Here is a 288,358-nt window from a genome sequence, read left to right on the forward strand (position 1 = left end):
GGGACCGGCGGGGGGGGCAGCCATCGAAGCAATCCGCTCCCGAGGGGGAGCCCGGGCTGTGGGGTCGGGGCTGGGCGGCCGCCATCCCCCCAGGCACGGCTGCTGCCGGGAGCGACGAATTGGCGGAGCGGCCGCCGGCCGCCGCCCCGGCGGCTTTTCCCGCCCGGCGGGGCTGAGGCGGCGGAACGGCGGCGGCGGGGCCCGCGTTGCCGCAGGGGCGCTGTCGGGACGGACCGGCCGGGTGCAGCGCCGTCATGGCCGCCGGTCCCGCGGCACCCCGCGTCCTCAACGTGAACGTGGGCGTCCTGGGCCACATCGACAGCGGGAAGACGGCGCTGGCGCGGGCGCTGAGCACCACCGGCTCCACCGCCGCCTTCGACCGGGCGCCGCAGAGCCGGGCGCGGGGCATCACGCTGGACCTGGGCTTCTCCTGCCTGCGCACCGCCCTGCCGCCGCAGCTGGGCCCGGGGCCCGGCGAGCTCCAGTTCACGCTGGTCGACTGCCCCGGGCACGCCTCCCTGATCCGCACCATCATCGGTGGTAAGGGGGGGAGCGGGGCTGAGCTGGGAGCTTGGCGGGCGTCGGTCGGGGCCCCGGGGCCTCCGGCTGCCTGGCCGTGCCCACCGGGCGGGGGGCGTGGGTGCGGTGTCAGGTTTTCCACGGGCCTCGTGACTTCGTTGGGGGCTCTGTGGGCTGTCAGGCCTGCTCGTGTTTCTTACACTTATCTGAAAAAAAAGTTTTCCGCACTGTGTGCGGAGACCGTGTTTGTGGTGTGTGAGGGCACTGTTAATTTCTGTTTGCTGCCTTGTTAGAGCTGTCGGAGTTTGTATTCCCCGTGGCTGAGAGCTGCGGTGCGCTTGCTGGACGTGCTTGTGCCGAGAGACTAGGGAGTTCTGACGTGATGGGCTAGTGGTTGAGAATAATTTAGTGGATTTTAGTAACTTTCCCTTTTACTTTCCGTAGTGACACCGGAAGGTGAATCCAGTTTGTGTCAGAGCTCATTTTAAAGTAGTTCACCCTGTTCTGTGAGAAATAGAACCTCCCCCTTTCATCTCTTGTGAAGAGAGTGAAGAGGAGGCTGGTGCTTGGCTGAGGAGAGGACGGAGCTCCAGCTGCGGGCTGTTCAAAGTAGTCGCAGGTTGATAAACTGCAGCTGCAGGCACCCCTGAAAACTCGGTTCCTGTGCGTTTCCTCTGCTAGAGTCTCGTTAGCGTCGGCTGGGCCGTCACTCTGTAACGCGGTGTGTGTCTCTGCTCAGCTAGACTGAGGTTCAGACCAAGTTACTTTTCGTGATGGGCGAATTAACCCCCTTCTGAACAGATCTGTTATTTGTAAACGGTGTTAGCAGTAGCAGCCTTGTATTATTTGTATTTCTTTTGAACAGGATAATAAACATTTGCTTATTTCTCGGTTTCACCAGCAGTGAAGTGCTCTGTACCGCTGATGTGTGCTCTACAGCTGCAAGGGAGGAGTGGCTGCGTGCTGAATTCCAGACACCTGTGGTGCTTTAGTCCTCTTCTGTACTTTACAGTCAGCTAGCATTCTTAAGTAATTGTAAGCACCTGCGTATCTTCTAAAGAACAAAGTTTACTTTGGAAAACAGTGACTTTTCTTGGATGTACTGAAGAGTTACTTGTAGTTAGGCATTCTGTTCTGTCAGAAACAACTAATCTGAGCCGGGTAAACTTCCTTATGAAAAGGACATGGGAAAACTTGGGAAAACAGCTTTTGTTGTCACTTTAACACTTCTTTGGGGTGATTGTTTAATACATAGACTTCTTGCTGCTTCCTATTGTTTATGTGAAGAACTTCAAAGCATTTAGTCACAGCTGTCCACGCTGGTTGGATGAGTTATTCGGGCTTCCTTATTGACAGCCTATGCTGGGAGAAGAAAATATGTGGACAGCAGACTAGACTAGATGGCATGACAGAGTTTTCTTCCCAGCAAAAATGATTCTTTATAGGTAGCAATGCAGACGCGTAAGCACGACAAACTCGCTTAGTTCCAGTTATACCAGATTACATATTTTAGTGAAAGCATTTGTTTACTATGACTTACACAAAATTGGGGTATTAAGAAAGAGCTGTAGAGACACTGCAGTATTGTCTTAATACTTAGTTTAAAGAGTTAGAAATTTCACTTTTATGCCTGATAGCATACATGTGTCTTGATAGTGGATGCTCTTTTGTTTTTACTACCAGGTTGAAAAGGTGAAACCTTGGTGATAAAACCTGATCTGTGCCTGTGGGGTTATTAAGGTGCTTACAGTTTTAGTATGGTTTGGTGAAACTCACACTGAAGGATAGCATATGTTGTGTAACAGGATACATCCTTCAGTGTTGAGGTGTCAGTATTTCAATATTGCCAACTTTTCTAGCCCTTCAGAAAGGGAAAGTCAGGCCTCCCAGATAATAATACTCTAAAAATTTAGATTGTTTTCATCTGCTTCCTAATGATGAGTGTTCAGGGTTTACCACTCAAAGCATTTTCTTTGCAACCAGCAATGATACTACTTTTTTCTTTTTGATGGAATCCATGATGTCCCTGTTACTACAGATTTTCTATATATGAATTTTTAAAATAAAACATAAGTGCAAAGTATCTTCCTGTGTTCTGCACCTCAGATTTCTCACACCTCTTTAAATAATGCTCTTCTGAAATTAAGTCCTTAATTAAGGTAGCTGTATATGTAGGTTAACCTACAGAAGAACTAGAGACAGAAGGGCTGTGGGAAAGGGAGCTGGATGTGAGGAATGGAAGGGGTGGACTGGTAACAGAGGGCTCGGAAGCAGCCTGCTCTTATATGTATGTCATGTGCATGCAGCTTTTGCAGTAGAAGCTACAGGTGTGAAAATATGTTATTGCATGCTCTTATTGTTTGAAGCTTTCTCTTCTTTTCTTTTCATTGAAAGTGGTGCAAACTAGTTGGCTCCCTCTTGAGTGACCCCATCTTATGGAATCGCTGTCTGCTGTGGCTGGGTAGCACCAGCATTATTCAGTCAGTTCTTCCACGAGGTGGCTAGCTCATGGGGTTCCTTCTGAGGAGCTCCTTACTGGCTTTGCAAGGGAGGCCAGTAGTGTGTCTCTTTCCTCCCCCCCATCTCTTCTCTTCCAGGGTGCCATTTCCATCACTGGTGTCCCAGGCTGTTTTCTAGTCCAGTTCCATCCTTTCTAACCATCATCTTTTCTGTGCTCTCAGAGTGCTCTTAGGGTTAAATTCCTTTGCTGTATAAAGCTGATAAATCTGCTTACAGTTTAAATGATACTGTTTGCTGTTCTTTAACATAGTTCTGTATCTACCTAATTGAGGTGGTTTTTTTCATGGCTGAATCTAGTATTGCGTTTTCGTCATGGTATGCCAGGTAGCACTTGACCTTGCAAATACTTTTCACAGTCACCCACAGGATGCTTATTTAGAGACAATACCTTAGGATTAAGTGAATGCAGAATATTTGAGCAGTAACCAAATGGAATGGAAAATGGAAGTCATATTTCACTCTGGCTACATTTTTCTTGCAGAGCTTGTCCTTGAGAACAAAACATATCAAATGTTAAATCAAAAATTTTTCTTTTTACCTGCATGCTGGGAATGGGAAATGTTACAGACAGTTCCACCCAAGGTGCATCCTGAAAGTTTTAACTGGAAGGTGATAGTCAAGGTTGGAATGGAATAAATGGTAGGCACTTGACTTACTACACCATGGCTTGCACTTGTATTTAAACCATGCTTTATTCATCAACAGCAGACTTCTGTGTGACTGATGTGGCAGGAAGGTATTAACTTGGTGTGGTTAGCTGTATGGCTTGGACTGTGTCATGTGTTTATTTTTGTATTATTCTTCAGAACAGCAAGAACATAACTCTCTCTTTATTTTACAACAATTTAAAGACTTTTCCTGTGCTCTAGCAGGAGCTTGTCTATCGTGTATCAAGCAACACAAGAACTGTATTTATAGCCGTTTGTAGCTGACTTGCTAAACAGAGAAAATGAACCTGAATAACTGAATTTTAAGGGTCAATTCTTCAGCTCGTCACAAGTATTAAGAAGCACCCACATCAGCTTTATGCTTGCTTTCTGCATTGAAAGAGTGACTGCAAAATGCAATACTGCTATTTTTATCGTTGCTGCTTTCTTCTATTGATATAGAGATTTCGAGTGGTATTTTGTTAAAATTTCATGCCCAGATAGGGTAGTTTTGTCACAGTCCTGTGGGGTTTTTTTTAAGCTTCTGTTCTTTTGTTAAATTTCAGCTCGGTGATCTTCTGAAAAGCTGATGTTAACATCATCAAAGTAAAAGAAGAGTTGCTTTTACATTTGTTTGCTGCAGACCTGTGTGTCCAGTAGAGTCTGGAATGGTTTCTCAAATGAGTTCAGCCGTAAGGGATGCCTGCAGAGACATTATATGAGTTAATCTTCCAGAAGAAATTCAATCCTCATATTTCATTTTAAGACCACTTTGCGTAGCAAAGTAGTTTAACCAGTAGCAGATTTTTTTACTTGCTGATGGTTAATTTCATGCCCTCCAAAGGGTCAGCACACTAATACAGAAGAACATGATTACCTCATCCTAGCTTCCCGCCACACATGCAGTGAGGGGATACCACAGTGTTTGTTTTAGGTGAGCTGCTGTCAGATGCCCTTTATCTGTTTGATTTTGAGATGGCTTCTCAAAAGAACTTCGAAAAAAGAAAGTTGTCTTTTTTTTCCCTCTTAAGTTCAAAGGACAGAGTAGCCTTATAGGATTTTAATTGGAAAGCTACTGCTTGACCCTGGTTGTCTAAACCTGGGGGCAAGAGGGAATTCTGATGAACTTGTAGTTTTGTAATCCTTATGTCTGTCTGAACCTTTGACCTTTTTACTTTATAACTAGAGCTTCATTGTCACCATTTGTCCCTGCAGTTCCTTTCAAAGAATACTGCCTTGGAAGTGTCTGTTTCCACTTTGCTGCCGTGTTCTGTTAAGGAAGGGTATTAATTCATACCTGATTACACTGGAGGGGCCAAGGCTTTTGAACTTGCACAAGAGCTTGAGGACGGGGAAATGAGCATAGCAAAAGCGTGTCTTGCTGATGCAAATGAGTACAATGAAAACAGACTTGGGAGATCAAGGGATATGTGGTCTTGCTACCAACATCCAAATTTGGTCAGATGCAGATTATTTGTAAGAGTAACATAGCATGTGAAAAAGTATTTTTATCACAGATGGGTTTTTTTCTGAGTTTGTTGTAAGCTTTTAAGAGGATTTGTAAACTCAATGTTACCTTTGCATTACTGTCATGAAAATACACTTCCATCAGTGTCAGCTTTTGCTTGTAGACACCTTTGAAGATATGACAGTTCTTGTTTTTTCCATTCCAGATGAGTGAACAAGTAGAGTTTTATAGTTTTAGAGTTTATATATGGATGACTTAAATTTATGTGGAGGCCCCTTGCTGTTGAGTGCATATGTTGAAGGGAAACCTGTTCTTCTCTTGTGTTGTTCAGTGGATACTGTTCTGGTCAGAGAGAGGTCACTGGAGAGTCTTAAGTACTTTGACTGCCAGCTTGAAGTGAGAATAACATGATAATGAACCTTGTTCTGGTAAAAAATATTAAAATACAACTCCCATGTAATGTAATTCGTATTCATGAGCCTTTGTAGTGGTTGATGTTACGGAAGTGCTCATGGGCCATGAGACTTCAACTAGCACTACCAGGAATGTTTTCTAAACCCTATTAAACTTGTTGGGTTCATGGTGCTTGTAAATTGCTGACGTTGCTTTGTATTAAGAATGAAAATAAATAAACTTTATTTTTGTAAATGAAAACACTTGAAATTGAAAACTCTTGAAATTGAAACAGTGTTTTTTTAAGTTCACTTTAACTAAGTTGGCTAGTGCCTGCCACTTTTCTGACAAATTAAAGGTGTATTTTTATTGACATTTTAAAATGAAAGCCACTTTCTGAATTAAGGAGCTATGCCTAAGGAAAAGGCAGCTGGTATAAAAATACTGCTGCTTTAAAATCCCCCCTCCCCGGCCCCCAAAGTGGAGCGTGTTCTGCTGGCTGTTGCAGTGCACAAGAGGGCAGCATTTGCTTACAGTGCAGGGTCCTAGCGAGGAGTACCCAGGGTAACAGGTCACCGGGGCTGGAGTGACCTGGCTTTGAAGCAAAACAGAGTTAAGCAGAGGATTTGGAACATAATCGTGGCTTAATTTTCCCATTCCTGAAGAAAATATCCTCTCTGTTTTAAGGGAGGTTAGTCTTATTTCATCTACCATTTGGATAGTGCTTTTTATACCTTAAGCAACAAAAATGTGTGGAGCGTTGTCTTACACATTACATGAGATGTAAATAACACAGATGAAATGAAACAACTGGTTTTCACTGAAGTTGCATGTGAGCAGTGTGACTCTTTGTCTGCATGGAAAGGGCTGGGGCTTTCTTGTTTTACATTTATGGAAAGTTTATCTAGTTTAACCTGTAAAGCAATTGGCGATGTGGGAACCATGGAATTTAGTGTATACAATTATTTTCTTTCTTTCTTTCTTGCTCTATTCCGCCATGTCATTTAATAACTGAACAAAAGCAAGATAGTTGTACTAAATCTGTTCTGGACCACTTCTGTGCTATGTATTGTGTGAGACTGAGTAGAATGAAACTTGGTTTTGTGCGTGTGTCTACCAGGGTACTTTAAAGTAGTGGTCTTCATGTGGAATTTTTATCGATCTGTATGATAACTTTACTGGTTCTAGCTTTTCATTTGTTGTGCATCACTTCTCATTTCTGTGTGTATTAATTTTTGAGTGATGCGACAGCGAGACTAGTCTACTTGGCTGCTACAATTTCTATTCCATGCCCTCTTCCACTTTTTTGATTTCAAGCTGATTTCCCTATTAAGGTTACACAGGTTCAACAAGCTCCTAAATTATACATTAACTCTGAAGTAACATTAGAGAGCAAAGCAGGAAGAGTCTTCCTTTTGTTCTATGGGTTGAAAAGTTTAAAAGGAGTAAGACACCCATCATCTTCTGATCTCCAAAGTTACAGTGAATAATCACATCCTCTGCTACTTCTTGTTAGAATCCTGTCAGAAATGTTCTGTTACCTGTGTGCAGTTTAAAAAAAAAAATTATGCATATCATATTCTGAAGATATGATTTATAGTAGAATTCTCAATCTTAAATGTAAATTGTAAACAGGAGTGGCTCTATTGAGCCTTGTTGGGATGTTAAATTGTGTCTTGCTAATATAGGACAATTTTTCTACAAAGCTTTTGAGTGGGTGTGTGCATACTTGCTTGTATACAACAAAATTGTGCTAATTCACACTTCAGTATTTGACACAAAAACTTGACAGCTTCTCAGGAAAACATCATAACCAAGTGCTGTAATGGTGCTGACCAAGTCTGTTTGATCAGTCTTCCTATTGATTTAAAAACAGAATTTCTTTGTTCCATCATACTGTGTGCAAGCATTCATCAAATAACCACATGCCCTTTCATTTCATTTTTGCTTCATGTTTCTCCTTGCTTGAAATTATTTTGTAAGCTGTTTGGAAGAGTTGTCAAGCTTTATTAATCCATTTTTTGATGTTTTTAAATATCAACTAATGTAGTAGTGAAGTCTTGTAAATAACTACATAAAATCTAGAACAACTTACTGTAAAATATGAAGCATGTTTATAGTTAAAGTTACCCTTGTCAAAGTAAATTTAAAGCACGTTTTTCAAAGTAGTATTTTTACTGATGGATATGTTTGCTTTCTGAGTAGTACAATTTAGCAATTCAGCGGTCTACTAATCAACAAACTGGCTTAATAAAGTTCTACTGTATTTGTTCTTCAGCTTGATTTAGAAGTCGTCATCAATTAGTAGATGCTAGCTGTAAGTTGAATGATACCTTGCTTATGTGTAGAACCGCCTTTTAATAGGTAGATTAGCTTAATAGAGCCATGAACTTAACTTCTTTAAAATGTTTCTCTGTTTCTCTTGTTTGTTTGTACTAGAAGTAACAATGTATATTCTTGGATGACTGTTGTAAAGTCCTGTGTATCAAAGCCCTTAGAAAAACAAAATGCAGGTGGAAAAATGTAGGTTATAATTGTAGAGCAGAGGTGTGACAGATCATCTAGTTAAGTGAGCAAACCAAACTCCCGCATTGTCATTGCTGGAGTCCAGTAAGTGGCACAAAAGCTGTTTCTCTGTGTGGCAGCTAGTTGTTTTCTGTCTGGGAACCCTAAGGTTGGCCTGGCAAGCTCAAGAGCAAGGACAGATGTTCTGCAGTGGTAATTTCCAGCTGGATTCTTGAATGCATTATGTTCTATGGGTCACAGCTCATAACGGAGCAAAATTGAGTGAGAGCTCCAGCAAAGAAAGACTTGAACAGCTCGTACGATAGCTGTGATTGTAAAGATACCGTGCATTCTGTGAGAAAATATTCTCTCTGCTATCTGTAAAATTCAGATTAAATAGTCATTCTGAAGTGCTTCCAAAAAGCATTGCAGGCTAAGTAAATACCAATAATTCTTATTTCCCATCTCCTTATCAGTTATTCTACCAAAATGTTCTTGCACAGCCTATCTAATCTCTTCAAGTGAACATGAAATGGTTAGTGTTGGCTTCAATTTGAATTTCGATCTCTGTTTCAAACTTAAGCTGATTAACGCTACATTAGATTGTAATTATCAGCATTACCATTACTAGGGGTGGTTGTGACCAGACAAACAAATATATATGTATGTTGAATGTAACAGCAGAATGAGATGGTGAATAGTGGAAGAAAAGGGAATGTGACAGAGAGGATATCTTAAACAAAACCAAATAAATTGTATTTGGGAGCATCATGGGGGTAAAGGATGATAAAGGGGAGTAAAAATCAAAGTCTGAATTTTGAAATTTAGAGGAGAAGTTGACCTGGTAGGAATCCAGGTTCCAGAGAAGAGATGATTGTTTTGGGCTTACAGATTTGTTTTAAAAACTTCTTACTGTCTTTTACTTCATGCTGTAGCGGAATCGTGAAGGTTGTTTTGTCCACTGCAGATCTGCTTTTTCTGCAGTGCCAGAAACGTGAATTTAATCCTTTCCCCTGTAGACACTTTCTTGTCTCCTGTGCCAAAGTTTTCCTTTGTTTTGTGTCTTATTTGGGATGCAACATATGGCTGGTGTTTAAGAGTAGCTGGTACTCTTGGATCTCAGGTGCTCCTTTTAATTGTGGAACTTTGCCTTGATTTGTTTGACAAAGTTTCACCTGCCTTTTACTTCCATTAAAGGTTTTGTAGAGCAGGTGAGCTTATTTTAGAGATGATTCCTGCATATATAAAATTCAAAATGGTCTTTGAGAACATGTTGGGTAAGGAAAAGCTATGGAACTGTTTGAGAATTATTGCTAGAACTATCCAATTACATTAACCCAGGATAGGCAAGGGGAAATGTCTTTTATTGTAGATGTTTATTCATGCTGAAGTCTGCTTTTCTTATATTAAAGACTTCCCTTCCAGCAGTATTGCTTTGGAGAAGAAAGTTTCCAAAGCATGCAAAAACTGCATTTCGGAGAAAGAAACAAAATTATTGCAGTTTTCTGTTTTGGGATCAAGAAGAGGGGGAGGGAAAATGGTTCCCTTGTATTTGATTGTGCTGTTGGATGGAAGACAAAGCTCAGTCTCTCTTGCTGACTAATGTCATCATCGAGGCATTTTTTTTTCTCCCACAGAGCAATTTTGTCTCCATTGAGACCCCTACAGCCATTGGCAAGACCGTGGCCTGAGATTAAATCTCATGCTTGGGTGAAATTCTAATGACTGTAATTGTTTCCTCTTTTTAAGTCTGTGGTCCCTTCATCAAAGAGTGGTGCGGAAATTATGCATTTATGTTGTAAAAAGGGAGGTCATGATTACCTGAACCTGTGGTTGACTTTGGGGGATTCTGTGTCGTGTTCTGGCAGTGGTTATCCACGCTGACATTCTAGTATGTGAAATGATTTGAAGTGTGGCTTAGAGTCTATGTGTAAAGTAATAGTGGCATGCCTCAGTCCTCTGTGGGGTGGGTGCTGCTCTCGTTCGGCTGTCACCCGCTGTTGGACGATCGCTGCTGCTCCATCAGGGGAGCAGTAGCAGCTCTTGTGTTTTGGAGAAGGAGAGAAGGAAGAGTAGTAAATGTGGGTCGAGGTAGGTTTCTGTGAATGATGTCTTTGCAGGGTAAGCTCCTGACCTAACACAGCCATTAAATAGCTCTGGACTTGTGTCTCCTCCGAATTTCGAAGCGCTTGGGACCTATCAGGCAGTGTTACTGTTAACCCTCATGCTTCAGCATTTGTGGGAGGTGTTCAGCATCTTGAAGGACTGCACCAGTGTGGTAGCGCTGGTTGTGGAGGAGCTGAGCGTAGCTGTGCCTGTGAATGTGAATACAAAAAAAAATTACATGCAACTTTATAGAGGTAGCTTGCTTGGTCCTGCAGAATCAGACTATACATGTGCATCAGTGTTGGTGTGTGATGGAAACATTCAGATAAGTTTTTTGTGGTATTTGACTTTTGCATACATATGCAAAATACTGCTCAATACTTTGAAACAATACTCACCCCTAACTACATTGAATATTGATCAAAAAAATCATGTGCTGTGCGTTAAGTACAAAATTTTTGGATTTTGTACTGTAACTTCTGAATTATCCTTTAAAGAGGTCAGGAGAACTAACCAAGAGGCATCTCATCAGAGAATCAGGAAGGGGTTCAAATAGTATTTAAGTGTCTAGGCTGCATATAGAAACTAAAGAAACCCCAAAACATTGTCATTCTTTGAAGCACTCAGCATCAGAATCTTTCCCTGATCTCAGCGAGACAAGGAGTACTCAGTTTAGTGTGTCAAAGTAAAACAACAAAAAAAATCACAAGTGTCAGCAGTGCTGTTCACCTGAGGGACCAGCTTGAGGGCGTATAACATGGAAACTTTGCCTGCTGTCTGGTAATTTTATAACTTCAAATAACATAATGTGCCTTATTTTAAAAATTAAAGCCTGAAAAGCAAGTTGTTACACCAAAATTATATGCAAGTGTTTCATATCAGTATAAATAAAATCCATAATAAAACTTCAAATTACTGTTGATAATATTTGTCCTTGTGTGTGGCAGAATAACAGTATTGTTATACATTCAAAAGTCACAAGTCGGGCATTCCTAAGGAAGTTGTTTAAGGAAATAGTTTTGTTCTTTCAGTTTGCTGGCTGCATGATAGGTTTTCACCCTCTGGTAGGGACCAACTGATGTGTGTATCTCTTTCCCTGAGTAGACTTTTCACCTGACTAGCAACTGAGATCCTCCCATTATTTTGAGTGCTGTGATACAGTTGTGCTGGCTGGTGATGTTTACCCATGTGTTTGTAATTGAGGTCTCCCTTTACTCTCCCTGGTGTGTGTTATGATATCCAATAATGCTAGCTTTTTTTTGTCTAAAATTGCTATTTAACTGGAATTGCTTGTGGGAAGAGATTCACTTGTCTGTGGTGCTGTATAGTGCATCAAGGGGCAATATAAAAAAATTATATTTGGTTAAATTGAACATGGAGAAAATACTCTTTTGATTAAGGGAAGGAAAGGGTTTTGAACTGAAGCGAAATTCTCTTAAAAAACTCTAAAAACCAGTGGCTGAAAATCCAGTCTTTCTATATTGTTTATCTCCAGATGTGTTTCCATTACTGAACTGTAGCCACTAACAAATCGTGTGTGTGGGGGGGTGTTTTTTCATTATGTGTCCCTAAATGTGTTTTCTTTCTTGTTTTGGAGCTTTATTTACTGTATGAAATAGTTGATTATTCTAGTAATAGCCAGCACTGCTTTTGTGGGGTTTATTTTTTTTTTTTAACTTAAAACCAAACAAATCAAATGTGAAGATAAATTTGTTTTTTTTTAAATACAAGCCCTGCTGTCTATTTCTTTACTCACCTGCACTAAGAAACTTAATTTATTTTAAAAGAACACATTTTTTTTTAGAAATGTAGTCAAATTGATGCAGTGTTTGAAAGATACTTTGGTTACTGTCCTTGTTTCTTTTTCCTTTGAATTTTAAAGATCAATAAGGAAATGGTAGACAGTAGCCAGGAAAACTGTAGACCACATATAAAGTAATGTCAGGTTTATGGAGTTGGTTTTTTTTTGTGTGTGTTCTTGTGTATAATTGACTCAGGTAGAACCAGAATTGACTAATGTGAGTTTTAACTTAGTTGACAGTGTACTCTCCAAGCTTATGCATACTGTTTTAAACCTTTTTGTAGTAACATGTGGGCTTGCATAAGAACAGTTGGAACAAAATAGTTACAAGAACATTTGAGGATAAGCTGTCTAATATTTATTTTAACAGCATATGATATTTCAGCGGCATTTTCACTTTGTGTTGGAGAAATAGCAACTTCATAGCTTCTCAAATGCAGTTGTATTCACAGTTTTTACCGGATGCTGAAAATTTTCAGGACACCAGGGTGAAATCATCAAAATGCATGTATTTTGGGGATATTATTCTATTTGGAAGCTGCTCTGCTTTCTGTGAAAGATTTGTGCTTTTGTCCCAGTCTCTGTAAGCTCACCTTTATGCACCGTTTGTTCAGAAGTGGAAGTGAGTTCTGTGAATGACAAATGTCTTTCTGCTAAAAGCATGCTAAGAGCATGATGTTCCATAAAGAAAAAAAAAATTCATTTAGGGGTCAGGAGCATCGTACAGTATAGATGCAATAAAAGCAGCCAAGATCAGCTCAGCTGAAAGAGAACATTTATGAGAACTTGTCGTAAGAAGCAGAGTTGTACGGTTAACAGTCGTGATTGAAATACGGGATGCTCGGGCGCTAGCCCGTAGGTGGCAAACACGGCTTTGTAGTAGGTGAGCAAAATAGCCGAGTTAGTTTTCCACAATTAAATATATTCTCGAAAATATGGATTGCTGCTAGGTGGTAATGATCATTGCAAAATATTTTAAAAGCCCGAGTTGTAATCTCTCTTCCTACTTCTGTTAGCTCTGAACAACTAAAAAAAAAAAAATTGAACTCTAATCACCAAGGTTGTATTCTTTCTTGGTGATTTCAGCATTTCATTAAGCAGTGATTAGTACTCTTCAATTATGCATTTGCTTGTCTTAGTGATGCATTTACAGTTAGAGATAGTGTTAGTTTATTGAATTTGGCTGATGCCTAGCAAGTTCAACAGATATTTTTTTTTTCTTGCCATGCAAGAACATGCAAGACAGTGTTAGAGAGGGGTTTATAGCCTTGGCATTGTTTTTGATGATGATCTTACCTGATTTTTTTGGGAAAATGGTGGAAAATAAGAGCTGTTTTTTCCCCTTTAGAACTTTTAGAAATTCTTTTCAGAATCCATCTCCAGGCTTTTCCTTTGTCGTCTGGGCATCAGTGGCTCATGGTATGCCTCTTTCAGGTGCAGGGGAATAAGCAGTGAAGCTTGTGGTTGGAATGGGTTTTTGTCCATGTTCATAAGCTGGCAGTTCCACAAATTAATTAAAATATCTTTTTTCCTTTTCTTAAGGGTGGTGGGGGGAGAAGGAAAAGAGGAAGCATAATGCAGTGGGATATGGAGTTGAAGAGCAGTTTCTTGATACGTACATGTTGTCCTTTTCTGGATGAGTAAGACAGAGGAAAAGAGAAAAGCATCTCAACACTGTTAAAAGCTGCCTCTGTTTTTTTTGTCATAACTGAATAAGGATTAAATTCAGGTGGGCACTGGTGGACTGTGAGGTGGAATGGTTTGTGGCAGGGGGAGTAGGGTTGCTGATAACCCACCTTTGCTTCACTTGTGTTTGTTTCATGCTTTTTGTTTGTATGTTTTAAAAGTATGTGTTCAGTTTACTTCCAGATTTCCAGCATATAAGCTTGAGTTCCAGTTTGTTAACAGAACTGAAATGAAATAGGCTTCTTTGCCTGCCCCGTGCTGTTGCAGGGGAAATAGATTGTTCCTGCTGTCTCTCAGTACTGGTAAAGCCTTTCCTAAAACTTGTGTACTCTGAGACGCTGTGATTTAATTTTCCTGGACCAACAGAATCTAGCTCTTCGAGAGAGGCAAATCTTCTCATTTGTACACTTAACTCTTATTTTTCTGGACAATAGAGAACGTTATGTGTGTTTAAATCATTGGTGACTACAAATGAGCAAATTTTTTGAAAAAAGATTTTGCACTTGTGGTCTCTCAGGTCTCCCCTCCGCTCCCAATGTGTACCTTGCTTAACAGGGTGCTCTAGAGGTAAAAATCATGTAGATGGATGCTGGTAAATTACTTTATTAAGAGAGGAAAAAAATATCCATATATGTGATTTTTATCTGATTTTTTTTTTTTTTTTTACTTCCTGGTAGACCAGTCATTAAAGACTATTACATTTTACTGTACCTACATTACTTTTTTCCTCTTCATACGCTTTATTTCAATGTTATATTTTTACAAAATGGCAAGATAATTTTTTCCTCAAAAGCAGTTTAACTGTGACATTTTAAACATAATTAATAAAAAATAATTGGAAGTACTTTAAGGAACTCTTCTAACAAAATTTAATTTAAGTCTATAGTAAATTGTCAGTAAGAATACACTTAATGAAACTCCTTTGTATTTCTCTTCTGTTGTTATTATTATATGATTCTTCAACAGCAGTTGTCTCCATCATTTGATGTGAAGACCGAAGTGGCTAGGTAACAAATGAAGCATATTTACTTAAGTTCATTTGAAATGAAATTCTTATTCTGAATTTTCCGTCCCTTGATCTGTAATTCTAGTTCTTACTGTCAGAACATTTAATTTAGAATCTGTTGTTCTCTCCAAGTCTAGAAGATGTGAATGGGAAACAAGACCTAATAAAATGTGAAAAGTCATAGTTAAGAATAGAAAATAACTTCTACAAGTCAAAAGCATATAAGAATTGGTTTCTGTGAAGAGGGAAGTGTGTCATCTTTAGATATTCTTGATATAATGCTGATACCATTTTGTGTTCTTGCTTAGGAATTTCTTCTCTTCGTCACCTGAGAAATTGTATCGCGGAGCTTAGATTAGCAAGTGGAGATGGTTTTGCTGGGCTTCTGGGCACTTCATTTCTAGAGTCCCGTCCAACCTAGATAGTGACGGCTCAGTGTCTGTGACTGCTGCTCTTTGAATTTTTGCAGTGACTGGTGGGCTCTTTAAGTGTACTGATTATGTTGTTCCATTTTTAAACAGTGAAATGCAAATTTTACAGGTACGGGATACTTCGGAGTAGAAGCATTACTGCTTTGCGTGCCATAGTATTTTCTTGTTTATGTAGGGTTTTTAGTCTGTTTGTGTATTTCCATTGAATGACTTGAGCATTGCCAGCATTCCTGAGAGCTGGTCACATGAGCTTGGCAGAGCAATGTGTATTCTGAGCAGACTTTGTTTTCTGTAAGCTTTCTTCCCACTTCCTTGGGGATGTTCTCAGCCTCTGTTTTAGCTTGAAAATTTAGATTTGGGAGAGAAGTGGTTCTGAATTATCAAATGAAACATGGGAGGGTGAGTGTGGGATGCAGAGCTGGGAGACCTGTCGTACTTTTTCTTCTGATGACCCTTCTTCGTCATAGAAGCACATTTCTGGTCTTGAAGGTTTTTATGTTGAGTGATGTTTTACTTAACAGATATTACTGCTCACAAACTTAGTTTACACAAACTGCCACTGCTACTTGTAAAATGCCTGTACCTTTGAGTCAACAGTTATATTTTATTCAGTTTTTCATTCGTCCTAGAGAAAAATGCTTGAGGACTTGCTCTGAATAATTCTGAAATATCTATGGTAATCTTAAGCATGTTCCGTTTCATATAGTATTTGAGCTGTACTATGAAATTACTGTGCAGGGTGGTGTTGAACAACTTCACCTTTTGAGATTCTTCAAAATACTTAATGGAAAACTTTAATTATGAGTGGTTTTAGGACAAAAGGACTGGTTTTGTATGTTTATGGTTTCTGTATGTTCACCTCACAAGCTTTTTGAATCATAAAACTTGAAGCAATAAAATAACCTGGTTGTGTCCAAGATGAAAACGTTTTCATAATTCTAGGGAGCAACTGATCTGAATATAGCCTGTGAGCTTTCTAAAGCTTGAGCCTTGTTTCACATTTATCTGTGAAGTGCCATGGACGCTTGCAGCTCTGTAGGGGTAATTGTTTGGAGCCCAACTGAGTGATCTGCGTCCATGCAGCCTCCTAGGAATGAATTCTGTAACGGAGCTTGCAGGATTAAGGTCGAACCCAGTACAAACTCAGACCAGGTCTGTATGTTGCTACTTACTGGCTGCAAAACTTCATCACATGAGTATCTCTTTTTAAATAATAAAGTAAATAATTCAAAGCTTTTAAAATACATTTTCAAACTAATACTCTACCAGTGAAATCTGGAATATGTTTTTATAGCGCTTATTCTGCTGTCAGTTTTCTGTGTCATCTGTTTATAAATCATGTTGCCTTAGCTTTTTCACCTTCCCTCCTATTAGTACCTACTCAAGCATTGCTACTGTCTCTTATCTCTGTGTGGTTACAGATCATTAAATTCCAGCCCCTCTTAATACAGTATAAGTGATAATCTTGGCAGGTATTGTGTCTAGTTTTATTTAGTAATTAAACTCTGCACTGCTTTCTTCCTTTACAGTGAGCATCACCTTTTATATTACAGTGGACTTTTATTAATTATATGGAGAATGTATTAATACGAAGCACAAATACCATACAACCTGCAATATCTGGAGTGCTTTGTAGTGTTGGCAGTTTAGATAGCATATCCAGCATGATATAGTTTGTTTTGACCTTAAATAGTGGGCTGTGAGATTTACATGACTGTTGACCCTGTGGGACTACTCTGAAATGAGGTGTGTATCTTGTGCAATCTTAGTCAGCTAAAATTTAAATAAAAATAAGTACACTGTCAAAAGCTCTTCTGTTGGCCTGGCAGGAGTATGAAATAGTACCGTGTGCTCAATAGTGGCTTCCTTGGAGAAGATTCTCTGGCACAATGTGATGTGACGTGGGGGAATGACAACGGATGCAGAATGCTTGTTGTTGTCATGATTTGATTCTGAATTGTTAGGTAGAGCCTGATGTCTGTCATGGACTGAAGGCCACTGAGTACAAAATAAATTTCATTTTCAGAATTTGAGTGGTGAGTCAAATTTATCTTTTAAAACAAACAGAAGTTACAGCCTTCATGAATGTTGAAAACTCCATTAAAATGAACTGAGAATAAACTAATAGATCACTGGTTTGAGGTGATAAATTTGCAGTGGTTTTGCATATAAAGATTTTCCTTGGTAGTGTGGTATTAACTTTTAAAACCTTAGCAAGAGCTATATAATGGCAACATTAGCCCTTCAATTACTCATCTCTTAATCTGAAATTTGTAAGTTAACAAAGCAGCTAATATTCAGGATTGCAGCAAGGCAGGTTGACTGCTGGCTAGACTGTGTCCAGAAAAATTTGTCTTCCGATATACTGCCGTTCACTTTGGCTCTGGTTATCTGTGCACAGTGCAGAGAATGAAAGTATCCTATTTCCCAGAGCTGGCATCCATAATTTAATTGTTTGGGACTGATTTGTTTTAGAGATTTCTTTCTTTCTTTCCATGTGCTGTACTCCTATAGCTGTGTAGTAGTGCAGGTGCTTGAAATAAAACTTGGTGTAAAAACTTGAAATTGTTTGCAGGGTGTCCTTCTTGAAGATAACCTTACTTTTTTTTTATATGGATATATTTTTCATCCTGGATTCAACACTGCTGTTCTTGTAAGGGTTATAATTCTTCTTGTCTTTGGAGTTGGTGAAGGTTTGGGAGTTAGAATGTTAGTGTTAGAAGTTTTGTAGAATTGTGTATCATGAAGTTGAATGAATTTCCTAGTTTGCATATGGATAGAGTTGTATGTTGAAGTACATGTCACAAGGAGTAATGTAATTCTTCTGCTGTCTTTGTTTTTCAATTTGGTTACATGCTGCAGCATGAATACCAGCCCAACAGTTTTCTGCATTACTGTCACAGAAATCAGGAAACTTGCATCAAAATTGAGGTTCACCATGCTCCAGCGTACAGAAGGCTCTGAAGGTGAAATGTGATGTATCTCTGGTAACCTGAGATACTCTTCTTTCTTTCTAACTTCCTGCTTGGTATTGGTAGCTCTTTTAGTCATTCTGGGTTGAACTGGTTGAAAGAGAATCAAAGCTGTAGCTGAATGCATGAGAGATGTGTAGGAGATTTAAACTGAAATAGGTATGTTTATTACTGTTAGTTGTAGTGAGTCTCTTCTTTCTTCCTTGTTTTCCCCCTCCATTTGATTCTTAATCGTAGTGAGATTTGCCCTTCCTTGATTGACGTAATTTTCAAGCTCTCTCCGTAGCATTCTGTCCATGCAGGTGATAACCAGGCGTTACTTAGCTCTACAGTCTTGATGTCATTCTGGCTGGGCACCGCATGCATCTCTTTGGTGAGCTGTCATGTCTCCTGGCCAAAGCTGGGATTCCCTTCAAGAAGAACTTCTTGACCCTTTGTACTTTGTGCAGTATCCGCCTCGCAGGCGGACTCTGGAGCCAGTGTCTGGAATGCATGTCTAATGCGTTCCACTCGGACCCTCAGTTCCATTCTATAATGTTAGCTTTAATTGGCTGGTTTTAAACTTTCATGTACAATTTGGTTGTACACGGTAAATTACCACCCTCTTCGCCTTTTCTTAAGAGCAAGAAACTAGAATCCAGACTGTGCTTTCCCTTGCTGCCGTTTACTATTGCCCTTGAGCTCTTTCAGAGACAGCACTGGTGGGTAGTGTTTCTGTCAGAGGACAGACCTCTCTTTTTTTTTTTTTTTTTTTTTTTTTTTGTTTCTAGTGTTTTTTTGCCCTGATCTCCCAAAGACTGTACTTTTTAAACATTGCTTTGTGTTTTTTTGACTGACTTCTGCATTTGAAAGTTTAAAAAAAATTAATACTTCTTGTCCAAAGACGTAGATGCAATTTAATAACTGTTGCCTAGCTCTTAGTGTGGCTAGATATCTAGTGTATCTTCTTTTTTAAAAAAAAATTAATGTATTTTAATTTTCCGTTACTTTTTTATGCATACAAGAAATTCAGGACAGAATCAGCCATATAATCAGAGTTTGTCTTTACTATGTGAGAATGCCTTTGCATGTGCTTCTGAAGCATCAAAGTTGATAGCATGGGCAGAATGATAGTCTCTGCTGTTGTACAGTAAATAGTTGATTGGAGCATCGGCAGAAGCTAGTTTTGAGGAAGAGGGGTAGTTTAGTTACACGAGGAGAAAAAAGTTGGCAGTACGGCATACAATACAAATTTTGCAGTTCAAGCTCAAAACGGTGATGAGCCTCTTGTTCGTACTTGGTATGAATAAAGTAAAACAAAGCCTGCCTTTATCCTCCATAACAGGCTTATGAGCTCATGTTTCGGCTTTTCCTTTCCCCTCCCTTTCTGACATGGACTCTGTCTTTTTTTTTTTTTTTCCTCTTTGCTAAACAGACAGTAACTCTCCACAATATTTTTAATCCCAGCAAGATGTGCAGTAGCTGATGATGCAAAAGTGTTGCATCAACAAAGAGGGGATGATAGGTGGAGCATTCCAGGTCTGACATTGTTGGCGAAGGAGCCGCGTATTGTGGCCACTGATTCCTCCCTGCACAGCGTGCAGGCTTCGGGCAGGAGACTACATTTCATTGACTCCTGTTGTGTGCCTCCCTGCTCCTTATTTTAGGCTTCCCCAAGAAGTTATAACTGGGAGTCTCATGGTTTTAGATGAAAGAGCCTGTTGTCTTGTTGAATTATCTCCTTTCTGTCTATATTAAAAGCAAAGCTGGCAGGTAAAAAAAAAAATAAAAAAAATACAGTAAAACAAAAGCTCTGTTATAGTAACGTCTTAGGCTAGGTTAGAATAAAACTGAAAGAATGATCTAATGTCTTTTATTTTTATGTGTTTGTTTAGACTGCTTCTTGACCTGTAGTCCGTTGGCACCTGGCAGTAGAACTGGACTTATTTCAGATGAGTTCCGGGGCACTGGTGGGATCTAACCCACCAAAATCTGTTCACTGAAATAAATCGTGAGAAGTATTTGCCCTTTTAGACTAAAAATTGTCCTTATACAAATTGTATATTATGGAATTTTAAAATAATATACATGTATAATCATGGATATTGAGTAGTCATAAGCATCTTGTACTCTTAGATTTTTAAGACCTAATCCAAACATTTTTAATGCTGTAGTGCAACATTTTAAGCTAACGACTTTTTTTAGTGACTGAAGTGAATGCAACTCGTGAACCTTTTTGTTCCTTAAAAGTATAGCTGATACTTTTTAAAATGGATTTAAGAACTTCCTCGTGACAGCTAAACTTCTTGAATCCGTATAAAAATCTGCTTAGACCACATAATTTAGCCTTGCAGCACTGGTTTTATTGTGCAAATAAACTATCAGAAATTGATTTAGAAGCTAATTGTTTCATAGATATGCCAGTTTGTTATGTATAACTATTACTGTTGTAGTCTGTATTCCTTCACAGCGTAAAGCCTTTGGACATCTCTCCAGTCATGTCTGTTAGGCTGTTACAATCAGATACTTCTAGTCGTGAAGTTTTCCCCAATTTAATAAAGGCAAGGTGGGATAATTTGTTGATTTCTACCTGAATACATCATTAACCACTACAAGAGGGGAAATTAGGGCATGGGTTTGGTGTCTCTTTTTTTTTTTTTTTTTTTCCTTTTTGTAAATCTTATTTTTGATGCAAAGGCAGTTCTGTCGCCAGCCAGTCCAGCAAGCGTAGACTCTCCCCCCCACCATAAAACAATGAGCACATTCAGGCACAACTCGTGTTTTCAGTTATTAAAAAACGGAGCCGTCTGTCTCTGCCTGTGACTTTAATCTTTAAGCCTTTATTCCTCGTACCCCACCCCCTCTTTCTTTCCCCAACCTTTTGTTTGTGAAGTGCAGAGCTACAGGATATGTGGGCCTGGAGTTTCTGAATGTATTGTACATTTCCCTGGCAATTACAGATGTTTATAACCCTGACTGATGTTATTTCAGTGTCGTGGAGGGTGAAGAGAGAATTAAAGAATGCTTTTTTCTTTGTCCCTAAGCAGTCTTTTTTTTTTTTTTTGGGGGGGTGGTGTAAACAATTTCTGTGCTTAAAAAAAAAAAATCTTGTTCAGTGTCCTCAGATGGAACATATCTGAGAGCTGTGCATGAATTTTTCCATAGTCTGCCATAACTTTGCTATTGGGACAGTGCATTGTGTGCAGTGCCGTAAAAAGCACAATAGTACTGCATTTTAGTACAGAACAAGCTCCTTGGTGTGGGGTCCATGACCTTTGGATAGCTTATTTCAGAGACAAACAAGGTAGCTCAGGGCTTGAAATGTTTTAACAGTAGAACCACATTAATTTATTTCCAGCTTTACACAGAAACCAAACTTTCTTTTTTGTAGAAGAATGACTTAGAATCTGATGAATTAGAGGTTTGATTCTGGGCTGATGACTTGCAGAATTATTCAAGAAAATTTATTTTTGTTAGTCTCGTAGAAATATGCTCTTGATCTGTACAAGGTTTAAAATCAATTTCTTATTGGTGTTTCTTGAGCTCTCTAAGCTGCAGGTGCACTGTAACATCAATGTCCTTGAACTGACAAAGGTGGAGAGAAGAGCGTCTAGTAGCAAATCTCTGTGATCAGGGTGTTTATTTGTGTGTTTCCTGGGGATCCCTGTGCATTTCGTGATCTTCAGGGTAGCTGGCCGAAAGCATTGAATTTAAGTACAGAAAAATTTAACAGAGTGGTTTGCAGTGTCTCTAAGGAACAACTTCCATGCCTATACCCATTTTCTGACTGTATGCAGACTGCTGTTTACAGGTTGTGCAAGTTCAGGGTTGCATGTCTAAATGTGCATTCGGGTCTGTCTAGCTGCACCTGGTGTGATGGTAGTCCTTGTTTCTTGTGACTGCTGCATGAAACTGTTTGTGAGACTGATCTTTCAAAGAGATGGCAGAAGGATGAACAAGAATTCACAGGGAGATATTCTTTGCCTAGGCAGGACTTTAAGAAGTTAACACAAAAGACAGCAAAAAAGTCTTATTGTCATCTAATAGTAAGCTGACTAAAATATGCTTGAAGAAATTCTAACAGATGTTCTAAGATATTTGTAACTCAGTAATTCTCCTAAGCACCCAGAGGGAGGCAACAGATGCTCTGCAGTAACAATTCCCCAGTCCTTTGGGAGGGAAAACCCCAACTAGTTGGTCATTAAGCATAGCACATTCTTTTTATCCTGATATAATCAGGTACTCAAGTTGTATATTGCTTGTGTAAGGATTTCTGAAATGTGCTGTTTCTTTTTGTATTACAACCCGGGCATGGATGTGATCGAATCCCAGATATGCTAACATAGCGATATTGTCTTGTAAGAATTTTGAAAGAACTCGAAAAGATGAAGAGTGGAGTGTGAAATGGCACTGATATAGGATAGAATTTACAGAAACTTTGTAGTTATTGTTCAGGTGTGTCTTTTTTTTTTTTTCTTCCTCTGAGTCCAGTACTAGGCATGTATGTAATAGTATATTTAGGTACATACAGAAATATGAACATGCCAGTTAGGAAACCTTTCAGTTGGTTGTGCTGTTCTTGGAAGACAGTGTGTTAAATTTTCTGAAAAGCGAACTCAGGAGTTCACTGCCTGAAGCAGCTAACTGGGTTGAAGGGAAATGTGTGCATGTAGGTAATGCTTGCCTGTTTATGTACTACCATCCCTGAAACAACCTTGGAAACTCTGTCGAGTTATTCCCATCATCTTTACTGTACCACTTTTGTCTCTCCAATGCAGACCTGCTTTTGTATGACTGTTGTCATTCGTAACGATAGGCGGACAGCTGTAGCCTACTGTGGGCTTGAAGTCTTGGGACCCTGTAGCATCAGGGAGGTAGCAGGAATTGCCATGACTGTAGGTTCTGCAGAGGCTTCCACCCGTTATTTGTCTTAGCACTCCAGTGTTTGTCATTAGTGGGGAAACCTCAGGTGCAACATTACTGAAGCTGGGAAGAGTCTGTTTCTGTCTGGTGTGAGCTGAGTCTTTAGAAATGGAGCAGAAGACTCCAGAAACACAGAAGCCCAGCAGAATGGGGGATGGGCTCATGCAGGTTCAGTGCCTTTGTAGCTCTTTCAGATGCTGGATTCCTTTTATACTGTTTAGCCACTATTTTCTCTTTCTGGTCTTGGAAATAGCTTCAAGGATGATGTCAGTCTGTACTCTTTGAGAGATGGAGTGGGCAGAGTGGTTATACCTTGTAGTCATATTTTTTGCAACATATTTATGTTGTGTGCAAATATATTTACCTTTTCGCTTTTTCTTTGAAGCTTCGTGGGAGATCTTGTAGAACTGATAAGTCAAGACTATAAAAATGGTATTTATTTTTTTTTTTTTAATTCTTGTTCTGTTTGCTTTTAAGTGTTGACTGTAAAGATTTTATGGACCTTCAGGGACCATTTATGGTCACTATGTAAGGTCCCAGTGTAATGTTGCATTATGTTTCATGCTTCTAAGCAGTGGAAAAACCACGCGTGGCCTTGATACCAAAGCAAAATACCTCTGAATAAGAAGGCTGAAACTTGAACTAGTCACTCATCAGGCCCTAGGAAAGCTTACTAGGACCTTGAGCACACAGTATTGTCTGAGGAGGTCAAAGTGGGGTTTTACAAGTATCCATTTTTTTTATTTTGTACCTTTCTTTTTCCTGAAGCATGAAAATACAGTGTTGATTTACTGTACAACTTATTGTCACATTGTTTCAAAAACCTTGTTTTAGGTAACTCTAGACAGGAGGAACAGGGCACTTCATTGCAAACCCCCATGTTTGTGTCGGGTATGAATTAGTGGAATTATAGGTGCCATTTTCATATGTCATTTGGGAACCCAGAAATCTGACATGACTTTTTCTTGTTGAGCTGTTTTATGGTCTGGATGCCAAATTATGGGACTGAACCTTTTTGTGGTAGGTATAATACAGACACATAGTGCACAAAATCAAAAAAAGGTAACAACCCAATTGTTTTCTTCTGTGCTTTGTTTTGTTTCAAGTGTATGAAATAACCGTTTTTTCTTACTATATGCCATGGATTGTATTCCAGGGATGATGAGCTGTATAATGATGTTCATTTTAAAATGTTAGGTAACTTTTACTCTAGTTTTGTGCTGTATCCTAAATATTTAACTTTCCACCTTTGCTGGTATGGTATTTGCATATACCTATATATGAATGACACTTTAAAAAGTTAATGTTTGCTAACTAATTCACAATTTATGCACTTTCGACTTCAAGCCAAGAAAGCAATTAATGCAACTGAAATACCATGGTGTTGTGTAATTCAGCAAATGCTAACTTTTTTTTGTGACAGTCATCTGTGTCTACTCAGAATGGTTGTTGCTCTTTCAAGATGTGTAGGCTTTTTTAAACCCTACCACCGTTAATGGTTTTCAGCCTTGAAACAAGTAGAGGTCTCTTTTGGACTCTGTCCAGTTTGTGCCTTGTCGATATAGAAATTCAGATCTAGTACCAGGTGGTATTACAGAAAAGGACTTTGCTAAATATGGAAGAAGAATGATGTTTTCTTTCATGGTGCTTTACCTTCATTTTTACACATGCTATGTATTACATGGCATTTCTTGTTACAAGGCAAGGATTGTTCACCTTCCTATAGACAATGAGGGGAGGGCATTCTCATTTGTGGTGATTTTGTGGTTTTCTTCAGAAACATTTTGAAGAATGGGAACTGAAATGCCAGATCCTACCAGTTACTCATCAAATTTGCTACACTTTCTTTGGAAATGGTTAAAGTGAATGTGTCAGAGGGTCAAAGCAAGAAAGTCAATGATGAAATGAAGTCTCCCTTGCTCTAAATTTCATTCTAATACCTCTTATATTGGATAAAAACATAAATGTTTTATAAACAATGAAACTTCAGCTGGATGTAGATTCGAAAATCTCAATTACGTAAATATCAAATCTGTATTTTCATTTGTCTGAAGCCAAATGATATCTAGCAGCACTGATTTTGCAATTGTTGTGCTATTTACCACTACGTAATTGATCGTGCTCTCTTCTTCGAGGTGTTTTATTCCCTTTCTCAGCTTCATACGCAGTTATTGCATGTGGTTGACGTGTTTTTCTTTGTAAATTAAGTTGTATGTGGAAAAACTTAACTGCATGTGTATTGTTTCATTTTTTGAAGCCACTTTACCTTTTGGATTCCTTTTTTCAGAAAGTGATTATATCTAAATGCAGTATTTTATTTTAATATTACATTGCATATACAGTCGAATACTTTACCTTTTTTGACTGCTTCTAAAGGTAAAACAATTTTGTATTAAACAGCATATAACGACTATGTCTTTTCGCAATTTTCTGAAGTGGTAGTACTAGTTTTGTGTAAATGTATGTGTACTTAGTAAGTTTATTTCAACCCTTCCTGATGAAACATTGACCATTTATTCAGCTTGAAGTTTCTCTGAAATTCCTCAGGCTGCTGTTTCATGAACAACTTGGCCCACAGCAGTGTCCTGTCCCCAGAAGCAGAAGATTTGCTTTGCCCTTTCCTTTTTTGCCCCTTCGCAGCTCCTGGCTGTCTGGTCCTGCTGCCTTCCTTCTGCTAGCTCTGGCTCTCCCTGGAGCCCTGTGTCAGCTGGGTCACCTGGCTGATCCAGAGAGGACCTGTCTGGTGTTGCTGAGTTGAACTGACTGGTCTGAGCTTCAACTTTGCCTGTCATCGGACCCTGAGGAATGGAGCATTTCCTTGTCTGTAGAAGCGTGTATCTTTAGCTGGGGCTGTTACTTGTGCTGCTCTTGCTTATGCGCAAGCTGAGAGAAGGTTAGGTGAATTTAGCTTCTGTTTGTGTTGGGCGGAGGGGAAGTGTAGGAAATCATTCTGCTACCTAAATTATAAAGATCACAGCAATCTCTTTTTGGTAGTGACTTCTGTTTGGGAGCCTGTGGAGGAAGGATTCTATGTTATTGTGTGTATTTTTTACAAAACTACATATAACTTCAAGGTGTGTCTGACCAGCGAATCTAGTCAGACCATGCTGAGGGCTTCCTGTGCCTACCCGCTTTTGGAATGGTCTCTCTTCTACAGTGGTGGAAACTGCAGAATTGTTCAGACACTTCTGAGGCTGCTGCTTTTGATCTCCCTCAGCCAAAAAAGAGTAAAGACCTCAGAATACATCTTCTGTGTAACCATTGTTGCTGACTGAGCAGCGTGAACCCTTACTGTTCTCTGAATAAGTAAATCAGGGAGTCATTGGAAAATCATACATTGAGAGATGTCATGTCAACAGCTCAGTGTGGTTCCAGCCCTAAAAGGTGGGCCAGACGTCTCTAAGGATGCAACTTTTAAGCTAGAACAAGTTTCCCAATATTATTTAGGGCTTCATGGATGGCCCAGTGTACAACACTTCTCTGAAGAGGCTAAAGGCAAGGTGGGACTCTTTATATTCCGTAAAGTCTTGCAGAGGCTCTCTGGGTGACCTCCTTTCTTCCTGTGTTGTGATGCCTTTTTTCTGAGGGAGTTTTCACTTTCATGTCTTTTGGTTGTTTGTGTTTTTTTTTTCCATAAGTCATCTGCTTAATACAAGCTTATTCATACGCACAATATTGCAATAGGTGGATCAGCATATAATAATGAGCTATTGGAAGATACGCTTCGGTCTTTCATCATAACCTTCACTGGAGACCTTACCAGCTTTGTTCAGCATGGCCAATCAAGCTTATTGATGTATTGCGATCGTTATAGGCATTTCCTCCCTCTGAAGAACACAGCCTTGTTTCTGACATGTAATTAGAATGTATTTAAACAAGAAAGATCCTTGGATGACTTGGCAAAGGAGAGGGTAGAGGCCCTCATTGCCTTTACCCTCTGCGGGACAATCTTGCACACTGGTTCATCTGGGAGATGAAGGACGAAGTATATTCCAAGTGGATTCTTGTGTGAAGTCTTTTAGAGAAATAAGCCGTTTGTTTCTCTTCTTTATAATAAGAGATTAGCAATTATCTCTTTCCATCACTTACTGTTTGTGGTTGAGTTGACTCAGAATTACAAATAAATAACTGTAAAAGATTATTTGTCATACAAGAAGTGGGCTGCTTTGAAGTATGCACTTATGGTCATCCTGCTTTTTCTTTGTAGCTCTCAGTTTAGGAAAGACCTTAGTGACTGGTTTTCATTTAAAGAGAGTTTGTGCAACCAGTCATTTCTTTATTGTTCAAAAATCAAATAAAATGCATATAATTTTCAGCTTTACTGTGCATTGAGAAAGATGTCTTGTGGGTTGCCAGTCTGACCCTCACTATATCAGATATTCCAGGTTACTCAGAGTTTGAAGCTGCCCAGCGCCCTGTCCGTGCTTTCAGCTGCTGAAACCTTTAGGAATGGGATGCCTGGGAAACGGTGGTGGGGTGCCTGACCTCCACGAGTTCCTGTTCTTTTCAAAGTGCTTCCCAACGAAAGCTGTCGTATCAGTTTCGATCCATGATTTGCATTGCTTTACAGAGGGTTTCCGCATGTGTAATTCATGCGCTCTAGTTGTGCGCACATCTCTCCCCCCTCACACCCACTCGTTCTGTTCAAATTTGGGCAGATTTCCTATCCTGTAAAACATCTTCCTCATTCATCATAGTGCCTCCCCTAAGGTACCTAGCAAAATCCTGTGCGACTTGTAGCATCTCCCAAGGTGTTAATATATAGGAAAGCAGAGAATAATTTAGTTGTTTCTGAATAAAGATTCTTAACAAAAAAAGGGGGGCAGGGGCACGTGCCTGGGAAGGGGGACGTTTCATACTCTCTGCATGATATAGACAATATTTCCTGAGACAGGAGATACTAACCTCAAAGAATTTAAAATAAAACATTGATTTTATTATTTTTTTTTGAAAGGGGAATAGGGGAAGCAAAAATGGTAGAATAGTCAGTCTTTTTATCCTATGTGCAGATGAAACTGATTAAACCTTAAAAACTCGCCTCAGTCCACCCGGTTTATTAATTGAAGAATTTCCGCTTCCCCAGAATGGGAAGTGCACATTAAAACAGAGCTTTGCCCCTGAGTAGCAATGATACTTGAGAACAGTACATTTTCTACAATCCTATTTTCTCTCCTGCTCTAGAGGAAATCCTAACATGGTAAAAAGCATATATTTTTTTTTAAAGTATGTTTAAGGAAGTCCTCTTTCATTTCCTTGTAAAGCATGAAATCAAATTATAGCCCATGGCCCACAATTATTTTGTTTTTACATTTCATATTCCATTTTCTGCCTCCTTTCAATGCCTGTGAACAGGAATTGTACCTTTTGTGCAAAGTCAGCAAAAAAGATTACCATAAACAGGACAGGACACAGTAGCATAAAGAAGCCAGGAGTTGGAATCTGTGCTTGTGTTCCGTGCTGGCGTGGCGTGCAAAACCTCCCACTTGTTCATGCAGGGACTCTGCCCCTCTTCCCTCCTCTAGCCCAGGTGTTATCATTTGGAGCTAAGTCAGCTTTATATTGATAAATTATGGGGAATCTAATGCAATACTAAACTAAGTAGTAACTGTAAATGCTGTAATATTCTTAATCTACTTTTGTCAAAGAGTAGATTGAGGTTCTGCCTATTTTTGAAAATGCCTTTTGGTTCTCCTTTTCACTAATGCTGAAATTACTAGCTAGTTTAGTGCTTGGAGTTTATAACCTAAAGGTTCTGAAAGGGGGCAAAGTGCACATATATAATAGAATAGTAATAACCTCTTGGAACTGATAAAGAAATATAAGAGGCTGAAATGTTTGTGTTTGTTTTTTCTTTTTCCCCCTAGACTTCTTTAACTTACGGTAAACATTGCATGTTGCTGTAGGGCTCCATCTACACACAACTCACCCTGGGAGTTGGGGTATACAATTTGCAAGCATACAACAGGTTGCACAAACAGAAGGAGTTGTGAGTTCGCATGCAGAACTGCAGCAACTTCTGTGATCGAGGTTGAAGGAGATTTGTTAAATTTAAGACGTAATGTTCTGTTCCAAAATAAATTTGGCAGTTATAGTGCTTTACAGTTTTTCAAAACACAGCCTGTAGGTTAGGTACTCAGTGGTGTTTCCCTGTGAGCTCTGGTGTAACAGATCTGGGTTTACTAACTGTACGCTTTTGCGTAAGGACGTGAGACAGTAGCATGTAAACATTGCAGAGTTTGCACTTAAGTGTCTAGCTTCAGTGAGCAGAATCAAATGTGCTTTATTTATGTAAGCTGTGTGGAAATAACAGGTGGGTGTGACACCTACGTAACACATTTATGAGGAGTGAATCTAATGCAGGGGATGAAGTTCTGCGGCCTGGTTGCCTAGAGCTTTGGGTAGGTCACACAGAATCACGCAGAGTGCTAGGGGTTGGAAAGGACCTCTGTGGATCATCCAGTCCAACCCCCCCTGCCGAAGCAGGGTCAACCAGAGCAGGCTGCACAGGACCTTGTCCAGGTGGGACTTGAATATCTCCAGAGAAGGAGACTCCACAACCTCCCTGGGCAGCCTGTTCCAGGGCTCCGTCACCCTCAGAGGGAAGAAGTTCTTCATGTTCAGACGGAACTTCCTGTGCTTCAGTTTGTGCCCGTTGCCCCTTGTCCTGTCACTGGGCACCACTGAAAAGAGTTTGGCCCCATCCTCCTGACACCCACCCTTGAGATATTTATAAGGTCCCCTCGCAGCCTTCTCTTCTTCAGGCTGAACAAGCCCAGCTCCCTCAGCCTCTCCTCATAGGAGAGATGCTCCAGTCCCCTCATCATCCTCGTAGCCCTGCGCTGGACTCTCTCCAGTAGCTCTTCATCTTTCTTGAACTGGGGAGCCCAGAACTGGACACAGTACTCCAGATGGGGCCTCACTAAGGCAGAGTAGAGGGGGAGGAGAACCTCCCTCAACCTGCTGGCCACACTCCTATTGATGCACCCCAGGTCTTTCTTCCTGTTTCAGTAAGGGTTTGAAGATGCGATATACTAAAAAACATAAATGCAGAGAATGCAATGAATTTTCTCGTAAAGTTCATCAATGCATACTTTTTGATGCATACCATTCTTCTGGGGCATCTGTCTTTTTGGGTGTCCTCAGACAGCAGCTAGTGAGCCTTCCTTCAGGATAGAGAGCTGGTGGAGTGATGTGCTGCAAGTGGTATCGTTTTGCTCTTCCCTTGGAGAAGCGGAGCCCATGGCAGCATAGGGAAACTGGGTTGCTGCCTTCTGCACTTGTGAAGCTTGTCGTATTCTGTGACATCTCTGAACTAGGCCAATGAGTAGAGAGTAACAAGTCACTTCCCTGCTGACTGTTTGTAATCAGATACTCCCCAAAATTCAGAAGCAAGAGTGGGTTGGATGTGATTGTTCAAAGCCAGGGCTAGACTTTCTCTTCTCTGTGAATGTATTTGTGTTGATGCCTGCGAGTTCTGTGTTCCCCGTAGTGTTTGTGGTACAAATGAGTGCTGCTGCCTCCAAGCTTAGCTGGCGCTTTTTGCAGTCTTTTCTCTGTGCTGCTGGTCGTGTTGCATTTTTCCCGTATCTGGCTGTCATCCAGATTCTCTCTGTTCACGTATTATCTTTCTTGTTTGTTTTTCTTCGCTCAGACTATCTACTTTACTTTGTTTTTGTGCTGTGTTTTAGCTGCTTATCTTACAATATAATTTCTATCTTTCCCCACCCCCATGTGTTTTCTGATGACAGCTAGTTGTTTCATTTGCTTTTTACAGGGCCACATCTGAGCTGTGTGTCATCACACAAGGGATGCTCTGATAGTTCATCTTTCATTTTAAAGCAAAGTGAGAAATCACACTTCAGGAGGACTGTCTGTCTTTCTGAATGTTCTTAAACACCTCATTCATAGATGAAACAGCAAATGAAAGGTTACACCCCTGTTTTTTTCTGTGGGAGAAATTGTTTGAATACCTTAATTTAACTTTATCATCCATTCTATATGACCTGATTCAATGCAGATAAAATATTTTTCTTGATTGCTGTGCTTCCTTATATGCAGACCTGTCCTTCACATCTCTACTTCGTTCAGAACTATTTCAAGCCATTTGCCTGCTTTGAGGGCTTGAGGAACACTCATCTTTGCTGTATCACTCTTAACTGCATAGGACTGTATCCTGTCTCCTTTTTTTTGAGTAAAAGCGAAGTGTTTCAGTTGCTTTTTGTCCATTTCCTGCAAGATCCCATGGCAGGTGTTCTGTGGTCAGATAGTGCAGCTTTATTGAATGGTACTGTCACCTTCTTTAATTCTTCTTCTTGGTTTTGGAGTCTCTGCTTGGTATGGTCATAATATTTTATGCCTCAAAAGTTTTTTTCCAAATGAGATTACATACATGAGAATACTCTAATAAAATCCATCCTCACTTCACCTTCCCCTGTTAAGTCATGTTCTGTGGTAAAAAATTCTTCAGGATGATTGTTCCTTTTTCAGGAACGTTCAGTATGGTAGTGAGTTGAAGGATAAATAGTCTGACAGATTATTTAAATTGCAAATATGAAGTTAGACAATAGTAAGTCTGCTATTACTATTTACATGCTATGAGGAAAAAGTGTGCTGAACGAGATGCTCCTTGTTCTTTGGAGGAGTTTATAGTTTTGCCACCTTGCTACAAGGGACCTGCCAACTTTCTTGGTTAGAAATGCTACATTTGTGAATCCCTGTGCACTTTGTTTTGATTTCCCTGGATTACTTCATTTTAGTATTTGATGAACTGTTATGCATGAATAAGGGCAATTGAAGAAATGGATTGTGAAATGGAAAAGGGAGAAGGTGAATCGCCAGAGATGGCTTATTAAACAACTCAGAGGAAAGTTGACACATCAAGGAACTAAATCTCAGTGGGTTTGGTTTGGGTTTTTTTGCCTTGTTGCCCAAGGGTCGTGCAAACTTGATCATTCATGTCTAGATATGCATGAGTAGACATGTACGAAAGACCCTCATGCCTCGGGGAAAATGCAAAGTATTTCTGTCAATGCTGTCCTGATCTTTCCCTTGTTTCTATGACTGCTGAAGGGCAGCAGCTTCCTACCCTGCTTGGGTGCCAGCTCTTCCACTGCCATACTTTCTGTTCTGACTTGCAACATCTCTTACAAACCGTGGCCAGTTAGCACATTATGGATTTGGAGGAGGCACAGCAGTTGTACTGAGGCAGATATTTGCTAACAGAAGTGTGCTGCTGTTTCTTTGACTGTGGTATATTTTCGTCTGGAGTATCGTGATGCATTTGCCTGGGGTTTCTGGAGTCTTTCCATGGACTGTATAGTTATTTTTCTTTTGTTCATCTTCTCTTTGCTGTGAAGTGCCCCGAGGTAGACATTCTTGACCTTCTGGCAACTGAGCTGATGATTTTTATGGCTCTTCTAAAGTGTTACTAATAGATTCATAAATACAGCAATTACAAGTATTTGCTTTAGAACAAATGTATTCACAGCAGTTTTAGTGTTTCAAGATAAAGTCGCCCTTGTACTGAAACTACATAGAACAGTTTCAGTGTAGATTTTGTCTCCTGCTGGAGGGAGGAGATACCCCACCATACATAATGCATTTTACCAGCCACTCTTTCAAGACCAGATTTGAATCTGGTTACTTTGGCTTAATTCTGGAGCAGAAGGGTTGCCATGCTCTAGTAGTAATAACAGAGTTAGTGAAAACTTAATCTGTAGCATTAATTTACTAGATGCACTTTTTATAGTATTAACAATCAATTTGACCTGATGGTTTTGTTTTAATTATTAATTCACATTCATTTTAAGGATGTCACCTGTGTAGTAAGCATTACTGTACGCTATAGGTTAATACAAAAATATGAGTGTTGTATGAAATTAAAAAAACAAACTGCTGTATGTACTCACAAAAGTGCATGCATTCTGATTGTTTTGTCCCACTTGAACTATTTTCATGCCGTTCCTTCCCCTTGCTTCCTGTCGTTTAGGTCTGCACTTCCATATGGTGTGTAAAGCCTGAGCCTTTTGTGCGGTCTGGATGATGCTTGTGTTGTGATTTAAGCAAGTTCTAAATTAAGAAAATTCTTGAAACAGCAAAAATCAAAAATACTTTTGAAGAATATGAAGTCAATCTTCAATTTGTCATGAAGAGATATTTGAAATGATTGGTGAAAATTCTGCAGGAGATTTGGACATGTGATGATTATCCAGCTAGCACTCCAAAGAGTTTAGCATTCATTACTGCCAGATGAAAGCTTTGGCAGGTTGAAAATAGTCATTTGTAGCCATATTTTTTTTTTCTTGTTGTAGCTCCCACCCACTCATTCACCCATGCACTTCAACCTCAGAATGATTTCCTATCCAGAGTTCATGGGAATTATGAACAAGGGTAGCTGTTGTTGTAGCCATTGTAAAAGCTTAAAAAAAAAAAATTGGGGGAGGGGAAGGTTGGAGACGGCAAAGGAACAAGGAACAGTTGTATCAATTTCTTGTTCTTCTGATCAAAAGCTTAAGGGAAGTATTAAATACTTAAATTCGGAGTGCTGCAATTTTGCATCATTTCTAGCTTTCAAAGTGTGTTTTTTGATGTATGACTTTCTGGTAGTTCAGCTTTAGACTTTGTTTTAGTTTTTTATGTTTAAACTCTCTTGACACTGAAGTCTGTTGCACTTTACTTTTTTGAGTATTTCAGTTACCTGGAATTAGACAGGAAAATTCTGAAAGTAATTAGTGAAAGGCCCAACATTTATCAAAAGTTCCTTGGAAACTAATTTAAATCCATGAAATTCAGGTTGCTTGAATCAAATTATTAAGGGTTCATGACAACATTACTTTGAAAAATAAAATAATAATAATCCATAAGCATGGTAGGTAACTTCAGCCTAAAATTTAGAAAATTTTTCTTGAAGAGATCTAAGAATTGGACCTGTTTCTGGCTGTGTAGGAAGTGCATACTCAAGTTGTAGATCTGAATTGGGAGTGAACGGTAATATATTGCAGGGTTTAAATCACCTCTTCCTCACATTGAGGGACTGTAGGAATTTATTTAGACTTGGGGCAAAGCTGCCTCTGGTGGTGGTCATCTTGTTTTCACTCTTACCAAATTATGGACTCTAAAGACGTGGTGGGAAGCAGGGGCGGACTGAGGACTACAGATGTAGTTAAGTGGCATGTAGTTGGCTCTTACTGGGATTGCTCTGAGCGTGCAACAGTCTGCAGTGGTGTTGTGTGTTTCTTTGGCTGTACCGTATTCTTGCTGCTTGGATTATCTTTTTTGAGACAAATGTCATGCTTGTGTTGGTGATAAGGGTTATTTTCATAATTTTTTTTTTAAATGCAGTGAGAACGGCCTTAAACTTGAACTGTTAATATGGAAGAATATGTAAACTATTGCATGCTTCCGTATTTTTTGTGATCTGATGATAACATATAGTAGCTTAAGTTCCCAAGGTCTTATTTTCAATTACAGCTGTGCATTCGATGTTTAATTTGACTTGTGTTTTGTTCATATTTGTGGGCATTTGTACACATACTGACAGTTTTTATGGTTAATATTTGAGAAAATGATCCTTAACCTTTTTATGCTGCTGCAATACTGACTCTGAATTCTCCTCCAGGTGCCCAGATTATCGATTTGATGATGCTTGTAATAGATGTGACAAAAGGGATGCAGACGCAGTCAGCAGAGTGCTTGGTAATTGGGCAAATTGCCTGCCAGAAGATGGTGGTCGTTCTGAACAAAATAGATCTCCTTCCAGAGGGGAAGAGACAAAGTGCCATTGAGAAGATGACGAAGAAAATGCAGAAGACCTTGGAAAATACGAAGTAAGTTAACAGTAATATTAACAGCTAACTTGTAACAAAATATTTAATGAGAAGAGAATGGAAAGTTTACCAGAAACTCAAATGCAGTCCTGAGTTTGCTTCTGCAAGTATCATGTATAGAGAAATATTTTCTTGTGAAGCTTTTCAGTTTAAGGGGCTGCTTGGAGTTCAGAATGGATAAAACAAAGCCAGAATATCCACGTGAAGAACTGTTGGGGGTGTGTGTGTTTGTTTTCTTTGTTGGATTTTTTGTTTGGTTGGTTGTGTTTTAGTTTGTGGGCTTGCAACTTTTGTTGTTGCAAGTCTTTTTCACTCCAGAGAAAAGAAAGTGTTAGGGCTTTTCCTTAACTGAGGGTGAAAAATGTGGTTGCCCCAACTAAGAGAGCAGAATGATGGAAGCTTTGTAATGTAATGTGACTCTGGCTGGGATGATGTTTGTCAGTCCTGTTTAGGTAAATTAATTGATGTATGTAATGAGTGGAGTGCAGTGAGATTCATGAGTGGAAATGTGGCTGTTATGAAGTGGGAAGGTACAATACAGACATGGTATTTAATTTTGTGGTTACACAAACTGAGGCACAATTTGCTTCGCCCAGAGTCGTAAGGGGACGCTGACTCCCACGTTTATAGCTGTTGGGTCACATTTTGTTTGGAATAGGATTCAGCGTGCAGAGAAGAGAATTTTCACCAGGACCAAAAAAGCAAAGCTTGGTTGGATATGGCAGTTCCTGCTTAGCTTATTTGTGATGGCAGGGCAATGTCCCTTTTCACCTACGCAACTTCCACAGCAGTGACTACGAAGATCTTGGTGTCTTTCCGGCTCCTGTGTTGTTCTTGGGTCCATTCATATTGCTGGGAATGGTACAGAGATCACCAAGAAAGTAAAATTCTGTCTTGAGGACTTGGAATCCTACAACTTCTAGTTCTCTCTGGCAGCTCTTGATTTAAGGGCAAATAAATACAAGGTGACTTGGTTTTCTCTGGAAGTTGCTGCCCCTCGTTTTAGGGGGTGTAGAGAACGGAGACACCTGCAATATCTCAAAGCATTTTGGCTCAACAGTTTTTTATAGCTGTGAGTTTGTTGATCAAATTCACAAGTAATTCCAGTGGGGGTAGCACTGAGATAACAAAGTTAGGAGAACTTTAAAGAGAATTGTCTAATGGCTTTCTTATGATTTTATTTCGTTGTTTGAAAGATTGATATATAGAATGTGAATTAAACAGCATTATAATTAATAATTTTATTTTCTGTCTGCTTCTCATCTATGCCAAGAAGGTAATGATTTTTAAGAGAGCTTATCCTAATATACTGCTCACTTTTATTTTGCCCTTCTTTTAAAATCTGTTTAGCCATCTTGAATGGCAGTAATTGCTGCTGCTAATGGTACTTCATTCTTGGTTTAGTCCAAGATCGTAATGCGAATAATTGGAAGAAAAGACCTTCCTAGCTGCACATTCATAAGAGACAGTTTTTTGTGAGGATACCGATGTTCAGAAGTATTCTTGATGTATACTGTTTGAATTAAATCTTCTCTTTATATCCTGAAGTACGCAAGGGCCTTTACAGTGTGTCTTGAAAATTAGTTTGTCAAAACTGAAGGGGAAGTGAGGTTTTTTTGAAACAGTTGACATGCTAACTGTGAGGTCCTTACCTCTAGCCCCCTGTTAAAACAAAGATGTGTATCAACTGATCAAACAGCTGTGATTCCACCTGGAGAGAAGTGGTCCTGTCATAATGTTTGAGTTACTCATTTGGACTCTGGATCGTAGAAGTGCACTTTTATTGAATGTGTCTGTGTATTGTTTGCATAACAAAAATTAAGTTTTTGCATGTTTAGTCTGTGCTTTACGGTGCTTTCGGAGCACTGCTGACTTGGGCTGGATGGCAAAGTGCTTGTCCTGTTGTATCTTAGGCATGTGCTGTTTCTTGACAGCCTCTTTCCCACTTGACTTTGAATTTCCAAATGCATGTGTTTTAACAATTTTTGTGTTTCTAGACTGCTCTTACTAGCAGAGTGTATGCTGAGACCATTTGACAGCTGCCTCTGACCCCAAACACTTGGCAATGAGCTTCTTGCCAGGAATAGTTTACTTGTTGATTATTATTTCTCTACGCACACAAGCATGCATGCACAATTCCATAGCAGCAGGCAAATCTGAAGTCTGTTGCAGCTATAGAGTAGGTGTTGCCATTGGTGCTGGGGAAATTACTGTAGTGTTGTCAGGGGATTCCACAGAAGGTGGAAAAAATAAGCAGAGGTAAGTAACTGTCATGTATTTTGAATAGTTTGACACTCATAAATTTAACCTAATTGAAACTTGTTTATTGCATGGGTTGATACCAAAAGTAAAAGCAAACTGTCCCTATGAATGGAATTTCTGTTTTTTTTATGATTTTTTTTACCACTTGCTAGCTTTTATCTTTGTCCGGCAGGGTCTAAACTCTGCTGACAATAAATTGGTGTGATGGAGTAAGAGTTTTAGTAGGGCTGAATCATGTTTGGAAGTGCCTCCAAAGGCAGGATATGATTACTCCAGTTTGTTCTGGTATATGGGAAAAGGAGTAAAGCACCTAGTTCAGCATAAATTTATTGCAATACAGTACCCTAAAGTATTTGTGTGAAAAGAAATTTCCAAAAGTTTTATGGTTAATCACAGGAATTTTCAGTGCATATTTTTATTACCCTTTGTCCCTAGATGCCTTAGACTTATGACATATAAGCAAAGAAAATTCCTTATGAGCTCCATTACTCTTTGGTCACTAAATGAGCTCCTTCTACAGAACTTAGCATTTTTTTCTTTATCAGGGCACTGTCTTTTTCCTGCTGGCTCACTCCCTTTTTGAGATAAATGGGGGTGGGTGTCGAAAGAATAACAACAATAATTACTTTTGGTCTGAACCTGTTGCATAAGAATCAAGTACTTATGAGAACCAATCATTTTTTTTTTATTGCTGATTATTATTCCTTTGCTTTAATATATATATATTTTTACATGGTTAATCATGGCTTTTGCAAAAATGCAGTGGTAATTTGACTTCTAGTATACCTTACCTTTCTAAAATGTAGACAAAACAAGCGATCAGGTGATTCAAACACTAGGTTGCAATTTAGGGAGCAAAAGTTACCATTTCAGTCAGCAGACTTAAAAAAAGCTGCTGAATATTAAGGACTTGAGAAGTAAAATTCATTGTAAGCAGAAAGCTGAACTGAGGTCAAGTGTGGAAGTACTGCTTTTCTCTAAACCTTTGCATGTTTGAGATTTGTGAGTTTCATGAACGTTGATTTTGGTAGATTTAGATCTACCAATCCAGGTCTGCAGATCTTGCAGTTGGCCTGCAGACTCAGGTGGACTTTATGTGGCATCTGGCATTTGGCTCCCTGTTTGAAGGTTATGACTCTACAGATAGGATTACAATTGATCTAGTGAAAGCTGAAAATAGTGCTTGTCTCCAGGTAAAATGGCTTGAACACAAAGCCACTGCTGTAAGACTGGGTAACGGACCCTTGCTTCTGAAATAAACTGAAGTTTTACTCTTGTCTGCTAGAGCTGAATCAGTAACTAATACTAAACAGGACTGAAGATTCCATGGTGAGGTCCAGTAGTGCAGATTCAGTAATTCAAGAAATAATTGTTAGTTATTCACTATAGAGGAAGAGCAGGTAAATCAGAACTCAAGGCAGTTTCCTTGCCTTCATTGTCAAATAAGTCTGGAAGTACTTTATGCTGACACGTGCAGGAGATCTGTGGTCTAATGGTGGGAGTCTTTCTCTCTTTCAGGTTCTGTGGGTGTCCTATTGTTGCTGTTGCAGCAAAGCCCGGTGGACCAGAAGCCCCAGAGTCTGAGAACCCACTAGGTGTTTCTGAATTAATTGAGGTACCTGCTGAAGAACATAATAATGCCATAAAATGCACTCAAAATTCTTTAAGTCTTTTGGGGTACACTGTATTGGTATCTAGAGCTGAGGAACTCCTGCATTAATGTCAGTTTGAAGGGATCTGATTCTTTATAGATTCCTTCCAGTGAATGGAGCAGTAGAGGTTGCGTGCCCCAAAAGTGGATCTCCTTTTTCAACTACTAGCCTTCAATGCCTTTTAATAGCTGTGGCTTAAGAAACAGCTATCACACGTGGTGAAATTGATTTAAAGTTGTAAATAATTATGAAGCATAATGAATAAAAATAACTTTAAAATTCTGCCAAATCCTTGGTAGATGTTGTTTTATAACGGTATCACAGTTAAGAAAATAGTAAAGTTATGAAGTCAGGCACTCAGAAATTATACATCGGAGAGTGTCGTCTTCTTTCACGTATGCATTATGATCCAGTGTTTAAGTGCATGATTTTTATTCTGAACAACGCTTGCCTCATTCCTTGCATTGGATGGACAGGCTCAACTAGTGAGCAGGTAGTCTGTATTTTTTTTTTTTTTTTTTAATTCTCATTATTCTCGGTGTGGCCTCATGATTCCATTCAAATACTGCTCTGCATTCAGAATGATTAATTTCCTCCTGGACTTTTCTTTGGCACATATCACTGTGGTCTTGAGCACTTGGCAAACGGTTAATTTACTTCCCAAAGACCTATAGAAGGTATAGAGGTGACTTAAATCTGTATTTAAATTTGGAAGCTGAGGCACAAAGGAGTTGAGTCCACTGAGTTTGCTGATTTTTGATTGTCAAATTTAAGGAAACTAGGAATTCTTGGGGCATGCTTATGTTCAGATCATAGTACCTACCAATTTTGATTGCTAAGCTTTGGGGTTTCTGTTTGGACAGTCTGAGGTGTATAGTCAGTGATTACCTGTGGAAAGTTTAATTTTTAAGAGAATGGCAATACATAGGAATTCTGGCATAAGCAAGTTTAGAATCCATTCTCTAGAGGAGCACCACCTGCCTTCACGATGAAAACATCTTTCTCTGGGATGCTCTGCCTTGCTTACTGCATGCCTAACACATCTGCAAACAATAAAAAGCGTGGCTTGGATTTACCCTGTGCCCTAAATGAGGTAGGGCCTGGAAAAAACTGTGTAATTGTATGACTAACATTGTGTCAGACCCATAGGAACAAGAAAAGACTTTAAGCAAACTGGGTGCTTCACAGGTATCCTTAGTTTCAGCAATGTGGGTTGTTGGTTTTGGGTTTTGGTTTTTTTTTTGAGAGGTGGGGTGCAGGGAGAATAAATTCTTACGTTTTCAAAAAACTAAGTTATGTGATAAGTTATATAGTATGACGGCTATACTGTGAAGGACAGGACACTTAATATAGCTGTTTGAGAGCACTTTGTAGTAGACTTGTCACCCCTGCTGTGAATATTTGGATGCTGATAGGTTTAAATTACCTGTAAATTTCTAAAGTTAGGGTGCAGCACCAGTCATGGAAAATCTAGGGATGCCTGGCCCAGGCAGTCTGGCTTGCACAAAGGTAAGATGTTCTGCATGGCTGCTGAACACCGAGGGTTGTACCTCCTCCCTGAAGGCTGTACCTCCTCCCAGGCACACCTGGCCTGCGGTGGCCCTGGGGCTGCAGTGTGGTTTGGTCTTAGAACAGACTTAGCAAGAACCTGGCTGCCCACAGTAATGTGTAGAGAGCTGGAGGTAGGCAAGTCCGTAGTTCTGCGTTCATCTGGTTGCAGGCAGACTTACTGGGATGTTCCCTAGGGTTAAAAACTTCGGAGGAAGTACCCACGTTGCAGCTGTTTCTGCCCACTCTGAGACCTAATATTAGAAGAGCTGGCAAATGCTGTGTGAACCCTGCCATTGAGCTTCAAGGTATTACCCTTTCTGTCCTTGACAAGAGACTCTCTCCATTGTTCTGCCATTACAACTTGGGCTTAACCTCCAGTTTCTGACCTTAAAAGCAGACATTAAAGGCAGTGCCAAGTTTATGTGCTGATGTTCTAACAGAGGCAGATATCAAAAGTGATGTTGAGACAGGGGTGAACCATTTCCTCTGAAGCACTGTTGGATACATGACTGCATTTCTATAAGTAATATCTTTTGACTATGATATATTTTAAGAAAGATAGTATTTGTCTGCAAAAGAGAATTTCTAAACTTGAGGAATTTCTCTAGAAAATGGTACTTATATAGCTATTTTTCTTAGTGGATCGATCCTCGAAGAAGTGTTAACAGAAATCTGAAGGGGAAGTTGACTTTGAAAACTTACCCCAGTATAATAGTTTTTCTGGAAGGGAGGCAAGGATGGGCTTTATGGGGCACTAATATCTGTATATAAGTTCATTTTCACAAAATCCAAAAAAGCTGAAGTAGCAAAATGTACTATAAAATTGTAGGGGGAGAGAGGGGAGCGGTAAAAAAAGGGGGGATGTACAGGATTTTTTTTTTTTCCTCTTTACTTTGCTGCAGTGTTTGTATTGAGTTTGGCAGCAAGTTTATCGCCAGTGCAGTTCTGCTAACCAAGCTAAATGTGCAGCACCAAATCTTTCGAAGGCAGAAAATCGAACTGTTCCCGCTGCTAAGTGTGCATCTCCTCTATGGCACGCAGTTAATTTGACATTGGTGTGTTCTAAGCTCATTGGGAGATGCCTGAAATCAGTAAAACTGCAAGCTTGTTCAATCAATCATCCGCTTGCCTGCCTTTTGCTGTGTGGCTGTCTTGACTTTTCACCCAGGCATGGTGCTGGTGCTGCTTTTGTCTTTTATCTTTTTTTTTTTTTTTTTTTTTTTTCTCTTTCTTCCCCCCCCAGGTCCTGAAGTCTCAGGCTTACCTGCCATCAAGAGACCCCTCGGGACACTTCCTTATGGCAGTTGATCACTGTTTCTCTATCAAAGGTCAAGGCACAGTGATGACAGGGACTATTCTTTCTGGCTCTGTTAGCCTTGGTGACAATGTGGAGATTCCTGCCCTGAAGGTGAGTGTCTCATTTTCACTCCCCCCAGGTTTAATAACAGAAGATGACACTCAACAAAGAGGAGAGTGTTCTCTTCCAATATGAAATTATTCAGTTATTTTCAATGTGTGGTTTTTGGGGGTTTTTTCGGTACTCTCCTAAACCAGCTTATAATAGGAAGAGATACAGAGATTTTTAAATAAGGCAGCCAGTGAAGTTACCTGCTCAATTTTAGATGAATGAAGAACACTGACCTAGATTAGTGTGTTAGACTTTCAAATTCAGAAAAGCAAGGTGAGCCTATTTCCAAGACAGGATGTGCCCAAGGACTGAGCAAGGTTTAAATGAGGCTGCTTTCATATGAGATGTTGTGTGGCAGTGAGAAGGCTTGCGAAAGAATCTGACTAGATAGGTTTCCCAAGATGTTGGGAAGTGAAGGAAATGACAAGAAAGCAGCACTGAAATGCTTGATGCACATTCTCTTTGTTTATTGGGGCTTTAATTGATGTCAGCGTGTTCTGGGAGAACTGCAGGGATGCAGTGTGTGGCTTGCCGCCGTTGGGCTTTTTAGAGAGCCTGTAGAAATTCAAGAGGCCCTTCAGTGGCAGTGAGACTGCTTAAATGTTGTTACTATTTTATTTCCTTAAAATATATTCATCCTTTGAAAGAAATCAAGGTGACTTTACACTTGGAATAGGTGAAGCCTATTTCACAGATGCTGATTTGGACTGCTCTGACTTTCCCTTTGTATTAATTGCCCAAAATGAGTCAAGACTTGGAGTGTTCTGCAGCTGCCACTTAACGTGGACCTGGCTGGTTACGTTCTGAGAGCAGGCAGCTTTTGGCTGAACAAGCCTGGATGGGACTGTTTTGGTACTGTCAGCATTATCCTCAAGTCATGTTACTGTGAGGACCTTATTCTTTTACTGAGTGAATGTGCTGCATTCTCATTTTTGCTGGTACTTTGTGGGCAAGTGAAGGACTGAGGCGTTCTGATTTCACCTAAAATATTTTGCTGATAGCTGACAGTTAACTTCTGGTCAGCCTCTTCTGTAAAACCAGTGACCATCTAATTTATATCATGTTGTCGTAGTGATTTGCATGATATGTACCCTGTCATGTCTGCTTTCACAGTGGAGTTCCTCACTGCCCATATTCTCATTTACAGCGTGCAGCCCGTTCTGGGAGCCACGCTTGCAATTCCTGCAGGGAATTGCTTTGCTGGGATTGTGGCTTCAGTTTCAGCCTCTCTTGCTTTCCCCTTGCCGGAGTTCCTTCCCTTTTCCATTGTGGCCTGCTTGCACAAGGGGTCCAAGTAGCTACAAGTAGTTAGGAGTAAAAGGCTGACGAGCGCTGAGTGATGGCTGCAGCCAGACAGGGCCCTTGCGTAGCTGAGTTAGCTGCTTTTCCTTCGGTGTAGCACTGGCCAAGCTTCCTATCGCTTGCGCTCTGGGAGGTGGGGGTGAGGCAGAGTGGAGTAATTGTCTTGCAAAGAAAGAATGCATAACTAGATTGTATCTGGAAATGACTGCTTAGCTCTTCATGTATAGTACAAGAATGTTTTGGAGAAATATGTTTAGGAATTAGTCTGCTCTTCGAGAATCTGAATGAAGAGGAAAATGACAAAAATATAGTGAATAACTTGCAAACTGCAAATGGGTGTTTAAAAGGACCGTAGGAAAGGCTTTAGGTGGGACTTGAAAAGATGCTGTAGTCCCAAGTGACTGGGAAGGTGGTGAAGTGAAAGGCAAGTTAGCAGATAAACAGGTCGTTGACAAAGAGAAGCCAGATCACTTGGCTTTTACAGCATTAACAACTTCCATCAAGGTTTTAGTTCTTTTCAATTGCTGTTAATTAATTAATCCTTCCACTGTGTGAAATGGATGTGTCCATGCTGCTGAGTGGTAATCGTGGTAGGCAGAGTTTTGCATTTTGTTTTTCTGCCACTAGCAGCTTGTCAATATTCATGTTCACATTGTGCAGGTATGGAAACCAAGGCACAGTAAAAGGAAGCAACTTTTGTAAGTTAGAGTTGTGTGTTGTACTTACCCCTGCTAGCATCATGCAGAGCTGGGTTAGGATACCTATAAAAGGTCAAACCTTTCTCAGGCCTACAAGGTAACGGAGGAAGCACATTTCACAACACATTGTGGTTTATGAGTCTCTCTGACCTTATTTTGCCCTGACCCTGTGGTAACTGAGATTGACAGCTGGTGCCCACTGGGCATTTAGGGACATTACAGACCAGCTGCTTTTTGAATTTGAGGAACCCTCTCACCAAATGAAGTGGCATCACCTTCCAGTTCTACTAATGGACTTCGACATCTTTGACCGCTTGAACCTGCACAAAGGAGGGACACAGCAATTAAAAATAAACAGTGACATTCTCAAACGCCCATACTTGCTCTGATTGAGGCTGAGAGCACCAGCAGTGCCTGGATTCCTTTATGCTGTTGCCTATGTAAATTGCCATCTGGGTTTGATTATCCATATAGAGAAAAGAAAAATTATATATATGTGTTTGGCAAAAAGCTTTGATACAGCAAACAGTTCACTGTCCAATTGAATTAGTAATATTTGCTCACTATCACTTGAAATCCACCTTGAAGAGCACGAACCTAGATTTTTTGTAGCAAAAACATAGTGTTGGCAGAATTCTGAAAGCCCTTTAAGATTATTTCAGTGGTCTTTTAATCTCTACAGTCTTCCAGTTTATAAACTGTAACAATTCATGACATTTTCATTCCTGCTTTATAGAAGCTCCTGGAGTTTGAATATTAAGGATTTTTTTTAACAGAGATTCGTTTTATTTTACTGATAGGTTTGGCAATCATCACTTCAAAATATTCATTTAAGTATATTTTGTTTAGTGAATTTAGTTTAAGTGAGCATGAATGTACAATTCTAAAGCTGCTGTGTCTTTTTATAGTATGCTTTGAAAAAGGAAAGTGGTTTCTTTAGTGGGGGAGAAGTATCTTTGCCGTCTTTACCTGGGTGAAAAAAATCAAAGTAGTAGTTTAAGAACAGCAACTACTTAGAAGGCCGATGCAAACCAGGCAAGAACAAGGACTTTTGTTCCTATTGTTGGTTGTCTCAAAACAAAACAAAACAATCCTTGTGTGAAAAGTAATGCAAAATGTTGTATGGTATGTGGTCTTCCTTCTGCCCACTGTTAGTGATTCTAGCTTTGGATTGCACAGTTACAAGCACGTTAGAAATACTGGGAGATTGGGTAAAACAGATGATAATATGTTAATATTCCTTTGAAGATGTTTTTGGGCACGGAAGATGTTCCAGGTTGGTTAATAAGAATGGCGCTCTCTGTCTTAAGAGTTATAGAAGATCGTATAGAGGTCAAATCTGAACTGAGAGAAATCAGAGATAGATGGACCCAGTTAATGGGTATAAAACTGGTCATCCTGAAAATGTTGACTCAGCATTGTCTTACCTGTGATCAAGTGCTGCTGCAGACATACAGCAGCCACAAGGCATGTACGTGGCAGCCAAGTACAAAGATAGCTGTTGGTTTTTTTCAGGACTTATAAGAAGTAGAAACTTTTCTTCTTGCTGGACATCCAAGTTCCTATCTGTTCTGTTTAATGTAATTACTGAGGAATGTTAGAGCATGTTGGTGCAAGCTGAATGGCTGGTGGATGTTCATAGCTTCAGTGGAGCATGTAGAAGAGTACAGTATGCTGCCATTTTGTACTGCGTTTCGTCAGAAGTTCATGACTGCCTTGAAGGCGGAGTAGCTGTGTTATTGCTAAATGGTTACGTGGATGTTTTTGTGTAGGGGATCATGTGCGCATTTTTACCGTGTGCAGAAAAGTGTGTCTGGTGTAATCTTATGTGATAAATCATGTGGATGTCCAATCATTGGACTGGTGCCTCTTTAGACATTGTCAGATTTTTGATCTGCTAGGTGTGGTTGAGCTGTTGTCAGCAAAGGGGAAGAGGAATGTTCACACTGGGTCCAACCTCCACCATCCCTGAGGTTTGCAGTAGACAACTGCCGTTACTAATGTTGAGCATTTCAATCTCAAAAGTTGCAAGTTGTGTTTATGAAATGCTTTGCTTGTATTTGGAGAGTAGTCATCCAGCTGTTTCAGTACTCTGATATACTTTCAAGAGGTCACCTGAGATGTCAAATACGAAAAATGAGAGAAACTTACTTCTGTTTGTCTAGTCAAGTCTCCTAGTAAATGAGTGTCAGTTTAAACCGGTAGTGGATACTGTCTTGGCAAGGGCCTGTTCACTGTCAAATTATATCGACTTTATGAACTTCTAAGAAGCATTATTTTGTAAGTGTGATGAGAAACTTCATGGCTTCATATACTTCCACCATATGGAGAGATGTGTGTGGTGTTTTGTTTTTTTTTAAGCTTCTTTGTTGGTTAGATAACCTTAGTCTTTTTTTGGCAATCATTATGTAGTTTTTATGGCTCATTCAACAAAAAATTCTCCACTGTCTGATAGAATAACCCAAATAGTATTTGCCAGACTGTTTCCTCCAAACCACCGTAGCTATTCAAATCGTAACAGATGTATCTGCTCCTGCCCATGAGAATTTCAGCCTATGTGATGTCCCAGGACCTCTGATCAGTGAGCTTTAGTATGTGAATGTAAAGAACTAATTTTAGTCCCCCTAATTTTAGGGACTTTTTGCACAATGAGTTGCACGGTCAAGTCTTGTCAGAGAACATTTAAATCTCAGAAAACAATGTTGGATCAAACCCCACTAAATTGGATCATGAAGACACTTGTATGTGAATTTTCATGGTGAAATTTGCAATAAGTTTTTTCATTCTTTGCACCTCATAATATACTCCTTCCAAATTTCAGGGTGTCTTGACTGGTTTTTGCACTGCAAACAGATAGAACCCTTGCTAAATTTTCTGAGCCTATGTCTGAATGCTGTTTCTGCATCTGTTTTTTCCAGTGCCCCTTGGATTTTTCTTGCCTGATACGGATATAAACAGCCTTTAAAATGCTGCGGTTCATTGGCTGGGGAAGAAGTCTAGCACTTGAACGTTTTGGTTTTTGTTGGTTTTTTTCATTGAAATGCAGTGAAGAAGGGCAGTTCAGAAAATTAGGTTGTAGGGGAGAATCAATTAAATGTAACTGATAAAAAAATGAAAAGGCATTCATAATGAGTATCAAAATACATGGGTGATCAAATACAAGATTCTTAAATCCTAAAACAGTAAATTAAACATATACATATAATGTAATACATGCAGTTTAATTCAGTAAACGTATTGAATGTTTCTTTAATTGTTTGCCACTTCTAAAGTATGGGTTGTTTTTTCGAGATTTTCCTCCTTTCCTAGAAAAACATCAGTGTGAATCCTACTGGTTTTGCATCTGCTGTGGCATTTACTTAAAAGCAAAACATGCGGGATTTGGCTTATACAGAAAAGTACTCCGCTTTCAACATTTAGGATATTATTGGTTGTTTTGGAAGAATTAAACTCCTCAGCACAGTTCTTTGTGGTTAAGTAAAGGATTAAAGACCTGATCCAGTGCCTGTGGAATGAAATTTAGAGCTGGCAATAAAAACTTCTCAAATCTTTTTGGCTCAGTCTCTTGAGAGAAGAAGAGTAGCAGATGCTGAGCTCTTTCTGAAGATCAGTTCCCTCATCTTCAGTGAATGGTTTTGTAACTTTCTGCTGTGTGGTGTTTTTTTGGTTTTGTTTATTTCTGTCTTAGTTCACACTTTAAAAAAATAAAGCAACACCATGCCCTCAAAAAAAAAACCCAACAAAATCCCCGGAAAAAACCCAGCAAAAAACCACCAAACCCAAAACCCTAAAGAACAGAATGCATTTTAATTTTGTATTAAAAAAAAAAAAAAATCTAGTTACCTTTAGAGTTTGCAAAGGCTCAGGAATAAAACCGCTCATGAAGATTTGTATGTTGCTGTTCTTTCACTACCTGATACTGAAGTACAGTGGTTTAGTTTGTATTGCTTGTAATTTTTATGAAGTATTACGTAGGTACAGTAAAAAGAGGGAGCAAGATAAAGGACTTTGTGTGTTAAGGTTTGTTTTATTCAGGACCAGGGATAAGACATAATAGAAAGGGAGCTGGATATATATTGTGGGGTTTTAAAATTTTTTTCTACTTGGTCAGAGCAGAAGGGAAGGAAGCCAGGGGAGAGCAGCCAACCTAGGCAGTGCTAATCCAAACCATACACTGTATTTTTGGAGCTTGTGTGTCTAATGTGATGATCTCTGTAGGCAGAGAAGTGGTCTGGTCAGTGTTGGCCAATTAACTCTTCAAATACTAAAATTCATCTGCAGCTTTTCTTGGAGGTCTAAATGTACCCTATGCTCCCTGCCAGCTAAAGACAGTTGGGATACAGATTGCCTTCTAATGGATTAGAAAAATTACACAAGGTATACAAGTTTCTTCCTACAGTGGATCTGAACAGGAAGAGATTTGTGTGTAATTTCTGCATTGCTTCTATCCACTTGAACCACCTTTAAATGGCTGTTTGGGCTCCAGACTCTACATAGGAGCACAACATTGCTGGGAACAATCCTGTTCTCCAAGGTAGACTTCAACTTCTGCAGTATTTCTATGATAGCAATTGCTTGTTCAGGATGATCTGCAGTGCTGGCTGGTTGGGGTTAATGCATGAGATAATATGAAGTTCACAGAGAATATTCCCTTAATAGTTAGTGCAGAGAGTTAGAACTGCCTGAAAACTGGTACCCTGTTCAATGAGGTTCAGAATGAAAAATATAGTAGATGAAAATACTGTGGGAGATGAGCATCATGTTTTTATTTGATACAATGATTGATTTTCTTAGATAAATCAAATTATATTTCTTCTGCCCAGATTTCAGTATATCATTTGTCTCATGAGAACTGTTAGAAAAGCTGAAGCAAGTTGTTACAGAAGTACAAGGTGGGGAAAAAAATGACCTGAAGAAGAGGGAACCAGTGGACTAACAGGGAAATTATACTGGTAGAGTTGTTCTGAGGGGCTGATCTTGGAACTGAAGTGTGATAGTTTCACTAATGACTGCATGCACTCTCTGATTTGTGTAGGCATTTTCCTCACAACTGTGCCATGTTAGTGTGCTCTCCTGACTAGTGTGGGCTGCTGGCAGATGGGACTTCCATGCGTAGGCTATGATGCTCAATGTTCTGTAGCTCTTTGGGATTTACCAGTGCGCTGGGTTGCTGGATCTGATGGGGAAGCTCAGTATCCCAGTACAAAAGTGTGCCACAACTGGAAAAATGGAATATATTCTTGTATGTTATATTAGTGAACAATTTGGCTTCAGTATGGCAAGATATTTAAGGATAAATAAATATGTAGGTTTGTGACATCAAAACAAAGTTGAAAAGAAAACCAGACATCTAATAAGCTATTAAAATGACACCTGACATTTAGATTTCTCTCTATTGATTTAGCTTCCCTCATCTCCTTGTTCTACTTTTTTCCTGCCTATTTCCATTTTTCTCTATCTCTGGCTTCTTTTCCAGTCTCAGAATTTGCCCTTCAGAGTGACTGATCTTTTTGACTTACACCATAGATCGAAGAAACTTTTTTCATCCCTCCTTTTTCTCAGCTGCTGTTGCAATCTTGAGTACCAGTGCAATGGTGTATAGTTCCTTCCCCTTGAAGCCTTTCTTGGCTTGAAATCTCTGATGCTTGAAACCGGCATCGGTCATGGTCAGTCAAGAACCCTTGGGATGGGATTTTTCAACTTGTTTCCATGGGCTGAAGCTAGAGTGGGTCTAATGAGAGAAAGGACAAGACCTGACACACACGGAATGATGTTCTCCTTTCAAGGGCAGTTTCTGAAGATGAATAAGCACGTTCAGATACCTCCTATACAGGGCATGCCAGCTGTTGTTTTCCTAGGGCTAAATGTCTTGCATTTGTGTTTTGAAAGGAGTCCTGGAGCCAGCTAAAGTGAGTACTTTAAGCAGTGGTCCTGTAAGGCTGCTTACAGGCGGAGACGGGTTTTGAGATGACTTGAGCCACAACTGGGATGCAACTGAACACAAACATTGATGTTATCCTGGGACTTAGGAGGGAACATATTTCTTGTGAACAGTTGCTGTTCCAGTGATCAAATGTAGCGTTCTTTGGTTTGTGTACCCTGGGGTTCAAGATTAGTTTGAAACTAAGTTAATGGACATTGCTATAATAATCACAAACTTTCATCCAAATGCTTTTTTGTTTAAACTTTATGGTAACTTTTAAAGCAAAGGATGGCTGGTTTGTGTTTGCATAACTTGTTTGCTTAAGTATTGCTGCTGCCAGGTCATTAACTTTATTTTTATTTCTTTTAATTTATCAGGTAGAATTGTGCTCAATCCAGTTCAATTGAAAACAGACCCACATGCATGTATACATACCGTTTGAGCAGGAATCTTATTGGAATGCTTGAATAGTAATTGGAAAGGTAACCTCCTACATGGTAAACATAGCTTTCACATTGCATTCCTGCTGCGAATGCAACTTTAGTATGAGTAGGCTTAGTTAGGGCAGTAACTAACATGTTTTAAATATTTAAGTTCAAGTGCTGGAGGCTTTGGCAAAATTTCAGTAACCAGAATGAAGGAAGTGAATGTCACTTTCTGTTCTTCCTTGGTCATCCATATACAGTACAATTCCTCATTTGATCAGGCTTTTAAGAAGCGGAACAATTCAGCAAGTACTGCAATAACTAAGCTACGGTCTGTATATTATAAAGTTTTGCTCAGATCTGGGCGCCAGCAAAAAAAATGTTCTGAATATTGGATATATTATTTAATCAAGACTGTTGAAGATAAACTTCTCAATTTGACCAGAAGACAGAAGAGGGTGGACTAGTGCATGAGTGCTAAGGATTCTATAATCGGTCTGTAACCAGAGAACTTTTTTGAGGTATTACTATAACACCATAGGAAGTCTTCTGGATTTCGTGCATGGTACTGTGTGGTCCTGAGATGACCCCATTTATAAAACTCTAAATTTTATTCTTTGTTACTATTATGAAAATTACATGACAATTGACTTTGCTCTTTAAATGTTTGTTCAGCTCATCACCTGAATCTGCTGTCATATGCCTGTCACAAGAACGTGTACTGTTGAAACTAAATGTAAGATACATCTTGTCACTAGAGTATTCCCATAACTTTATAATAGCTGGTGCAGTTTGAAATGAAAGAGAAAGTAATACTAGAGAGAGTCAATATTTACAGTATCAGCTGGAATAATGTAATTATAATGTAGTAATTATTCCAGCTGCCCAGATAGTACTGTGATGAACATGATACAGATGCCTAGATATGACTTTCGTTTGCAGCTGTCTGAAATGAAAACTACAAACTCCCAGGCTCTTCATGGTTGTGAAGATTAGCTTGAAAGCGTATGCCATAAAGTGCAGTTGACCTCTCTTTTTTTCCTCCTCTGATGAATAAATAATCAAGAATAAATGTTTCACGCTTTAGAAATCATAAGAAAAGGTCAAATAGCCTTTTTAAAGAGTCACTGTAGCTAATGCATCTTTAAATGCTTAAATTGTAGGCTTAAAAACTCTCAGGCCTGTGAAAGTTAGATTTAGGAGTTGACCTGTCTTCTGTCTAGGCAACGGATTTTAAAATATATTCTATATGTAGGGTGTGTGGTAGATTCTGTAAAAGAACAGCAGAGATGATCTTACTCCTTGTTCAGTTCAGGTGGCAGAAATCGGCCATGAGAACAGTTTAACTCATTGGAAGCAATGACCCTGTTATATATACAGACATCGTTTATTTTTTTCTTCAGCAGGAAAGAGGCAGAGGTACTGAAAATGATTCAGAAGTTCGTTTGTCACTTAAATTTTGTGTGAGGATTCAGAACCTCTCGAAGTTTTTCTACTCTTTCTCAGTATTCATCTAAGCATTTTGTTGATTTCAGTTACTGTTGTAGTTGCTTTTTCTTAATATTATGTTCATTGTGTAATAAATTTCAGTAGGCTTTTATACTAACCATACCTAGAATAGGTTTTTGTCTGATGTGCAGCATCTAGTACATAGGACTGCAGCAAGTCAGATGGTGGCTTAGGTGCAAACTTCAGGGTTACTGTTAGGAATAGAGATACTAGAGGTAATAAGAGTAACAAGAACATGTTTAGGGAAGACAACTGCTGCTTTAGTAGCCTCTGCCTCTTTAAAATACGTATATGTTGAACTGATTCGGTGGATTATCAAAAACATTGAGGATATTTTCTTTGTTTGTTTGTTTTTAAGGGATGTTTTTGGCAGGAACCTAAGCAGTTGTGTGGTTTTTTTTTTTTTTACACAAGCTTCCTGTTTTGATGAGAAAAAGCAAAAGTATGATAAATTTCTGGTTTGTGGGGTTTTTGTGTGGGTTTTTTTTTTAAATAAGGGTGATTCTAATTCTTGTCTATGAGGATTGCATGAAACTAAATTAATTAATATTGGCAAGATGTTTTGAAGATTCATATAATGGGAAGAGAGGTGGGCAAAGAAATTTTTATGTCAAACTTAAATGAGCTAGGGGAGAAAGAGAAGTTAACATTGAGCCATAGTTTTGTGGCTATGGTGTGACTCGCAAGAAAGACTTAGGCCATCTGACATGTACATTACAAACAGTTGTAAAAACATACCATTAGATATCCACAATGTGTAGTGGGCTGAGTTAATGTTATTTTGAATCCATAATGTTGAGGTTCTCTGGCACAGTGAATGTAACTCCACAAATCAAACAGTGCATTACTGCTTTTTGTTTTATATTACATTGCTGTCCCTAATGGACAAGGTCCCTTCTGATCAGCTCTGAAGTGAAGTTTCAATCCTGCCTTTCATTTGTGCGCTGTCATCTGGCTATGCTGACACCAGCCAGGGCTTTTTGCTTGAGTCAGGATTTAGACAGGCTTCGACAGAGAGAATACATTGATATGATTAAAATTTTTATGATTATGCACAGCACTTTACAGTATGCATGCTTGTTTTCTTGCTCTTTTCCTGTATAAGGAAAATCAGATTTGCAGATGGTTAGATTTATGTTTAAATGTGATTATATTTTTATGTTTTCCTTAATGTGTCTCTAAATCTCAAATTGTGTGGTGATAATATTTCCCAGCATGAACTTTTGCCTAACTATAGCTTTGAACCTGTTGCACCTATATCTATATCTGAGCAGGACCACGTAGAAATGAGTCTTTTATCTTTTTAGTGTTTCACATACTATTAAAATTTCTTGGGAATCTTTATTCAGAGTTTGAATTCATGTGTTTTGTTTTCAGTTTTTGAAAGTAATGGCTTTTGTAATGGATTCCTTAGCGTCGGTCTCAGCTCTGAAGGAGACATTATAAACATTTAATAGCTTTGAAAGAAGCTTTTTGGAAAGCTGTGGTACGTGCTATATGTAAGAAGGTCTTTTGTATTTTTCATTTCAGAAAAGCTGTTTTTCTACAAAGCTATGAAGATGAGCATTTTTCACACCTTTGTGACAGAGTGAGCATTAGGGTCTGGTTCAAAATCTGTTTAATCTTAGCTTTAACAGAGCTAAGACTTCATTCTGTGTTTAAATCTCCTCGCAGAAGCACTTGATTCCATCTACTATTTTTTACCTGTGTTTCGGCAGGAGGGTTGGACTAGATGACCCACAGAGGTCCCTTCCAACCCCTAACATTCTGTGATTCTGTAAGTCAAATATTATGACTTTGGTAGGTTGATGTAGAAGCTATGAATGGTGGCATGTTAAAAAAAAAAAAACCTTCCCCGTATGTAGCAATTGCAATAAGTGGGATTTGGTTTGAGAGGCTGACAATGTCTCCTGTGCTGATAAGAGGAAAGTACTTTTCAGAGTGCACAGGGATGGCACAGGAAGTCCGGAAAGTTGAGTGCGTTGGGCGCTCTGTGTGTGTGTGGCTTGTTAGATGTTTCTAATACAGGTACTGAAAGTTAGAGTCATAAAGGAAAACAGATTGTCAGAGATGGTGATTATCGCAGTTACCACTCGAATAATTTGCAATCGCGGGAGCTCAGTGTTCATGTAAATCAGGCTGCTTTAATTAATGATGGATTTAGTTGTTTACTTCATTGGCCATTTTTTACAGTTACTGTAACTGGTTTTTATTTTTGGGTCTCAGACTTTCCCCTGCTATATTTAAAGAACATGTTAGATGCATTTCTCATGTGCAATTTTTTGTGTGGAAATTCTATCTAGTTTGAGTTCATAGCACTCTGATAATGATCAGAATTCTGCAATAATGAAAAACAAATCAGAGCTGGAACAGGCAAATACTGAGGCTTTTGAACCTTCAGAGTAATTTTTTATCGTGTTTTTGTTCATAAATACAATAAGCTTGAGTTTCTGTGAAGCAGACATCTCAGTGAAAATGGGGGAAGCTGAAACCAGCACAGGCAGGTGCTGAGCAAATGTCTCCAACAAGCTCTCACAAGGGTTGTTATAGATCTTCAATTGTCTTTATTAGTCTGCTCAGAATCTCACTTCTCAGATTTGGACTTAAGTGCTGGGTGATGCTGTGACATAACCATCCAGATGTATACTTGTTGCTTAAATCCAATTCCAGTTTAAATCTAATTCTGGACAGTCTTCCATGTAAGGTTTGTTTACCTCTTGTGCATACCAGGCTCACTCAGGTACCTTTTCCTCAGAGCTGCTGTATTGTTGCTTCGAGATAATTTTAACTGACAAAATTATTACACCACATGCTTGGGGTATTTAGTTGTACGTTTTGAACCACACTTACAAAAATGTAGAGGACTAAAGTGCTTCAAAAGCATGAACGTTTTCAGACTCATCAATTATTTTTAATATTAAAAGTCAGCAGATGGAGCCAAAGGCTTGTAGAAAAATTACTTGTGCTGAATGTATGTTAAACTACAAAGCCCACTAAGTTTAACTGATGATGTTTCTACTGAAATTTATGACAGCAAGGCTATTTATTTGCTACTAAACCTCATACTAGCATCCCTTTCTCACTTCGTTGTGTCTGTGTGGAGTGAGAGCTCATCCCTTCATATACTGGGTAGTCTAGAGAGACTAAAAAGAGTAAAGTTTGAGTGGGAGCCTGATTTTCTTTGTAGATTTACATCTGTGGAAGGTTTTCTGCAGTACTGTTTGCTGCTTTACCAGAAAAAAATGGTGTTATATTTTGTCAATAGTTTTACTTCTCCTACGAGCACAGTAATTGGAATCCAATATTGAGCATTAGATTGGAATTCATTGCAACCTCATTGTTGTTATTGCACAGTTGGTAAGGTACTGGTGTTTCATGTTTTTCTTCTGAAGCAACTGGAATAAGACTTTGCCTTAGATATCATGTCAGGCTTGATGTTCCAATAATGTAACCCTGTGCTTTTGTTATATATTAACATCCTTTTGGAATTTTAAATAATATCCTTAGAAAAATAAGGGGGTGGAATGTTTATCAAATGGTGTACAATTTATCCTGCTCCAATAAAATAAAAAACCAAAGGCAGTAAGTGGTACCTACCTTTTGCAGGGAAAGGGAGAAAAAGCTGTCATAGTTATAAAATATGATATCCAAAGGGGATGCAAGAAATGATAATACTGGCTGAACAGAGAATATTCCAGTGGTACACTATTGTTTTGCCTTTTAGTAAAGACAGAAAAATGAAAATGTGAAGTGACTAACGGCAGTTGTTTTGCCTACCTATTAAACTTCATTTTAAAAATTCTTTCTCTAAATCTAATCTTCTCAAAGATTATGAAACGTACATGTTACACATAGAATATAGAGTAAGCGGTATATAAATGCATGCTTAAGTGTTGCATGTGGATTTTTCCTCTCGTTTTTGTTTTACTGATTCTTGAAGCTAGGTGTCTTTAGTTTGGAGCAAGCATCTACTTAGAATGACTTTGAAAACTTGGCTTTACTGGCCAAGTTTAAAAGCTTTTCTTATTTTTTCCTGTTTGTCTTTGGCCTCATCTGTGTCTAAATTATCTTTCCCTCACTCCTCCTGTTGAAAGAGAGTGATAAAACTTCAGCTGGTTATACCAGCTTGCTGACTTAATTTCCTCTAATCAACGTTGGCTGTAATAGCAAGAGTTTCGAACATTGACATTTTTCTTTTGAATGATATGATCAGTCCTTAGTTTCAGATTCACTCCTGACTCACTGTAGGCTTTTCTAATTAGGCATTTTTTCTTCCTGAATAAAGGTACCCATTCACTTCCAATAAAATTGTATTTTCTTTTCAAGCCATTTGAATTGTGTCAAAAACCTCATAAAATACAGGACTGGATGGTGTATCCCGATTTGTATCTTAGTCCACCCTCCTAAAATTGCAAGTAACCAAATCTTGCAGTCTCAGTGTGATGAGTATCTTTTATACCTATACTTGTTGTGGAAGAATAGTAATGCGTTATAGAATAAAGGGAATATACACTTGTGACATAGGGAGGCAGTGCTTTTTGCTGGCTTTGAGAGACTTCTGGATATACATTCAAAGTTCAGAATCTATTTGCAATGAGATAAATGCTGATATCCTCTGCATAACATTTCCCTTAAACATTAGAGCAAATGCTGTTTTGGTTTTTGAGAGAAGAATGTTTTGGCTAATGAAGAACAGTCGGTAGATGTGGTGGTTGGTGCGGTGGGGTCTCCTTAGCAGAGACACTGTACAGAAACCAGAGGCAACTTCCTCATTTTACAGTGGTATGCCTTTTCAATTGCAAGTTGTTTCCTTTGTCTCCCATTAAAATGCTCTGCTGATACTGGGCATATCTTTTAGATGTTAGTAATGAGCAAACCTAACTGGGTGGTTGATTTTGTACGGTTTTTTTCAGAAATACCTACTTCCATAACGTGTGTGGGTTGTCCTTGAGCATTTCTTCATCGTTTAAAATTGAGAAGGTGCATACAATTACAGCACATATAACGTATCAGGAGAGTCGTGATGCTGTTTTGCTCTACTGAGGAAGGGCATAATCCCCCAATATTTTGGGGAAATGGGAGCTGTCAGAGCTAGCGACTACAGTGAAAAAACTGAACATGAGGAAACCTGATTGTGAAGAAGTGCTTCTAAAAAATCTGATGGAACTTCTAAAACTACACTGGCAAAAAAAAAATCCTAAATAAAATAGTGAATAAGGAAAATTTTGTATTGGTGGGTAGGCTAGATAAGCTTCCTTTGGACTGGATCCAGTCATTTCAAAGAATTTCTTGTGCCCTGCACACTTTGGATTACATGTAATTTCAACTTTAAATTAAAAAGAAAAAGTTCTAGCTTTCAAGACTGTGAGGCAGTGACAGTTGCAGTTTTCCAGTCCTGACTGCAGACAGAGTAGAGACATGTGAAATCTTCTTGTAGTCTTGGAATGTTAATTTTGAAGCCTAATTGTGGTACTTTGAAATGTCATTGGCTATGTCAGTGAAGGTCATCTCAGCAGGTGTGACTGAGCATGCAACAGCCGTGAGACCCAAAGGATAGGAAGTGGAAGATTTTGCAAGGAAGGAAATCTAGCAGAAGAAGAGATATACATAGATAGGAAAAAAAGAGAAATGAAAGGCAAGAAAAGCTGGTTTTGGTGTGCCGCAGTACTGTATAAAGTACTCAAAGATTGTTCTTTGCTGTGTGAAATACCCTTACATGCCAGCATTAACAGTCAACTTTTCTTTCATACACTTCAGGTTGTCGTCTTTACTTTTACCAAGGTTCTGTTGTTGGTGGTCTGTCAGGTGTTTTTGTGTGAAGTCTATAGTGCTGTCTGATCTTTCCCATGTGTGTTGCAACCTTAGTGAGCCTGATTTTACAGTCCCTTCATGGACCACATATGGCTTTCTTTTAACAAACACATAATGGGTTAAAATTATTTACAAATTGACAGCTGTTTTCCGTCTCTTTCTCCTGATTGATGAGCATTTCCTTATCATTGATACAGAAACTCCCAGAGCAGATTTTCCTTGAGGTTTGGAGTTTGGGGTTTTTTTGGTGATTTTTTTTTTTTTTTTTTTAAATATTCTGACAGTGACTCCTAAAAGAAATAAAGCACCAACAAAAGCAAACAAAATTGCATTTTGTTCATAGTTTATCCTGAATATTTTGGTAAGCATCACATTAGCCAAGGGAATCCTGTTGAGTGTGCGCTGTCTCAGTGGTACTTGCACATCTCCGCACGATGGGCTGGTTCCCTTCCTGGAGTTGCAGTAGGTTTCCCATGTTTGTCACAGGTGTCTGTGATACTTGATACTGGAAAATGAGGCTGCTTGTTTTAAATGAGAAATTAATTTGCACAGATGTTCAGAGAGACTGAAATATCTTGATGCTAGTTGAAATTTGTTTGGACCTTGATGAAGGTTTAAAAACCTTGTCAGTAGGACTGTGGCTAAAAAGGGGTGTGTGTGTGAAATGTAGAAATACTTATTGACCTGATGACAGCTGAGAGGTTTAGGCAAATAGAAAGTGTGTTTAGAAGATAATAGTTTGGAGTTCTAGCGTTTGAACACAGCTCCTGGCTGTCTTTGTCAGAATGTACTAGGTATGCCTGCAGCCTGTATCAGGAATTATTTCCTTTGTATTCAAGCCTAGGGTTTTTCAAATTGGACAGTTCTTCTATAGCAGGTTAGCAAATCCGTGAGAGGCAAAGAAGTCACAACTCTGTCTATTGTAAATGCTTGTTGTATCAGAGGTGAAGGGACCCTTTCCATGAGTTAATCAAAAAGACCTATGCAAACAAGCAAGAGGATTTCTTTCCCGAGTCAGTCACTACAGTTACAGAGCCTGACATTGTTAGGTGAACCTTCGTGATCTCGTAGGCTACTGCATACTCTCGTGCGCCAGACCCCTCTTAATAATAACGTGGGGCACTGAATACACAAATTCATAGCAGCTGTCACAGCTGGGCCATGGTGAAGTTTGGTCAAGACCCTTTGAACTTTTTATTTCACACTAATCCCATTTAGTGTGATCAATATATGGACCTCCAGCTCCTAGGTCTGTTAATTAGGTGTCAAGTGTTGGGTTGGCTGGTGTCAGGCTGTAAAATACAAACACAGAAGAGACTATCAGTAGGGAAGTGAAGTGTTTATTGTTCGAATGTATAAGCCATCGGTTCTGAAAAGTTGCCTTCCTAGTCTAAGATGTCCTTAGGGACCTCGAGACCCTTTTGTTTCTCTCAGTGAGGTAAATGTATAGTTAAATAAGCATTTTACCAAAAATATTGGTGTGATGGGGGCTGCAGAATAATGTAAAAGATCCAGTTCTACTAATAATTTGACGCTGGAGTAACTCTTTGCTTATCTTCCCCCCACCTTTTTTTCCCATGTTAATAAAAATGCTTAATAATTGCTCTGGTAACTATTTGTACCAGGTTGATTAAGATGGGAGTCCTTTCTTATTTTGTGTATATACATCTAAAATGAAGCTTCTAAGACTTTACCAATATTTATTTTAACTTGTGCTCTGTAGCATTCAGGGAAGAGACAGGATAGCTTAGATCTTCATTTCCCCATCTCAAAAGAATCCCGGGAGGTTTTTTTGACTCCCCCATCTTTAGTTCTCCATTATTCAGGGAAGGGTAAATATGTAGAATGATATTTCAGCTTTCATACATTTTTGGGTTCCTTTATTTCAGTCTTCCAGTGACAGAAAGGACTAGGGAGTTGTGAGTAGTTTGTTTCATCTCCTTTGAAGAAAACCTTAAATTTATAATCCCAGATCAGACCTTTCCTATAACTCACGCAACTCATCTTGTTAACTGTTTTAATATATGGCACCGCTATTTCATTAAACAACATCCAGGAATAATTAGTTCAGCAACGATGCCTCGGAACAAAAGCCCTTGATTTCGTTTAACTTTATAAGTTGGTCTCTTTTGATCTGCAAGAACACATCTGGGGCTTTTAAGAAAGCAGAAAGAAAAATATTAAATGTTTAGTAAGGCCGTTGGTGAATGTTTCAAAGCACAGTAACCCTTTGGTACCAGGATGTAGCTCCGAGGCAAAAAAGTGTGAATTGCTTATTTCATAAGATATCACATGGCATCCCTATATGGTAAAGGCTGGTTTTGCTAGCTGATAACCGCTACATTTTGGCTTTTTTTTCCAGTTTCAGAAGATGTAGTCTCTTCATTCTTGCCTTAATTTTTCTCTTCCACTTTTCTTCCCTTCTACTTCCTTTCTTCCTCTGGCTGGATGTGAATGGATTAATCAGAATCATTACTGTAAACATGACTTTTTAGACAAATTAGGATTTGCTTTTGCTATATCAAACTTTGTACTGTACTGCTTTATTCCTTTAATAACTTAGTATTATTTGCCAAGATGGTAGGGATAAATCCATTTGTTCTTTACTTTAGACTCAACTGCTGAGATTTGGAAAATATACAGTGCAGAGGAGATAAATTTACTTGTCTAATCTTAATCACTGTTACTGACTTATATTAGAAATTGCTGACCAGTTGAATTGTCTTAAAATTTGCCACCAAAAAAATCCTTACTCATGGAGAAATCTGTGAAGATTTTATATACCAATTGCTTTTTATTTCATAGGAAGGTTTATTGTGAAAAATACTTTTCTGATATTAATTAGTTCCTTTTTCTTTTCTTCTCCTCTCATAGCAGAGGTACAATTTGTTTTGGTCGTAGTTAGTACAAGGAATTCACTAGGAGTAGTACCGTATCATTTGATTTGTACTGATGTGCATACTTGTGTTTGCTAGTTTGCTGCGTGGCACTCTAAGTGTTTATATTCCAAATACTTCCTAGAAAATGTACAAATCATCAGGATTATTGTTAACGTTTGCCACCACTAATGAAGCCTACCAGATCTCTTGGTAATTATTCATTACCTTTGTTTTATTTTGCATAAATCATGACTTCTGTTAATGAGCTTATTTTAGAGAAGGGACAGGAGAATTTTGTTCATGAGAAAGAAACGAGCAAAAGAACTTTTGCTCTTATTTTTGTTCTTATTTTTCCCTTCGACCTGTCAAAATAGAAATAAAAAGAGCTGAAAATATTATTTTTCATTACAGGTTTTACTTTTAAATGCAGCTTTATGTTCATTCCGTGTTTGTTTTCCTTAGTGAGCCTTTAACTCCAAGGTTATGACCCAATAATGACCTCCCCTTTCCATTCTCAATTGCTTTTGACCTACTCCATTAAGTATAAAGAAATAACCGAACAGAAGGGTAACCAGATCACTGCTGCCACACCAAGGAAACAGGCAGGCTTTGGGATGCTCTTCTTTAATCTCTCTATCCACAGAGCCTTCATTTTAATTTGCAAAATTGAACCCAGATCGAGAGCAGTAAAGCCTGAATACGGTAAATATTCATGCCTCAGTGATCTAGAGTGGCTCCATTACATTTCAGAGATTGGGAGAATTACCTTTTGGATTATGTATATTCATGGGCTGATTTTTATTTGAGATATAATATTACTCACATTGGGCTACATGTCGCACATTCTACCAAAACCAGCCTTCTCACAAAGCTCCAAATGTTCCTTACACATAAAAGTTTTACTTCTTTACCCTATAGTTTCCTCCCTTTTATGCTTTTCAAAGACTGGTAGTAAACAAATTTCTTTTAAAGAAGAAGAAAAAAAATCCTGGTAGAAGTTCTTCTATAAAACCTTCAACCCAGTGTTTACAGTGATATATTCTTTTGCATGTGACTTTGAAGTATTCAGATAAAAGTATTGTTATTGTTCTAAACCTAAATCTATTTGGGAAAAAGAATGCAGTTCATTCATTGGAAGAAGAAAATTCCAGACAGCCTTTCTTTAACCTATCATTTTGCATTGCTTTTGACTTTTAAAGTTTTTTTTCTTTGAAAAAATGTTTTATTGAATTTTTTTTCTAGAAGTTGCAGAAATTTTAATTGGTATGTAAATGTTAAGCTTGCTCTATGTCATAGTATTACTATGGGTCTGACTTTCTCTGCCTAGATACTTGCTGGCTAAACTCATTGGCATTATATTATACTTTTGAAATGCGTGCTTTGTCATCTGTAGTGATAGATGGCACAAGCAGTACCACTTAATTTAAGGATTCTTGACATCTTAAGATTCCTTTTAGTCATTTGGAGATGAAAGGATATAGAGTAGGTGTTTGGTTTCTGCTTCCTTCCATACATCCTTGGAGTGTGAGGATCTCTTCCCTACCTACAGCCCTAAGCGTTCAGCGTGTAAGGGTGGTATGCTTTTTTGGCCAGAGGAATAAAAGGTGATGTGGTCCTCCCCTGTATGAATAGATTCACTCAAATCTAGAAGAGGCAATGCAGAGAGAAAACAAAGGTGCAGTGGGCCTTGGTGCTCTTGGTGTTCTTGTGAATCCCACATAGAGGACGAGCTGTAAAGGGTGGAAGCTGAAGTGTGCGTAGTTACACGTCGTTACTGGGAAATACTGCAAGGGCAAATAATGCTTGACCAGCCTGATTGCCTTCTGTGGAAAAATGTGGAGACAGAAAGAGTCATGACTCTAGCAAGGCATCTCGCACAGCATTCGCATGTGGAAGCTGGGGGGTGTGGGTTGGTTGGGGGCGTCGTGGTGCGAGTTGAAAATTGGCTGAAGTGGTTGAGGCTGTTGGAAGCTGTGAATGAGGATATTTGCAATGAAATGATAAATATTCTGAAAAAATCAGCCTTTTGCTTTCAAAATCTGGATGTTGAGTTTTTCTTGAGAATTTGGATTGTGAAAAATAATGCAGTTGAGTTTCCTATCTGCAGTGAGGCGTAATGCCATGTTCTATCACAAGAGTGACAAGATTACTGAACTTTACCAAATAAATACTCCAGTAAGATAGCATACGTGCAATACAGTGTGAATTAGATGGTTTACAGTAAGTAAGAAATTCAGGGCAGTTCAGTCACGAGAAGAAAAGAAATAGAGGATAGCTTTCTTAATGAGTGAGCTTTGTCCAGCCTGTGCATGGCATGGATTAGGTTCTGTTGAAAAAATTTGAGATTATATACTTAAAGGCTACAGGAGAATGCATAGGCGCAGAAGGTCACTTAACTTCACGTGCAAATTCTTAACATTTGCTGATTTTTGATTTCTGATTGTGTGCATGAATATTGCATACATGTACTTTTAATTTAAATTATGGTACTAAAGCAGAGCAGCATGAGAGTAAGACCATTGACCTGCTTCTTTATTTACATAATAATTTACATCATAGATGATGTGAAAGGAATTAAGCTAAAGGGATTTTAGTATGCCTTTTTAATTGTTTTATTCCAGTGTTGCAGTGCATGCTCTTCAGTTTTATCAGGAGAAGGAGTATGTTGAGTAAAATGTGATAGCATGTCTGTGGCATTACATAAGCACCACTGTGGTCGGTCATATGGTGATGTCCTTAGAAACTTCACTTTAAAAGCTAAGTCAAAAGAATCATTCTGTGTGGAATAATTTTTCCTCCAGATGCTGTATTCCCTTCCCACCTGGAGGCAAAGTGAGGCCGTGTACAAGTAATAGATTCCAGAAATATTCAAGATCTTTCTGAAAGTTGTTACTAAGCCACATAATCTTGGCAGAACCCACAAACTTGGAATTATTTCTGACTCTTTGAGGTTTCTACTCTTTGTAGTTGGTCCTAGCTGCCATTGTGGTGTTGACTAAGAAGAGATGGCTTTCCACAGCCTGAGGAGTGGGCAAAGTTTGCATCATGTGATTTCTGTTCAACAGTGTGCTATTGACAGCTCCCATTCTGTCTCCATTTTTTGCTGTTCCAAAATCCTGGTTGAAGATTTGGAACAAATGTTTCTCAATATTCATTGAGATACGACATGAACCTCAAAGGCATCTCGGATGATTAAGAAAATATTCCACATCTTAATTCTCAAAATAAAAGATTTCTTTTTAATTTGGATGGAAGACATGGATGGAATAGGGCAGAGGCCTTGACTCATGATTTCTGAATGCTTATTTTTGCTGTCTCATATGAAAAGGACACCTAGGCTGTGAAGGTACTTCCAAGCAGGAGCTGTTTGCTTTCTTAGCTAAACACATTGCTTATTCATCTGTAGGACTCAGCTTTGCTTGTGAATGGTCATCCCTCATAAAGCAAAGAATGAAAGCCATGCTTCATGTTTAGAAGAGACTTTATGAAAAGCGTATGAAACGTATTGCTTGCGTGTAAGAGCAGGCTTCTGTTTGAATGAGAGCCTTGCTTAGTTTCAGTGTATGTGCTTATTAAACAAGAGTTGGCTGAAAACTAAAAATTGTGGTAGCCTGTCAGACAAGCGGGCTGCATTTTTTTGACAGCATAGGTTGCTATCCTCTGACCACCAAGGGATGATACTGGAAGCAGGAAGATGAGATGCCTTAGTCTTTATTTAGATTTGTGGTAGAGCCACAGAGAGGAAGGCCGTCCTTGCTTTCCAGAGCAGCAGATATCGGATGCATTTTGGTCATGCAGTTGTACCTTAATTTGCTGCTCCCTTTTGGCTGTAAGGAGGCACTTCTGCTGAATGGTATTAAGGTGGTGTTTCTTGTATTTGGCGCTCTGCTCCAATGTATGGTTGGCTTATGCCTCTCAAGGGTTTTTTTTCCTTGTTTGGGTGCTGATTCAGACAGGCTTGCTCTTGATGTGTTTCTAAACCTCAGGACTGAAATGGTGCTTTCTTCATTTATCAGTTCCTCTCCCTCCTTGGGCATAAGATTAAAGATGCAGCTCTTAGCAGCTGGGTGACCAGATGTGGTCTTTATTTTAAACTGGTTGGAGTCCTCTGCATTTGAAGTGGGGTCTTTTTTGTAATACATATGTAATACTCCTTTTATAAGTACTGCATTTTTAATCAGTATTTAATAGATTATTAAGATCAGTTATTTTAACTTTGCAGTTTCTCATCAGTATTACAGGGAAGTATGGTTGCTATATCTTTCATATCAGAAAGATGCACTTGCAGCATTAGGAAGCAGCGTGATGGCTAGGTTCTTATCTAAAGAAGCTAGAGCACTGGCATATGGTTGATAACTTAACGGGACTTGGATAAATAAAGGAAAAGAAGCCCTGACATATCAGGGGAAAAAGTCATTAGTAGACTTTTTCTGTATCCTGTTTTCTGTTAGTCTGTACTAAACTGCTTTGAAAATTGTAGTGGGCTTTTCCTTTGGTCTTCAAGTAGTGGGTTTTCTTCTTATATTGAATACATTTGTTGATCTCAAGGGCTGAACTGTTTGGGTGCTTTTGATTTCTGTTTTGCATTTTATTAATCTGCATTTGAACACATTAACTTCCTCTTTCTCACTCTTTTTATAGACCGTTGCATAATGCTTTAGGAACATTAACATGATTATACAAATAAAATTTTAAAAGTGAAGCAAATCCCTCTGCAAATGATGTAAGATTTCAACACATGGCTTTTGATTTATATGATGAGATATGATCGATTCCCTTGTGTCATTATCAGAAAACAAACCCTGAGTGAATTTTTTAGCTAAGTTTGTAGCAAGTCTTACAATGTATCCAAGTTTTCCATGTTTACCCAGGTTATTTGCTTGCAATAAAGTCTGCATCTTTCAAGTTGCACTCAGTATGGGCCTTGCACTATTTTTATGGATGACATGAGACAAACTGTCTCAGACAGCACTTTGAGGACAAAAATTAGGTGTTCGAAATAAATGCAAAGAAATGCCAAAGATACTGGTCATAGCTGGTCTCAGTTACAAATTCCTGTTGCTCAGGATGCTCAGAAGTATTGAACAACATTCTGTGTGTAGGTGGGTAGACTGAGTGATCCAGCCCCAACTCCCTACTTGAAATTTCTATTGCTGTAAAGCTAAAGAAAATATGTGAAAGTTTAGAACTGTGCTATAACTTCTGGGGATCCCTTACACAGGGAAACTAGATATGCCTAAGAGAAACAAATCTAATACTGAGGGCCAGTTGCATCCTTTTCAGTGCTTCCAGGTTTGTATTTTAAAGGCCAGACAAAACAAAGATGAATTTTAGTTATGTGCTTCAGTCTCTTGAAAAAAACCCCTACATTTGGAGTATTTTAAACCATGGACAAATATCTCTCAGTCGGGGTCAGAGTGAAATGGAATGAAATACTGTACCGATGGTCATGGTCTGCTCAGAAAACAGGAAGTTCGTGATTTAAGCTGCACTGGCTCTTGTTACTTGATCCAGTGGGTGCAGATCGACTCGCTGATTCACTTCTCTGCTGGTTCCACATCTGACCTTTTGAAGGAGGTGCAATTCCAACTCAGTTCTTGTGTGATCTAATCCACCCTCCCCCAATCGCCTGAGCACTTTCTGGTAGTGTTTTGGTCAGAACCTAATTCCTACATACATTATGCCCTTGGAACAGAGTTGGAGTCACTTAAGATACTGTGCTGTATACTCCTTTTGCAGTTGATTCCAGTACTGAGAACATGTAGGGGAACAACGGAACGGGCTTGAATGTGTTCTACCCATTTGCTTTTCTTCTGTCGTGTGATACGTGTATGAAAACTGTAGGTACATGAATAGATACCATGAATATAAGGGTAAAAACTGTTTACATTTAAAATATAGATGGGTGGACTAAATCATCTGTAAGGTACTGGATAGGTGAGCCTAAAGTACTGATTTTTCAGTAGGTTGAGTAGTGCAATATCTTTCGCTCTGTGTGTTTGGGGAGGAGCAGACCTGTCTGAAAGCCAGACCCAGCTACAGACAAGTCAGGTGATTGTTAAAGCTCTGGATGAGCACAGCCAGGGTGCCTCCTGGGAGAGAGTTGGGGGCAGCACAGATCATAAAATCATAGGTTGGAAACAACCTCTAAGATCAAGTCCAACCATCACCCTAACAAGCACCATGCCTACTAAACCGTGTCCCGAAGTACCACATCTACACATTTTTTTGAACACCTCCAGGGATGGTGACTCCACCACTTCCCTGGGCAGCCTATTCCAGTCCACTGACCACTCTTTCAATAAAAAATTTTTCCTAATATCCAATCTAAACATCCCCTGATGCAACTTGAGGCCATTTCCTCTTGTCCTATCACTAGTTACCTGGGAGAAGAGACCAACACCTGCCTCGCTACAATCTCCTTTCAGGTAGTTTTAGAGAGCAATAAGGTCCCCCCTCAGCCTCCTCTTCTCCAGACTAAACAGCCCCAGTTCCTTCAGCTGCTCCTCATGAGGCTTGCTCTCTAGACCCTTCACCAGCCTCGTTGCCCTTCTCTGGACTTGCTCCAGCAACTCAAAGTCCTTCTTGTAGTGAGGGGCCCAAAACTGAACACAGTACTTGAGGTACAGCCTCACCAGTGCCGAGTACAAGGGCACGATCACCTCCCTGCTCCTGCTGGCCACACCATTCCTGACACAAGCCAGGATGCCACTGGCCTTCTTGGCCACCTGGGCACACTGCTGGCTCGTGTTCAGCCAGCTGTTGACCAGCACCCCCAGGTCCTTTACCGCTGGGCAGCTTTCCAGCCACTCCTCCCCAAGCCTGTAGCGTTGCATGGAGTGGTTGTGACCGAAGTGCGGGACCCAGCAGTTGGCCTTGTTGAAACTCACACAGTTGGCCTCGGCCCATTGATCCAGTCTGTCCATATCCAGATAATCTGCTTTGGCTGGGGGGGAAAAAGCTTTACTTCAGATGATTCTGGAAATTTTCAGTGTAGATGTAATTAGCATACTGTTTTCTGAAAGAGCAGGCTGAAAGAGAATTAGTCAGGATGCAAGACTTTTCTTGAACTTATATTGGAGACTACAAGGACCATCAGCAAATGTGCGATTGAGAGCCATCCTGTTAAAGCCTCATGCAACACTGGAAAACACTCCTGTAGTGATACTCTACTGCAAAGTTTCTCCTGCACGTAGGAATTACAGCAAGCTTTTGTTGTGGAAAGTGACTTTTTACAATTGTGTGCGCTTTTTAATGTAGTTTAACACTCAGAAATATGGAGGAACACAGCTAGTATTCTGATATAAGCCAGCTCTTTATGCCATGATTGAGAACTGCAAATCTCATTGAAAAAGTTTAGTTGTGTGAAGTGAATATTTTAAAAGTACATTTTAATTCTCCTTCTGATCGTTATTTATGGGCTGCGTGTCATATGCATCGAGCCTAACCATTTGAGTTAATTTAAGGGGAGAGAGCAGGCATAACACTTTTGAGGAATGTTTCATAGAAGCCTAATTAAACACTAAGGTGTATTCTGAGTATATGCACACAAGAAAAGTAATACTGTAAACTGGAATGTTAATAATAAAGAAAAAAAATCTTTGTATTGTGGTTCCATTTAAGGTAGAAAACTGTATAGATCTTTTGTGCATCTTCCCGTTCCAGTTCTGTGTTGGGGAGCGTCAGTGCTGGATGATTCCTTAGTTCTTGTCAGTTTATTCACCCTGTCTATGGTTGTAGAAGATGAAAGATTTTCTGCCAGCATTATCACATACGAAATCACAGAAGTCTTTCAAAATTATTTGGGCTGGTTCTTTTCATATGGCAATTTTAATCTTGTAGCGCTTGTTTATTTCTTTAAAACACGTATGTTTAGAAAACCTTGTATTTTTTTAAAGTCCTTAAACATTACTTGTATCACCAGTGTTGCAACTATCACAATGATTGAAACTGGAGAGGGAGGGGTAGGTTATAGTGAATGAGAGAAGGAAGGTTCGATTCAAGCCCCTGTACTTCCAGCTGTCCAAATTACAACCTTGGAAGTGAATAGAGGTCAATGCCAAATTGTTTCTCTCTGGTCCATCTGCATAGGTTCTACTGTCTAGGAGATTTGGCAAAAGGGATAATGAGTATATATTCGAGTAAAAAGAAAAATGTTTGAAACCGAAATCCTCGTGTATGTTTAAATGGCCTTTTAAGTCCGTTCTGACACTAGTTGAGATCACACCAAACTGTTTTGGTCCGGGCTTTTTAGTAATGGGTTTTTCTCTTACATGAACACACCTCTTGATCTTCTTTCTCATAACATTCTGTGTATTCTCCAAGAATCCACAGGCATTGATGTGACACTTGATTTGAAAAATGTTGTAATAATAATTTATGATAGTCTGAAAAAGGATGTTTCTTTTGGTTTTTGTTAGCAGCCAGAGATCCAGGGAACCAAAACAATATTTGTAGTGGTGAAGTTCAGGGCCATTGTTATTTTGTATAATTATGGTTTCAAGAAGGAATATGGGATTTTTGTTGTTTTCCAGAAGCTGTGCAGCTGCTAGATTTCCACCCCCCCCCCTTTTTTTTTAAATCAGCTTTCTGTATATGCCTGTGATCATTTTTTTTGGTGACTGGAGAGCTCTTTATATTCTAGTTACTGAAGGTTTTAGTTTAGCCAGTGGACTTTTTGTCTACTCCTCTGTTTTGATTTAAATTTCTGCAATTTGTCATACTGAGTCTGTCTTACTTTTTTTCCTACAGTCTTCTCTTGGTATTGCTTAGTTTGGTGATGTTTGGAATAGGCATACAAAGATTTGTCTGAAACCAAGTACTATGCCCTTCATATAGGGTGGCAGACTGTGTAAAAAGAAAAGTTGAAAAACATAGTTTTGTTTCCACTTATGGTTTGCACGCAAGATGCGGTAAAAAAGTGATATTTTTTGTATTATGTTGTGAGTACACAATTCTGCGATTAAAATAATTATGGCTAACTCTAGACTGTTCCAAGTCATCTAACGTAAATGATGTGCTCTAAGCTATGTGATGTACTGAGAATGAAGCCCAGGTCTGCTGAGTCCAGTCCTTTGGTTTGGGATTCTCTTCATCAGTGCTTGAGCATTTTGGTTTCTTACTTTCAGGAGTTAAAAGGCAGTGGGGTGGGCAAGGATTAGAAGATGAGCTACTAAGGGACGTGCAGTGCTTGGGGATCGGTTTGAGAACAAGTTACAGCTGAGTAAGACATAATAATGGCTTGAATGCTGAGAATTGCACTGTAGCATTTGACATGAACTGTTCTGATAGCTGCAGAATTAGTCCGAAGAAAAGGTAGAGAATAAAAAATTACCCTGAGTTGAGATCTGTTCTAGCAATGTTGTTGTTTTGTAAACATGCACGGTATAATCTATTGTATATTGATAAAGGCATACTAATGATCTCTGGAATGGAGTATTCCCCTGGAGAATTCAGTTTTTGGCTCTGAACTTTGAGGTTTCAGCCCTTCAAAAGTATGTTGTGTATAACCTTTCTGTACTAAGGACTCTTGTCCAAGTACTTAATATTTGTTTAGGAGATAAATATTTTTTTTAATTGCCAAAAATATTATTTTCGTATTAAAAGCTTGGTACATAATGTAGGGACTTCAAGCAGAATGGTTACCCATCCAGGCATCCAGCATGAGTGTGAATGCAACAGGTGGCAACATAAACACTGTCAGAAAAAACATTTGGTTACACACAAACTGGGGGGGGCGGGGAGGGGGAATCTTATTACAGAATGGTTTGCAGAACAGAAAGAAAAGCTGAAATGAAGCCTTGTTAAACTAGACTGGTTTAGTCTCATCAAGCTGAGCCAAGACTGATCTCTAAAACCTTATTTCATTCCTCTCTTCTCCTTGAAAACGCCTTGAAAGAAGTAATACAATGGCAGGTTTATTAAGGTCAAACTTATGTAGGAAGAGCTAAATAAATTTTAAGTGCTGGTCAGTGCTGTACTCTTCCTGTGATAACCCCACATTTTAGTGACAATGTTGCTAGCAATATATTTATGAACATTCAAATCTTTGCAAGAAAGCTTTGAAGACTTTTTTTGTAGTATATGGAATGTCAAAGACCAAGACATCGTAGATTCTTGTATTACTAATTATTTTGCAGTGATAATTTACAAGATTTCATTGTGTTCAGTGTTCTACAACTACATTATAAGGAAAGTTTTTTTGTTCTGAACATTTTACAGTTGAATTCAACCAAGTCAAAGAAGTGTATGAAATTATTTTCATAGAAGGGGTGGGAAAACAGTCATGTAGGTGCATAGATGGATAATGGAGTGCTATACTTGTGATGTTGCAGATGCTTAGGGAAACTATTCCATGGTGTGAGTATATCTGTTGATTTTCAGATGGTATGTAGTTATTGCAGCAGTGATGATGCGAAGATCAACATAATTGTGGCCACGATAATCTTACCATCTCCTGAACAGAAGTAGAATAAGCAATGGGGCTGAGACCTGTGGTAATTCTAAATGATGGGGTATGTTCTCAGTCTGTTCACTTTCTGCTTTTTGGATTGTGGACTCTTCTAGAAGGTCAGTCATCTTACAGGAGAGCAGGATGTGATATGTGGCTTTGTGCTTGTGATGCACTCATGTGCAGTAAATCGCTTCATTTTTTTTCTCTTTCATCAATAGGTGACAAAGAAAGTCAAGTCCATGCAGATGTTCCATACTCCTGTGACTTACGCTATGCAAGGTGACAGAGTAGGTATCTGTGTGACCCAGTTTGATCCGAAACTGCTAGAACGAGGCCTGATTTGCACCCCAGAATCACTTCACACCATCCATGCCGCAATAATTTCCCTGAAGAAAATCCAGTATTTTCGAGGAGCTCTTCAGACCAAGGCCAAGTTCCATATCACAGTTGGTCATGAAACAGTTATGGGAAGAGTGATGTTTTTCAGTCCAGCCCCTGCTGACTTCAATGAAGAAATTCAAGAAAATGTTTTTGATTTTGAAAAAGATTATCTTTATCAAGAGGAATATTTGTCCAAGGACTCAAATTCTTCAGAGAAGAACAAAGAAAATGACCAGGTAGAAGTCCAGCTCCCGAGACAACAGTGGGCTTTGCTAGAGTTTGAAAAACCAGTCACTTGTCCTAAACTGTGCCTTGTGATTGGCTCCAAGCTGGATACAGATATTCATGCAAACACCTGCAGGTTGGCGTTCCATGGGGTGCTGCTCCAAGGCGTGGAAGACAAGAACTACACGGAGACTTTCCTTCCAAAGCTGAAAGTGTACAAACTGAAGCATAAAGAAGGACAAGTGGAAAGGGTGAGCTGTCTTTTTAATGCTGTACGTGGGAAGGGCAAATGTTTGTTCTGTGTAACTACATATATTGGTGGGCTACAGAGTTTTCACTGTTATGTTGCAGAGTCTTTATACGCTTTATTCTTATGTTTGTATACCTAGTGTATTACATCTTGTCTGCTTGCAAACAGTCAGAACTCACTGCTTAAAAGTGACAAATTTATTCAGTTCAAAGCAGTGTTGAGTAATTTGATGCTGTTTTTTTTCATGGATCCTTTTGATGTCTAGCCACTCTGTTCTTCCTGCAAACTTGCTTTGTTTGTGTACCTTCCTAAGTGGCTTATTTGTTCTCTTCCCAGTTGACAAAACTTCCAGCTTTTCACTGACTTCTCTTACACAATTATTCTGCAGTCTGTTGAAAAACATAAAGATATAGCGTAAAAAAAGTAGAAAGTAGGATTAGATTTAAATAACAGAAAGAATGCTATTAATTCTTTTATGCATTTTCACATTTTATTAAATAAGAACCTCGATTATGAACATTTATTTTAGTAGGCAAAAAGAATCTTCCACAAGATGCCTTACAGAGCTATAGCATGCTAGTTAGGATCAAGCTCGTGACATGGAGAACTTGGAGCCTTGATTAATGCATGTTGTTTCTGTGTTGCACATGTGTTAATCTGCTATAGTGTATGTATTTGACTCACCTCTCTGTGGCAGAAAATAGAGGTGCTTTCTGGAGGAGTTTGCACCTAGATTTAAACTTAATTGGGAATTTTTACTGTCCTTTGGTACAGATACATACACATTCTGTAGCGATCTGGTATTACTATGTTGCTGTTGTAAGTTTGATCTTGGTGGTGGTTACCTTTCAATAACCAATGGAGAACCATTGGTTTATACATCCCGTAGGGCAATTTTTTGTGATGAATGGTTTAGGTGGAGATGTGCAATATATAAATAATTTAATTGCTTACCCCTAAATGAGCAGAGTTGATGTAAACTTCAGCAAATGTTTACTTGATGTATTAGTGCGGTAGGTATTTTGTTAAGTTTTGGGTAAAGAACTATTAATTTTTATTTTCCTAATCCAAAACTTGATTTCTTGAAGAAAACATTTCATGTTGTTATTACTTTTCAAAATTCCATAAAGCTCTCTTAAGTGCTGCGTAATACCTGTCCTTACTTTATGGTAGGAGACTAAACGCTTAGCATACCTTACCATGTTTGCAATTTATGATGCAGACTTCTTGAATACTTTTTTGTTTGTTTGCTTTACTAATTTAATGGTAAAACTTAAACCAAGGTCCCTATCAGGGCATGATTTTGAATTAGTGAGGTTCTTTTATAAATGCTTCACTACACTAATTGATCAAATGAGCAATTTGTATTTCCCCCTTTTCTGTGAGGTTTCTATGTTGCTGTTTGAGCTTTTTTTAAAAAAAAGTTTTGCCTTTGAATTTCCACTATTGACTTTGGAGGCCATTCTTTTCAGAGGAGCTACAGAGTTGTGGTGTTGTGTGGGTTTTTTGGATGCAAGTTTTGTCACTAGGAAGGTAGGTAGTTAGGAGGAGGATATCCGTAGCTTTCTGAAAATTTTGTCTCAGTAGGGGTTGTATGAGACACCCGAAATCAGCAGTCACTCTTCAGAATTTTGGTAGCAGCTGCATTGTTCCCTTTGCATGAAATGGCCGGCTACCTTTCTCTGGCTGATGGTGATGCTGGACGAGAACAACGGGCCCAAGTGTTCTGTCCTCTAAGCTGCAGAGAAGCTCTAGACGAAACGCGTGTGTCTGGATACCAATTCCTCTGATGCTCTAGAGCCATCTGAACTCATGAAGCATTTGCCTTTATCTTTGCTAAAAATATACTTGCTTGTGCATGGCCCACGCTGCTAATAATATCCAGAGAGACCTGGCTTACCAAATCCTTTTGTTTCTCTGTGGCTGTGGGAATAGGAATGAGAACAGAAATTTGTGTGACCCATGGAGACACATGATGCTTGTGTTTTGCTTAACTGAAATGAACCAGTCTCAGAGTGTTTATTTTTGCCATGAATGCATGGCACTAGTCTATGGGAGCTGAAAACTTGCAGAATACCAACTGTGTGGGTTGTCTGACTGGGTTAACAGAGTGTGCCATTAGCCTCAGTCATGCATTTTTAATTGTTTTTATTTAGTGATATTTTCAAATCCTTTGCCAGTTTACTTATTCTGCTATTGATTTTACTGTGTAAATAATGGAATAGCGTTAGTCAAATTACATACGGCTTATTTTCTGGTCCAGAAAATAACCAATGAATGTGGGTTATTGAACATTTGACCAACAGAATCATTTATTAGGCTGATATATCAGGGAACTGTTTTGATAGCTTCCCGTGCCTTTTAAAATATAGAGCTGGGGGGTTTATTATTTTATTGTGTCTTCATCTGTCACACACTGCGCGCTATATATGGGCCTTGATCACTGTCTCTGTGAATACTAATTGGCCCTGTAAATGAACAGTTGTCATCGAATAGTCTGTCTGCAGGTTAGGTTTGTTCTTGGATTCTGCCTCCTGCAGTACCGTAGATCCTCGGAGCTGGCATTTTCCCTGACGTGTGCCAAAAGGATAGCGGATCAAATGTCGTAAGTAAAGCTCATGATGTAAAGTCACTGGGGCACGCAGGGACTTGGGAGAGTTGGCGGGAAGAAGATTGTGCCAGGGATAAAGGGCCTGCTGGGGAAGCACCTACAGTGCTGGCTGAGGTAGCTGCTGTTAAGTCTGAGCTTTTGCAGAGTAGAGAGAAGCAGGAACAATTGGGTGGTACAGTGGCTTATTTTAGTACACAAAGTCACTAGCTAATAGAAAATCTGAATCAGCTGGTCCCACCCTGCTGATGATGGATGGCTGGAGATTAGGATCGCTGAATTTAGGGTGTCTGTTCTTGGCACCGATATAGGAAAATTTCTCTCTGTTGAGCGAGGAAGCTCACCCTCCTCACCTTCCCTGGGGAGGCATAACAAATAATAATAATTAAAAAAATACGTGTTACCTTCACGAGAAGTGAACTTTTCCTCCAGAGAATACCGCTGGGGAAAATTAGCTTCATAGCTTCCGGAAAGGCTGGGAGAGAGGGAGGCAGGGGCATGTAAAGTCCGCCTGCCCGGGTTCAGCATGGGTTGGAAACACTCTCAGAACCAGGCTAGAGTGGAATTCAGGAGTGCCTGTTTGTAAAATGCTGCAGCTAATCTGATGTGGGCTCTCCCAGGCCCCCTGCTTGCTGCTAGAATTAAAATAAATTCCCTGCAGTTTTAACTACCAGTTTACCCAGGAGAAATCAGGCATTTATGGTTTGGCTTTTTGTTCCTATTCTGATTAATTTCAGAGCACTGATGGAGTAGTAAGAATTGTAAATTCATTAAGTTTCAGTATCACAGTACTTTTCTTTCATGCCCCTTGTGCACGGCACCTCCCTGGATTTTAAGGTTTGTTTTTTTAATAAAATAAGAACATTTATTCTGAAAGATTTTTTGGCTTTCTAAGAGCAAGTGTGACGTTTTTGCTGTTTCACATAGAAACCAAATCTATGAACTGGGTAAATGCCATATTTTAAAAAGGTTAAAAAAAAAAAAATCCTTAAACTAGCAAACGGTCTTCAGTTAGTACATTTTAGTGAAAAGTCAGGCCTAAGCTTCCTGGTTTTTCTCATCTGCTCAAGTGATGGTAAATGTTCTACAAAAATTCAAGTACCCTTCCACGTTTTTTTGCTGCTCACTGTTTCATTTTGGTATCCTGCCTCTTTAATGCTAAGACTGGAGTGGAGCCCTGGGAGAGAAAGAATCAAAAGCTTACTACTGTGTTTGCCAGGATCTTGGAATCTTTGAATTTACCTGTCTGCACCATATCCTTGAGCCTCTCTTTCACATCCTTTTCACATCCTTACTAATTTATCTGCCGTTCTGGGGGGGGTTTTTTAGGTATGTATTGCTGTAGTATCTGACAAGCTTGGCTTTAAAACATTTGTCATCTGCCTTTTTGGTTAAGTTGGTGTTGTTTGAGATGCTGCATAGTGCAGGAAACTTGGTTCTAACCAGGATGGGGCATTCTGGGGTCTGCACCTGTGCTGGGGCTGCATCTTGGTTGTGAAAAAGTTGCACCATTCAAACTAGAGTTAGGATTTGATCTGATATTTTTGAAGTGTTGTAGAAATGTGTGGATGCTCCTGTTTTGCTTTAGACCAGATTTGTTTTGGGGGCTAGAGGAAGTCTTTAGGGGTTAGTTTTAAGGAAAATCAAAATCTGCCAATCCGTTAGAACTGGCAAAGGTTTATATTTGCTTAACTTGGTGATTTTAAAATGATGTGAAATACTAATCAAGTTTCCTCTTGCAAAGAGGACTTGAGACAGGAGAAGTTCAGTCGAAGGAAATTTCTGTTGAGCATCTTTCTGGCATGGTTGTGTGGAGGCAGAGGCTGATGCCCTCTAGACTCTTTATTTTCACAAAACCTTGGCTGCCTGACAAATGTACTTTCAATAGGAAAAAGAGCTAGGCTGGCAACAAGTGGCTTGTACTGATAAAAAGGTAAAAGCAGGGCTGAGAGTGTTTTTGTGAACACCAGTGTCGCTTTAAGGAGCGTGATGTAGGAGTCTTGGTGAAAAAAGGGCAAATGTGGTGCTGTGAAGAAAGTATATGCCTCTGAATTGGCGTATGATGGTGGCTGTGAATGTAGGCTCCCTAAACTGTAGCAGATCAGCAGTCCCTGGAGTGGAAGAACAGCAAATTATGGAGGTAAACAGCAACTGTTGTCCTTGGTCTTGTGCTTCTGGAGACAGGCTGCGCACCAGTCAGCTCTTCTCAGCTCTGTGGGCAGAGAGACTTGTATTAATCCTACGACCACCTCTGAAATGTCTTCCTCTCTGAGTTTTACCTCTGCGCAGCATGGCAGTCTGACTCATGAAGCAGTTACTTGGTTCCTGGGATAAATCCTTTATATTTGTCATGTTATTTGCTCTTTGGCTTCCATGGACACACAGGTTGAGTGCAGTGAGTTTCAACGGAATGGTGAACCTTAGAAGTTCATCGTGCTTTCCTGCATGACTCAGATATTCTGCCTGTTTTGAAAGTGTTTGCACAAGCAGGATTTATCTTAGGATGGTTGCCACAGGGTCCTATTGTTGAGGAGGCTCGTAAATCAGTGGCTCTGTGGCAGAAACAGAAGGAGGAGGAAAACTCTCTGCCTTGCTTGCACAGCGCAAGCTGCACCTTCTGCACTTTCAAGCTTGTGTAGTGAAAAAATATAGGCATGTCTCAGCTGCGCTTGTTTCCCATGTTAAGCATAGCAGAATGTTTTCCTATGAGAATGGGCTTGTCCTTGCTAAAGATGCTTTCTCTGTGTTCCTCTGACATTAAGAAGAGTTAATTTTCTCTGTGTATGTCAAAGTTTTAAATTTGTTTTTCTCATCATTTGCCTTGCTCTTAGGCTTTACTTATTTGATGGTAATCACGTTGCACTTGTTTCTTCAGCAGTTCCCTTTCATGCGTCACAGCTGTGGCATGTCCTAGTTTTATCCGTAGCAAATCTGTTCCCAAGTTTTGTGGGTTGCTGGATAGTGGGTTTTCCTATTGAACTCGTTTTTGTGGGGACTGAGGCCATCATGTAGCTAGCATGCTTAGTTTCTGGAGGATGGAAGAATCACTTACTGCTTAATAACAACATGTTACCAATTGTTTGAATATTGATGTGATTTAAGTGTCCCCAAGGAGAAAAGCATTGTTGCAGGAGCAAGATGTGAGAGCAGGGTCAGTTATCAAGATTTTAATCAGAGCATCTCTTCTGAAGCTTGAATGGAAGAGGAAAAGCTTGTCTTTCAGTATCTTTTAGATGTGTTGGGTTTTTTCTGTCCTTGCAGTAGGATAACGAGAGCTGTGTCAGAGCAAGTGCATTGCCTGAGTGGTCAAATGGAAGGTCTTTGTCACCATCAGTTAACAGATCTTTCTGGCTTTTCAGAAGAAGGATGAGATATGTGGAGATGAGTACTAGTAAGCAACTGCAAGAAGTCTGAGAAAATAGTATTTAAATTTTTGATGACCAGCAAAGACCCAGACTATCCTTTAGGGAACTAGACGTTTTGAAAAGCAGTGGTTGTCAAAATGGCATTTTTTAACGATTATCAGCCGTATTTTATTTCTTAATTCCTTATGACTTTTTAGGAGTGAAAACACCAACATTTAGTTTACAGAGTACATGTCAAGTTTATAGTAGCTCAGACACATGCTTAACCAAACTGCCAAAGGAGGCTACAAAGGAGGAAAAATGAACTCGCCCATGAGTGTACAGCAACATCCAGCACGGTTCACTTCAGGGATGAGACCAGACTGATGGTGAGGTTGTTTTTGCTTGGGGAAGCAGTAAGTTAGTGTGGGAGTGCCAGAGTATTCCTGTCTGGAAAGATTCCGGAGTAGGGGGTCATGTGTAAGCAACACTGGTACTTTTTTCACTGAATTCTTTTCAGATACCGTATCAGTAATACCAGAATTTGTTTCAGAGTTTTGCCCGTGCGCTGTGTTTAAAATATTTGCCACAGAAATACTGTTCCTTGAATTTTCTTTTGCATGGTTGCAGTGCCGCCAGGAACGAAGAGAAGTAAATTTTACCTGCTCAGATATTTAGATTCTTCCATCTAACTTATTTCTAGATAAAAGATGTTTTGTTGGCTTACTAGGGCTAATGTTTCATCCACTTTTTTCTTACAGTGGCACTGTAGTTCCAGCAGGACAGCAAGTAAAACACTGCGTAAGGCAGGCAATGACGCTTTCTAGGTGACTGATACCGTGTGCAGACTAACAGGGGCACAAAGTGAGTAACAAGACCAAACTGTGCGGTGAAAGCTAATGGAGTGCTGCCTGCAGGCACAGGCAGTGACCTGGGCTGTCTGCAGAACCTTCTGTGACTCTAGCTGGGAGAAGTGGTGGATGTCACTCCATCTACAGTAAACATGCAGACGCCACAATTAATATTTTTCCTGCTTTGAAGTCTGAACATGAGTTTGTTTGGTTCTGCTTGGCTGCTGATGGTATGCTAAATACAGTAATAATACAGAGATGAAGGCAATCAGGTGAATAAAAGTGCACAGCACACTCACTAGTTAAACTGTGCTGTAAAATAGGAATATAAAAGATGCATTTATTTATTGGCTCTTACTTAGTTTTTGAGTAAAAGGGTTTGAGAAGCTTAGAGGGGGAAGGGAGGGCTGTATGCTTATTAATCAGAAATACCATTTCTGCTAAACAGTACTGAGAAAAAAGTGGCAATGTTTACTGACTGACACAACATAGGGATTAACACAGTAGAATAAATGTGTCACAAAAGTATATTACCTAAATCACAGAATTTGCTTGCTTGCTTGTACCAAAAGATTGGTATTTTGTTCACTCACCAACAAAAGAACGACTTACTCCACATGACTGGGTAGTAGAATTTTGCAAGGCTTGAGTAACACCTATGGTTATTATTTATATTATTAAATTTAAAATGCAGACATGCTTTTGGGTCTTACAAGTGTATGGACAGCTGGTCTTGATTTTTCTGAGGTTGTGAAAGAGTCATCTGTGGGGGAATCGGTTTGTCAGCAAGGCAACCAATACACCATTTTATTTATTGGATACAAAAATAAATTAAGAATGTTACTTAGGTTGCAAAATCAAGCACTTGAAAGTTAGGAAATACCAGATTTACAGTTGCCTATGCAACATTAATTCTGTTCCCCTGTGCCTCTACCCTGTGCACTTAATAAGGCAGGGTTCCTGTGAAATTTTTTTGGATGTGATCATGTAAAGACTATATCATGGGGCATATCAAAGAGGGACAGGAATAAGGTTGTGTGGACATCTGGCATTTCTTAACTTCTTAAGTGCCCAGTTCTGCAACTTGAATAACTTAAGTTTTATATAAATGTAATTTCCTAGGTATTTCTAAAGTAAAAAGGTAAAGTAAAACTAAACCTACATATTATTCATATATTATTTCTATGATGACATGACTGGCTGGGTAGATGAAGGGAGAGCAGTGGATGTTGTCTACCTTGACTTCAGCAAGGCTTTCGACACAGTCTCCCATGATATCCTCCTAGGGAAGCTGAGGAAGTGTGGGCTGGATGAGTGGTCGGTGAAGTGGATAGAGAACTGGCTGAATGGCAGAACTCAGAGGGCTGTCATCAGCGGCGCTGAGTCTAGTTGGAGGCTGGTGACAAGTGGTGTCCCCCAGGGGTCAGTACTGGGCCCAGCCTTGTTTAACTTCTTCATCAATAACCTGGATGAAGAGTTAGAGTGTACCCTCAGCAAGTTTGCTGATGACACCAAACTGGGAGGTGTGGTAGACACACCAGAAGGCTGTGCTGCCATTCAGCGTGACCTGGATAGGCTGGAAAGTTGGGCAGAGAGGAACCTGATGAGGTTCAACAAAGGCAAATGCAGGGTCCTGCACCTGGGGAGGAACAACCTCATGCACCAGTACAGGCTTGGGGTGGACCTGCTGGAGAGCAGCTCTGCGGAGAGGGACCTGGGCGTCCTGGTGGACGACAGGTTAACCATGAGCCAGCAGTGTGTCCTGGCTGCCAAGAAAGCCAATGGGATCCTGGGGTGCATCAAGAAGAGTGTGGCCAGCAGGATGAGGGAGGTTCTCCTTCCCCTCTACACTGCCCTGGTGAGGCCTCATCTGGAGTATTCTGTCCAGTTCTGGGCTCCCCAATTCAAGAAAGATGAAGAGCTACTGGAGAGAGTCCAGCGGAGGGCTACGAGGATGGTGAGGGGACTGGAACATCTCCCCTGCGAGGAGAGGCTGAGGGAGCTGGGCTTGTTCAGCCTGAAGAAGAGAAGGCTGCGAGGGGACCTAATAAATGCCTACAAATATCTGAAGGGTGGATATCAGGAGGATGGGGCCAAACTCTTTTCAGTGGTGCCCAGCGACAGGACAAGGGGCAATGGGCACAAACTGAGGCACAGGAAGTTCCGTCTGAACATGAGGAAGAACTTCTTCCCTCTGAGGGTGATGGAGCCCTGGAACAGGCTGCCCAGGGAGGTTGTGGAGTCTCCTTCTCTGGAGATATTCAAGACCCACCTGGACAAGGCCCTGTGCAGCCTGCTGTAGGTGACCCTGCTTTGGCAGGAGGGTTGGACTAGATGACCCACAGAGGTCCCTTCCAACCCCGAACTTTCTGTGATTCTGTGATTATTGAACTGTAACCATCCTTCTACTGTACACCTTCACTAGGATTTGCATTACAAATACTCAGCAGTGTAGCACAGACTTGTATTGCTTGATACCACAAACCATGTTAACCAAATGGCAGAAGGAAGCTGTTACCCAAGAGAGATGGAGGGACTGTTGGTTTTGGGCAGAGGATCCACACACTGGAGTTGGAGGTCATCAAGGGATGTTTGTAGCTCCATGTCGTATCTTCAGAAGGGGATGTGAGTTGGTGTCAAGAGTCAGCTCTCCTCTCCCTCAGCATCAGTTGCTTCAGGCAGCTCTTTGCGGGCCTGTCCTTGTTGTCTGCTTAAGTTCCAGTGAGGATTTTGTAAGCCTCTGTTCTTTCTTCCTTTCTGCCCTCCCTAAGCCACTTGTGGACACCTTCCTTTAGAAACAAATTAACCTACTGTCACTATACTTGACCTACTGCTATGTGCCAGATCAATGCACTGCTCCAGATGAAACTTGCCGGGTCTCACTGGTGTTTCCTTTTGGATGTTTAAGATCTCAGAACCTGAGATGGCCACAGTTAAAACACTTTTAAATAGTTGAGGAAAGTGCCTGGGTGTTCGTAAGGCATGGAGACACCACCAGGGTCCTTCCGGTCGCTCAGAACTGCTGCCTGGGAGCAGCCCTCTGCAGCTTGGTAATCCTCTTGGCATCTTTCTTAGAAGGCCAGGTCAAGGCTTCTGCATCTACAGATCGTCTGCTCTACAGAACAGCCTCTTTCTTGGGTTGTGCTTGGTTAGTAAACATGACAGGATTTTTAGTCTTTATAGTATTTCAAGCCAAGGCTGGCTGGTCTGGAGATGGAGGTCCTGAGCAGTATAGTGTGTAGTAACAGTCTGTAGCCTCCTCTTTTCCTTCGTTGTTGATGCTGCTTTTCTCACATAAAGGGAACACAGCATAGATTGGTGTAAAGATGAATAAAATCATGACATCAAGCAGTTTCTTCTCACTTTGTAAAATTAATATGTTCTTAACTCGGCCATGTCAAGAATTTAGTGCCTGTAAACTTTAAATAGAAATGAAGGAAAATTGTGCTGTAAAGGTGCATAATGAAGTTAGTGTCCTGTTTGTACCCTGTGGATGCTTGGAGAGCTTTTAGAATCTAAACTGGTCTGGTTATGCAGTTCTTACTCATTGTCCTGACTCAAGACTCCTTTTCCACTACTGTGCTGGTTTTAAGCAGGCTATAGGGATGGCAAAATGCTCAGCGAAGGGCAGGTTGTTTATAACTGCTTGCTAGAAATTCTCAAATGCAATCGTCCCATTACTGAGAAAGGAAGAGAAGGACACAGAAAGGAAGATGTTTCTTGGATCCAAGAAACATAGACTGGGGAGAAATGGGACGAACATCTGAAAACCGACATTAGTTGGTATGCAAAGATATCTGTGTGATGGCTTCTTGTTGTCTTAAAACAGCAGTAACGAGATGTGAAGCACTGAAGGAGATGAACTTTTCACCTCCGTTCCTTCTTATCTGTATGGATGTGCAAAGGCAGAAGTTTAGGTTGTTTGCTTGGAGGATGGTGAGAAGGTCTTCAGAGCCCAGCACACAACTGAAAGCTTCTACTGCTGGAGGGAATTGCAGAAAGAAAAGCCTTTGATACTTTCATGCTGGTGTAAGCTCTTGATGAAACAGTATGACTGACCAGATCCTTCTGTCTTTGTACCAAGTCGTTCACCTAGTTCCCAGTAACAAACTAAAAGCTGTAACAGTCTTTGGAGAATCAAAAAAGCTCCAAACCCAATCCTCGATGAAATCGTCTCAATTCCTTTCTCCTTCACCCTTTTGTGGCCTCATGTACTGTCACTTTCTCAATGCATGAAGCCAGATTTTAAAAAAGGAGAACAGGAATCTGCAGCCTCCAAAATATTCCCATTTTTGACACAGAAATGGAAAGTGCTCGAAACTGTTTTCTAGAAATAAATGAGCTGTCACAGATCATGATGAAGATGTCTCAAGTGTACTTTTTCTGAAGTACAAAAAAGTAATAAAAATACTTTGTATTTTCAGTGTTAGTCATAGGTTCTTTTTGTTCTTTTTCCTCCTCTGTTGTTTTCTGCTTTGGATTCCATGGACCATTTTTCAGTTTGTTGAGAATACTCCTTAGATCCTTTTTTTTATACTTTTTTAAAAGTTGTTTTATTTCTATTAAAAGCTATATAATTTTAGATTAAATCAGAAAAGGTGGTTATTCTTTCTCTCTGTGTCTGTTTCTAGTATTTAATATTCAGTGCTTTTACTTTCTCTGTCTCAAATTTTTTCTTATTTCCCGTCTCATTCTGGCACCGGTTTGTTTCCTCCTGTGTTTTTCTGTTCTGATCCCCCTCCCTTTTTTTTTTCCACAGATATGTTAAGACATGGAGTTATTTGCTCTCAAAATGTGTGTGATTGTTTGAGAGGGTGTTCTGATGGCAGTAATTTCTAAGTTATCTTAAAAATGAAGGTGGTTGAATAGGCTGGACAGTATAGCTTGCCCTGCTCAAAGGGAGATCGCAGACTTGTTTTTCCTTGGCATTATACTATGGCTTGTACTGAATACCAACACCTATAACTGTGGTTTTGCAAACAATATATGGTAGCGTAAGTCTTGCTTGCATGTGGAGCGTGAGGTGGTTAATTTTTTCTCTGAACTTTTGGTATTAGTACAAGTGCTGTGTGCCAGAGATGCACATACTTCACCTATGCTTATAAAGTGCTGTTTACTTTTTCCTGCAAACACAAAAGCCAAGTGGGAAGGGATATTTCATAAACTCAGTGCTATTGTGTCCTCTGGTCTAAGCCATAAAACAAGAGTAACAGAGACGTTCCCTTTGAACTTGAAATCCCTTTCTAAGCTGCTGATCTAACCTAAGTGAGAGGGGGAGACTATACCAGCCAGAAAATTTTTCTCTTCTGGATATTTCTCCCTCACCCCCCGCCCCTTTTCTTTTTTTAAAGTCCTTAAGTGAGTTTGATGCTGCACCTCTGCCCATAAATTTAAAAAAATATTATCGTAATGTAGGTCAGTGAACTGAAACGCCACTGTACACCATGGGGGATTAAAGTCAGAGAGGCAGCTCTCTCCCACTCCTACTAGGTCATATGACAATATAAACAAGAAATGCAAGGAGCCTTCAGCTTTTTCTTGCCCTAATCCTTTGTTTATGCAGCACTTAAACTGACTTCTGGGGTCGTCTCTGTCTGGCATTAAAGCCCTAAAGCTTTTTGAAGTTTCCCTGAAGTTAATAAAATTAGTCTGCCCTCATTGCTAGGCCCCTTGCTGCTGCTTTAGAGCAGACTGCGTATCCCTTACTGTCTTTGCGGCATTTGGCTTTTTAAGTTAATAATATTTTATAACAAAAAAGAGTGTTTGAGAGAAAAGCAGGAAGATCTCCCAAAAGGCTGTTCAGCTAATAGGCAAAGTGATTGCCATTGTGGATGTTCTGAGAACTCAAAGGGGATTATCTTAAAATCCAGCGATTGGAGGTAAATTGCTGGTAAAGTAATTGGAAGTGTTGAGTTTCAGTTAGAGAGCGCAACATGCATTTCTGTGCTGTTGTACAGAGCAAGAATGAAACAAAAATTTAATTTTTCTTTTATTTTTTCTAACATGGTTTTAAAGTTGAGAAAATGAGGTTTCCTTCATAGTAACTATCTCTTCTTCACCTATTTATTTTACTGTAAGCACTAATTAGCTATCTTAGTTCTTCTTACATCAGGCATTCTCTAATTATTTAGGCATCTTCGGGGATAAATTGGTGATAGGCGAACTGGCGGGGACAGGTGACACAGGATGGCATGTATAGTATTTGGTGTACAAGACTGAGACTTTGGATCATAAGGGTTTTATTCCAAACAGTCACTCAGGCAAGTCACTGATCACTTACGATCTCAGACCGCTAAAACAGTTGTTTTTCTAATGGCCTATAGAGATGCCCAAGGAATAATGGTGATATGGACAGAACATATCAATCAGCTAAAGGACAGATTTTTTTTAATGAGTTGACCATTGGAGCGACAGGAACAGTGCAGCTGGAGCCCTCGCTTGCTTTCCTAAAACTGTGTGTGCAAGAGCCAGACCCTAGCAAGCATATTTACGTGCAAAAGGTGAGGGGCTTTAAAAGCAAAAGGTATAAAGCGAGTATGGCATACCTACAGGGTGACAGATTTTGTTGCTGTTATTATCATCAGTTGTAGGTTATCATTACCAGCGTACCCAAAGGTACGTGATGCCTGTAACACTTGTTCACAAAAATCATTCTCATTTTTTTTTGGACAGCCTTGCTGGGGAGGCTCTGAACTGAACCATGCTAGCCTAGTATGATTGCTTACCCTGTAATTCCGCTTTTAATTGAGTTAAAGATAACTTTGAAGTGCTCTTGGAAAAATAAAAGATGTTTGTGTTGTCTTTAAAGTTGGCTTCCTGTGCCATTTTGGGGGGATGACTGCAAAAAAAATACACATATGGAAGATCCTTGCTGGAGAGTAAGAGACTGTCTGTATTTCAAACACAGGAGTAAGAAGCACATAGCTGGCAGTGAAGGCGAGGGATGTTCAATTTTGACATTCTTGTTTTAGGAATAAAAGATCTATAGGAAGAAGTAATATTTTTATTTCACCAGCTAATGAAATTGGAAAAATGAAGAATGTTTTGAGAATTTAAGTGCTGCTTCAGGTTGGAATTAACAGCTGCTTTTTCTGCTAGTCTTCTATTTCAGACCTGAAGAAAGGCAAGTGTGCCTGAAAGCTTATCTTCCCCCTTTACCACCACCTATTGTCAATGGCTCTAGTGAAAGACATTATTCAGTTTTAAATTTAAGCCAGAGTTTGTCAGGCAGTGATGCTACCATTAATGTTTCACAAGCTAGTTTGAAGCAGTGCTTGTTGAAGGGGTGGGGGAGAGGACAGACACACCAAAAAACAGAAATGCACCCTTTTGGGAAAAGATGAGGAGTGAATGGTCAGGCAGCAAATGTTGTTGAGGCATCTGAATGCTTCTCCTACAGCCTTGACCCTGTGGTCGGATGGGAGTGGAGCTGCCCGTACTGTTGTCATCTCCATGTGAAAGAAGGCAGAAGGGCTGTAGACATTTCTCATCGCGCGCGTGCGTGCGTGTGTGTGTGAGATCTGGGACAGGGTGAGGTCCTGCCAGTGCCCTCCGATGTTGCAGGGTCCTTTCAAGACTGTTAATAGCTGAGCAAGTAAGCCTCATTTAAAATAAATTAAATTTCGGATGCTAGCTTTACTGCCATACTGAGATTGGCATTAAAATGGAGGCATACATATGTAGCAAAATAATAAACAACAATGCCAGATATTTGAGTCTGTATATGCACTACTGTTTATGGAGGAGGCTTGATGGAAGGAGAGGAGCTAAATAAGCCAGCAATACTTGGAGTCATCATTTAATCTGAAGAAAGGGAAGTGTTCAAAAGCGGTCATAATTCTTTACCGTTCTAAGTCACTTTGGTCTTAGAAACCCTTAGGCTTATCTAAGAATTGCTTCTAAGATACAAAGAAGAGCTGCAACTTTTGCCACCAAAAAAAAAGTCTTGCAAAGATTTTAAGTAATATCCCCTTATTTATTCTGATAAGTAAATAGATGTTCTTGCTGTGGCTGTGAGGTAGAGTAACTCCGGGCGTTAGGTATACAAGGATATTCATACCTACAGGATTAGGCTCACTTGACTGCACCTTATACTTTGTAATGCCTGAGGGAGGGTTGTTTATCTTGCCTTACCCACCAACCTTGCTGCCTCTTGTTCCTGATAGCTTAATTAAGAATTCAACTTGGAATGGTTCTTCCCACTGGGTTACAAACCTTGAAATTAAAATTGGATACAGTGGTCATAAGGCCTTTAGTTTAACAAATCAATGTGTATGTGAAGGTGAATATTTAAAAGGCTCTATTTAGAAACTCTGAGTAATTCTGTCGTTTCTTTGGAAGTGCAGGTCTGGAGCTAAGAGACAGAGAATGTTTATGCAGGTGATAATGTGCTTAGCTGTAGGATAAGTAATGGAATAAACTTTTTGTGAGTGTAGGTACTTAAGTGACTTCTGTGGAAAGGTTTCAAAGCAGAAAAGAGATTTTTACTTAACTGATCTTTACAGCATGTTCTGATGCAGGTTTTGTTCTTTCTATATTATAACAAAGCAGGTGTAAGTAGAAATGTATTAATTGCCTTAAACTCAGCCATTTAGATGACTCATCTAGAGTTTGGTTCACTTGGGGTAAATGATTTTCCAAGGACAGAGTGGTAGAAGCTACCAAACTTAGTGTGTTTCATAGGTATAATTCTTCTTGTCACTTTAGATTGTAGACTCATGAAGCCCCATTTCTTTTGCAGGTGATGGATGATTACAGCGTGATTGGTCGTTCGTTGTTTAAAAAGGAAACAAACATCCAGATTTTTGTGGGTCTAAAAGTCAAGCTATCTACAGGAGAAGAAGGAATAATAGATGGCGGTTTTGGACAAAGTGGCAAATTTAAAATCCGAATTCCAGGTAGGTTCTTGTCAGGTAACAAACATGTCAAGTGTAGAGGATCTTTCCATACTGGAAGTCTGAACATTACCTGTAGTCTCCTGAAGTTTTGAAATCAGCTCGTGCCCAGCTGGACTACTGATGAGTTGGTGGATTGTACCTCTTGTAATTAAATAGTGGCGGCTGTGACTTACCTTGTGAGACTGAATGGCCTGAAGCCGCATCTCCTGTGTCAAGAAACTTGGGTCTCAAAATGACTTCTTGTTAAGTGCCAGTAACATAGAAATCATGCTCTGTCCAGAAAGGTTTGTGGCAATCTCTCCTCTCTTAATGTATGCGTGATTTGCACCAGAGCCCTTCTGAACAAATAAAGGATAGCAAACCTGCCATCATTTTTACCTGTGGCTGCTTATTAAATATAGTATAGTGGATGCAAGTTCCTTAAATTGGCTCTGTTCTGCATGTTATTACCTAACTTACCTTCGAGCAAAAAGTGCTTGATAAATGAGTTTTCTGAGATCTTGAGAGGTTTTTTTATTGCTTGTGTCTCCTGGTTTTATGATATTATATATTACTGTATTTTTCATCCTAGGTGAATTACAGCAAGGATTTATGTCTCCTTAGGTTAGAGCATGGGGAGTGATGGGTGGTAGAGTTTATAAGTGTCATTACTTGGGGGTATTTTTTTCTCCTTCTTTTAAGGAAAGTAAGTTGTTCGGAGCCTTTTCAAAAGGCAATAATAGGTGCTGCATTTAACTCAGATTGTGGGATAAGATTTTAATGATACTAGGAGTAGGTTGTATTTCTATAGTGTCTTCAGCCCGTTTATCTCTAGTTAATCCTCCGCCCTCTTTAGGGAGATGAGGGAGATTACTTTTGTTGTACAAGCAGGGAAAAGAAATCATGATGTTCTATGACAGCAAGCAATCACCTAGTGGTTGATCTACAGAGAAAACTGAAGTTTCCTGATACCTTGCTGAAGATGTGTTCAATTTAAGGCTTGATGCAACAATTTTTAACCCTCAGCAAACTTCCTTTCCTCTTCCTATCACAAGAGAAGAATTTCTGACTAGACAAAAACATTCCTGTGTTCTATCTTAGCTGTAATTCCAGTTTTGTCACCAAATGCTAGACTTTGCAAATAGGTCTGAGAGCCTAATTAGCAAGCACAGGGCGTATTTAAAGAAAGAAGTTGCAGCAGATACATGTATGTTTTGCATTTTCTAGTATAGACAAGCTTTTAAGCGTTCACTGAGATAGATACCTTTAGGTAGGTGGTGAAATGATGTGTAAATGACCTTAACATTGAAAAGGGTTCAAGCTGAAAATGAAGATGATATATTGCTTAGAAATGTAGTGTTCTTAGTAGCTTTTCGTTCTCAGAGGCAAAAATACAATGAAAGAGAAGAACAACAGGAGGATAGCATTTACATTGCCGTTTCCATGTTTTGGATGGAGGAAAGGGTTCTTCATAGGTTGGGGAGAAGCCTAATAAGGAGTCTTTGTCACCATTGTAGATGTAAGCAGGAACTATAATTGCAAACCACCAGTCACATTAAGAAAATCGTACACAGATTTAGAAAATTGCTTTTTGTTCTGTATATTGAGTTAGTGGGAAGAATTACCTTTCAGCAAGGTGTTTATCTAATCTTGGTTATACTCTTCTGATGTTTAACAGCAGACCATGAAACAGAGGACCCTTTATAGTTTGCTCTTTCAATGAGAAGAATATGTAGCAGAACACTAGAATTTAATACCTCTCTAAGGTAGGCAGAATAATACAACTTGGTTTGCTTTGCTTTAGTCTGGGTCAAACTTGAGTACTCTTGTCTGGAAAGAAGAGGCAGTAAGCTAAATTAGCTCAAGCTAAGAGTATTGAACAGCATGTGGCTAGCAGGGGAAAGAGCCACAGAATTTGGAAGAGCCTAAAATCCTGTGTCTTTAAGAGTTGCAGAGATTTGTGTGTAGGGGGAGGGCTATTGCTGTGATGCTGTTTAAGTCAACTTCAGTTCACATTCCTTTGTTAGGTCAGTGTTGCTTTTTTAATGTGTCTGCATCCTGTTTGTGGGGTTTTGTGCTTTTTTTTTTTAATTAAATTTAACTAATCAGACTCTTCTCCCCCCTTTCCCTCCCCATTCTTCAGCCTTGCCCCTCCCCTCATGTAGTCTCCCTTACAGATTTCTTTTGTGAAGAGCTTGTTCTAGTTTTTCTGAAGTTATTTCCCCACGATTCCTTCACAAATGTAACGGGGAGTGGGAGCGAAGGGAAGGAAACATGCAATTTGAAAACTGCCTTGGACTGCCTCAGCCTGGCAGGCAGTCAGTCCTCTCGTATTTAAAACCAGTCTTAACCTCTGGAATCGAATAGCTTCTTTGGGTAGTTAACCTGATGATAGCTAAGGGCTGGTTTTAGAAACAAACCTTTACATCACAACAAAAATCAGGTAGATGTATCAGAGACCTGTGTCCTCACTATGTAATGTAATAGCAGACCACCGCACGTTGTAGGGTGTTACGTGGTCCCGTGGGTGCCAACAGCCTCCAGCACCGTGCCTGCTCACACGAGCAAGTGTTGGGCTCCCTGAGTGTTGTTCCATAGTCACTTGGCTTGTGTTAGCCTATAGATCACAGCCTGGGAACACTGTCTTAACGTCGTCTGTGGGCTGAAACTTGGCAGACCTCATGACTGGGAATGGCAGAACACGGATCTGTTTCTTATTCTGGCACTGCTTGTGTGCAGCAATAATTCAGATACTTCTCGCTGCTCTTCTGCTCTGTGAAATGAGGATAATTACTATCCATTCTGGAAAAAAAAACAAAACAAAAAAATCTCTGATTTAGATTTATTCCAGACTTGGAGCATTAATATTTCTTGAAAAGGCTTGATTATCTTTCTTTAAGGTAGTACAAAAAACACATCTAGAGTACAGCATGCAATTGGAAGTTCCTCAGTCGCTGAAAGATGTCAGCAATTTGGAAGAAATTCAGGGAAGAGCAGTAAGAATGCTGGAGAGGTTGAAGGGATTGATTTATGAGGGAAAGAAGATGAAAAGAAATGCATGAAACTTGGCTAAATGATGTCTTAAGTGGGCGATATGATTATCTGCAAGCATTTGAAGAACATAATGGAGAAGAATCCCTTAGGGTGGTCCGAGGAGGTAGAAGTAAAGCTAATAACATGAAATAAAGTGAAGTGTAACATGACTATTGAGAGATGTTATTTAGCAGGGATTTCTTGCGCTGCCAGATCGTCTTTGCAGAGGAAGATGATGTAGTTCCATTTTGAGAATACTTGTGTAGTTTGCCTGGATGTTGGCCAGTGCCTGTGTCAGGGTGAAACGGACAGGCAGCAGGGTGGTGGGAAGTAGGAGGACAATGTCTTTTTCATCTTGTTTCTGTTTTTGTGTTCATGCATGCTTTTATTGCTTGAATGGCAAGGTGTAACCTGCTTTCTAGACAGTTTGCAGCAGCATCTAGTTGTTTCTTTTTTTAAGAAAAAAAAAAAAGTATTTGCTGGCAGAGCTGCTAACCCTGTAGGGCTGGGTTGTGGAGCTGTTTGTGTTTTAACTGAGGAAGAAGTTTCGAGGCATGTTAATTGACAGGATGACGCTTGCTTTCCAGACTGGTTGTATGATGGAATACATAAAAAGGGAGACATAATGTCTAAACTCACAAGAGAGTTTTGCTTAGTTTAACAAGCTGCTTAAAAAACAAACAGGATTTGAAAGGCAATTCAGCCTACAGTGCTTTGGGAGCTATTCTGGTGTGCGTGTGTGTAGGAGTGAGCGGGCTCCTGCTGAGGTGCTGCTGGCCGATGTGGGTGACGTGTGGCAGCTGGTTTAGTTGTAAATGGGAACACTGCGCTATGTAGTCAAGGTAAATGAGTGGAAAGTATTGTTCGCCTTTGAAATCAAGAACAAGTTTGGGGAGGCAGTAACTGTATATTTAAGTGTCTTATTCTGAAGACAGCAAAAGCTAACAATGACAGTCTTTGGAAAATGCTCATTTCAGTGTATGGTGCACCTAGGAATGTCATGTCAATTGATAAGAAATTCAGAGGAAAGTTCAGTGAATTGTTTGAATAACTTAGTGGTAATTGTTTAACTGTCTCTCACCCAAGAACTGACCCTGTAAAACTCTGCTTGGTTTGCAAAATCATGATCTGTTGATGTGTCTCATGACATCTTTTAGAAGATTGGCTCTAGATATGCCCAGTTCATTGATTCTGGCACGTTGCATTTGGTTTGTTCTTAAGTACTGTAAAATGTAGCAACTTTTTAAATCTAATCGGAGCATATGTGATATCTTAGGCATAGTTCACTTTTGTTTCCGTCTGTCTTTACCGTCTAGTTGCTAGTAAAGTGTTCGTCCTTTCTGAGGCACTGTGGTATGTTTGACTGCAATTCTTTTCTTCACTTTTTGACTCGATACGGTAAAAATAGCTTTACGTGAGATGAATTAGAAGCAACCTTACTTCTTAATGCAAAGGAAGTAGTGCATATCTAACACTTACAATAGCTGAACACATTTCTGAATTGAGCAAATTTAAATGTAGTAAAGGCACACTTTTCATAAGAAGAGATACAGTTGAGAATATTAGAATATGAGCTTTTTTACTTTGCTGTTCTTTTTACCTGTAGAAGGTAATGGTAGTTATCATTTTCTTAGAACAGACTTGTTTGTGACCTTGTCTTTTGCCAGTAACTTTTTGCCTTGCATTTAGAAGTGTTATTGCATATGAGAGAGCAAGTCTGTTTTCACTGTTTCTACCGCTTGTCGTAGTAGAGGTGTTGAATGCGTCATAAAAGCGTTCTGAAGGAATAGCAGTGATGGCCTCCCTAGCTCAGGGGACACAATGCTTCTGGGATCCTGAGCTGTTGGTATCAGATGACCTAAAGTGGTAAGAATTAATCAATGCGCCTTGTTCTTGAGAATCCCTTGTATTCTTATGTGTGAAATTAAGAGTAGAAATGCCGAATGTGTGTTTCCTCCTTAGTGTATTGTGGAGATGATGTGTCTTTGTGGTTTGGTGGTTTTATATTTTGCCACATACTTTTTTCATTGTATGGGATCCCACACTGGCTTGGAAAGTGGTTAGTAATGTAGTGGGAAACCTTTGATGTAAGAGTTGTGGGTGAACAGCACTACTCTGCGTAATTTCAATTCCAGTTAAAAATTGTGAGTTTAAAAATGGAATTCAAATCAGTTATTTTTTAGCACTCAACCTTTATTTGACTTCCTTGCTTAAATAGTATGAGGGAAATCTGAGTTATGCAAACATGGAAAAATGCAGCAAGAAAATAATTAGTGTATCACATTGTTTTCTATATCTTCCCCATTAAGAAATACCTTAATGTGTTCTCTTTTTTAAATTTTTATTATTATTATTATTTAAGGGCTGTCTCACTTTCTTCAGGTAGCTCTCAATGCACCAATATAGCTGGCATTTGTGGAATACTAGTTACAGGCATCTTTTAAACAACTTTAGGAGACAAGCTTTAAATAATTGAGTGTAGATAAATGTCATATTCCCAACTTTGTGATTTGGAGGGCAGTCCTCACTGACATCAGCAGGAATGGGGCAGTCTAAACCTTTTCATTGCACTGAGAATAATTAAACATCCTGTCACTAAGCAGCATACTTTTTTGTGGGAGATCTTGACATTTGGAATTCTTTGCTTGTGTTGCATTAAAATAGGATAATCTTCTTCTTTTAGGCCAAATGAAATTTAGGCACATTTAATGTCCGTGTTTGCCCAGCCTGGCTCCTCTTTTAATAAAAGAAAATAAAAAAATCGTTGGCTGCAAGGGTCTGGTGGGTTGCCATCCCTGTCAGTATCAGGTGAGGCTGAGCAGGATTTCAGTCAAGAGGGAAAACAAAAGCCCTAGGGCAAAGAAATCTGTGTAGCTGTGTTTTATTTAAAAGCTGGAGATTAGCACTGCTTGTTCTTTCACAGTCTGTCTTCCCCTACCCTCTAAAACAAACAAAACCTAAAATCCTTAAGGGGTACTTCAAGCATAAATCTCCTTCCCTCCTTTTTGTGAAAGTTGGCTGGTGTAGTACGGACAGAGGCTGGGAGAGGATTGTTGCCAGGGAAGCATCACTTCCCTGCATGATCCCCTCTTGAGCGGATTAAGCTGTAGTGATGTGAAAGTCCTGGTGACCACATAGGGACTAGGAGTTTGTACTGCATTTATTCAAAAAAGGTTGGCCTGAAGGAATCAAACCTACCTTTTAAGTGGTGACATCCTGTCAATCCATGTTGACCTTTGGAGCTGAATATTCAGATTTATTGACCTTAGAGTGTTCTTTTTGTGGAGTCAAAGTCAAGATTTGTGCACATTCCTTGTGAATGAAAACAGAAGTCAAGGAAGTGTTAATTTATTAACTGGCTGGCTGCCTCATTCATGTTAGTAGCAGTAGAACCTGGTCTTGATGAATGACAGAATTGCAGGACTAAGTCTGTAAACTTAAAGCGTTGAAGGATGATGCGTTGATTGTAAGATTGGTTTCAGAGGCAGCTGGCCATTGCACACTAGAGTAGATGGTGTGCCCATGCAAGGTCTTTGGCTGTCAAGTTGCCATTGGAGTATCTGTTCAGCAGATTGCTCTTCTGCGATCAGGCAGACAGGGATGCTAAATTACCAGACACCAGGTGGCGTAGCAATGTTTGAGGGCTTCTGGGGAAGAGACAGGTCCAGTTCCTGTGTGAGCCCTTGTGTTGGGTACAGTTTAGACTACGCAGTGGTCTTCTGGGTAATGGAAAACAATGAGATGGAGCCTGCCTGCCCCCCTCCCCCCCCCTATTTTTTATGTCTGTGCAAGAGGAGCTGCAGGACGACAGGTTGACCATGAGCCAGCAGTGTGCCCTGGCTGCCAAGAAGACCAATGGGATCCTGGGATGCATCAAGAGGAGTGTGGCCAGCAGGATGAGGGAGGTTCTCCTTCCCCTCTACACTGCCCTGGTGAGGCCTCATCTGGAGTATTCTGTCCAGTTCTGGGCTCCCCAGTTCAAGAAAGATGAAGAGCTACTGGAGAGAGTCCAGCGGAGGACTACGAGGATGGTGAGGGGACTGGAGCATCTGTCCTAAGAGGAAACGCTGAGGGAGCTGGGCTTGTTCAGCCTGAAGAAGAGAAGGCTGAGAGGGGACCTAATAAATGCTTATAAATATCTGAAGGGTGGGTGTCAGGAGGATGAGGCCAAACTCTTTTCAGTGGTGCCCAGCGACAGGACAAGGGGCAATGGGCACAAACTGAGGCACAGGAAGTTCCATCTGAACATGAGGAAGAACTTCTTCCCTCTGAGGGTGACAGAGCCCTGGAACAGGCTGCCCAGGGAGGTTGTGGAGTCTCCTTCTCTGGAGATACTCAAGACCCATCTGGACAAGGTCCTGTGCAGCCTGCTGTAGGTGACCCTGCTTTGGCAGGAGGGTTGGACTAGATGACCCACAGAGGTCCCTTCCAACCCCGAACTTTCTGTGATTCTGTGAAAGTGTCATTAATGCAATGGAAGGACCGTTGGTGACCCTACACCATGTGATGTAATATCTGTTTCTTCCCTTCTCATCACACACAGCAATAACCATCTCACTCCTCTTGAAGCTAGGGCTATGGGTGGGCTTCAGGAAAAAATTGCATTCCTGTGTGACCAATCATTAAATGGTGGTAAAGAGCAATGCATACTGAACCCTTCTTCCTGCCCTGAATAGCAAAACACCTTATGCTTGCAATAGTGTGAACTTAGCCTTAAAGCAAACCCAGCTTTAAATCTGGGTTTTGCTGGCTTTTGTGTTCGTGCTTAGATGATTATTTCTATTACTTCTACTCTGTGAAGCATGTTTTTGTGAGTTTTTTGTTTGCATTGTGAAAGCAGTAAGGATGTAGGCGCTGCCTCAATCTAAAGAAAATTACTTTGAAAAGAGAAGAGTATTAAGGTGACAAAGTTAAGCATTTAAAACTTTGGACTATAAAAAAGAATATCTTAATTAGCTCTCCATTGTGCAGAGGCATTCTGATACCAGCTCCAATTGTGTGATTGCTTTCCCCACACTGACACACATGAGGAAAACTTTGCTGGTTTTGGGTGATGCTTTGCAACTGGTCTGTTGTCCTCCACTATTTTGTTCTCCTCAGTGAGTAATCAAGTCCCTTTTATTTTTCTGCACTTCATTTGAGTCCTGTTGTAAATATGAAATTATTTGTTTGATTTAAGGAAAAAAAATCATATTAAGAAAAGAAAAATAATTGCAGCAGATGGGATTTGTTTGACCATAGCATGGGTATATTTGCTTCTACAGAACTGCTACCACTTGGGAGGAGGAAAAAAAATAAATCCTCAAAACCCCCACCTGAAGATCACTTACGTTTTCTTCTCTTAATAATAGCTTCCAGACTCCATTGAGTCCTGCTTCACTTTGACTAGTTTCTGCTGATGCTCTTACCTCTCTCCCATATGCTTCTGTTCTGGATTCCAGCCTGCTGCTATCCCCCCTGCCCAGCTTTCTTGGTCTCTGAAGTCGCATGCCCGTAACAGCTTACTTTGCCCTCTGATGTCTCTGCCAGCAGCTCCAGGCTGTCGGGGTGGGCAGGGTAGAGGCCATTTGTTTGGCCTGTGGATGCGTCGGTGTTGGTGTGTTGGGAGCTCAAGAGGAAGGGCTGAAGGATAAACCCAGTCTTGCTCTCTGCTCATGATTCTTCTCTGCAGATGGAGGCTGTAGAGAATTTAGCTGCCAAAACAGTCTTTTCCAAGTGTGTGCTAATTAACAGCTTCCTTTTTTTCCTCCAAGAACAGCAATTGCTCTACTGGTATCCTAAAGTTACGTTTCAGATCCCTGTTGCAAAACACAAAGATGTTATAATTAGATTTTGTTTATCTTAATTTGAGGATAAAAAGTGGATCTGATTGTGTGGGGAGAGCTTGGGAGATGATTGTGGGATTTTACAAGTATTTTGAAACTGAACAGTTGTTATTTCAGTTGGCAGTGGCATTGGTAGTCAGCTGTCCAAAGTACTCACAATGGTAAGCCCACAAAGAATGATTTTTTTTTTATTTAAAAAACAAAATATTGTGTAAAGGTTGTTTCTTTTCTTAGATAAACGCAGGTCATATATATAAGATACTTCTAAGCCACAAGAGCTAGATACGCAAATTAAACAAACTGAGGTTTGCACTCAGTTGCAGTTTTTAAGATCTGGGATTTCAGAAGAAGTGCACTTATCTTGAGATTTGTGGTAAAACTGAGTGCTGGTAGTGCTGCAGTGTATTACAACCTTACTTCTGGGTAGGGTCTCTTGTGGTCATAAGTATTTCCAGTTAATCCAGGCTTTGTTATTTTGGGGGAAGGTAGTTATTGTGGAAAGTTGCATTCCCTGGGAGAAAAGAAGCATCTTGTGTATCTAGGGCTGCTACTTTGCTGAATTTTGAATAATTACAACAGCAACCGTAAGCTACTAGGACCCTGTTGCACACAGCCTCGATCACTGGCAGGACGTGTCTGTAGCTGATGTAGCGGAGCAGGCTGCTGCGTGCTGAGCTCGCATTTGCCATCACATCACCACGAACTTATCCGGTGACCTTTCCAAATTGTTTGATATCGTTTGGCTTCATACTACTGTTGTGTAAACCACCCCTATCAGGCTGTCACGAGCCTTGCCTAACGTGCTTAGGAAATCCTTTGTGAAATGGAATTACCTTTTTGAAGGAAAAAAGGGGGAGGGGGGAGAACCGTGTTGGTGGATGAAATGAAATAATCAAAAAGAGGAAATGAACAAGCTTATTTCCCTTGTAAAAGTGATCCTACCCTATTTTGCATATGTGATAGTTGTGAAGTTCCGTAAACATACAAATGAATAGACCTGTATTTGAGTTTTAAAATTTTTGCTGCGTTGTCTTTTAGGACATTTTTTGCTTTGAGTGGACACCCCTTGCTACAGTCACTACAGACCAAATATCCTACTCCTTACAGACTGAATTCTGTGTTTAATTTTGACTTCACTGGATTTATGTGGCTGAAATTGCAAACAGTTTGGATTAGAACATGGCATGTAACGACAGGATCGCTCTTATTTTCATGAAATACTGCAGAAGTTTGGTGTACCTACACATCCCGCACACAAGAGCGGGATGCATGTGCTACCTTCTATGCGAGTTTTTTGTTGTCTTTTTGAGGTGTTTCATTTTGCAAATTCAATACACTCTTGCTATTTCAAGTGTGAAAACATTTTTTTCTTGAGAAAGAATATAGCTAGCAGTGTTTTTATTATGTGTCTATACAGTTTGGCTGAGCAACCTCAGAGCACCAAAAAAACAATAATCCTGTAATACCTTATATCTCCTAGAGCAAACGGGAATATCTGGTTTTGGTTTAATTCTCACCTAGTTCAACATAAAAACCCTTCTACCTTCCACTATGGGTTTGGGATGCTTCAGTGTGTGCCTTGAAAAAAATACTGAAGGGACCAAGTACAGTTTCTTCCGGAGAGTAACAAAATATGTATGTCTGATGAAAGTAAAATTAGCATTTCTGTCAGTTTCAGTGAGGTTCTTTGCTGCTCAATGAAGTGTTGTCCTTCTGGGAAGGAAAGGCCCTCTTTCTTGCTAAGGACTTCACTGACGTCCGTACAGCTGACTGCGAGGGATTCCGAAGGGCTGTGTGGATTCAGCTACGGGACGGAACCACAAAGGCCCAGTACTTTTAAAGTGATTGTTAAATACTGCAGAAAAAGTTCTGGGGACTTGCATGTTTTATACTTGCTGTCTCTAATTCTGTAGGTGTTTAAGGTGGGTTGAAGGGCCGCTCGTTTTGGTGCGAGATGATGGTGAAGTGCTCTGTGTGCGGGTGGAGCATGGTGTTTCAGGGCGAGCTGTCCTTGAGGAACTCGATCTGCCCTGCTGCTGGGGGGCAGCTTTCTCCAAGAGCTGTCTCGGTTACGTAGAGCAAGGAAGTGAAAGCCAGGAGATCTAGATTGTATTCCCAGGTCAGTAGTTTATTTATACAATAGCAAAGAAAGAATTATTTTCTTTATTTCTGCTTTCTTGTGTGCGCAATGGGATGCTGCCGTCTTTGGATGTTACAGTCCTCACTCATGGCTTTGCAGTATTTGGGTGGAAAATACTTACCTTCCGAGCCCTTACGTAATTTAACTTTGATCTTTTTAAATGTCCCCACAAGGGTAGCTCATGCATTCAGTTTGCCCTCTTGCAATGAAATTTCTCTCCCTTTCTGTAAACTGTGCTTATTTACTTGATTTTGATCGTTCATCCCTTGGGCCTTTCACCTTCCCTTTCCACCGGTATTTGTTCTGGTATTTTTTTGAAGTCTAAGTAAAATCATACACCGTGGGGGCTTCCTGGAGGCATGGAGCTTTGTGGTTTGCAAATTATAGTCTATTTGAAGTATTGACTTGCAACGGTGGCCAGTGCTTAGTGGATATGAGAACAGTTGTGTGACAAGGACGTTAACCTTGAGAGGCTGATCCGTGTTTTGAGTTTGAGGACAAAAAAATAGTTGTTCTTAATAGTGTGCATTGATTTCAAGGAAGTCTGTGCAAAGCAATCTTTGGTTTGTGTTTTCACAAAGGGATTTCAGTGTTTAATAAAGAATAGGAAATAACTGGAGCTTCAATAGACCTGTTTTGAGGGGGATGGTCTGCTGTGGCATGATTTTGTATAATATTATACATAAACAACAAAAGCATTTCCTGCCTGTAACTACAATATTATTGTATTTTTTAAAAAGCTGCAGAAAATAGTTTAAAAGTACTTAATACCTGGAATAAAAGTTACAAGTAGAGAAAACCATCATCCTGCTTAGAAAAGTCTTTCATCTAATATCTGAAGTTGTAACTTCAATCACAAGAATTCCATATTGTGTGTTTTTTACACTGTGGTTGTACCATAACAGTTTTTTAAAACCCCAAGCTGTCAATTCCCCCCACCCCTCTCCCCCTCATCCCCCCCTCCCAGGTACTCCAGATTAGGAAGTCAAGACAATTTGGTTATTCAGAGAACCTGTTCTTCCCCGTTACAATTGATGAGCTACCCAGTTTCATTTTTCTGATATTTTACCGTAATCTCTCTCTGCTCTCCCCTCCCCACTCAGTTCCCTCTCTGTTTGGCCATTTGCCTTTTCTTACTCCTACAGCCTCTTCCTTTGCCAGCCATCATTGCCCACACAACCATGAGCAGCCTCAGCTGCTTTTTGGTTTTTTATAAAGTAAATATATTAGTAACTACAGAACCCTGAACCAAGAAAATGGACCTGTGCCATCCCTTCAACTACTTTGTTGTTTCGTCCTAAACTGTCTCTCTGTATATAAATGAAGAACGTTGTTTGTATGGTACAGTCGTTTGTTATGCACCTGAGGATTTTCGATTCAGTACATGGTTTTGCTGCCAGGTAGGTATTTACTTCTGAATGCATTTGTTTATGTTCTCAGTTTTCCGTCTGAAAGACGAATAACATTCCCTCTTTCTAATTTGACCAGTTAATGTATGGATGTGTTAGGCAAGGGACTGTTTGCCTGTGTGTTCCTAAAGTATCAGCTCATCAGAATTGGTATTATAATTTGAATACAACACGGAGAATACGCATTTGTTTTCTTTGATTGCAATGAACTATCTTTTCAAGCTAACACAATGGTAACATGGGCTGTGCCAAGCAGCGTGTGCCAGGTAACGCGACAGGCGCGAGGGAAGAAAGACGTTTTCAAGGACTGCAAATGAGCTAAAGAATGCAAGTTCCTGCTGACAGGAGCAGGCTGTATATCGTGAACTGAGGATTTTCTTTTCATGGCTCATTACAATTCACTGTTCTCACAAGTACCTCCTCAGAAGATGTACAAAGATTATAGTCCCTCTGGAGTTCATGTGCAAATTGATGCCCGATTCCCCAGTCCCTGACTTTTTTTCCCTAGTTTTTCCTCATGTTTTCCATATTATGCACTAAGTTAGTAGTTTGGGGACATAATGTAATTGGGTTTAGTTGTGGTTTTCATTTTTCTGTCTTGAAATTGTGCACATTCAGAGCAAGGTTGACTTAGTAAATTATCAGCATTTTTATTTTTTACTTAGTAAAACTGAAGTTTGAGTTTAATGACCCAGACTCTGTCTTGAGTCGCTCTTCCTTTTGAAAGGAGTTGAATATTTTAAGAACCCTTTTCCATTGACTAAGCAATATGAAGGCCAAATAGAAATGAAAGGTTTTGGAGAAGATCCTAATATGTATATCTTTTAATATTTGCCAAACTATTCCTGTGACAAATGAAATTAATTTCTCCAACCTGTGAAAATGGAATATCTTGACTATTTCTTTCAAGTTGATCATTGTGCATTTCACTAGTGTTTATTCTTAAATATACAATTAGGTTTTGGGGTAAATGTATGCTGGAGCAAAAGCAGGATTGATTCTCATTTAGAACTTGTTTTTTATAAGCACAGGAAAAAAAGTCCATTTTATTTGGCATTTGGAAAAAATTATAGGTAGATTAACAACAGATTTTAAACGTCTTTATTAATGCTCGAAATCTTACAGAAAAGAGACTGATACTTATAAGGAGACTGTGCTGTAGAGTTTTGCAGATCAGTTTGGTTGAATAATCTTACTTTCCCTAATTTTCATAACAAAAGGATGGAATTGTAATATACACAAATTGTTTCTTTTAGGATAGTTAAAGAGAGAGAGAAATCCTGTAAACATGGGGGAAGGGTCTGTGTTATTCAGAATCCAAAGTTTCTTGGTTTTGCTTGCTGCTGGTTGGGAATTGCCTGTTAAAGATCTGTTGATTCTCTCTGTACTTAAAGCTTTTACTCTTATATTAGATGTGGTTTTGATTTCGGGACACGCATACAGATGGATTACACATATAGTAACTGGAAGCATGTTATGGATTCCCTGCTGCTTTCATTGAACCAGGTAGTTAGAATTGGTTTGGGATGGAAAAGGAGGAAAAGACCAGCTGTAAGCAAATTGATGGAGGGTATTTCAGTCCACCCCTGCCGATTATTTCTAATTGAAGCTGTCTGAGCCAGTCTTAATACAATTTAGTTATCACCAGCCAGAAGGATTTTATTTATGGAATGGGGCCTGCTGGAACTTCCTCCAACCCCGGAGAAGCTGTGAACGGGAGAGAGCTGATGAAGCAGGCATGCCTGGCTAGCATATGCATTTCTTTAATAAGGCAGGGATTGATGTCTCTTGCAGTTCAGGGGTTAGGTAAACAACAGTCCCTTGGTTCAAGGCTCTCCGTGTTCAGTTGTTTGTTTATACGGATCTCAGAAGGTTAGGTTAGCCTCCTTGACATCCCAGGGGAGCTTTCCTGACCATGGTATAACCTCATCTGCTCCAAAGTTGCTCAGGAGGTGTCGCATCCCTCTTAGGAAAGGTACCAGCTGAGTGCAGTGTCTGCAGCTCATACCTGGTCTCTAGGAGAGGTGGGCATGATCAGAGCTGTTGGAACACTGGGTCTGTCTTCAGTAACTCATCAATAATTTGCATGCAAAGGTGACTAGTACATGTAAATTGGGCTCTTATTGAATTGCAGTTTTGAAAAATGAGTTACATGTGTGGTTGGTTTCACCAAAGCTTTGAGGTGAAGTCTTTCTGATTTGTGCTTTTTTTGAATGGCGATGGTAGTCCATTAAACTGAATAGGATAAACCATGAATAAGTAAGTAGCCATGTTAATAATTTTTGTTTAAAAATAAGCAATGGCTACGTGTTGGACAATGCTGGAAGTTAGAACATGTCTCATGAGCTGCATTTCTGTGGCTGTCATATCCCAGCTTTTCTCTTCCGCAGAAGCTGGTGGTGGTCGCATGAGAGGTGAGAAAGGAACGGTGCAAATTCATCTGGCTCTTGTTGCAATGTAGTTCTGATGAGTGGAGTTGTTCTGGAATTTGAAGATGACTTAGCTTAGGGTTAGAAGTGTGCTTTATCACGCGTGTGACTGCCTGCTTTTAAAATGTGACATGTTATGAAGTTGGCTTAAATCCCAGAATTTGATGAATTATTTTTTGCTGATTTGAAGTCTGACGATTTGTACTTCATTTCTCTGTAGCACCTCCAGTCTGTAGCCACGCAGCCCCAAGCAGACATTAATAAAGTAGCTGCACACCTACATCGCAGCTTGTGAAATATCCTTGCATACAGATGGGGGGAACTGAGGCACAAATGCGGGCTGTGAATTGTCGCTGGGCATTTCTGAGAGCGCTGAGGTCTGTACTGACCCTTCCTGTCTTGTAACCCCCAGCGTCATGCTGCTTGACCTGTGATGTCATAGTTTTCTTGGGGTAGGTTTGTACCAGTCCTAGAGCTTTTCCGGAAACCTGAACTTTGTCTGGTGGTCTCGGATGGGACAGCGCTATTGAAGTATCCTGTCCTGTAAAAATCCATATGGGTGGCATCCCAGCTGAAAGGTGAGGTGTTCAGAGTGGGAAGGGGAGACCCCTTCCATACTGGCTGCGATTTCACAGTGCCAAAATATGAACACGTTGTCGCTTTTAAATAATGCTTGGGTTCTGACTTAAATGTTGGGTTTCATATTTAATCAGTATTAATATGATAACAGGAATGTGACAACTGAAGCAAACACAAAGAGATTATCTTAGCCAAATGCATCCATTAGCTAGGAAATATAGGTTTCTATTAAACGAAGCAGACAGATGGGCTATTGGAGGTGACTGAGAACAGGAGGGGGAGGGGGCTAAGAGGTGAAAGTTGAGGTTTAGAAAATCTCTATAAAAACAAAAACAAACCATCCGTCTTGATGGCTGGCGTTTTACCCTCCCGTTGCACTTTAGGGATGGTGCTCCGATTCCTATCGAGGGCATTATGCTGAAACTTAATCTGACAGAGCACTTACTCCTGCCAAACTCTGGCTCAGGAACTGCTCCGCTCCCCTAGAAAGAAGTGGCCAACGAGGCTTCAAATACAGGACAGTGTTGTGCCATCTTCAGGAGAATTGCTGCGTGGAGATCCCGGGGAAGGCAGATTGGTTCTTGTGTCTCTGGTCTGTTTTTCCGTTTTGGTAGAGAAGTGTGTTGGGGAAACAAAATCATGTTACAGCGTTTCAGAGCAGTCGTAAAGTAAATTATTCTTCTATGTGTATATATGTATATGAATCCCCATGTAATAACTGTTGCAGCAATGTTTATAGCCAATGTTTGAAACCAAGATTATAATAGTATAAATAATTTTAGATAATACAGATAACAAGAAGAAAATAACATAATTAAAAGAATTTTACAAGATGAACAATTCACTAAGATAGATGGAGTAACACAATACATCTGAAAAAAAAAGCTGTAATAACGCAGATGTGACACTGGTGACAGTAAACATCTGTCTTGCCAGCCGTCCCGGGACTGACCACAGCCTCGTGTCTCCAGCACTGGCCCGGGCAGTCGCCTGCGCTCCATTCCACTGCGAGCGTCAGACCCTCAGCCCTGAGGGTGGGCGGCTCTGTTCTGCCATGAGGTTGGGGTGTTTCTCTTTGGGGGCTTTGTGTTGGCTGTAAGTCTGTATACATTTTACTTGGGGGGGGAGGGGGGATGAGGACACAGGACTTGAAGGAGCTATGTAGGCTGGCGTTGCCTAGGAAGAGTGGAATGACTGTGAACAAATTGAAGTTCATTTTTTCTGCAAGTTGTTCCTAATAATCGAGCCTGATTATTGTGGAAATGATTCCGTAGGCGGGCAGTGAGAGTGTGGCTGGCTGCAAACGGTTTTGCATTCGTCACTGGCTCTTATCTTCCGTTCCATTTTGATTTTTGCTGCCTGTGATTATTCCCCCCCCGTGGATTTTGAGGGAGGTGCCAAGCTTCCTTTGGCCAGGCTTTGCGTGGAGTTTCAGATTGGTGATGGTGGGGAGATAGGAAAGGAAAAAACACGTGGCAGGAGGGAGAAGCAGCATCCCAGCATCCCTCTTGTGGGTGGAATTTCCAGGCTTCACACAGAGTTTCATAAATTAATTTTATGTTTTGTTTACTTCAATTCACTGTCGGCGTTACTTCAGCTTGATTTTCCTCTTAGGCCTGAAGTGTTAACGAAAATGGGACACATGGAAGTCCAAAGTGGACTTTTCTTGTTCCTTTACACTTGGCCTGTTGTCCATCTCTGTAAGCCAGTGTCAATCAGCAGTGACCAGTTCATCTGAGGAGCGCCGACCGTGTGTTCTTACAACTTCTGGTTCCAAAATGATTTTAGAAATATGGACTTTAAAACCATATTTGTTTTGTATTTCCCGATGGTGTCCCTTCTTTATGTATACTACCTTATCCCCCCTTCCCCAGCAGAGGATAGCTAATGGGGTGGAGAAAACAGGGAGAGGCAGGTGATGGCCTAGAGATGCCTGTCTCCTGCGGTAGCAGAGGGGAGGTGGTGGCAGGACCCATTCCCAGCGGCAGTGGGAGAGCCGGGGAGCCCTGTGTGCTCAGCTGGCTCCGTGGGAGGGGGTACAGGAGGTGCGGAGCCTTTTTTCAGGCTGCCCTGTCATTCCCACTTGGGAACCTGACACACGGTCTGGCTTTCTTGTATGTGTTGTTTTTCAGGAGGGAGGGAGGTGACTGAGCGGCTAGCCCCTTGACAGGGCAGTTTTAAAACATTCATAAAACTTTTATTGGGCTGCCACCCTTCCAGATAAATATTTTCTGAGTTTATGGGCTTATTTTAAGGATTGAAGCTTAATAGCAGCTTTGTAGCCCTACCCATCCCCAAAATAGCCTTTTGGCAAACCCCAGCTCTGGAGGCTGCCATGCTTTTCCTAGGTCTTTGGAGTTTCTTCATTGCTAAATTATTACCCTTTTGCCTCCTTCCAGCTTTGTATGACTAAATAGGACCAACTGTTAAACGAGTCTTTCCCCTTCCCCCAGCCTTGCTAAGAGCTGAAAGCTGATCCAGTGTACCGTATTTGGTCGTCATGAAAGGCGAAAGATTGCAGTTATAAGTTTATTTCTTTATTAATTTGGGTTTGTTAGACCTGTTTTATTTGTGTCTTAATTATCAATCTTTTCTTAATGATGCCTGTGATTTTAAGATGGTACAGGTTGGCGGCGTTTCAGACATGTACTGGCACTTTTCAGGCATTTTCTCACTGTGCTTCAACAAATATAAAAGCTTTACAGCGCGTCTCAGCGTTAAGTGGTGAAACCAGTGGGCTTGCAGCCAAGGCTGTACAAAGGAATGCTGTATGCAGTGCTCGGAGGAAGATGGAGCTGCAGTCTGAACACCCGTGCCTTGCGATTGCACTGTGTCCAAAGAGGTTTAATGAATTTCAGCACGGGCTTTTGCTCAACGCTGACCCAAGATAACGCGTGCATTTTGGCTGCTCTTGAGAGGGCTGTATATGATCCCTGTGCGTTCTGGGTTCTGAAAAGTGAATGTTTTGAGCACCTGGAACACTACTGCGTGTTACTCGCTCTTTGTATCCCGGTGAAGTTGCTGATCTCACCTCTTTTACCAGACACAGTTGTAACATGGTACACTTCTAGAGTTCTTTTTTCATTTGCTCAGATATGCATTAGGACACTACTTTTGATCCCTGATTTCCTGAACAGCAAACTTCTGTCATATGGGATTGCATATGGCATCCTTTGGTGTTTCAGGGGAGTGAGGCTTTTTCTGTGCAGCGCAGAGTGCAGGAACCCCTTTTCCAGTATGTGTGGGTGCTGGTCCCTCAGACATGCTCAGAAAAGAGAGCATGGGGTAGGAAACAGCTTAAAGGTTGGATTCAGAGGTTCTTGTGAAAGACTAGGCTGTGGATGTGACTGAGATAAAGCAGGAGCTTCAAGATAACAAAAGAGACTAGAATAAGCTTTAACTCCCTTAACAGGATCACTTGGTCCTAATGGATTTTTACAGCCAACCAGCCCTGCTTGCTTTATTTTGGGTGAGGCTGACAAATATTATATAGTTGGGGAACTCCCTTTTCCAGACCTAAGTTCAGCAGTACATTTGCTGGCTTGTTTTTTTTTGTTTTCCCTAAAAATAGAAGTATCTATTTTGGTACAAAACAATACCGTGAGATTTTTCTTTCTCTGTTTCCATGACTTCTGTTTTTTATGTCAGCACATCTTGGAACTTGTCCTAAAAATGTAGCTGAATGTAGCTGATGTAATGATCATGACTTTCTGGACATCTAGAGCCTCACTCCTCATAATCATCTAATTTGTTGCTTATATGAGGAAACTATTTACTTTTGCAGGACTGTTTTTCTGCAAATATTATACTGATAATTAAAGAAAAAACATAGGTGTGACAGAAGTAATGATGTAAGAATTCATTCAAACAGCTTAGATGCTTAAATAAATTGCCACAATCTGTACCTCAGTACGGCGTAAAGAGATTAAGGCATGGCTTTTTGCAGAAGACTGTTGAGCTCTGGCTTGTGAAAATTTTGGAGAAAAATACTGGAATAGCGAATGTACATATACCAGTTTCTTACAGACTCTTTCGCAAAACAACAGACAAAAGGTAGAAAACTTTCCTCTCAGTTATGTCGTAGAGGAAATGGATACAGATAGCTATTAATTCCTTTCTCAATATACTGTGGGCCAAAAGATAGCCATAATGAGGATGCAGGTACAGAAATTGGCAATAGACATAATTTTTAATTTTCTGAAAAATATAAAGACTTTAGAGAGTTGTTTGGTTTTTTTACCAGCAACCTTGGAAGACCCACAGCCTAGGCAAGTTGAGAGATACTTCTGATTCTTATTTGACTTTTGAACTCTGTATCTACATTTTCCTTTGTTGTGGTTTAAGTTTCGCATTGATCAAAAGTTAATGCTTCTTTAGGCTGTAATTTACCTTCAACGTGATTCTTCTTGCTGGTGTAGGGATGGATCAAGCACTGTGGGTCTGATGGGAAAATATGATCTGCAGACATGAATTCATGCTCTGGAAGCAGAAATAGTGAAACAATGAACAAATATGGCTTTAGGGCAAGAAATACACTTCTCAAGTTTTGTTGTAAAATAATTAGCCTTCTGTGGAGGGCATGGAGACCATAGAAAAAGGACAGGAGCTGCTCAGTTGCCTGCGATTTGACTTAAAGTTTATGACCTTGAGTAATGTGCCTCCTCAACAGCACTTAACAAAAGCATATTTGATGAAATATTAAACTCATGAATTACATCTCCACGAAAAGCATTTTTTAAAAATTTGTAAAATCAAAAATAAATAAAGATCTTCAGACCTCAGTGGAGTTGTTTAAAGATTAAGTTAAAAGAAACAAGCGGTTTCATCATCAATGATACTTTGTAAACTTACTAAATAATATGTAGCTCTTCAGATTAAAAAAGGGCTGTGTATTTCAATGTATTATATAAAGAATTGTGGCATTATTAACCCCACTTTGTAAGTGGGGAAGCTGAGACAGAGTTGAAATCATACCGTGAACTGGTAGAAGCCAAACAAGCAAAACGCCCTGGGTCTGGGTTTCTTGATTGCCAATCCAAATGCCTGTCCATTAGGGCTACAATAACTGGAGACCGAGTTGCGTTACAGTTTTGGGGCTTCTGTAAGGCAGTACTTGTTCCTCTGTTTTCCTTGGTATGAGCATCAGTTATTGGTTCAATTGTATTCTCATTTCAACCATTGAATGTCTCGAGTTACTCCCAATTTCTACTCACAAAACAGGTAGAATCCAGTTTACTTATGAAAGAATAAATGTGCTGTCCCGACTGCATGCAGCAGCGAGCACTGGTGTCCCTTGCACAGAGCTGTCAGCCTGGGAGCTTGCATGGCATCGGACAGCCTACTCTTCTCTTTAATTGTTCAGTGAGTTTTGTTTTATTTGTCTGCCTTAGTAATACAGTGGAATTATTATTATTTGTTATTTTGATTTTACTTTTTTTTAAATAGTTGGGCACAACTGTCCTGAAACAAAAATAGGAAGCATTTCCTTTGACTGTTGCACTAGATGTTATGATTACTTTATAACAATGAAAGTATAATTTTTGTATTCTAGGAGGGCTTTTGCCCTTATTTTTCACCTTTTAGGGGATCACATCTGATGCTAATGCAGTGTATAAAACATTTCCGTTGAAAACTGGAAATTTCCCTGGAAAGCTGGGTAGGTTTTTAGGTCACAAGAAAGTTTGAAAAGCACAATGGCTCTGAACAGTAACTTTTTGCTTTATGTCCCTGGAACTTTTGAAGAGAGACTTGCATTTTTTGGCATTGGTCAAACAGTCTGGTCTTCATAGACTTGCCGTCTGTAATGTCTTTGTGCGAAGTGTTCCCCCTGGGGCACCATCTTATGTTTTAATTTGCAGTTTCAGTTGCTGATGTATGGGCTCTTCTGTTAAATAACTTTTCTATGCCATTATGCTTACATACTTTACTTGATTTCTGTTGCATACAAAGTGTTTTCCCTCTGTTGTGTTTGGAACTGGTTTGTAATAGAGTGACTGTTGTGTAATTCTGACCGAAAGTCATAACTTTATCAACAAACAGAAAATGCTTGTTCTCTTTGAAAATTTGTGTTTTCTACTCATCATGAACTATTTATCCATTATGTGTGCTGGTTTTTATCTTTGAAATAAAACAAACCACTACTTCATACATGCTGCACATTAGGAATTATTAAAGGTTCACTGGTATGTAGAGCACTTACTGCTGTGAACACAAGTGAAGAGCTTCTGTAAACAATTGATTCAAGATTTCAAAATAACACAAGTGCTGAGAAAACCATTGCACTCAACTATACTGTCACATTTCCGTGGATTAATGAGTTGCTCTTTGTTATCTCAGTGATAGTGACTGTCTGAAAGCTCAAACCCCATCACAAATGTGCTATAAATTCATAACCTTAGATCTCTCTTCAAATCCCAGTGAAGATGTTCTGTTGTGCATATGATGTGCTGAGGAGTATATTTGCAGTTACCGCAGCTCAGCTGATAGGCACTAACTTCCTTCTGTGTCTGAGCTGTAAAATGACAAATGGTTGAAAAAATGTCCTTTGTGCCATGATCAGGGATTTCTGCCTGCAATTGTAGAGTGCTTTAGAGCAATTCAAGAAAATATTCAGATGTCGGCTGGAGGATACATTAATTCTGAGCTCTGACTATTTATTCCACCAGTCTGTGACTATACTTTTGTCACCGGTTCCCATGAGCTTACTGTGCTCAGAGATTCCCAGACTCCTTGTCCTTTCCAGTCTCCTGCCTCTCTTTCTTCACCTCTGCTTCACTTTCATTTTTAGCTCACTGCATCTGTGTTGAAGAACACTGTAATGGGAAGATAATTCTCTGGCCATTGTATCCATTACTCAGGTGTACCTGTGATCAGCATGTTGGAGACATTAATCTGGACAAACTTGCAGGTTTGGTTGTTGCACTTTCTGTGAAGCATGTTGAACCTATTCTATCTAAATAGGTAGAATTGCAGTTAACAAATTCCTTCCTTAATGTGTCCTTTTGAAATTAGGCAAAAAAAATCCAGAAGCTTACTGAATTTTGAAATGCAGACTGGCCACGTTTGGCTTGGGAAGGCTGAATGCTCATGCAGTGCAGGTCACTGTGTAGACTGGATGATGTTTTGGCATTTAAAAATATGCACGATGTTCTGCGTGCAAAACCATACACATAAACACTAGCACACTGTGTATATTGTGGCTGCACATCTTCAGCTTGTGTGATATGATGTACACACTCATGTGCACGCCCACACACTAAACCTTTGCAGGTCAAAAAGTGAGGATAAACTTTTGAACCCAGCTGCTTCCAAATTAAGTGCATGTGCAGGGACCACCAGAGCTGGGGTTACCGTATTCCAGAAAAGTGCCGGACGCTGACACCCACATATTGTACTGCAGGAGACTGCTTGTTCTTCCCTTAGAGCCTGAAGGATGATGCCTTGAAAACATGCTGTCCTCTTCGCCCTTTCTTTGTCACCAGGAAGGACAGGCAGCAGTTTGGTGACTTCTCTCTTCGTTATGGAAATGGGACTGATACAGTAATCAGGATGCTACATATGGAGCTTTTTAAATTACTGCTCTTCAGTCTTTTGTTAGCCTTCATTATTCCTGAAGATTTTTTTCAAGCCATAAAAATGACATTTTTAATATGCAGAATTAAAAAAAGCCAATATGAAGAATACATTTTTGTCAATAAGCTTTTACCTTTTAAACCAGTTATCTTAGTTTCTGCTCTAGGTATTTTAATTGAAGATTAACTACTGTTAAAGAGTATACAAATTTAGGTAGTATATATTTGGAGTAGTTAAATAGGACTGAATAAAAGGTGGGAATAGAGTGGCCTGTCCATTATAATTTTAGATTTCAGAGCACAAACTAACCTTCATTAGAAGTCGGCACAGCCGACCGGGAGGTTCTTCTAATGTTAAGGCTTTTTTTTGTTTTGTTCCAGTGAAATTCACTGGAAGTATACTTTGGAGTTGGAAGTTGAGTGGCTCTCATCTGGATGTGTGTTTTATTTCTGCTGTCTCTTTTAATAAAACATTGTTAGGTTGAAGATGATGCATGTAAATATGAAACAGAATCCTGAAGGTAATTGCTATCTTCGTCTCACTTCTGACTTGCTGCAGAAGCAATCTGGATGTGCTCCTTGCTCAGTATCTTTTTGCCTAATACAGGGAACAGGACTGCTTCATTCCTGTCTGCAGACTGATCTCTTTTCTTGCACTTAGAGCAGAGCTTGGGTACCACACAGGTTGTCTTAAGTGTGTGCATTTAAGACCTGGAGGCTGATTTTTTTTGTTTGTTTGTGAGGGAGGTGAAGATGCTGCCTCATGCTAACCCACCCGCGTGTCTCTTGGGCAAACTACTGGTTGCCTTCCAGAGAGCTAGGCTGTTATCTTCCTCACGGTATTCCGTATTTCTTCCAAAGGATAAAAGGATGAGGAAAACCTTGTGAAGACTTATTGTTTAAACCTGTTCGGAAGGGAGTGCATCTGGTAGATTTTGTAAAGACTCAGATTTTTCTTTCTCCTTGAGATTTTTTAGTAGAGTTTGAAGTGTAGCAGTGTAAGTATTAATGTAAACTTGCTGTAGATCCATAGCCTTGATGAACTGGGTGTAAAACAAACGCTTTTATATGAGTTCCCTCATCATCAATCTGCAGGATGAGGGAATGCTGCTGCTGCTTCCGTTTTGATCTATGAAGGCTGAAATAGCTTGACAAAGCAGGGGTGTGGTGTTGGCGCATGAACCTGCACTGAGGTGTGCTTGCGCCGTGTTGCTGTCTGCAGGGCACCTAGGTCATTAGAAGGAGAATGTGGCTCAGTGTTGTGCTGCACTGCAGGTTTCCTCCTCTGGTGTCTGCTGGTGAGGAAGGAACCTGGATAAGATAGGACCTCAGGCTTGACTTAGTGGTGTAATAGTCTCTGTGTTGCTAGCTTTCCACAGGCAAAATGGCTATCGGCTAGGGCTGTGCCTTTATCCATGACACTTTGCCAGTCCTTCCCTTTTCTTGGGTTTTGATCTTGTTTTCTTCCTCTGCGTAAGGAGGGAGGGTTTGAACCGCGGATTTGCCGTGAATCTGCTACAAAATCAGTAACAGCTGTTGGAATTGTAAATGGCTTCTTGGTTGCCGTCACAGAACCTGCAGTTGATCAGCTCTGCCCTAAGCAGTAAGTGGAGACATCAGGACCACTGAGGCTAACTAGAGAGTAAGGGTAGAGGGAATTAAAACCCCGAGGCAGGGGTCTAAATGGAGAACACAGGCATAGATGAGTATTGAAAGGGACATTCCATTTCCTTTTATTGGATGTCTTTTTAGTTGCTGTGAAGTGCAAAGCTGACTGGGGCAGTATCATAATACGAGAAATAGGAGTTAGGAAGAAGACATAGAAAAGGCTTCAGAGAAAATGTAATTTGATTGTGAATTTGTTTTAGTTTTTATTCTCTCCACCTTCAAAAATCCAGTATTCTAACAAAACTCAATGGGCAAAAGCTAGTCCTTGCTTTGGTAGAGTCAAGCACAAGTCATTTAGCTTGACAGGCTAAACTATGTTCTTGTGTTGTCTTTGAGTACGTTGGGGTATCATAAACACTGATATGTTAGTACAAGGCAAATGTTTAACAACTATTTGTCAAGAAAATAAATCTTCAGGTGTGAGAACTGCTTCTGAAATAGACTATACTAGAACCCAAACTCAATGAAATCAACAGTCATCACACAAGATGCTGCCTTTGTGGTTTTGGTAATGGGGCTAATTTATTCTTAACTTGTTTGTGTGTTTTGGCTGGTCATATTATGTCTTCTGTAATCTAATTTTCCTCTCCTTCAGTGCTGCCTTTTACTGCACTCCCTAGAAACACCAAATTTATTTGCAGGGGTTGGATTTTTTGCAGTGCAAGTGTGAGTTGGTGTGTTGGAAACATGCAGTAACTTTTCAGTCTGGGTCATTGGTCTGCAGAGCTAGGTTGGCTGTTGTAACACCCTGAAATACTAATTGCTAACCTTTTCCCTCTCACTGCCAGATTCAGACTCAGACACGCCAACAGATTGGCATTGGTAGTGGGAATCTTGTAAGTTAGGTTGTTGTAATTCATTCTCTTCCAGCCAGTCACCTGGCATCAGGACATTTGTTACCAATTTCTGCATCTGAGCCTTGTAAATTGCCTACATCTTCTTTCTAAACGATGTCGGCACTGGGAAGTTTCACAAAGATGAAGAGAGTATTTACTGGGGATAGCTCAGGAAAGCTAATCTCCTTCAGCCTTAAATATGATCTGCTTCTCGTGGACTCGGACGGGGGCTGTACCTGCATTTTCCAATACCTTACTTCACTAGGTTTTAGAACAAGCTGTGCCCCAGGAGGAGCGTAATGAGGAAGGAAACCCAGCCCTTGGGTGCTTGCCTAGAAAAATGGAAGTACTGCTGTGGCATGGATAGAGGTATTAAGTTCTTAAAATGTGCTAGGTCTTGTGTCATTGTTATCTCTGCAACTTGTGCTATCTCGATTAAGGTCTGACTTGGTATGCCTGCCCCTTTGTACAGACGTGTGACTGTTTGTCTCTGTTCGACTTTGTCAGTGTTGCTGTTTATTTAGAGCCCAAGAACTGTAAAATAATTATTAGAAAATATTAACCTGGATTCAAAGGTTTATTTCTGGTCTTTGTGATTACTGAGAAAAAGCATGAGAAATTTGAACTGTGAAAGTCTTGGTATTGAGAAGGGGAATATAAATAAGTTACGTCTTTAAAAATAATGCTGATATTCATTTGAAATGTCTTTATTTGAGGGTGGGCTGATGACTTTTTGCATTTTTTGAGATTAATGGTATTGCAGTAGCTGACAGGAACAGTTTCCATTCTGCAAATCTTTCCTCCCTTTCCCAGTTTCCAAAATCACTGGCTAATTAATTTCTAGAAGAACATTTTAAAATAGTAGTAGTCAAATAATACAAAGAATCAGTTAAAGGCTCAATGGCGCTCAACCAGCATGTGCTGAATGGGGAGGAACATAGTGTCTTAATTAACAGAAATGCAGGGAACTTAGTTATTGCAAAGTATTTTTTCACTGCTGGAGGATTTGTGGCTGACTAAGAAATGTATAGACTAGAGTTTTTTATTTTATAAATAAAAAACAGATACATGTATTCATCCTTTGCTGGCTTGTTGACTCAATTTACTTGGAAGGAATTTTTCAACATTTAAAACAAATTAAAATTCACTAATTATTTCTGCTTAAAGGCACAAACTTTCATAGATACAACAGTTAAGACTTCTAACTGGTTACACACATAAATAGTGTTTTGCACATGCCAATTTTGTACATGCTTACTTACAAAAATGCAGATGCAAGTTTTAATAGGTGGGATACAGGAGGCGTTACTGGTTATAAGAGGATTACTGTGCTTGATAACTGTCCATTTTAGCATTGCTTTGTCTCTCTGCGCTGTTTCCTTCAAAAACAGCAATTAGTTTGTAGGACAGATGTGAAGAAGACACAAGACCGTGGCAGAGGGCGATGACATGCATCCTTTTGGTTTGTAAATAAAGCTGGTTTGTGCCGCCTCTGACATCGTTCGCAATTGCTTGGTACTTGTTGAGAGAGGTTTTTCAGTTTTGCTGTAGTGATCCACAGACGCTTTTAAACTCTTAGGTTTTGATGCTTCTGCGCTTGTGTGGTGTGACCCAGTTCAGGAGGGGGAGGTAGGTGTCATTTCACCCAGGGTGCGTATGTATTAGATTAAGATCAGCATTGTTTTACTCTATGGTAAATGCAGCAAGTGAATTTTTAAAATTGTTTTCATTATTGTGGTCAGTTGATGGCTGGTACAGCTAAGTGAGCTTTTTCACAAGCATTTTGTAAATATGGCAGGCTTTATCAGGAGATTTTAATTTGAGCTTTTCTGGAATTTGTTTAAAAATGTGACTCAGGGAAGGTAGGTGAACAGTCAGTGGATGCCAACAGAAAATAACGAACATTCAAGGTGAAAATGTATGTTCTTTTTCAAATACATTATTTCAGGGATTTTTCAAATTATTTGGTGTAGTTCAGGATTCATTTAGCACTGTTTTGGTATTCGTAGAAGTGCCAACCATGGCTTGCTTGTTGCTTCTCTGGACTTGCATTGCAGAGGAGAAGGAGGAGCAAGGTGAAGTGTTTGTAGCTATATATGTGCTATATATGTGTACGTATTGCTGAGAACACATTACGCTGCAACATAACATTTTGTTTTTTACATAGTAAAATAACAGACAAATTGGGAAGCAAACAAGAGTACGCTCTTCTGGACATTCCTTGATAAGGCTGATTTGTCCCGTAATGGACTTTCACTGAAAGCTGTGTTTGTTGTGGAAGGGAATTTTAAGGACATTGAAATCGTCGAGAGTGAGTCTTATTATCTGGGCCAGATAATTAGTGTTTGGAGCTTAACCAGACTGAGCATCCTGTAACTGTAACTGGAAAACATGCAGCGCCTGCTAAAACAAGCCCATCTAGTCTTGTCCCTCGGGTGGCCTCTTCTGTACTTCTTATTACGTGACCCTTGCGTTTCTTGTGCAGCCTGCCTCCCATTTCACTGAGATCCACCCGTGAATGGCGTTTCAGTTCGGGAACCTCACCCGGGAGCACGTGCCCTGTGAAGCTGCTGCATCTGTGGGTGCTTGCATGCTCCACTACAACATTCAGCGATTTGAAGTGTGTGCTGTTGGTCTTGGCAGACCATGAAAGACGCTGGGAGGGAAATACACTGTGGAACTGTGAACCTGAAGAGGCATTTTAGGGAAGTAGTATATGAAAAATAAAGGAAGAAGAACTGGCAAACATTTGAATTTGTATTGGTAAAACAAAATTATACAAGTTCCCAGAGTCCTTTTTAGTTGAAAGCCATAGAGAAGTAATTTATAGGTTATTAAAAGACTGAAAACTTCATTGTAACCCAACATTCTCATACTGTTCCTTCTCCTCCACCTCCCACAACATTTTATTTCCCTTATAATTAGTTTGAACTTTCATCTGTTTCTGTGGATCAAGTAATTTTCATACAACTTCAGGATTTTTTTATATGCTTTATATCTTTCTTCTAAATAATGTTTTTTCATAACAAAAAAAGCGCCATGAATACATTATAATTTCAATTTTCATGGTGTGTGAAAGATTTCTGCACTAGGTCTTTATTGTTTTTGAAGAATTCATCACCCTAGTTAAGAAGCTTAATATGAATTAAAGAAGGTATTAAGGAACATTAAGACATCAAAATGTGGAGCGTTCTTTTCCTTTCGATTGCTCCAAATGCAAACAAGTTGAATAAAATGCAATCAAAGGGCCTGTTTGGAGAACATTGAGTGGCTTTACAGCTGTGCTGTAGAGAACCTCTGGTAAGAGCATAATTCAAATAAAAAGGCCTTTCTTTCCTCCTCCTAATTCTCTTTGTTGTGGTGACAACAGAGTACAAGCCTGATAAAAATTTAATCACCTTATCTTTTTAAAGCAAATTGCATATTTGTTTACACACAATATACATAACATAAAAAAGAAAAAGCAGCTATCCAATCCCCCTCCCCTTCTAATCGCATTAAAGGCCCTTGCCTAGAAGTTTAAAAAAAAAATTAAATGTTTTATTCTTTATTCTGAAGTCCTATTGTTCAGGATTGCTTTATAAAGGCAGCCCAGGGGAAGATGAATATCGCCAAACTTAAACTCTGGACCAGCACTGAGCAGCAGATGCCTGGGATACGTCAGTGGAGTTGGTCCAGCTTAACGGGCTTCTGTGGTGCCTACTCAACATCAAGAGTTGCGGGCAAGATGGTAGGATTACAGACAGGCCCGCGGATCTAGCACTTTGATTTGAAGCTGCTTTGTAATGAATTGCCTTTGATTCTGTGTCAGATCTGCGAACCTGAACTTTTCCTGCATTGTATGCATTTCTGAAAGGCTGCTGTAAGAAAGATTGTGTGTTGGTACTGTTTTTGTTGTTGTCGTCGTCTTTTCACTAGGCTGATGAAATTTTAGTCTCATGTTGAATTCAAAATATGTTTTAAGACGTTTCTGCTCACCTCAGTGCACAGACCATGAGCATTGTTCATTTTGTTTACTTACTATTTTATAGGTACTGGGATACTGACAAAAACTCAGTCAAAAGTAGCTTCTGGCCCATTGCTGGGTGTCTCTGGCCTGAGAACTCCCTTGCTGGATATAAATTTAGTCCCAACATGATACTCCAAGGGTTTTAAAATTATGACAGCTGCTATACTTAGTGGTTCCTTGGTCTATTTGTACATATCTAGCTGTATTCTTTGGGACATTTTTATGAATTTATCCCTCTTGATTTGAGGATTTAATCATCAAGTACCACCACTAAAGCAAGATGTGTGAAAGTCTGTCCTGTACAGCAGTCATTAGAGACTCTCCCAAATGTTACTCATCGTGTTGATGTCTGCATGTCTCTTTCCTTCTCTCCTTTGTTGGGAGAGTAGTTCTTAGAGGTCCAGTGACAATAATTGCGATTTTAAGACGCTGTTCTGTCTTTGACTGTTTTGAATGGTCTTGGATATTTCATGCTGACCTTCCTGTAATTTTTCTATTGTTGAATAGTAGCAAGAGCCTGTCTGCGTTCCCAAGCTTCCAACTACATTGCATATATTTGTATTAATAATTTGATGTCCTTATTAGTTCCATTGTTTTTTCACAGTTGCTCCTGTTGCGCACTGGGCATTTTCCATGCGCTCCATTTTTGCGTCAGGGAGTTTGAAGAATGTACAGACTAAAAGCACAGCATCAGTGGGAGAGTTGCCTCCCTTGTAGGTGTGCTGGGGGAATGAGTGTAGCACTTAGGCATGGACTTTGAGTGGCCATCAGGTGAAAACAGATTTTACAAAAATTGCTGCTATGATGTATCAGACATAATTGCAGCCTTGTTAATGTCCTGAAAGCACATATATAGCCCATGAAGAAATTGATTTGAAAATCCTTTTCTTTAGGCTAATGGGACAGTGTTGGATTTGAAGACAAGAAGATTACAGTCATAGTTATGTTTCAGGAGTACGAAGCGTAAAGTCGTCCTCTTTAGGAGAGTTGCCCTAGGCAGGCTGAAGTATGTGTTGGCCTACAGGACAAGGTCAGGCTTGGTACTCTCAACCTAATCATACTGCAGCATGGCCAACTAGCCAAGAAACGAAGATCTGAAGTATGTCACTTCATTTCAGAGCTGTTGTTTGGGGCCAAAGGGTATGTTGGGTTAGGGTGTGTTTTGGAAAGCCTGCTGTGGGAACTGCAAACATTCTTCTAGTGTGTGGGTTTGTGTAGACCACGTAAATAATAAGATAGTTGCAAAGCAATGGTATGATACACGGTCCAGATTTGTCAATCCACTGCTACATGGCTTCAGATGACAGTGATCCATTTGTATCTGGTGTTCAATTATTACATTTTATTTTTGCCAAAAAAGTTTGAAATGTGGTTATGCTATGTAAGTTTGGGAAATTGGTTAATATATTCTGATTATCTTGCTGGAAGTTGAGAAGTATAAAACTGAATGAAAGGCACGCTCAATGCAATGTGGTATGCTTGGTGTCCTCGATGTAGATGAGAAGTTTAGGACTAAGAGAGGAGAGGAAGGGGCAGGCAAGGCATCTGTAGGGAAGTATGGCGTCAATAGCCGTTCAGCAGCTGGTGGGTACGGTGCGGTCCTGGAGTCTGTGCTCCATTTAGCAATATGAAAAATATCAGACTGAAAATCAAGACGCTGACTTCATGCAGAGGGTATGGCAGACTAATTAAAGAAAAAAATGTGTACCAATTGAGCCTATAAAACTCTTCCTGACCTTGAAAAAACTCCCAGAGAGCTGTGGGAAACTCAAGTCTGTCCCCTCTGAACTTTTTTGTGTTGTTGTTTAAATATAGTAACTGCTTTTTTAATTAAAAAGAAAAATTAGATGGCATTTGAAATTGTGTCCATGGTGCCTTGGGGACCTATTACAGTACAAATTACCCTATACTATTTAGTGAGGTCTTGTTTACTATTGTGTGAAGCGAGCATTACCAGCGTAAGGATGTAGGACAAGAAGGGCCCTTCTTTGAAAGTCTGGCTCTGCACATGAAAGTGACGCCAGCAATTGGAAGCAATTTGTGGAATTGTTTGATTATATTAATTATGGCACCAGCAAACAGTGCTTGGGAAACAGTTTTGTTTTCTTGCATTCTTTCTTGATTGCTTGCAGCAAAAGCCAAGATACAGAATGTGCCTTTAAGGACTGCCGGAGAGTGCAGTTCAAGCCATTGTGTAGAATTGGCACTGAGCTTGAAAGGGTTGTGTCCGGCTTGATGTGAGAGTTTTCCAAATACAGCTTCAGCCTGAACTTCACCTAGGTCAGCCTCTTGAATTAAAACACCTTCTCTCTCCCTCATCAAGGAAGAGTAGCTCTTTCCCTGGTAAGTAGGACCCCATAATGATACCCGTGTTATTTCCAGTAGTACCACCTCTTATAATGATGTCTTTCAGGCCAAAAGCCTATATAAACTTAACAAATTGATACACAAGTCTCAATTCAGTTCACCACTGAACTGCAGTTCTCTGTGATGTGGTATGGGGCAGCTGTTCCCCAATCTATGGGAAAATGTTTTAGTAGTTAAGGATTTCCAAACAGTCTGCCAAGCTGAGGCTGCAGGAGTTGCTCTGCTGATGCAGGCTGGCTGTCACAACAGTGTTTGGTCAGGACATGGGGCGGTCTGCTTCTGCTCCAGGTGGCTGTAGGACCCTTTTGTCTGGTCTGTGTTGTAGAATGGTTTGGGTTGGAAGGCACCTTAAAGCTCATCTAGTTCCAACTCATCAAACAATGAGTTATGGATATTTTGTTTAGATCCCAAGTACCATGCCAAGGCATTGGTGTAATTCCCATTTGGAAGGAAGGAAGGAGTCTACTTTGCAGTCTCCTTGGAGCCTGATTGCTCTCCCTGGCCAACTTCACACTGTAGTCTTATTAATATTCACAAGCTAGGCAAAGTGATAATAGCAGATCTTGTACCAGCCAGAAGAGAAAAATGAAGCTACTCTGGAGTTTGAAACTGTAGCAGAATGTATGAGAGCTGACAAGAGATGTAGGAAAAGGTGGTGTGAATTCAAAATAGGTTTGCTGGAGAATTGTGAAGGGATTTACGTAAGTAAAATTCATTGCCTGATCTGTGAAAGTAATTGAAGCTCAAATCCTGAGCTTCTGAGGGTAGCGGGGAAAGGAGTATCTCTTGTTTCTTGAAATAATTGGCCAGAGGTTCACTCATTGAAATTGTCTAGATAATCATATTATGCTTGTTATTATGGTGATAAACACCTAGGAGTAGATTGGCTCCTTTAGTAGCACTGTGCTTAAATCTTTTGGCTAGAAAGGTTGGTAGGTGTTGACGTATTGACCCACGTGTCAGGTAGAGAATTCCTACCTGATTCCAGGCTCTAGTTAGATCAGGACACAGTTTTCATACCTGCTCTTTCTGAAGCACCATATATTAATGACAAGCAGATGGGATGCCAAGTTAACAGGGTCAGCAGTCTCTAGATGACTCTAGACAGGGTCATCCAGTCTACTAGATGTGGTTGACATATCTGATGTTCCTATTACAGTGTTTATGGGCAGAGTAACATTCTACTTTTGTTCTTGGAAGGCTTACAAAAATGTTCTTTTTTCCTGATTAGCTTGGTGTTTTTTGCTGAGATATTGAAGTATAAAAATGACCACCTTAGCTTGAATAAAATCAAAAGGTAGGAATTTGGATATCTTTGGCAAAGGTGAAGAGAAGCAGAGTTGCTACCTAATAGCTTAATCTAAGGAGTGTAAGCAACAGGGTGTTATGTTTTGTGGTGTTCTTGTCTTTTCTGTCTGACTGCAGAGAGAACTGTAACAGGAGGGGCTGGTCAAATGGATCCTCTGGTTTTGGGATGCTGCTGCTTTTTGTTTCAATCAAAACTTCAGAACTTTACTTTGGGGATAACTGCATGAGCTTTTCATGTTTTCAGGGTGCAGATTAATGATCACTTTTTTGTAGAACTGCTGACGTGTTTTGGGACTAGGTGGAGAACAAGTGTGTGCTTGCTGGTGTATTGTGGGACTCTGAGAGCCAACACTTGTGCCACTGGCATTTCTCTTAATTGTGCTGGAAACCAGTGATAGATTTGTTCTTGTTTTAAAGTTGATCAGAATCTGAAACAGAAAAAGTGCTGTATTTTAACCTTGTACCCTTCTTTGAACATAGGTATATATGGGTTTTTTTAAGTCTTGGATGAATATACATAGTTGTTGCAAGAAAAAAAATCAAATTAGTTTATAATTGTGTTATGCTGAAGTACTGGATTCTTAAGTCCTGCAGTACTAGTAAAAAGTTTCTATTTTCAATGGTCCGTCATTGCAGTAGGTAGGGGTAGAGGCTGGGCTTTGTCCACTTTCAAGCACAGCCTTTCTGCCTCAGACTGTGGCATGGGTGTCTCCATCTGGGGCTCTAATTATTTCTGATTTTCAGGTCAACCAACTTTTGTACTCTCTGTTAGCGGGAGAGTTGGTGCAGACACGCACTCCTTAACTGTGTAATGAGGGTTCAGGCTCTGAGGGTTCAATTTAAGGAAATCCTGAAATTGTGAAAACCAGCTGTTACAAATAACCCATTGTGAGGGAGGACTATCCCCAACCTTTTGCCTCTTTCAAGTTTTTCCTTTTTTTCCCTTCACTCAGGAAGAAAGAAAAATGTCTGCCTGTCATATTAAAAGGTTACATTTGCCTCGGATGAAAAGTATTTCCAACATCCAGTGTGCTGTGTTAACTTGTTCTCTGATGTTCAGTCCATTTTTAACATTTGAATGTTGACAGGAAACAAGAAATTGCAGGTAGCGGAGTCTCCTACCTGCGGTGTTCAAAGGAAGTGAGTAGGATATTTTGTTTACAGACAGGAAAAACCAAGTTCAGTTTCCCACTGAATCTCTGCTCACAAATTCCTGAGTGGAACTGGAGGCTTGGAGACAGTCACAAATAGTCTAGGAATGTCTTAATACTGAGTGCAAAAAGGAATATTTTCTATTCCAGCGAGAGCTACTGGTGGAGCCTCAGTGTGCTTTTTCCTAACACAGTGGTAAGAATCCTGAGCCAGCACTTTCCCAGCAAACCCATTGCAAGTACCACTGCAAGTAGCTGTGTAATGCATTTGCTGGTTTTCCTATTGGTAGGATGAACTTTTAATTTTGACCTGAAAGCCAAGTTTTAGTGAATCAGGAGACCTGAAGTCTTTTAATAGGATTTTTTTTTTTTACCCTGTTATGTTTTTCAGTGTCATAAGAAAACTGTGTAACTGCATGTGAATACTTTCATGTTCATCAGTGCTAGCTAGGGTAGTTAGCAGTAGGCTTTTTTTACAAGTGTGCATATGGGAAGGGAGTTGAAGCTCAGCAAAATAAACTGTTCTCCTTGGCTGTGCTGGAAAGCGTGCCCTGCATCTATATTATTACACCTGTTTTCAATGATGTGTTTATCAGTTGCTTAAAAATCACTACTGTCTCTGGCTGGGCTAGAAGGAGAAGTATCTTGCTTCTCATCTACAGTGTCTCTGGCATTCAGTTTTTAAAATCTTCCATTCAAACACATTTCATTAACTTTGAAGGGGACAGGACTATCCTAAATATTGAAGAGATCTGTTGAAATAGGAAATAGAAATATGGAGATGAGAAATCTGAAAAATAAAGTTGGAAAAGAAAAGGGAGTTATAAGACTCCTGAAGGGCAGAATAGCAAGTGGAGCTGGGAGTCGAGGAAGAAGAAGAAGCTGCACTTTAGGAGAAAGAGAAGACCAGCTCTTGGAGACCTTTTCAAGGAGCAGAAGACTAATAAGCAAAAAAAACCCACCAAAAAACATCCTCCCCCCCCCCCCCCCCCCAAAAAAAAACAAAAAAACAAAAAAACCCAAAAAAAACCCCAAAAAACAAAACCCCAAAGATGACTTAAGATGTTGATAAGGAATGACAATACCATGTGAAAGAGCATGTGAAGTGAGGAAGTTGTGTAAAAGGTAAAGTAGGATCCAAGCTTACCAGTAATGGTTGAAATAAAAATTCGTATGGGAAAAAAAGCACAGCAGTGCTCCTTTATGTTGGGTTAGCAAAAGGAATTAGAAGAGCAGATATTGTATCATCTTTCATCCTCCTTCCAGCTGAAGCAGTAGTAAAATCAAAGCATAAGTAAACCGTGCCGGTTATGGACATTTATATGCTTTTTGTATTTGTTGTGGTTTGTGTACTGGCGGGCACTCCCCAGCACTGTGGGACGGAGACTGGCCACGGGCCCGACGCAGCGACCACCGGGGTCAGCGGGGGGGGGTTGTCACAGGGCTTTGCTGAGCCCCTGTTACAGGGCAGCATGGTTAACGTAAGGAGAAGCCGAAGCATTAAAACTTGCGTAGATACTCATATTTTCGTTAGAGGGGGAGAGCAAAATTTATTTCCTATATTTATACTCAAGAAGAGGTCCAGAATTCTACAATATGAAATTTCCATATGAAGTTAATGAAATCTACTTGTTTCTATGCAAACTTCTTGCATGAGTAATTGTAAAACTCCAGGCTGCAGTGCATTTAACTACATAAGATACTGCAAATCGCTAAGAAGCTAGCTGTTATTTGTGAAAATTGTGTCAAATACTCCATTTATCCTTTATTTTGTGCATGTGAAACTGTTTTTTGAGTTGGAAAATATTTTTCCTGATGGGGTATCGCTTTTCATTTGAGTTTGAAAATTCACCTTTTCTTTTGCATTTATAAATGGCTCAGTTTGCATTAAATCCTTGAGACCATGCTGAGACAAAGGATATTATGTTAAGAGCCTGTATTCTTATTTGTTAATTATTAGCAGTAGTTGAAACTATTTTACAAGTAGATTTTTGTGTCTAACCTGCACTAGTTGATGCTGCAAGTACATTTTCCGTAAGACTTGTCTGGATGCTTCTTGTTAGAGACATGGTTAAGATGGGTGGGAATGAATTTGCCAAGCTTTCAGATATCTTATGTGCCTCTGAGGACTGCCCATTAAAAATAATATTAATATATAGGTATCTTCCGCTGTTGTATGTGAGGCATTTCTTGGAACTTTGAAGCTGAAGTCTTTTTTTAACACACGGACCTTTTTAATTTAATCCATTAGCAACTTGGCAAAATAAAGTAATTGTCCAACAGAGGAAGAAAAAAAAAAATCTATTAACATTTGTTACAAATCCGAGTAGTACAGGCAGCACTTAATTAATGGAAGAGATTTCTCACTATGTATTCAAGCTAACATAGCTATTGTTCAGGAGAGATTAGACCCTTAATGTAAGTAAGTTAAACTAGACCTCCATCTAAAAATATCCATCATTTCAGCTATTAGAGGTCTGATGTCTTCTTCGGTGACAGATATATTTCCCTTCATTTCCTTGGTTTTGTAAAATGTAAAGCATGCATTGTGTGTAATGCGAGAAATCCGCGGAGGTAGATGAAACCCCGATTGTGCCTCCCCGCCTGTCTCTCCCTGCCTGCTCCTTTGTGCTGCTCCCTATCACAGAGCCTCTCCAGCCCTTAGACCTCCTGGCACCAGCGCAGAAAAACAGAAAATGCTATTTGTTAGGGTACGATGCCAGCCACCTAATCTGTTTGCAGAATGAGGGCCATGGGATCTGATTAGGTAATTTAGATACCTTGTGAATTTAATAATACCTGAGCTGCCTTTGGCTGTCAGCCCGTCATTTCACTGGTAGGAACTACCACGTTCTTCCATTTCTTCTGTAAACTTCTTACCCAAAATATACCGTATTTGAGTCCAAATAGGCATTGAGGGCTGTGGCTGAGGTATATCTTCACTTCTCCATATGTGGAAGTCGGTGATAGGGTGGAGGAACTGATTGCTCGGTTTTAGATACGTTTTCCCCAGTACAGTTCCATGTGCAGCATATCCGTTTTTCTTGAAAATGACATTTTTCAAACATGAGATTCTTTGTTTTAAACACAGTTCAGCTGATGTACCGGCTCTCTGCGGTGTTGGGCAGTCCGGGAGCTCACTGATGTCACGGGCGGCTTTTGCAGCCCGGTCTATCCGAAGCGGCTCGTTCATCCTCGCCCCCGCTCGCTGCTGCGGGGCGAGAGGCTGCCCCAGCCGGGGGCATCACCACCCTGCGGGCTGCAGGCCAGGGGCTTGCAGGAGCAGCCTTGGTGCCTCGCTGCACATACCCACAAGCAAAAATTTTGGCTGCAATGTTAGCGCCACATCTCCTCCCTTCCTCTCGTCTTTCCGCCAATTAGCATTTTGGAGAAATTAGTCTCTCAAAGCCTGCTAACATAAATAGAAGTATTTTAGGATTTGTTTGCTTTAATTAATTTAAAGTGTGTCTTTCTTGAAAGGATTTAGTTAAACATCTTTCTTAAACAGTAATGTGCCAGTAACAGCAACATTAGTAATAGTGATAAGAAAGGGAAACCAACTAGAAAGCAAAATGAAATGCTTCCTTGTCCAAAAAATAAATGGTCTTCCCAGGAAAGTGGAGGAAACTCTGTTCAGGGACACTTGAATTTAGGCTGGTCAAAACAGTAGAAAACATATAATATGAAATAAATTCTTCAAAGGTAGAGAGTGGGACTGCATGAGGTCACTCTTTTTGCTGTTTTTGTTTTGTTTTCCTCTTTTTTGACAGTTGATTTTTTTTTTTTTTGTGGCAGTACCCAAGAGGTTCTTGGAGCTTTCCAAATAGGAAATAAGTTGCTTTTCATGTAATGGTAAATTAGTTTTTTTTTTTATGACGATGGAGTGATTGTAAGGCTAATAATATTAATGGGATTTATATGAAAGCATCCAATTAAAAAATTGAAACAGCTGCATCAAACATGAATATACAATGTAATAAAACCATATAATAAATATGTGGTCTGGCCACACCATATTGTCTAGTTTGATTAATTGAACCTTACACATGCAAAGATAGTCATTATCAGACTTCTCAGCCATCAAGGAAAATCAGTCTCAGTTATTTTCACAATGAAATAATCATTGCTTTTTTTTGTATTGTGCCATCTGAAAAGAGAAAACGGCTGCTCCCCTGGCTGTGAAATACAAGATCTTGCAGAACTATACAAAGTTGGTTCTGCTTGATGCTGGACTTCTGCAGCCTTAGTGTAGACTGTAATTTATTTATTTATATACCAATCTTGTTGCTTTTCTTCTCTTTTGTGCTCTTGCATTTTTTCCAAAAAACAAGACCTGCTCTGTCTCCAGAAGCCTCCCTGTGGCGCTGCTGCGGGGCGTTGGGGCTGGTTTACGACCTCCGGTTATGAAATGGCAAACGGGCAGTTCCCTGGATTTGCTTCCCCGTTCCCTCCCTTCCCCTCGCCGGGTGACGGGGATGCGCCTAGAACAATTTGCTGCTGGACCCAGCGAAGTGAGAAGGTGGGCTCTGGGGCCGAGTCCCCTGCAGTCAGCTGGAAGTGCCTCGGGCCGTGTCTGCGCTGGAGCAGATCACCTGTGGCTGCAGACCTCCTGTCTCCAGGAAATTATAAGCATCTCAACCTTTTTGTCAGGCTGGATACAAGAATCCGCATCTGAATTTCAATATGAGGGGAGAGAAGCTGATAAAGTGTTTGAGATAAGGTTATGTGACACCACAGGTTAAAAATACCTGAACCAAATTTGGCCAAATGCCTGAGAACCACATCGCAGCATGTTCAGATGGTGCTGGACGAGCTTCTGAGGAGGTTGCGGTCTTCTGCTGTAAGAAGGCAATTCTTCAGGAGTGGGCTTTCAGGAGCTGCATCTCTCTTGTTTTACAACGTTTCTTTGGGCTTTGCTATCTTGCATTTCATATCTAAAATGTCACCAGCATGTCAAGTTAAAAGAAGATATAAAAGTGTAATAAACCCTAGCCATTTAGGAAAAAAAGGACGAATATTTTTGTTTGGCATAAATGTCTGGAGAAAGACTTAAGTTAGATCCACCGAATCCTTACACAGGTTAATTCTAGTCTGCCTAAGAAGTGACAGTTCTAACCCTAAAACAAATACTGTGTTTTAGCCAAAAAGACAACCAAACAAAAAACCCCAAACAAATACAAATTGTATCATTTATTAAATCTAAGCAGAGTGCTTCTGGCAGGTCTGGGAAATAGACTAAAGACATTCAAGAACCTTCTGAGTCTTAGGACTCTATACAATTATAGTATTTTACTGGGTATTTCTTATTCATCACTTACATTTTTATAAATATTCTTACTGATGAGAAGAAACTTTGGGAGTTGTGTGTAAACAATAGGAAAGGTCTGCTGAGGAAAAGGCCTAGACCAGGCAAGTTTGTCTGGCTTGTTTAAATTTTTATCTGTATTTAATACTTCAAAAGCTGTAGAAGGATACTGCACTGGATTTGGGGTATCGCTTTTGTGAACTATGTTTGAAGGCTTCTTCTGTTTTTCATGTGAGTATTATATTCCAGAAGTGTGATGCAGAAATGTGACTTTCCTAATGCATCTGATTTACTTTATTTTCTTTGGCTGATTTCAGAAGTAAACTTGCCTGTTCATTTTTTCCAGCTATACTGAAACGGGATGTTGAGCGCATTTATCATGCATGTTCTTGTTTTTTACAGATGGGCTGAAGCCAGACACCAAGATGCTTCTTACTGTTGCCTCCAAGAAAAAGTCGAAGGCGGGGAAGGGGGATACAACCAAAGAGGATGAAAGCAGCAAGAATGATTCAGCCCAACCTGTTACGATCTCTCTTCTCTTTAAAAGATACGTCTTTGACACGCAGAAGAAAATGATTCAATCGTGAGAAAGCAAGCGAGGCCTCTGATTGCACCTGAAAGACCAGACTCTGAAATTAATTTGGGGGAACCTGTTGCTTGTCTGAATGCGTTAGTCCTGTTCCTTCCTCACAGACAGAGCCTGGACGATCCTGCTGACTGTGTGCCCCCTTCCAAAATCTCTGCGGTCTGGTTTTGTGCTGTTGGAATCTGCTTATTTTGTCATCTTTGCAATGTGAATCTTTACGGCCTCTCAGAGAATGTCACCTGCCATATGGGTGTGTTCAGGTGTACGTTCTAATAGCAGTGTTTTTCTGAAGAATTGTTTTGAAGCTTCTCTTGGTTTAAAAGTTTGCCACCAGTATTAATCTAAATCTAGTGAAGATGTGAAATTCATGCGACTCACAAAGTGAAGCTGATTAGTCTAGGTTTACTTCCCCGAGCAAAGTGGGGGACAGAAAGCACACGATATAATAGGTGAAATATGAAATGGGTGTTTCACATTCCTTCAGCTGCAACTATGTGTGATGCTATCAGAGATGGTATGGATTGTTTTATAAATATGATTTATATCTAGAAATGTTTTTCATATTAAACATAATGATGCGTGTAACTGAGAGTCTTAATTGTTCTGTTTGCTGTTCCAAAGGTTCAGAACCTGTCTCCAGTCACATTTAATGTAGCTTTCCTGAATTTCCTGCCCATTCTGTGGTGATTCCTACTCCAGGATTGTTTTCTTTTTGGTAACCAGAATGTCTTTGGTGTGTGAAAGAAAAAGTTGCCTCTGGAAATAGTCAAGGGCTTTATTTCATTAAAATAATGATAGAAGATTGCAGCATAAGCCTAGTAAAATGAATATCTCCAAGATGCTTTAGAAACCATTAGTTGTTTAATAGGGATTTCATGGCTGCTTTAGTTCTTCCTCTCAATTTCATGTCCTAGGCTCATAAAAAGGAGAGCACTGGTAATATCTCTTCATTGTTATTTACAAAGCATAGGCCACCTTAACATGAAAACTAACAATAATTCCACAGGTACGGAAGCTGCAGTCTGGAACAGAAATTGGACTCAGGCTTGGCAGCATGGAGAATGTTAGTACCCGCCTTTTGAACAAAAAGAGTACTTCTGCTTGCTGGTGTTAGCTGGCAGCCTGTGATCCATTTGCTGAAGCCAACCATAGAAGACCACCACGTGTATAACGTAAGTGCGTTAGTTGCACGTGGAAGTAAATAACTGCAATAGATTCCTACACTCATTGATCATATTATTATAATTATAATAACACCACTCAAAGCCTTAGTAATCAAATATCCCTTGATGGGCATGAGTCCATCATGCTAACGTGATTCTGGTTTTTTCAGTCTTTTTCCTTTCCTTTTCATTTCCAGGTAACCAAAGTGGATACAAATGGCAAAAATATCAGCTATTGAGAGGATATTTACAGCTGGACAGTCGTGAGACAGGGCAGGTCTGGTGTCTAAACTAGGTTGATGGTGCCCCTTTAAATCAGGACAGAATTAGTGTGTTGTGGAATAATCCCAAACAGTTTCTGCTGAGTGAGTCCCAGCAAAGCTTTAGCACATCCCTTAAGATTATGGGGTATGCTTTCAGCGTGATCACGGAGGAATTAGGCAGGCAACTTCAGCTATGGCTTAATGTGACTTGTGCTGCCAGCCTTGCTGGAAAATGTATCCTTCTATAATGAAAAAAATGCATTTCACACCCCTGTCACCTCTCCTTCCCCATTTCTGTCTTCTTCCCAGACACCCCCGAAGGCAGTCTTTGGAAGAAATATTTGTTATGTTATCTTCCTTTTTAAGCCTTTATCAAATCCTGTTTTGTACCCTGCACTATTACCTCCGCTTGAGACACTGCAGTGGTGGAAGCTAGAGAAACAGATGACAGAAGGAATGCTGTTATTACCATCCCAGGTTAGTCTAAGAATTATTGGTATAAAAAAAAAAATAGTTAATTGTTAAGAACCTTATATTTTTATCTATATAGTTCTAATGTCTTTGCCAAATTTTAAATGGGTGGCTACATTCTGTCAACTCTGCTTGAAGTTTTGAAAAGAAAAGGGTAGTCACCAGGAGCGATGTCCTGCTGTAGGATGGTGTTGGCTGCTCCTCTGCCGTTAGCCTTGCACTTACAGGTTTTTGTTTTTCTCATTTCTAAGACATTTTTTAATAGTTCTGGAGAGAGGATGCTGTCACTGTAAACGGTGGTATGTGTTTTTACAACGCACTATCTGGTTAATGTTTTCCCCTCTAAGCTGTGGGTTGCCCATAGTGGGATCAGTGAGTCAGTTGTTGTGGAACTGGATCCATTTGAAAACTCATTAGTCCTGAATGCTTGGGTTTGCAGCCCTCTGCTTGGCTGAAAGGTCTTCTAGCACTGAGGGTCCCGTGATTTATTTGCTTGGGGTACTTCAAGGGGGAGGGAGCAGCAACAGCTTCCAGAGTTGGACCTCCATCCCTTTTTTCATCCAGTTTCCTGTAATACACTTTTAAAAATCTTTCCCCCCATCTTCCGTCTCATTTCCAGACTAGCATACTAACTCAGCATCTTTTTTCCATCACCCTCTCGGTCCAAGACATAACCTCCTCCTCAGTGCTCCTGTTTCCTGTCTTTGGTCGTTCCTTCTCCTTGTTCTGGCTCCGCTCTTGCCTCTGGAAAAGGGGGGTGTAAATCTGGGTGCTGGCGGGCCTCCCATGGCAGGTACTGGGAGCCCAGCATGGTGAGGAAGGCTCTAGCGCTGGAGCATAGACCAGCCCCTGTGTGCTGTGTGTAACTGCCTGTGTTCAGGCACTTCGGCTGGGGCTGGGGCTGAGTCGTGCACAGCTGCTGCTGACCCGGGAGGAGCAGGCTGTGCGGAGGCATGCGTGCTGTGCCTCATCGTGCATGTCCCTTCACTTGCCACCACCTCCTGTCCTTGTGCTTTGTAACCCTCTATGCAAAGCATTTTGTTTTGCTCCCCTAGAAGAGGTTTGTGTAGGACGGACAGCTGGAGAGATGTTTGTTGAAGACTGGGGTTTGGTTTTGTGTTTTTCCCCATTTTTAATTCCAAAAGGAGAACTTAAGTGTGCCCAAGAACTTTGATTATAATGTGCTGTTACTGCAGATCTCTGGCTGCTGTCCTGAGGCTGTTGGATACACATTCAAAAAAGGGTGAAATGGTGGAACAAAATGATTATGGGAAAATCAAAGCTTTTAAAGACATTTGTAGGATGAACAGATGTTCAAACATTCTTTTATTTGGTTTCCAGACAGACGCAGAGACTTCCCTTTCATCCTCGTAATCAGTGCATTATGCTGTAATTTGTAAAAATGGCATTAAAAAAATATTAGCAGGGTCATATTGTGATCTACTGACTCTGTGTCATTAAGCCGTGAAGTTAAGAATGGCAACTGGGAACAGGGGTTAAATATTGCAGAATGTACTGTGCTAGCATATATTGTCAGACCATATTATAGTGAATCCAAAATGGAATAAAGATGTAAGGAGTTTTTTTAATACTGCTAAGGTTGTCAGTGTTGCAAAACTAGAAATTATTATGGCTTTGCAGATGTTCGGTGAGTAATACATCTTTGGGTTGTGTGGAGAGCAGCAGTGAGAAAAGCTTTGTTTTTACAAGCCTGTTTTCTGCTTTTCCTTGGAATTTATTTTGGGACTGCCGTCTGGCTTGTGATCCTGCCAGAGGTCTTGAGCCTGAGGGTCAAAGCATGCAGTCGTCGTAGCAAGGATTCAGTAGGTGGCATCCTTTGCTTGGAATCAGAACTAAATCTCCTCACCTAAAAACGGGGTGTGCGCCAGCATTGATAATGAAGGTTTTGAATCAGGCTTGCAACCCATCTCTCAAAGAGCAGTTTCTGTTAAAAACTACGGTGCATTTAGTGATTGGGGCAGAGCCATTAACTCCTGATCTGTTGACCAAACCCTGAAGTACCATTGTCCTTTCTGGGTGTGTTTCTGGCTCGGCTGAAAATAGCCCTTTTCTGCAAATGCTACCAATTGTGTTAATTCGTGGCAAGTACCTGAGTATGGAAAAATGATCCACCCGCTCTGGCGGAGTTCTTGGCATGTACAAGACATCCTTCTCTGGGCAGTAGGCGCTTCGCCTGCTTGTTGGAGCTGAGCGGTGGAACAGCCACGGGGTGGCAGAGCAGAAGGGAGAGCCGGGCACGACGAGGGGCTGTGAAGGTCCAGTCATGGCCTGGAGCTGCCATGTTCCACCCCAGGACTGTGCGTCTCGCTGCTGGGAGAGCAGCTCTGTGTTTACACCTGTGAAGTGCTCTGGGATCTTGTGAAATGAAGGGTGAAAGGCAGCAGAGGAGTTCTAGTTGTTAAAAGTTTTTAAACTCTTTGCGTTTTCCTTTTATTTTAAAATCCGCAGTGAGCTGAAAAGCTCTTTATTTACAAACATGAGTTTTAAATGAACTTACCAAGTACATAAACAGAATAATTTTAAGATAAAGCCTAGCACAGGGAGCCTAACCTGCTGAGCCTGGGAGAGGGAGAAGAACCATAAGATTACAGTCTGCGGTGAGGCCAGTCTTGCTAGATGATGGGCGTCCAGAGGAATTCAGGGGTTTGGGGAGGTTCTGTTCGAGCAAGATATTGGAGACAGGGGAGTAGTCTTCTGGGATTCCCCACAAATTCTCCTATTGTTCTGTACAAAAATAGATTAAAAGAGTAATTTGATAGGGTTGTAGCTCCACCATATATGCTACGTAAGAGGAGAGAGTATGGTGGGTCTGCTTATTTTCTGTTGCCAATGCCGGAATATGGAGTCTTTCCCATATCTACTCCTGTGCATGCAGCACTGTTTTTAGTTCCAGTTGTTAGCAGCCTTTAGAGTTTAGAATAGAATTGATTTTCCATTTCTCAGTAAGTATTAGTTCTTTTTTTTGTTTGTGTGTCTGGTATGAGTGCTTTTCCAGGATACTATAATCAGTCTGCAAGACTCAAATCTTCTTTTTCCTCCCCTCAAGGTGACTGCTGCTTATCAAAGATGAATGTTCGAAGGGACCTCTTTGTCTCAGAGCACCACAGGTTTCTGATATGTGTGTGTTATTCCTTTCCTAATAAATGACAGGAGAGGGAATCCCATCTCATTCTTTTCTTTTTGGAGCTCATGCTCAGGATCGCCTGTGAAGGAAACTCGATCAAGCAGAATCTAAAAAACCCTGCAAGAGTTTTGGTACATCTGAGCCCTGCTCTGCACTTCAAGGCTCATTCTTAAAAATCTTTGACTATTGAGTCCTTTCCAGTCCTGCCAGTTCTAGTTCAAGTTTTGTAACCAAAAGGTAATATGAGGTCTGGATCAAGAGCTGCTAAACTAAACAATCCTGGTAGTAACTGAGGTGCCTGCTAGCACAATGCTGTTGGCATTTTGTCTGAACTAATCTGTTTTCTTATAATCCTTTAAGAAATCTGGACTATTCATCTAGAAGGTTCTGTTAGGATCAGTTTCTTCTCCTTTTCTTTGACTGGAATTCCTGCAGTCTTTTTGTGTTTTGGTTGCTCATTTTGGGGTTTCTCAAGGGCCTTGTTCATGTCAGAGAGACTCCATCCTCCTTGGACCGCAAAATTGCTTTTATTAGGCTGTATATGGCCCCCATTCAGATATGGAGGGACCAGTTCTCTTATTGTCTTACTTGTCTGTGAAAACTGATATTTTAGTACCTATAACTTCAGTCTGACAATTAGGAGTAATCCATGCCCTTATGGTGGTGAATTCATTCCCAAAACAGTATGCCATAACGACAAGCTGAAACTTAGACCCCACACAGTGTTTTTGCCTAAACTTCTTCCTTTTAGCTAAAACAAGCAATCCACCATCTAGTTTTCTTTCTTAAGCTTCGCTTTAACCAAAACTAAGTTGAACTCTGTACCCTCTTTGAGAGTACTGTTTTATTACCTGGAAAGATCAAGGACTTTCAAAAGCTCTGCTAGACAATGTCAAGTTGCTCAAAGATTATCTGTATTGGTGCCCACCTGCATTAATGTGTATGTGATTTTCTTTACTGCAGAATATGGATCATACTGTCTACGAAGACAGTAGAAATGGAAGCAGAGTATATAGAGATAGTCGTCTGAAACAAGAAAAATTACTCAACTGAGCAGGAATTGGAGATAACCAAAATGACTCCCCCTGAGTCTGAGGTGTTTTCATTGTCTGTGTGTAATCTGTAACTTACCATCCTTTCTTACTAATGTGGAACATAAGAAGTGCCCAGTTTCATATTGTAGCATAGGAATGATTTCTGCCTTGCCAATAGTATCCTTTCTGGTGATTCACTTCTCGCTTGTCACCACACACTGAGCCAGTAACTGTAGAGAATCAAGTGAATACTCCAAAATCTCAGGATATCCCGAGTTGTAACTGCCAATTCTAAGTTCAGCATCATGTATTTTTTGCCTAGGTGCATTAATTTGTATTTATCTATTTTGAAGTTTGTTTGCCTCTGTTACCCACTTACTTGGTTTTGTCTGATTCTTCTGGGATTCCTTATCACACAGAGTGACTTCTGTGTTCTCTTTAGTGAACAAATCTGAGAGTTGGTCCTGTCTATGCATTTAAACTGTTGGGCTGAGGTTCTGTGAAAGCAGGGAGAGGGTGCAGGAGTGACCTGTAATGTATGCATGGCTCAGAAGTACACTTACCTTCAAAAGTAATTTTTGCATAGGGAGTGCATGTGCACCAAAAGCAAAATGCAGCTCATGTAGGACGGTAAGCAAGCATGCTTTTATTTTAACTGATTTTTTTTCATACCTAGAGATTTAGACAGAGGTGATGTTGTGTGTATGATGTAGCTTTAATTTGAGTAAGACAATAATTGAATTCCATCGAGCATTGCTCAGTGCATCAAAACCTGTGTTTCTTAAGTCTCATTGTCAGGTGCTTCCTGACAAAGATTATTGTAGAGTGTTATACCTATGGAAAAGATTTGAAGTGTTGGACTGATCGGGAAGTCTCACTGGGAAGCTTTTTTCTCTTCACTTTGCATCTTAAGAGACAAATAGGGTGAGGGGTGTCAGGCTGTCGGCTGCTTTCCTTGGCAGATGTACCTTATGGCAGCTGAAGGGAAAGGTGGGATGGCGTAAAGAGAGCATTTTGCATGAGGGCAGAAAGTCACATAGCTTGAGCCTGATAGAGCACGAGATGTGTTTTCTCATGTACACCTTTCTTGGGTTTTTTTTAGATGAACGAGGGTAGGTTTCAATTATTAATCAATGTAGAAGGGAAAAGGAAGGGATGATGTTATGGTGTCTTGCCTCTTTTAAAATCTAATTGAACTGGCAAGAGAAGCGTTTTGTTGGGAGATAAATCCAAATCACTTTATCCCTCAGTGTGGGTTTTGTTGTTTGAACTCTGAAGATTGACCTGTGCTTATGACCCTCCTGAGTAAATGGACAATTTGGTCTCCACCCAGTTCTAAGTTGAACTGGAAATCTCATTTGCCATCTGGCAAAGCATGGCATGACTGGGCAGTTTCAGAGAGACGTGGATTTAGAGCAGTAGAAAAGCAAAGAGGTTTGCCAGTTTGTAATGAAAATAGAGCTGTCAGGAACACACAGCTGGACCAGAGGCACGGGTTTAGGCTGAAATGTATTTGCAGAGGCCTAGAACTGCTGTAATAACAATATCTGAGCACACATTTTTTCAGTAATTTAATTATGTTATAACAGGTATATAAATGTTTAAACATTACATTTTTTTAACATAACAATTTCTTTTAAAGTTGAAGTTGTTGCAAGATCAGTATCGAGAAAAGCTCTCTGCAAAGCATTTTGATTTATCAGTTCCAAGTGCTGACAGTGTTTGACAATTCTTGCCCTTGTTGTATGACGCATTTCAAAAACATTATGTATAATTCACTCTTACTGATACGATTGTTGCAGCAAATCCATGCCCAGCTGATGGGTACAGAATTGGAAGAATGGGTTTAGTGAGTTGTCCACTGTCAACGTGTGGGATGTTGCAGGGTTGGAGCTGAATCTTCAAACTGTAGCTCCTGCTTCTTGTCTCCCCTATTTCACTCACCTGCCGTGTGAAGGCTGCTCCTGCAGCTGCTGAAAGGGCAGCTCGAGGGTGGTTAGTCCAGACTCCTCAGAACATTTCCTTTCTTTCCTAGGACGAAAGTAAGAGAAAGTCTGAGAACTTCATCTTTCACTGAGGCAGTGCAGACCGAATTTTTTGTTCCTTGCTTCTGTCTGATTTAGTCTGTATTCCAAAGGCAGATGACAAGATGGATTGTCTGTTGCGTGCCATGCGCCCTTACAAAGGAGGCTTGTCTAGCAAGTGGTACTTGTCTCCTGCTACCAAAGTGGGCACAGGGAAACTCGTGGTAACTTTCTCCAGAATTATTTGCTGAGAGTACTAGCATCAATATGATCTATGAAAGAGCAACAAAGACCACCTCCAATTTGTATCTAAGACTTGCTAATTTGCAACATTAGTTTTGCTGGTTAGTGTTGTTCCCCCCTCCCTTAATTAGAATTTTTAATTAGAGTATGCAGTGTATTAAGATGTTAAAGCTTTGACTGGCAATTTGGAATTGCAAAAGGATCAGCTGTCTCTGTAGGGCTGTAGCACAACAGGGATTAGCTCGCACCCTTCTGCCTGCCAGGTATATTTTGCTTCTTGAGTCAGAACATCAGAAAATATTCTTCAAGGTAGCATTCCTCTTCCAGATCAGACCTCGTCTGTTCCAAGGGACTGGAGTTTAGAGGAAATCTACAGGTTCACTGATCATACATAAGGTAAAAAGACAAAGTCTCAAAACTGAATGACAAATGGGTAAATGGTTGGACTATTTCACCGTGGTGTTGGGTCAGCCTTGCCTCTTTGCTTACTCAGTTACTATGTTGGCCCTTTCTGCAGCTTCTGTTTTCTGTCCTGCCTAGTAATGTAGAAGAGAGCTGCCTGAAGAGTTTTCACCATCTTTGATCTGCTGATGTCAGCTGTCTATAACACACCATGCACAGCATGTTGCTGGGTGTGAGGGAGCCTTGAGAGGCTGATGTGTTTTGTGTTCCTCAAGCTCCCTTGCCTCATTTTTCGTCTGTCCTGCTTTAAAGCGGATTCATGGGAAGACAGGGATAGATTTTAAAATATTAGCATTTAATGTTTCTGACATCACCCTCTTGACGAGTACAAACCTTCTGCCATAGGTAGTTATGGAATAAGCTACTTGTAAGGGAGCTGTTTCCCCAGACGCCTCATGCTTGGTGGATATCTTATGTCCTTTCAGCCTGAAGATTCGTCTAGTGTAAGTGTGGGTTTTTGTTATCCAGACAAATACCAAATCATTTGAAAAACTGCTGAAACGCATTTTCCAAGATATCTTGTGGCACTCTAACCTACTAGCTAATTATGAAACTGCAGTTTTAATTTGCTGTTTTCAGTTGATTCCATGTTCTGCTGGAACAGAAGTCGTGATTTCCCTTCCTTCTTGCTGTTAGTTTGTTGACCTTTATCAGATGTCGTCTGTCTTTGGAAGTGCCAGTCTTTGCAGCCTCTGTTGGTGTAGAGAACTATCTGTGCTTCTAATGGTTTTATTAAATCAATATGTTCTTCAAAATGAAGATTGATCAGTGGCATTTTAATAATTTCAGTAATATCTGTCCCGTTTCTTAAGCATCTTAATTGCTGCATCCCGCAGAGTCCGTGTTCAATTGAGTTGTTCACAGTGGTGCCCAAATCTTTTTATCTTGGATGCTTCTGTTAATGTATCAGTGTAGCTCAATTTATACTTTCTTTGTGGTTACCTTTCACTTGTCAATATTCAATTTGAACCCAGCTTTGGTGGTACTTAAGTTCTCCCTCCTTCTCCTCTTCCTCCCGGCTACATTAGCTTTGGGCTGCTTGCAAGTCTTGCTCAGTTACTGTTCTTCTCTGGAAAGTCATTAAAGTTAATCAATGCTGAGGTTAGCATGGAGGGTTTTTTTAGCACTCTCTTAGTCTTTTATTTGGTTACAGCCAGATTCTTATGTTACTTCTGTCCTTTTCTTTTTTTGCATTGGTTTCTAATTTGTGACATGATCACCTTCTTTTACTGAGCCACAAGGTTTCCTTCTTAACATCTTGTGGAGGTCTTCAAATACTTCAAGACAGATGGTCTTTGGTAAGCCAATGGTTTGTGAATGTGTGTGGATAATTCCAGTAGAATGGAGATGCACAGCTTTCCTTGGCTATTTAGTGCTTAATGAATTGCTTTTATCAGGATGTTTAACCAGCCTGGTTTTGATTGTTGCCTCACCTGGCACTGAGGTAAGCTCACACTGGTCTGTTATTCCGAGGAGAATTTTAAACTTTGGTTTCAAAGAAGATTATAACATTGGTAGTTGACTGTAGTGAAGAAATGTATTTCTGTTAGTGTGTGACTCACTTCATATACTGTCAATAATGCAGCTAAGCAGTGTAACAATTGTTTTCTGATGATTGTCCATTTAGTGGATTCCACCATTTTTATGCCAATCCATAAAGTGAGCCCATATTCCTGGGTTTTTGCCATGCAGTAGCAGAATAACCTGAATCAACAGTTGTTAATTACTGAATGTTGTCAGGCTTTTCCCCTTTGAGCTGAGCACTGCTCGTCCAAAGTCATGCACAAAATTGGTGTGGGTATCAGCACAAGTTCTTGTGTTTTTCACCTGGCTGTGAAAGCAGCTTCTGTTTTAAATCGGTAAAACTGAAGTTTTCGTTATTCATCTGAACTTTAAGCTAGCGCTGTGAGAAAGCACTGTGGAATGGGTTTTTGCTGGAAGGACTTTTGCAGGTATCACGCATCCTGAGCCAAGCAACCCTTGAGGAAATGTTGAGCAAACCCAGCATTACCGTTCTGCACGTGGCTACTCCTGGCTTCTGCCCATTGCAGTCACTTCTGAGTCCAGCATTTCAGTACCTTAAAAAAGGAACACGAGGAGCGGCTTTGTAACAAGCCGACAATGAGCAGTGATGTGGAAAATATGCCACGATTGAAAAAAGGCTGATTTAATTAAACGTTTATGGCTGGGACGCTCTGGTGTAAACAGCCTGTGGCTCCTGGCTTGCAAATTAGGTGTCTTTCTCTTTGTGGCTAATCTAGCTGTTTGTGCTTGCGGGGCCAGAGTTTCTGTCACTCTGAGCTCAGAATATCGAATCCAGGTAAGTGACTGTGCACTACGTGAGGTAGGAGGATCTCTTCACTTCAGCACAGGTGTGCAGCCTTTCTTGGCGGGGTGGCCAGCAACAGCACAGCAAGTTCAAGTGCAGCAGCGCCGCATCCATTCCAGCTTGTGGCATTTGTGTGTTAAGAAGAGGAGCTCTGTTACCTGTGTGATTTGGAGGACAATACAGGAGTGTCTCATTCTGAGGTTGCCTCAGATCAGATGGAAATTAGTGTCTATTGAGCTTCCAGTCTGTTTCTGGCATTTACATTTTTTCCTTGGAATCCTGTGACTGACTTTGTCAGGTGAACTTAGTAGCGACATTAAAAAGAAGAAGCAGTTGTTTTAAAACTTCTTCTCAGTGAGTCTTGAAGTGATGGTGTCCAATTTAGGATCAATATAAAGATATTAAGAAAGCAAACCCTCTTTTGTTGTATCCGTTAGCAATATCTCTGCTGAGGCTGTCATTGATAAGCATCTCTTTGTGCCCCTTCAGTAAGGAGTTGTCATCTGTTAGGTGTATATAGAGTGACAGGGGCTATCGCTTCTTGGAGGGAATCCTGAGGTCATTTTGCCCCTGTCCCTACCAAAAAGAAGGATCAGCTGTATGTATGTTGTTCTTTTCAGGTGTCCTGCTAACTTGTCTTTAGAGATTTTGTCCCTAGCTGTCACAGGTCTTTACTATGGTTAGGGTTTTTTGTGAGGGAGAGGGAACAGGTTCTTCCTTCCCAATATTTTACTAGTATCTTTCATGTTGCAGTGTAAGCCTTTTTTTTTAATCCCTATCCACTGTGTTACAGAGAACAGACTATTCCTGTTGTCTTTGCAATGCTCTTTTATGTACTTGAAGAATGATCGCATCCATGCTCAATCTTCTTTCCTCTGGACTGAATGTTCTTAGTCTGTACAGTCTCTCCCCTCAGGGGTTGTGTTTCCTAGATCTGGAGTTGTTTCTGTCTTCCTGAGTTTCTCCAAATGGGCAATGTCTTTCCTTAAGTGCGTTTCCCTCAGCTAGTCAGCTCTCTTGCTAAGGCCTCAGGAGTACTGACTGAATAAAGCAGGATATTAACTCTGGGTGTGTCTCAGGCCATCTTCCTATTTATGCTTCTCCATCTGTGGATTTTGCAGAATTGGGAGTTTATTGCCGTAAGTTTAATGTGCGAGCCCAATATCAAGATGCCTCTCTGTAGGTCTGTTATATGGGCTTTCATCTTCCATTCTGTACTTACATGTTTCTACATCTCCTCTTAAATAGCTTCTTATTTTTTTCAGACTACTTCCCCAATTTGCCAGGATCGCTTAAATTCCAGTCCTTTCTTCCAGATACTCATTCCCACCTGAACTATCCAGTCATCAGGATCATTAATGAAAATATTGAATAGAATTAGCTTGCGGACAGACGTCTGTGAACCATGCTCATAATATCCTCCCAAACAGCATACCATTGACAGCTGTTCTCTTCATGTTCTCCAAACTGTGTCATGCTCAGCCTATAATGAGTTTTCTCAAGGTGATTTTTCCCTAGCTTGTGCAAATGTCCTGTGGAAAACGGTCAAAAGTTGCTTCTAAATCAAGCCATGTACACCTATATTCTAGGTGACTTTTTCAGAGTTTTTCCACTCTGCTTTCATTTGGCTTCAGCTGCAAAACTGGACCTGTGTGGAGCCTGCTGTCCACAAGGCACGTGTCTGTTTTTAGTGGAATCTATTTTGCAGAGAAAAGTCAAATTTTTTTAATGTGTGAGAGAATGCTCAGGAATGTGGACTACTTTGGTGGAAAATATGCTGTATGCAGGCGATATACAAGTTTTCCTGGTTCTGTAGGTACATTTTGATCTTGACCTGCAAGACTCAGTCTTCACAGCCTTAAACTTTCCTATTAAAGTATGCTGTAGTCACAGCCCTAAATCAGAGCTGTCGTCAAACACTCAGGTGCCGAGCGTCCGAACCCAGACTGGATCCAGATTCAGCACTGCAGGCTTTCTCTCTCATGATTTGTGCCTAAATCACAGCATGTATGTCTTTTGGGGCTAAGAAGCAGCAAATTTTGCAGCTGAATTAAACAACGGTTTGGTGACAAGGTTGAATCCTAAAGAGTCTGAGGAGACATTGAAGCTCATTCTCATGTATGAAATAAGTGGGGGTTTGAATTGTAGGTGAGTATTCTGGTCCATTTCAGTAACAGTGCTTTCAGGTGTGATTAAAATGTTTTTGTTAATATTTAAAAATCAGGTAAGACATTTGCTGATAATTCCTTCCCCTTTCTTGGCCTTGTAATAAGCATATAATAACTTTGACAGCTGATGTCATGAGGAGCTGTTGGATTTAAGCCCATCCGAACATGCAGATATTAGGACGCCTTTTGCACTTTTGTGTGTAACAAATGGGTCTTAGCTATTATAAAGTGCTGCACAACTTCACCTCTGTGCAGGGTATCAGGCAAACAATCCCCAGCAGAAAATGTTTGCTATTGCCTAAGCCATGGGAAATGCTCTCTTACTTCTTGATGCTCTTGCTTGGTTTTTCCCCCTCTACTGATTCGAAAGAGGAGGGAAACGTATCTTCGCAACCATGCAAGCAGGAATTAGCCTAACTGTATTTTACAGGTAAACTAACAAATAAGAGGAGAATCTGAGCGGCCCCCAGGGACCTGAATTTGTTTGCCGCTGGGCTGTTCTATCTGTAGCTGGCATCGGCGGAAACCTGAGTGCTCCATTAAAAGACGACAACCTCTGTTCGCTGGGGCACGGGGCAAACAGAGCCAGGCTGTTCTGCAGACAGACTGACGGCCTGTATCTCCCCCAACCCAGCTCAGGATGGGAAATGGTGAGACTCTGAAACAAAAAGCTTGAAACAAGGACTCGGTACTCTTACCCTGCAGCTTTTGTACCACGGAGGAGTAGCGACACAAGATTGCCTTTCAGGGGCCGTGTGGGCAATACACAGAGTGTGGCACTTCACGTGAGGACTGGGGCTCATCTGGGGGTGCTGCTAGGAATGGGGAGTAACACATAGTGCTGGCGTGGGCCCTGGAGAGTGACCAGGGGCATGCATGTCTGAAAATCTTCATTCCAAAACCGCAGGGATTGCCTGGGTAAGTTATCACTCGCAAAGACAATGGGGACAATAATCTATTGTAGTGTCCACCCTTTCAACTATGCCCATGGATTAATGCCTTAAGTAACAGCTTACTACCTTCTCAGCCACCCCAAGGAGGCTCAAACCTATGCTGTCCTATGGCATTGTCTTGCACTAAATGTGACTGCTCAAAGGATGCCTTGATACTCTGCCTGCTCACAAAGCTGAAAGTAGGGGTATGTGCGTCTTTGTCCCCGTGGTGCAGCAGTATTGCATTGCACCTCAGACACATGGGGTTAGGGATGATTTGTGTGAAAATATATGAATTACATGTTTTTGTCTTCTTAAAAGACAACACTTCAGCCAAAGGACAGTGTGCCACACAGGAAGTACGCTGGGCTTTGATGGTATCATAGGCTGAAGGGAAACGCATGATACTACTCCGATGCAAGGGAAGTGGTCTTTCCACTCTGAGTTTGCAGATATTTTGAATGGTAGATTCGTCAGTTCTCCTGTGTGGAAGAATATACCTTTACCCCATCTTTGCTGCTCCCCTGTCCCTTTGTTTCAGTGACTATTTTCATCAATAGAGCACTCTGGTACAGCCAGTGAGTTGCTGTTTCTCACAGGCTTGAAGGCTATGTTTTGTTACTAAATGCTGCTGATTTTTTACTAGAAGTTTTCTTTTGGAGTCTGGGTATGTGAGCTGTGCAGTAGTAACACTGGAGTTTTGGAATTGTTGGGGGTTTGTGCATAATCCTGCTATCCTTTTACTTTTTATAACACTGATTGAAATAATGTGTGTAAAGGGAAAGTTCCCCTAACCAGCTGCCTTTCGTTCATCCTAACCTCTAGTCAGTGTAAGTGACCTTTTGATAACAATCAAGATAGTAGTTTGTGCTCTAAAAGCTTGAATGTAGAAATGAACACTGCAATTATCCTTTTGCTTTAGCTTTCCACCCTGTGTTGGGTGCGTAGGTTGAACCATTATTCTAATCGTCCCTTGAAGCGAAAGGTGGAATCCCATGAATGAGATTTTCAGAAGCAGTAGCCCTAAACCTACTCCTACAACAGTCAAAGTGAGGTTTATGACTGACTTTAGTGGGGTGGCCATGCCCACCGCATGCAGCTGAGGGCCCGAACCAAGTCACTGTCATACGGCTGCACGAGTAACCTTGGTGATGTCCAGCACAGTTCTCCATTGCACCACATGGGTGTTCCCACAACTAGGGCATTTCCCACGAATTAGAAGGATTTAACCTCTCATTTGTAGGATATACTTGGATGCTTGTACAGTAGTCTCTAATCTCTCCTTACGTACACAGTAAAATCTGGCATCGCTGCAGAGAGGAGAATGGAAGGGTAAATGTCTGGAGAAGGTAGCATATGAACACAGACCACTAAATGCATTTGGGTGTTGTCTTTTGGTGATAACAGTAGGTGAAACCTAAGGATAACCCACTGCAAAAATGTGGCAAGGATGGCTCCACAAAAAAATACTTCTGTCTTAGAGCTTATGACCCTGTTTTATATTAATTTGACCATGGTGTTGCACTGTATCAAAGAATAATCCGAAGCAGTTGCATGTTGAATGAAGCAGTACAAGATCTTACTAGAGGGGATTTGTGGACATGCTTTACTGTTATGTATCACTTAATGCAGAAGTCTTCAAGATTTCAGAGTCCTCCTTGGGCTCTCTGGCTAGTCTGAGATAGCAGTGGATGCTTAAGGTTTTACCTTTTTCATAGCTGTTTCTCAAATCTGTGTGAAGAATCTAAGTGAAGGTTTATGGTGAAGAGGATGGTAGGAATGGGGGGCAGCAAAGCTATACAGGCACTTCTGGTTGATTTATGATTAACTTTAGCTGTTCAGGCCCCCTCCCTGCACCATGTGTAGGTCCAAGCCTGCTGCTTGGCTTTGTGGCTTCTGAGGCTTCAGGGGTGTTAAGAGTGAGGAAGAAGCCTGGTGATCTGAACGTCAGCAAGGATTTGGCCGTCCTGCAGTCCGCTTAGCAAGTCTCTGGTATGCATATTGAATATTTTCTGCCGGGTAAGTGGACCGTATGTCTTTTTGGTCTTAGTTTCAGCTACTTTGTGTCTGTCATTTTCAGACTCCAGAAGAACTGCCGTGGGTGTCTCGCAGTCTCAGGAGTGCCCATCTCTGAGCATTTTGGGAGATGCCTTTGGTTTGCATTGTTCTCTGCGTCCTAGTTTGTGACCAGTTCTTTTTCTCCCTTCCCTGTTTTTTCTGACGTTCTTCTGGTCGAGAGGTTTTGTTTCTTACAGCACCAAGAGCAGAGTTAGAGGCGGAAGCAATGCAAAACTCAGATATGTCCCCATCTCTCTTCAATCTGTTTGCCTTCCGCAGAGGCCTGATAGTGAATGACATTCATATAAACAGTGGGGAAAAGACATGAGGTGCACAGTTCAAACATCCTGTCATGATCTGGGCACATGTTACTTGACTGAAAAATAAACACCTAACATGCATAAACATCTGATGTGTTTTTCTGGTTAAAATTTTGTGTCCCCATGCTATATTTTTTTTTTTAAGACCTACAGCTCATTCCTCCATTTTCCCACTATCCATAAAATACAACCTGGTTTAAATTCTGCTTTGAGCTGCTGGCTGAGACGATTCCTGCTGTAGACAAGTTTACCTGAATGCAAGTTTGTGTGACGTAACACATAGTATGCCAGGGGTATGCTTGGATGCCTTTCTTTTTCCAGCAGTGACCCGTTAAACCATTTTACACATTTTATTTTAACCTTGTCTCTCCTGCTCAATCCACTTGAGGGAAGGGAAAGTGTTTTGGTCTAGAAAGCCATGTAGGTAGGACCAGGCTGTCATTTAAAATTTTGGAATCTCTATTCTTGCAAATTTTCCAAGACCCAGCTGGACAAAGCCCTGAGCAACCTGGTCTGAGATAACTTTGCTTTCAGCAGAGGTTGGTGCTAGGTAGTCTCCCAATATCTTTTCCAATCGGAGTGATTCTATGAATATGTGTGAGATTGTGCACAGCCATAGCTGAAATCAGGTGTTTTCATGCTGAAATTCCTGTAACTTCAAAGAAAAGCAGCAGTTGTCAGTTTGTCCCCTGGGAGCTCTTCCGCTTTGGAACTGGTCTCTTGCCCTTCTGAGAACAGCTGAAGTGTGAGGACAACACGTCACATTTCTTTTTAGTTGTGTTTGGAAGCTGATCCCATGTGATAGGAATCCAACTACGCAACTCAGGGTCTGGAAAAGAAAGAACTGGAAGTCCTTGGGAAAAAATGAGGTGGGCCTAAATAATAGGTGTGTGTGCATGGGAATAATGCATTGGCCACTGATGTTGAAAGCCAAAAGTGTGCTCCAGCACCATCCTTGGGTGATATCCTTTTCATGGTCGGCTTCTTGGTGGTAGGCTTCTGCAGTAAGATTATTTTTGACCTGAAGACAAGATGTTTTCAGGAACTGAAGAAAGATTAAAGATAAGTTGCTGAAAAAGATGTATCCAGAAGGTGCAGTGAAACTTTTCGAAGCATTATTTGGAGTAAATGTGATTTGGTTCCAGGTTCCACCTCTGCTCAGCGCTGGACTGTCCTGAACATCTCTGGCAGTGCTCTGGCTGTGGGGACCAGTGGATTCTCTGTTCTGGGCCTGTGAAGATACAAGCGACGCAATGTGCGTGGCTGGGAAGTCATTGACCGTATGTGGTGGTTTTGCTGTGCACATCTTATCTCAGTGGAGGGACACGACAGAGCGTCCCAGAGCTGTGTTTTGAGAAAGGAGAACTCCGTTTCATGACAAGGGGGTGTGTGCTCACCCGTATTGCTTAGGGAACAGACCTAGCGGCAAATACCTTCAGACTTGGTGCTTTCTCCCACATTTGGGAAAGTGGATGGCAAGTCTGGATCCAGAAGATCAGCCTGAAGGTCCTCAGTGGCAACCATCTGAGCACATAGAAAGGCTCAGTATGATCTCTGGTAGAGACTTACTTGTGCAGTTGATGGTTTTTTGTCCATGAGAAGAAGTTTGTTTTTATTGCGAGCTGCATTGTGCGTTGCTGTTCATCCCTAGCTGTCTCTTGCCCTCCCGCTGTCCTCGGCTGTTTTCAGAAACCTTAGATTTATCACTCTTGGATCGTCTGCCTTGTTCTGGCTTTTAAAAATAAAAGCTTTTCAGAGGACCTTTGGAACAGGCTGTTATTTTTGGCTCGGGCTTGTAGTGACACTCATTGCAGAATTAAAACTTCTAATTAGAAAACAAAAAGAAAACCACAAGGAAGGGAAAACATATTGGTGCAAAATTAAGGTGGATATTTTAATTACCCCAGAGGCATGGAATTCAGGTTCATTACGGAGTTTGCTCTGCCCCAAACAATCAGTATAGAAAGTGATTACTGTTTTCCGTAAGTAATCTAGAACCTTTTAATACCTCAAACAAGCATCTCTGCTGAGACACTTGGATGCTGCCTCAGTTGATGCAAACATCCCAGTAAGAACCATTTAAAATTTACACACATGATGTGGAGAGGGCTAGATACCAGGCGAAAGCAAGGGAAGAGCTGTAATAAGAAAATAGATCTAATGGAAAAAATGTAGATGACTTCTGTGACCTTGGCTTTTTCGAGTGGTTCATTTCTCCTGTGCCAGCTTCTTGAAAATTGCTTTGAGATCATCTACCGGCAGGGTCTGCGCTACAGAGGAAGGAGGTAGGTATTTGTAGAAATTCATATGGGCTCCTTCCTGGTTTGAGTGGGTGCTGCTTGACACTGCTGTTTCCTTTTCTGGGGGTGCATGCTTGGCCCTGGCCAAACCTTCGGATCTTTCTGGGGTGCGCTTCACAGGGACAGGGGTGGCGGTTTTGTGCATGTTGGGGTTTATGTGCATCTGTGTCCGCCAGAACCCTTGTGAGGTCCCAGTCATGCTCCCTGCAAAGCTGCTGTGAGGAGAGAGGAAAAAGAAACAGAGAACAAGAGATGATTGACAGTAGCCCTTTAGATTTCTGTTGTTAATGCACCAGTAATAAGATAAGGCTTATCTTTAAATGTTCATGGAATCGAGACTTTGATGGGAACAGGCTTTTGGGTTAATATATTTTTGATAGATAAAGCAGAATGAAATGGAAAGACATGGGAAACATAGTGTATGGAGAAAGATATTTTTCTTTTGAATCTCTCTCCTTGCATGCTATCTGTGTGCATATATAAATGGTCTGTTTGTAAACACACACTCGGTGTTTTGGGAGGGATGCAGGGGTCTAAAAGGGGTGTTACTTGTGTAATAGGCAGCTGAGTGAGATGAAATCTGCTGCTGCCTGCCAGTGGAGATGAAAAGTCTCACCCTCTCTCCCTCCGCTTCGTTCAAGTCCAGCTATTGTCCGGTGGATAAATGTGAGCAGATAAGAGGTTTGCAATGATTTTGCCGCCTCCTCCTCTGTCATGGAAAAGGAGTTGCTTGACGGCCTCTTGGAGGAGTTTGGGCAGCAAAGTTCTGGTCGTTGAGCTGCACAGGGGGAGTTTGGAATGTCGTAGTCATTCATACATTTCAGCTCAAGCCCATTGTATGATCTGTTTTGCATATTTGTGCATTTGGATTAAATTATCTTGCAACTGTGTGTAGTACAGTGTCTGGGAAGGCCATGCCAAAGGGATAGAGTCTCCTTGCAGCGAAGACCTGCAGGATCTGTGCCTTGGATCACAAACCGTTTGGGTGCTGTTTTTCAGTTTTGTATGTAAAGCGCAGTTGTTGAATTTTATCTACCCATCTCTTCTACCCCTTCAATAAGGAGTCATCTTTCCTTTCTCGTGTCTCCCTGCCCATGAACTCCTGTGCTGCAACCCCAGCCATCTGAGGTGTGCAAAGAGATACGATGGAGAAGCGGGGAAAGGAAAACAAATCCTTGTCATGCTGCAATGCTGACCTAGGGAAGAATGCAGAGAGGAAAGCTCCTCTAACACTGCAGTGCAGCTCTGTGGTGAGATGCAAAGTTCACCTTAGCTTCCAGGTGGGGAGGCAAGTTTGCTGTTATAGCTTTAGGGGAAGGTATAGGAGAAAGCCAGATGGATTTAGTGGTGGGGTATAGAGTTGGGGTGGGAGGTGAGGGAAGAGGAAAGGCTCTAGAATGGCAAAGAGAATTCAGCTGTGGATGGGTATGCATGGAGATTTGTTGAGCCTGGTGAACACAGGGAACTGCGTGAGGGGGTGGCCTACAGTGGCAGAGGCAATAGCTGCTGTTGCCATCTCCCGAACAACAATCTGAGACACCATGATCAGTAACTTCCATCACAGAGAAAGAAGAAAAGCAACTGGAAAGCTAGGTATTCATCAGCACATAATCCACGTAGTCTGGAAGAGGGATGGGATCTTGTCTAGTACTTACAGAAATGCAACCTCATGACGAGTGCCCAAGCTGTTTGCTTTACCTGTAACCCTCCTGGACTTAAAATGATCTCTGCCTCTCGGGGTGCACTTGCATACCCCAGCATCTTACCAGATCTTACAAAACATTGCTGTAAATGGCTGCTAAATCACCCATTTAACTGCTGGTAAATGTTGCCTGGCAAGTGAGCGGCACAACTGGGAGGGGAAGGTTCCAGGGTCTTTGAAGACAGACGAAAGGATTAGTGGGCCTAAAAACCCCTCTAATTCAGATCAGCCTAGGAGAACAAGAGACACAAATTTTCATTTGATTTCACCAAGTCTTTAGTGTGGCTGTGCCATACTAGGGCTTTGATTTCTCTTGTTGTAAGAAGATCTCTTCAGCTTGGTGTGAGGTTTTGCTTGTTTGTTAAGAGGTGTTAAAGTTGGCTCTGAAAATGAGACTCACGGGGCAAAAGCTTTGGTTCTTTTTGAAACTGGTGGCAGAAGTCTGACTTGGTGCCGTTAGGACTGTAATCAAAGCCAGGCAAATCATTTTACAACAAGTAATTTTTCATGGAACAGACTACAGACATGGTAGAGTACAAATTCTTCGTGTATTTATCATTTGTGTTTATTTCAGCCTTTCCCTGAGTGTTAGGCTCCTGGTTCTGACTTCCTGAGCTTGCCTGTCCAGGGCAGCGGGTGCACGGGTGGTGTTTCTGCTCTCGGGTGAGCGTGTCAGTGCTGGGGAGCACCTGCCGCAGGTGCAGTATTTGCGTCGCCCTGAAATTAGCTTCCTTGGAACAATTTTCACTGGTAAAGCTCTGCCATTAGGAACCAAATGCATTTTAGAAACCTGTGCGTACATCAGTTGGAATGTATTTGTGTGACTCATGGACCTCTATATTTAATTAACGCAGAACAACTGTCTTGAATCTAAGAAGCTATCTAGTTGCAATTAGTTCTTGTTTGCTAATTAATTACCAATGGATGATTAAAGACTTGTTTACTGAGGTTTAGCAACTATCAAGACACACATCTAGTACTCAGGGGATTTACTATTCAGTAACTGGATTGTTGAATTAAATTCTTATTGGAGACCTTTAAACTGTGACCAAAGAAAGCTGCTCTGCAGCCGGAGCTCCCTCTAACAGCTCGCCCGTGTCCTCCTGGATCTGCTGCCACGGGCAGTGTTGCTCCTAAGGAGGGGGAGGTTATGTGCATCCTCCTGGCTCACTGGGACAAGTAACTTGTTTCCTTCTGCAAATTAAAGGTAAGGAGCAACCAGATCTCAGGTCTTAGCTGTGTCGGTAGAGCAGCTCTGCTCACCTGCGCTCCCAAGTACTGTCTGTCTAGTCTGACAGTCGTGTTTCATCTTTGTCTCTTCGCTGATGCTCGTCACGTGTCTTGCTCCAAACAGACTGCCATGGATGGAGTCTTTTTCTGTTGAGATTTGTGTGCGAACTGGCTTTGGCTTCTGCACATAGGTTGTTGGTTTTGCTTTTTTTGACAATTTGCTGGGTGGTTTTGTTGAATTGTTTTAAGTCTGTGGGTTTGTTTGCAGATTTAGTCCTTGTATTTATGAGCTCTTTGGTCACCAAAACCCAAGTTTCTGCTCACCACTTGACAAACGAGAACAAGATTTATGGTAGTAATTAGTGGCTTTTTTTGATAAGCGGCTTGAAGAGGCTTGAGAAAGTGGTGCATTAGCTGCCGCCTTAAAGCCAAGCTCTTGAGGTGTCTGGAGATGTGCAACCAACATTGGTCGCTGCTTTTGACAGGCCTGTCCTGCACATTGTGGATAAAACAACAGACAGAAATGCCAAACGCTGATAGACAGACAGAAACTTTTGGGTTTACCAGTAGAGAGTTGTTTCCTACCCGGTGTGAACAAAAGCCGTCCATGCAGGTGTTGGTGAATAACAAGGGACAGAAAGGTGGTTTGTGAGAGCAGCAGTTCAGAGTTTGAAGGGATGGTTTTAAAAGCTGTCTTGCAGGATCTTTCTGCCTCTCTGTCAAGGGCTGCTCTTCAGTTTGGTTTTTAGCCTGTAGGTCATGAAGGGAGGTAGGAAACCGGCAAGGGTGCTGGGAGTTTCTACAAGGAGAGAAACCTGGTAGGATTTCATGGAACGATTTCATCTGTTCTTTCATTTTCTCTTGCACTTTCCTTATTTATAAGCCTAAGGTTTGGATTGCTTTTCCACCAGCCTTTCTCACTAAGCAGAGCTGGCAGAAAAAAAAAAAAAAAGAGAAGGAGCAACTGCAGCAGAAAAGTGATTAAAAAGAATAATTAGCATTTGCCCCCGATAAATGAGCAAAGCCATTAATTAGACTGATTTACTCCTGGCTTTTTTTTCCTTCTTCCTTTCCCCTCTCTCTCTTTTTTTTTTTTTTCTTCGCTTCTTTATCAAATGGCAGCGCCGTGACTGCCCCTTTGGTACGTTTTCATCAGCTTTTCACCAGTTGTCAGAGCTAAAACCCTCCTTTCCTGGAGCCCAAGCAGGCTCTTGTAGCTAATGGATATGGAATGCAGCCAGAGCTGATAGCTGCTAGATCTCCGCTGGCTTACAGGTGTTTCCATCATTACTGGCGTATTATCTGCCACTAGGTCCCCTTCCTCCTCCTCCTCTTCTTCTCTTTTCTCTGTTTTCACCCTTCTTTGCAGTGTTCTAGAAGTAATTACAGTTTTGGTGTTTTTTTAATAAAAAAAAAAGCTGGCAGATATTTAAGAATTTTATTTAATGCAGCACGATGTCCCGGTGATCAAATCAATTTCTTTTTTTGGCACAGTGACAAGCAGCGATGCTGCTGCTGTCGCCTGTTTGAATGTAATTACCAGGATGAAAGGGAGAATTTTAATTAAGACAATTTCGCCCCACACCTTCTTCCCTCCCCCTTATTCAAATCATGAGCTGGGGGCTGTGATTTTTAGCATTTTTTATGTTTTTTTTATTAAGAAATATTAGTAATCATCAGGCTATTGCATATTATATCATGAGTATGTCCTCCCCCCTGCTCCCACCCTGCTGAGAGCTGGCTGAAGGCATGGGGCTGTGCGGAACGGGAGAATGAGATGTATGTGGTCTCAAATGGGGGCTTGGCACTTTCTAAGCAAATACAAGCATGAAAGTCCTTGTTTCAAACCTAAATGGTGCAAATGCGATCACTGCATGTATGTGGTGCTTGGAGCCTTTCGTGATTAATTACTATATGCATTCCTGCAATGCCAAGAGGCCAAATTCTTCATGCAGTTTGGGGCATTGGAAGCAGAGACGGGCCCAAATGGCTGCCTAGGAGCCAAACACCACAGAAGCATTGCAAAATTTGGATTTAACCTTCATTCTTCAGACCCACCTCTAATTTAAGGAAGCATTTGTCTTGTGTGCTGGGAAATGAGTAAGAGAAGGTGCTTCTGAGATAGGAGGGGGAAGAAAGTTGCTGGCAGAGGGGAAACATGAAGTGAAATGGGAGAAGAAATATGCTGGGGTTTGTTGGAAGGAGCGGGTGGGAAGCTGAGAAGTAGTAAATGGCAGCTACTGTCACGGAGCCTGGAAATTAAGGGAATGAGGCTTTATCTGGAACGAGCTTTACTTTTAAGGTTCAGGCAAATACAAATGGATATTTCTTAAGAACCTCTGGCATGGGAGGTGCATTGGCAATGGGTCTTGAAACTAAGGACCATGAATTAGAGTTAGGGCTTTGTGGGGAGGATATGAGCGGGTGAGCTAAAGATTTTAGAGGGTAGTTAACCAAATTCTCTAGTCATCCAGTCCCGGTGAGTCTTTTGATTTTTATCTTGGGGGAGTTGTATGCTGGGGATTATTTTAATTGGCTGTTGTCTTGGAGGGACATGTTGCACTGCGGTTCTGTCACCTCTCTGCTCCTGAATCCCACCACTGTTTGCAACAGCTATGCAGAGTTCAAGCTACCTGGCCGTACCGAAACACAAAGGCAGCAGCTAGTGAAGGAGCGTGGAGAGGAATTTTTCTCATTCCTTATGGGGAGGTCAGGGAACACCTTCTCACTCCTGCCCATATCTGCTTTTATCCCATACCTTGCATCACAAACCCCCTGTGCTTGCAGGCATGGGCAGGGCATCCTCTGCAGCCTGGCCACGCAGGTCTGTTAACAATCCAGAGGGTCTGGTGCAGGGTAGTTCAAACTGACTCTTCCCCCAGGGCAGGCCATGCACTGGCTCCAAAATACGCTTTCTAGCCTGCTGCCTTGGGACCAGGGCAGAGCCATTACTTGCGATTGAAATTGGGTCTTCAAAGGGTTGGTGTTGGAGGGGGCTGCAGAAGAGGAAATTCATTTCCCAGCTGTGTTTTTGAAGCAGGTCTCATGTCAGCGGAAGGTAATTTAGACCAATCTGGGTGCTTGGTTTCCCAGAACAACTGCAAGTTTATGTGCAAGTAGCTTAGCTGTGAAGTCTGCAGCAGGTTTCCTGAGCAGGACTGGCCCCAGGCTCCCTGCGCTTCAGCCTGCCTTCCTGGGAATCACTTCAGGCATGACCTGAAGATTGCTGGACAAATAGGAAAACCCGCAGAGCAAGGTAGGTGCCTGCCAAAAAATGAAGGAAGCAAGCTCTGTTTGAGTCGCTTCACTTGTTCAGCGACATCCAGGGGGGTTACACCTCTGCCTCCCACCTTGCCTGTCACGCCAGCTGCCATGGAGCAGCAGAGCTCAGGCATTTGGGCAGAGCTGGTCGAAACAGCCAAAACAAGGGAACTGGCAGAACTTGGACCTTGGCTGGATGGCTGCCTTCGTCCTCCACAAATAAACCATTCCTGCTTAGAAAATCCATGTGCTTACACCTATGCTTTCAAGTCCAAAGTGGAAAATTTTCTCCTCTAGTCGTTCCCGAGTCAAGTGGAAAGGGGAGCTGTGGTGGGGCATGAGTACCAAGGTTACTGGATAGAGGAGGTCAAAAAGCTTTGGCTAGGAACAAAACCAAAGGCAAGATGCGAAGACAGGGAGGAGGGGATACATCCTGCTTTCAAAGGCCTTGGGCTCTGCTGGATCTGTCCTAAACCTGACAGAGCCGTTCACAGGCTGGCATAGACCACCACAATGGCCAAATGTGTTGGAAGAGGTGGTTTTTTTGGGTGCCAGCCCTCGAGGATCTGGCAGAGCTTGAATGCACCGGGTTAAGGAGCAAGGATCGGTATGCATGCCTCAACCACACACAAACAGATGCAGTAATGTGAATTATTCGTGTGCAACCCAGGTCCCTGGCTTGCTCAATCCTGGAGTGGAAATTGCGCCTGAGGTTAATGCACTGCAAGGAATGTACGGGAAATGTTTTGCATTTTAAACAAATAAAAATCAGTGCATATTTTTTTAACGCTTGCTGACCAGCTCTTCACATCCTGTTAAGCTAAATATTTGCATGGTGGTAGTGCAGAGGGCTGAGCAAGGAACCCCTGTGTTTCATTTGGGTGGCTGTATATTGCGATCAGCTGCTCTTTCCTCTTCTGTCTGTTTTTCTTAGCAAGGTCAGGACGAGTTTCACAGTCCGAATGGTTCACTGCAATTCTCTACAGGATATCCTCATTTTACTTTAATGGGGAGGAAATTAATGAAACATACAGGCCCTGGGGCTTCGAATACTATACATTAATATTATCCCAACGCACTGTGGTATGTGTGCTCTCTCAGACTAAACTTTACACTGGACAGAGGAAGTTGTGATCAGATTCAGGTGCCTGTGAAACTCAAATGGTAGGGGGGAGAGGGAAAAAAAATAAAGGAAAAGAGAAGTTTGGAGCGGTTTCCTTCCGTTTCAGCCCCTGATCAGTGTGAGAACAGGGCTGTTCAAGAGGGATCAGGTCAATACAAACCAAACAAACTATCCCAGCTCCTAGGACAGGACTATTTAGCTCTATTTGTGTATCTGGGAGGTTCATTCTTGTGATCTGTTGGTTACCTTCTTTGGAGGGTGAATTTGTCCCATTGCTGAGTGCACCAGTAGTGATCTGTAAGACAGTGGTGGTCTTTGCAGAAGATGGACCGCAAAAGGGTTGCGTATCTTCCCACCTCCCTTTCCTCCAAATTAAAACCGTGAGTGCTTTCCAATGCCTGCAAGGAGGCAGACAACAAAATGAGAGAATATATCAAAGTAGTTAGAGAAAATTAAGCTCAGCTTCAGTTTCCTTTGGTGGTAGCGGGGAACCACGAGAACACAGACCTGAGCATGCAGCCATTACCCCTTGTGCAAGCCACCTTACAAGGCAACAATTTTTATGCACCTATGCAGGCTGGCTGCAACACAACCCAGTGCCAAAGGGCTGACAGTGCCTTGCCCTGACAGTGGCCCTATAGACTATGAAGCTCCTCAAGAAGACCAAAAAGCTTTGGCCGTGGATTGGAAACAGTTTAGACTCAGGGTGCTCAGCTGCCATCCCAGTGTTGCTTTTAGGTGTTTAAATAGAGCCCCTCTCGTGGCAGCTCTCCCCATCTTTGGAAGGGGGTCATTAACTTCGGGCTGTGTCAGGCCCACTACTCAGAAAGCTGCTGACAGTGAATTCCGTCTTTCCTTCTGGGATTTTTGTTTTCTTTTCTTTCCCCTTATGGTGCGATTTCCTCATATTACAGCAACTGGCACTGTCTTTGCACTGAAAGGAACAGAGTCCTGCACAATGTTGGTGGAAGAATGTGGAGGAGGAGACCTTGTTTGGAGAAATTGGCTGCATCAAGGAAAAATAAGAAGCTAAAAGATCATCATGGTTTGGTCTCTCGAGGGGTAAGAAGGCATTTTTTCTTTTTTCTTAGAAATACGCTAGAATACCGGAAATTTTCTATGGGCTGAAGAAGGAAGCGACCCCCTCCCATTCCCAAACTCCACATCTCCAACTCTGTCCATTTGATTTGAAATGTTGCTGAACCACTTGCCTGGTGGAGAAAACCACAACTTGAATATTACCACATTTTGCAAACTGAAGGCTCTGCCTTGGGATACAGGGACAATTTATTAGTGGAAATATCTTTAATTAATTTGTGCACAAGTTCGTGTTTTTCTTTAATTCTTCTCCCCAGGCACTTGACCCATAGTAATGAAATCCGAGAGTCCTTTCAGAAAATGACTTTCTCAGCATTTTTGTTCCTTTTAAAGTTAAGTGTATCGCATAATGACCATGAAATGTTATCCTTTATTAGGAACACACTTTTCACTGAGAGTCTTCAAATAGACTTTATTACCAAGAACTCTGTGGTAAGCTGCCATCCACTGCCTTACAGCCTGGCTTTGAACTCCGCATGCGAGTATCTTCGAGGACAAGCGCTCTGCTACGGCATTGCAGGCAGGACTGGCTGTTGCTGGAAGGAGGTGGGTGCTTGGTTTGGTTCTAGCCTCAAAGGCCAGGCTCGGGAGAACACATAGCTTCAACCATGAGTGGCCAAGAGCTGGCTGACGGGTACCTGCAGTCCAGCCGTGCATGACTCCAGAAAGGACGTCATGGACCGACACTGACATTTGGGACCATCCTGTGTGATCTGATCCCTAGGCAGATCGAGGTGCCTCCGAACGTTGCAATTGGAAATGCAGACCTTTTCTCTTGGTCTGAATGGGGACCACAGCCACGATGGCTCTTACTGGCCCAGTCTCTGCCAGTGTCATACTGGGCCAGCAAGGTCGCGAAGGTTTCTTCTTCTCCAGGCAGCCTGAAGGGAAAGTTTTGCAAGCTCAGAAAATCAGGAGGTGCCTCGAGTGGCTTTGGTGTCTTAGATACACTTTGTCTTTCACTGCGAACAGTCCTCAAGGATGGAAAGTTTTCCTTTTACACAAAGGTGGATCAACAGTCCCGTGTGGTTTGGCATGTGGGAACGTTAGCACTGACACAACAGACACACTGGTGATTGAGAGGTTGTTTGGAGGTAATGCGGCCAAAGCAGAATGGGATTTTTCAGTTTTTTTGCAACGGAGAAAGATGGGAGGGGGGTGCTCAACAACAACATGCGATGAACAGTTCTGATTTATAATCCATCTGAAATGTGTTATCTCCCCACCCCACCTCCTGCCCCTTAACTGCCATTCTCGGAGCCCAGCACCTTCTGATGCAACTTTTAGGGTGCTGATTCAGAGTGGACTCTGAGGACATGGTGTCATTGTGAACTAGCTCAGCCTGATGTTTCTTAGAAACGATCATCCAAGTACTGACTGGGCTTTTACCCCCACCCTGAACACATGCCAGGGAATTCACCATGCTGTAACATTATGTCTTGGGTTTACAACACCTTGTCTTGGAAAGGGCGGTCTTGGCTGGAGCTACAGAGCACCCCTCCAACTCCAGGTCTGAATCCTTTTTTTTGGGGCAGTAGCACAGGGCGCTTGCTGCTCCCTTCTATCTCTGATGCTCAATCCAAGTAGATTCAAACCCCAGGGGTCGGGGCCAGCTCCATGGAACCAATTCACATCATGCCTAAGTGATTCGCCTTATCGCAAAGATATTATTAGTGTTTAGAAACCCCCCACCAGCCGCAGAAAGGGCTGTTTCACAAAGGGCCTGTCCCTTTTGTTTCGAGGTCATCCATCTCCCTGTCCTGGTCCCGTTTTCACTCTAATTTGTTTCGACCGCAGAATAGGCGCGTGAACAGCTCGTTTTGTTTTTGTTTTTGACAGGCGACCACAAGAACATTGGCTGCATGTGCTTTTCGTTTGGCTGCAGTTTAGCAGCTGTTCCCTTTGAAATAACCCCGTTTCTGCTGGCTTAATTTCTTAGTTGCTCTTACCCAACTTTTCTGACCAGTAAGTCTTCTCCCTCCTCCCCACCCACCTGGCCCTGTTCCCTGCCCTCCCCACCGCTACCCTAGGAACCCTTTTGGTTATTTCAACCTCCGTGATTAAACTGGCCCCCAATTGTTATCAAGAAGATTCAGGAAGGAGGATGAAAAAAGGAAACATAATCTTATCTGAGAATAGAAAATATGATAAGGGCCCCCTATCTGGAGGCTGCAGTGTCCCTCGTGGTGGGGCTGCAGCAGTTCCTTTGAAAATAATCACCGACACCATCTCTGCTAAATCACCTTTCACACAGCTCAGGCCTTTGATACAAAGGCCCCTGGCAAAATTAGAGCAGGATTGTGTAGACCCCAGAGCAAACGCATTAAGTGCTCAAGAGATCAGAATTAGGGGGCATCTAGCTATAATTGCATAGGAGGAACTTCTGTTATTGGGGGGGTGATGGTGTGCCTCTGTGGGTGTACGCGTACGTGCATTTGTGTCTCTGTCTGGTTGCTACTGGATGATGACTAGAAGTTAAAATGCATGACACGAGGTGCTAATTAAATGGCCTTTGTACCTTTTAATCGTCTGCATAGGAGAGGAATTAATACCGGACCAAATGCTATGTATAAGGATTCCGAGTGCTCAGCTCTTTCAGAAAGTGTCGGATAAAGCACGGGCAGAGCAATCCTGTGCTGGTTACATGTAAATAGCAAGACTACGAGAGTCAGTTTTGCTTTTAATTTTGTTCCTTTTTCTCTGCCTTTTTTGCTGTCAGAAGCCTCAGGGTTAAACTTTTCTTGTTTGATTTCAGCTAAAGTGAATTTTGTACTCTTGTATGCTGATAGACCCTGTTGGGCACATTGCAAAAACAAAACTGCAAACCACTGCATTGCTCCCTAGAACCTGGCAGGCTTTTGCATGAATATGCCTGACCTGAAACAGTGCTGGCACAGTGAGAGGGGGCGGCTGGGGCTGGGAAAGTGAAATATTCTGCACGGACAGGGTGGAGGTGCATGGAGTGAATGTGTAGAATTATAGGAAATACAAATATATGGGCCATAAATACCGCTATTTAAAAAGGAAAACAAAAATCTCCCCTGTAGTCATTCTGAGGTTTTTAAGCAATACCTAGGGATTTTGAGTACTCAGTCTTTGGGTCCTCGGCGTGGGGTGCCTTTCAGAGGGTGGTATAATGTAGCTCTTTCTAAGCAATTAGATTATTTTAAAATGTTAGAGATTAGTAACCTAGAAACGGAGCTGCCCCGAATCCCAACTCAGTTCTGAAAATTTTACATTGCTAATTGGCTTCATACATTTGTGATGACCATGGCTTATACCGTTTAGGAACTGATTCAAATTGAACTTGAAAGATCTCAGAACAACCACTCTGTTTTGCAGGTGTTAGCCAGCAGCCAGATTACCCATTTCCAAGGTGCTTCCAGACAGATCTTTAAAATATGCTTTAAAAAACAGTACAAACAAGCAAAAAAAATCAAACAAAATAACCCCAAACCAAAACGCTACCAGAACCTCCAACAACCAAGCAAACTCCACTCTCTTGTGCGTATCGGGTTAGGCAGTCTTGCTCAGGGCGTAGGAAGTGCTGAAATTGTCACATCTTGTGAAATAATGTAACTAAAGAATCCAAGCTGAACTTGGCAAAGCTGGAGCTTGTCAGGTAGTTCCTTTGCAACATACTCCTCTGGAATTAAATCCTTTTTTCTCAGAGAGGAAAAATTACTTTTTTTCTTACATCTTGTTGCGGGACAATGCAACACAGGGGAAGGGCATTAGAGTGTTGCGGCTTGGTGTCTCAAGGCAAGGCGTCGACTCCAGGGCTCTGTGGGTATTCTAACATAAATAGTTTGTAATGTAACAAAATCAAATTACAGTGGTGGGAAATTGGCATGAGGAGTGGTAGATAAGCTCAGAAATCCTTGTCTTTCTGCTGATCTGGGTTTCAGGGGCTGGCATTTGTGAATGCAGCCCATTGAACGTGAGTGCTGTAGAATGTTGGTCTGTAACAGAGACACGGTCCGTGTGGGATAAGGTTGTGGATGACTGGCAGAACCATCTGTCCAGTTTTTTCCAGATATACAAAATATGCCCTTTAAGTCTTTTCCTCCTATTCTTCCCACTTGACAGCAAGAATTATGGATGGCGGTGCCAGGCCCAACTTTAAGTTTCCTGTTGCTTGTTGATTTGTGGGATATTCATGCAAGTGAAAAACACACCGATCTGTGGAGCATCCAGGGGGCTAAATGGTGAATTTGTACATAAATCCATTTTGCCTTTCAGAGATGGGTGGAATCCTTTCAGTCACTTCTGTAGCTGACTGTGAAATGCACTTGAACCAAATCCTCAAATTTCCTTGATCCTTGTGGGAAGCTTAAATATGAGACGTCCCACAAGGGGCTAAAGTGAAAACCTAGGTTCATCAAAATGGCTGTGTTTTATAAGCTCTTTATAATTGGACATAATTGCTGACCCAAAGACCCTACGCTCCAATTCACTTGCAGAAGAACAAAGTGAGGCATGAGCCAGCCGAGGCAAGCCGTAGGTTCTCCCGCAAAACTGCTCGTTGGCATCACGGTCTGGAGGCATTCCCACCCTGCAGCAGCCACCCCCGAGATGCTGACTGTGCCGGTTTTTGTGCAGCGAGATGTGCCGGGGCACTGATCCGGCTGCAGAAGAAGAAGAAAAAAAAAAAAGTCCTGCTGCAGTGTCCCGTGTGTTTCTTGTTAGAGTGGGTTGGTTCCCCTGTCAGGCTGATGTCACGCACCGTGGCAGCAGCACCCAGAGGGGATCGCACACGGTCGGGCAGAGGCAGGCAGAAGGGAATCCCTGAAGCTGGTGTTGCTGCCAGCTTCCTAATGTGAAACAGTAACCTCAGCAAAGGAAAGAACAAGTGTGTGAACAGTTTAAGGAGAAAAAGCGGGAAAAGAAACCCAACAGGGAAAGCTGCTTTGATGAAGAGAGTGCTTTAAAAAGCAAACAAACCCTGAAAAACCCCAAAGTAAGTCTTTTGTCAGAAGAAACAGCTCGGGAGCAATGTTCTTCTGCCTGACCCCACAGTGAAGAGAAGGGCTGTTCTGGGAAGCTTGCAGTGCAGAAGGGAGAGAGGAAAGAAAACACGCAACACCAACAAGTGCACAGTCAGTGAGCTTTAAAAATCCTCCCTCATCGGGGTTGTGACAGCAGAAGGAGGTGGTAGTGACCACAGAGGGAGGAGAGCTTTCCCGTAGTGTCTGACCCCAGCACCCTCTCCCGTGCCGCTGGAAGGGGCTGCGTGCAGGACTCTTATGCTGCTCCCGGGCGCAGGCCCTTTTTGTGGCTGCACCTTTCAAAGAGGAGTTCCCAGGCGTTGCTCAATCTGTAACCTTCGTGCGCTTCCTGCGGAGCGCGCTCTTAAATTATTTTTTATCAAAAAGGCCCAGAAATTTGATAGGGGAGATGAGAAGATGGGCACGGCCAGGGAGGATAATAAAGAAGAACTGTCACTTCCCTGGCTGTAGCTTTGTTGGCCCTCCTGCTTGCTGAGATAAAGGAACAGCAGCTGGTCTGGGTTCTGTATCAAAAGGCTGATTTGGCTGCTTGATTATATATGAAATATAGATTTAAAGCTTAACTTATGTTCCCAAAAGCGAATCAATGACAGGGTAAAGCCTGACACATTTGTTATGATCACTAAGAGCTTTGCTGTTGATGCTCATAGTGGCTGGAGGGGCTTTAGAAAGCTGTTTGGATCCCGTTTACTGAAATCTTACCTGTTCAGAATACATTATTTATTAATAACAGCTCAAGGTGGGAATGTTTTTCTCTTTGCTATCGTTCTACCTCTGAGTTTCAGGAACAACCTCCAAGGAAGGAGTTAAACTGCTTTTACCAGGCAGAAAGGGAAAAAGAGGCAAAAAAACTTCCAGAGCCACCATCCAGAAAGGCAGTGATGTAGCCAAGGGCTTAAGTTCTGCTGAAGATGACCTTACTCGACTCCTTGGTTAAATGCTTTGCTGGATCTGCTGTTTTAGGCTTTTTTCCTGGAAAGCAGAATGTATTAGACCTAGAGAAAAGCAGCCCTAACATGACTAAATGGTTTCTGGTACCCGAGCAAGCTCTCTTTGAACAACCTGGAGCATCTCCGTGGGTACTGGAGGAGGAAATACATTCCAGGGGCTGTGGATCTTTGCTGTGTTCGCCTCCCTCACAACACCAACAAGTGTGCAGCCAGAAGGTCAGTGCAGCAGCATGGGTTTGCCAGGAAGCAGCGGTTCGAGCCATCCTGCCTTGGCTGACGGGCCTCTGGGGCTCGTCTTCTCACAAATGACACACACATGCATGCACAAATAAAACCCTGGCAATCTCTTTCTGCAAGAGCCTCACTGCTTCCAGGGAGAAGGAGTGCGGAGTAATTTGATGCCTTCATTATCTTCATAACATGAACCAATTTGTCAGCAAACTACTGTGCGGCCTGATTCCTGATTGCAGAGAAAACCAGGCTGGGAGAGAGGAGCTATTATTTGCAACTAGTTTAAGCATTGTTCTTTTTCAGAAGAATATAAATATACTGTGTAGAGCTGGCTCATTAGACACTTATCCATTTGTATTTATAGTTTAATTAAATAACTGCACAGGAGGACTTTGGTTTCCCATCACAGAACGGGTTTGCCCTCCTTATGGCAGTTTCTTTCTGAGGAAGGCTTTGTAGACACAAGTGCATTTAATCTATCAGCTCCCACCCCTAGATGGAAGGAAGGAGGTAAAATACTTTAACCCTCATTGTATGGATGTAGAGAATGATGGCTAAAGATTTTCAGTGACCAGCCCTGGGGTACCCTGGTTGCTGACTTCTTATGAGAACACTTTTCTGCCTGAAACATGGGGCTAGGAAGTTAGTGTGAGTAGCTGATTGCTCTTTGCTTCCTAAGAGATAGTCCCCCACAGAGCCTCATAAGAGCCACTTTCACCTCCCTTCTTGTTTTGTTACAAATTCCAGGCTTAATCCAGCTTTCCAGTCACTCAGAGTCTGGGTGGGTTTTGCAGATACAGGAGAGATTTGCCTGCTGTTTGTCCAATTTTATCCTAGAGGAGGAAGGACACAGTGTACTGGATGTGATCCCTCTGAACAAGTCCCTGTGCAGCGTCCTGCCCTGCTCTCCCATCCCAAGAGCTAACCCCTAAGGGCTGGATTCCAGCTCAGGCTGCGCAGGACAGGGCAGGAGCTACCTGCTAGGGTGGGCATAACACAGGTGCGAGGTGGGTTACAAACCATCAGAAAAGCTACAGCCAAGACAGGTAACCCTCTGTCTATCTCTGAAGGTGGCCCCGATTCTGGTATTACTTTCTGTTCTGGTATTGCCTTCAGACATACCAAACCCTGTAGGGGTTGCCATCCCATATTTCCCATAAAAACGATTCCACGTAAGGTCTGCTTTGAGTTTTTGATGGGGGGAGACAGTGTCATGGCTCTGGAGTTGATGGCAGGTGAAATCCACCCCTTCACTTCTTGCATTAGCTCAGCTCTGTGATCTCAAGCTGGGACACAGGTCAGAAGGGTTATGAGATCTTCTGATCAGACATACATCTTCTGGGAGTGCTTTGACTTTGAGGTTGAATTTTCTCTCTGAAAAGTCAAGAGAAATCTAAAGGAGCTGCCTGTTGCTTAGGGAATAGAAACGAAGAGTGCTTTGGCACTATATTTTGTTATTCCTAATCTCTGTGGTAGCTGATGTTTTTATTTTATTTTTTACTCTCTTCCACGTTTAATGTGGTCCCTTAAGTTGCTTAAGCTTCTTTTTCTTCTCTTTAACTCATTTAAATCAGATTCCCCCATACCCTGAAATACAAAATACATGGAGGTTTTCTCTAAAGCATAGTTTATGCAAATAATTCCCTCTCTGCATTCCTGTGCTAGAGTCAAGCACTGCATATCTGATTGGGCTCTTAATGACTTTTGGGAATCATTTAAATATCTAGCTGACTAGCCCAGTTAATAATCAAAGCTGCAGCTCCTTGAAGCAGGAGTGATTCATGGAAGAAGAAGAAAGCTTCTGGTTATTTCTAAGCCTCGCTCCTGCCCCTTCACTGACGTGCAGACTCTGAAGGGCACGGCATTATCAGATGTTCCCAGGCGATGTGCATCCCTTCGGTCTCGCTCCCAGTCGCACGCTCAGGTGGTACAAACTGCCAGCTTGGTTTCTGAACATCTGTTGCCTGCGCATCCCGTTGCAGGGAGATCGCTGGAGCTTGCAGATTAAGCAGTTCAGGGGCAAGTTTAGTGTTTGAATTGCAGATTTTTCTGGGGGTGAAACCCTTAGATGTGGCAGTGAGGACAGTGTTTGGGAGACAGCTCTCTTTACCCCTGTGTGCTTAAGTGTATCGTGATGCTGCCAGTGCTGTCTGTGAATGAACCAGGAAAGAGCAAACATTGGGATTTGCCTTTGGGATTTGTTCTTTAATTCAGGATGTTCTTTCCTAATTGGATGTTACTCTATTCTGACAATTGTCCCAGTTTTTAAGGTATTTTCATATAATCTCACCTGATGTCGCCTGAAGTTTCATTTAATTTCTAGAATTAGCTCTTTTTTAAAATTTTCCGTTCTAGAGTGTCGTGGATTATTGTCGCATGCTGTTGCTGCTGGCTGTACTGCAGCCAGACAAATCTCTGCTTTGGTAATGGAAAAATAATAATTACTGTATGAGTCCCCTTCTTCTGCCTCCCAGAGTTACTCTACTGAGTACTAACATGATGTTAGGACTACCTTTGGCACCTCTGTATTCTCTTTTGTGTCCTGAATGACAGTATTCACTGAGACACGCTGCTTCTCTGATTTATGAATTGAAATATATTCTACAAGAGAGAATGAGTGCCTGGGGGAGGAGAGTAGGGCTTTGATCTCACTGTGCTTTTGAAATATGACTGTAAAATCAGAATTAGATTGTAATCTCTTTGGGGCAGGGACATCTTTGTTTGCCCTGTACAGTGTCTAGCATTCTTTGGGTGCCATGTTATCAACAACAGAGGCTGAGTAATGAGCGATGCTCACAAAGTGTATCGATTGACCCTGAGAGTTGAGGGGCTGTTCGCTCCTCATTCTATAATTAATACCGTAGTTGGACTTCTTTCCCCTGCTCCTCATCTGCGTAGTAGCTGGACTTCACTGGATATTTGGATCGTAGGTGTGGGGGGATGGACCGGGTGCCTAGCCATTGCCCGGAGTTCTGCATTATGGACAGCCAGCCAGGCTGGTCCCTCAGGTCTGCATGGCCTCGTGTGTCCTGCTGCACAGGCAATGTCAGCTGCTGTGGCTGATCTGTGGCACTCAGCTGTCCGTGGTTGACCTTGAGCACCCTCCATGGCCTTGGGAAGCCTTAAAATGACAAAGATAGCCAGGAAAAGCGTGGGATATGTTTGCATCTTTGAGGAGGCCAGCAGACCGTTGGCCCAGCCTTTCAGTTGCTCCCAGGCTGCTTCGCCAAGAGCTCAGTTCCCAGGATGCTGCTGCTTCTGGCTTGCGTTAAACAAACCTTGTTGCAGAAAGGGACCTGAGCATCTCTTGTTCTAGGTGCATTCTTATAAAGAAGAAAAATTCTCATAAGCCCCCAAGAGTCCTTTTGTTGCTCTTTGCAACAAAGCTTGAGTCCTTAAAAGGGACCTGTGACTTTGCTTGGCAAAAACTTGAACAGTTTAGGATGGAGATGTCCATCTTCCCTTCTGGAAACCAGGCCCTGACAAGAACCCCAGGGAGAGTCCTGCAGTGGGACTGACGCAGGGAGCTGCTGGGACCAGACACAGATTTTTCCCTTTGCTGATGTGAGCACAGAGGTACCCCTCATCTGGGCTTGACAGACTTTTCTTTCTCTTGGTTTGAAGTTTTGGAGCAGGAGTGCAAAGCCTGGGGGGTTTAGTCACTGAGCTGAGTTGTGCTAAGCCCACAAAATGATCCCTTAAAGTTTCCTTTCCTTCACGGTCTCTCTTGTTTTTCCTTCTGCCCCCATGTGTGCAAAATGTGTTTAGGGTGTTTTTTTGCTTATTAATTGCCTGCCCTAAATCAAGGGTTTTCGATGGGAGGCACAGCTGAAGCTGTCCATTCTGCATCCCTCCAGAACTGCTGTTTCCTCAGCTCTAAAAACAACATCCAATACGATGTATAATGGTTTCACCAAGTGTTTGTTGTCACTGCTACTGAAAAAACTTGGTTGAATTCATACTCATTGCATTTGAGTGGGAAAACTTGCCTTATCGTTGTAGGGCAAGTAGAAGGAAAGGCTACTCAAGGTGTGATTGCTGTGATTCCTAAATGGGTCATGGGTTTTGATGTTGAAAGAGCTGTCTGTGTCCTCTTAATCTGTGTATGTGTGTCTACTTTTTAAGGGGAAAGACGAGGCTTCTGTCTGTTCTGCACCTGGTGGTTCAGATTTGAGGATAGTAGCTTCCGTAGTCTGGACAGTTGGAGCTGTACAGCTTTGGGATAGAGGGCTGCCCCGCTCCAGGATGCCCTGTTGCAGTGAGGAGCCTGTTCACCCTAACAGCAACCATTATTTGAAGAGGGGGAGCAGGATGAGAGCTCCAATTATTTGAACTGAGCTGGCTGGGAAATGCAGTCCCTGCGGAAACTCTTTCAAAGACGACTGTTTTCCCATCTGTCATGACAAGATGCAGGAGCACTTTTTAAATGATCACACTTTCCTAGGAGTAGACGTGATTCAGAGAGAGGAAGAAAAGATGCATTTTTTGAGACCCACCAAACTACGAGCCAAAGCTGAGGTACACTTGGGTAATGTCTCCAGCTAGGTACTTTGCTCTAAAATGGCACATGTTGTGTCGCATTTCACGTGGACTACTGAGCTGTGTCCTAAGACACTCACCTAATTGTCTTGGTTCTCCAGCTACAAAGATTCATTAACAACGACAGAAACTTCTCTGTCTGGTCTCTACAGCCAGGAAGAAAAAGGCGAAGGTCTCATGAAAGGGAGGGGGGAGAGCTCGAAAGGAGACTTTGCTGGCAGATGACTATGGTGAATCTTACAGCCCTATTCAGCACATCAGTTTCTCCAAAGCAGCTGATGGCATATGTGAAACACAGCAAGTCCTCGGGCTATTGTGTAACTCAGGAGATGCCTGCAGCCGCTGTTCATAATTAATCATTTAAGCAACAGTAAAATCAAGTGACTTTACTGACAGTATCCAAACTGCTGACCTTAATGCATTTGAAAAGTTCGCTGGATACTGAACCTCGAATGACCCATGGATGGATCTGGAATAATAATTTTCATAATCCTCGAGTCATTATCTTAAGAGGGAATGTATTGTTCTCCTAATTAAGTCCGTCCACATGCTGTGCATCTTCCCATGCAAATGCACTGTGCATAAACTAATTAAAAGAAATATACAGCCACAAGGACTTAAACTGTCTTTTGTGCAATCTCTTTAAATTATAAGGAGTCTCCCTCCTCCCCCCTCACACACACATTCTAACAAGGGATTCGGCTCCATATTCAGCAGGGAAAACCGCTGAGCAGTTTTGGATCAGAATCTGGAATTTCCCAGAATTTGTTGGAAAGCCTTTGTTTTATGACATTTTTGTGAGGGCCCTGGATGTGCAGAAGACCCCAATTGAGTGAGAGTTATGATCATTTAATAGGAGACAGTCCCTGCCCTGAAGAGCTTACAGTCTAAACAGAGAAGACAGCCAAAAGCTGAAAAAACCTTGTTTGCAGTTAAACAGCTCAGCCATTGAAGAGTTGAATGACGTTTTCAAGGTCATACATACAGAGCTGGAAACTGGAGGCAGACCTGCTCCAGTGCTGCAAGTATCTGAGTCTTCCACCTCTAGCAGTAGACCCAAAAGATGTAATATGTGGGATCCTATCTGATGCAACAGTACCAAAGGGCAATTTCCCAGTGAAACTCACTGGTACTTGGTTAGCCAGGAAATGGCTGTGAAACTGCTTGGTTTCTTTCAGTAGGTGTTTCATGTTCTCAGGTGTGGTGGAGGCTGTCCCACTGGAAGGCAGTGTGTTAGAGGCACATGACTATCTGAAAATGTCCTCTGCCATATCTCCCCACTTAAGCCTCAGCAGCACCATGCAGATGCAGCAGAAGCCTCCCATCCCAGCAGCGCGTGTGTGTGTTCATGCTGTCTGCACGCCTCGTGTTGGACCATGATTTTGAGGAAGCCGGGACGCTGGCCTCTGTTTGTGTTTTGTTGTGGCAAGAAAATGAATGAGGCAGGTTGGAGGATATCATCGAGGTCAGCCTTTTTGCTGTCATCTCCCTTGGGACTGCTGCTGACATCGCCTTTGACTTCTGCTTTGCAGAAGAGGAGGCGTGGAAGCTCTGGATGTGTCCTGCCTGTGATTTCCACTGCTCTTGTAGGATGCGTGTCCGGTGTCTGCACTTCTGCCAAAGCGCTGTGACATTACTGCTTACTCTTCTCCTACAAGAAGTCAAGAGTGACCTTTCTGTCTCATAGATCATCATGGTCTCCATGGGTGTAGGAAGGGATGTCTGTGCATGCTAATATGCTAAATTAGGGGGGTAGCCTATACCAGTGGGTATGCCAGAAAAATAGCTGGGATTTTTCTGCTGCACAGAATTTCTCCCACAAACACCTTTCTTGGCTTCTGAGATTGAGATACCCCCGGGGCCTCTAAGTTGGAGCAACAATCTTGTAAACTGAGTCTGAATGTGATGATGGAGCGTATCAGTGTTTCCACTAATCTTGAATGGTCTTCACTGGGCTTGGTGGTAGAAAAATTGGCATTTTCAAATATCACATGCATGACTGGGCCTGATCTGCACCAGCACCATGAGTGGCAGGTCATAGCAAAGAGGACAGTCAGCAAAGAAATTGTTTGTGAGTGTCCTAACCTGGTCAAACTACCCAAAGAAGTTGGTATTTGCACAGAGGTGAACTGGGACAATGCAGCCATGCCCACCCATGAGAGAGGACACAAAAGCAGTTGTTGTGCAACTCAGCTGCTCTGAACTAGGTGGAATAATAGCAGCCAGTAGATGAAAATGGGCTGTGTAGCCCACAGCTCTTATAAGTTCTGCCAAATAGCCGTTAGTTGGTGCCTACAGCTTCTGAACAAGTGATATCTGCAACTATTGAGGCAACAGAGGTGCAAATTTCACAGACAGTCCATCAGTGTGAGTGAATGCCGTTCACAACATGACTAGTTCAGGGAAATAACAGCCAAGCCCTCAACAGCCCTGGCATGGTTGGTTAGGAATTTGCACATAAATTTTGAGAAAGCACAGAGATTTCCTTGCTCTCTTTTGTAGCAGGTGTTCAGAAGTGCAAAGTGGAAGATGAAATTTCCTTAGGCTGGTCTTGATTACTGTCTCATTCTTGGCAAGTGGCAGGTTTCGTGACAGCATCTCTACCAACGCAGCAGTCCTTGAAAAAGGCAGCTGGAAAAGGAGGGTGAAGAAGCGCCCGGCTCTGCGGCAGGGAGGCCCCTGCAGCACAGGATCAGAACTGGAGCAAACAGGCAGTTCTCCTCTTATCTGATGTAGCCCGAAGAGCAGACAGATAGGACTGTAGCAATCAGTATGATGGGAATGTTGTGGGTGGACTCTACCAAAAGAAAAGAAACCCTCCCCTCTATGGATGAACCTTCATCTCTCCGTTTCCCCCCTCTCCAGTCCTCATTCTGGTAAGAGGGAGGATCTTTTCCCCATTCAGCGATGAGATGAAAGAGTGCCCCCCATTTGACACTTCATGAGTTGGCTGAACCCTACAAAATGATCTTCATAAAATCCTGATTCCAAAGCATCAAAGCCTTTTTCTGACTGGTAAAACCCCTAAAAATTCCTGGAAGAACTGCCAAAGGGCAGTGGGGCTGATTCTGTCAACTGCCTTTGGTTAGAGCTGGGTTTGGTTATTTATGGGGGCCGGGGGAGGCAAGAACTTTCCAGATGGGCGGCTGAACCAAATATAACAATGATAAAAATCAAGGCAGTTAAGTGAAGGGAAAAGAATGCCTGTGCTGAAGGGCTGCATGAGGCACACGCTTCTCTGCTGAAACACCCCTCAGCACGGTGCTGCTCGTGGCATCCCACCCTGTGCTGTCTCCTCCCCGTGCATTGCACAGGCACCTCCTCTGTGTCTGCTGAAATGTGGCCTTTGCTGGGGGGATCCTGGCTGGATTTAATGGTACCTACCTAACAAGACTATGCACTGATTGAGGTGTGAGGAGTAAATACCTTATCCTTCTAAAAACATGACCAGGAGAGTAATCACCTGAATGCAGTGAGATGTCATCCCACCCCAGTGAGATTGTAATGGGGTTGGTCTCTCAGCCCATGCAAGAAGCCAACAACTGCCTAGCAGCATGACTTTTGTCTCCCCAGAAAGGCAACAGTGTTCTGGTGTCCAGGTCATGCTGGGGCTCAAACGAAGCACGTGTGTCTCTTGTCAAATTAATTCTCAGTCAGAATTGGTGTGTGATAGATCAAGGTTGGGGCACAGGGTATCAAACGGGTTGCATGGAAGCCCTTGGATGAAAAGCAAGGTAAAAGATGAATATTTCCTGTCTGAAAAGTCTGAAGAAATTTGCTGTTGCAATGTGGTGATGTAAAGGAACTGAGTGAACAGGGGAACAACCTTCAACATCATCTGGGTTCTTAAGTCATCTTGAAGTATCAATTGTGATCACTTAGAGCCCTGTTGGTGTGTGTGGCACTGCACAGTTATGAGTCAGAGCAAAAAACTCTGTCCCTTCTCCAAAGGCATTGCAGTCTAGGTGTAGAAGGGAAGAGAAAGAATAAGAAAGGCAGAATATATGGAATTGGGACTTATCATTAGATCTTTGTGTGCATCGAAGAATAGAGGAAGAGGATTCAGTAATTCCTTCAAGAAGGAAGCTTCCTTGCCATCTGCTTCACACAGAAGCATGCCGAATATCTGGTGCAAGTGGGAAGATAGCTAGGAGTTAGGACTGAGTGGGAGAGATTAAATATCTGGAAGGGGTTGGAGTTGGTGACTGTAAACTGCCTTTAGCTGAGCACACCCTTGGGTTTCCTGTGCTAGTGAAGTTTTGAATGCCTACATGGGTTGCTAATGGCTCTACAATTAGCTAGTCCAATATCATCATCTTCCTAGTGTTGATCTTTTTTTTTTGGAGGTATCCTTTAGTGGAAAATCTCCAGTACTGTCATGGAAAGGATACGCAAAGGATAAGTGAAAAATTGTCCCTTGCGCAATTGCTTTTTTGCTCTGAGTCCCCCTGTACTTCTTTCAGTCTGATATTCACATTCCTTGGCCTCACCTGTTGACCAATATGCGTTTACGCTGTTGAGAAGGTGGTGAGGCTCAGCCTACTGAGGTTGCTTTTCATCACTGGAGTGAAGCCCAGCTCTTTAGGTAAGTCTAGTGAAATCTGGGGAATTACTCTGCTTCACCCAACAGACAGAGCCTACTTCAGTTGTTTTTTTTGTTTAGGTCAGGTTCTACATCTGTGCTTGTGGTCCCACCATCAGGTTGTCTTTCAGCATCCTGCTGCCTCGTGGGAGCCCAGCCCGGCCGCAGTCAGCAGTCAGCCAAGGTGCTTGCTCCTCTCTGCTCCTCACCCACGGACGGACCCTGCTTTACAGCACTTCAGCAATTCAGCTAGAGAAGGCCAGGATGAGGTGAGCGATTTGTTTGCTAGTGAGATGGCGGGCCTCTTGTTGCTTGTTGAAGGCACGTGAGATAAGAGATGCTATTGATGTTTTAAGGTGTTCTTATCATAGGCCTTAGTCTGAAGTGACATTGTTCATCCACACTTTCTCTCCAGCTTACTGATGAAAATGGAGAATTTTCTCCTGCTGTCACCAGTCTCTGGAAAGCCCCTAGACAAAAGAAATTTTCAGACACATCATTTCCTTTTGTGAATCAAACTCTAACCCCTTAATGTTCAGCAAATAATTTGTTCCAAAGGGACTGTGTTGTATGTGATCGTAATTACATTTGTTTTTTAATAATCATAAACACTCTTGTTTTCTAAGAACCAGCAAAACTGATTTTCAAATCATTTAATTTGAATGGCGTGTTTTGTGTTTGTGTAGCATCTTCTCCCCCATAAGCACTTCTAAAGAAAAACAAACAATGTATTAAAAATAAAAAAAAAAAGGCAAGTGGGGGGGGGGAAACCTTGGAGAACTTTAAAAGACGCTAAACCTGAAAAGGGAGGGTGGGATCAGCTAATTTGTCCCTCTTTTGTGTGGTTTATTAAGCCTTTTGTTCTGGAACGCATGGGTTCAGTGGGAAAGCGGTTTTTGATATATAATGTATTTACTTTTGCTAATTAATTAAAGCAGTATTCATATGAAAATGCCAACTGATAATGGCTTTCACAGCAACAACTGTGTTTTTTAAAGTAGCAACTTTTAATTACAAATTGACTGGCAGAAATATATAAACCCAAATATTGTTCCACTGATTTCCTTTTAACTGTGTTACTCTTGCTTGATTTATCGGATTAGGGCTTTTCACACATAGTGCGTACAAGATATTGTTTTTAATGAGAAATTAGAAGATTACCAACAATACCCATAAACCATTAAAAACACAAACTCTAGATGAATGGTAATTAGACAGAATGATTTGAGGCTGATAAATTGAAAGCAATTAATGTATTTGTTTGGGATTCTGAAGATAGCTCTGGGTGTTCCAGAAAGCACTGAAGGGTTCAGATTTGGTGCAGGATTGCGTGTGGAGATACCTGCGCCTCTTCCAGTGTCCAGGGTACCAGTAAAGCACCAGTGGAGAAGATGCTGACAGGGCTCCTCTGGGCTTTGAGAAGGGGGAGAGGTGAGAAGTTATATGAAGGGGTTTTGTGGGGAGGGCTGAATGGATATATCAGAGGAGGGTTTCCTTAGATCAAACCTTCTCTGTTTTTCACTGTTATCGGTGACATAATGTACAGGAAAATTCAGGAGGTAGGAAGGGGGAAAGTGCTGAGGAGAAGTAAAGGATTCTCATCTGTGCTGTGGTTTATCAGTATTGCAAGTTCTGCTCAACTCGAGCAGTCCCGAGGCAATACGCTTGCGTGAGATGCTCTCTTTTGGGAGACGAGCAGGTTGCATTTGTTAATGGTGCCTTGTAACCCCAGCAAGGGCATCCTGTTTGCTATTCTTTCTCTTATTCTTGGCAAAGCAAATGTTTTGGGATTCTATTTCAGCAGAAGGAAGTACTCTCGGGTGGTGATGCCTTTTGATATTGTGTTCCTTGTACCTGGGTCTAGAACAGAGCTCAACATGATTTCCCATCTCAGGAGAATTTCTTAGGACAAGAAAAATAGCCAAAATCAAGTAATCTTCTAAATCAGGATAGAAATGTCTTTTCTCAAAAAATGTTAAAACCAAATAGCCCTCCCCACTCTAAAACTCAAAGCCACAGGTGACACGTGATCCAAACAGTTGTAATGGCTCATTTCAATTTTTACTATTTTTATTTTCAAGTCGTGTCCAAGTGTAAATGAAACAGAACATTGAAATCAAGAGTCATGGCAAACAAAAACCTTAAATCCTTTCCCCATTTTCCACCAAGTCAGAAATATCCATCAGAATCCGCCATTTCTTACACACAGTGGTTTGCTTGTGATAATCTGGTATTTTGGTTGGGGGGTATTTTTCATTAAAAAAATTCTTGACGTGGAATTCTGCAAGTGGAACTCCCTTCACCATCGACTTATCTCTCTATTCCAATGCCTCCTTTAGATGTATTTCTTCCATGAGGCTTTTCAGTGCTTATCCACTGTAGAAAGAAATGCATTACTTAACAAGGCAAGAGCAAAAGAACAGTGTATGCCCATCATGTTTAACCATCAGCTGCTGGTATCTTGCTCGGGGAACCAGGTTTTCAAAGGAGCTCAAGCTCTTGAATACGCTTAGTGGATGCTGGTGGGTGCTCAGTTCTATTGAAAACCTGGTCATCACATTCCTAGTGGAAAGTGTTGGACTGGACCAGATTTTTTTTGAGGCTTTGCCCTGAGAAAAATGCTATTTTCTGTGGAAACTCTATAGCTTGTCAATTTAGGGCCGAATTCTTTCCCTTATTGACTATCTTCCAGGCACACTTCAGTCTTGCAGGTGCTCTGAAGATTATATTTGCAGGAGCCCCGTCTTCTGTCCCTGTGGTGCTGTCTGCTGCGGGTCCATCCCTGCGCAGCGCAGGGTTGTTCAGTCCACTGTGACTCTTGTGGAGTGATTTGTGATGGCTCTCCTCCATTTGCCTTACTGGAGTCATGATGGGTTGCAGAGAAAAGTAGGTGCGTTAGCAGAGAGCATCTTGCTTCCAGGGATGCAGTGGATGAGGTACTGCTTCTCCCAGCAGGCTTACTCTGGGGAACACTTGCTAGCGTGTTGCCACTGCTGTGAAGTGGCGTCTTGGGCATTTCATAAAGTATTTTTCATTCCTTGTACACCAGTTCAGTCATCAAATTAACAAATAAGGTTCTTGAAGGAGCCACCTGGGACCTATTGGAAAAAGTTGGATGCCAGTAAAATCCAGTTGCATGTTGCAAAAGGGAAAAGACCAATAAGGAAACGATAACAGAAAAGCTCTATTAAAAAGGCATATGGATACAATGTTGCTGGCCCAGTTAATGAACCTGTTCTATTCAGTAGTGCAATAAAATCCAAAGTAATTGCAAATGAAACTTAATGCCTTGTAAAAGAGTTCAGCTCCTTTCTTCCATAGCTACAGCTTTTTGAAATAAAGGCTGGAGCCAGCAGGAGGTGTGTGTGTGCTGCACAGCTTAAACCGCCTTTGTGGAAACATCTGATTAGCTGTGGACAATGTTAAGGTTGTTCGAAATGTTCTGGCTTTTCTGGCCGGCCCAGCTTTTGCAGAAGGATGTGGAACAGGGCAGCACACAGAGAATTTGACCTCGACCCCGTGCGTGTGGAATCCTGCGTGTTCTGGTCTTCCCTGCGGGCGCACTGCAGACCAGTCCAGCCAGGAAGCTACCGAGGCGATGGATACTTTTTTCCCCTGTTCTCAAATCCCTGTGTTTCGCCATCATTCTGACTGGAGTGGTGGGCTTAAAAGCCCTGAAAAAGCAAGGTGGAGTCATCCTTCTAACCTTGCCTGTGTGCATGTCCCTTCTGGGCTCTGATCCAGACATTTTCCTGACTTCTTACAGCGTGTGATTCCTGCCTGCTTCAAGCAAACCCCATTTGTTTGGGGAAAATAGACTCATGATTTTTCTCTCAGTAATAGATTTTGGATAGTAACAGTTTCTTTAAGTCATGGGGCTAAATCCTGATTGTCTTTACTCAGCTTTCAAGTCAAACTTCCTTTATGTGAATGAGAAATATGCAGGAAGAGGGGATTTGCGGCACCAGCATTTTCTACTGAGGACAGCGATATTTTTGGTTGTTTAGTGCCCAGTCTTTGGGAATTAAATAACTGTTTGAGAATTTTAGCTTCCTTTCAAAGGCATGTTTCTAGTCCTTATATTTGTGTGAACTCTGCCATCCCATGTAATGTGAAAGCGTGACTTGGTTATGCCTGAAAGACTCGGGATCCAGAAGGCGAAGAAAAATAACCGAAAGCTGATTGTTATTAAAAACAACCACCACCAGCCCCCTCCCCAAACTGATGGTATTTGCATTCCTGAGTTTGCATTGCTGATTTTGGGCCAAGAGAACTGATAGCAGGTAGAAGCCTGACTCACTTTAGATCAGAAGCAGGAACTTGGCAGTTTGGTTGAAAATGGCCTGAGCCTGGTGAACAAGCGCCTGCAAAAGGGGGAGAGCAAGGATGGAGTGAGTGCCGCAGAGAGGGATACCAGCCCTCAGAGAAAATCCTTCCTGCTTCCACCCATAAAACCTCATTTTTCAGGAGAGAAGTAACAGTTCTGCGAAGGGTGATATCCCCTCCTCCTCCTCTGCTAATCAGGTTTTCATTTAATTTGCAATGCTTCATTTCCCCACGTGAATTGACTATAGTTGGTAGATAAAGCTGTGAATGGCCCTTTTAAGTTCAAATGATGGTTCTAGCTGCACATTCCTCGGTTAAAAATGCAGTGTCCTTCTTTCCTGGTGTGTGTTAGCAGAAGTCATGGGGTGCAGTCTGAGAAATAGCCCCTGCATGCTTTATTGTTGTTCTTTCCTTCCTCTGATGGCATGAGTCAGGGGTAATGTCAGTCTCTGAAGCGACAGCGTCTCCATTTCGGCAGTTAGTCTGCCCGTTTCATTGTTTGAATGAGCTGTGGCAAGCTGTAAGGTTTATCTTGATTCTGGGTTGTTGACAATAAAGGGGCAAATCTCTGAAATTCTAGTGGGATTTCTACAGAAACTTCCTTCCCCCTTCCCCCCTCGAAAGGAAGCAACCTCCTGCAAACTCGCCAGCCCACTTCTTTGCTTACAGGGTTAGGGCTGGCGGCCTTTATTAGCTTCCTGTGTAACCACGGGCTTGACTTGCCTTTTCTCAAGGTTCTTGCTGAAAACAGTCCAACACTTTATCCTCACATCCACCCACACACGTGAATTCCTCAGTGTCATAAGTTGGTTAACATCCATGTAAGTCATGGCATCTCTCCGTCTTTGCCCCTTCGTCCACCCCTGTGAAAAATGTTCAGCATTGTAAATGGAGGCAAATGCAAATATATACAAGGTGGGGAGCCTTAGTGATATGGAATGAAGAGATGAGGACAGCAAATGCGTAGTCTGTGGATGGATGCTAGGGTCTTTTCAACAATTAAATGCAAGACTATCCCTAAAAGCTGGATGTGAAGTCTGATGATGTCAATGGAGAGAGTTGTATTGATTTTGGTGATTTCTGGATCAGTGCCTTCAAGAGCAGTAGGGAATATGGTCCTAATCAGATGATACAATTGTGGTAATTACTCATTTGTTGGCAGCTGGATGCTATGGGGCTAAAAATAGGGCTTAGCATCTATGCAGGACCCTGAATAAGACCTCAGTTTTTTCACTAGTGTGTGCTAGGAAAGGAATGGATCCCGTACTTGGGAGGGTGTTACAACAAAGGCCAGTGGATGTTGTGTGCTTTGGAAACTCTGCTCCTTTGGTTAAATAAGAACACTGTCTATTTTAAAATCTGGTTCCAGTAGTAGGTTTTGAATGCTTGAAAATCTATTTCTGAACAAATTCTAAAGATTGCCTCCCCTTCCATTTCAAAAATGAATTTTACAAGGTGTTATGTTCTTTCAGCTTTTAGGGCTATGCATATAGATAATCAAGGTCTTTAGGAGGATCACTGTAGGGAAATTAAAAAAAAAAAAATTTGGATATTTAGATCAAGGATACAAACATTTGAGATCATTTTAGAAACTGCGGGCCAGCCAGCAATTTCACAACTAGGTCTTGATTTAAACTCTGAAACCCTAGCAAAGTTGGGGTATATGATCCCAAGACTGGGGTTGTCTAAACATGGAAATCACTCAGAACTCAAGTCAGCAAAAATGCGTGTAAAGGCACTGAACAAATGCAGCGGTCATGGGTAGCTGATCTTCCCACCCAGCAGCTCGGGTATTCTCAGTACCCAGCCGTTATAATCTAAAATACTGTCTGTCCCATTGCAGCCTGGATTTGATCTCCTTGCCTGTGGGTTAGACATAAGGAATATAAAACAAAATACGTACACAAAATCCTTGTGTTTCCTTTGCAAAATCAGGCTGTGCACATAGCTAATTCTTTTCATGTTAATCTACACTTACAACCCGATAACAAACTAGAGCTTTCTTCCAACCAGGCTTGATTAAATTTGGAAGATTTCTTCCCAACAGGAGAACCCTTTCTGCTTTCATGCAGTAAACATGATTTTGTGCTCTCCATGTTTCCCTTTTTTATTTTTATTTCAGGAATTCTTTTTTTTTTACTATTATTATTGTTATGAATAAGCTAGTTTTAAATCAATTTCAACAGCTGGAATTAATTTTCCTGTTACTGACTCTTCACTTGGGCCTGTCACAGAGCGGGAGGCTTTCTATTAGCATAAACATAACTGAAAGCTCTGGAATTTGCATTAATGTACTTTTAACAAGTTGACAGTCTTTTGGCACATGCTGCTGAGATCTGAGAAGCAAGAGAAAAAAAAGACTGTATTATACCTTACACTGGCTGGATTGTAAGAAGCTGTCAGGTAAAACCTCAGGTTTCTTTTCCTACTACAAAAATATGGGACAAAATATCCACTCATAAGCAGGTGCATATATCTGACAATTTTGCAAAGGCCTGACTGCTTGCCTCCTAGCCTCTGAACAAGCATGCTCACAACTCGAGAGCAAGCTGTTTTATGGTTATTTAATGGATGTGGAACTCAAACAAGGGCTGGAGGTGCTGAGGTGCAAAATATTTTACAAAGTTTTTAAAGAGTCTCAGGAAATGTATATTTTAGTGACAGGTCTCATAGGCCCTTTGAAAAGTGATCTAAACTCTGCTAAACAAGTCAGAAGGTGTGTCAGATATAGAGCTGGTCCTGCAAGCTCCTTACTGCCGTGAGGGAGGAATTCGAGAGGGCTCAGCATGGCAGTTTTGCCAGCAGATGACAAGATCATACGTGAAGACCCAAGGACTGAGGCGATGGTTTTATACGTCTCTTTTTAAACCAGATAATTAAAGTCAGGGTCTTCCCATTTGCTTCCAGTTATGAAGTGGCAAGTGAATTGTGGGTGAACCCGGCCTTCATTAGCCACAGGACCGGAACACAATTTGTGGATAAACAGAAGCTGCTATTCCCACCACACGACATGGCTGTAGCAGCAAGGCCTTAAAGGAGAATGCTGGTTAGGAAAGCTGGTGTCAGTGCCATTTGGCTGAACTCTGCTGGCTCTGCAGTCAGTGTGTAGAAGTATCTGGGCTAATGCTGGATCACTGTGGGCAACCAATGGGCTGGTCTGTGTGCCGTTGTCTGCTTGTAGGGATGTCTGCATGAATGGGCTCTGCCATGGCTGGAAGCTAGGAGTTAACTGAGCCCCAGCCTTGCAGGGATCGGCTGTACCTGTAGCAAGCACTGGGTAGCTCTGGATCCCTCAGCTATGGAGATATTCTGCCTGCGTAGCAGTGGGGTTGATGTGTGTGTTTAAAGAATGCAAGAAGTTTTCACCAATTACTTGTTAAAGGTGTTACAGTATTTGCAAAAAAAAATTTACAAGCCAACATCAAATTTGTATGTATGTTTATGCATTTGTGTTTGTAGTTACACTGTAGAAGTAGGCGGGAGAAAATAGTTGGACTGCAGATCAGACTCGTATCAGTTGCCATGGGAATAAAAGTGAATACAGAGAATTTAGGGAATCCTTTAAACTACAGGATTTTTTAAATTGAGTTCTTGTTTGACTGTTTACTTAGGCCCTACATTAAGACAAAAATGTGTGTTTAGCCAGCTCCTCCTGCTGGATCCAGAACAAGTATTAGAGCTTATTTCCATAGATATATTGCTGATCCTGGCCCCAGAACAGAGAAGAAAGGGGCCTGAGAGAGCTGCTGTTCTTAGTGGCACTCAGCTCGCTCTGCGGCTGGGGGCTCACGCAGCCCCCTTGCAGCTTGGCAAATAGAGCCTGGCTTTATGCTTACATGGTAAAGCTGCTGTCAGTGGTTTGGCAGGGCTGCGGTATTCATCTGCTCCAGGCTTTGTTCCTGGGTTTGCCTCTTGAGTTTGGAGAGACCAAAATGGTACCCATTTGGTCAGGAAACTGTGACTTGATCTGGCCAGCATGGGAGTGATACAACGCTGCTTACAGTCAGTCGTATGGGAATAGTCTCACTGCTGGGAAGAGTCACTGAAAAGTCTGCTGGTTAATTAGCAGGGGGATTGTAAATAGCTAAAACCTGACTAGATTCCTCTGTCAACTCAGGACAGGATCCTCCTGCCACTCCTCTTTCTGCCTTTTCGCTCTTTGACTGCAGTCGGTTATTTGGAGATGATTTTTTTCCTTTCCTTTGCTCTTCGAGTCGCTACCGTGACACTCACTGTGGCTGTTATTTGTTGCCTATAGGAGAAGGAGCAGCTCAGCGCTGTGGAGGAGCAGTATCCCCTCGGTCCCCTTCACATCCATTGTAGTTTTTCCCTTTCCCAGGGAAAGGGCCCGGGAACACTGGCTGAGAGCAGAGTCAGCCTGTCCAATGCTGCTTGGCTCAGGAGCTGCTGTTCTCTCTTGCTTTGACTGACGGAAGGCACTTGAGGTACATCTGCCTAACTCTGGCTGAATCTCAGGATTTTTCTTGAGCTAATCTGCCTGTGTACTTCTGGCTGCATGGAGCTCGCTGCAGGTTCCTCGTCCAACCAACAATCACGTGTTTGTGTACAGCCCGTGCCAGACTGGATGGTATAGAGATACCTTGGTGCTGCCTTGAGTTGCACTCACTGACCCATGCACAGGGCGAGATGTGTTGTGGTGGAGTGAGGAACAGGCCACTTCTTCACTCAAGCCTCCAGACCCTATGACTATGAAGCCAAGAAGCCTTCTAGAAGGTTTATGTCCTTCTTAAGGCATTTTAAAGAGCCCCTGGAAGAAACCAGTTGTGTTAGTATGGACAGTGTATTAGGGCTGCGAATTCATGAGAGTGTCACCCATCTGACAACTGTGTGTCCTGCTTTTGTAAAAAGGAGACATTTCTCCTCTTTCACAAAAACATTTTTTTCGCTACCTGCCAACCCAGTCCCTTCCAATCACATGAGCCCAGAATTTGTCCCAAATGCAACAGTGGTGAATGGATAACAGTAATGTTGGAAGCAGGCGTCAGCAACTGTGCGTGTGGCAAGGGAAGCTATCCAGAGCTGAGGGCCTAGTGCCTACACCAGCGTTGACATCATCAGCATCACAGGAGGGTGTTGCATGAGCAGACATTGACAGCATCAGGCCCCTGGTCAGGGTTCGTGTATGTGAGCGGTGGGCAGAGGAGCTGTGGGCTGGGAGGGCTTCGCAATGATGGGAAGAAGAGTGTGGGAGGGGGAAAGGGAAGAGTAGTTTGGTTTAGAGATACTGTCCGCAGCGCTGATTCACTGGGCTAATCGGATCTTGGTGGCATTTTTCCTCCGGTATCTGCTCTGGGCGTCTGTCACTGTTTTTGAGAATTTATCTTTCTCATCAGAACTTGTTTTTTTGTTGGCTTTTTTTTCCTCCATTCAATACATGTAAGAGGGAAAGCGTCTAAAAACAAAATGTCCTTTTCTAGGAGCTCTGTTGAGTAGGACTGAGCTGTGATAAAGTTTCTTCTCACGTGGGTTGGCAAGGAACGTGGGTGCCCCATGGGCAGTGGCCAGCCAGGACTACCTACAGCCACTGCTGAATTCTTCCTTTTTTGGTAGTTCTCAGTTACCCCAGTCTCAAAAGAGTACTGCAGGGCCGCGCAGCAAAGGCTGCTGTATAGTCGTGTTTTGCTGAAGTGTGCATTGTGGCATAGGTCCTGCGGGGCAGGGTCTGGGGTCTTTCCTTAAGTTGCCCTGTTTCAGGCAAGCGTGAGAAATGGTGGACTGTGATTTAAACTGGCAGTCCTAATGGGCAATGATGGAGAGATTCACTGTCTCGCCTAGGGGGTCCTTGTCCATATCCTCCTGCAGGAAAAGCCTAATGAAAAATAGTTGAGAAGCTTTTATTATAGCTCAGGTTCTGGTGCTGTTACCAGAGCGGTTTGAGAAGCTGTTGTGGAGCTCCACTCTGCCCTGTGCGGTCTGGCCTGCACAGATTGAGGTGGAGCCATGAGTGAAGTGCAGGTCATGATGCCAGCATGCCAAACCTCCAGGCTCTGCAGCACAGAAAAAGGGGTTTGAGTATTAGTTATTACCTGGCAGCTGAAACCTCCCCTCCAACCCCCATTGTATCTGTTAAGCTGAGATGGGGGCTCTCTGGGGCAGTGTCTGATAAAAGAGCTTTAGCTGTGCAAAGCTCTGTTGCTGAGATCTCTCCGTAAATATGATCTGTTGCTAATTCAGTCTTGCATCCTTACAGAGAGACATTTGTGCTGATTTTTTGTGTTTTCTGCAGGAGAGATTTTTAAATATGGAAATGAATGGAGATATTTGCACAACCAGTTAGCATCATATTATTATTGAATATACATATTACAGAAGGGCCTAGAGACCTTAGATTATAGTAGGGCTTCACTGAAGAAGGTACAGAATATGCCTAGGGGAGATACACCTTGCTACAAATAGTCTGAGACAGTCCTAGCCAGGGCAGGCAGGGGGAGAACAAGCACACGGGGTAGGGTGACCTGCTCAGGGCTGTGTGAGGGAAGGTAGGAGCACAGCTGGGCAGGCTGTGGGTCTTCTGGCTCTGCCCAGTCCTTAAAAGCTGCTGTGCCCCCAAGCTTATGTGGGCAAATGACAAATAAGAATAGCCATTGAAGTAAGCAATGATATTGCTATAGCTCTCTGCAGTGTTTTTACCATTCTTCTCATGATATGTCTGGCCTTAGACCCTGAGCTTTTGAGGGGAGAGGTATTGGTTTTCTTGAGAATAAATCATGATGCTGATTTTATGCTTTTTCTGCACTCAAAGTGCCAGAGACAATAAGAAAGAAGTTCTTGTTATTTAAGTAATATCAAAATGCAAAGACTCATCTCAAAAGCATGCATAGTAGTTTATACGTCTGTATAAATCAATATATTTGTTTAAATCTGAGAACTTGGGATGAGGCAATGAAAGGAGATCAAATACAATTGTAAGTGGAGACACAGGCAGTTCTAACATTTTTAGGATAATTTGGTTGAGGATTCAGGTGTGAGTGAGAATCAAAATCCTCCTTCGCTGGAGCTGATGTTTTGTGCATTTGGATTTCTAGCATTCTGAATGTGGGGAACCTCAGGAGATCAGCTGGAGGTTGTATTCCTCATAACTGCATGCCAAACAGGGCTGGTGTGGGACCAACCCCAAACTGTTTCTTGCAGACAGGTTCAGACCTAGAGAGCTAAGTCATTATTTCCAGACCTCAAAAATGTAGAAATGCCATTTGGCAGGGGTGTGCCGCTGTCATGGAGTGACACTTGTGATGCCTCCGTTCTTGCTGAGTAACACCATAACCCAGGCAGGCTCATGGTAGTTTCCAGAGGCTATTCCTGGAGTAAAGTGTGATTTGCTTTGCATGCCTAGTCCTGTCTAAGCTATTGGTGCTGTCCTTTCTACTCAGTGGTGGCTTTGGCCTGGTATCTTATGGTCCAGAATCAAGTATCTCTGAGTTTGTTCTTTTTGTCCTTTAGCAAAGGATTTCCAGTTGCATTCAGGATTGACCAAACTCTGCTCTTACCGAAAGCGAAAGGGGATTTTCCACTGACTTCACTGGGAGTTGTTAGAGCAGGGGCCAGCTGGAAATCCCATGCTGGCTAACTGAGCAGCTGGGGAAAGGGGCTTGAAGCATCTGGCAAGTTTCATGGCAGAAGCAGTATTTTGGAGGGCTATTGAGCAAACTGTCACAAAAGGCAAATTTTCTGTGATGTGGTAGGTTACTCTGCTTAGGAGTGGTGTGGCAGGCATAGGACGCACAGCCCAGTGCTACTGGAAGAAGTGGAGGAGCCAGTGGGGATATATGGGAGCATTTGTTCCTGAAAGGAGCTTACGTGTTTCCTCCTGCCCTGTCTATATTATTACTTATTCTTCTGATTGACTTCTTTTTTAACCCTTCAGACTGTATCGATTCTTCTCTTAACACTGCAACATTCTTTTTCTTGAATATGTTGTCCTTAACTCATTCCCACAAGTCTTAAAGCTGCCCCAGCCTTACAGGGACTGAAACAATCATTGGAGTGCACAGGACATGTGCCAAGCCCGTATTTTCTGGAACCATCAGGAGGCCACCACCAAGAGCCCTCTCCCATCTTAGGGTGAGCACTTCTCACTGACGCAGCTGGCACACTAGCAGCAAGACCCCAAATTGAGCTTTGAGTCCATGGGGAAGGCTGTACAGAGAGATCCCAGGTTAATGTGGCTTCAAAGGAACCTGTCCGCACTCTCCATTTCATTGTCATCACCCAAAACTTCAGAACCTTCCTGTGATACCAGGATGGCCATTTGTTACGGTTATCACAACAGTAAAATTGTCATGGGTAAAAACATCCCATTGTCCAGAAATACAAGACAATAGCATCGGCAAAGAGGGCCCATCCTCCACGCCCCCCTTCCCCTCACAACTCCTCCACACTCAGGAAGTGGCAAGGCTGTACCGTGTGGCCAAAAACAAGGCAGAAAAACTCTAGTGAAAAAGGGAGTGAGAGCTGATCGGTAAGCCAGGCATGGGTGCTGAACATCTCTCAAGAGATAAGTCTCTGACACTTGATTCTTTTCAGCCCTTTTGGAGACCGTGATAAGGAGGCGGCAGTTGCTTTGTCAGAGTTGCTCACGCTCTTTTGTGCAGCGTGTTCAGTCACTGAACTTGTTCAGATAAGACAAACATCTAAACTCCATTTCCGGAGACACATACAAGTCTTTGCACTCAGGCAATGGTTATACCAGGGGTGGCCTACTAGAAACAGGACTGGTGTTGAACACCTGTGAGAAGGATGCTCCATAGTAGCTGGTGGTTCCAAGTCTCCTTCGCTTCTCTGGAGCTCCAAAACCGGAGTCCAGACTTTCCAAGTGGTACAAAGTGCTGGGGTATTTGGCAAAGATGGCCACAAGCATCCCAGCAGTGGAGGGGGAAGTACTTCCGAAAAACTGACCAAAATTCTGGGTGCTTTGGCCTGAACAAAGCTGGGCCCTCTCGAAGTCCAGTCGCATCCAGATTGTCTCCCCTTTGTTGGATTTGTGAGTCCTCAGCCATCAGGAGAAAGACTGTTGTAGTTAGCCGGTGCTTCAGTCACTGCTGAAAGGCAGCCACAAGGGAACAGAAACGTGATTGATTAGAGCAAACAATGTCTGGACATGATTGTTTAAGACAGTGCAGGAAAACAACGGAGGCAACTGGAAATCTGCAGAGAATTTTGGAAGGTGTTAGGACATGATAAATGCCCGAGGTAGAAGTCAGTCTGGGTGTTACTTAGCACCCCTGCTGCAAGAAGTGCTGGGACAGCTCTTGTAACTGCGGTTGGCGAGAGTTTCTTTCTAAAATCTCATTCAAAGTAAGAGATTTTCTTTGGGGACCAGTCCTGACTGGAAGAACCACTCCCCATTCAGTTGTCCTGTTTTTTTTCAGCTTCTATGCTTTCTGTAGAGGGCTCTTTAACAACTACTCTTCTTGCTTTTACCTGGGAGCTCTGAGAAGTCTTCGCCTGAGAGCAAGATCCTTATGGGAAGGGATTTAACAGCAAAATCTGCTTTCTGCTCCTCAAACAGATTTTAACTAAAAGCCACTGAGAGAGCTGGGGATCTTCAGCACTCAAAGGATTTGGTCTCCATCAAAAGTACTGTCACCACTGTATCCCTGGGGCATGTTCCTCCCTGTGACCCTGCACGGTGCTCAGCTTAACCCTCATGTGAGCATCAGTTGCTGCTCACTTAGGCATCTAATCCCATTTATAACCTGAGATACCAGTTATAAGATGCCAATAAATTTTAAAAACCCTACAATGTCTATTATTAGGCCATCTAGATGCAGTTCTGTCAGCACAGGGTTATTCAATTAACTGTGATCCAAGGCATTAGTAAGGCAGGGGTTGTTTTTGTTAAATGCTACTACCCGAGCAATGATTTAAAGCATTTCTGAATTTCAGTGACATTTCCGTTCACTGCCCATTGCCCAGGGTCAAATACTGGGCCTAAGCCAGGTGATGATGTCCTCCTGCTGTGAATAGCAACAGAAAATCCTGTCCTGAGAGATGCTCTTTCTGGGAGGAATGGATGCACACAGACCTCATCTCCTTTCTCGTGCTGCGATGGATTCTGTTTTACAGGTCGCTCAGAAGTGCTGTGTGGTGGTGTGGATTTCCCAGCTTTTCCCAGGCAGTTTTCTCCAGGGGCTGGGAGCACTCTGGCAAGCGGTGACCCAGTCACAGTGCCAGCACCTGGGTGAATTCATGACCTCGTGCTTCACAGTTATTCCCTGTGTTCTGCTGATGTGCTGTGGAAACTGGAAAAACACATTCTGCCTACGGGCAAACCCGCTGAGTCTCGCTGCCCTGTGGCAGCGTTTCCTGGATGGAAATGCTTCTCCTGCTTTACCTGAGAGTATACCTGTCCGTATCTGAGGTAGGATGCACCACTGTGCACCTGTTCCCCCAGGTGCCCATGCATTCTGGTGCCCTCTGCTTCACCCAAGCTTTCATTTCATTCTTGCTCTTCCCATCCCCAGCCGAGCTGCCTGCCCTGACAGAAAGGCTGCCCGTGCCCTTCTCATGGAAGGCAGCTGCCTGCGTCAGGGAACTCCGAGAGCTGCCCGAGTCCCTGAGCAGTGAAACTTTGTTGTTTCAAAGTCACATTGACCTGAGCGCTGCAGCAAATGTGTATAGTGTCTGCTGTCGTTGTTTCGCATGAGGGAGCTGCAGTCAAATATTAAAAAGGCAGCAAGAGCATTAAATTATTCGGCAACGGAACATTGTCATTCCTCCATAAAACTATTTTGACCTGTAGTTTTCTATGGAGTCCATTGCTCTTAAATGTGCAGTGAGAAAGGAAATTAAAAATTAATCTTTATTTCCATCTCAGAAGAAAACCTTAATTCTCTGCATTGAAATTATACTCGTAATCCAGGGTAATAAATTATGGTTTTTAATTGCAGCTAGTCACAGCCAATCAAACGGGAACGTCTCTCTTTCTCTTGCTTGCTTTAACTTTGCTATGCAGAAGAACTCGTGGAGTGCTGGAAAAAATTCACATACATTGACCCAGGCTCTTAACGTTGTGCAAAATAAGCGCAGGACATATTACAACAGTAAGGCTCTGCTTTTGCCTGGCACCCTTGAGCTAATGACCTGAAAGTACCTTACGGGCACCAATTGCCCCATACGTACAAGCACGGGGAAAAGGGTAAATTTGACCCCATTTACACACAGAGAAGGTGTGGTGTAGCATCTTGTTCAAGGTTATGTAGTGAGTCAATGTTGAATGAGGGACCAAATGGTGATCCTTGTTCACCTGTTTTTGACTATCAGAGAACACTCCTCCTCGGAGGCAGGAAGAGGAGCCAGGATGCCCTGCTCTGGCCTGGTGACCAATTTGGCTGACCTGCAAGCATCTGAGCTCTGATGTCACACCTCTTCTGACAGAAAGGACGGCTGGTTAAAGCAAAAGCTTGTTTATGCTCAATACCTGGTGCAAGTAACCTCTCTGTTCTTTCACATTACAGTATGTTGCAGATGAATGAAGTGTTTCTTGGGATTTGACGTTGCATATGATGAAAACTACCTTGGAAATGGGCTTACTAAGGTATGGCATGCTTTAGCACAGCCAAGGATGTGTCTCTGTTCCTGAATAACGGATGCTTTGCCTGTGCCAGCTCTTTCCATTGCTATCCCCCAGTGTTTATCTGAATACTTGCATGCTCGCTGAACTGCTAGATGATCCTGGCTGGCTGTCATCTCACCACTCACACAGTAGCACTTAAGTAGGGTTTGTTGTCTCTAAGAGCAGCCCATAGGATGTTCAAATACCTGTGCAGTGCAGGTACCTGAAATGTTCACGGAATCCCTTTCTCCAAGCAACCCAGCCTTGGCATTTTTTTTATCTTGTCATATACCTGACAGTGAGATAGACCTGTGCTAACAGGGGGAGGATTTTAAAGATGTCTTAGCATTTCCAAGCTCAGCTAAGAAAAGAGAGAGACAGCAGGAACGCAGTCCTCAGTTGACAGGAGAAATAATGGTGGTTGGATTCTACTATTCTGGCAATACCTCCTACTTTTTTTCCTTTTTTCTTAATTGTACCAGTATGTGGAAGAGTGGACAAGAGAGAAAAGGGTAGAAGTGGTTAAAAATCACACACAGCTGTGGAGGTGAAATGAGATCCACCTGACATAAAAAGCCTTCTGTGGTCATTATCGATATAATCATGATGAAGGTGTTTGTTACTAATCGGGATTAGCCTGGCATGTCTATAGTCATTGATTTGCAAAAGACTGTAAAATCTCTGCAGTCGGCATCTCCAGTCTGTGAGCATTCCTCCTCATGAGCTCAGCACTATTAGTTGCAATGAGAAGAGTTTTTTATGCATCCTTACCCCAGGATGCATTTAAAAGTACAAACAAAAAAATCTAACAACATTTTTGCCCAAGAGCAGTTATGTTCTTGATGAGTAGTCCCTAGATTCCAGGCAGGAGGTTTTATGGGGTTTTACTCTGCACTTGTTAATATTGACTGCTTCCAGAGAGCTTTAGGTGCACAAAAGGAAGCATTAGCATGGGTAGAACAGCCCTTTACCTTTATGACAGATTCACGCCCTCAGAAATTCTGCTGACATGAGTGGTCTGGGTGGGAATGGCTGTCCTCCTGTGTGCCCTGGGGAGCACCCGCTCACATGCTCTGCTGCCTCAGCCCTAGGGCAAGCTTGGGAGAGAATTAGGTGGTTACAAGGAGATTTTTACAAGGACGTAAATTTTTCACGTCCTGGAGGAGTTCTACCATGTCTGGACATCTCAACTCTTTCATGCATTTTGTTACACGGAGGTCTCACAATCGTGTGTATCAGCAAGGGCTGATTCTGTCTGAAGTCATGGAGCTGTGGATGAGCAGCTTGTGTTGTCATATTCTGTCTGTGTCTTGGCTGCTGTCAGCGTGCAAGTTTTAGCTAGATTAAAGGTAGCGCTCACATGTGGTAAGCACACCTCTGATTTGTTTTATCTGAGCTGCTTTTAAACGTGAATTCTATCCCATTCCTAGGCAGGATTCACCACGACATAACAAATTGCATTGCTTGGAGGCTTTTCCTGGCGGTCTGGTTGAGTTTTGCAGTTAACTTCCTTTTCTTCTGGTTCTACCAGTTGGGTTTACCTCTAAGTAATTCTTCTCCTTTCTTGGATCATTTAAGCACGAGTCAAAGCTGTATAGCTTTTCCCCTCTATCACTGTTTTCCCTCCTAAATCAGTCCCTCACAGTTCATGGTAATTTTCATTCTATCTTTATTTACCACTTTCTATCATGGTTTCCTAATGGTTGGGCCTCTTCTTCCAGTTGTTGAAACTGCAGAATAGCAGAATAGCTGAGGTGAGCGGTAAATACAGTTTCTTATGGCTCATGAAAATGATTCTTAAATTTTGAATGAGACAAATTTGTGATGCAGAAAGTAGAGATTGCCAGTTGCACACTCACGCAAAACCTCTGCTTCCCAACAGGGAGCAATCAGGGAGAACAGAACACCCAGCAGACTAGAACTTGTATGTATATACAGACAAGGCTCCTTCTGGAAATTAAATGGTTTATCTAAAGTTATCGGACTGCTGACTGCTCTTTAAAAGAAGTACTTCAGGGCTGGAGAAATAGCTGCAGTTCGGTTTGTCAGACCCAAAGGAAGAATGATCCTGGAATTTATTATCCTGTATATGTAATTTTTGTATCTAGCAAAATATTGAAATGGGGATTTATGAACTAAACAAACTTGTTTGTGGAAGATGATGGCACCTGTATGCCTTTAGCAGTAGTGGTGGCATGGTGAATATATCTCATCAGAAAATCTTTCATTTTATAGGACAATAAAATTAGTGAATGAAAGCAAAAAGAGGGGTATAATGGATCTGGATTTTAACAAGCCTATGAATCAATATCTCATGAGATCTTGCCTGAAAAAATGTAATTGTATTTGACTGAGCGAGGACATGCAGAGAATACGGGAAAAGAATGAGAGAATCTTGTGACATGGTTTGAGATTTGACTAAGACGGGGTGGCCTGGTTTTCAGGGCCTCAGCCAGTGGGTTTGATTCCTTGCCCTGCCAAAGACTTCACAAGGGTACATCACTTCTTTTCTGTGGATTCTGGTTTGCCATCATTCAATGAAGAACAGTACTATTACCCTTCTTGCTTGTGAGGATGGCATTTTAAAATGAGAGGGTCCACAAACGAAGGGAGCAGAGACCAGGTAACAACATTAGATTTTCCACCCTGCCTTATGAGCAATTATAAGAAACTATCCATTTCTCATCATTTCATGCTTCATACACAAGGGAGGCAGACTCTGGGTCCTTTTAGAATAGTAGCATTTCATGCGTGTTTTCCATTGGCGCAGTTATTGACACAAGCTGCAGAAACAAGAAAAAAAAAGCAAAAGGTCTTTGTGACTATGGGAAAACCCCTTCCTCACAAGTAACCTGTAGATCTGCTACAGGCAACTGATTTCTGCACCCTCCTGCCCCGTGTTTGACGAATATTGTGTGGGAAGAGGAAAAAGATTTATCTGGTGTTTGGAAATTTCCTGTAGCAACAGCAAGAGAGAAGAAATGTCTTTTGCTTTTCCTCCATTATGGAAATATGTAAGAAGACCTCTAAAATGGGGCTACATAGTGATTGTTGAGGCTCATGGCTGTCTCATTTAGTGTTTGCTCGGCTTCCCAGTGATGGGGAAGGGGATTGCCTTCTCTGTCGCACTGCAGCCTGGGGACACTGCTGTTCCTCAGCCTGGGAGCATTTGCTTTTGCCCACTGCTCCAAACATATGTGCTTGCCAGAGCGATTGCCTCTAACGTAGGCTGAGCGGCTCTTCCTCACACACTCTTCTGTATCAAACACTTCCCACCTTGAAAACTTCCTTGGTTAACTGCTCATTTCAAAATCATTATTAATGTATTTGCACAGGGATTTTGGAATTTAATTAGCCTCTTCTGAACTGCTCTTAGTGTGTTTGTCTAGAGAAACACAAAATCCCTCCATGACTTGTTTGCTTTCTTCCTTTGTCGGTTTTCACTGGAAGGGAAAGATACTGGCGGGTTTTGCAGGGTTGCATCCTCCCGATGCGACTGGTGCTGCGTTGGAGGATAAGCCGTGGGGCTCTGTGAAGGAAGCTGCTGCGGCACATCAAGGCTTCTCCTGTCCAGGGAGGGTGCATGATCGTAGGCACAGGCCGGGCTGCTGAGCACGGCAGGACTCGGTCAGCTGGTTCTGGGGATCGTGCAGTGCTCGAGGACACGGTTTGCTCTTACTCCTGACCCAGATGCGTTTCCACCATGGCAGCTGTGCTGGCTGAACTGGACTCCCACTTCCCCCTTCATCAGCTTCCCTTGGGAAATTCAAATTCTTGACTGTGATTTGAATGTATCCCACTTCCAGAGGCCAATTGGCATAACATTTTTTTCATCTCACTTCTGGAAAGTGCATGTTCAGGGCAGCGGTTCTGCTGCACCGCATCCAGAGCGTGTTGCAGGGAGTGCATGTACAGGCGTGCAGATCTGCAGGTGCTTGGTTTTCATTGGAAGGCTGTTTTAAGGTGTTTTCAGTGGTTGTTTTGTTTTGTTTTGTCCGATCCTGCTTTGAAAAACACGGGTGGGCAGAGCAGGACAGGGTTTCTGGTGTTCCCGGCTGCCGCAGGAACATGAACACGCGCTCTCTTTCTCTCTTGCAAACCGCAGTGGTTATGACCACTGCCTCTGGTACTGTTGTATTGGTCCCAAGTTGAGGAAGGATGACTAACTTAATCACTTGATAGTTTTGATTTCTAAAATTAAACAGCCTGCCATATGTGCAACTCTGTTACTGTATTTATGCCAGCAGTTAGCAGACAGCATCAGCCGAGTTAGAGGGGCTTTGAAGCTGCAGCTTGTGCCTGGGCTGCTGTTGCGTGCACACAGATGTTTCTTCGCCTTTTTCCTAAATGCAGCACTGTAGACATTTCTCTTGTAAAAACAAAAGCACTTGTGCTCATAGAGCTTTCTGGGCAAATTCTCAGCCATCGCTTTGTAAACGTGTCATGATGCTTTTTGGTGCATCTCAGCTCCAAAGAATGAGTGGAAAGGTTGAGGGACTGGACCAAACCCAGGAGACAGTGCAGCGATCCAGAGCCAGCACTGAATGCTCCAGCCCCATTGCTAAAGCAGCTGCTCTCTGAAGTATCAGGGAAAGCAACTGAGCTGCAGAATGGGGCTTCCCTGGGGAAAAGGTGGGTTCTCCCTGCAAGAAGTCACTTTGAGAGCCCTGTGTGGCCCCAGGGGACACGTGTGTCCTGGGCTGCCCGAGCTGGTTGGTAAGTAAGGGGCTGAGATGCGTTTCTTCCACCATTTGCTTTGTAGGAGCTCAGTTAGCACCATGCAGATTTATTTGGATTCTAGGAGGGAGGAAATAAGAGAAATAAGCAGTGGATAAAAGCCAAGGTGAAAAGTACTTAAGTGGAAGGAGTGAAGCCTCGTTCTTTGTAGGAGGACAGACTGAGGGATGAGGTGTTCGTTATTATATTGGTTCAGGCAACATTCTTCTGTGGTCTTAGACATGTTACTTAACTTTGTTTTCTAGCAGGAAATCTGGCTTGCCTGACCAGAAGGATTAAGAGATGGAACGAATATTTAGCACTAGCTAACGAAGAGTGTTTGGGTGAAACTGAAATATTTTGACATATTAGATCTGATGTTACCAACTGACTCGGTGACTTATACGTGCTTTTGTTTGGTGTTGAGCAAGTGTTACTGCAAAGCATTAGCAGGAGTGTATTTTGTTAGGGTTGCATGTGCTTGTTGAGTAGGTGGCAGGAGAGGGTTTGTTTTTCATTGCTTAGGCTTTTTATGTAAAACAATTGGAATCCTTGGGGATTTCTTTCTTGTGGAATAGAGCTGCATGGATCTGTCAAGTGTATGTAAGGAAAGCAAAGAGTATCTCTGTCTGTTAGGACAATGTCAAATTGAGAACCCCATGTCAATTGCATCAGAAATAAACAAATCATAGACAAGTTTCTGTGCGTGCTGCACACTCTCCTCTAAGGATGCATGAATGAGCCTGGGGTACAGGGACACCTCAGAGCACCCAGGGGTGACCCATACACTTCATAATGCTGTGCGCTAACCTGTCACTTGTCCCTACAACTTCTGGAGATCATCTTCCATGCCTGAACATCATTTCAAGGTCTATACACTGTCTGTAGCTAGTTCTTCTTTGACTCTTACAGTTGCATGAGACTGGCATGCATGGACCAGTTTTCGTGCTGGAATTTCCCCACAAGATGCAAATTCTTTCAAATTTCATTGCCATATATATGGGTAAAATGAAACACTGGCAGGTCACTTTTTCAAAATCTTCTCTCCAATATTTTTTTGGTGGGGGTGGTGGTGTGTTTTTGGATTCACTTCCTTCTGCTCCTTGTCTATTGGGAGCCAAGGAGGAGGCCTGTTGGACTGTTTGCTGTTGTTTATTAAGCTTGCTTCCTTTAGGAAGATTTTCAAGCCCACTGTGGCCAAGGCAGGGAAATGCCTTCCTATGCTCCACCTCTGCTCAGAGGGCAGAAGTCTGGCATACAGAAACAAACAAGCAAACCTTGGGAATAATCCTTTCTTAAAGAGAGACAGACCAGACTCACAGCATTAGAAGTTTTCTTCTGAAACCAGGGATCAGCATTTCCATGGATTCACAGAACTGCTTTTGTACCTTAAAACAGGTACAAAACATAAAGGCTCCTTTGCAGGCAAAAGGAGCCTTTATGGTTACTGTTTTTTGCCTGTGGGTGGTTCCAGGTAAATCACTTACAATTCTCAGGTGTCTGGAAAGTATGGAGTACTGGGAGGCAAGGAGGGGTGGGATGCTCTGAGCCAAAGGCAGCGTGGGCAGCAGGCAGGTGAGCTGGCTCCTCTCTCTGGCTTGTCACCTTGGGTAGCTCAGCCTCCCTGCTCAGCTGCTGCATCCGGACAGTTGTGTTTACCAGTGGGTTTAGTAATGATACGTGATAAATTATTAGCATTTGGAAAAGGCTTGTATTTTTTTTGCAGAGAGCTGTGCTGGTGATACAAGGGTGAGTAGTTGTCTTTTTTTTTTTTTTTTTTCTTATTTAGTTAACTAACATTGAGTCCATACTTGGGCTCATATTTTAAGTGGTAAAACTGCAGTGTCAAGGAACTTGCTGTTTATGCCAGCAGGGTATTTGACCCTCTCCTTTTTACTGTGCTTTCTCTGCCTCCCATCTGAAAGGCAATGCGGGATGTATTGATCCTAGCTTTTAGGACTTGTGCTATTTATGAACCCAGATTGCAGTATAAAGGTATGAACACCATTTGAAAAGGGAAGATCTATATTAAAATGACAAAGAGAATGAATTAAAGCAGCCTCCCCTCTCTAATGGTCTGCTGGGCCGTCGTTACTGGAGGGAATGCCTCAGTGCTGTCTACCTGAATGATGCTTTAAAGTCTCCATCAGTGGAGGATTTTCTTGAGCACAGTATTGATTTTTGTTACTACATTAAGCTCTTAGCTTTGCAAATGGCTTTCTTTGAAATCATGAATATTGCGATGCATAGCATGAAGGGTGAAATAGCTCTGCTGCTGTTGTGTATGTACTGTCTGTGATCGCTTCCTCCTTCCTTTTTCCTATTCTCTGTGGAAGCCCCGTTCAGCTGATGCACCTGGAGGAGAGCGAGGAGAAAAGGAAGTGAAGTTGCAAGCCAGGATGGCCTCTGATCTGGGTGAGGAAGACCAATTTTTCAAGAAATTGAAGGCAGTGGTTTAAACTTTCTTAGTGGTGTGAGTATGGGGTGGGGGAGTCCGAGCACAGCCTAGGGCTGTGGCTGGGGACCTCTGGGTGGGTACGTGGTTGTGTAGAATGGATGCGGGGAGGCTGTAACAGCTTAGTGGGGGCTGAGAGCTGTCATCGGCATGTTTATTCCTGCTTGAATAAGGACTCTTAGATAAATTCAGTTATCAGGTGAACTCAGACTTTCCCACCTCAAGACTGAGGATAGTTAAGAGTGGTGGCAGGGCAGGACTGGAGGGCTGTTGCTAGCGTTGGACTGAGGTTTAGACCAGGTCCCACGTTTGTACCTGTTAGAGAGATAAACACAGCTGAATCAGTAAACCCAGACGGTTCTGATTGTTTCAAATATATCCAGCTCCCTGTTTGATGGGAATTGCTTGCAGACAGGAGCATGTTGCTGCAGATGCAGCTATGCCATTTGAAGCAGCTCATTCCCCCCATTCCCTGTCTCCTCCCTCTGTCACCCTTCCTTCTCCCTGCACTGCTTCCTAGCCTGGCTTCCTGCCTTCAGGGCTGCTCCTCAGCCCAGGAGAGTGGGAGGGATACTGCAATGCAGGTGGATGCTGCGAAGCTGTCATCCTCTGCCAGAGGCTGCAGACACCCACCGGGATGCCCAGGCAAGGGTAGGGATTATCCACAGTGGGAATGGTCTCCTCTTGCAGTTGTGCTGTGGGGGGAGGATGATAGTGCCAGCTCTTTTTGCTCTGGAGGAAAGAAGGGGAGGGGGGTTGGCTTGCCTCTTGGCTCTATTTGCTGTTGGCTGTTTCTCAAACTCTACGCAGCATCACTACTGTCCCGAAACAACTTTATCCCAGGAGCTTGAAGGGCTTTAGAAACTCTTGTGTGCCAGTCTTCCTGCTGCTTCCCAGTGGAAGGATATGGACCTTCTTCATGGACAAACTGAGGTCTCGTATGTGCCAGGCAACCATCTAGGAGTGCACATCTCACGTATTTATGCTTGACCCTAGATGTTATTTAGTGTAATGGGCCATAAGACTCCATCCAACAGTACTTCCCCCTTTGCCAAACCATCTAAAAGCCAGTTTATGCAGGGCTTCAAGTTTCTAGGTGTCTCCCACTGGCTGGAGCAGGACCCAGCCCCATACTGTTGACCCATCTTGCCCATCCACAGTTGCAGGAAGTCCAAGGGCTGCTAAAGGCATTACCTTTCAGATTACGTGCAACACCCCCCTCCCTTTTGCTTGCACAGCAGTTGATAAAGTCCCCTATGCTTTATTGCAAGGAATGAAGCAATAATATAGGACAAAAATAATATTCTAGGTCCAGAAACAAACCTCTGCTTTTCCAGGCTGTGAACAGTCATTCTTGGATCAGTCTGGCTCCCTGGTCCTCAGGGTCTGAGCACAAAAGCCCAACAACCTGGGTCCTTCAGGTCTAATAATATTGTTTCATTTCAGGACAGGGCAAGGAGCTTTTTGACCTTAACAATCCTGACTTCACTGCTGTGGTGAGTTTCTGGGAGATGTGGAGGTCTCAGAGGCAAGACTACCACATTACAGAAAGGAGAGGGATGTTGTGATGTGGTCACAGAAATGACAAGTGTCAAAGGCCTAGTTGCTTCTGTGTCATCTGGCTCTCACAGTTATTTTAATGTCAGTCCTTCATGAGGAGAAGGGCTGGAAGGGACCTGGAGAAATTGTCTGGTCCTTGCCACTGCCCCAGGATGGGGTCAACTCACTCAAAGATTTGTTTTCATGCAGTGTAGCACAGCATGGGCTCTGCTCTCTGCTACTCTGACCAACTCTGCCTGTCCCACTCCCAGCAGACCGTGTTGGACAACCCTCCGCAGTGCACATGGATGCTGCTCAGGGAGGAAGCTGCTGTCCCTTTTCTCTCTGCACCGTACAGTCCTTCCGAAGAGTGCTGCAAAGCCAGTGCCCAGTTTATTTGCAGCGGCCCTTAAAGGCAACCCATCCTGTTGCTGTGGAGACATGATGTTTAGTCTTCTATCTTGTCATCCTTCACCTAAAACAGTAATTCACAGACACAAATTGTGTATGTAAAGCTGGAGCATTAGTAACAACTCCATACTTTCAGATTTTAATATTTTGTTCTCTGTTGTGTCTGTATCCAGAGAGCTCAAACAAGAAGCAGTCCCTCTCATCACTAGAAAGAGTTTCCCAGGTTTGCTGACAGCACGTGTGCTCAGAGAAGTGAGAAGCCTCCTGCCTTCGCAAGCAGCAGAGAGCATTTTTCTTTTCTGCGGTCTTCCCCCCTCCCCCAGTCCACTAGTGTGTCAAAACGTTGAGTTTTGTGTAAAGTTGTTAAATAAGCTTCTAGGCAAAATAAAAGATCAAAAGGGGTCTAATTAGCTGCAGTCTGCTTAGGAATTGCAGATGTTCACCTAGTTTTATAAATTGACACTTTTAACATTAAAACTCAAACCAAAAAACGATGTAATTATTCCCTTTTTTTGAAGCTTAGGTTTAATGTCTTTATTGAAAATTGGGTACTTCTGTGGCATCTCAAGATGCTTTATTCTATCAAATCTGGAGCAAGTCATTTTTCATTTTGGATTGTAATGTGGTATAAATGATAAGGGCCTGATTCAGAAAGCTTTTTTTTTTTTACACCCCCCCTCACTGGCAGCTTGGCGAGAAAGCTCCATAGTCACATCACAATAACCCTGAAGATAATCTATGGTTTCAGCCTTTGTGAAGCTGCTCGCTTTAATACAAGGGAAAGAGTGAGATTTTGAGCTCTTAGTTAGGGTGCCCGAACTTAGCTTGTCATCACAGGATTTTTAGGTTTTTTTATTTTTATATCCTTTCCCAGACACAGGGTGCCAAGGCAAAAGTATATTTCTCCTACAATCTTTCTATGCTGCGATCATGTCTCTGGGAGTACTCGGGTCTTATTTAAATCTCAGAGAAGGTAGTAGGTAGTTGAATGGAGAACATCTGGTGGTTAAAGCAAAGGAGGAATGAGTGATAGCTAGAAGAGGTTTGTTATAAATTTTTAAATTTTGTTTTGATACGACCTGATCATGTGTCTTGTTTCCCGGTCTCTGATCATTTGGGCATATATGATTCACTTTCACATAATAAACCTCAATAATTTGACCTTAATAACCTACAGTAGCATGGATAGATGAGGGGAGGGTCATCACAAAGTCATGTGTTAGAGCTGGATGGGTTATGAATTTTATTTATACTGTGGCAGGACACACAGGCTCCATTTAGAACCAGAGGTTGATGGTGCTGGCATTTTACTAATGCATAGGAAGTCCTGGTGCCTGCCCTAAAGACCTTACCACCCATAAAGACAAATGGCAAATGCAGAATTTGCATGAGGGTGACTGCAGAAAAGGGTCAGTCCCTCAGTGAACTTTAAACTTTTTTTGGATGTTTATCTAAAAGTTCATGCAAATGGAGGTGGGTTTCTTTGATCTGAGATTCTCATGAGAACTGTCTTTTGTAATTTCAGCTGCTCCCTGGCTTGTGTCAGAAATACCGCGAGTGGGGTCTCCCTGGGGATTTGGCATAGCCCAGGTTTTAGCTGGGCTGGAAGGGAAGTGGGGCAAGATTTATGCATCAGAACAGGGCTTGCAGTAAAGAGATTTTTATTGACATCTTTTATATTGTCCTTATTCAAAAGTTTCAATTCTTGATGCTCATGCTGGGCATAGGTTCAAGGTTTCATTTGCACTTGGCTCAGCTCAGATGCTGAAGCAAAATTCCATGATGGGAGACAGATCTCTTTCCTTCAAAAGCGTAATTTCTCAGTAGACGTTAGGATTGGATTAGAGCTTCCTTTAAGAATCCAGTGGGGATTTTCTTGAATTTTTCCAACTCTGCTTCTCTGATGCAGTGTGATGATTAGAGGAGAGCTTTTCAGGTGTCCCTCTGAGAGTGCTCTGGCTACTTGCTTCTGTGGGTTTTTTCAGTAATTAGAGTTCACTAAATAAAAAGCTTCGTAGATCAATAGATTATTGATTCGCAAAGGTTTTCCTGAGAGAATGGGTGTTCATTCTTTGTTACTCCTAAATTATTTCATTGGCTAACTAGTGTACAGACGTTGTTTTCCAACCCCAAGACAGCGGCTTTCTGGAAAAAGGTTCAATTATTCTTTCTTTGTGCATGGTCTATATGGACCTTGCTGCCATACAGCATATATATATATATATGGTCCAAGCCTTCTCCCATTTTCTACGTACAAGATGTTCAGTGGCTTCAGTGGGAAGAGAGAGCACCCAAAAGCAGCTCAGGGAGCCACTGCAGTTTGCTTCAAAGAGTGGCTGATGCGATTTGGTGGCTGACGTCACATAAGGCTGCTTTTGTTAAGGAGTTGAAGGGCCGTTTCAGTCCCTCTGTCCCACCCAGAGCAAGAGGAGATGGATGTTCTCTCTGGCTGCCTACACTGGGTCGAGGACTCAACCTCCAGTGAACAGGGTGATGTTGTGGAGCTACTCCATGCTGTTGGCCATGATGCTGGAAGGGTTTATGTCACGTGGGGCATCGCTGCTGGGAAGCTGAGCTTGGACAGCTCAGAGCAGCTTCCATCTGGCTCTCATACTGCCATAGTGGTCATTAAATAATACTTAGAGCTTAGTGTTTTCGTTTAAGTATTAACCAAAGAATTTGTTTTAGCTTAATTATCTGGTGGTGTGGCTGACTTGAGTAGGAGCACTGAAAATCTGCAAAATTCCCAAAATGCACCACAGAAGGAAAGTCCTGACGATTTCATAAACTATTCAAGATGAAGTGACTGGACTAATAGGTTTGTGATCTGTAATTGAGGGACGTGAATGTGTGCATGTTAGAGGAAGGAAACCAACACTTTCACCAGATACACAGCTGCTATTTAAGGTAAAGTGAATACAGTCTTTGGTTTTTGCTGTTTTTCCTAGGTTGCTTATACCGACCTGCTTGTTCAAAGTACTTTATTTACAAGTATGTGATTTTTTTTTTTTTTGCCCCCTTTTTTTCTCGCTCCCCAGGAACATGCAAGTTTTGTAAATTTGTATTATTGTTTAACCCTTTAGAAAGTCACCTAAGTTGGCAAACACGTTGTACAGCTATCTCTCGAATCCACTGTCTTGCCTCTAGCTAATGCTTGGTGTTTTAGTGCCAATCCAGAAATTCTCAGAGTGCACATCACCAGTTCAGTAATGAAGAGAGAAATTCTTATCTGAACACAGGGTTGTAACTACACACTAAAGAGTTGGATTAGATGGGTTGTTACATGTATTATTACTAGGTTTTGACTACTTACAAACTAGGGCATAATCATGTAATTATGTAACTTCTGATTACCTAAAAATGCTCACTCTTCAAATGGCTGTTGCAAATTTGATCTTTACTCTGCTGAAGTGACCTGTCAGCTGCTCATTCTGATTCATTAAATATGTTGCAACGGAGTTATAATCATCACTAGTTTTACAGATTGCATCCAAAACCAAGGAAAACCTTTTCTGTTTTCCCTGAAACAAGCTGTCATGGGTGTTGATGTGTGTCTCCCTTGCCTAGAGAAGTCCATGAAGTCCTGGTTCTAAAGCTCACTTCCAATGTTTTTGGTTCTTGAGAGTTTCTTAGGAGTTTTCAAGTATAAGAGAGCCTCTTGAAAGCAACATATCAACATACAGCAAACAGAAAATTGTAAAATAATAATTTCTGTAATTTCTTGTCATTTCTAAACTTAATTTCAGATTACTCTCTTTTGACCATTTTGATTTCAGAAGCATTCATCAGAGTACTGGGTTTTCATTTTCTTCTGACTGACAAATTTTGGAATGGGACAAGATGCATCTTTCCGATTACTGCTGGACAAGGTTTATAGGTAGAGATAATGTGCTTTATTAGACAAGCTAGTATGACTGGAGAGCTTAGGCAAACTTTGAGGCATATGAGCCCTTCTTGAAGTCTGAAAGAGCAGCTTTCAATTCTTAGCACATGTTGGATAAGCAGCTGCGTAGGGTTTAGTTCAAATTGACATGTATCTAACGTCTTGGTGGAGGAAAGGTGGTGAGTACCAGTATGTCTAGTTCGTAACAATGACTACATAATATTGCTAGATTATTTGTAAGCATCACCTGGGGCACAGATGAAGGGTGGCAGAATTTTATGAGGAAGAGTCTTTCTGTGTCTGAGGTGTGAGAAAGATGTGTTTCTCTTGAATAACCTAGTAGCAACATATGGACATGAAAGCTCCTGCTTTATGCCTAGGAGTGTTCGTCCTCCAGAAACGACTCAAATGTGCTTCAAATTTTCTTACCTTTTAATCTCTGCAGGCTTTTGCAGGAAGCTCAGAAAATGGCTTTTACATTTACAGCCTTTTCTGCTCTGACACAGAAAGAGTAGTCTTCAACATGGAAGCTGAAACCTTATCCCTGGGGTAGCAAGTCCACAGAGAAGGTCACATATGACTGACAACACTGAGCTTGTGAGATCTGCTGTTCTGGCTTTGTCAATGATTACCCTGGCCTGACAAAGGTTCTACCATGAGCATTGTGGTAACTTCTTAAAGTTGATTGGGAGCTATTAAAGAGTGATAAAAATCAGATATTTTTGACCATGGTGATCAAAGGAGGAATTCAGTGATACTACAATAGGTGCTTGGAGTTCTCTGGGCATTGCCATTGGTATTGTTTAATGACCCAAGTGCTATGGCTCTGTTGGGTAAATAGCAGCTTTGGCAGGTATATAGAAAAGAAGTTCTGAGGAGACAGGGGTTTCAGAGTGACGGCATTACTCACTTGCAAACTGTCCACTTTCCTTGAGCACTGGCAGTTTTCATACTGTGACTGTCAGCCAGGAGGTTGACCCCCACTTCCAGAATCCTGATTTATTCGGAAATCTGCATATTTCCTCTCTCAAGTTTCAAACACATTTCTTGTGGTCTAAAGGCAACAGTTCCACCAGCTGAGCTGTTGAGGGTTTCTTTCTGGCTGAGGTTACAGGAAACATGTTAAAAGCTGGTGTCAGGTGAATGTTGCCTAATAGGATTCTGAAATTTTCCTCCTTCTTTAAGAACAAGGGTAATTTAATGCTCCTGCCCTACCTATAGGAATATTCTGGTTTGGGAGCACAAATCCTCGGGTCTGCCATGCTGAAAGATTTTAGCAGCCTGTGGTGAGAAGTTAGGAAGCTCAGTGGATGGAAAGCATTGCGCCGAGAGCTCGGTGAGGGTAGCCGTGAAGTCCTGTGGAAACCCAACACATTTTTTCCCTATGTTGTCTTTCACCCAGAACTTGTGGGTGGGCATCCTTGCATTACTTGGTGTCTGGAGCAGTGGCTGGGGGGACACTGGCTTGCTGTATCTCAGGCCTTTTATGCCTGAATCCCCAAATTGCCTGAACCCACCACTCATTAGAACTGTATGAGTCTCTTTCTTGTTCCCACTGACCAACAACCAGCAATTTCCCAGGCATCGAGTACATGTGTGTGCAGTCTTGAGTCATTTCTTTGGGGCTGTTGTTTAAGTCTTCAAACCATGGAAGGAAACCGGGAGCCTGTTTAGATGTCACTAAAGGTCACTGGCTATTTTTATAGATTACATTAAAAAAAACCCAAAACTGCACAAAAAGAATATTCAGATTGTGAAGTCAGGACTTTGAAAAATATTTTCGCTGACAAACTATCACAAATTGCTACGGAGCATGTGCAAACTGATTTTTCAGGGGCTCATGGCTTGGCTAAAGGTGTGGTGCTCTCTCTGTAAACAATTATTCCTTGGCACCCCAGTGACCTTCCTGCCAAATTTTAAAGCGGTGCTCCAAACTACAGCGCAGAGGTTGTTCAACCACATGCTTGCAAGAGATATCAGTTGTTTGTGCTTTTTTTTTTTAACTTGGCTAAAAAGTTTTCCTGTAGTGGATGAACTGCATTAGCTAGAATTTTCACCCCGAATTCCAGCTGGGGCAGACAACCAGCATGGAAAGCTTTAATTGAAAAGATTAAAGTCTGGCAAAATTCTAAGCAACCAGAGTCTTATAATAGTGAGTCTTGTAGAATGTGGTCAGCCTATCAAAAGGAAATAATTTTTTCTGTCTGTTTTGGTTTTGATGTCATTCCATCAAACGTTTAATTGGGAGACACAGCATTAGCTTCAAACTCATTTTGAAGCAATGAACGTTAGTCAGACGTAGACAAATGGGCTGGGGGCAAACTACACAACTGCCAAGTGGTGGGAGAGAATTTAACAAGGGGCTTTGCAAACCGCTTCCCTGAGCGAACAGAAATGCTGCAGAGCAGAAAACGGAGTTCAGCCTGGGCTTTGGTGGAAGGAAGCAGGGCTCGTAAGGCAAATGGGAGTCACCTAAACTGCACAGTCTTGAGCAAGGTATGCGAGTGCTTAGAAAAAGCAGGTCAGGCTGGGAATGCTCTTAGTGTGCAGACCTGGCATTGGAGTGATCTGGGCAGGGAGGTGGTGGACTTTGTGGTACAACTGAGTGGTGGCTTGATCCAAAAGCGTGCTCTCCTGGGGACAGCAGGGGTAATCTTCTGGTGGTTTAGAGGCAATTCATGAGGTTAAATTGGAGGTGATGAGGTTAAATTTGCCCCCATGCAAATGTGGGTCAAAATGCTAATAGGTACATATACAAAAATTGTGCAGGCAGCAAGCTTCTTGAAAAGTCATACTTGCCGTGACCAGACCTCAGACACCATAAAGTAAGGAATAACCTTTGCTAATTCTCAGTCATCACCACTGCAGAGTATTACAGTTGCAGGACTGTAGGCCAGAGGCAGGTGGGACTTATTCCAGGTCAGACCTCGAGTCGGAGCACAGCTGAAGGTTCATTCCCAGGTCCGTGGTCCCGTCGCTGGAACAGGCTGCCCAGAATTACTGGGAATATGTTTGTTTTTAATCTTTGTGCTGTTCTCCTTGCTGAGGTGCCTGGAATTTATCTCCAAAATATTTTGGACGGGAAATATTATCATAAAACTAGAGCTGTGGGCTATGCATGCTTCTTTTCAGACTCCTTACGTTTTTGAAAGGGGCAAGTGGTACTAACCTGCCTCCTTTGTTTTTTGCCAAGGAGAGTAATTTAAAAAAAACAACATTTTAATCCTTTACACTGAATTCATGTCAGCTTTAGCTTAACTCAGGCCACATTGCAGGAGCTTCAGGAGGCATTTGATCTTTGTTAAAATAGATATGGGTCTTGTGTTGCTTTTAAGACTGTATCACTAACTGGAGCCAGAGCCTTGTCGTGGACTGGCACGTGCAGTGGGTAGAAAGCCCTGCCCTCGGTGGCACAAGTGAGAGAAAGCCGCTCAGCCCCGGGGTGAGGTTTGCTGAGCAAACAGCGTGCCCAGCCTTCTGCAGCAGGGCCGAGCCTTCGGCTCCTGTCCAGCTCCTTACACAAACTCTGTGCTTCATCTGCTGTATCTCTGGAGCCCCATAAGACCCTTCCTCTTCCCAGCATATGGAATTGCAGCTGTCTCAAGCTGACTGGCAGTGAACTGCCGCTCCTGAGCCTGCCCTTGGTTTTTCCCAAGCAGAAGGAAAAGGCGGAAAGTTCCCAGTTTCTGCGGTCACCGGCCAACTGTCCCAGCAAGCTCATATGTGCCCTGTTGAGAGACACGAATGCAGCTGAGGAGGCCGGTGTCAGGCAGGCATCGTGCCTGCCTTTACCAGGCTGATGGGAACAGACAGGGACAAAGGTAAAGCTTGTGGCATGAAAAGGCCGCTTGTTGCAGTGTTTCATGGCCAGTGAGCATGACCAGCCTTCAGGGCTAATTACCAAAGGAGAGAGAAGTATGTTCTTGTCAGCAGACCTACAGGGTTACTATTTAATGAAGCAGATATGCAGGTAGCTTGTTCAATGGCATGAGCGAGTGACTGACTTGTGTCCACAAGGATGTAGGTGTGCATGACGGGGTGCTTCAGGTGGCTTTTGACCCCTGGTCTTCTCTCCAAGTGTAGTTGGGCACAACTCTCCTACTCATAGCAGTGGTGATCTTCAGCCTGCTTTCCTCTTTTCCGGTTTTCCCCCTCTACCTTCTCAGCTCAACTTTTCCCTTTTTTCTCTCCCATTTTCCCCCTTTTCCTACCCCAGCACCTCTTGTTTGTTCCATCTCATCCTTTCAAAGCTTTCCACGTTATTTTTCCTCCTCTTTTTCAATTACTGTTGTTAAACGACATTGAACAGTGGTGTCATCACTATTTCATCAGGCCTGTCCCAGTTCCCTGCTGGTGGTTTGTGGAGCATGTGTGAGCCGGGAACAGCCGGTATCCTCCGTGTGCTTGCATCAGGGTCCCCTGCCGATCACAGTTGCTGAGCACAGCTGACAAGTGTTGCTTGTCCTTTTCTTGGGGCTGCCCGTGGAGGTGTGCAGGGGGTTGGTGAGCTGTGCCAAACCCTGGTGGTGAGCTGGCAGGGTTACAGCGAGTGTGAGGATGCCTCCATGCTACAGGAATCCCTTTGGATTGCTGTGTAGTCATAGGCCCAAAAGTCAGTTGTGTGTTAATCCAGTGCCTGCACTGGTCTCCATGGGAGAGACAGGACAAAACTCAGGGGAATTAATCAAATGGTGGTTTGTTGTTTTTTTTTTCCCAAACCAGTGGATATGGGCAGACCCAATGGCTCTTTCTGACTCCTAAACTCGTACTCTGAATTCATACAATTTACTCTGTCCAGTATCACCTCTCAGACTTGTCCTGACTGCTAGACTGGAGTAGGCATTACTAAGGAGGAGTAGCATCGATGGTATGACCAAAGTTTTTTACGGGAACTACTTGTTTACTTCACTGCAACCGATGTTTTGACCCGACAGCAGAGCTATGCTTGACAGGGGATCTTTCTAATACAGATGTTGGTTAATACATATATTAGACAGTTATAGATCTCCTCTAACAATGTCACTTGTGTGTTTACCAGAAGTGATAATTTGATTGTCAAAATTTCACCTGAGCTGATGGTCCTCCCATGGTACTGGGAGGAACCTGCCAGCTGAAAACTTAGTGTGACAGCACAACAGGCCAGGTGTGTATGGGGAGCACACACCACAGCAGGGAGGATGTTGCAGATCAGAAGTGAGATGCATTGGCAGAAACTTTGGGAGAAGCCAGACCATGTCTGTCTGACTCGAGCCTGCCATTCCCTGCCCATGGGGATGTCCCTTGGATTCTTTTTGTAGGAGGTTCACCAGGGAATGACAGTTTGAAAAAACATGTTTGACTTATATGTTCCCTGGAATTCATGCTTTGTTTTCTCTGTAGAGAATTTTTTTTTTTTTTTTCCCTGGGATATTAAGCGAACAGATCTTGGGAAAGAGGCAGCCTTCCTTTCATTCTTCTCTGTCTCTGAATGCTGATCTGAGGTACTGAAGATGTTTTGCTATACAGTCGTGCGATTGGCCTCGGTTCAGGCTGCAAAAGTGGCTGCCACCCACAGCACAACATGAGGCTGGGATGCAAAAGTTAAAGCTGTGCTACTGCAAGGATGCTCTGAGTCCCAGACTCTTTCTCCATGTCTCTGCAGAAAAGACAGTCTGTTGAAAAGCAGCCCTTGCCAGCTCCACCAGCTGCAGGACCTGTCACCTGTCCGTTCACAGTGATGCTAGGAAATGCACTTGTTTATAGCTGTGCTGCTTCACGTTCTCCATTTCTACCAACAGGATCCGGGCCAGCTCTCCGACTCTGCAGACCTGTGCTGTCCCCTGGGAAGGGGCCTCCTGCTACGCTGGCTGCTGGTGACCTTGCAGGGGACGTGGAAGCACTGGCTGTCATGGCACCGGAGGGAGTGAAGAAGGATAAAACAGCATCACGAGCGAGGGTGGAAGGAGTAGAAAAAGCAGCGGCAACAGGGGAGGTGGAAAGCCCAGAGGGAGCAGGTCTGGATGGAAAGATGGTCACCCCTGACAGAGCAGCGGTGATAGCGGTGGAAGCATCAGAAAACCCAGAGGCAGAAAGGGTTGCTGAAGCGTTTGCCTGGGCAGCAGAAAGGATTGCAATATCAGAAGTAGCCAAGGTGTTCCAGCTGGCGATAGCTGAGGTAGGGGCCCTGGCAACCTCAGGTTCCCGCGGGGGTCAAAGGGGCTGTGGGTGTGTGCTCCCCTTGGCTAGGCTCTCAGATACCTGATGGGATGGGAGGCTGCAGCTCCAGTATTGAAGCTAAACCTGCCCTTTCACTCTTGCCCTCTGATTGCCTCAGGTGGATGGGACCGTATTTCTGCCTAGCCTCGAGCTAAGGGAGAGATCTTCATTCTGGAAAAATTGAAAGCCATCAAAAAAAACAAACGAACAAACAAAACAACAAACCCACCCTGAAATTCCTGCTGAGAGTTTGTGCTCTTTTCCCCGTCTGGTTTCCTGTCCTTCAGATGAGCTTTTTTCAGGATAGCGGGCACTTTATCATGCCTGGTATAAAGCACTCTCCATTACGGCCCCGCTGACCACATGCTCATCCTGTTCTAAAGCATTCATATTTGGGGATCAAAAAAGATCCATGCGTGGTGTTTACTCAGCCAAGAATTTTTATTTGACATTTGAGCAATTATGCCTTGTGTTGTTCGTGAGTTTGCTGAGGGTGATAAATGCACTTTTCCTATTTGAAAAAGCTGTCTTTTAACATTGATGATGTGGTGACAGATTTTCTGCAGGGCTGGGGGTCGGATTTGCCAGAGCTCAGTGCCCACACCAAGCACCAGATTTTCAGATGTGTTCGGCACCTAGCAGCTCCCCATTGGGCGTGAGGCCTTTGGACATGTTTGTTCCCATGTGTGGAGCTCATTTGAAAAGCTGCCTGCTGGCAGCACCACCGAGCATCCACCTTCTGCTCGCAGGAAAATCTGGATCTCATCTCCCCGGGCTCTGATTTCATCTTGGTTTGCAAGGTCAGCTTGCTGCTATCACCATTTCCTGGGCCCCAGAGCTGTCCTGAGTACATGGCATTTCTGTAGGATATCTTCTAGCTTCTTCCCCAGTTTGGGCAAGTAGCTTCACTCAGGAAGGGCTCTTCAAGCTGCGTTTGAGTTTCAGCATGTTTTTATGTCCTGTGGAGATCAGCTGGATTTAGGCACATGTCAAAACAATTCCCTAAATCAGCCTGTGAATAGAGACATTTAAGTATCAGCAGCTTGCTTTTTAGTGACTTTTCCGTTGCTTACATATTTATTCTCTTGACTTTTCAGGTTAAAGAGAAGAGCAGGAGCATGTGGCTAAAGCTGAGGAATGCCACTCAACAGGAGGAGGAGGAGGAGTGGGTGAAAGAGGGAGAGGTGAAATGAAGTGCAGAAGAGATGGTGGTCTGGGTCATACCTAACTTGAGGCTGGTACCCTGACACTGTGACCGCTCCGGGAATGCAATAGCACTGCTGATTACATTTCTTTTGTAAGTGCCCATGCTATTAAAAATAAAGATATGCCATATTCCACGCACAGTAGTGGTCATGGTATTTCAAAGGCCCTCATCTCCTGGTTTTGTGAAATGACAGCTCTGCACCTCTGCGTCAAAGATGAGGAGAGCAAAGTGTGCTGTTCGTGTTGGAAACCATGCTACTGGCATGAAATTATATATTAAAAAAATACTCTAAATATGGGGTTAAATTTTTCATGCCCGTAGATGGTCCATGGGAGCACAGCTAATGTGAATTAGTTTCACATCCAAACAGAGCAGGTGCATTTGCCAGCAGTCTATCCAGCTTGCTCCAGCTCTGAAGTGTGTGCCTTGCCTAGGTGGGAATGGTAGGTATGATCTTTTTTTTTTCTTTTTTCTTTCCTAATTCTGCTTATTCGTCTGGAGCGGGGAATGGGAGCATCTTTCCATCCAGACTGATAACGGCAAAATGCAGAACAGAAAAAGTTCACAAGAAATTCAAGAAGTGGGAAACGTCATCTTCGGAACAGTGGTGGATTTGTCAGCATGAGCGGCATTCCCCAGGCAGTGCAGATTGATCGTTAAAACAGGCTTCTGATTTTTGAGAGGAAAAATTATTAATTTGTGAGATTGTTTCCTCAGCCTGTGAGGTAAAGGTAAGTCTGTGTTGTAGTGAAAGTTGGATGGATGGGGCAGTCACCGTAAGAGGTAAATGGTGATGAAGTGTTACGGAGAGTATGGGATTAGAATAACGCCAGTCTTGGTGTGTGTCTCCTGGGTTTGCCTATGAGGGATGATCACAACTCGGAAGTGCCTGATGCCCTCTGCAAATGGCTGCTTCATTAATTCTTTCCAAATACTTCATGGTTTGCTGCTCCAGGCCTGTGTTTAGCAGCCTGGGGACATGGGGTCAAATCCATAGCTGGGCAGAAAATTTCCAAACCGAATGCAGGTGGTAGTGCAAGCCGCTGCGTGTGATTTGTTGCTGCACCCGGCTGGGATGTCTAGGCAGTGCCAACAAGTGCTCCGGGTGAAACAGAAAACAACTCCCTGACCACAGATGATCATGAGCAAAGCTGTAGCACTTTTGGAAAGAGTAAAGATTGCAGCCCTGGGTTCTGCCCCAAAATCCATATAAGCATTAACAACCCATCTCTAAACTCCTGTGTCGTGGCAGCTGGACATGATAGTAAAGAATTTCTTCCTTATATCTAGCCTAAACCTACCCTGTTTTAGTTTAAAACCATTACCCCTCATCCTGTCACTGTTGTCTCTGCTAAAAAGATTGTCCCCATCTTTCCTATAGGCTCCCTTTAAGTACTGGAAGGCTGCAATCAGGTCTCCCCGCAGCCTTCTCTTCTCCAGGCTGAACAAGCCCAACTCTCTCAGCCTGTCCTCATAGGAGAGGTGCTCCAGCCCTCGGATCATTTTTGTAGCCCTCCTTTGGACCCGCTCCAACAGTTCCATGTCCTCCTTGTGCTGAGGGCTCCAGAGCTGAACGCAGTACTCCAGGTAAGGTCTCACCAGAGCAGAGTAGAGGGGCAGAATCACCTCTCTCAACCTGCTGGCCACGCTTCTCTTGATGCAGCCCAGGACACGGTTGGCCCTCTGGGCTGCCAGCGCACATTGCCGGCTCATGTCCAGCCTTTCGTCTATCAGTACCCCCAGGTCCCTCTCAGCAGGGCTGCTCTTGATCCTTTCATCCCCCAGCCTGTATTGATAGCGGGGATTACCCCGACCCAGGTATAGGACCTTGCACTTGACCTTGTTGAACCTCATGAGGTTCACACAGGCCCACCTCTCCATATGGATAGTCTCCATGTACCTTACTTCCAGTGGTGTTTCTACAGGAAACGGCATTTGTTCTGGTGCACCCCAGAAGTGGTGGCACAGCTACAGGCTCAGATGGAGCTGTTCGCTGGGTGATATCCTGATGTAATGGGACAGGAGGGCGTCAGGCATCTGCTGCTACCCTGCACCGAGCTGGCTGGTGATGAAGATATCTCTCCATCTCCCTCTTGGGAAATGTGTTGTTGTATCGCAGCAAAGTCAAGGGGTTTCAGTGCCAGGCTTGGGTCTTTGCACCTCTGCAGTGCACGCAGCACCCGCTGCACCTCCGCTGGCTTTTCTCTCCGTGCAGCGACAGGCTGGGGAGGGGAGAGGAGGGGAGAACAGCAGCGACTGATTAAAACTCAGCCCCCCTGGCCCTAGATCTGAGGAGGCAGAGCCCGCCCTCCCTTCCCTTACAATAATTTTATTTTATTACAAAAAGAGACCATATTAAAAAAGCTCATGATTATGTTTTCTGTTCACCAAGACTTTTCCTGTATTCGACCTTTGGATAACCTCCAAGGCTTGCAAACATTTGAAAGGAGTAAAGGAGCTCGTTTTATTGCAGGGCCTCAGCATACATTCTTTCCAGCCTATCTTTAACATCAGTTGACAAGAATTATATAATTGCAGTCTGTGATCCCTTTAAGGCTAAAACGTATTCGTTTTCCCTCAAAGAACACTTCAGGTTTTCAGAGTTAAATGTATACTTTTTTTTTCCCCCATCTGGGTTATTCTCTAAAAAGCCGTTTTCTCTTAAACTGGCAAGTCTTATTCTACCAAGTTGCATGGATTTATTTTTTACTGCGGTTTTAAGCTCACATGTTAACAAGTAGAAGAAATAGCCTCCAAATCCCAACCTGTGTTTCCCATTCCATTGGAAAATTAGTGGGTTACAGAGAACACGCAGGGGGAATTATACTCCTTAGGAGGAATCAAATAAAATTTCAACATACTTATTTAATCAAATTAGTGTCTAATGCTTATTGGTAGGCAGTCTGGAGATGGACAGGTAGCTGGATTGTATTTGATCTTGCATTTCAGAGGCATGACGTAATCTGCTGGGTCAGGAAGGAATTTCTGGTTTGCTATCAGAATGGCATCTGCCACCATGTTTTAGGAAGCTGTGGACGTCGGATACTTGGATAGGAGCTGGGGAATGATGCCAAAAAAGAAGTCTAAAGATATTACCTGGAATTTAAAATATGAATTAGCTGTTGCCACAATGACATTCTGTTTGCATATGTTCCCCACCGTTCAGGTTTGCGCTGGTCTTTGTTCTCCTGGAGAGTAAAAAAAGCACGTAAATGTGTGAGTGTTCCTGGAAGCTTTTGATGACAGTTGTGTCTGTGTGTTGGGGCCAGCGGCGCTCGGATCCTCTGCTCAGGGGGGGAACAGGAGCGGTGCCACCACCGTGCTCCGAGCACACCTGCAGTGCTCCTTGAGACTGGAGCAAGAAGCTCAAAGACACTGCAAAAAACCTCACCCCTCTGAGTATTTCTGGACATTGAAAAATGGAGGCAGCACCAGCCTGGTCATGGGTATTTGCATGCAAGAAGGGAAGTTAAATTAATCTGGTAAATTGGCTATTAGGAGTGATTAAACTGGTTGAAGCTGGAGACGAGACTGGGCTCGATGGGTCAATTGTCTGCCCTGGTGCAGCAAAGGGGTTGAAATCAAGAGGTCTGCGGGGTTGTTCTCGATTTTGCCATGGACTCACCCCAGACCTCAGTTTTGTTACCTGAAAAGAGGACGACAGTGGCAGCCAGTGTGCCTGCCTTCGTGTTCTTTTGTCTAAGCGCTTGAGGAAGTGGAAACTTCTATTCCAAATAATGTTTGCCAGTAAAAATGGGTCCTTTCTTCAAATATTTCGTTAATCTAACACTGATTTCCCCCCATTCCCTAAGGGGAGGAGGGGGCAGGGGCAGCATTCCTGGTTTTATAGAGGGATAGGTTTGAAAGGGCTGTAAATGCATGTCGCAGGGTTGGGATACAATAACCTAAGAGAGGGGAGCTGGTAACAGAATCCTTTTAATGAACTACAAGCCCACAGTTTATAAACTTGAACACAGATTACGCTCCTGCCTACTGTATAAAAATAACACATTTGGATGCGTTTGTGGCCAAAGGATCTTATAACCTGTTAAGTTTTCGCTGCCTGTTTTTCTAGTGTAAGCAGGACCTGTGTAATACCGTGTGTTGCACTGAAAGGGAAAATCTCCGGTCTGCTAAGCTGTTCCCTGCCTTTGGTAGTCTCTCGGTATCAGGATTCACATTCTTGTTTCCGTTTCGAACAGGAGACTAGTTTACAAGGCAAGTTCCTCCTTGGAGATCACAAGAAGCTTTCTTTCCCCTTTCTTTTCTGAGAGGAAGGATTAGGTCACCAGTAATACCATTTGCTTTTTAGTTTTTTCTCCTTTGGCTAATCTGCTCTCCAAGATGTCCATGTTACAAGAGAAATAAAAGGCTTTAAGTGAGCGCAGGATTTTTCCCCCCTCACCTCAGCATTCCAGACAAGAAGTGATTTACAGAAATCACTGCATGGAAAAGCCTTAAAACAGAATTTCAGATGCTTGTAAGACAAAGCAGAAAGATAGCAGAGTGGCAGGTGCCATCTCCTTACCTCGCAGGGTCATGTTCTGCCCGCTCTTAAGGAGTTTGGTGGATGGTGATTACAAATCTGTCTGCACCATATCCGGGTGTATTGTACGTGCAGTGACAGCTTTGTATAGCGAGCTTGTGCAGTCCCTCACCTGCAATCAAGAGTCTTATCATTATCCAAAGACCTTTATTTTCTATTATCTTTGTGCAGTTTACGTGGTGCAAGCATTAATGGCACCACATTTCAAGATGTGCTTTTTGAGTCTGGCACCCTTCCCGGTAGCGGTGTGCAGCGTGCTGTACATTGCTTGGCTTCACCTGAGAGGAGGACGCATGCTAATGCCAGTTCTTCTATGCGGAAAGTTTTGGGGCTCTCGAAAGAAAATTACTTTGGTCAGAGCATACTGAGCACAAACAGATTATAGCTTTAGTGAAATATACATTATTCTTGTTCGCATACCAAGTACTGGTACCAGTTTGTGGTAAAACATAAAGATTTTGCAGGAATAAATATGAATCTGCAGTGGGTAGTTTGTACCTAGCACAGGTACAGCTTGTTCATACTGGTCACGTTACGTTTGGCAAACTATGTTTAAAGGGCCAGGTCTGCCTTGATTTAGATCAGCACAGCTCTGCTGACCTCCGCGCCAGTCTCTGTCAACCACAGTTGTGGATCTCAAAGGTTTTCAACTATTTTTTTCGGTCCTTTCTTTCCTAAGAGTTTTAAAAATGCAATTAAATGGACAGTAATACTCAGCAGTAAAGCATAAAAAGCTGTTTATCTAGGGATATCAAAATACTTGACAAAGGTGGGTAATTCTCACTGTGCCCTTTCTTTGCATGGTGGGATGCTGGCATGCAGAGACAGCAAGCGGTTTATCTGAGTAACAGAGTCAGTAGCAGAGGTAGTAATTAAAACTCTGGTCTCATGACACCCAACTCTGTACTGTAACTGCTAGACAAACTGCCTCCCGGAACCGTATCTCATCTCTATCTCCCTACATATGCACAATAAAGCCTTTGTAGTGTATGCTGTACACTTGCTATTGATAGTTGTATCAGCTGAAAGATAATGCTTGCTCTTCTAACTGGCTGGGAGTGTGCTCCATACAGCCTCAATTATCTGATCATAATGGGGGAGCAGTGGAGAATTTTGGATAATCGAGGTTTCAAATAGTTGATGGAGTTTTTGGTGTAATTAACAGACATGGTGGGGACACAGCATGTTTTGGAGAGCGGGTTTGGATAGCTGGTGTCGAACTCTGCAGTCAGTTAATAACCAACACGCTGCCGTTTGGGATATGGTTTTGGTTTTCTTTTTTCTGAAGGGAGGTGTTTCTCTTCCTCGCTTTGTTTCAAAGAAAGAAAGGACAAACGCATTTCAAACGTGTTGTTGGTATCCCTTTACGGTTGGTGAAGACCAGCAGCTGTCCTGTTGCTTAATGGAAAGCTGCTTATAGACGTGGGTAGTTTAAAAATACTGATCGATAGGCATTGCACAGCCTGGACGGCAGTGGACTGTGGGCTATGTGGGTGGCTCTGAATGTCTGCAGAGAAGTAGGACCAGAGATCATCTGAAAAATAATTTCCCCTGCATATGCCATAAACTCTAGGATTTCAAGTATGACCTGGCTGTTAATGAGCTCCATACAGGCAAACAAATGTACGGTTACTGTAGAGACACATTCAGTTATGAAGATAAAACATGATCCACAGGACCTGGTAACTGCTCGCATAGTGTCTCTGCACTGAAAGCTGACCTCCCTGTGACAGAAATCTTTACTAGTGTGACTTCATAAATTTCACTGTGCCATCTAGGCAAGCTTCACATCACTGCCTAAAAAGCAACAGAGTAAAAATATGAAATAAAGTTTGCGAAGTGTAGCACGAAGCATTACTGACCCTGTTCAGCTTTCATCGCGCCATACGCTCTCACCACGACTTGCTTTTTAAAACCAGCGCTGTCCTCTGCCTCACACCAGATGCAGAAATTAAGAGCAGCCGTTACGCTTGAAGCTGTTACGAGCTAACAGATGGGTGCAGGTAAGGCTGAAAGACCTCAGGAAGGGATTAGCTTGGTTTGGTTTTTATGAAATACAGTGTTAGGTAGAGGATGGCTATTCAGCACTGACCAGCCTCAGAGTTCGTCCTGAAGCATTAATCTGTTCTGAAACCGTGGCAGTTACGTGCCTCCCATCAGAGCAGCACACACACACGTTCAGATTAGTACCAAAACCACGCTTTGGTTTATTGTTCTCAGCCATTACCTGAGAGACAGGATACATTGACATCTGGGAGCTGATATCTGGCTTCTTTTCAGAACAGATCAGTCCAGTCTTAGTGGCTTTAAATTATAATCTTGACTTTTTCCCTATAAGTTTACAGTGCCTGGTCTCATCAGCTACTTTAAATGCCTGAAAAATAAACGAATTTTCTTGTGTGCTTCAGTGCATGTTTGTGGAGAGAGAACATGCTTATTTATTATCTTTTAAACAGTCTGGATATACACACATGTATATAATTCTATTTCTATTTAGACACCAATCTGTATATGTGTATTTATGAGGGCTTCAGTGGAAACAGGACTGACCCCAACGTTTTATGCGTTATTAAGAGGAACAACAGTTCACCCTTTAAGATGACTATATTTGGAAGTCTGATTCTAAACTCACGCTAGTTTAACTTAATTTTGTGGCTTTTCTCCAGATTTTCATAACCAGTGGAAGTGAGGACAGGATCGAGAGGAACATTTATGCTCCTTGAAGGTGAGCGTTGGTGTAGACACACTTGCATGTTAGCTGCTGTAAGGGACCAGGTAAGCGCACAGCTTTTGGCCCCAGCACGAGGAATAACTGCACTGACGCACGGTGCTTTCACAGTTCAATTTTTGTGCCTTTTCTCTTGCTAAGCTCTTTTTTCCCACCACTTTGGTCATCGCAAGTCCCATCTGTTCCTTTTTTCCACCGCTTTGGTTGTTGCAGGTCCCATCTATTTTTTTTACTATTATTATTATTTTTTTAATATCTGGTCAGCTGCTTTTATGAGAATTTTGTGCTCCCTCTTCTTTTCCTGGATTGTCTCCATCCCTTTTTGGGATCGTTTTGCGGCGTATAAAGTAGTGAGATAAAGCGCAAAGGGCCGGTGATAAAGCCCGGGGTTTTGTTGAACAGTTCAGATAGTGGAAGTTTACAAGAGCTGCAGCGGCAGAGCCGTGCCGTGAATGGAGCTGTTCTTGCCGTTATCACGTTGTTTAGACTGGCGGGCCAGAACGCGGGCGTTCCGTGCTTGCCTGACAGCTCCATCGGGCTGCGCGTTTGCGCCGTCCCTGGGCCCCGGCGCTGTCACAGGGGCCGCGGGTGACACCGGGGTTCATCGGGGGCTCTGGCGCTCCGGGAAGCCGCTGGTCACCGGGCGGCTGGGACCGGGCGGGGGGGGTTCGGCTGTCCCGGGCTCGCAGGCGGCTGCGGGGGGTCGGGGCCGACAGAGGGCAGCAGCCCCCTGCCGCTGCGCTGCCTGCGCTGCCCGGGGCGGGCGGGCGCGGCGCGGTGGGCGGCGGGCAGGGCTGGGTGGGCAGGGAGCGGGCAGGGCTCCGCCGGGGTCGTGCCGGCAGGTTTTACCGCTCAAACCCTTCTCCCCCGCACCGAGCATGGAAGTCCCGCTTCTCCGTCGTCTTTCTGGTAACAGACCGCCGCACTGCAACAAGGCGGGGGGGTCGGGGTTTGGGTTTTTTTCCTTTGTGTGTGTACAATCGCAGATGTATAGGGAGGAGGCTGCTGGCGTGGTTTCCTAGATAACTTTCCCCATAATTTCAAAAAAAAAAAAGTCCCAAACACCTAGAAACGATTTTGTGTTGCTTGCACAAAAAAATATATCCTGAAGAACATCTGAGTCAATGCGTATATAGCACACATAGGTTCCTATAAAAGTAGCTTTTTATTTGTGTGGGGGTACGTATGAAACCCAGGATGATGTACCACATTATGCTTAGATCTTTGTTTCAAGATACAGCTATGGGTACATTACATGATGGATTGTCTTTAGCTGTTATTTCAGCACTTCTTACTCTCCTATTTTCAATACACGCACCTTCAGTATTAAAAGCCCACAATTATTACTTTTCTTCAACTCCTCCTTTGCCTGTTAACAAGATCCTTTAAAAAAAACAAAACAAAAACCTTTTAGATCCCACGTAGATTTGTTACTCCAATATCAGCAGCATCAGTGCCCAGCTCTGAACTGTACAGGCAAGTGCGAGCTGCTTGCTCTGGAAAGTTTGCAGCCAAACCTGGTGCTGCGCGAGCACACCGAGGCAAGCGGAAAGCAAGGAGCAAATGGTTACAAACGAGCACTGCTCCTCGGTTCCACGATTTTCTGTTCGTCTTAAATGCACTTTACTGCACCTTTTCTGCAGTTCACTCTGAGGACAGCCACACTAAGAATCCTTATCCGACACAGGAATCCCCCTCCTGGCTTTCAGCTTGAAGCCACGGCTGGCATTCTGCTGCGCTGATTTGTTGACTTTGATAATTTTTTAAATTATTATTCCATATTAGCTCTTGCTTGAGTTGCTGTTGCAGCTTACCTCTGACCACAATCTGAGACTGAGTAAGAGCTGCTATAACCTAGCCTCCATGTTTTCCATCACTGTGTTTTCAGGGCTTGTGATTTCAGCCGAATATACGGCTTGTCATTTCAGCCGGGCGCTCAAACTGCGCGACAGCCGGGAATTCAAAGTGCCGAATCCAAGCGAGAGCCCGCGTGTGCATGTGTGGTGCTGGGGGTGTTAGGTGTAGGCAGATTCTTTAATACACTGAAAACATCGGGTTTGATCGCTGGTGCTCTGGAAGCTTTTCATGCTATTTTTTGATGACAGGTTGAACTATTCCCCAAACTGAAAGTAGTTGCTTTTCCTATATTTTGACAGCAGCTTCTAATAAATGGAAGCCCATCCCGGTATTTAGAAAATCCATGCAATGAATACTTGCTGAGCAGCAAGCACGATTCTTTTTAAAGTTCTTCTGTATCGTGAAGTATCAATGTTTTATGTTAAAAACAGTAAGTGCAACTTCTCACGACTATTACGTTTGCTTTAAACAATGAAGTTTTCACTCAGGAACAGTCCTGTGTTCGTCAGAGAATAAGTGCAGCACTGGCCCAAATCAATAAATGAAGTTTGCTTGTGGCAGGACTGACGAAGTCGTTGTGTAAGAGGGGAGTCCAAGGAAGTATGTGATCATTTTGCTGGGGTTTTTATTTACTTGTTTTCCAGCAAAATAGTGCCACTTAAGGCAAGTAATGTTTTATTTCTTTTTTCTAAAAAAAAAAAAATCCAACTCTGCAAATGACACTGAAAACTTAGTGCTGAACCTTAGTCTTACAGGATTAGTTCCCATCAACTTCACTGGCTCTGTTCATGGGACTAAAGGCCACAGGAGAAATCCCGCACAGGAAAACATATTCTTTGCCCTGGAAACCTCGATATCTCATATGATCCAGGTATAAACACTTGGTTCATTCCCAACGCACAAAGGGTGAACTCCTTTCTCTCTTACTCCAGCAGGGTTTTGCCAGGGTGAATTTACTCCTGGCTTACACCTTCTGTAACCTCAGTGGAAGCAAAATTCAGCCCTTTAGCTCTAATGGGAGCCTGTTTGATCTCGTCCTTTATTGCCGAGTGGTATCAGGAGGGGAGCTGAGTGCAGAAACATGACTACCACCGAGCTGCTGTTTGTTGCACTGCATTATCTGTAGTATCCTTGTTATTCTAGAAACTTTTTTTTTTCCCTGCCTGGAACATTTTGCTGCAGCAAATGAAGAAGGCGGAAAAAAAAATTGAAGAGACCTTCATTTGGTGGCATAGAAAATTTGCATAAAATATCGCTCTAAGCATTGAAGGATCTTATTACATAGGGTTTTGATGATAATCTTTGTTGAAATAATATTTAACACATGCTGCACTTTTAATTAAGTATCTGAATAATCTCAAATTAATACCAGAGGTTTAAAAATAAGTTTTCATTTTAGTGAACTGTAACATAATAGCAAGCTGCATGGCAACCCCCTCCTTTACCCTTTGATTTAATTGAATACCCTTCTGTGTGCTGCTTCTCACTTCAGAAATGCGCATAAAGAAATCAGACCTGGACATTTTATTTAGGATTTTGCCACTTTCCTTTTCCCTACGTCTTCACTTATTTATTTGCCCTGCTTCCCCTAGGACTTTAATAAAGCGTTTTGTTGGGGATCGGCTCGTCTGGGGCTTTGCAAACTGGCCTGCATGTTTGAAAAGGGCGACTACAGCGTGTCAGGTTTGTGTTGGTGTTTTGGAGCCGTGGTGCTGACACACAGGTCCCCGTCTGGAAGCAGCAAGCTGTGGCGGGGAAGCGTTGGGTCGTGCACGGCTTGCGTGCGTGTGTGCGGTGGGGAGGATGCAGCCTGTTCGACCCCGGGGCAGCTCGCACGGCGCAGGGACGCGCTGGAGTGTGTTATGCTCCTGGAGTTTGATTATAAGGTAAAAAGGGGCTTAGCAGTGTAATGGTTTCAGAGAGCAATCAAACCATTGCAAATAAATTCACGTTTATTCTATTTATTTTTTCAAATTAAAAAGGCCTGATCCAGCCAATTTGTTTGCCTTCCAGTTAGGCGTATTTGACAATCACTGCTTCATTATTCCATCTTAAGAAATTCCATTAACCAAAGGAGAAGAAAAAGACCTCGCTCAGATCTGTGTCAACGAAATTGTTTTGCCGAAGCCACCTCACTCGGCAAGCGTGAGTGTGGGCCGGGGGGAGGCTGTTTACCGCCTCTGTGAAAACATATTCGCAATTTGGGAGCGCGAGGATGTGAAGCAGGCTGGCTTTGAAGGCTTTCTGTTAGATTTTCCCCTTTATCCCTTTGCCATCTATCATTGTAAAGGAGACATATATAACTGCCGCACTTTGTATATTAAGGGGAGCTGCCTGCTTTTTTCCTTTGCTGAGATAATGACGCTGAGGGTTGTTGACTGCTGTTATCTCTGATGACAGCCTTATCTGCATGGCTCTGATTCCCGCTCCCAGAGTCGGAGATATCCAGTCCTTCGGAAACTGACCACTGCTCCCATTATGGCTGGGCAGGCTGGAAAGCAAATATTCAGGGGCAACAGAGTTCTTAACCGGTCGTGCTGTTTGCTGTGTTCCCCTCCTTCCACAATACAAAGTATTGAAGGGATGTACTGGGGGTAAGGAGAAAAGAGAGCCTCAAAATAAGGTCAGATAAAAGGTAAATGCCCACAGCCCTCCCCAAAAAGCCTCTGGTGGGGACGAAAAAAGGGTGATAACCAATTGTTGAATGGTTTTGGTGCGTGGCTCGGCTTCTCTGTGCCACAAGGACCCCTCGCTAATCGACCTAGGAATTGTATTTACACAGTGGAGGGACCGTTACACCCTCATGGCTGCACTGAGTAAGAATCTGGGAGTTTATTTTAATAAACATAATCTGCAGTTAATTGGCTAACGTTCACTGTGCCTCCAAGGTGCACAGCACTGCTGTGGCTTGGCACACCGCATTCCTGTCCCTCGGAGATCTCAAAGCAAATTTCAAATATTTATGAATTTAGCCTCTTAACGCTCTTGAGAAACAGCCTTGTTTTACTGCTGCAGAAAGTGAGATACAGAGATAGCGTGTGCACTTGGCTGGGATCCCCTGGAGCTGGGAGAGTAGTCAGCCGTGAAGCCCAGGTCTCCGAATGCCTCGCCAGCACCCTACTCATCATACCCGTCCAGTCACCCAAGTTTTATCATTGCGACCCTTAAAAATAGGCAACTGAACCCATTCTCCACAAGGTGGGTTTCTGCAAATCCCGCTGGATTAGAAGCACCTCTCAGGGTGGAAAAATTCCCGGATAATTCCACCTTGAAGCGGCGCTGAGCAGGAGCTTGCGGAGCAAACTGCGGGAGAGCCAGGAGCTGCACGGGTCAGGGCTGGACACGGAGCCCTGCCTGCACTCTGCCTCGTCTTCCCTGCGAGATCGTCTGCCCTTTCTCAGATGTAAAGGGGCTATTAGGAGCTTTTTTCTCCTTGTCATATCTTGTGACGTATGTTCCAGTTGGAACACTTAGACCAATTTCATTGATAGATGGTCCAGCCTGCCGTAACCGCGTTGTGCCTCTTCTGTCAGCCCCCTGCAGTCTGGGCTTGCCTGAGCTGTGCTGCGAGGCTACCAAGGTTCACCACAAAGCGAGCGGTACTGGAAATACACATCGCTGAAGTATGCTGAGGCTTTTTTTCCCTTTTTATAAATGTGTTGTACTGGAAACTGTGAGGAGGTGGGGGGGAGACACGGAGTTTGCCCTGAAAGTTTAAAGGGAAGTTTATTTTTCCGATCCTTCAGAAGAAGGAAAAGCCAGACTATTTTTAGTACTGAAGAACAATTATTGATTAAAAACCAGAATTTATGCTGAAAAATTGCTCTAAATTTGTTTGGGTTTTTTGTTGTTTGTTTGAAAAGGCAGCAATGTATAACAGAAAAGTTTCTGTTCAAAAAGCATTTTTGTTTGAGAAGACATTCTTGTCACGCACGAAGTTTCTTCCTTTAGTCCCAGTAGGGTTTTGTGTGTTGAAATGTGTGATCACCAAGGGCACTTTTCTTGTGGCTAACTGGTGGAGCTGTTTTCCTGGGACACATAAAACAGTTCTGATCTACTGTGAAGCTTCAATGAAGATTGTAGGAAATCTGTTTAGGATATTATTAAATCGGCAGAAAATTCAGTTGCAGACCACAGTGTGGAATATTCTTACACACGCTGTTTGAAGAGGAGCTTGGGTATTAAGAGCTTGTCTGTTTTTTCCCTTCCAGTGCTTCCAGCTGGTCTAATAGAAGTGAATACCTCACCCTGTGGATCTTGCTTTGCTGTTGTATGTGAGGATGGAATAGGTCAAGTGCATAACACTTATTTTCCAAAGTTGTGAGGGACTGAAAGGGGTTAGGATGGGGTCTCATTGTGGCAAGATTGGGATTACAGGCTTGGATGTAGCATTTCCTTTTATGTGGGTCTGTCTAGGGCTCTGGCTCAAACCCGCTGGCTCGGGGGCTTTAGAGATTGACCCCAGGAGGGATGCTGGCCACTGGTGTCCTGGCTGCTGGCTCCCTGCTCACGTCACCAAAGGCGCGTCCTTCCCCGTCGAAGCCTCATCAACGCCAGCGTCCCTGAGAGCAGAGCTGCACGGTGGTGCCTGCTTGAGCTGAGCTACCCATAAGTAGCACGTAAACCTGGTGCTAAAGCTAGACACCATCTCTGAGAGGATTTGAAGCCCAGCTCGCAAACAGAACAGCAATTTCATCGCTTGAGCATGCCGTTATGCAGCCATGGTGTTGGTGGGGGTGGTTCAATTCTTGCCTTTGCAGGCTGGAAACTTTTTCCCTGATGGTCTCTCTGCTGCGATTCCTCCACCCAGCACATGCCATCCTTGACCACAAACACGGTCATTTTTCTGTATCGTTCTCAACCACGCAGCACAGCCCCGCTGGGGCACTGTGGGCTCCTCTCCCGCGCCACAGCCCCGCAATGGGAGGACATTTCTCTTTGCGTTCAGGATGGAGCTGGGGGCAGGTTTTGTGCATTAGCGAGAGTTATCTGTGGCTGCGGGAGCGTGTTCTGCCAGAAGCCCGCGTCTCCCGAGCGTTAATTACACAGCCCTGTGTGTTCCTGTGTTCCCAGCTGTAAAATGGAGATACGCTTCTTAACCCACACCATCGTTTTAGTTCGCTGCAGCTCACAAAGCGCTTCTGGATCCACAGAAGGGAGGGACTGGGAGTGACTGGAGAAGTGACAAAGGTGATTAATAAGGAGGTTATTAAAAAATGCCAGAGGTCAAATTCTTCACTGGTTCCCAAGTTAGTGCTTGACACAGAGGTCAGTGTCACGAACGACTTTCCCTCTGGCTGGGAGCTGGCCTTGACACCTGAATGTAAATCCAGAACAGGCAAAAATTAGGATGAACAGATCTGACCTCCACCTGATAGGAAGGTTTCTGAAGGAATGAGGTGTTTTCCATGGTATTACAGAAGCGTAAAACCATTTCCTAGGTGAGTTATGAGTGGTCCCACGGACTGGTGTAGTTGTTTTGCAAGCTGGTTTGTCTAAACTTTTGTGATCTGAGGGGTTGTTGACACCCTTAAACAAAATCTCTGCATTTCTGATGGTCTTGGGCAGGCAGCAAAGTGTGTACTTGTTGTGGGGCAAAAGCACTGCTCTTCTGAAGCATGGTTTCCATTTAAACTTTCGAAGGGCTCCTAGCTCTGGCCTGCCTGTGTTTATCTGTGCCAAGTGTGAATAGGAATTGGAAAAGAGGAAAGAGAGAACGGCTGCTTTTTAAAAAACTAATTTAAAAGCAGGCGCAGTCTTCTATAAGGATGATTCTGATTGTCCAGAGCTCTTTTAAAGGGACAAGGTTAAATGCATTTGTATTGAGAATGTGGGATTAGACGCACACACAAAATGAACAACATCTTCTTTATTTATTTCATACTTAAATGGCCAAGGGTGTAAGTCAGTCAGTTCCTGATGATTCAGGAAAGCAAGGGGATTTTCTGTATTGTTTTTTTATTTCCTAAAGCTCTTTATCTCTGGCTTTGTATATTAGCTATTTCTACAGTACCACCAACCGCCCTCTGACCACTATCCTTGTGTATCCAAAGGGAGAAATATGCTTTGACTGTACATGGCTCAATGGGTTGGAAGCCACAGGTAAAACACTTGTGAGCCTATTCCCACGTGTCCCAGTTTAACAGTATAAAGCTGCCTGGCATGGGAAACACTGATGCTTGTACCATTATTCTATGCAAGATCTGAAATGACCGAGGGTTTAAAACAGCTCTATGAAGCAGGGAATTGCAGTATTATTTAGAAAGTGCTGATGTTTTGGCAAAAAACATGAACAGGCCCAGTTCAAATTGATTACAGTCTACAGCCAACACCGTGTCTGGAGCAGGACTGCCTTTTCTTGTATATTTTTACTGTGTGATTTTAATCTTGGCTGCATCTGTTCATTGCCATTGTAAAAGGAAGAAATCATAACAATTTGAAGAAAAAGCCTGGGGAAGTAGGAGTTTCTTTTTTTGTCAGCTTTATAGCCGGGGAAACTGAGGCATGGAGAGGCCCTGGATCTTCGTGGGTGAAGAAAATCAGCAAAGAGGTGGAGGATTCAGGGAGAGAGCCCGGGACTCCCATGCTACGGCGCTGGAAGGCAATGTTCCCCACGCACAAGTATCACCAGGGAGTGGCCCAGAGGATCTTCAGCTGGCAGAGTTTGCCCACACATATCAGCAGCACTTTTTGCCTAGGAAGCTAAGGGTTGGAAGAAGACAGTGTGCCTCATGAGTTAAGATTTGGTAGCTTGGTCGCTGGTGGAGCAGGATGCTCCAGACTCTGTTTCTCAGAAAAAACTGGCTGGAAACTACTCAGCTTAAAACTCCCCTTGGATGAGCGCAGCCAAAAACTTCAAGGGTTCTCCACTTGGGCTCTGCGAAAGGGAACTCTGGTCTCAAACTGCACACCAGTGTCCAGAAAGATATTTCCCACCAGTGGGGTCTTTTCCCTTGGGGGCGGGGGGAAGAAAAAAAAAAAGAAGAAAAAAATTCCAACTTGTCACAGACCATCTGCCTTCTCTCAGCCGTCTGGCTTTACCCTCCCACCCTTATTTTGGTAGTGTCATCTCTCTAGATACTATCTTACCTTTCTGGAGCAAACACAGTTTCTTGCTTATGTAGCTGGGGCCAGGATCTCTGCTGCAGAAAAGCAGTGTGTCACTGTGTGAGTTCAAATGAGCTGTGTTGAGTCATGCCAGCTGAGGATCCCGCTGCTTCGATTTATTGCTGAGAAAAGACCAAAAGCGAATACCCAGCACAAGGGAGGTTCTGTCTTATGTGCCCCATAGGCTTAATTAGCATACAGATTTTTGTTCACTGCTATTGCTTAAAACCAAAACCACTAACAAGCAAATGATGTAAAGGAGAAGGGCAGAAATGCTGTGTTCATTGTTCATTGCTGTTTATGTAGCACCGAAGTTGGGTAAGGCACTCTAGAGGCGTTTAACAGGCATGATGGCACGAAATACTGACCGTAATTAAGCCAGATGGAGCTTTGGTGTTGATTTTAGTGGAGTCAGGGATAGCCCTTTCCCAAGAAGTTCCTGTCTTAAGGGTAATCCTTGCCTTGAACAGAGGTTCAGCAGGCAGCAGGATGGGTTTGGATCTGCTGGGCAAGGTCTTGGCCTGGAGGAGCCCGAAATGGTGGGAATGAGCCCTAAACACTGCAGAGCTGTGCTGCCTGGGGATGCCTCTGTTTAGTGAGGGCATGCCCCAGTGGACCTATGACTAATCAGACGTGTGGGTTAAACACTTGTTATTCACACTGCTGGAAATGTCATAACAAAAATAGCCTCCTACAATCAGGACCTAAATTTTCTGTACATTCCTACCTATGTCTTTGCTCCAGGTTTGATCTTGGCAGTGAATATTCCAGTACTCCTGTTCAGAAGACAGTGGACTATGCTTTCTCCAAGTTCTCAGGCTGAGTCACTAAAAATGTGTTATTTCCTTGCTGTGATGTTGTCCAAGATTTAGAAGTCACAATCCAACACGTTAGCCAAAACAATGACCTTGGCTTGCAAGCAAGAAGGTTTCTCAAAGGTTGATTGAAATGGTGGTGAGTTTTGCCTGCTTTCTGTGTTTTAAACCAGTAGGATACTTTAAAATTACATTTTCAGGCTTTCCCCAAAGCTATGAAGCCCAGATACCGATTTTTCCAGCTAAAAATTTTGGGACTATTTGTGCTGCTCACCTTAAGACACCTGCCCTTAGGTACCTGACTGGTGAAGTTCCTCTGCCTGGTTTGTACATGCTCCTCTGGAAGGGGCATTTAGAGATCTGCTTTAGAGAAGCAGTTCTGACATGGGTGAGTATTCCCTCCTTCCCCCAAAATTGAGAGGGAGTTCTGCTTATCCAGCTAAGAAGCCAGTTCACATGCCTGTGTTGCCCCTGATCACAAATAAGCAGTACAGCAATAGCCACAGCACGAGTGATAATAGGAAATAGCCATAAATAAATATGAAGGAATCATAGTTCACCTGTAGATTCTCCATAGCCATAAATGCTGGTGAGAGTTGTTGCATCATCCCGAACTCATCCCGAGCTATTCAATCTGCTCTTCTACTTCATGACCACAATGAATGTACGCCCTGGTTTCTGAGGTTGCAGATCTGTTACCCCAGGCTGCTGCCTTCTGCGCTCATGTGACGAGTACTACAGGCCAAACTAACTCTTGAAGTGGGATCTGGATCCAAATCCAGAGTGGCCTTAGAGCACCAGGGTGCAATAACAAGACTCCCAAAAGGATCAGCAGGTTGACAGAAGTATTCTGGTTTTGCAAAGCTGTTTGTCGAAAGATTCTGGTTTGTGAGAAAGGAGGTTGTAGCAAGGTAGTTGTTGGTGTCTTTTCAAAGTAACGAGTGATAGGATGAGAGGAAACAGCTTCAAGTAGCACCAGGGGAGGATTAAATTGGATATTAGGAAAAATTCCTTCACCAAAAGGTCGAGCACGGGAACAGGCTGCCCAGGGAAGTGGTTGAGTGACCATCCCTGGAGGTATTTAAAAGACACGTAGATGTGACACTTAGGGACACGGTTTAGTGGTGGACTTGGCAGTGTTTGGTTTATGGTTGGACTCGATCGTCTTAAAGGTCTTTTCCAACTTAAATGATTCTGTGATTCTGCATTTCTCACATACTTCACTCAAGCTGTTCTCTTGCATCTGCAGGTTTATCTGCTGGACTCCCATCTTACGCTCAGCAAGAGCTGCTGAGTGGGCTTGGGAATGACCTAATGGCTAAGTTTTATAGTGCCCAATTCCCTCCTTCATTGTTTTAACATCTATGTAACATTTCTTGCTGCTGTTCCCTTCCAGAATTGAAAAGCCGTTTCATGGAACTCACTGACCTGCCCTGGAGGGCTCTCCCTGGTCTGTGGTTTCATGCTCTACAATCTTATCCAAGACAACTGCATTTGGGGTTTCCCTTCCAGCCTGTCTGCCATGGAGCCCTTCAGAGCAGGTACGTTTCCGTAGTGCAGGACTGAGCCCAGGGAGCACTGCAGAACATGTGTGGGAAGGTGTCCTGTGCAAACATTGCCTTATGCGCTGCTCCCCAGCCCCACGCTGGCAGTTCATGGTATGTTGTATTTGCATAATGTACCTAAATTGAAATAGGTCGTAACAATTACATTGGCATGAGTGTGTCTCTTTCCCCAGCCAAGAAGCAAAGGCACCATGTCTCCTGTTGCAGAGCATGCCAACACTTTAAATATGCTCCTGCCAAGTTCCTACGTAAATCATGCCTTATCCAGCCCTCCTCCATCCTTCCAGAGGTTGCAGTCCTGGAATCCCATCTTGTTCTTCCGTTATCCAGGGAGTTCAAGACATGCTGTCAGGTACAGTTGACATACTAACATGGGACGTGTCTCAGAGCCTCTGAGGACTCCTCCTGCTTCATTGCAAATGATACATGATCAGTCTGTGCTTCCTTAGAGTATCACACAGCAGACAGAGCAATGCATTTGATCTTGCTGTCTGTTTTTATGGTAAGCCACTGTCTCGAGATTGTAGGGTCTGCTCTCTTTTCTGCTATGAGAATGCCTAAGCATGTGCTGTGATGAATCCTGGCAGAGACTTCTTTATGTCTTTAGCACTGGGTAGCCCAGATCAGCCCAACATGTGGTGTTTGAGAGGTGACAGTTGAACTTGTTGAACGCCACAAAAGGTTTTAGTCCATTAATCATTGTAGATTGGAGAGCTGAAGTTCCTATAAGGAATAGCTGTGGAAGAGGTAAAGCTACAAAGTGGATGGGGCTTTGGTGAACCTCTCTTCTGCCTCCAGGACTTCCACACTTCAGAGGGAGAACTTGACAAATCTCCTTGTCTTTTTGGGTTTGTAGTTGCACAACTAAGTTAATTAGGTTGAGAACCTTCCATGCACCATCTTAACCCCATTTGACTTTCTTGAATCAGCAAGGTACCTATGTACAGCAGAGGCGGAGGAGGACTGCTTTGATGAATTTGGAGTGTCTGCATGAGGCTTAGAACACATTTCACCGAGCCGGTTTCCAAAATACTGAAACCAAGTGTAAGGGGACAGCTCTTCATGTGAACATTAGGAAAAGCGTTAGGAAAGCGTTTGGGTGTGCAATGAAGCCAGGACTCATTGCCACTCTAAGGAGTGGAGGCCATTGCCTTGGTTTGGTGGTGTAGGTGCAGGCTCCATCCCATCCCAACTGGGCAGAGCCAAGCAGACCAGGCAAGTACCAGTCGGGGAAACAAGAGCGGTGAGCCAGTGTGCAAGGGCATGAAGCGAGCCCTTGCCAAGGGGTGCAGGGCTGGGGCTCTGCTCCTGCTACTGTCCTTGTGGCATGGCACATCTCTGCTGTCCCTTGCAGCAAGGTGATCAGCATCAGTGTGAACTGCAGCGCATGGAAAAGCTTGTAAACTCTGCTTGGTGGCTTGAGGACTGACTGCAGGGCTTTGGGAGAAGACTTTCTCCCTCTCAATGGACTTTCACTTCCCAGCAGGCAGAGAGCTGAGCAGCGAGGCATTAACCGACCGGGTTTAGAGGGTTGGGAAGGACCTGAAAGGGGAGGATTTGGTGGCAGTTCCTCTGGGCGAAGAACGTGGCATTCAATGCTCGCACGCTCCTCATTGTATGGGGAGGATAAAGTGGGGCGGCTGGAGGGTCTTGGGTCTGGGGGTCCAGTCGGCGCCAGCGTGGAAGGAGCCCAGCCCCAGCGGGAGCCCTGCCAGGCTGAATAGCCAGCCCGGCTGCCTCGCAGCCTCACGAGCACACAGCCCTCCTCACTTTGAAGCCCCCGGTGCAGGGAGAGGGGTGCTTTCTCTGGCTCTTGTTTGCTGATGAACCCTAAATTAAGAAATGCAAATCTATTCAGGACAGATTCCTTTTCCAAAGGCTACTTGCCTCAGTTGCTAATTCCCTGCGTGGCTTCTATACAGATCCGTAGCAAACACCTGCAGCTTTTTTTTTTCCTCTCCCCCTTTTTCCAGGGAGGGGGTGGCAATGGGGAGTTTATTGAAAATCTTTGTTTTCTCTGGTGCGATGAAACTTGCTTTGCTCTTTTGCCTCCTTTTCTTTTCCCTTTTCACAGAATAAATACAGCTGATCCATCTCTAGCCCCTCTGCACGTGCCAGAAGAATAAATCGTCCGCCTCGCCCCCAGCCCCCTCCTTTAATTCTTCCCCCTGCTGCTGTGTTTGCTTATTCTTGCTGCAGCTGTAGTGCTGGTCGCAAGCATGAGTTGACCTATTGCTGGTTTGTTTGGCACTGGCTCTGCAGAGCCACCCCTCAGAAAAGGACTTTGAAATCAACTGTTAGAACCCACCCTAGGCTGCTTTTTTTGCTCCCCCCCGCTTCTTATTATAGCTCTTGCCTTTTGTTGCCAGTGCAAATACAAACACACACACAGGCGTGCGAGCGCGCAGAGCAGAGGGGAGCGCAGCCCCTGAAATATTGCACTGTCCAGAGTCCACGGGTTAAAACAAACATCAACACTGCGTCAAATAGTTTGCCCGTAAGAGTCTTTTGTTATGAAGATAAGCTTGTTATCTCTTTCATTCAGATTTTAATCTGACAGGTCATTTGCATACTGCCAGCCGACTTCAGGGCGTGCATTAGATCCACTTTGCATTTAAATCCTCTGTCACTCAGGCAAATAAAAAAGGGAGGGGAGCTGGGGGGGGGCAGCAAAGAACCTCTTTCAGATCCTCCCAGTTATTGCTATTACTTTTCATGTCGATTGTTGGTGTAATTGATGGCAGAAAAGTTCTCCTGGCTTTTGGGGCTCAGCATGTTCTGGGGGCAGCTGGGATACTCCCAGGCCATGAGCTGCACGGCCAGGGTCTTCCCAAAGAGCCCGCTGTGACCCCTGGGCCCCTCCCTTACCCAAATCCCTCTTCAAACCCTGCTTATGCAGACTTTTTCCCCAAAGTGAACTCTGTTGCTAGCTAAAACCTAGACCTGCTTAGTGCTTGGTCCTGCCCCCGGTCAAGTTAAGCCTGCCTTGGGCTTGCGTGAGGAGGATTCAAGGCCTTGGTAATAACAGGACAAGGAATAACGAATGTCCTGGCCACAATGCAGCTAAGAAGTCATCTTTTTAGCAAATTCCATGTAAATGAGCCTCTTCCCTTAGTTATTCCACTTGTCTTAGGTGTCTATATATATTTTATCTTCTTCTCCACCCGAAGCCTGATCCTGCACCTTCACTCCTTGAGCTTCATCACACATGCTGGAGGGATCCCGAAGGCAAGGCTGCTCGTACAGGTAACGGAGATACATTGCGTGACTGTGAAGGGCAGGAGCTATGGGACACAAGTCACCTGTGGTGCCAATGCAGGTTGATGGGGTTGTATTTCAGTGTGGGCACAGAGAGCTACACCAGTTTCTATAAGGTGCTGTAGCCTCATCAACCAACCAAATAAACAAAAACACTCCACACTTAGTGAAGGTTTTATCAAAATGCATGCCTACTCTGGATCCGTGGTTCTTGTTACCACCCTGCAGCCTTGCACCGGCCCTTTCCAACCCTGTTATAGGGCAGGAGGAGGGGGCTTGGCTAGTGATGGTCCAAGACCATAGATGGCATGCTCTGGGGTCCTGGCTCCCTGCAGGGATGTTGCATTTGTCTATGAGGGCACAAAATTTGGATTTTTAATGTATAGATCTGATTCTTCTCGCATCTTCTATGTTTGGACATATTGCCCACGCTCACTTTTCTGTTCCTGAGACCAGCACAAAGAGCATTGAGACTCTTGCATTGCTTTGAGTGCCGAGCCCAGGCTCCAGCCTGCCCTGGCTTTGGAACAGCTGTTACCCGGCTGTCCCTGCCGGCCGGCCACAGAGCACCGGGTCCTGCCTGCTCCTGCCAGCACCTCCCTCCGCTTGCGGTGTTCCCTGCACCTCCTCTGAGATGCTGAAACAATGAACTGGGGACAAGATTAAACCTGGCGCAATTCTACTCCTGTGCACAGAGGTGTAACCACCGCTCTGCTGAAGACCACGGGAATTACCCTGGGGTAAGTGAAAGGTGAAACTATGAGTCTCCTTCCTGAAATACAATGGAGAGCCCATGAGATAAGAGCACAGTCCCCCTGCAGAGAGAAGGATGGTGTCCCCAGGGATTGTGTCCCAAGCCACAGCAAGCAGAGCCACGGGAGAACGTTTCCTTCAACCCCAATGGGGTTAAAGATTGGATCTGGTGCAATTAGTGTATCCAAAAGCAGGACAATGAATAGTTGCAGGGCATTTATTCAGCTCTGATGTGACAAGTTCAATTCTTCTGTTCAGAGCCAGTGATTTTCTTACATATATTAATTATTTGAAATAATTCTCTGAATAACATCTAGAAATAATTCAGGCAATATATCTTGATAATGAACCCGTTGCTACTGAATGGTTGAAACCTCAGCTGTGCTGGTGACTTTGGCTTGGGTGAGTGTTCACACGGGATTGTTTCTTCTCTTAAATACTAGTACGTGACTTTCAGAATCAGATTCTGGTCTGGATTGCCGTTTTTATGAGGTCTCTTATTTTCCATTTCTGTAAATGTTCCTGACGGTAAATGCTTTTGTTAGAATATTATTGGTAAAGCAAACATAAAAAGCATGTGAATGAAGGCAGACCAAATATGAGCCATTTATTTGAATGGAGAGTTGCGGGGGGTGGGAAGTTTCCAAGATACGTAGCCACCTCCAAGCCTTAAATGAAGGTGCTGGGAGAGAAGAGTGTCTCTTCCCAGCTGACATCAGATTTACTCTCTTCCAATTTCTTGTCAAAATTTCTCAGGGCATTAAGAAAACAACAGAGTATTTTTGGAAAAAAAAAAAAAAGTGTATTTTTTCTTGTAACCCATAGTAGCAAACCTTAATAAGCAAAATCCCATATAATGCCACAGCATTCCCAGTCCTCTCGCACGCTGTGATAGCCTGCTTTTGCTCTGCGGTGCTTGCAGTGGAGCAGTAGTGTCCCTGAACACAGTGTGGGGTATGGGCAGCAAGAGGTGTGTGCTGCGCACACTGGAGCTGTCATCCTCGGAGAGGACTGGGACAAAGCCATTAAGATGTCTGATACGTGCTGGGGCTCTCAGAAGAGTGCGTGCTTCCAGTTATTTATCACCCAGCGGTGCTGCCAGTATTACCGAGACAGAGGCAGCACGGGGCAGCATCCAGCGCTGGCTGGCCGAGTGAAGAGCACGCCTTGCTGATGCTCTGCTGCGACGAGGAGCTGCATCGAAGCAGTCACCAGCCAGCAGTGGTGAGAGCTGGCCGGGCACTGCGGGTATGACCGCACTGACAGAGCTTGGCCAGCCACTGCTCCACTCCCTCCTCCAGCCAGCCAGCCCTATAAGCTCACAAGCATGGGAGCATTGGAGTTTTGGAGGGATTTTCCATCCAAAATCGAGATCATCTGGCCAAGGGTGGAGGGGAAGGGAAAGGCAGAGAGGCCAATACACAAATAGCGAAGAGCTCCTTTTGCAATCCAGTTTCTCACTCGTGCTAAAACTGAACATTGAAGACCCCCAGACTAAGGGCAATGAATGCAAAATGAGACCTCTGCAAAACCCCTTGGTTCCAGGCCAGCTCTCTTGCTTTGCTTTGCTGCTCCTTGGCACCAGTCTTTCAGCCAAGTGAGCAAGTCAATGGCTAGTGTCATTTTCAAATAATCTTCCTAGCTGTTTTCTGTATAGCTAATGAGAATGCAAATGTGCTGGGTTTCCAGGCTTGCTTACGACCTCCACTTCTTCCTTTCTGTGCGTGGTACCTAAGTGCCCTTCCTCTCGTCGTGAGATCTGAACACATTGCGCTGGCTGGTGAGGCTGTCCTCACATTACCAGTGAGAAACAGTGTTTTGGGTAGAACACCAAAGGAGGACCCAGCGTCTCTCAAATGCCTGCTCTGCGCTATCCTTCCACATGCTGTCCCTGCAGGGTTAAAGACAGACCAGTTTAGAATTAGAAAAGCAGGCAAGAAGCAGGTCTTTTTCTGTAAGTTATATACCACACCAGAGCCAAAGTCACATATCACCGCTACTGTGTACTGCAACCAGCCCATAGTTGGGCAGTATAGGGCTTCCTTGCTGGACTGTCCTTGGGAGTTTTCCTGCTTCTTATCAGCACTTGTGGTTCTTTTCTTCCATACTTGCCACAGTAGTATCGCTTTTCTAACCCCCCCTGAAATCGGTTTCGCATCAGGCTTGCAATTTGGTATCTCTCACAGCTTTGATCCCTGCAGAAACGGAGCGGTGACTCAGTTCGCACCTTTTGCTGTGCTTCTCTGTCAAAGAGCAGAGCCTCTCCTGACCAAGACCTCCCATCACAGCTCTGCCTGTGTACTTCCTCGGGCATGGTGTCACATGCCATTATAAAACCAGCCCTGGGTGCTTTCCAGTTAACTGAGCCTGGACGGAGTCCAGGCAGTGTCCCCAGCCCTGGCTCTCAGGGACACGTTCCTTGCCTGGCTCCCTTTCTGGGGATGTTGGATCAGAGATGAGAGCTCAACAGCTTATGGGCATTGTCGCATCCTCTGTTCTGATGGGCACTCTGGACTCTTCGGGGACCATGAGGACAATTCAATAAAGGGACACAGCGTCTGCACAGGAATTTTTTCCACACAGACACGCGCGCTTCATCCCTAGACAATGCACGAGTGCCACAGAGTGAGGCAAAGCTGCCACCTCCCGAGCGTTGCCCTTTTCTCCGGCTCTCCCGTCTGGTATATGTCTCCAGATCTGCCTCCAGTCTTTAAGAGAGCCCAGGTTCCTCTGGCTGAGCCTTCCCACCCCGGCCACCAAAGGGCTTCCTCTGCCCCGAGAACATGTCTCTTTTAAAAGTAGCCTGACATCTTTCCTTTGTTCCTGGCTTTCCACTAGGATTTTCCATGATGCAATCCTGTATGGGGTTCCTGGCAAAGAGCTGTTAAAAGTCAGTAGCTGTGCCTGGAGCAAACCCATTGTTCTGCCAGCACAGAGCCCTTCAATGCCGCTGACTCCTGCGTGGCCTCAGTCCTGCTCCCCCGGCACCACCGACAAGAGGGATGTCCTAATCCACACGGAGGGATGCAGCCATAAACACAAGGCACAGCACAAAGAGCAATGTGTGATTAGATGCAGACACAGCCCCCCCAGACCATCACACCAACCAGTAGCACCAGGCTCCGCCGTGGTTGGGGACCAGACTGTGACTCACCAGCTGCATCTCACTTTTCCTGGGGAAGTTCACGGGCTGTTGCTCCAGCCAAGAAGCGTTATTTTGGAGTGGAAAGTGAGAAGCTGTAGCTTTTATCCTTTTGGAGGAGCAATTTGCAAGGAAAACAATGCAGGATTCTCTGGAATAAGGAGTATTAGCTGCATCATCTTTTAAAAATAATTTAGTCAGGTGACTGTTGGCCAGGGATTAGCACCCTTGCAGGCGCTTGGGTTGCAGTGAGGGGGGGTGTTTGCTGAGATTTATTGATGTTGGGGATTGTTACAAATGCATAGGTGACGTCTAAAGCCAAAGCAACTCTCTGGCGTGCTAATGAGAAAAGTCAAAGGCTCTGCAAAGTTTTTAGCAGCGTAGCCATTAACCCCAAGATTACAATATCCTCTGTGTTTTTCCAGCATGTTCTGCCAAGATTTCGCCTTAAGCAGAGGAAAGATGGAAAATACAGGGCCAGAGAGTCTCCTGCAGCTGAAAACCACTGTCTGCTGTGTTGCTCTCTGGGACAGAGAAGAGCCTGTGTATAATCAGCACTGAGTAGGGAAACATCTCTACTATCTAGCACAGTCATTTTCTTTGATGTTGGACAGGTGGAAAAAGGAAAAATCACAGAGAATGGTCCTGTCTGGGAGATGCAGTCTTATGGCCTCCACCCTCCTCTGCTTCTGATGCTTGGATGTACGGGACTGCTAAACTCAAACTTCAAAAGGGCTTTCTAGGTAGTTACTTTGGATGTCTCTGTTTCATCCAAGCAGGTCTTCTCACAGGAATTATTTTTTATAGTAGTAATGAGGTTTTTCCTCTCTACTCAGCTAAGGATAGAACAACCAAAATGGATGGGACAGGCTGCAGGTGAACTCCAGCAAAAATCCTGTGGCTACAACATTTGTAGCAGATAAACAAATACAGTTTAGGTAACACTGAAATGTTTAGTGACTGCATCTTGCTGTGTCTGAGCTATTGCATTGATAGAACTGTGGCTTCTGTTTTCTGTCCTCCTCCCACAAAACATGGAATATTTTTTCCTAGAAATTTCCTTTAGCTTTATTTAAATCATTGAAAGAAAAAAAAAAACACAAATAGTAGCTCCCTTAAAAAATATTCTTGAGTTAAACAAAACCTTTTGTTCTGTTCCAGATTTTTAAAAAACATCGACTGCATCAAGATGAAAACCAATGTTTTGGATGTTTGAAGAAAAAAATCTGCTTTCCTTTTATTCTCTGTAGTTCCTTGACGAAGAATTACTTCCACTTGGGACACCTAGACAATGATTTTGAGATGTGTAAAAAAAAAAAAAAAAAAAAAAAAGTTTCAATATTGGGAGTAGGTGCTGTGGGACTGCTCTCTAAACTTCACTTGGAGAGTTGAAATAACCAAAGCATTGGCTCAGGCATGGCTAATGAATGACTTCCAACCTTCAAGGAACAAAACCAAATAGCTGCGATAGCAAGATAATATCCACTATGTTGTTGCTAGAAACATACTTCAGTCTCATCTACGTACTGAAATAACAGCTTTGGCCTCTTTGCAATGATATAAACATTTTGTATCGCTCATTCTGCCATGAAGAAGACTCTCCTGACAACACCTAAGCTTTTCCTTGGGGAGGTCATTACAGCGTGGTTCTCGGCGCTATCTCAGAGACTGGTTATGGTCGATTCCCCTGTCTGCCAGAGCCATTCTTCACATCCCTTCTTTAGTGCCTGAGGCAGGAGCAGCTCACCTGCGCTTCCAGCCCTCTGGAAGAGGCAAAGCCCTCAGCAAGCCTATGATTGTTTCTGTGGTCCCTGTACTGTGCTGTGTCAGACAGCAGCCAACTTTGCTCCTGCCCAGCTTTAGCTTCAGATTTTACGGGATCACTGTTCTTAAAATACACATGCTCTGTGGCCAAGGGTGAGTCAGAGGGGTGCTATTAGTGGTGCTGGGTGGTACAAGTTAGTCCTTGTACATGGGAGTCCATGAGCAATTAAAGGAAGAAAATTGTAATTAATGCCAATCAGCATGAGTTCATGGAAAATAGAATGTGATGTCTCTTTTTCCTTTAGCTGATAAAAGTGATAGTAGTGTACAAGACTTCTGTGAGACATTTGACTGGGTACCACATGACACTTTGATTAAGGATCTAGAGCAGTATAAAATCAAGAGGGTGTGCATTAAATGGATTAAAACCTGGCTCCTTGACAGGTCTCCAAATGTAACTGTAAATCATCTGCCAGCTGTGTTTGTAGCAAAGTTCTTGCATTTAATATCTTTATCAAGGACATAGAAGAAAATGTAAAATCACCACTGATGTGGTCTGATGGTGTAATGAGCCAGGAAGTGGTAAATAATGAAGAGAAGTCACTGATAGGGAGGAATATGGAGCACTTGGGGACTCAGGCTCAAGCAAACAATGAATAGGGTGATGCAGGTGAATGCAAGAACAAAGCATAAAAGCTGCATTTATAGGACAGTGGACTCCAGGAAGCAGGGTTCTGAAAAAGTTTTTGGGAAAGCTGCTTCAGTGAGTGAAGAAAGTGGGCAAAAGTCAGCTGAATGGATGGTCCCTGTGCTGAGCTGTGGCTGTGGTGAGGGGACGCACTTGGAGGTAGCAAGGGCAGAAGACGGGCTGTAATATATTTGTTCCTGGTGGCAGTGCCGCTGTGGGGCGTGAAAATATCGATATGTTGGAGAGGGTTCAGGGAAGAGCCAGATAAGTGTTGGAAGTGTGGCAATGTCATGAGTGACCCTGTGTTGGGCCACCAGAGCAAAGCTGAGGATAGAGATGGCCCCAGTTTGCAGATGCGTGGGGTGAGGCAAATAATAGGCTTTTTTGTGTAGCAGACCACAGTGCAGCAACTGGAAGCTGGGCTTGAAGGCATTCAGATGGAGAGAAAGGCTTCACCTTAAGGCTTCAAGGACTCTGCTTCATCAGGAATTAACTTGTGTTGTCTTCCCAGACATGGGACTCATGCCGTACCTGCTTACAGAGTATCAGCATATCAGCAGGATTAAACCAGTGTTGCTACAGTGGCATATCCAGATTGGTGACTGACATCTGCATGTAAGTAAAAGCTGAAGTCCTGCTTGTGTTGAAGTCGATATCAAAAGTGCCAGTGGTTTGGGGAAGGTAGAACTGCCCCTAGAGTTCTTAGACGCTTTTTATCCTGCTCTATACACAACAGTGAAAAAAAACAAAAGTGATTTTTAAATCAATCTAGCACAACTTCCTGGATGAACATCTCAAAATTAATTTGAAACTGCTGCAGATGGTATTGGTTGCAACTCCAAGGCTTTAGATAGCTGTTCACTATGCAAGCAGCTGTGCTAGCTGAAAAGTTACCTTACCTGTAGCCTTCCCAGCCAAGTGGTTCTTATCCATCTCAGCTTGACAAGATTATATCATCAGTTGGGTTGTGGGGTGGCAGCCTCTCCAGGGAGGTGGCAATGAGCATCTTGTGGTCATACCATCAGCTAGTGCAGCAAGACCTGAAGGACATGGATGTCCACCACAACCTGTATTCAATGCATGAATCAACGTTTAGGACTGATTTAAGCATGGTTGCACTGGTGTTCCTATGTGTTTAAGTTGTTTGTTAAACAAGATCTAAAGCAGTTCAAGTTTTGGTGAGAAGAACAGGCTATTGCCAGGGATGGCTTTACTGCAGCTTGAAGGTAGCTTAGGTTAATGCACTTTATTTTGCGGTATTAGGCTAGGAGAATGCATTGGCAAGTGTCAGATCAGTCACTGCCAACTGTTTATATCTTGTGAGTAGAAGAACACCTCGGGAAGACTCATTTGGGTGTTTTATGCTAATACAACAAGGTGCAAGGGAGTCTATAACTGACATAAATTATACAACATAGAGTCAGAAGACACAGAACTCTCTATCCAGGAGGGACCTATTTTAACTTACATTTGCTTATAAGGATTTTGGGAACAAATTCATGCTTTGGCTATTCCATCTAGCTGGGCACTGTATCCAAAAGGGACAGCCTTGCTCTTCCCCTTCCCACCCTGTCCTGTCTCTTGTGTTGGATGGCATAACCACGCAACCAGTTGAGGAGCTGGATTTGCTTGGTGCTTGGGCAGACTCTGTTTTGGTGAGCTGGTTTCTGCTTGGATCACTGAACCAATACAACTTTCAGAGTGGCTGCTCAGTAACTAGAGTCCAAGAGGGTGGGCAGGATTTTCGTGGCAGCTATCAGAGATGGAGCCCCTCATAACATTGGGCTCTCAGTTGCTTTTATTACTTGGACTGTTTGAGATGGGCATTGCATTATCTTAAATCCCTCTACGTATCAGCAAAGCAGGTTAGCAGCATGTTCTAATGAGCTGAATTATGCAAGAAAGCAGTGTGCAAGCATAGTGGCCAGGTTACGCAGGAGCAGAGTTAGCAGACTAAGCAAGGTAAGTGTAAGCTAAAATAACATGCAGCGCTGTGCAGGGTAGAAAGTCACTGTAAGAGGCATGGCTGCAATTCACCTATCTGTGTGGTCTCTGGTGACACTGGAAGAGCCGTCATTTGCCTCCTCTATAATCTGTCACCGATCACTGCTGCCAGGAGCATGGGACGTTTGATTTCCTGTGAATCATGGCGTCATTTGCAAAGTTTAATCCTACATCTTTCCAAGCGCCGATTGACAAAACAGTTGAATAAGTCCGCCATGGTATTCCTGCCTGCTTAGATGTTGTTGGAAGTTGTTCTCTGGCTGGCGGTACCTCCATCAGCTTCAAGGTCACCTGCAGACTGGGCTGCTGTGGCATCCCAGGTTGGTGGATCGGAGATGTTGGTGGAAGAATTGCTTGAGTTAAAGACAGTTGTCTGATGTCAGGGGACTCCTGCCAGTCATTGTTCTGCTGCCTGCGTGGAAACAGGCTGAACTCTGCGGTTTTGCTGTGTAACATTCTTATGTAGCCGGCCGCGTCGCCAACATGATAAATGCAATTATTTTTTCCAATTGTTATTTTTGCCCAAAGCATGCAATTGACACTGAAGTCTGCTGGGCAGAATGGGAATGTAGTGGCTGCTCACATCCCCGCAGCAGCACGATGATGTGAAAGCATGAATTGCGACGACGGGAAGCAAACGCTGCCCCGTGGCGCATGTCAGGAGCAGGCACCCGTCTGTGCTCGCGCCAGTCCCACCCTCGGGTGTCAGCCGTCGAGGGGTAACCTGCTTTCTTGGTGTCATCAGAGGGGGAAGGATGAAGGTTTCTGGCGCAGCTGCAAACGTGATTTTCTCTGGGAAGGTGGGAGGGAGCAGGGTTTGGTTATGCAATGTGGACGAGGGAGCTGTATTGCACCACCTGGGAGGGGAGCAGCGGCGCCAGAGCTGCTGCCCTCTCGCCTACGCCCACGGAGGCCAGCAGCCTCCCTGGCTCCCAACAGGAGCGTTTCCAAAGGTGGAAAAAAGGGAGACAAGCCTTAACTGGGCCCTGTGCTTGGGAGGGAAGCGCAGCTTTCTTGTGACGATGGGGGCGAGATTGCGTTCACAGAGCGGGAGATGATGTGCTGAGCTAATTTGGGCCATCTGCACCCGATAGGAAACCAGCACTGCGGGGTGACTGGTGCTGCGGGCTCACTATGCCACAGCTTATTCAGCCGAGTTAAAGGACAGGCCAGCTGAGCTCCCACCGTGGTGGTTAAAGTTTGTTTTAGCCGCCTTATCTAATCTCCCTCCTAACTTTTGCTGGGGGAAAGCGTTTATTGCTTATATCATGTTACCCCATGAGCACTTGCTGGCTGTGGCTGTTTGCGTGTGTATATGTAGATGTGAAGCCAGATAACTTCAAGCCTTGCAGTTTTATGGGTCAGTCAATCCAAACTGCTTCCACTGGCAGATGTGGGGATGTGCTGCGTTCGTTACCTGTGGGCCATGTGCTATCAGGGTGTAAATCAGCAAAACAGGGCTCTGTTTATACACATAAATTGCCCCAATCTGACAGCTTAATACCCTTTTGACTTTTTACCCTCTGCGGGGGAGAGCCTCAAATGTCTTATGGCACCGCTCACCCCAGGGATGACGGCAACGCAGGGAAACCAGCCCCGCTATAAAAGGAGGGAGCACGCTTTGCTCCTGCGCGTCTTCAGGCTTGGCTGCATAGCCACCAGCTCCCCGGAGGCGAAAGGACCTTCCAACAGACCAGTCCAACAGGAAATTATCTGCTCACCCTTTGCTAAATTACTAGCTGCACAGCCAGTCACAGGGTCCCAAAAATGCCAGCTCCATCTGTTCCCCTACAGACATGATTCCCAGGCACACAAGATCCTGGCTTAGTCACGGGGAGGGCAAACCCACCCGTCCGTCCCTCCCCTGCAGCACCTTGCACAAGTCTCGATTTCGTCTCTTCTGTGGGACACGAAGGTCATACGGGTGAATTTTCCCCAAGCAATCGCTTGCCAGGCTTCCTTCGGCTCCAGCTGAGGCATTTTGTTGCTGCAGGAGGTGCTTTATTGTTTTTATTTCTTTAGCAGATGAGAGGGTGTTTTCAATGAGATAGCAGAGGGTTGATGAGAGGGAAGGGGAAGTGCCAGGACATCACAGCAAATTGGATCATTGTGATATTTTGAGGAGCTTCCCAAATTTAAATGATGTGTGAGCAGGGGTAAGATTGTTAAAACTGAGATCCCATCACTTGAAATGTCCTTTTTTTCTTCCCCCTTTGCTGCTTCCTTCACTGACTTGGCGAACACGAGGTCGTGGCTGCATGCAAATCTTTGGTAGCTCCCTTGGTGTATTTCCTTCATTTAGTGCATCCAAAGTCTGGCTGCACTAAACCATCCTAAATCCAACCTGGAGAAAGAGAGATGCTCTTAATCAGAATTTTTGCTTGTGCTGGCACTGAGCACACTGAGATGGGGCTGTCAATTCAACCCGTTGTGCTCTCCAAGCCCTCCCCACCGGCACCTGAGCCTCTGTAGGAGCATGGCAGCTCTCAGTTCACCTCTGTGCTCCCACCCCAACCAGGAGCACCCCCATGCCCCTGCGTGAGACAGAGGTGTCTGCAGCAGGCCTTTCCCAACCCCCTTTTAAAGTGCAAGTCGAGGTTGGAAATGGATGCTGTAGGAGACTGACCTTGAGGGAGTGTCCTTCCCTCTGGCTGATCCCAGGACAAATGCTCTCAGTTTACAAGTCACAGACTCCCACAGTAGCCAGGCTGCTCCTTCCTCCGCTCCTCCTTGCCTGAGCGGCAGAAGAGACCCCGCAGCTGGGACATCTCATGAAGAAGGTGACACCACCAGAAGGTGACCCCAGCCCTGGTCCTGGCCTCCCATCCTCTGAGTGTCCAGGAGGTGGCTTTGGTGCAGGAGGGGCTGAGGAGCAGCCTGGGTGGCTGGAGGGCTGGTTCGGGTGTCAGTGCTACTCTGTGCCTGCAGACACCTCATTTCACCTGGCTGGGACCACTTCCCTTTCTGACCCCACTCTATTTGTTGGCATTTCTTAGAAAGAGGGGCTGTCAATTGCCATGGTTTTAAATTCCCAGTGCAGAGCAGCTCAGATACCGCAGTTTCTACAGCGCACTTCGTCGGGGTGATTCAGTGAAGGGTGGCTTCCCGTAGAGAAACATACGAGGCAGCTCAAGGTTGGATGTTCTGATATTTAACACCAAGTGAGCGCATGCTGCAGCCTTGCTCTCAGTGTAGGCTCAGCTGTCTCTTGTCTACCCAGCCCCAGGAGGACTCATACACAGTCAGTTTCTTTGAGTACTCAGCCCTTCTGGCAAACTTGGTTGAGACTGGCCAGTGAGTTCAGAAGTTTTATTAGGGAGAGAGAGACATACACACCCACAGCACGATCACAAAACAGTTGTTTCTCTAGGAAACCAGGCTGAAAAAAAAAAAAGGTTGTTTAAGTAAGCAAATACGTTTCTTGGAGACACTAAAGCAGGAAAGGTGGTATGGGAAAAGTGTGTTTATATAGCTGTTGACCCAACCTCCTCTTAAGTGTGAGTTTCTTGTTTTAAATCTCTTTATTCCTATTTATGCCCATTTTTATCACGTTGGTTATTAGTTCTAATGACTTACTCTGCTCTGTGCTGCCGCCTCTATCTCTGCAGCCTCTTGTTTTGCTGTAGGACTCCGTGGACCACTTCACCAAGATCAGTCCATCCAAATAACTTTACAGATATAAGCAATGAACCCAGTGAAGGAGAGGGATCAGCTGGGCCACGTGAAGGCAAGGCACAGTTGTAAGCAAAATTAACCAGTGGCTCAAGCTGTCCTATAAAGCTCTTGTTTCAGGATTTGCAAACTGGCTTCCTCTATCGGCTCCAAAGCATCAGAGCTGCTAATCCCAGGGCAGTAAAGGCCCTTTTGGTCTGAGCTGTCAGCCAAAAATTCAAGTGCCTGTGAGTTGTTCTAGTTTTGCCGAAAATGGGTGCAGCGGTCAGGTGTCCCTTTGATGCGCTCCTGTTTATTTACAAAGAGCCTGAAAGGTCCTGTTCCCCCCGAAGGTGGCAGGAAACAGGCAAGAACAGAATTTGGTACCTTGTTCTTCCTGTTAGGGCTGATCTCACATGAGAGTAAACAGCGGGTGCGTGGTGAGCTGCCACGGAGGCTTTGCTGCCTCGAGAGCCACCAGTCCTCCTGTTTTCCACCCCTGGATGCCTGTGCGGGTCTCCATTTCACTTTCCTCCTGGCTGGCTCAACGCAGGAAATCAGGCTGTTTAAAAACTAAAGGGAAAAAAATTTAAAAAAAAAAAAAAAAGGTGAAAAATGTGTTTCTTTAAAAACAGAAGAAAAAAAAAATTAAAGATCATTTTAATTAGGTTTGAAAAATCTGCAGCAGAGTTGACAGGCAGGCTGACAGGGCTCCCTTTCACCAGATCACCCAGCTCTGGGCTTTTCATCTCGCGTGCAGAATATTTTGACATTTGTGCTTTCTTGGCTCCGTTTGTAGAGCCCAGTGGAACCTGCAGCCTAATTAAATGTAACAATTCCTGAAAATGAGGGTTGTGATTTTTTTTCCTAAGGATAATAATAGAGGTTTTATTTTAAAAAGAGCTAATCTATTTACTGTAGGCTGCCTGCTTCCTGACCTGGCCTCAGCACCTGAGGGGACAGGAACAGAATGAATTAGACAGGGGCTTAGTCACTGGAAAAGATGAGGGTGTTAACGTGTATGTGTGTGCGCGCGTGTGTCCCACATGCTCCACTTGAAGAGCTGAGAGGTAGAAGGTTAGGAGGCTCGGATTTTCCCTGGCAGCTGACTTTTTTCCCTGTACTTTTGTGGTTCGGTGCTGGTTTTCAGCCAGCACCAGACCCAGCGGGCTCTAAAGGGGCCGAAAGCAGTGCTGTGGAGCTGCATGGTCCCTCCTCTGGCTCCTCCACCCCAGCCACCAGCCTGCAGTGGAGGGGGAGCCTGTGGCTGTGTGAACCCGGGGCCGTGCAAGCCAGTGGGTCATGACAGAGCCTTTGTATCAAGAGCTGCATTAAACAAGGAGGCAAAAGAGAAGGAAAACGCAAGTCAGTATTGCCCAGGATTGTATGTGCCCAACTATGCACCAATGATCTGCAGCTCTTGGTGCCCAGAACTTTCGTTCCCGAACTTCTACCCACACTGTTTCATTTTGACCGTGGTGTAACTCCGTGTTTCTTGAGCACAGCCCTATATCCTCATGACTGATGAAGCATGGCCAAGCTCCAGAACAAAGTTGGATGAGAGTTATCTGCTTGTGCCTCTCGCTGTGAGTTCCTGGTGCCATTGTGTTCTTGGGTCTGGCAGCTGCCATCGCTGCACTGCTCAGGTGTCATCGCTTTTGGCTTCCCATGGACTGCTTGGCACTGAGAGCAGCTCCAATGAAGGGGCAGTGAGTTCCTCTTTCATCTCGATGTGTAATGTGTTCTTCCAGGCTGACGTGAAGATGACCATGGCAGAGGCTGAGGAACACTCCCTACCATCCCGTGCATGGTAGATGGTTTCCCTGTGCCACTTGGTTCGGCATCGCTCATCAGATCACCTCAAAACTTCTCATCAGCTGATCCACCCATTACTCAGCCAGAAGTGACATGGCAAGACACAAGTGGTGCAAACCACTCACAGACTTTCATTCTCCCTGTTTCCTCCTGCAGCTCCAGGGAGGTCCTCTCCAGCACCAGAAACCAAAGCTTCGGGGCCGACGGCAGGGCCGGCAAAGGGTGCCCGGTGCCTTTTCCAGCCGGCAGCCTGATGGCAGCAATGAATCAGCAGCCGGTGGACTTGTCAAAGGCATTCTTCCACTTTAATCCTATTGACAGGGACTACTGCCTGGAACAGGAACTGCGGGGTGAGCCATGTCAACAGCAGATTCTTATTACAGATAATATTGATGGGGCCTTTACTTGAATAATGAAGGGAAGAGCCCTCTGCTTTGACGTTTGTCTCCAAAACCTAGAATTACTAAGAGTTTAACCATCGGAGGGGAGCTTAAGATAGTTGCATCTTAAAGGATCTGCTTTCTTGTCGCATTCAAGACTGGGGAAAGGAGTTTAGCCCATACGCTGGGAGCTCCGCGCTGACCTTTTCACTGCTCTTAATAAATGTTACAGTTAAATAAAGTCGGATGGATTTTTCTATCTACTGTAGTGTGTTATCCACTTTCTGGGGAGAAAAAAAAAAAGGTAGAAAACCCCAAATCCCTGTTTAATATCACTGTTACTCATTATCTTTGCTAGCTGCAGGGCAAAAGGCAAGGAGGAAGGGCAGGGACAGGACAATTCAGGCTTTATTATCAGGGTAATTCCTACCATCGCCCATGATTATGTGTGTGTCTGTGCATGGGTGAATCAGGGCTCTTTAAATCGGTTGTGGTCTTATGGCCAAAGCTCAAAGCAGAGTCAGCAGCTCTGGAAATGTCTGGGGAAAGTTTTGTTTGTTTTTAATTTACTCTCTTATTTTCTATTCTTTAAAAGGGGGGGGGGGGGTAAAGCCCCCTCTGTCAGGTCTATATCACTTGGTTCCCTACAGGAGTGGAGACACCAGAGCTGCAGGGGAGAGGCTGTCTGGGAAGTCAAATGAGGGCAGAAAACATCAGCTGTTCCAGGAAAGAACCCGTCCTTGCACATTTCCTCATGTTTGGGCTTCAATGTTGGACAGCAAGCACTGTGATGAAAGAAGGTAAGGAAGGAAGATGGGGCTAAATGGTGGCATCCCTGTTGTTGGAATTTGAATGTAACCAGGAGCTCAAAGGTGTCCCTCTGAAGCCTTATTCTAGAGACATCTCTAAATGAGGCTTGGACTTCTAGCTCTTGTTGGGACAGATGAGGAAGAGTGCAGGCAAAGTTGGCTTTTGGCCATGTTTATACCTCCCAGATCCTAGAGCTGGCCCAGGACTGAACCAGCAGGTGGTTTAAGTTAGAGCAGCCCCGTGGCTGCTCTAACTTAAGCCAGCTGGAATGTCTTCTGGGGCTGGTTCTACCAGCCAAAGTTTGCTGGATTACAGCAGGGCCCTGAAAGCCTCCAGCCCACCCCTGCATGGCCTACACAAGAGGACCAGGGAGCAGATGACATGAAAATGTCAGGGCAGTTCCCGGCTGGTGCTTTAGGATAGCTTTAATTCCTTCACGATGCTGCAGAAAATTAGTATCTGGTCCAAGGGAGCCTGTTCTTACGGTATTTTTAGTCTGATTTTTGAAGACCCTAGGAGTTTTGGATTGCCCTTAAGTTTCTGAATTTTGGGCTTTCTGACTTGAACTGCTAAATATTTTCCATGCATAAACAGCAGCCACAAAATTTCAGGTTGGATGACTTGTGTTTTAGATTTTTAAAAATAATTAAATGCCAGAAGAAGACAGAAGAAGAGTAAAATCTCTGTGAGGTCCAGTGTTTCTCTCCTCATCCGAGTGTGTCTCCTCCTTCTGAAACAGGTTCCTGAGACGGGGTTGAAGTGGCTTCTCTTGGCACATTGCTTAAAAGTGTAAAGGAAAGACCCAGCAAGCACAGAAGGGCCCATCCTTGGAGTGGTGAATAATCCCCCAGCACGTGATCCGGTGCTCTCTCTGTGTGCACTCCACACCTCTGAGCATCGTTTGGCTCACTGTCTATATGTACATACAGTGTTTTAACCTCCTCAGGTCTTCTGTTTTACTCAGAAAATCCCACAGCTGACATGGGCACTTGTTTTCCTGGAAGGACAGACCTCCCAGGACCATCTCTTACAGCATCTTGGAAACCCCACTGCGCTGCAAGCAGACTTGCCTTCCAGCCGAGATTTATATAGAAATCCAGCCCTGATCCTAACAACAGGGGACAATCGGCTGGGCTTGACGTCAGGCTCCGCGGTTAAACATGGAGCCTTTCCCGGGGGGAACAGCTGGAGAGACAACCAGAGGAGCAGCCTGTGCTGGGCAGGAAGGGAGCAGGCGCACGGCTGCGCTGCTGCTGCTGACCCTTGGGCCAGGCAGGTGGTAAGAAGCTTTTGAGCAAGAATCCAGCCAAGGTGGGTGCCTGAAAAAGACTGTGAAAACACTCGTGGATGAGCTCTCACTCTGCAAGGTTTTCCAAACCGGTAGAGCCATGCAGCAAGGAGGGAACAGGGATATTCCCTTGAGGCACTGATGCAGCAGGTAGATCTGTTGCAGCACCCTGATTAGAAATATCAGTCCTCAGCCTTTTAGTCTCAACCAGGTGCCCATGAGATTCCACACACCAGGATCTGCGGTGGGGGTCCCTGCCAGGCTGCAGCATTGGTCAGCCCCAGCCCGGGAATGCCCACACCAGGTATCCCTCAGAGCTAGGCAGAAGCCCTGATCAGGCTGTGGTGGGTGAAAGCTCAGGAGATGCAGAGGTTGAGAAGCTTGAAGTCACCCTTGAGCCTCTCTGAGTGCTGCAACTGTGGTCATGGCCAGACCATTCATGGCCCTGCAGTGGGGTAGTGAGCAGAGCAGTAAGTGGCTCCAAGACCCCCATGTCTCAGGGAAATGCCATCCTCTCCTCATCCCCATGCTGCTACACTGGGAGATGAAGTCTGGGCAATGCAGGCCATCAGTGGTACCTATGGATTAGCCGACCCTTGACGTAACTCCCTAAGAGCTCAAAAATCAATGGGGTCCTTTGGGTCATGAGGGTTTTTTTAAATCACCTCCTTTAAAAAAAAAAAAAAAAAGAAAAGAAAAAAAAAAGAAGAAAGTAGTAAATATTGGTTCCCCCGTGCTTGCTTTTTGAGTTTGGGTGGTGCTTTAGGGTGCGTTGAGCTTGTGTTTCTCAGTTTTTTTCTAGAACCTGGAGGCCCGTGAACTGGTTGTTTCTTTTTCTTCTCTTTTTAAAATGAAATCTGAGATTTTTTGCATAATACATTGGAGCAAGAAGCTGGGGAAGGGGTGAAGAAAAATATGAAGTACTGTGGGAGTAAAATTGCAAGAGCTGGCAACACTGATTTTTGTTTTGTTTTTCTTTCCTTTTTCCATAGAAAAAGAAAACACCCCCCATTTTGCTGAGCCCCAGCAGAGTGAACAGAGGGAAAAGGTGCTTCAGGGCAGGAAGAAACTATGAAGAAATAGGTTTGAAAACTCCATTTATGTTGGGTTGTTTGAAAATTGTCTTGAGAGCTGCCTTCTGGGGACAGCTGTACTGCTCTGAGGAGGGAGTGCAGAGACATGTGTGGGGAGAAGCTGTGTGTGGGGCTCTCGGGCTAGGACAGGATTCAGGTTGCAGTCGCCTCTGGTTGCACTTGGGTCTCATCAGTGCCAGTTCCTTGGGGAGGGCAACAAGAGGCCAGGCGTGCAGAAAGGCTCCATGAAACCCTTCCTTCCCATAGGAGCAACCCCTCCTTCTGCAACAGGAGAGGTCCCAGTGGGCCAGAACCAGTCCTGGTAGGTGCAGAGGTGGAGAAGGACTGGCAGTTGGTGCCATTACCTCCAGGTGCCCTCCCTGACGGTCATCTGGAAGTCATGGCAATGCTGCAGTGCCCTTATGCTCAAGGAAGACATGCAGAAGGACCTGATTCTGTGCTGGAGATGTGTATGGGATGGTGGTACCCAACCCCAGCTCTGGTGTTTGCAAGACTCCCAAGCCACTGGCAGCCACAGGAATCAATATGTGGAAGCTCAGCAAAGTAGGATGTCACCCTTAACATATTGTATCCCAAGGGATGTTGCCCCTGGATGTAAGGATGCTGGTGTGGATCTCCGCTAATGTGACAGCAGCCATATCTCCTCTGGACTGTTTAACAGCAGAAATGAATGCTTCTATCTCGCCTTGGCTGCACGTGGCATGCACAGGGTGACTGTTACTTATTAGCGCTCGCAATCATTGGCAAGAGTTGCTGGAACAGAGGTTGAGCTCCAACTGCTATTGCTGCCTGTCCTCTTTCACTTGTGCTCGTATCTTTCTCAGACTCATTCCTTTTGGGTGGAAATTTTCCATACTTCATCTTAGCCCAGTGACACGTTTTTGCTGAAGGTGTGGACTGCACTGGTTGGAGTCCTCTTTGTGGAGCTCCTTGCTAATCTCTGCCCCACAGTGAATGTCCATCTTTTGTGTCTGAGGAGACTTCAGACATCATTAGAGAATGGATTCTGATTTATTTACTTGTTTATTTGTTTGAAAAACTGACTTAAAAGTTTACATTTCAGTCAATTGGAACTTAAAAGGAAATCTTTTATTTAGATCTCCCCCAGTGGAAAACTGAACAGCTCTGGCAAAATTAAAGTTTTTCCATGGAACATTCAGATTTTGTGAAAACTACACTTTCTATTGAAAAAAATTATTTTGCTCATTAGTTTTTGATCTGCACTACTTTTTAAGGATGATTCAAAAACACAAAGGCAAAAATCTCCACTTCCTATGTCTAATATATCAACTTTTTTTTTTAGCATGACTTCAATTCCATCTGCTTAGCGAGGAGGCTATAAAAATTATTCAGCTTAAGGAAAAGCATTTTATCAGTTACAAAGTTGTGGAAATTTAAAAATGGGTATCAGTGCAAGTACTGGATTTGCAGCTTAGCTTTCTTCCTACCGGGGTTGAGGACGTCGATCTTAAAAACCTGGTGTTAACTTAGTTAGGAGTATCTCTGGTAGGAGGCTTTTGGTTTGTTGGTGAGGTTTTTTTCAAGCCAGCTGAAATACAGAAATATCTGTTTAGGACTGAAGGACTAAAAATTACCTCTGAGAACTGGGAGACCTCCATTCGTGGTGATTCTGTAACAACAATTCCAGAGTCGAATTTATCATTTACGGGAGTCTTGTGGTTTAATACATGTTTTTCCCCTGGATTTTCAAACTTAGAAATTGCTTTCCTTAGAAAGCCTGCTTTTTCCCAGAAAATTAGGATAACCAAGTACTAAGCTTAACTAATTTAATCTTAAAAAGTTCACCAGTTCCAGTCCAAGGATTAATGACATTACAATGTTAATAAAAGGTCATTGCGCAAATGTACAATTTGCCCTATTCCCTTCTCTACCCTGTGTGATGGCACAATTTCTTGAATGTTCAGAGATTTTCCCCACAAGTAGATATCAATTTGGTACTTTCAGACATGCACATACATGTACAACATTGGTGTAGTCTATGCACTGAACACATGAAATAATTCCGTGAATGCACAATGCATTCAAAATGGCTAATTTGCAAAATGCCCAGAATACATCATGGTGGATGACTTGACTTGAAACATTAGAATAGGTGATAAGGAAGTCATGCTATAGAATCGTTTATATATATTTCAAACGACTCACATTTCAAGTGGAAAAAAGAATCTTCATAATTAACACGACAGATAAGAGCAACTATGACACTTTAAATAAATGTAATTTATTTGATTTTGAAGTAGAGTTTAAGATTATGGGGATCTGTTCAAGAGAGAAGAAATATGTGCTCAGAGTTGAAAATTAAGAGATACTATAGATCATCTTCAAAAACTGAGCAACCTCACAGAACTCCCCTGTTCCTAACGGCCTTCAGCACAGAACCTCCTAGGAAATGGGAGTGGGGCTAATTCAGAGAGAGCTGACAAAAGGCAGGCCCTACAAGGGAAGGTTTAACTAGGGCTTCTTTTCCATACCAATAACCGTGCAAGGAGAAGATATCCAAAGATCTAGTCATGGTTGAAGCAACTCTTGAGGAATGCTACCTCCTTTCAGATTTTAAAATAAAATGCAGGGCTGATGAGGGCTTAGACGTTAGATATAATGGGCATTATGCTGGCCATTGGATGGAGACTTGGTAGCCAGTTCAGTGAACAGTTTTGATTAGTTTTTGGATGTATGAACCTAGGTCCTCTGTTGGGCTAAGTTTCTGTGGCTCTTCTGAAGATACTTGGGTAGGAGCTACAGGTGGACGGTTGTACAGCAGAAAAGGGAATGGATATTTCCAGGGATCACTTTTATCTGCAGAGCCCATCACCAGGATGAAATAAAAAATACTGATTTCCGCAGCGCGCTCTTCTCATTTCTTAGCTGTTTCTCAGGCAAAGCTGTTATTAATTCAGGGGGAGTCTGCCTGAGCAAGAACTCTCCAGAGTCCAAAATATTTTGCAGAGAGTAAATATAAGAATTATTCACCTACCACAGAACAGCATCAGCCTCTGGGTGGAATGCAGGAGCTGTTTAACAGTGCGCAGAAACATTTCCCCGCAGGTTTGAACAGGAGTTGGAGGTTTGTGTATACCCAATTGAAACTACAACTGACAGCAATAGGCAATAAGATGGGCCCCCTCCCTTGCCTTGGTACAGGATGGACTTGGAGGGGCGAGCACCACACACCAAAGTACCACACCACTTCATCTCAGACACTGGGAGATTTTTCTGGAGCTCGCCCATCTGACCCAGTCCTCCACATGAGATCTGGCAAGATAATTGCTCCAACCGTCTGGGTAAGTACTGTAAAATGCTTCAAATAAATGAATAGAAATCATCTGCTTCATAAATGCCAAGGGCTTTCAACATGTCATTTCTTGGTAAACAAAGAATTTCAGCACGACAATATCTTAGTATGTTATTGGCCGTATTTGTTCTTTCGTGCATATTGAAGCGAATGTGAACAGAGCCGTACAGCTATCCTTTATGTCCTCCTTCGGCTCAGACGTTTTCTTCCTGCTACAGTGGAGATAGGGGCTGCTCTGGCTGCCTCTGGACAGACTGATCTGAGTCCCCAAAACTCTTATTTTGCTGACGGTGAACGGCAGGTGGAAGTTCTGCTCGTGCTTGGTTTTGCATGAAGTGCTATATACTATGATTAGAAAAAAAATCAAAACAAAAATGTCCTCTTTTTTTTTGTGGACATTAAAATGTAATAAAATATGTGTGTGCTTCCCCCCTCACCCCCCAGCTAAATTGATTACATCTGGTGGCATGAAAAAAAAATAGCCAAAATGTCAGACTGAGTCACACAGCCCCCTTGGGTGGTTATATTTATTTCAGGGTTGGAGCACTCATCAAAACAATTTATCCTTGGCTCTCCCTCTCAGCCTTCCCATCTCTGTGCTTACAAACGCTTCTCTGTTCCCTAACACTTGTATTTAGCCCCAAGCCCCCTACTTCCCCCAGTCTTTCCTTTCTCCATCTTTTCCCTCTCTGTGTCCTCTGTCCCGACTCCGTCCCCCTCCTTCCCCTGTGCTACATCAACCCCAGCAAACTGTGTAGCTGCGATTCTCTGCTGGAGATAGCAAGGGAAGCTGGAGCATAGGCAAGGCTTGATGTTTCTAATGCTGTATCACCTATTTAGTGTCTTGTTTCACATTGCTTGGGGTGAAGGGATGTGGCAAAACATGTGAACAAGCTCTCTACTGTGGATTCCATCACAGTATGGAATCCCGGGCAGCCGGGGTGGGACTGTGCCTGCTGGGATGGCTGTGGCTCCATCTTCAGCCTCGCCTGCTCTCCCTTGGCTGCCCTGACCTGCCATGGTGGTGGAGATGGATCTTCTGGCTCTCTTTTGGTGGATTATTTTTTGGGCTTTGTTCACCTGTGTCTCGTGTTTTCTCTCTGGCAGGGAGCAGCACCAGAAGCATCTGCAGGGTGAGCAGAGTCTGTGCTGCAGTGCATCTCCAAGTGCAAAAAACCTCTTTTCAATCTCTCTTCCCAAACCTCATCCTTCTGCCCAAATCACAAGCAGAATGACCACCTCCTGTCTGCAGCCCTGGGGACACCCTGTACATCGTCCTGGTCTATTCATACTGTTGCGATCTGCTGCCAGATTGTGTCTGCTCTCACGCCTTATGCCAACCACAGCTGCAGAAGACCAAGTGCTTTAGGTTCCTCATGGATGGGAATGGATGCAGAAATGCATTCTTCTGGTTTATGGTTTTTTTATCTACGATGATGAAAGGTCCTGGTCTGGTCAGGAGCAGGAACTGAAGCTCTCGGTTGCTCCTCCTCTTGGGCTGGATGATTGCCCTGAACAGAAAGACCCCTTTCCTTTCTTCACTGTTCTTACAGGGATCAGTGACAGATGAGGGAGACAGGGTTGCCATCCACTGTCTTGGCTGGAAAAGACTTGAGAAGCTCTTGGCACCACTGACTCTGAGCTTAACAGTCTCTCCCCCAACCGTTGCGCCTCCCATTCTGAGCGTGGGCAGCGGGCTCCTGTTATACAGCGTACCACATTTTCTCCTGTGGTAAATCAGAGCCCCCTGGGATCTGGTATTGTGCTTTTTTTTTTTTTTCCCCAGGTATTTTTGTCTGTGAACCACAGAAAACTGAATAGCAGGAAATGAAGTGCAGATTGAGAACATGGTTGAGTGCACTTGCTAAAATAAAGCATTGGGGAGGAGCAAGAGATTATTTTATAAATAGAAAATGAAGTGTGTTTACTTTTTATTGATTAAGTATTTAATTGTGCTGAGGGTTTGAGAGATGTTCTCAGCAACATTTCAGACTGTGCATTGACTAGAAATTCCAGTCGTTCTTTGGTACGAATATCTTGTTAGGTCAAACTTACCTGTTTTGCAGTTGGAAAAGGCAAGGGGATGTCAGGATTTTCTGTTGATCTCTGACATTCCACAGTTGTGCCAGAGAACTCCACTGGTATCTTCTCAGATTGAACTAAATGCTAAGATGGCCCAAAGGCTTGTTGAGTGTGTGCGTTTGGCAGCAGAAGAGAAAGTCTCTGCCCATTGCCCCTGTTCAGTATACTTCAACTTTGGCTGGACAGGCTTACTCAAGTGGTGGTTTTGGTCTCCTTTTGGTCTCCATACAGAGTCTGACAACAAAGGATGCAACATCAGAGAGCATCTGCCGAGGTGGTACAATGTATACAGACACCTGAGCTAGGGCTGAAATGGCCCTGTTGAGGCAGGTAGGTTAGCTCAGACACTGTCACCACACTGACATCACTGTGCTGCTCGTGGGATGCTTACTGAAGTTAATGTGCTGAGCTCTGCACGGCAATGCATTGTGTCATGGAGCTCAGCCTTAGAGCCTGCTCTCTGTTATGCCTCTGATGTTTTTCTTAAGTCAGGCAAGTAGCACGAGCCAGCCGAGGGTGTGGAGATAAGGCTGTGACCTTTTAGATTATTCTGTAGCTCTACTACAAATGCTGGATGGGTCCAGCCAGGCAGCTGGGTTCTTCTATGAGATTAAATGAATCTCATTAATTCAGATGTCTAAAAGTAGCAACCTTTAGTTGTCAGTGACCGGGATGGCTTTCTGGGGGGGCGGGCCAGGGGGCGGGTGTAGATCTCTACAGTCCATCTCCCAACTCTGGAGCTGTCCTTTTCTCCCTGTGTCTCTGAATCACTGTCTGAAAGATTGTACTTTTGTGTTTGTTTTGATCCAGTAAGGCATTATGAGGCTTCAAAGCAGAGGAGACCAAGATGGTTGGAGTCTCCACGACAGATCTGTGCACATTGACAGGAAACACTGGTGTAACCAAGAGATGTGCAGATAATGAATTAAACAGATCTGCTTTTGTATGGGCATTTGTTTGATCTTAGCTGTGTAAAGTGTTCAGGGAAGCTTCTAAGCACGTGCCAAAGTCAGTGAGAGCTAACTACCTTTATCAGAGCTTGTTAGAATCAGACTCTAAATGTACAGAAATTGGACACACTGCTTGTTTTTCAGAGGGACTGGTTATTGATCATCCAAACATTTATGGTGCAAAACCATCACGAAGGAACACCAGGTGAGTGTCCCCATCTCAACCAGCCTTCACCCCTTTCTGGCTGTTCCTGTGCAGGGAAAGCCATCGTTCCTTTAGTCATGACAGCCGGTGGAGCTGCATGCCACTGCCTCCACTTCCAGGCCAGATGGGAGCTGAGGATCTATTGGAATCATTCAAGCTCTTCCACCTGTCCCTAAGGCCATGGGGTAGAGCATGCACTGATGATCCAAGTCTCTTTGTCTCATCTATCTTACCTATTCACAAGTCACTATTTCCAAAAGTCCTGTCTGGACAATGCCTTAGCAGGTAATAATATCCAGTTATGCATCCTCCAGATGAAACAACCATCAGCCCAATGGAGGAGACCTCATCTGTGAGGGAATTGCAAGTTCATTTGCCTTTGTGGGGATAAAAGCCTCTCAGCAGCTTGTTGTGAGCTCCCACAAGAAGAGCTGAATCCTGCCACATGGGAGTGGGTAGTTCCTGTGCTGGTGGAAAGAGGAAGGGAGATTCAGGCAGACAAGAAATTCTAGAGGGGAGGATAGATGCAAGAAATTCCTAGGAATGTTACAGAAATCAACATCACCCCCTCTGCTCCTTCCAAACCAACCCACCTAAAAAATGCCATTTTGTGGGCTATTTTGGAAAGGAGTCCATGCCTGGGGAATTTTTGGCTGATGCTTATGGCTTTTAGAAGTTTCTGGGAGATCAGACGACTAGAAACAGGAACCAGATGGTACTTCTAGCTGCTGGAAAGAAAGGAAGAAAAAAAAAGGGGGGAAAAATCCATCCCTTGTTTAAAACGTGAAGAGCACTTGTTCACTTTTGGGGAGTTTCCCCTTTATCCTGGATTTCTTATTTTAAAGTAGTTCACCCCAGTTCCATGATAGTCTCATAGGACATTTATCTATTTTGTTGTTGTTGCTAGGAATTTTTCTTTCTTTTGCAATAAAAACCAGTTTATTCTTAGGAGAATTTAAGCCTTTGCCTTACTAGATAAAAAGAAAGTCAGTGGTTGGTTTTGTTCTTGCAGCAGCTTCAACATCCCTTGGCCATTTATTGAGTGAGTTTGTCTCTGTGGGACAGCAAAATACGAAAAAAGGCAGTGGTAGAAGAGAGTAGAGCAAAGTTAGAGACACCTCTGAGCTAGTAAAACTGAGCACATGTAGGTCCTATTTGAGGTAAATGACCATAAAAAGGAGAGTTGCGCCATACTGGAACCTGCAATAGACCCAAACGTTTACCTCGGGTGCATGGTGCAAGCAGTGATCCAAATTGTCAAGCATAGTGTTGGATCTGTGGTGTCTTGGCTATTGGGTTTTAGGGTTGTGGATCTGAAAAACAGGCCTGGTCCTGTCCTAGGTTCCATTTTATCAGACCTTGGCTCTGGAGCTGGTTCATTTCTGGAAAACATCCCAGAGCCTGAATAGGGGCCAAGGAGCATTTTCCAGCTCCTGGGTCCAACCTGGACTCTGCGTTGGGAATCGTGGTCTAGCCGCGATCTGATGCCATGCTTGGACTGGGCTCAGTTGTGCTTCATCCTTGCAGCCTTTTCTTTCCAGGCTGGCGAGCAGCAGGGGACCAGTGCAGAGGGGTCTGTTACATGGTACCTCTGCTCTGCTCGGGAGAGCCGTGAAATCTTATTCCCCAGCGGGTAGGAAGGAAGACAAGTAGACACCATCTTGTAGGTGAAGATAATAACTGGATATTACCATACTCGTAAGCTTTGCCACTGATCTTCTTTTAAGAGTTCTGCTTTTAAGGAATTCTTTTAGTGGTTAATTAGGGTATTTTTTTCCCCCTCCCATTTTTCCAGATATTTACTGCTTCCTGGAAAAAAAAGTACTCTTCCCAGGTTCCTGTCTTGTTTTATAGTCTTCCTTTTCTTGATAATCATTTCATATTATTTCTCGTGCTCTCTGATCTGCAGCCATTCCCAAGATAGGGTCATCAGCACAAGGCATTGACCCTTGATAAACCTTCACCCGAGGTCTGTAAATCAGTATGAAAGGAAATCTGTCCCTGGCACTTAATAATGTATAAACTGTATTTCTAGGGAACTGATTGGAGCACCATGAGACTATACTATGTGCTATGATATGTATTAATGGTGATACATAAAGTCAACTCTAGATTTTTTAAGACACAACGGTTGATCTTTTGTTCACATTTTCAAACGTGCGTGCATTTGAACACATGGCTTTGGTTCCAAGGTTCGTCACAGATGGGCCTAACTAAGCTAGCTGCTTGAACCCTCTATTATGGTGACCAATTGATTAGATTAGTTTAAATGAAAAAAATGCCCCAAAACGTAAGGCTTAGGGTTCAAGTGTCCAATTTGAGTTCTAACTTCTGTGGCTTTCTTTTTTCCTTTGGCTCAGGCTGGTCCAGCAGGATGTCCCGTATTAGAATGCTTGTCGGTTGTTGTTGTTCTTTGTGGTTCTAGTGAGATGTTTTTTCAGAAATGTCTGGAAGGAAAGAGCCATAGGGGACTTGGTTCACAGGGTTTGTACAAAAGCTTTTATTTTCCCTTTTTTCCCCCCTTCTTTTTGCTTCTCATTGATGTGATGTGCAAGTGTTCTCAGGAGTGACATGCTGAGATTTTTTAAAGCAAATTGTTTCTCACGTGACTCAGGTGACTGCTGCCACAGTCAAAGCAGTATCATCCTAGGAATTTTGTTTGAATTTAGCTTCCAGCTCAAACAAAAGTCATCTGAGTAGGCAAGCTTTTACTGGTTTCGCTTTGGCTTCCCACGTCGGTTTAATTTGGCCCATGTTTGCTCAAAATGTCTCCAGCTGTCTAGAAACTTGTTCCTAGCTTGCTGGAACATTCACAACCCTTTTGGCCAGTATGACCTTAGTTATAAAGTCTGGCTGTTGTTTATTTCAGATCATTTTACTAGCTCTATTATATTATAAGGCAGCTCACATAACTGAAAGAGGCAAATGCATTGGTTGCTGTCCTTGCATTTGCAGGTTATAATTTACTGCTGTCCACCATGCTCAGGCACGAGATCTGCCAGAGAACACCACCTCATTTTGTTCCATGGGAGTTTTTGCTAATATTTTCTTTTATATTATCATGCTTTTTGTTTCTCTGTTGGAAAGTTTCCATGTGTTTCACACTGAGGACCAAAGTGTCAGAAGATTAAAGGACTGTCTTTTTGCCCAACTAATGTGAATTGGATGCTGAACTGTGCACTACTCAGACAATTAAATGCCTTCTAAAGAAGTAAGTGGCGGGAAGAAGGCAGTGAAAATCCATCAGATTTGCATGACTAATTAGCTTATCCATTAGTTGTTATCCTTGTGTTTACTTGTTATGAGAATCTTCAAAGATTGCTCTATATTAGACATGTAGCTAATTTTTTGCTTACGGTATTTTTTTCCTACCAAGATACTACTGTGATGTGTGCTGTACCTTGACATATATAATTCTCTCTTAGTGTAGGTGTCCATCCTCTGGAGGATCTTGATCCTGCAGCCATCAGTAGGGGCCGGACTGAGTGCCCACACGGCCCAGACTCTGCATGACACATTTTCTGTTCCCCTGAAATTGGGTCTGATTTTCTGAACTTCTTGGCAACAAGAGCCCAGCCTCATTGCATGAGATGGAAGTGCCTCCGGATGTGAAGTCGTGGTTTTCAGTAGCGTACCTTGAGTTATTCAGCTCCTCCGTTCTTAGACAAGTGCTCCATTTGTAAGAATCATTAATGCACCATAGGGAGAAATCTCTGTGTGCCTTTATAATAAGTTTCTCAGTGTGCGGTATGGTTTCATAAGAGAAATTTGGCTTCTGCAGTTGTTGTTTTCAGATCTTCCTTACTCGTAAAAGTTGAGAAAATATGTGTTGTCGTCTTTAAAAAAAAAAGGCAACTTTAGCTCCCCAAGTTTCTGTATGTCCTACAACTATTTAAACGTATTCATTCTTGGGGGAGGGGGGGAGAGGGCAGTGGTGGTAATGTTCATATGCACAAAGCAGGACACAGGAAGCATTTTACCTTTTTGATTTTGAAACACTGCGGCTTAAAAGTAAAATCTGGAGGTCGGTTGTTCTGGTTTGTGTTTTTTTATGTCCCTGTTATGTCGTTCTCTTACAAGGGTTAGTAGAACTGAGCATGTATCAACTGAACTGACCATGTCTCAATGTAATAAACCTGACTTTTGACAGATCTTCCCAAGGAGCTGGATTTCGTACTCTTCTCTGCCTGCATGACTCAACCAGGCAGGCAGGTATTATTTCCTGTCTTCTGACATTCACAAACCTCCACTAGATATATAAATTTTACATTTACCACAAAAAGTCATCAATTTTTTTTTTTTAAGTCTTTTAAGCCTGATGAAGCCTTTATCTCTTCAAGGAAATAAATAAAGTCTGCATTTGTGACCTAACTTGTCAGCTTTAAGAAAACTTATGTCTGAGCCTGATGTAACTATGGAAGCTGATTTTGCCAGCTCAGTGATATTTTTCCTTTGCCAAGAATCTGCAGGGGTGTGCTGGATGCATTTTGCCCGGAAGCAAGGTTTTTGATGTGTTTGGGACTTTCATCATCACTTACTTCAGACTGAACGAAAGGTGGGAACTGCTGTCCTCTCCAAGCACTTGTCCATCATTTCTGTAAGTTTGCTATAGAGCTATAGAAAATATTATTTCCATGTTGCTTGGAGCACGTTCAGAACATCTGTTGCCTGGACAGTGAAAGGAGTGGCATTATTTCCTTTGAATCGTGCCTGAATTTCTGTGGTGCTTTCTGTGCCTTTGGCCTCACAGGTTCCCCAAGCTGGGGTTTTGCAACGAGAAGGTTCCCGGAGCAGCTTGGGACAGCCCGCTCCATGGGGTGCATTCCCCCAAGGGAGACGGAGAAGAGAGGTGCTAAAGATGACAACAGGTCCAGCTCTGCTCAGCAAAAGCCTGAACAGCCCCGATTCAGCGGAGCCCACGGAGTGCCTGAACAGCCCCGAGAGGAGACGCGTCCCCATGACGCGCAGTTAAGTGCTTTGCTGAACAGGGGCCAACGTCCAGCGTGGAGCCACCCTGGTCCCGCCGACCCCGTGTTTGGCGCCGCACTGTGGAGTCGGCCCTCGGCTCTGCGCTGGAGGACGTTACGAAATCCTGGCCCTGACAGAGAGCAGATGCATTATTGGGAAGCCCTCGGGTCATGAGAGGGCTAATAGTCACATTCCTGGCTGGGATGGCGAAAGATTTACGCCGGGCGCTCACTCGCCTCGCCCTGCACCAGGCCGGCTCCCTACTTCACCGGCCCCCTCGGCTTTAATTGTTGTGTTAATGGCCCTTTTATTTGAAGCAGATCCCCCGGCTTACAGAGGAGAATGTCATTATGTCGTATTTTAGATGTATTTACATTCTCCTTGCCACAGGGATAACGTTCTAATTATTTTCTATAGCTGACAGCACCAGCGTCTCTGGTATTAGGGACCCCTTAGACCTGATTACATGGTCTGTTTTTCTTCAAATCACCCACAAATGACAGTGTGGAGCAGGTTTATTATCAATTGACGTACCTTTGCTTAACGCAACTTGCTCCCGAAACAAATGTCCTGAAAAGATAATACGTGTTTAGGGCATGTGTCTTCACTTGCGTGAAGGCAGATGGGCTTAGGAGGTCAAGCCAACGGTTGACCTCTCCTGACTCCTCAGACTTTGCCACACACCCCCGGCACTGGTGCACAGAGGCAGTGCGGTGCCGCATGCAAACCGTACACAAAGGCCATCAAAAAGCACTGCTGTAAGTTTTACAGCTGCTGTGTCAAATGGTGGAGAACGATGGCATGGGAAGGGGATGGAGGTGCAATGGGAAAGGAGGGACCAGTGGAGGATGCTAGCTTAGTTTTGCAATGAGGTATAGAGAAGTACTAGAGTCTGGTCTAGATGGTGGGGTCATACCTGTGTGAGAAGATATTTTTAGGGGAGAAAAGGAGCCAGGGCTCCTCAATGGAGAGAGCTGTGCAACACGCAGTGGACTTCATGGACAGCATGGTGAGAGATGACTGGCAGCAGGTTGTGCGGGGATGGTGGACGGGGGTTGGGGACTGCATGGAGAAAAGGGTTGCAATAGAAGACGAGACAGGAGAAGCCTAACAGCTTGATGAGAGGAGGTGGGATGGGGACCATCGCTGGGCTGGAGACAAGAGCAGAGAGTGTGGTGTCAGAGCAAGGAGCGATGCCCAGGAGTTGGCTGGGGAGTTGCGGGAGCACACAGAAGTAGGGACAGCAATTGAGATAAGGAGAGTGAGAGACGCAGTTATTAGAACAGAATGATTTGATTTATCCTGAGTCATTTATTCACCAAATTTTCCCCCTGAGATTCTAAACAGACTGAAGTGGTTTCAAATGTTGTCATTATTTAGAACAATTCAACAAAATATTTGTTGCTTTGAAAAAAAGGGAGGGGTGAAGGACAGAGAAAAGAAAGAAAGGAAAAATAAAGCCTGGATGGTCTGGTTTGCCACATTTGAATTTTATTGCTGGATCGGGATGGGTCAAGAAAAATCACTCTTTCTATTCTCTGAGTGGGAGTTTCTCTTACAAAGCCACTTCTGATGTGAATGCTTACCCAAGCTCAGATGCAGTCTCCATGTGCATTCAAACATGAAATGACACAAAGCAAGTATTTGTGCTAGTGAAACCCTGTCAAGGAAATGTTTGTGCATGAGGACAACTCAACACGGAGACAATTTCATTACAAAATTCATGCGCAGCTTCATGGAGACTTTTCTCCTTGCAGCTCTAGAGATTACTTTATACTTGGAGCTGCTGGGCACACAAGACGTTTTAAAAGCAAATAGAAAGGCAAAGACACTGCCTCAAGGGAGTTACAATTTAAGTCAGACCAAAGCAGAATGAAAATGCTGACTGCATGGTATTAAAAACCAGAAGGTGGGCAGTGTTACTTGGAAAGCCAAGGATTCCACTAAGTTTAGTTTTTCTTGTATGCATGCATGGCTTCTGGAGCCATTTTTAGCCTTGGCTTAAAAGAAATGGGTCTCACTCCTTCTCCCAATGACATTGGAGCCTATCTGCATGGTTCAGTGAAAGGTGGCAGGAGGGTAGAAGTCTCAAAGGTACTGCGTTCCTGGTTTGTTTTGTGAAAATAAAAAGCCAGGTGGAGGAGAGGCAACCAAACCATTATTTCAACCAAAAGAAAAGCTTCTGCACATGCAGAAGCAGTATTACTAGTCTTCAAAAATATCTGAGAGAGAGGAAAAGAAGGATAGATGCTTTCTTGTAGTCATTGTGGCTGCAGCCGTTGGAGAAGTTTCCATCACAGCATGTACATGGGAGTTCTGCTTTTTAAGACACGGGATAATTCAATCATGGGAGCATGGAGTCCAGGAAAACAGGGTCCTTATTTCCACCTCTCTTGATGTTACCTCTTTGTTTATAATTTACTCATATGCTTTTGGGGGATGACAGTTTGGGAATGTTTCTTTTGGCTCAAAGAACCATGAATGAGCACAGCATCTCCTGCCTCTGCTAGAGAGCATTTTGGGGGTGGAGATGCTGATGGGACATCATCCTGTTAGCCACAGTGTAAACAGGAGCTAGAGACAGGACGATTTACAATTTTCTTACCACAGTTTTTGTGTTGAACTGAGTAGCTGCTACCCCTTTTGGTCGATTTGGTCAACCTGTTGGTCTCAGTATAGGATGAAGAATGACAAAGTGTGGGACTGGTTCTGTACCAATGTCAATTTGTGGAGTTTTGCTTGAGAATATTCAAGTACATGTGTCCTGTGCAGATTTGCTGCCCTGTGAATGTCTGAGCCGTAATGAGGTGAATGCTACTGGAAAGCAAAGGTTTAACTAGCTCTGCTGTTTCAGTACTTTCCTAAAGTGCATTTCAAATCATATACTTAGTTGTGAAATCAGTCATTGATGCTGTGTTTGATGGTTACAGAAATTGCGTGGTTTTCCTTATCTTTTTTCTGAGGAGTCCCTGATCAGATGACTTCATTTAGAGAACACAGCACAAAAGAATAAATTGCAGGTACTCTGGGAATTATTAAACTAGAACATTATGAATAACTTAAAAGAGGAAATATGTGCTAGAATTTAGTGTTGTGTTGGCTAATTGTCCTGTAGCAGAAAGGAAAAGAAAGACTAAATCGATTACTTCAATGTGTTTATTAAAAGTTTTTTGCTGATAACTTTTGAGTAGTTGTGCTTGGCAAACCAAAAGTTAGTGTGAAGAGCATACCAGAGGTTTGGGAGTTTGATTTGTTTTCTAAGATAAAAACTATTGGATCACAGCGCTGATTGCTAGAAAAGCAATGCAACATGCTTCTGTAGGGCTTTTCTCTAGGTGAGTCACAAACTAAACTGATACAGCGCTCTTCTGAAGAGGTCAATATGTAGTGCAACAAAAGATAAGAGGGGCTGCGGTTTTGCCAGGAGCACTGCAAGACTCTGGACACGCACACCAAGACATGCAGTAGCAAAACTCTAGAAAGGTTTAGGATCCATAAATCACTTCTGGTGGAGCCCAGGAGTAAGAGCACTGGCAGGAGCTGTGGTGTGGATGGACTCAGGGCACTACGCCTCCACCACATCACGAATCCCCTTCTGTGCTGTAGGCACCATCATCGTTATCTCCGCTCTAGTGGGGTCTTGGCCGGTGGAGACTCCCAAGTCACACTTCTGCATGGAGCTCACTTTATCTTCATCAGAAGGTTGGAGGGCTGAGTCAGCCCTGCTGGGATTTGCACCAGTGGTTCCAGGAAGTCTGGGTATTTCAAACCTTAGGCTTAGACCTCTAATCATCCCCTTATCTAAACTGCCTAACATCTGAGTCTGCAATATTGGGTTGGAAATCTCACACAAACATGCTTTCCCCAGCAGCATTTCTGTGTTTGTTTGCCAGTGGAGCCCAGGACTACAGAAGGGCACAGAAGATTTGGCTTTGAAACCAAAGGTTTAGTCAAAGAGTTGCATGAAGGCCTGATCCTTTCTTGATTGATGGCTTGCTTACTGCTTTCTGACAGCTGGAGAGATTCACCCTTTGGGGCAGAAACCCAGCGTTAACACGCAGAGAGGCCAGTGTTGACCCTCTTGGGCCATAAGTTTAGAGGAAACCAGTTTTGAAATTAATTTCTGCATCTACTGGGGATGGAAGGAAGGGGTTGATTGCTTTCTTGTAACTTATAAGCAAATAGTCTCATCCTAAAAGCCCTACTGCTCAATACTTGCAGAAATTGTTTAAATTATTCAGGGTGGTTTTTTCAGCCCAAGAATTCAAAGACAAATGGTGTGAAGTCCTACATCAGGCCAGCATCTCTGAGTCCCTCCCCAGGTAACTTTTTCAACCTCACTTGGCCACAAGGCCTAAAGAGCTCAGTGATATGAAATTCTTAGAAGTTTTGAGAGAATAGCTGGTTGAATGGGATGACAGACCAAATTAGCATCCCTGCTAGGAAGAGCTTGCAGTGTTAATTCACTCTCTATCACACAGCAGAGGATCCTAAGCAGAGGCTGGAATGAGTGGAGGCAAAGGGCTTTCTGATATCCCCCAGCTGTGGAAAAACCCTAGTCAAAACTTTCACTTTATCAACCATCTCATTGTGCAGTGACAACTTAAAGAACAAACAAACCTGCTTTATTTGTTTCTCGTCTCTCATAGCTGCTTGCTTATACGGTGTTTGCATTGAGAACTTATGTCCACATGGAAGTTGTTCTTTATCTTCACTTTAGTGCTGTCACTGAAGGAATGGAGTATCCCGTGGCTTGATACTGCGTTGAACGGGGTGATAGAACAGAATGGAAAGTTTCCAGTTTTGTCCTCTAGTCAATAAAGAGGGCTGGTGTAAATAATTTCTCACAAACCAGTGCTTTGATATGTTTGGCTTCTTTCAGAGTATCTGTGAGCACATGCATGATAAATTTCTCGTTTTAACTGATGTTAGCAAATCTCTGGAGAAACTGACTGCTGTTTGCTGCCGTCTATAGTAGTTAAGCCAGATTCCTCCGTTCTGATTTGTCAGATAGGGTGACTGATGATGTTTGTAAATGTAAATTTTAGGTCTCCTCAAATTCTAGTGTGTAAAGCTTCAAAATAGCCATTTTCTATAAACATTGTTGCTTGAAAAAGTCCTGCCACTTGAATATCTGGTGAAGATGAATGCACATTGCATGCAGAGTTGGCAAAGAGGCACCCATCTATAAACATACAGTTACTATTCATGGAGATTTCTTTTATCCTCTTTCCAGTTGTACAAACACACCACCACCACCACCCCCGGCAATAATGCATTGTAAATTACCTTCCTTTTAAAAGCGCTCTCCCCTTAGTGCTTTTCATTCAGGAGATGGGAGACAGCCCTGGGCTTGTTGACTTCAGATCAAATACAAGCTGCAGACTCTGGGTATTCACCTGAATTATATGAACCTCTGTGCCATAGCTATTTACTTGTTGTGATACATTTCCTTTTCTTGATTAACTAAGCTCTGAAAAGACACATCTGTTTCAGCATTGCCCCCTCAAGGCAGTCCTTCAGCCCTCTGTTTTGTAGCACCTTTTTCTCTCAACTTTTCCTCGCCTTACCCTCTGTGGTCTGCTGCTTTTTTTGTCTTGTGTTCATGATTTGTGTTAGACTCCTGGGGCAGGAACACCACTGTGTCGCGGTGGTTGCCTGTGAAAAGCCATCTATGGTGCAATGGATATGAGAACTGTTTAGGGACGTGCAAGTGCTGCAGCCCATTTTGTGGCTGAAGCCCCAAAGGTTGAGCTGGTGGCTGTTTCTATTTGGTTAAACAGTGCCTATCTGTAGCCTCCTGCAATGCTCCAAGTTCTGTGTACCCTCAGTTTCTTACTAAGTTTACTGGTGTTCAGCATCTTCAGCACCAGGCAGGTCTGGTCCCCAACAGCGTACTAAGGTACTAGCACCGTTCAGCATTTTAAATGTATGCACTAAGCGTTACTTTTAACAGAAACTGAACAGGACCATGATTTGCAGTTAAAATAAATACAAGATAATTTATTAGAATACACTGTTGGAGTCACAGCCTTCACAGGGTATTTCTCACTGTTACACTATCCAAGTACTGGAGGAGTTTATCGCATGGTTTATTATGTGGCCTCCAAAAATCCTCTATAAATCGCTGTTGATTTGCACCTAGGAATCGTTTTAGGGAGAAAGGAGAGCCGGAGCCCTAGGCTGATTCTTTGATGGTGGGGACCCTTCGGAACATTGGTGTTTCCCCAGCAGCCTGGGCCAGAGCTGGCATCGCCGTGCAGCAGGGCTGCCCCAGCCCTCTCCATGGCCCATGCCCTGCGGTCCTCTCCACAGCAAAGGCAGCGAGGAGGTTCGCCCAGCGGTGATGGTGGCCCTTGCTGTATTCTGCTCTCAGGCCTCTCTTGCCCTTTGAAGATTCCACATTGTTTGGGCTATTAACATACTTTCGGGTTGGATGTTTATCTTTTTTGAAACTTTTACAGCAGGCGCATTGTTAAAGAAAACCTGGAGACGCTCTATGCAAGAAAGCACCACTGGAGCACTTTGGTGAGTGTAACACAACTCTGAGCAGCTCTTGCCTTTATTTGATCAGCTTCTAATACCTAACAGTTCTGTGAGTAAACATTTATAGATCAAATCAAAAGCTCGCAAAAGGAAGCACTCTCGATAGATTAGAAGCTAAACTGATCTAAATTAGAACAGATGCAGAGATAACCTTGCCTGGCTAAAAAGCATATACTATCGGTTGCATGCAGATAATTAAATGAATGAGCCCTTTTCTATTGAACAACTGATGTGCAATTGATAAACTTAATTAATAATTAACTTTTTAATTAAATATCAATTTAAAACAAGTGTGGTAATATGCCACTCGCATTTAATTTTGCTGCCTTTTCTTCATTAAAGAACTGTCGTTAGGGTTACAGGTATCTGTTTAAGATGCCTCTGTGCACTGCACAGGGAATAAATGTGTCCACTGGGCACTTGCCCATGAAGAGATGGTGATAAACAGCACCAACCAGAGACAAAGCCAGCGCGCAACTTCAGAGAGTCAGAAAGAACCGCAGATAAATGGCACATCCCTGGCTGCAGCTTTCTTAGCAGCAGAAGGTCTACCTGGGTTTATGCCCTTGTTCACTATTAGAAGAGGTGGCAATGGGCATAGAAGAGCTGAGCCCTCCTCGTAACAACTCTTTGGGAAGAAGGTCCTTCCCAGCTTAATGAATGAAGTGGCTGGATGATGCCAAGACTGAACATCTAAACCCCAGCCTGTGCTGAGGGGAGAGAGATCCATCAGTTATTGCCTTGCTTCAGCAAAACAATCTTGAATAAGTGAGGGAAAGCTGCGCTCTTTTTGCATGTGTCTTCTCACATGATGCCTTAGTGCAATTCCTATTAGTGCTAATGGGGTAATTGGTTCCCCTCAATGTGAACTCCCTATAATGCTTCCAGGTAACTTGATTTGAGAGTGTAAATCCCATTAGCCCGAATGGCGATCTTTTCTGACTCTAATTTACCCATTTGATCCTGCAAGCACTAACAGCCGATCTCGTCTCCCTTTGAAAGCGATAAATGGGCATCTGACTTCCGCTAAATGGTGTTTGCAAACGTGCATGACGGGTATCACACCTCCGGGTTGGTGCCCCTCTCTGTGCCCCTCCCCCACCGTGAGTCTGCCCTTGTAAACTTCTGTCTGTGCACAAGGGATATTGCTGTAGGGCTGCCAGTGAACGCCTGCTTTTCGTCTGGCTCCCTGGGGCAGCCCCAGCTCTCAGCCACATGTGGCAGCTGCGTGGCTGTGTCCATGCAGCACGGGACGGCAGCGGCTACGTGGGGCTCCCAAGTGATTTGGACGCTTTCGGGGGGGGGTGTGTGATCAGATGCTCTGGTGCTGGATTCATAGCAGCTACTTGGTCCGCCAGCTGCCACTCTTGTTGGATACTGGACATTTGGAGATTACGCATAAACACACTGCATCAAATGAGAATAATAAGGGAGCCAATGGCTTCTTTGCTGCAGACTTTCCCATCTACCGTCCACTGAGTTCATGCCTCGTTCTAACTGTGCTCCTTTATTTTTCCCCTCTGTTTAAAAAATTAGCTAGAGAGCTCAGCTGAGATTTATGTACTTAAATACAACAAAAGAGACTTGAAGAAAACAACTCCTGTGCAGCCTTGGTGTTTGGGATGGTTCCTTCCACCTACCTAGTAAGCACTTACAAGGAGCAAAGAAATATGCAGAAGGCAGGAAACTGGGTTTTCAAACTGGGAAAAAAAGGTGAAAGGCTGCAAGAAACATTTCCACCAACCCTGTGCCCGCTAGCAACAAGGAGAAATATTTGAGCACCTCGCTGAGGATGTAAGAAAATCTTTCCGCTGCAGTGGAGGATCTGAGTGAAGATTAAGCGTTGCCCTTTTTTTAATTTATTTGTTAATGTCTTGATTTGTTTCCAACTGAAGTAAGTAGGGTAGAGGATAAGCCAATGGGCTCTTGACTGTCCTTCTGCAATGTGGGGCTTGAAGCCAATTGGAAATGACTCTTCAGAAGGTACCATCATGGACACGGCAGCAGACACCTATCCGGTCAGAATACACCGCCGATGAAAGCATGATTTCTTTTCCTGCTCTGCCACATAAGAGGATATTCTCGCTTCTCCACATGTGAAGGGAAGATGGGTCCCTCCCGTGGGGAATGTTACTGCTGGCCACCACTTCCTTTCTGAAAGCCCTATTTGAAAAGGAGGAAATAGTTGGTGGAGGAAGTTCCTGAAAAGGAATCTTTCAAATCCTTATTTTTGTCAGGTTTTTTTCAGGGGACACCCAATATGATGGAAATAATTGGTGTGGCTGCCTCCAGTGACAGAAAAATTGCAGAAAACTGCAAAGGGTGTGACAGCAAGAAAACCAGCTTATTCTCCATTTATTGTACAATATTTATCATCAACCCGTTTTGTATATTTTGCTTTCTTTTGTGTAATCTTATCATCACTGGGGTTGAAAACGATGTAATTTTTGCTCCTTTGAGTAGTTGCCAAAAAAGCACTTACGTCGGAGTATTAGTGTATCATTTGGCTAGCACATCACATAATGGTTTTTTTACAGCAAGTATTTAACCGTGTTTTCATCCTGTGGGAAAGAATGATGGGTCTGTTTTGTAAAAATAAGACCTTGTGGCAATGTGGACATGCAAGAGATAGAAACATAATGCAACAAATTAGTTTCAACACACAGAAATGAAGTAGTCCAGGCTCCATATACATTCAGCAGTGCTGGTTTCTCTCTCTCTCTCTTTTGTCTGTCCTTTTTTCTCTTGTTCTGAAATGTACTGTTGGATTTTATGGGAAAACTTTGCAGACAGAAACAATTAGAATTCAATGAGCTGCCCACTTGGTTTGGGCACGCAAGAAGAGGTTATACTTGTCTACGTACATACCTTTGAGTATATGTATGCACACATATAGGTAAAAATAGTATTTATGAGCACATGTGTGAGAAAGAGACAGTAGTTGTGGGTACTGAGCAGATACGATCAAATTCATCCATTTTGTGTGACTTGATGCAAGTTCATGGTGTTACAGCAAAAACCAAATTAGCTTTATTATAGGCTGAAAAAATACTTTGGTTTTTAGCAACAGAAATAGTATTGTCGAAGCAGGACAAATCTGGTCATTCTAATTTCATCACAGAAAATGAAGACCTGGAGCAAAAAATAATTTGTCTTTAGGTGCCTCAGAAATAATCAAGCAATTAATCATTACAATTTGAGGTGATCACATCAAATCTCTTCCAAACAGTGGCTAAGTGAATCACTACTATAACCTGAAGCCCACCATTAACTTGAAAACCATTCATGCTGCAATCCACAGCTTTTCAATCTGTGTGTTTTAAAACCCGTCTCCAATAACGGTCACTCTCACCTCTGCCAGAAAAAAAGTTAGTGTTGCTGTTTTGAAGTTCTTCCATTTCTAAACTTTATTCTTTTTATTTAACTGTCCCAGTGAGTTCTGACTGAGATTTCTTTTTCTTTGTATGCAAAAATTCACCAGGATATCTCTCAGCTTTTGCCAAGTAACTGTATAATCTGTTTGATGTCCACCTTCCTTCTTTCCAGCAACCACTTACCCGTTTGTGCAGTTACATGCACATTTGTGTTTTGTCATGTCTGAATTCAGACCCAGAGTCTGGAGAGGCCAAGTACGTGCCTAACTTTACTTATGTGAGAAGGACTGGAGTTGAGCATATGGCTACATAGTTCCTTTGTAAAATAAAAAATGTCATTCAGCAAATTTATTATGGCTTTATATTGAGTTATCATCAGTAGCTGCACTGAAATACAACTCAAAAAAAGACTCCATAGCAGAGACTTCATGATGGAATAGGCTTTTTGCGTGTGTTGTGTTTGCTTGCTAATTTACAGCATTCTGTAACTTCCAAACAAAATCTACGAATTGTTCTCTGAAAGCCTTTCATCCAGAAAGGTACTGGGAAACCACACTGTTCGCTGGCTTTGGCATGAGTCAGGGTGCTCAGAACCTGCCCTTTGGGTGCCCAGGTCTTTCCTTTGAATCAAGGGGTTTTATCATAACATAAAAACATGCTTAGGGAGGGTTTCTCCAGACTGCATTTGTATTTCAGGACTACTCTGCTTTGAAGAACTGGAAAGCCCCTGTTGCACCACCATAAATGAGTCATTAGAAGAATGAGATGGGAGATGAAGACTATCCTACGTGTCTGCAGTCTCACTAAGGATGCGTGAACTGTGGCTTGCAAGATGTGCCTAGTGTTTTCCTGACCAGTCTCGATCTAGGTGCGAGCAGAGCTTCACCTTTCCTGGGCTATAAGAAGAGTGATTAAAAGCAAACAAGGGAAGGTGAGTCAACGGTGACTAAAGACCATGCATAAATTCCTAACAAATGGCTGGCAGGGGAAATAAATAGCAGAAACATGAAGTAGCTTGATTTTACTTTGAGCAACACTTTATCTTTGTGGAGACGTCACCACTGTGTTATATCCTTTCCTCTCCAAATATGACCATGGAGGAGCAAGATCTTCCCATAATGGGACAGCACGAGCCATTGGGACATTTTTCACGGCTGCCTTGGGAGTGCCATCAGCCATAACAGAGCGAAGACTCAGGGCAGGAGGTGTAACGCAGAGAGAAGAGCTAATAAATGACCTTCACAATGGCACGATGAAGTCAAGCCCACCAAAAAATGATAGGCGAGGTAAGAGTTTGTTCAGGAGCTGTGTCTTGCCTGAAGGGTATAACCAGGCAGTCAGGTAGATAGGAGTAAACTTGCAACACTGGATTTTTTTGGAGGGCTTGTGCTATCCTTGATAAAAATCTCGTTGGTATTTGGGACAGAATGGCTCTGCTGGACACCTAGCCTGGCTCCTCCTGTGCTCTTCCATTACAGGTCTGCCAAAATCCTGGTCTTTAGTTATTCTTGCTCCAAATAAAATGCTCTGGCCTGAGTAAGTTTCCTAAACCTTTAGGCATCTCTTTGCAATGTCCATGCCTAAGTGAGACTGCTCCTAGTGGGGTGAACTCCTTCGGGGTCCCCATCCCATGCTGTGTGAGCCCACCATAAGCTGCTGTTAAGCCCCATTCCCCACTGACCCCCATCCATGCGAGCACCCTTGTCTGCCGCTGGGCCGGACCCTGCACAAACCCCAAATGTGTGCAGCCCAAACACAGCAGTGACCGTCACTGCAGGGCTGTGCGCACCTCCAGCCTTCCTTGCAAAACTCTCCAGAACATATGTATAAATAAATATAAACAAAACTTAAGCTTCTAGAAGAAGATCTGTTTTGATAGATAGACAGCCCACCACCCCCCATGAATTCACACTGATTTTTAGGAAATATGCTGTTTTGCAGGGTCTTGCAAGATGGCAGGAGCCGAAGGACTGTGTGGAGCCTTGTGTTGCAGTCAGAGTTCAATAAGGTGAGTTCCCTCGAGAGGGAAAGATTGGTTCTCTTGTTTAATGCCGTCTCTTGTTTAAACTTAGGGATTTGAATGGCCCATTTCTCTTTTCTTTTTTTTCTAAATATGTTTATCTTCATGTCTGAAATATTTTGTGAACTTTGCTTTTCTATCCTTGTAAAGACTACCTTTTAGCTAAGTTCTTGTTTCTTGTGTTTTCCATCTATAATTGCAGAGATGTGAGAGAAAGAATGTACATTTTCATAAAGCAGTCATCTGACGTGAAGTTATGGTAAACGTATTTGCTCTGCCTATTCCCACTTTATACTGTGTTTCCATTAATACTCTGGCATACGCATTCATATAAATATAGCCGGCAACACATAAAATAGGCTAATGGTAGAGAATGTTGAGGGGTGGGGGACAGTTTTAAACTTTTTAATATGTTTTTTTAAACTTTTTGACCACATAAGTGGGTATAAACAAGCAAGTGACAGGTATGTTCACTCATAGCCAGATGAAGGATATTTAAATTTCAGTTTTCATATGACAAATCCTGCAATGAATTATGCAAGTGACGAAAATTGGTTGCAGAAAATTAAAAAAACATATCCAAAACCGCTGCAGACTCTTTACTCACTGTTTGCAGGGAGAAAGCAAAATCCATTAAATAAATAATTCGATCTAAATTATTTGTCCAGTTGCTGAAGGAGCTAACAGGGTTTCTGGACTTGTGTACCAGTTTGGTTACAGCTATAGTGATGAGGAACGCAATGCAGAAAAGCTGGTGTTTTTTTAGAAAGAAACACAAGCAATTCCCAAGATGCTATATTCTTTTCTTGAGATTTCTGGACCAGTAGTGCCAAACATTGGGGCCGATGCACTCGGCAGACAGCAAACGAGGCTGGTCAACACCATGGGGCACAACGTGCTGCAGCACAGCATTGGGGCAGCACGCACCCTGTGCAAGGGTGCCAGGAGAGATTCTTGTGGTCCCCTTTGCTGCAATATGCAAACCGCTCTGAGCTTTTTCGACCATGAGAGGGGAAAGGGATGGTGGAAAGTGCCGTGAAGGTTGTAGGCACTGCCCCTTTGGGGATGGCTGTGGGGCTGCTGGCGCCACTGGTGCTCTGCAAGCTGCAGCCTCACCACCTGTGTCAGTGAAATAAGGCTTTTCCAGTCTAAAAATAAGCAGCTGGTGTCTGGAGTCTGCTCGTGGGAGCGTGTGTCTGATATGTAATTTGAACTTGATTGCAAGGGCCTCGTAACCTCTCCTGGAGCCAGTGCTGCCATCCTGGATCTAGCTCCCCTCTTCCCCAGGTGACCAGGCTGTTTGTAAAGCTGGGCTCCAGCGTGTCCCAGACTTGGTCCAGGTACACCTCAGCCTCCCACCCTGCACCTGGGGAGTTATCGGGGAGAAATTACTCAAGGTGCATTATCCTGTTTTAACTCCTCTCCCGCTGCTTTATATCAAGCTACTGAAACCCATTTGTCTGGCCACCGCTGAAACTTAACACTGATGAGGAAGAGCAAGGGAACGGAGAGACCTGTTGTTTCCAAGCGTGAATCTTAACTGCAAAAGATGGAAGCTGCTGGTGTCTTGGGATACTGCTGTTATGAATGGCGCCAACTTGGAAATTCATTTCTCAATCTTCTGTTCCTTGCTTGGAAACATTTGGGTCTGCAATGCTTGACCAGAAAATCACAAGGAGAAATTTTTCCTTGTGCATTACTTATGTGTGCTGGACGGGACCTTTCCTCTTCCAGACTTTTGGTGCAGTCATTTAGTCAGAAGAAAAGTGGTACTAAAAGGGAGATGGGCCAGTGAGTTTTGGTGTTGATACCATCACAAAAATGCTAATGCATAAGCCAGACTGTAATCCTGCTCATGGGACTGGCTGAGGAGGGTTTCCGTGCAGCTTGGATAAACTTTGTCCATCTTGGTCCTATTTTATAACATGGAAATCAGAGTGGTTTTGGAATATGTAGTTGGAAAACCAGGTGCAGCACTGATCCAATTTCTATTTTATCCAAATAACCAGATCCGAGAGAGAGAGGGTCTAACGGAAACAGGTTTGGCAGGAATTAAAAGAGGCCCAGTCAAATTTCTCCAGTACCAACAAACTCCCCTGGCCTTCCATATAGTTCAGAACCATCTCTCCAACTCAGGGACCCCCTTGGCTATGGGTTTTCTGTGTCACAAAGGCTGGCTCTGACAAACATTTTTAGAATCACCATCTGTCAGCTTTTCCTTCAGGGATCCCCATTTACAATAGCTTGTATCCAGGCCATGTGCAAATCCCACTGGGCTGAAACTTGGCCCTGTGCAACATTGGCCTGGATGCAATTAACAAACACAAAATTTATTCAGTTGAGTTTGGCCAAAAATATAAGATTCTTTTGTTTGCAGATGCTGAAGTTTAGATGCCTTTCCAAACTTATCAAGGACAAGGGAACCACTTTGGAGAAAATAACAGCCAACCCCAAAGTCATCCTAGAATTCAAATTGAACTAGAAACCTACGCACTAAGTAGTTTGTGAAGCTTAGAAATGGAGTCCATTTTTTCTGACTACTTGAATTTTCACTGCTGTCTCTGAACTTCATTGTTCTAGCTGGGCTCTAGACAGAAACACTGAAGCATCAGAAGAAAACCAGTGTTTGCGGCATCCAGGGGGGCCCAGCAGGAAGTATCAGAAAACTCCCGGGAATTTTTCAGTTCCAGGAGATCTGGAGAAATCTCTGACACAAGTCTCAGCGTTTGGAGGTTAGGACTGTCATGGGAGCATGTCTAAATTGTTTTGATCTGGAGATCTGGCTGGAAATCTTGTAAGATCGGGATCTGTCTCTCTTGATTGTCCATCCAGGCTCTCCATTTTTTTAGGTCTTATCTGGCAGACTCAAGCATGATAAACCTCATGGTGCCTGATGTATCTGTCTCAGAAAGATGAAGGGCTGAATCAGTCCTGCACTCGCATCTTTGTTTCCCAGTTCCCACAAAAGTGCCAGACCACTTAATTTATTCCCATCCTCCATGCAGGTATGATGATTATAAAACTGAATTCATATCTAGGATGCGTGCTTTCTTCAAGCACTTTTAACCCCTATCTACTCCACTGACACCTGCTCCAGCAAAGCTGTAATACTTCTTCCCGAGCTGCGGGGTGGGATGAGGAGCTGAAGGAGAGATCCTCTGCACTTCCATAGCAGCAAGCAGGCCTGGGACAAACAGGTAATGCAGTGCAAGAAGGATCGGCGTGGCATTAAATACTTGCAGATAAGCATCCCCTAGACTGCACTGCTCTCGGAGAGGTAACGCTGGAGCATTTCATAAAGATGTATTTTATTAGTTAAAGGGAAGCTGCCCAGCCATCACCAATGAAGCAAACGCCCAGAGGTGCTGGTGATGTTTGGCCACCCCTTCTCTGTACCTCCCAAACCTCCCTGCCGTTAGAAGAGGGGGAGCAGATCGGGTGCGATAAACCCACCCCGCACCCTCCGCAGCAGCTGGGCCCGTTGCTGCCGGAGTAGTTAGTATGCTGGGGCTGTGCAGTTCCTCTGCCATCTTCATTCACCTTAGAAATGTGGAGTTTGAATGGTTTATCTCTATTAATCACCAGCTCAAAAAGCTTTGTGCACCAAGGGCCGCAGATAATTAACTTCACTATACTGCTTGTCTTATCAGTATCAACCTCTTGTCCTCCTGTGAAATAGTTAAAACCATCAGCCCCTTTTTACTTTTCCATTTAACTCTAATGCTTTAACACTGATGTTCTAAATGGCCCTGCGATTCATACTTATTAGACAAACCTTTCTTTCTGCATCTCTTATATTTTTTGATAATTGGCCATGTACATTTCTAAGGGGCTCAACAGCTTTTCATGCCACTATACTAATAATTAAAGGTTTCTCACAGCCTTTCAGATTTCTCTTTACCTTCTTTTCTTTGATAAGTATAATTTGCTGTTTAATTGTGGAGGAGGGGAAGAAAAGTAGTAGTAGCAAGAGTCTGACTGCATCGCAAAAGGTTTTGTTTAACAAAATTCCCTAATTTTAAACAAATCTTCATTGTTTCTGTATTTTTGTTCTTTCTCTTGCTGGAACTCTCCTCCTTCCTTCGCTGTAAAATGTTATAACAGTCCAACGAAAGGAAAGGGGGAGGGCAGGACGGGGAAGTGAGACGTAGGGGAGGCAGGATGGTGATGGGGGCTCCGTTCTTCACAATGCTTCTTGGTTTAGCCCTTTGCTTTGCTAACGCCCCCATCCCCACCACTCATTTTTCTCCTGGGATTTGATCTGGGACTAAGCCACTGCTCCGCTGGGGACAGTGGCCCAACATTGCACTGCGTGGCTATGCCAAGGTGGGGACAGTGGATCCGAGGGAGGCTTCTTGGGCATCCAACATGCCGAGAAGCACTCTCTGCTCACTGTAAGCAACCCCTGGGCACTGGGGCTGAGTGCCGCAGGCTGGCCAGGGATGTCCCATGAGTGTCAGCCCTTTGTGCGTTCGTGTTGTGCATGCTAGGAACCCCTTCCCAGCGCAGCTCCCCGCAGAAACCCTCCCCAACGGGCTCCGACACCAACAGTCAGTGCTGTTACCCCAGCTCCCTTTGGGGTCCTCTTGGCTCTCCCGTTGGGTGCTGTGGCCATTGCCTTGTGGTGCTGCCAACGGGGCACCCCTCGCATGGTGCTGTTGGAGTTCCAGTCTTTCATGTCCATGCACCAGGCTGTTTTTAAGAGGCCTTTCCTCCTGGAGCTTTTCTTAGTCCATCCCTCTGCCACCTAACCCCAGGTCCTACCCTCTGTGCTAGCAGGATGTAAATGTGGGTGTTTGTGCACCTGATGCTTATGCTATCCAGAAGCATTTCTCTATTTTATGCAGTTTTAGTCTCTGCCTGTCTCTCCCACAAGCCCTCTGTGCAGTCCCCATTCTAGAGAGCTTTCCCTTCCTCTCCCACTCGCATTACTTGAATTTTCCCTTTTTTCTTTCCTTTTTTTTTTTCCCTAGGTTCTCCAGTTCCAACATCAATGTTTTCTCTCTCCTGTCTTTAGGTCTGTTCACTCTCAGCTCATTCCTTCCATCCTCCCTGTGCAGGGACCTGTCAGGGGGTGACATAGCTGGGGGCTATCCTTGGCCAAAGTGATAGAGACATCCCGTATGGAGAACAGCCCAAAGGGCTCTCTGGGGCCACCATTCTGCATCTGCAGAGGATGAAGAGGCATTTAGACAACCTGCTGCACCCTCTCTCAGCTCCGACCATGACCGAGTTCCACTGTGTGGACAGAGGGAGGATGCTGGGTCTGGAGGAGCCCCATTACTGCCGTGGCCATGTCTGCTTCCCTAGATGTTGCCTGGCTCAGGAGAGGTGTTCTGGGGGGTCTTGGAGGTAGGGGTATGGAGGGAGGATGGGATCCGGAGTACAGAAACTCTGCTGCTCTAACAGCCCATCTGGCTCCATTCACACAGATGAGGCCATTTGAGCTCAGAGGACCCAATGCCTTTGGTCTTCACTAATGCTACTTTGAAAAACATTACTCAGTAGCTCCCATTATGATTTTTAAATTAATTCACTCCAACTGCCTGTGTCTTTCCATGTACATAGATTGAACTGGTATTAATGCCTTTGTGGGACATATGCTATAGTTTACACTTCTGAACCCCATCTCCTGGAGTCATGTGATGGGAGGATCTTTAGCTTTCCTTCAAAACAAAATGTTGATGCAATTGAGCAGAGAATGATGGAAGCGTGACTACAGTGCTCTGAAATGATTATACAGAGAAAAATATCCAACATTGTGTTTTGAGATTTGTGATTTTTGCAGCACCTCTTGTTGTGGAGAGGAGGTGGGAGCAAAGGGAAGAGAGGAGAGCTGAGCCAAGGTTTTTGACTGTTGGATATGGGCAACATGGTGTTGCGCTCTTCTAGTCAATGTCAGCAACCGTTTCTTACCAGTGCTAGTATTGAATTGCAAAACAAGTTCATGCAGAAGCCATTCAGTTATTTTTTGAGTGACAAATTCACACAACCTGTGATTTTTTCTGGGATTATTCACCAACGAAGGAGGAGGAAGAAAAAGGCTGATGGTGTCTCTGTTGTGAATAATTCATCCCATCCTACTAGTGTTGGTGCTAGGTGACCGCTTCGCTTAGTTCCCACTAGTGTTGGGGAGGAGTGCGGGATGCCTCCCATACCTCTGTTAACTGCTGGGGGTTAATAGGGGCACTCAACACACACAAGCACAATCTAAGCAGGGTCAGGGGGCAGCCAGCACATTGTGACCTAAAATTTGACAGCTTTTACTCATTCCATGTTAGGTGACCCCATTTCTCTTTGGCCAACTGCTTTGCCCAGTACCCGTGCCTGGGGTGCACGGTGCCGTACGAGCCTGGCCAGTCCCCTCAGAGCACCGAAGACAACAATGACCCCCTGCACAGATGCACTCTCTGCCCTTATATTCCATATCCCAAAATGCTACCCAGTATCACAAGGGGAAATGAAATGCGACAGAGGCTGTTGAATTACTGGCCCCTGCCCCTCTGCCATCTCAAACAGGACAGCTTGAAGAAGCTCAAATCCAGATAATTTGTATTTTAACCCACCAGGTCCTGGTGCCATGTTGCAGCATGACAAATCCTTCCAGCTCACTCACACCTGGCGGCGTCCGGGCTGCTGGAACACCAGCGACCTGACCCCAGTCACCCCCACATGTCACCGTCCATCCCATCCAGGGATTTATTTTCAGTAACTGCCACGCAAATAGCAGTGAGATCTCTTCTTGAGCTCCAACAAACATCCTGCAAGTTCTCACTGATGCTTCAGTTTTCTCCCCTTCCTCCGAGACAAGGCTTTGAGGGCAATTCTCTTATCTCTGCTTGTTTTGTTTTGGTATCTTATGCAGCAGAGTGTCTCGAGATGTCTCTCCTCTTTCCTCCTTTCCAGTTGTCTGTCTCCCTCCATCACTTTGTCACCCTCAGCTGCTTCTTAGTCTCTCTGATTTCCTCCTCCTTCTCCCTAGTTGGTCCATTCGTCATTATTCCTCAGTAGTCCATGCTCCTTTCTCTCCCACTTTTCTCTCTCTTGTTTCTCCCTCGTTTCTCTCTTTAGTTTTTCCCCCCTAGTGTCGGAACTTCTTTCTTTGATTTCCTCCCCCTCCACCTCCCACCCTTTATAGTGCTGTTATCTGTGATTTTGGCAAAGAGCACATTTATTGGGGAGGAATATCCCCATGGCAACGCAGCAGATGGTGACTTTTGATTAGCTTGGCTTTTTTTTTTTCCCCCCGACTGCCAAATCACAATCCGTCTTTGAAATTAAATCAGGCTGTGATAGCATCAGTTGTTCTGGAGAGGGGACGAGAGAGAAACAAGGCTGAAGTATTACAGCGGGAGCCAGGATGTAATGCAAATTCGTGTTTTTTAACCCCAGCAATAAAAGCCCCTGTTCATTCCGGGAGCAGGAGGAACCACAAGAGAAGCAATAATAAAACAAAAAAATAAGAATAAAATAAATGTTATCACCCTACATGGGCTCCTTACTCTGACCATGCTGGAGTGTGTCTCTGTAACACCGATGTCACTCCTTGCCAAGCCACCTGGTGCTGCTGGGCCTCATTTTGCGGCTGTTTAAACACCATTGAGGGTTTTCTTCGTGTCATGGGTGGTGGGAAGAGGCCAGGTTCTTCGCTGAGTAATTCAAGCAACTGTTTATTTACAGGGGTGCAGTGTCCAAAGTGGAAAAGAAAGCATTAGCAAGCAGCAGGAGGAAGGAAGGAAAGTAGCTCCTGGAAGGCATTGGAGGGAGGTGAGAGGAGTTCAGGGGTAAAGTAAGGAAGCGGAGGAGCTGGAAAGGGTGGATGGCATCACTGAGCCAAGATGCCGAGTGATCAAGGGCATGGGAAAGTGAGGAGCTGTCTGTAATGGCACCAGGGAGGTCTGAGCCTGGGGAAGGCAGAGCGCAAAGTTCTGCCAGTCACGAAAAGAGAGTTACAGGGCATAGCCCCATGGAAGATGGGAAAGCAGATACTGAAACCAAACAGTAGAGAACTTTCTTGAACGCTTCAGAAGTGGGTGGTATTCAAGTCCCATGAGCTCCTTTGCCTGGTGCTTTTTGGAGTGTGACCAAAGGTGAATGCAATCGAGTGCTGCTCATAGCCAAAGATAAAGGAGGGCTTGAAAATGAAAGCAGCACAGAGGAGATGACTAATGACCCAGCAATTTCATGGGAACTGATGCGTTGTCTCATGCTTCAAGTCTGCTGAACTGCTATCTCCAATTACTAACGTTCCCCATACAGGAGTTTAGGAAGCGGTTGCCTGGCTTCAGCGCTGGCTTGTTTGGATGCAGTGATTTTAGCAGTTATGGCTAAAGGTAAATAAAGGATCACATTCAGTCTTGGTGAGGTTCAGCTGAGATGGTGGAGTTTCATCAGAGACGAAGTGCCTCGAGGCTTAATACCCCTTTCCTACCTGGGGTTGTAGCATGCATATTTTCTGGCACTATGGAGAGCAAACACACATGAGAACTTGGTATGCTTCATAAGAGCTTTGAGATAATACTCAAACTCTGTCACTAGGCTCTCTTTTGCCTTTGCAAAGAGACTCTAACTTTCCGTAACATAGCCTGCAAAAGGTGCTTCTCCTAGAGGAGCTCTGATCTTAATGTAGGATTCAAAGCTGCACCCTTCTGCAAAATCTTTAAATATGTGGGATTGCCCTGTCCCTTACATTAAGAGAAATAATAGAGAAGCTCCCACTACGATTTCTGAAAAGCAGTCCGTATACTCTTTCTCCCTGGGAACTACGGGCCACCACCACATGTCTCCCACTACTTTTTTAGTGTAACCAGTGCTTTTTCCTTCTCTGCTCTACAGAACTCTGTGGACAGTCTTAAGTTCTTCCAGTATAAGCTCCCTGGCCAACAGATAAAATTTTGCTGCAGATGTTGTTGCTTCTGCTGGAGACATCTGCTCAGGAGTGTTCTGTATTCTGTGTGTTAGATCTGATGTTCTTTGAGGAGAAGATAAGATTTAGGTGCAGGAGATGAATCAGGTAGGGACGCCACAGGAGCTTAATTGCCGAGAGATGTCTCTGGGCCAGATTCTTCCCTGTGAGACACCGGCACGAGGGAGAGCTCCAGTCTGCAGGGGTTCACGTGTTGGTGGAAAGCATCAGAGCAGTGTTTCATGAGCACAGAGGGATCTAAACCCCAGTTTGAATCTCAGATGGCTAGTCGGGGGGGTCTAACCCATGGTTCTTTCTGTTTAGGCGGTAATCCTAGTTTAGACAAGATTTTGTATCTGTCAGGTGCTGCTTCTCCCTGTTTCAGTCAGCTTGCCACTTGATTTCTTGCCCCAGGCACCTTGACAGTGTCTGTCTGTCCCCACATCCCTCTGTCCTTTGCTTGCATCTCCCCTTGCCCTGCACAAGCGCCTTGCAGCCATGCTCTTCTCTTCCCTCGCATGCAGCCTCCAGGGGCTGGTTGGCATCCATCACGCCCTTCTGTAGGAACCGCACATCGCATGCCTGTGCATTTGCTCTGCCCTCTGGTACCGTTGTGTCCCAGCTGGTAACCCCAGCAGGGCGGGGGAGCTGCCGATGGATGGAAGCCAGACCTGCCCCGTGGCCTGCCCCTGCAGCTCATCCCGTTAGCACAGCATACGTGTGCCGAGCAGTCCCAGTACAGCAAGCGTGGCATCCGCAGGGCTGCGATCCAGTCCCATAGAGCTGCACAAAACAAACCAGCTCTGACACCGCAGCAGAGCGCTCGAGCCTCTCCAGCTTGACACCACATCATTATATATTGATGCCATGACACCAGCGCTCAAAATAGAATCAGGACAATTTGATTTCCTGCAGATCTCAGGATGGGGTCATAAAAACAGAGACTGTTCTGGAGAAATGGGATAGGGTGGAAATGTTCGTAGTGACATCACAGCCACTTCCATGCCAATGGCCTCCTACTGCTGCAAACATGTGATTGTGATTTTGCTGCACGCTCCATCAGAGAAGAGCCAGGCTGGCCGGGGAGAGAGAGGGAGGGAGGAGAAGGGACGGAAATATTCTGTTCTTGTATCTCAATTCAACTATCTGACAATAGCCTCACAGCCCAGGGTGCTGAGTGATCAGGAATGGGACCGTGGAGCTGAGACTGCTGCCAGACCAGTGGAGCTCGGGGGTTGCAGCAGCCTCACTGGGGGCTGAATAAGGACCTTCAATTTTATGGTGGAGGATCCTCGTCTGCATTGGGGTGCCTTATTGGAGAGTTGGTTGGTCTTCTCCTGGTCGCTCTTCCTCACCGGTCCCATTTACTTCTAACGTCACTTTTATTGGCAAGAAAAACCTACAGGCCTGAAATATGGCTGCCAAAGCCACTGCGTAGCTGTTGTCTTTTACGGGTTCCCATTATAGAGAGGAACAGATCTCAGTATGGGAGTTTCACCCATGAAGCAGGGAGCAGTGCGGAGGGATTTAAGTAGCTGAGGGTAGAGGATGAAAGAAAGGAGAAAAGAAAGGAAAGAAACAGAGGTCAGTCAACCCAGAAAACAAAACTAGTTTGTGTCTGAGGATATTGCAGGAGGAAATCTCATGTCGATTACCCCGCAAAAGGGCTCTGATGGCTGCAAAGCCCATCTTGGGAGCAAGGTCCTTCCCGAGAAACAGCCTGCTGAGATCAGCCCTGGCTGTGTCCAGCACGTGTAACCTTGGGGTGCTGCAGAGGGGAGCAGTATCTGCAGGGGGGATGGGGGAACGAAGGGATCCAGCTAATGCACCCGTCGATCAGATTAGGCTGTCAAAAAAACAAACAGCTTCCATCACTGTCCAAGGAGAGACTCTCGCTCCCTGCTTAATGGGATGGCCGTCCTGTGGTTGCCACTCCAGGGAGAGGGGCCACTGCCACCACAGTGGGCGGCAGGCTGTGAGTTTAAAATCCTATTAGGCAGAGACGAACAGTTGCAAAAAGAAAGCAGGTATCCCCTAGTGGGGATTTAAAGATGTTTAGACATAATTGGATTTTCCAAGCAGATGTCATTATTGTTAAACAGTTGCCCACTTGATATGTTCAAGTTGTTGGCTGTAATTGCTAAAATTAGCAGGTCTGCATAGAGCAAAGGTCAGTTGGTTAATATTGTGATTTAGTATTTTATGAAGTAATTCCAAATGCTTTTATGTATGTTTTTGTTTTTGCAGCCTAAGCCCACATTAAAGTAGTTGTGGGGCCTGCTAATAAAATAATGACTCAGCGTCCCCGTGCAGGCTGCTATCCGGGCTTGGCGGCGGTGCCTGATCCGCCTTCGCTCCCCGCTCTTCCCAGTGCCGTGGGCCAGAAGCGGCCATGCGCTTGGGTTTGGTGCTGCGGTCAAACAGGAGGCTTCAAACTGCCCCCCAGTGTGATGTCTTCAGCAGAGCTGGTGCTTGAAAAGACCCCATTATGTCCAGCAGTGGCTGGAAGGATGAGGAGCTGTTTCCATCGGCAGCTGAGCAGAAGGCTCTGCTGCTGGTACCTGTGGTCCTCATAGGTGGATTGACTGCACATGGAACTGCCTGCAAGTGCCTTCAGCCATGAACACACCTGAAAGAGACACCACCGACCAGGCAAGGTCCCCAAATACAGCTTTTTAGAGGGAAGATGCATTTTTGGAAGTGGAACACAGAGCTGGATCTGGGTGAGGTAAAGGCTTACAGGTTGCGCTGGGGCTGGACATTTGGTGCTGCCTCCTCTGGCACTGAAGATGCTATATAGCATAAGAAAAAGCTTTAAAAAACTCCTTAAAGGTGTTAGCGTTTTGTTGGCAGCCTCAGTGTTAGTCTGATCCTGTGTTCCTGGGACAAGCAAGGATTTTCTTCCAAGACAAGGTCTGCTAGGGTTCATTTGTCTGTCTCTGTAAGAGAGACACAACCCGTTCCCATGGGTGGTTTGGGCACACCTGTCAGATTTCTTGCTACTGCAGGAATGCAGGACTTTGCTGACACAGTGTGACCTGCTTGCTTACCACCAGACCTTTATCGTTGTCTTTTTTTTTTTTTTAAATCCCAGTTCTTCTTCTCGCAGAAAGTGCTGTGAGGTGTTTTGTGGCCTGCAATGCACAGGGAGATGTGGAAGAGGATCTGCAGGTCCTCGTGGATTCAACTCTTACTGGGTGAGCTGGGTCCCTTCCCGATCCATGTTCCCATATTCCTGACAGCAGGTTTTGGTACATGCAGCTGCCAGATCCACCCCAGGGGCTCTCTGCTGCTACAAGTGACAATGGAAATGCTCTGACCCGGGGTGGGAAAAGGAAGTGCTTGCTGTTAGATGCTGCTTTAGATACTGATGCAAGAGAGGGAATGGCTGACCCAAGGCAGGACAGGTCTAAGGTGTGTGTAGGTCTGCGTATCTTGATCTCAGATCAAGAAATATTGATGTGCATACATAAAAACATCCCATTATGGATGAGACTGAAGTAAAGTTTTAGTCCTAGCAAGCTGAAAAGTTTGAGGAGCTGGGAATTCAACTCTGGTCCAGATTTCAAAACATGTTATTTTGATCAAAGACCATTTCAGTTTCCGATCCAAAATATGCAGTTTGGTTTTTGTTGTGGGGTTTTTGTTTGTTTGTTTGTTTGGGTTTTTTTTTTAACCTTGGACTTCCTCTGAAGTAGCATAAGGTAAAATCAAGAAGCCATCTCACGTGAACGTGGTATCCACAGAGAAAGTATCAGTAGAAATATTTACTTGTGTTTGCTCTGACTAAAATAATCTTTCTGTATCAAGCCCCTTTGCAATCCTTGGAGTCCCAGTGCCTGCAGGACTGCTGATGGCTCCCGAACTGTGGCGGAGCAGCAGACAGGGTTTGTCCCTGCACCAAGGTTTTCCCTGCTCCCATCACCGCTGGCCTCCCTCCATGAACCCAGCATGCACTTAGACTGCTACTTGCCTCCCAGTGCTGTGTCTTTCTTACTGGGAGCAGGACTCACAGGGATATAACAGCCCTTAACATAACAAATACTGTTTTGGTCTATTTTTCCAAGCTGGACGTGACATCAGTTGCTAAGGAAGGTGATTTAAGCTACATTTTTCTTTTCAAAAGTGTGTGGTTTTGATTAAGGGGTGGCAGCATTCCTGGCTAATTTAACTCACTGCTTAATGCTCAGAGTCCTTTACTAGTATGACTACCTCGCAGTCTCCGTCAAAGCATGGGAGTCTGTTATTCCAATCTTACAGCAGAGGAAACAGATGCAAAGACCTGCCCAAATGCAGGCAGCAATTGCAATCTGAATTAGAGTGAAAATGTCCCTGAAAGCTAGTTCCAGTCTCCAGGGAGAAATCAGTGGGCAGGGAAATCTGGGAAACTCAAGGGGATGTAGCGTGGGACCAAAAGTAAGAGGCATGTTAGATTTTAAATGCCTAAGGTGATCTGGCCAAGCAAGAAACAAGGCTCAGCAGTTCATGTCCGCACAGGGGAGGGCGGAAACATGGGGAGTGCGTTCCCTAGCTCAGTGGAGGACGAAAGCAGCATGCTGGCAGGCTGTGCAAGAAATGCATTGTGAACTGGCTCTTGCAGCTGTGAGTAAGACAATAAGGATAGTAAAGCACCATCTAAGTCCCCCCATCCAGCTTTGCACAAAGAGAAGCCCCCTGGAATCTGTTTGCTCATGGTTTGAATTTAGCTCTTTTTGTTTGAATGCCTCCAAGCAGAAAGGGACCATCAGTTGTCCCAGTCCCAGAGCCAAATTCACCTTCTCCCTGCTCACTTTCAGCCTCTGAGCTACACAGTGCTTCCATCAAACAGCTACACAGGGTTTCTGGTCACGATTTGCAGACCAATCTCAAAAAAGCTCCAATGTTCTTCTACAGTCTAAGGAATGACTTTTTCTTCCTTTTGGTTTTTCCTATGCCAGTCCCTCTCCTTTAGGCTCTGCATGACCCACTGAACCTCCCACACCTTCTTGCCTGTGTACAAAAACTTTTTTCCAATGAATATGCATCTTGTACGCCAGAGGCAGGATATTCTTCACTCAGCCTCAGGGTTGTATATGAGGGTCACACAAGTCTTTCTTCTCCCAGCTAGCAGACTTCAAGATTGGCATTTCGAGGAGTGGGAAGAGGACTTATAGCTTGTCATAGAGCTCTCTTACCTGTCCATCAGCCAGCCTGTCTCCTCTTGCTGTATGAATCAACTTGGTTTCTTTGGCAAACCAGCAAGGTTGCTTTCACATGTGTCTACTATACCTATTTACCGAACAAGCACTATCTATCACCTTACACAGGATTAGTAGAGTCCCACTCCTTAGTTTAACACAATTCCATATCTTTACCTGTGAAGTATTTGTTCCCAGACATTGAGAGGCCTGCATCGATTGTGTCATGAACTCAGCATTTATTAATACTGCTTGTAGTAGATACCGTCCGTTGAGCAATGAGGGCATGTCTCGCAGCTTGCAGTTAATGCTTGTGCTGGGGGACATCATAATTTCAGGTGGTCTTTTCCGTTTATTGTCACAGACCTCAGCTGACCGTCTTCTTCCACTTCTGTTCTCTCCTGCCCGTTCTCAATGATTTTCCTGATGATGATCCTCTTGCCATTGATCACTTTGGCAGTGGTTAACACTGATCTGATGCTGTGTGGCTCAGCTGTGTCCTTAGCAAAGGTGGACTGCTCGCTGAAGCTGAATGAATTCCACGGCATAAATGACTCCGTAAAGTCAGAAAACAGGCTGGAGCTTCTTTCTCTTCTACTTGTCCAGTGCAAGTTTTCCCCAATGTTTCTGAGGTTGTCAAAGGGGTCCCAGAAAACATATTCAAAGGGATCCATTCCTCCAAAGACTTCCCTAAGGATCTCCTCAACATTGTGGAACACATAAGTGGAATCAAAGAAGCTGTTATGACCCACCGTGGCACTACTTCTTGTGTGGGATCTGCTCTCCTTAACAGACATGTCATAGAGCAATCGTTTCTGAGGGTCAGACAAAACCTTGTATGCCTCAGTGACTGCTTTGAATTTCTCTTCAGCTTCCTCCTTGTTCCTGGGATTCTTATCAGGATGCCATTTTAGTGCCAGTTTGTGGTAGCATTTCTTAATATCATCCTGGCAGGCACTTTTCTTCAATCCAAGGACTTTGTAATAATCCACCATCTCAAAGGAAAGATGGGGCTGTTTGGAAGGTGTCTGGTACCTCTCTCCCACCAAGGATGTGAAGTCCAGGAATGACCAACGTGCAAAGACTTCTGGACACCTAGTACTGCTGTGCTCCTCAGGGGTGGGTAGATCCTCAGTTTATCCTCTGATATGCTCCATCCGTTTGCATCACAAGGTCACACAGTGCTGCTTGACGATGTCCTCTCTTTTTAAGATTGTTGTTTGCAAACAATGAGATTGTGACCTCAGAGGGGGCTCAGCCAATCATTGCTCAGTTGACCTGACTTCATTCTAGAACGGAATTGATTGTGACTGGCCTGATGTTTTTAAATGTAGATCATACATATGACATTGTAATTGCCCAATATAGCTGCGATGTCACAGCACTGACATATGACTTTATCGGATTATTTTTTGCCTGTACCCACCCAAAGGTGGGATTCTCAGAAACTCAGTGTGGTTTCACGTACAGTCCAGAGAAGTGTGGTGCAGTGAGGTCATATTACCCTGTAGCAGCAGCTATGGGAAAGCTGTTCGCAGTTTGGCTATCCGCAGTTTGGGAAAAGTGTTGATGAATCGGAGAAGGCTCAGGGAAGAGCCAGAATTTGTCATTAAGGACTTGGAAAATATGCTCTGGAGTGACATACTCAGGGAAAGTGTCTTGGTATTAACAGGAGGTTCAATGCCAGCTTCATCATAGTCTGTAAGAACCTGAATGGGAACAGAAATACAATGGCACAGGGATCTTCAGACTCCCGGGCAAAACAGTTGGAAGGTGGCATTAGCCAAATTTAAACTCAAAATACATTGCACATCCTTCATTGTGAAGGTAACGAATCATTGGAACCCCCTCATGTGGCCATTTTTAAACCCAGAGTGGGCCCTTTTCCTAAAATTGCAATCAGATGACCATCAGGATCGCTTCTGAACTTACAGCCAAACCTAACACTTCCAGCAGAGCTTAGCTCTCATGTTGGTACCAAAATAACTGCCCAAAATGAAACTCATTAACAACCTTGGCCTCTTTTCTACATTCTTTTTTGGAAATCTGTCCTAAGGTGTATGTATATACAACAGGGAAGCCCCTTGAACTCAACACAGACAAGTTCAGCCTGAGAAGCTGAACTTTGATGATCCAGTCCGAGGTTATCCTGCATCTGTTTCTGTTCCCTGGATTTGCCGTTCTGTGGGAAAAGCAATATTCCTACAGGGAAGCGTTGCATGGAAGAGGTCTCCAAGGAAGTGCCAGTAATGAGAACTCATCTGTCTGTAACACAGTGTTGTAAACACCTACTAATGGCAGTATGTGTTGCAGATCACTGCCCTCGTTTCCATTATCCCACATTTTGGGAAGCAGTCAGGAGCCGGCCAGACCAAAGAGCATATGCACAGCATATGAGCTGGCTGCTGTCCTAAGATACATCATACGTATGGGGCCGTGAAGCCAAGGGGCAACCATTTCAGCCTGTAGAAGCAAGGTGACAGAGGAAGGAAGGAAGGTGATTGAGCTGACGTGTTGGGGAGGGGCTATGTTTTGCTGGTTTTCTCACTGGTCAGTGATGGGTCAGTAGTATGGAGATACTTGTCATATTCTGGCAGCAAAAGTTGCCATAAAGTAGAGCAGTGCTGGTCTGGAGGGTGGAGCTGAAGGAAGTGCAAAGCAGCGAAGGAGCTCATGGTCCTGTGGACTCACATCATTGGGGAGATCTTGGGGTTTGCCTCCTTTTGCACAGAGGTGGTCTTCTTAAAGGCAGGGTTATTGTGCCACGTGAATTATTTATCTGCTGGGTGTTGTTTGTACTGTAGCAATGGGAAAAGTTAATCTAGGCCCAGGAGCAAGCTGCTGCTGCCCATTTGGACTTGGAGGGCACTCCCAAAACCCTCTTCTGTACTGAGGGGAAAGCTAAGGCTTCATGGCTCGCTCACACTGTAGTGCTTTGCTTGAAATCTTCACCAAGGGAACTCGTTTATTTGGGCTAGTGTTTTTTTAGGATTGTGCATTGGACTTGAGGGTGATCCAGACTTACCATCCACAAGCCACTGAATGGTGCCAACAGCTCCTAGCTACTGCTGGTGTGTCCGTTTGCAGATGCTTGGCAGAAATTTCAAGAGCAATTGCTGTTCCTGCTCTCTGTTACCCAGAAGGGAAAATGGGATGTCAGAAAAGCCTGTTGGAGGGTCCCAGGCCAGTTATTTACTGCAAGGAGTGAGGATGTGTACGGAAGGAAGGAAGTGACTCTGCCTTGTGCTGTGTCTTTGCAAAGCATCTCCTCCTGTAGTTGCTTTTGATGATGAGTGCCCATCTCAGACTCGCTGGCGCACCGGGTTATCTGCCTTGGATTTAGTGCATCCTACCCATCTGAAAAGTAGGGAGTGTTTTTCTCCTGTCATCCCCCGAACAGGGGACGCTGACTGCCTGTCTGTCGTCTGCCTGCAGCAGGCGTCAGAGATTAGCAGCCATTCAAGAGAGGCCACTGCTGTGAGCCAAAAGCGTTTTCAAGGAAAAAAAGAAAGGGTTGAGGAGAGGCAGGGAGAAAGGGAAATGAGAGAGACATGCACACATCAAGTAACTAGACCCAAACTAGCCTGGCAGCCCCATCCCTAGAAACCAAGGCTTTGAAATGAGAAATGTTTTTCGTATCTTAAATCTCAAGTACAAACAATAAAAACCAGCCCAGACTGTGTTCTTTGAAGAGAAAGTACGAGTGACCTGAACAGTGGTTATCAGCAGCGTCATTAAGATAAACCCTTAACATGATTTAAAGCATCCGAAACTGAAGGGAGCACTTTCAGATACTAACAAAATGGTCTGACATTGAGGATGAAAATCAATAGTAATCTGATGTCACTAAAAATACTCAAAAGTGTCCCATGGCTGATGGAGGTGAGATTAGTGTAAATATTTGTATTCTAATCAGCGGCACGCGAGGGCTGGAGGCGGCCTTTCTGTCTATTTAATTAATGGAGTGGCTTTTTAAAAGGATCCTAATCATATGTGATTGTATCTGCTTATCAACATTTTTGCTAATTAGATGATATGGAGGCAGTCACTCTGCTAATTCCCTCATCCAAACAGCATATCCTGCACAGATAAAGTACAGTCTCTTTTTAATAAGAAACAATCATGAGACAGACTAACCTTAATGGTGCTTATTATCCGAGGATCTTTGGGATTTTCTCTTCTACTCAGCCCCTCCTTCCTTTTTCTTCATTCGCTGCTTCAGTATGCCAGATGGATGCGGACGTAGCGGTCCCTGTTCCCCCGGTCCTCCACTCCAGGCACCACCATGTCCAGCCTGCACTTCCTTCCCAGCCAGGCATCGGGTCTGCAACGGCAGAAGTAGTCAGGCAGGTCAGGATGGGAAGCAAAACACAAGGCATCAAGCAGCAAAATGTCCCAAGCTTTTGGTCACCCAGACCACAGGTGACCCCAAACTTGCAGTCCCAATCCCTGGCCTTGCCTTTGGCACCCCAGTGTGCCCTGGTCCAGAAAGGAGTGAGTGTCTCTGAGTTGTTATAACTTTCTTCTATTGTTGTTGTTGTTGTTGTTGTTGTTGTTATTATTATTATTATTATTATTATTATTATTATAGTGGATATTGGGAAAAATTTCTTCACTGAAAGAGCTATCAAGCAGTGGAATGGACAGCCCAGGGAAGTGGTTGAGTCACCATCCATGGAGGTATTTAAAAGACACGTCGATGCAGCACTTAGGGACACGGTTTAGTGGTGGACTTGGCAGTGTTTGGTTTACAGTTGGACTCGATGATCTTAAAGGTCTTTTCCAACCTAAATAATTCTCATTATTGTTGTTGTTATTATGTTCTGTTTTAAAACGGTCTGAGGGGAGAGGGGGTCTACACGAGTGGTTTCTCACCAGCCCCATTGATCCTGTGACAAGGCTGAGGTCCTTTTATCTAAGCCAACATAAGTCAGAGACATTTGTTCCAAGTCCTTTGACTATCCAAACAAACACAAATCGTGCTTCGCTCCACCAGTCAAACTGTCATCAGATGCCTCCCCCCAGGGCAGCCCCATCAGAGGAGACGCTGCGCTCACCCCCGGAGCTGTGCTCCCCAGGGAGCACAGCTGGGGATGGGTGCATCAGGCTAAACTCCTGCTGGGGGGGCAACAGAGGAACCTGCCTGACTTGAGAAGATGACTGAAAAATAAAATAGAAAAATTGCCCCAAAGAATGCATCCTCA

At 43.0% G+C, this 288,358-nt stretch overlaps 2 protein-coding genes across 3 annotated transcripts; one reads left to right on the plus strand and one right to left on the minus strand.

The window, feature by feature from the left end:
• The first annotated feature begins 240 nt into the window (after nucleotides 1-240).
• EEFSEC (eukaryotic elongation factor, selenocysteine-tRNA specific) lies at nucleotides 241-128,280 on the plus strand. 2 transcript variants are annotated; one of them, XM_075432553.1, is made up of 7 exons: nucleotides 241-540; nucleotides 34,574-34,781; nucleotides 38,562-38,658; nucleotides 41,490-41,654; nucleotides 70,873-71,511; nucleotides 87,054-87,210; nucleotides 127,222-128,280. In XM_075432553.1, the coding sequence occupies exons 1-7, from the start codon at nucleotides 255-257 to the stop codon at nucleotides 127,404-127,406; spliced, it is 1,737 nt and encodes a 578-aa protein (XP_075288668.1). In that variant the 5' UTR covers nucleotides 241-254; the 3' UTR covers nucleotides 127,407-128,280. The 2 variants fall into 2 exon arrangements, with proteins under 2 accessions (XP_075288668.1, XP_075288669.1); XM_075432554.1 differs by lacking the exon at nucleotides 87,054-87,210 and having other exon boundaries at nucleotides 127,222-127,315.
• Nucleotides 128,281-283,480: 155,200 nt separating this feature from the next.
• On the minus strand, nucleotides 283,481-284,149 carry DNAJB8 (DnaJ heat shock protein family (Hsp40) member B8). Its single transcript, XM_009935113.1, has one exon. The coding sequence runs from the start codon at nucleotides 284,147-284,149 to the stop codon at nucleotides 283,481-283,483; it is 669 nt and encodes a 222-aa protein (XP_009933415.1).
• Between the last annotated feature and the right edge of the window lie 4,209 nt (nucleotides 284,150-288,358).

The sequence above is a fragment of the Opisthocomus hoazin genome, chromosome 11, assembly GCF_030867145.1.
Source record: "Opisthocomus hoazin isolate bOpiHoa1 chromosome 11, bOpiHoa1.hap1, whole genome shotgun sequence".
In the NCBI taxonomy this organism is placed as follows: domain Eukaryota; kingdom Metazoa; phylum Chordata; class Aves; order Opisthocomiformes; family Opisthocomidae; genus Opisthocomus; species Opisthocomus hoazin.

What these genes read in the sequence shown, in the direction of transcription:
- EEFSEC (XM_075432553.1), top strand. Translation starts at nt 255, where the DNA reads ATGGCCGCCGGTCCCGCGGCACCCCGCGTCCTCAACGTGAACGTGGGC. An exon ending in AAGAAGGACAAGTGGAAAGG is followed by an intron (nt 71,512 to 87,053) that starts GTGAGCTGTCTT and finishes TTTCTTTTGCAG; the next exon opens with GTGATGGATGATTACAGCGT. An exon ending in ATTTAAAATCCGAATTCCAG is followed by an intron (nt 87,211 to 127,221) that starts GTAGGTTCTTGT and finishes TGTTTTTTACAG; the next exon opens with ATGGGCTGAAGCCAGACACC.
- DNAJB8 (XM_009935113.1), bottom strand. Translation starts at nt 284,149, where the DNA reads ATGGTGGATTATTACAAAGTCCTTGGATTGAAGAAAAGTGCCTGCCAG.